This window comes from Hypomesus nipponensis, chromosome 19 (assembly GCF_054491055.1).
Source record: "Hypomesus nipponensis isolate SF chromosome 19, ASM5449105v1, whole genome shotgun sequence".
NCBI classification, from domain to species: Eukaryota; Metazoa; Chordata; class Actinopteri; order Osmeriformes; family Osmeridae; genus Hypomesus; species Hypomesus nipponensis.
Window position 1 is genome coordinate 3,092,501 of NC_140379.1, and position 270,000 is coordinate 3,362,500.

At 47.6% G+C, this 270,000-nt stretch overlaps 11 protein-coding genes and 1 long non-coding RNA gene across 29 annotated transcripts in view; 8 read left to right on the forward strand and 4 right to left on the reverse strand.

Moving 5' to 3' along the window:
- Positions 1 to 22,568, forward strand: part of fhod1 (formin homology 2 domain containing 1) — a 46,955-nt gene extending 24,387 nt beyond the window's left edge. Inside the window, 21 exon segments of the mRNA XM_084683107.1 lie at positions 314 to 425; positions 663 to 757; positions 1,017 to 1,160; positions 1,600 to 2,012; positions 3,760 to 3,870; positions 6,766 to 6,855; positions 7,667 to 7,696; positions 8,578 to 8,628; positions 10,319 to 10,470; positions 12,029 to 12,163; positions 13,199 to 13,879; positions 13,882 to 14,198; positions 14,622 to 14,777; positions 15,095 to 15,277; positions 16,200 to 16,319; positions 16,915 to 17,076; positions 17,400 to 17,590; positions 17,768 to 17,960; positions 18,370 to 18,529; positions 20,082 to 20,258; positions 21,197 to 22,568. Of these exon segments, the coding sequence (XP_084539233.1) occupies positions 314 to 425; positions 663 to 757; positions 1,017 to 1,160; positions 1,600 to 2,012; positions 3,760 to 3,870; positions 6,766 to 6,855; positions 7,667 to 7,696; positions 8,578 to 8,628; positions 10,319 to 10,470; positions 12,029 to 12,163; positions 13,199 to 13,879; positions 13,882 to 14,198; positions 14,622 to 14,777; positions 15,095 to 15,277; positions 16,200 to 16,319; positions 16,915 to 17,076; positions 17,400 to 17,590; positions 17,768 to 17,960; positions 18,370 to 18,529; positions 20,082 to 20,258; positions 21,197 to 21,279 (3,756 nt within the window). The 3' untranslated portion in view covers positions 21,280 to 22,568.
- A 278-nt stretch (positions 22,569 to 22,846) lies between these two features.
- On the forward strand, positions 22,847 to 51,234 carry slc9a5 (solute carrier family 9 member A5). Its single transcript, XM_084683108.1, has 16 exons — positions 22,847 to 23,263; positions 28,142 to 28,455; positions 28,850 to 28,999; positions 33,042 to 33,120; positions 33,733 to 33,910; positions 35,955 to 36,175; positions 36,545 to 36,747; positions 40,022 to 40,111; positions 41,392 to 41,462; positions 41,663 to 41,789; positions 45,649 to 45,740; positions 45,901 to 46,027; positions 46,280 to 46,429; positions 47,893 to 47,965; positions 48,174 to 48,305; positions 48,599 to 51,234. The coding sequence occupies exons 1-16, from the start codon at positions 22,933 to 22,935 to the stop codon at positions 49,189 to 49,191; spliced, it is 2,931 nt and encodes a 976-aa protein (XP_084539234.1). The 5' UTR covers positions 22,847 to 22,932; the 3' UTR covers positions 49,192 to 51,234.
- Positions 51,235 to 52,418: 1,184 nt separating this feature from the next.
- LOC146246556 (uncharacterized) lies at positions 52,419 to 68,348 on the forward strand. Its single transcript, XR_014732201.1, has 3 exons — positions 52,419 to 52,469; positions 57,132 to 57,243; positions 68,189 to 68,348. It is a non-coding gene; the product is annotated as an uncharacterized LOC146246556 (long non-coding RNA).
- A 7,619-nt stretch (positions 68,349 to 75,967) lies between these two features.
- LOC146246557 (uncharacterized) lies at positions 75,968 to 97,862 on the forward strand. The gene is given in 5 exon segments (XM_084682808.1): positions 75,968 to 76,162; positions 90,617 to 90,814; positions 95,928 to 96,627; positions 96,630 to 97,525; positions 97,821 to 97,862. Coding segments are annotated over 5 exon segments (1,839 nt in total). The 5' UTR covers positions 75,968 to 76,159.
- On the forward strand, positions 97,733 to 147,020 carry plekhg4 (pleckstrin homology domain containing, family G (with RhoGef domain) member 4). Of its 4 annotated transcripts, none has more exons than XM_084681588.1 (22): positions 97,733 to 98,948; positions 102,046 to 102,441; positions 102,559 to 102,682; positions 102,792 to 102,885; positions 105,973 to 106,059; positions 106,652 to 106,768; positions 106,958 to 107,056; positions 109,883 to 110,031; positions 116,018 to 116,156; positions 116,606 to 116,728; positions 117,537 to 117,728; positions 134,937 to 135,973; positions 139,592 to 139,844; positions 141,632 to 141,721; positions 141,982 to 142,206; positions 142,385 to 142,555; positions 142,977 to 143,157; positions 143,532 to 143,648; positions 144,120 to 144,374; positions 144,747 to 144,979; positions 145,598 to 145,656; positions 145,866 to 147,020. In XM_084681588.1, the coding sequence occupies exons 1-21, from the start codon at positions 98,207 to 98,209 to the stop codon at positions 145,634 to 145,636; spliced, it is 4,863 nt and encodes a 1,620-aa protein (XP_084537714.1). In that variant the 5' UTR covers positions 97,733 to 98,206; the 3' UTR covers positions 145,637 to 145,656; positions 145,866 to 147,020. The 4 variants fall into 4 exon arrangements, with proteins under 4 accessions (XP_084537714.1, XP_084537716.1, XP_084537715.1 ...); XM_084681589.1 differs by having other exon boundaries at positions 97,734 to 98,948; positions 139,595 to 139,844; XM_084681590.1 differs by lacking the exon at positions 145,598 to 145,656.
- On the reverse strand, positions 146,492 to 155,263 carry LOC146246559 (BTB/POZ domain-containing protein KCTD19-like). Of its 4 annotated transcripts, none has more exons than XM_084681593.1 (17): positions 154,648 to 155,263; positions 154,314 to 154,461; positions 153,778 to 153,966; positions 152,994 to 153,116; positions 152,493 to 152,724; positions 152,020 to 152,168; positions 151,666 to 151,769; positions 151,261 to 151,403; positions 151,090 to 151,173; positions 150,728 to 150,836; positions 149,351 to 150,209; positions 148,937 to 149,122; positions 148,401 to 148,445; positions 147,786 to 147,940; positions 147,416 to 147,514; positions 147,096 to 147,215; positions 146,492 to 146,631 (listed from the first exon to the last, which is right to left on the reverse strand). In XM_084681593.1, exons 1-17 carry the CDS (start codon positions 154,915 to 154,917, stop codon positions 146,593 to 146,595), a joined length of 3,054 nt encoding a protein of 1,017 aa, XP_084537719.1. In that variant the 5' UTR covers positions 154,918 to 155,263; the 3' UTR covers positions 146,492 to 146,592. The 4 variants fall into 4 exon arrangements, with proteins under 4 accessions (XP_084537719.1, XP_084537721.1, XP_084537720.1 ...); XM_084681595.1 differs by having other exon boundaries at positions 150,749 to 150,836; positions 152,493 to 152,727; XM_084681594.1 differs by having other exon boundaries at positions 149,360 to 150,209; positions 152,493 to 152,727.
- Positions 155,264 to 155,378: 115 nt separating this feature from the next.
- Positions 155,379 to 159,074, reverse strand: LOC146246560 (leucine-rich repeat-containing protein 36-like). The gene is made up of 9 exons (XM_084681596.1): positions 158,899 to 159,074; positions 158,575 to 158,620; positions 158,113 to 158,499; positions 157,579 to 157,895; positions 156,561 to 156,717; positions 156,230 to 156,423; positions 156,047 to 156,140; positions 155,832 to 155,943; positions 155,379 to 155,738 (listed from the first exon to the last, which is right to left on the reverse strand). The coding sequence occupies exons 2-9, from the start codon at positions 158,603 to 158,605 to the stop codon at positions 155,615 to 155,617; spliced, it is 1,416 nt and encodes a 471-aa protein (XP_084537722.1). The 5' UTR covers positions 158,606 to 158,620; positions 158,899 to 159,074; the 3' UTR covers positions 155,379 to 155,614.
- Positions 159,075 to 164,563: 5,489 nt separating this feature from the next.
- Positions 164,564 to 173,578, reverse strand: tppp3 (tubulin polymerization-promoting protein family member 3). Its single transcript, XM_084683136.1, has 4 exons — positions 173,467 to 173,578; positions 167,370 to 167,569; positions 166,773 to 166,926; positions 164,564 to 165,822 (listed from the first exon to the last, which is right to left on the reverse strand). The coding sequence occupies exons 2-4, from the start codon at positions 167,555 to 167,557 to the stop codon at positions 165,631 to 165,633; spliced, it is 534 nt and encodes a 177-aa protein (XP_084539262.1). The 5' UTR covers positions 167,558 to 167,569; positions 173,467 to 173,578; the 3' UTR covers positions 164,564 to 165,630.
- Positions 173,579 to 181,782: 8,204 nt separating this feature from the next.
- On the reverse strand, positions 181,783 to 200,807 carry zdhhc1 (zDHHC palmitoyltransferase 1). 4 transcript variants are annotated; one of them, XM_084682274.1, is made up of 13 exons: positions 198,908 to 200,795; positions 198,701 to 198,817; positions 198,475 to 198,557; positions 197,977 to 198,213; positions 197,429 to 197,604; positions 196,110 to 196,211; positions 194,559 to 194,683; positions 193,951 to 194,106; positions 190,436 to 190,548; positions 187,301 to 187,389; positions 183,788 to 183,902; positions 183,463 to 183,565; positions 181,783 to 183,178 (listed from the first exon to the last, which is right to left on the reverse strand). In XM_084682274.1, the coding sequence occupies exons 4-13, from the start codon at positions 198,193 to 198,195 to the stop codon at positions 182,637 to 182,639; spliced, it is 1,740 nt and encodes a 579-aa protein (XP_084538400.1). In that variant the 5' UTR covers positions 198,196 to 198,213; positions 198,475 to 198,557; positions 198,701 to 198,817; positions 198,908 to 200,795; the 3' UTR covers positions 181,783 to 182,636. The 4 variants fall into 4 exon arrangements, with proteins under 4 accessions (XP_084538400.1, XP_084538399.1, XP_084538398.1 ...); XM_084682273.1 differs by lacking the exon at positions 198,701 to 198,817; XM_084682272.1 differs by having other exon boundaries at positions 198,701 to 200,795.
- Positions 200,808 to 232,377: 31,570 nt separating this feature from the next.
- hsd11b2 (hydroxysteroid (11-beta) dehydrogenase 2) lies at positions 232,378 to 249,878 on the forward strand. Of its 2 annotated transcripts, XM_084681874.1 has the most exons (6): positions 232,378 to 232,992; positions 240,829 to 241,041; positions 241,878 to 242,066; positions 244,954 to 245,139; positions 247,099 to 247,236; positions 248,283 to 249,878. In XM_084681874.1, exons 1-6 carry the CDS (start codon positions 232,719 to 232,721, stop codon positions 248,693 to 248,695), a joined length of 1,413 nt encoding a protein of 470 aa, XP_084538000.1. In that variant the 5' UTR covers positions 232,378 to 232,718; the 3' UTR covers positions 248,696 to 249,878. The 2 variants fall into 2 exon arrangements, with proteins under 2 accessions (XP_084538000.1, XP_084538001.1); XM_084681875.1 differs by lacking the exon at positions 241,878 to 242,066 and having other exon boundaries at positions 232,380 to 232,992.
- Positions 249,879 to 256,790: 6,912 nt separating this feature from the next.
- zfand6 (zinc finger, AN1-type domain 6) lies at positions 256,791 to 265,655 on the forward strand. 8 transcript variants are annotated; one of them, XM_084682162.1, is made up of 7 exons: positions 256,791 to 256,929; positions 262,484 to 262,641; positions 262,794 to 262,911; positions 263,370 to 263,455; positions 263,726 to 263,935; positions 264,392 to 264,514; positions 264,742 to 265,655. In XM_084682162.1, exons 2-7 carry the CDS (start codon positions 262,491 to 262,493, stop codon positions 264,888 to 264,890), a joined length of 837 nt encoding a protein of 278 aa, XP_084538288.1. In that variant the 5' UTR covers positions 256,791 to 256,929; positions 262,484 to 262,490; the 3' UTR covers positions 264,891 to 265,655. The 8 variants fall into 8 exon arrangements, with proteins under 8 accessions (XP_084538288.1, XP_084538291.1, XP_084538287.1 ...); XM_084682165.1 differs by lacking the exon at positions 256,791 to 256,929 and adding an exon at positions 257,432 to 257,653 and having other exon boundaries at positions 262,484 to 262,572; XM_084682161.1 differs by lacking the exon at positions 256,791 to 256,929 and adding an exon at positions 257,434 to 257,653.
- A 279-nt stretch (positions 265,656 to 265,934) lies between these two features.
- Positions 265,935 to 270,000, forward strand: part of fah (fumarylacetoacetate hydrolase (fumarylacetoacetase)) — a 7,485-nt gene continuing 3,419 nt past the window's right edge. Inside the window, 8 exon segments of the mRNA XM_084682158.1 lie at positions 265,935 to 266,092; positions 266,301 to 266,411; positions 266,719 to 266,840; positions 267,129 to 267,178; positions 267,586 to 267,676; positions 267,802 to 267,899; positions 268,132 to 268,184; positions 268,419 to 268,518. Coding sequence (XP_084538284.1) covers positions 266,012 to 266,092; positions 266,301 to 266,411; positions 266,719 to 266,840; positions 267,129 to 267,178; positions 267,586 to 267,676; positions 267,802 to 267,899; positions 268,132 to 268,184; positions 268,419 to 268,518 — 706 coding nt within the window. The 5' untranslated portion in view covers positions 265,935 to 266,011.

Below are 270,000 nucleotides of genomic sequence, written 5' to 3' on the forward strand. Positions count from 1 at the left end.
GAAATGAATCTGAGTTTCCACTGAAGCTTGAAAACTTGGATGATGTTGACCTCACTACGTGTTCTCACTTGGTGAAAACATGCTGCTGCAGAGCAGGAAGAGACGGGAAATCCAGCGTTTTGCAATCATGAATCATGAGAAACCGACATTCAGCAGTCATGTTTTCACATTAAACTTTGAGGTCAAGCATCGACATTGCAACACAGTGTTTTATGAATTCTCTGAACGTGTGGAGACCTCCACCATCAACATCTGTTGTGGTGTCATATGGCCATCTAGTGGCGAGGTGGTGTAACTGCAGTGTGCTCCTCAGTCCAGGCTGGTGGTGAAGACAGCTCTGAAGCTGCTCATTGTGTTCGTGGAGTACTCAGAGTCCAACGGATCCCTGCTCATCAAGGCTGTCAACACTGTGGACGGCAAGAGAGGTAGGCCCCACACACACACACACACACACACACAGACGTATCCAGACACACGTGCACACTCCCACACATCCAAACACACACATCCAGAAACAGAGACTTGCATGCAGAGGTCTGTGATAAGAGCTGGGTTCGGCTGTGAAGCCCTTTCTGTAGTGGCTAAGTGGGTATGTGAGCTAACAGGCATTTGACACAGTCTGTCAAGTGGGTCAACAGGAATGTGTGTGTGTGCGTGTGTAGCTGTGAAGCCCTGGAAGTACCTGACAGAGATCCTACAAGAGAAGAATGGTTCAGACACTGAGCTGTTGATCTTCACCATGACCCTCATCAACAAGGTAGCACTCACCACAGTCAGCTGGGTAGCTTTGATGCTCAAGTGGCACACACTGAAAGATATCGTCTGTGTGTGTATTTCTCTGAGTGCTTATGTGCACATGTGTTTGTGTGTGTGTGTGTGTGAGCATCTGCACATGTGCATCTGCAAATGTGTGTGTATCAACTGTGCGTCTGTGTGTGTATATTGATTGTCTGTGTGCATGTATATTGATTGTCTGGTTGTGTGTGTATATATTGACTGTGTGTGTGTGTGTGTAGACCCTGGCAGCCCTGCCTGACCAGGACTCGTTCTACGACGTGACGGACTGCCTGGAGCAGCAAGGCATGGAGAACATCATGCAGAAGCACATGAGCAGCCGTGCCACTGAGCAAGACCTCAAACACCAGTTCTCCATCTACGAGGTACGGCCCCCCCCACCCAAGGTCACCAGCAGCCCAAGGTCACTAGCAGCCCAAGGTCACCAGCAGCTCAAGGTCACCAGCAGCCCTCTACCCTACGGGGTGGGTTTATGTTTAGCGGGAGTCAGATGGCTGAGCAGTGAGGGAGTCGAGCTATTAATCAGATGGTTGCCGGATCAATTTCCTGCTGTGCCAAATGACGTTATGTCCTTGGCTAAGGCACTTCACCCTACTTGCCTAGGGGGAATGTCCCTGTACTCACTGTAAGTCGCTCTGGATAAGAGCGTATGCTAAATGACTAAATGTAAATGTTACCACGTAACTCTGCTTGTAGTGTGCAAGTTGTGAGTGTCTTAGCATGCAATCTGTGAAGCCAGAAATGGATGATAAAGTCGTCGTGTATGGGATGCCCGCTGACTAGTTTTTCCTGCTTGCCGTGCAGACTGCTCTGAAATTTGAAGACGGGGAGACGGACGAGACCATTCCTCACATTCGCAAGGAGCGCCGCAAAGTAGCGGCGAGCGAGCAGGAGGGCAGGAGGAGCCGTCGCCAGTCATCCCAGAGCCTCTCAGACAATGTCTCTCCCTCCAACCCTCCCTTCTCTCCGTCCTCCTCCACCTCCACCCCCCTCTCTCCAGCCTCCTCTATCTCCGCTCACAGCCCCACGGTGGGGCGGAGCCAGAACAACTCCCCGATATCCTCCGAGCCTCGTAGCCCCTCCCCCCAGACTCCGTCCTCCAGTCCCTTGGACGCAGGCTCACAGAGGGCTGCCCCTCTACCGCCCCCTGGGCCCAGCAACGGTACTGCGGCATCACTCTCTCCCACAGAGCAAGAGCCCAAGATTCCCCCCAGCCCGTAAGTCTTGGGAAATGTAGTGTGTGTGTGTGTGTGTGCACGTAGGAATGCAGTACAAAGCATGAGCTTTGCATGAGCTTTGATGGTGCGTGCTCAAAAATGATTTGATCCGAACCTAAAGTTCCTGGGTATTAGATGAAGATGAGCCGTTTGTGGGTTGACTCTGCCCATGATGGCATAGAACCTGTTTAAAGAAACCCCTTCGAAATGTAGTTAGCTACCGTGTAGCCCGACGTGTCCCCACGTCACGCCCAGGTGCAGTGACTCTCCACAACCTCTAGGTGGCAGCGCAGGGATGTGCCACGTACAAACTGCTGACTCAGACTTTGAGTCGTTTTCATCCCTTCTGCGGTCAGGAAAACAGTCATCCACTCCAGCTGCTGTTATTGTGTTTCTGTTGATACAGCTGGACAGAGACACAACAGTTCAGTCCTTGGATGGTAGCATTCTTAGTTCTGGTGGGTTTTTCTGCCAGTATTCATAGTGCTCAGTACAAAAAGGATTCAACAAGAATGCAACCACAGCCCTGGATTGCTGGCGTGGTGACTCGAGTAGTTCTAGAATGTAGGTTGAGAGACAGAACTGCTTACGTGGGGACAACGCATACATTCACGTGCCGTCTCGCACTGGAAAGGTCCCGGGTTTGATTCCCACTTGTGGACGCCTGTGGCTTTTTCCTTGTAGTTCTTCATCAGATAAACCAAACGTCAGTGTTACGCAACTGGGGGGAAAAAAAAGACAGAAATGATGACTCAGATTCCTAAATATGCTAATTTTACAAAGTCTAGTTCAGGTCAGGTTAGCTGTGACTAACCATGCTGGACAGGTAAGAGAATTCTTGTGGCCAGCCTCGTCTCCCCCAGCTCAAACTTCCCAAATTGCTACGTGTCTCTCTCCAAGTATAGCCCCACTGGCCAAAGCAAAACATTTTATTCAGCTGACTGGCCTCATGTAGCAGTGGAAAGCAAATGTTTGATTTGGAAACCGCTTTTCTCTTAGTTCAACCTACAGGAATCTTTTCTTCTCCCCTCCCGAGTTGCTTAAACCATCTTTTTGGTCATGTTTGGGGTTTTGGACGACCGCAAAGTGGACCTGGCGTAGTGTCGAGGCCCATCAGTTTTTGTGAGCTCACACCCATTTAAATTTAAATGAATAATTTCCATCTATCCAATTACTCTGACTCCATGTAGTCATCGTTGTTAGGGGTGACTGACACTGGTGGTCTGGCGCTAGCCTGCCACATTGCACCTCTACAGGGAAACAATCGAGAACGTCTCTGGACGTTTAAACTTTAGTTTTTTCTCCCAGTTTGTCTCTGCATGTAGATTGTCAACTTGAAACAGAGCCTAGAGCAGAAACAGTGTTTCATTTGGTTCTGTCCTGGTTCTGTCTGGAAACGAAGACATGTACTCTTGTTTATTGTCCTGCCTACCGTCCTGCCTCCATGTTTTTCCTCCTAAGTGGCTGCATGTCTATATCTGGCTGAGTGTTTCCTTTTACGTGGTGCTGTTCTAGCCTCCAGATGGCTTGCTGACATTGTGTCTCTCTCTGTCTCTGGGTTGGTGTCGGGTGTTTAACCCCATTCTCATGTAACTGCTATTGTTTCCACCTCTGTTTCTCCCTCTCTCTCTCTCTCTCTTCATCCATCCCTCCGCTCCTCCTCCTCTCTCTCCCTCACCCCCTTTCTCTCTCTCTTCCCCCCTCCCTCCCTGGTTGTTCTACCACCACTTCCTCCCCCGACCACTAGGAGTCGCTCTTTCCTCAGCCACCACATGTCTGCTCTGGGGATTTCTCGGAGGTCCAGGTTGTTTAACAAGGCAGGGTCCATCTCTGAGGACTCCTCCCCAGCCTCCAGCAGGTCTGTAACACACCTCCACCTTGCTCTGACCTCCCTCACTTCAACACCCAGTCATTTACCGGCTGTGTCTCAATACTCCAATCTTAAACCCTCCTCACCACCTTACTCCTTGCCTCTGATTGGTAGTTGAAGTATTAAGTATTTTCGACCAAATTCTGACCATTTATATTCCAGAATAAAAACAAACTGGAGCTAAGGGGTATTGAGACACAGCCAAGGTGACTTTAAAGGAATGTAACAAACTAACTCACTCCAACAACTGCTGTTCATTCTCTCACCTCATATAGCTGTCCTACAAAATCATAACGCAGGTGTAATACACATGTATAATTCTAGAACGTTTTCTATGACGTTTTTTTCCTCCAGACTGCTATTCAGCGAGCATCTAGTCAAAGAATGAACTACAGTATATGTTCCACATGTTCCACAATGGCGGCGCCACACAAACTGACACTTGTAGCTCTTAATCTGGGTTGGCACTGTAACATCTCCACCATTCACAGAGTCCTTTTAAAATCCCCCCCCCCCCCCCCGCTCCTCAATGAGAGCAGGAGCCCTAGCTCATTAAAGGAGCATCTGAAAGGAGAGGATTAGTGTTAGAAACACTAAAGAAGCCTCAGAGGGTCTCTCTTCGACCAGAGTCCGGCAGATCGGGTGAAAAACACTTCAGTGCCATCTTTCCTCTGAGGTGATGTCAGGCTGACCAAGAGGTCTGAGGACCAGGACAGGGTCCAGTAGTGTTGTCTAGGCATTAAGCTCAAACCTTAGACCAGCGATTCCCAAACTGTGGGTAATGTAGGTGGGCCGCCAAACCAATGAAAACAACAACAATATTTTAAATTTATAAATATCAAAAGATTTACATATACTGTTGGTAAATGATTATTAAAATTCTAAAAACATTTGAAAATTATATTTTGTCACGTTAACTGGCATACACATTACTTCCGCATATTCCATGAATAAGTTTTTTACATGAACTAGGTCTACAACTTCCGGTAGCTAGCAGTTATGTAAGTTCTCGCACACAAAATGCTGTTTTTTTACGAGTTGGGGTTATCTTCCCGAAATGAAAACATGGTATTCTATGTTGCTGCCCTTCAAGCAAGAGGGGAAAGGAATACAAATAGTATGTTTTGAGCTACATCCACAATTCCCTCCAAATAATTAGTCTGTTATATTTGTTCGCTAGGGGACAATGCAAAGTAAAATGTTTATCTCAGTTTATAACAAAAATCAGGAAACGTTTGGTGGTTAGTTGGAAATGGGAGAGATCTCTATGAAGGTGACCTGTTATCGCTCAATGGAAGAAAAAAAAAAGTGAGAAGCCACACAATCTGAGTGTAGGGTTGTGAGAGCAATAGCGAGGGGTAACCTGTTCTGGTCATTAAATGTATTGTTTATAACTTCATCAGAAGCTCTAGACCTGGCCTATTTTCCCCTGGAAATGCGTATCTCTGTCGTGTGCATAGCCAATATAGTAGTTTGCATATGCTATATGGAATTATAGGAACGGTTGTAGGTACGCAAGTTACCTCTCTTTGCAATTTGTGCTTACTGTGGCGCTGATGGACACTTCTTGGACCGCTTAAATACATTTTGCCGTGAAAGTGAACCGTTTTGGCTTCCGTGGCATTAAACATGTGTGATACGGTTGTCTAAGGCTTAGACAGCGTTGTTGGAAAAACAGATTTCCTTCTTTTCTTTTTTTTCTTTCATAACATAGCTGCTTTTAAACTAAGTTAGATCAAAATCTTTATTAGTAATAACCCCAGACATATACACTTTTGTTATCTTTCTAAAACTTGCATTGTTTCCAATACTAGCTGTCTGAAACATGGGAATTCAGTTTAAAATGTGTTGACGCTGCAGTTAGGCGCGATGGTTTCCGCAGCAACGTAAGCGCGTGAGAAGTGTTGGTGTGGACTGGCTAGGTCCCAGACAGCAACCAAACAAGCTGCTATTTTCATCACAGCCGCTCCAAGCAGCAACCACTACCTCCATCACTGTCCTAGCTGCTTTTGTCATTCCAACTTACATGAACTCACCTTAAAAATGCAAAGAATAACACGCATTAAATTCAAAAGACTCGAGACTTCCTCAAATGAAAGTTGACTGTTGTTGCAGTGATTTTTTTTTCTCTCTGATGAATCATTCATCATCTACTATGTTCTTAGTGCACATATTATTAAGGAACATGGCGTACACTCTCAAGAACTCGTTCCAGCGCGGTTATTGGTCACTTGAGATTGTTTTGATTTAGTGTTGCCCATCCCAGCCAGGTCAGACCCAGACATGATGGTCTGACCTGTAGACATGGAGCTGAAGCATCAAGGGTATCAACAACGTAGGTCAGGACCTAGTTGAGGACGTAGTTCAGGACGTAGTTCAGGCGCCTCGTCACTCAGCAGTCAACCGGGAAGGGGGAGACACTGATGTGAAGGGACACGAGCACAGCCAGTGGCTAAGCTGAGCCCTACGCTGGGAGTGACATAATGTTGGAACGCTTACAGGAACTGGGAGACAAGAGAGGGTGGGGGGGGGGGGGGGGGAGTTTGGCTCACACACTCAAACTGTCTACACACACACACAAACAGTGAACCGCACTCTCACACACACACTTTCTCTTTTACAAACACACACTCTCTTTCTCTCTCTTTCTCTCTCTCTCCATCCCTCTCTCTCTCTCCCTTGTCTCTCTCTTTTTTTACAAACACAAACACACACACACAGTCTGCAGTCTGTTTTGGAGCTCCATCCCAGTGGACTGGACTAACAGGAAACACCGTTGTTTGGAGACGAGGCGCTGAAGCCGTCTCTCTGCTCCACCGTCTCAGCCTGACTCTCTCCCTGTGTGTGTGCGTGTGTGTGTGCTTCCCTCCCGCCTGTCCACAGCCCATCTCCCACAGACGCCAACGCCCCTGAGAAGAAGCAGCCCCAGCCGGCCGCAGAGCAGGGCAGACCGGAGGGCAGGAGCACCTTTAGGTGAGTAGCGACCCAGCCAGGGAGAAGGGGGAGAAACTTTACTGTGGGTGGGAGCTGGAGGGGTTTGTGATGGTCCCAAAACAGGTGGATTGAGTTTAAGTTTTGATTGGTTAGTACCTGACGGCAGTGATTCCACTTAGTTGCCTTTGTTTTTAGTTTTTTTCTTTCTTAGAATTGTTTTTTACACAACTAGTTTGAGAATTTTCACACTTTCTGTTCATATACTCTTCGCTTGTTTTCGTTTGGGAGTTTTGGCTGTGTGTGGTTTTCTGATGTGTGTAGCGGTTAGATAATAAATGCATTTTTTTCGAGACTTAGGACGTTTCTTTTCAACAGTCAACAACGGATGTATGTGACGTTGTTGCCTTTGTAGATCTCGTCACTCGTTCTGACGTTAAAGAGATGTCTGTGGTGTAAAACACCTTTTTATTATGTACAAAATCTGAAGTGTTTGGTATCGAGCTCCTCAGATCATCATTTATCCTTTATCCTCGACTTTGCTTTGCTTAATCTCATCTTGTAACTGCACTTTGCAGTCTTCTCTATAGCTTCAACCAATCTCTCTATTGACTTGCTTACATATATTATGTCAACCTTCTCTCTCTTTGTCACTGTGCCTTCTAGCTCTTTCTCACTACCACCCCCCCCCCTCTCTCTCTCTCTGTTTCTCTCTCTTTCTGTCAGTTTCTCTGATGTGCGTTTCCTTCTCTCCTCTCCTCTTTCTTCATAATGTTTGGCCACGGTCCTAATCTTTTTCCTTGCTGCTGTGGCCTTCAACATTCCTGTTCTCCAACCCTCTCTCCTTTTACAGCAGCGCTCTCCAGGCCTGCGACACCGACTGGTAAGAAAAGCTCTCTCTCTCTCTCTTTCTCTCTCTTTCTCTCTCTCTCGGTGTCTCTCATCACTCTCGGTGTCTCTCATCACTCTCGGTGTCTCTCTGTCTCCATCTCTTTCTGCCTGTCTGTCTGTCACTCTCGGTGTCTCTTATTCTCTTTGTCTCTCCATTTCTCTCGCTCATTCTCTCTCTCGACACAGCCCAAAGAATGTTGCTTTTCCGAGGTGCCGTTGCCATGTTAAATCATCATGATAGTCAGTCATTAGGTGGAATGAGAGTCTGAGGGGATGGAGGAAAAGGGGGAGGAGGGGAGGAGGAAGAGGGGGTTAGTCAGGGCGCCGCGCTTCAGTCACAATGTTGACGACAGACACTGGTTCTGTCTGTTCTTAAACACAGCTAATTAGCAGCATTCTGGCAGAACACTGTAAAAGATTCCCCTTAGACTAAGTATTTGATTAAGAACGAGCTGCTCGTCGTGTTCAGTGGAAGGTAGAATGAGGGTGCAGTGATGTCATCCTGGAGATAAGGGTTTTTGGCGACAGGTAAGACCTGCAGTCTTCAGGATCACGGGGACTTCTGTTTCCTCTTCCTGTCGTCTCTGCATCTGTCCCGAGCAACTTCCTGTTTCTCTCTTCAGCCTTTCATCTATTAGCTGATGATGATGATGATGATGATGATGATGATGATGATGGAACACAAAATCATAGATGTTTGGAAAGAAGAATTAAGTTCAGACGAACAAGAGGCATACCCTGTAATGTGATAATATTACAGTATCACTTGCATGCTACAGACTGATGTAGCCAGCTGTCAAATATGTCTGTTAAGTGGAAGGTGTTGGGTTTGGTGCTCGTGGTGTGTAAGTAAAACCTAGTGTCTTTCCCCAGCCTGGAAGAATGTAATGTAGATATGGACAAGCCGGTTCTGAGAAAGTTTGCGTAAGTATGAGTCACAGGTCACGGGGTCACGGTTACAGGTCCAGAGCCCCATTAGTGAGCTCCTGATGCATGCTGGGAGGTGATGCGAGTGTGGCCTCCTGCTTGGAGCCTGCTGCTTTATGGGATCATGGTGTGTGTGCCATTTATATCGTGTGATGACCCTGGGTAATTAATGGGGGTGGTGTTGACAGTTTAAACGTTGTCTCTGATTAAGCCAATCACTTAACACAATTTAATGTTGAAGATCTTTCTAATCACATTGTTTCATGACAGTAAATGTTTGAGCTTTATCTTTTAGGTTTTGCAATATATTTGATTTGTATCTTTTTTTTTTCTTTTTTTTTTTCTGCGCCACTGACCTTCGTAGTTCAATATCCTATCCTATCTTTTACTCCTTAGTTTCAACTTTTACCCACTTAACATAAAGATATTCTTTTTTGTTTTTGTGTTTTATACGCCCGTGCTACTGTGCATTTCCTGCACACCTGTGATGGTAATCACGCGAGTAGAGTCCTCTTGGATTAGGAATAGAATCCCAACAATGTGACCAGGGCTCTAGAAGACAAGGCCACCGCAGAACACCAGCACCGGACATCCCCCTCGCGCCCCAGCAGTGTTCAACTGCAGCCGCACATAAAGCACGAGTCATTTCAGACTGATTATACGCCTCACGCATCTCTTTAGGCAGGGTTTGTCTTCCACAGTAGTCATTAGTGGTGTGGGGAGTCCAGCCTCCACACACACCCTCAGAAGACACCTCTGCTTCCCAGCACGTGCCCCAACGTGTGGGCCTGGGAGTGGGAGTCATGCCTGGTGCTGTGGACTAACCGAGCTGGATTGGCTGAATGAATTAAATCCATACTTTAGCCATAAGGGCATGGAACGTCTGGTTCGGATTGAGAAGACTACTGCATGTCAATCGAACCCTAACCCGATTCATGACCCTATGATCACCGAGCAGTCGTGGGGAGGTTAGCAGAGGGGTCTCCTGTTGAGGTCAGAGGCAGTTTGAGTACAGCAGCTGGTATAGCATACATACACTCAGATATATTAAAGTCATAAATCTCATCCATGTAAAGGAGTAATCCCAAGGGGTCCCCCGTCCCTTCCCCCCCCCCCCCTTTTGCTCTCCTCACATCCCTCCTGTGGTTCTGTCTCATTGTGTGTGTGTGTGTGTGTGTGTGTGTGTGTGTGTGTGTGTGTGTGAGTGTGTGTGTGTGTGAGTTTGTGTGTGTGAGTTTGTTTGTGTATGCATGTGTGTTTGAGGTGGAGGAGGGGAACTTTGTGGGTGGTGAGTGTGGGGGTATGATGGTTGGCATGGCTTCTGTTGCTGGCTGGGGAAGGGGTGTGGGCTTCAAGCCCTTCAACGGTGCGTGTGTTCACATTTCGGTGTGCTACGGGAAATGAGCAAAACGTATCTTTGCCTGTACTGCCTCTAAGAAGAGTCTAGGGGGTCTCCAAGGTATTTCTCGTTGGCTCTACCCATTCTGCATCTGTCTTTCGTTCACTTTGGTGAGGGGAATTGTATGGCACCTGGATGATAACGGTCCAACTCTTTCCCTAGAATACGACTTTTTAGATGTATCCTGGTAAATAACCCTTTTCTGCAGTGCCCTGATTCACCTCGTAGCGCTCGCCATTGTGTTCCAGTGTCACTAACAGCTTCCTGTTGTGCTGTGCTGTCATGTAGAGACACTTTCCTACGCAGCCTGGCCATCACTCAGCAGGAGAAGAAGAGACGGGGTTTAAACGTCAACAAGCTCCGTAAGTTGCCGTCCCAGGACGTCCCAGGCCCGCACGAGGACACTCCCTCACCTGTCGACTCAGGCACCCCCACGGAAGGTACCGGAAAACAACAGCAACTGCATGCCACCCGCACCGTAGACCTCACGTGTGCTGTAAAGATATCCCATGCTCCAGCTGGGTCTTGACTCTCCCCCTCCTCTCCCCTCCCCACGCCTCCTCCTCCCCCTCCTCTCCCCTCCCCACGCCTCCTCCTCCCCCCCCTCCTCCCCCACTTCTCTCCCCGCCCATGTTTCCTCCCTCCTCCCCCACTTCTCTCCCCGCCCATGTTTCCTCCCTCCTCACCCCTGGCACCTTTCCCTCCTGAGGTGTTTCCGCGTGACGCACACGAGCGTTGTGAGCCGCGAGCACGTCTCAATCGAACACGGCGAACGTCTCTTCCAGTGTTTAGGCTTGGTCTTTCTGAAGCGGACAGGGTCGCAACCTCTTACATAAAAAACACACACGGTCTAGGCCTAGTCCTGTAGAGCTGTTAAAACAACATCAGATGTTGTTCCCACCAGCTGATGTCTGATGCAGATGTTACTGTCCCGGCCCGGGTCAAAGACATCAGAAACCTGGACGTGTTTGAGGTGTATTAGATTTATACTCCGGCTTCTGCCTCTGTTGAGCCACCACTGCCATCGCTTTCACCATGCTGCATGACTAAATCAGGTACAATGTCAACAAATGGTTGTGACCCGGGTCAGTAGAACTCCCTGGACAGGACTCCAACTGCTCAGAGATGAGGGAAGGGTCTGCCAACATGCTTTCATGTAGGATTTACAAACATCCCCTGTTGTAGAAAAGTAGTTTGATCAATGTTCTCTAATATAGATGTCACCCCAGGGAGTCCCTCCTCTCCTCCATCTCCCACTGGGTCAGAATGAGGAGTCAAAAACAAATCACTCGGATAGTCTTCGTCTGAAACCGTTAAATCCACAGAAGTGCGTCGTCCAATCAGATTCACAGAAAGCCTGAGGCCACCTGGGCTTCAGATTGGCGGGAGTGGTCTCCGTGCCAGGCTCGGGCCAGGCTGTGCCACCAGATGAAAGTCCAAGTTGGAGTTTCCCAGACTCCTGCGTGAATCGGGCTGCCTGGCAGGGTGGCACTGCCCGCTGAAAGACCCGCTTTTTTTTTCATCCGCTAAAGAGATGGAAATGAGACAGGCCCAGAAAATACTCCCCACGCACACACACACTCATACACACACACACACATATACACACACAGGCGTTGGATGGAGGGAGACGAGTGAAAGGGCTCTTGGCAGTTGAGGGCAGAGGGCTTTTCACGTTGACATGAATTGAAGACTGTTGCGTTGGGGGGTCAGGCACTAACGTCTGAGATGGTAGAGACCAGTCATGCCCAGTTAGCTCTGTGGGTCATTCACACATTGTGATTTCTGTCAGACTCCGGTGTTTGGTGGACAGTATGTCTATAATTCTTTTTTCTTGAAGTGTTTGTTTGTTAGAGATGTAGTGAGTGTTTGTGTCTGTCTGATTTGTCTGTGTATGTTGGTATAAGCATTTTGGTATAAACTTGAGTTTTTCTGGATGTGACAAAATGTGTGTATTGCGTGGGTGTGTGTGTTTGTGTGCGTGTGTGCTTCCTCCAGGGTCTGACCAGGAGGGCGGCGGTGCGGATCCCCAGCTGGCGGGCCAGGGCTCCAGGGAAAGCAGCAGAGGGCCCAGCCCCTGCACCCTGGAGCACCCGGCTGACTCCCACACACAGACGGCCAATAATGAACCAGGCAAGAGATTACAGTCACTGCAGTATCTCCCTCTGTCTCTCTCCGTCTCTCCCTCTCTCTCGCTCTCCCTCTCTTTCTGTCCCTCTCCCTCTCTGTGTCTCTCTCTCTCCTTCTCTCTGTCTGTCTCGCTTTCTCTTTATATATTATATTCTCATTATATCCAGTAAAGCAGTGTATTATCTATCATACAATCAAAAACCGTAGTCGTACATTTTGTTGAAAGGGAAGCCAAGGGATCCAACACTATAGGCTAACTGAGATCACACCCACACATCTTTAACATGGGTAATACGGTGGAGATATTGAGAAACTGTTGTTTGGGTTTAACATCTCCAGACGAGTGGGTGGAGCCATTGTGACACCTAGTGGAACTTGGAGAACACAACAAATATCTGTCCTTAGCAGCAGCATCATCAGAATATGTGTGCGTACATTTCCCTAGAACACCATTTCACAACTTTCTTTTGCCTTCAACGGATTTCTTTTATTGCTCTGAGCAGGCGGCAGTTTGACCCTCTTACAGTTTCTTCACGTCCAGTAGCTAATTTGGAGCCTAAATATTTTCATTGTGGTTTTGGCTTTGAAGATAACAAGTCAGATCCCATCTCTCCCCCCAGCTGTGGCCCTGTGCCAAATGACCCGGTCCAAAACCAAGGCCCCAACGGCCCTGGGCTGGTCCACTTTGGGAGGGCGGGGGATGTAAACTGTTTACAGAGAAGTCGATGAGGATCTGCTTCCTGTTTCCTGTTCCAGTCTGTCAGAGTCTGACTGAGACGTGCAGACATGGTTCTGAGCTCAGAGCATTTCAAGCGATGGTAGCTCATGAACTCCGCTCTTAAGTCTGGAGATATATTCATACTTTATTCGACGGAAATATGTTTTTTTTTTTTTGGTTTCTGCAGAGTTGTGTAAATAATTGACAACTAATTCAAGATTTGTTTGTGGTGACTGCCGGCTACTTGTTGCCAATAGGTAGCTTCTGCTCCTGACCTGTTTACACTCTGGGAGAGTTAATTCCGTGCTCCTATCCTCTAGGTGGCACTGTCCGTCGGCAGGGCAGTGTGGTGGAGCAGCGCAGCACCCTCTCCAACGACAGGAAGTTCATGCTGGACATGCTCTACTCCAAGAATTCCACCGGAGGACCTCTGAGCCCTCTGGCTGGCTCCACCAACAACGAAGAAGAAGACGAGGAGATGGAGAGCCCTAGCATGGACGACGACCTGGGCGGCGTGGGAAGCCTGGCGGAGCGTCTCTCCAGCCTGCAGGCGTACTCGGCCCGCCCCGCGCCCAGCGAGGATGGCAGCTCGCGGCGGGCGGAGCTGGACTTCCTCGGGGGCTCCGCCCAGGCGGCCCGCGCCCGGCTGGAGGAGCGGCGGGCCCACGGCAAGGTGCGTCCACAGCACAGCATCGACGCCGAGACGCACTCGCGCAGCCTGGAGAGGACGCTGATGACGCCACTGGCACGCGGCCAAGGCCAGGGCCAGGGCTGGGAGAGCCTGCAGCCCAGCTGCCGGGCCCTGCGCATCAAGGACCTGGACTTCTCAGACCTCCTGGAGGAGGAGGATATTGACGTGTTGGACATGGACGCCTTCGACACCAGGATGCCCAACGGCGGCGCCCTTCCCCCTCCTCCCCCACCGCCCGGTCAGGCCGGAGTTCCCCCGCCCCCACCGCCGCCGCCGCCCCCTCCAGGCACCGCCCCCCCCCCTCCTCCTCCTCCCCCCCGCCCGGCCTGGGAGGGCCCCCTCCTCCTCCTCCCCCGCCGCCCGGCCTGGGAGGGCCCCCGCCTCCTCCCCCGCCCCCCCCATGTGCTCCCCCTCCCTCCTCCTCCTCGCACCAAGGACCCGATCCGGCGTTCGCCAAGAAGCGCAAGACGGTCAAGCTGTTCTGGAAGGAGCTGAAGCAGTCCGATAGTCCCAGGAAGTGCAAGTTTGGCCGGGGAACGGTGTGGGCCTCGCTGGATAAGGTAACCGTGGATACGGCCAAACTGGAACACCTGTTTGAATCCAAAGCCAAGGAGTTGCCTGTTGCCAAGGTAAGACGAGTCCCTGTAGAGAATTCTCGAACTGGCGGTCAGTTTGTGCGGCCGTTTCAAAATGACTCATATCAGTAGATTTCCCTTGTTTGTTAGACTTTTTACATCAGTGTCATCTCTTCATTTTTTTTATTAAGTATTACGTTTAATTATGTTTTAGTATTTGTACTGTTTTGGAGCTATGTTACTCTACTCTATGTAATGCTCAATTGTTGTTCTTTTCACGTTTTCCTGTTTCTTTTCTCTGTTTTTGTAAATTCACATCTTCCATTTTCTTTGTATATCTTTTTGTATTTTATTTTTTATAATTGTAAATGTAATTGCCACGGTGGATTTTCTGTGAATGCACAAAATGCCCCTGAAACGAAAATGGAAATAACAAACCGGAATTTCGAATGAACTGTTTCCTATTTCCTCTTGCAGAAAGGACCAGAAGTGAAGAAGTCTTCTATTCAGGTACTGGACCCTAAAAGGAGTAATGCCATAAATATTGGCATGACAGTACTTCCTGCCATCCACGTCATCAAGACAGCCATCCTCAACTTCGATGAGTTTGCCATCACCAAGGAGGGCATTGAGGTATTCCCATGTTTCTACCACCGGGGGGTGCGGTTGGTCCGGTGATGGTGCATTGCATTGCCCAGTAATGTTTTGGGCAGAGCAGCGATCAATGTAGGCTGATGTTTGTCAAACGCAAGTTTGTACGTGTTAAGCATCATAAACAGGTTCTGAAAATAATTTCAGCAAATAATTGTTTGTGGTCTGTTGTCTTGTTTGTCAAACAAAGACAAATCAAACAGTATTTTAACAAGTGAAATCTTACAACCACCACCCACCCTCTCTCACCCCCACCCTCCCTCCTACCTTCCCTCCCTCCCCTCCCCTCCCCTGAGCAGAAGATCCTCACCATGGTTCCCACGGAGGAGGAGAAGCAGAAGATCCAGGAGGCTCAACTGGGCAGCCCTGACGTTCCCCTGGGCACGGCCGAGCAGTTCCTGCTCACGCTGTCCTCCATCAGCGGCCTCAGCTCTCGCCTGCAGCTCTGGGCCTTCAAACTCAACTACGAGAATCTGGAGAAGGTGGGAGGGAGGGAGGGAGGGAGGGAGGGTGGGTGGGTGGGTGGGTGGGAGGGAGGGAGGGAGGGAGGGAGGGAGGGAGGGAGGGAGGGAGGGAGGGAGGGAGGGAGGGAGGGAGGGAGGGAGGGAGGGAGGGAGGGAGGGAGGGAGGGAGGGAGGGAGGGAGGGAGGGAGGGAGGGAGGGAGGGAGGGAGGGAGGGAGGGAGGGAGGGAGGGAGGGAGGGAGGGAGGGAGGGAGGGAGGGAGGGAGGGAGGGAGGGAGGGAGGGAGGGAGGGAGGGAGGGAGGGAGGGAGGGAGGGAGGGGGATATGGATATGGCACTGCATGTGGGTGGGTGGATCAATGAGGACCGGCCGGCCCCCCTCGCTTCCTTAAGGCATCCTTCAGGTGTTTTACCAAATCCAGCCAGGAAGCTCCCATCACTCTGCTTAATGCCCGACGCCCTGATAACGGTGAGGGGCTTCAGGCAGCGTTTTCTAGAAGAGCGTGCAGGGAATATGACCAACCTCAACATTACCCTAAGCACAAGAATCTGCTAAGTTGCCACATTCTAACTGGCTGGTGCCTGGAGCTTGCGCTAGGCACACAGAGATCCTCCATCTCTAACTACAGCCACGGCCTACACAGCTACACCACCTACACTCCACCACAGCAGGCAGGCAGGCAGGTTGGGGTTGGTTACCAGGGTGACGTTAAACCCAGTGGCGAAAATCTGCTATCAATTTAGGGGGGGGCAATTATATGACATTTTCTCGAAAGCAATTCCTGCCACCAAAATTACTGCTGTAATTGTACATTATTGAAATGTCCTTATGTTTACAGTGATTTATTGGGGGGGTCGTGTGTCCCCTGTCCTCCCCGGGATTGCTGCCTATGGTTAAACCCTTCTGTCCTCTTCCCTCCATCTCTCTGTCTGCTGAAACAGGAGATTGCAGAACCTCTCTTTGACCTGAAGCTGGGCATGGAGCAACTGGCCAAGAACAAGACGTTCAAGCGTATCCTGGCAACGCTCCTCGCCATCGGTAACTTCCTCAATAGCACCAGCGTAAGTGTCTTTATCGTAATGTTCGCCTTGTTGTGTACCTTCTTGAGATAATGGAAAGTGAGCAAGTTCTGGATGTTTCTTCTGCATTCTGTCTATTTTAATCAAAAAGAGAAACAGGTTTTCAGTATCTAAAGAGTCTAAATGCACACGTCCGGCGTGTGCTGAAAGCTTAAACGCATGCCTTAGACAATCACCTGCCTTCCTGATTTACTCTGACTTGTAGGACATAAGCAGATTAGAAGAACATGTTTGTTTAAAGGCTGGAGAGGGAACGCCAGAGGTTCTATGTTTGTTGTGGCTTCTTATAGAGATGGATGGAGGTCGGCTTCACCCAGGGTTAGGGTTAGGGCTTCAGCCTGATATGGCCTTGTGCATACGTGGCTTGAACATAGTGTGTGTGTGTGTGTGTGTGTCTGGTCTGTCTGTGTGTGTGTCTTGTCTGTGTGTGTGTGTGTGTGTGTGTGTGTGTCTGGTCTGTCTGTGTGTGTGCGTGAACATTGTGGGTGTGTCTGTCTGGTCTGTGTGTGTGTGTGTGTGTGTGTGTGGGGTGCATATGTGCATGAACTTTGTGTGTGTGTGTGTTTCCATCCTTCAGGCCAAGGGTTTTGAGCTGACCTACCTGGAGAAGGTGACGGAGGTGAAGGACACTGTCCACAGACAGTCTCTGCTCCACCACACCTGCAACTTTGTGGTGGAGAACTATCCGGACACCTCGGACGTGTACTCTGAGATTCCCGACATCACCCGTTCTGCCAAGGCAAGACCCGGCTGTTACTGTTCAGCTGACCACAGTTCAAGAGATAAAAACTCTCTATTCCAATAATATATATATTTATATTGTAATATCTTAATATAGAGTCAGTGCAAAGTTATTTATTCATCTGTTGCTTTAATTTCTTTTTATCTCTTGCTTTCCTTCTTCAATATTGCCCTTCCTCTCACACTCTCTCCCTCTCCCCCTCTCCCCCTCTCTCTCCCTCTCCCCCTCTCTCTCCCTCTCCCCCTCTCTCTCCCTCTCCCCCTCTCTCTCCCTCTCCCTCCCTCTCCCTCACACCTCCACCTCTCTGGCGGCGTACGCAGGTGGAGTTTGAGCAGCTGTCTGACAACCTGGTGCAGCTGGAGAGGAGGTGCAAGACATCGTGGGACAGCCTGAAGGTGGTTGCCAAGCACGAGACCAAGCCCCTGCTGAAGAACAAGATGACAGAGTTCCTCAAGGACTGCACCGAGAGGATCATCATCCTCAAGGTGGTGCACCGGCGCATCATCAACAGGTACACCACACACACACTCTGAGAAACACACACACACTCTGAGAAACACACATACAGTACCCACCAACCACCTGCACTCAGCCTCCACTCATTCAACACCTCTGTCTCTCTCTCGCTCTCACACACACACGCACACACACCATAACCATGTATTGTTCTTTACCGCCCCTCCTCCAGGTTCCACTCGTTTCTGCTGTACCTGGGCCAGCCCTCCTACTCGGTGCGTGACATCAAGGTGACCCAGTTCTGCAAGATCATCAGCGAGTTCTCCCTGGAGTACAGGACCACAAGGGAGAGGGTCCTCACCCAGAAACGCAAGAGGGCTGTCCACCGAGAACGCACCAAGACCAGGGGCAAGATGATCACAGAGGTGGGGCCTGGTGGAGGGCTGGGGGGGGGGGGGGGGGCCTGGGTGGAGGGCTGGGGGGGGGGGTGGAGGGGGGGTGAGGGTTGTGTGGTTCTGATAAACCCACACACAAAGGAAATGTGGATGTTGTGATGTTAACTAAAGGAAGAACTCACAGAAATATTGTCTTGCTTGGGTAAACTGAGTTGTTGGCTTACTTCTGTATTAAATGACAGTGTCCAGGCCTGGCCTTGTGTATTGGAGCAGCTATCACTCTGCTTGGGTACTCATCATAAAGTGCCTTCATTTGAAAAAACAAAATGACCTGATTGGACCCTCAATGTGTCTCTTTCTTTCTTATTCATCCCTTCCTTTTCCCTCCTTCTCTCCTCCCTGCTCCTCTTTCCCCCGCCCCCCCACCCCACCCACCCAGACGGAGAAGTTCTCCGGGGCGGTCTCACAAGAGGATGACTCCACCTCCGTCTCCATGGCAGCGGAGGCGGAGCCTGAGCAGGAGGAGCATAAGAACATGAAGAACATGCTGATCAGCAGCTCTGACCAGGGCGGGCTGAGACGCAGCCGCGCAGTCCGCAGTAAGAAACACACACACATACCAGACTCACACACACACACACACACCAGACACACACACACACCAGACACACATCTATACCAGACTCACATACACACACACACCAGACACACACATATACCAGACTCACACACACACACACACCAGACACACATCTATACCAGACTCACACACACACACACACACCAGACACACATATATACCAGACTCACACACACACACACATACCAGACACACATATATACCAGACTCACACACACACACACCAGACACACATATATACCAGACTCACACACACACACACACCAGACACACATCTATACCAGACTCACACACACACACACCAGACACACATATATACCAGACTCACACACACACACACACCAGACACACATCTATACCAGACTCACACACACACACACCAGACACACATATATACCAGACTCACACACACACACCAGACACACATATATACCAGACTCACACACACACACCAGACACACACCGACACCAGACGCGCACACGCATACTTTACATTTTACGTTTACATTTAGTCATTTAGCAGACGCTCTTATCCAGAGCAACTTACAGTGAGTACAGGGACATTCTCCCCGAGTCAAGTAAGGTGAAGTGCCTGGCCCAATCGAACCAACAACCTTCTGATAAAATAGCCCGACTCCCTAACCGCTAAGCCATCTGACCCCGACTTTAAACACACACGCGTGCACACATACACATACAGTAACATGCAAGCATACAAACACACACCAACATACAGAAACATACACACAGACATGCAGAAACACACCTATTGAGTAAATTCACGTGCAAGTTCTTACTACGTTCACACACACACACAGCATATTGGTTTTCCTGGGAGTTTCCTTGAGGTGCAGTTCTATGGGTGAATGTGACACCCTCTGTGACAGTGCTTTGTCAACAACAAGAGCTGTACAAATAATATTGGATTGGATTGAATATCCTCTCACAACGAAGGGGATTCATGTCAAATATGACTCTGGCTTCTTCAGTCCCAACAAGCCATGAGAGGAGAACAGCCAGCTACCTCCAGGCAACAAGCTAGTATCTTCATCTGCTGTTCAGGATTAAACCTGAGATCTGAATCTAACACACTAAGACACAGTGTACCTTCACATAATACTTAGGGTCACAACTTGGCCAGGGCCTGTGAGGGCCTTAATCCACTTAATTCTCAATAACATGCATTTTGTAATATAGGCTATATCAGGGATTCCCAATCCTGGTCCTCGGGCCTCCCTGCCCTGCACGTTTAAGATGTTTCCCTGCTCCAACACACCTGATTCCAAAGAATGGGTCGTTATCTAGTTTTGCAGAAACCTGCTAACGACCATTCATTTGAATCAGGTGTGTTGGAACAAGGAAACATCTTAAAACATGCAGGGCAGGGAGGCTCCAGGACCAGGATTGGGAACCCTTGGACTATATAATATGTATAATGTAATGATAAAGTATGACATGTTTAATATATGATGAAAATGTTAGTTGTATAATAAGCGCATGGTTCCCCTCAGGCCTAGGCAGGGCTAGCCCCCCCCAGATGTCTGTAGCCAAAGAGGACAGCACCAGCTCTCAGGACGACGCCACTGACGAGATCATGGATCGGCTCGTCAAGTCTGTCACACAGAACCCATCGGAGAGACCATCCAGCCCCAAGACACGCAAACGCTCGCGCCTCAACAGGAAGTCGTGTGAGTGCGCCAGATCTCAAAGAGGAAGTGTGAGGGAGAGGGGACTGAGTATTGAAACAGGGCCCTTTTCGACAAAAGAGTATACATCTATTTATATATACACACTTATGAATTGATATGCAGTATACATACTACTACAGTTTGTAATTATACTTTTGGACCCCACTTGTGCGAGTCAGAGATGGTTTGTCACCTATCTCAGAAGACCTCCTTACATCTTCCTATCCCTGTTTCCCTGTCATGGGAGTCTTCAACACTTTGCTTCGCCCACCATGTCTAAAAGGGGTCAAGGTGCTGGCCTCTGTCTGTCTTGTCAGCCCACGCTGATAAGGACAGGGCACAAGATCCTTTGTGTCTAAGCACAATAGCAGGCACTGTGTCCAAAACAGCCCACTATCTCCCCAGGGTCCCTATCACTGTTTTCAGTTTCTCTCTGAAGCTAACCCTGAAAGATCATATCCAGCTTGTTCAAACACTGAATTGACGCTGTCAATTCGACGCTGTCTGGTAAGATCTGTGTGACTGGTTGCTGTTGAAATATGCAGCACTGCACAGTTCCTGACTGACAGATGTTAAGTCTTTACCTGGCAGATTTAGCTATTTATTGATTCAGCATTGAAAAGCTAACACTTCTGAATGCAGAATCTATGCTCATGGGCCTTACACAGTGGCTTGTTGCTACTTGTGTGTGACCTTCTGTTGTGTGCTCTGTTAAATAGACTGTGTGTGTGTGTGTGTACCTGTGTGTGCGTGTGTGTGATTCAACAGTTCTCATTTGCTCTAACGTGTGTGTGTGTGTGTGTGTGTGTGTGTGTGTGTGTGTGTGTGTGTGTGTGTGTGTGTGTGTGTGTGTGTGTGTGTGTGTGTGTGTGTGTGTGTGTGTGTGTGTGTGTGTGTGTGTGTGTGTGTGTGTGTGTGTGTGTGTGTTGCTTTCGCAGTGCGGAGGACACTGAAAAGCGGTCTGACTGTAGACGTGGTTCAAGCTCTGGGCCTAAGCAGCAAGGCTGAGGACAAGATCTGAACACCTGCACACATTTGACAGCACACAGCAGCCTGACGGCTGTGAGATGTTGGCCCTCCAAATCAACTGGAGAACTAACATTTATAATTTCTTTTTTTAACTCCAGCCAATGGCCTGTAGCTCATGGGTCACCTGTTACACAACAAACAAGCTGTTGCCTTAAACTTCACAAACTTGATGTAAGGTTTTTTGGTTGAATACAACTTCAAGTAGAAAAATAAGAGTGGATGTGATAAGTTAACAAAGTGTTTAAATGTTCCAAAGTATTGAATTTTCAGTTTCAGTGTAGTACACATTTTAAACAAAGATGTGAGTTTCAAGTCATATCTTGTATTTTAAGATTACAGTGTACCAGTGTTTGTAAGAATTGAAATGGCACAACGTATAGTATAGCGTTCCCAGGTTGTGTTAAAATTGGTGTTACATTAGACAGCATACCACTTCCTCATAGATCCTGCGTTAAGGTCATCCCCATCTTAGACAAAGATATCTAGATGGAGGGGACAGAAACGTGTGTGTGTGTGTGTGTGTGTGTGTGTGTGTGTGTGTGTGTGTGTGTGTGTGTGTGTGTGTGTGTGTGTGTGTGTGTGTGTGTGTGTGTGTGTGTGTGTGTGTGTGTGTGTGTGTGTGTGTGTGTGTGTGTGTGTGTGTGTGTGTGTGTGTGTGTGTGTGTGTGTGTGTGTGTGTGTGTTGTAGAGAGAGGGTAAAAGGGCTACCACATCATATTTCTACCAACTGTTTAGTGCTCCAACACCTGTAAGTTAGCCACTGACTAAATCCATTTAGTGTCTTTGTCTCCACCCTGTTGAATTACCACTCTATCTAAAACGTTTTGTGTGAGTTTAAGTCGAAGAAAAAGATAAGTATTTACTGTACACAGGGGGTTTTGTTGGTCTTGAAGGATTAATTTGATGTACAGACATTGCTTTTTTGCACTGTGAGGGAGGGGTAATATGGTATGAATAGCAAGGAACTATATTGCCATGATTTAAATAATGCAAACCACACGTGGTCACTCACTTTCGTTATAGTTGTATATAAATTATGGTTTTGACGTATGTATAGTTCAATGCATACTGCTTGTTTACACATTGAATGTATCACTGTCCGTGTTCATAACATCCACCGGCCTCCTTGCTGAGGCAGATATGCAGCGAAGTGAGCACCCCATTCGTGTTGAAAACCCCTGGTGATAATGTTGATAGCAGTGATTTTAACTGTACAATAGGTGGACAATTTTAAAGTGACAATGGTGCCGTAAATAAAGTTTCAAACAATATATGAATAAATGTTGATATTTATTGACTTCTTGATATATATATTTTTTTCAACAGCAATATTTTACTATACATGGGCTTAAACAAATTTTGCCTACACACTGATAAAAAAACTACATGTTTATGTACGTAAAGTATGGAGACCTAATCTGACAGCTTTGTCCGAGTGCACACCGTCACCGGCATCTGATGGCTCTTTAACAAGCCTTTGCTGGTCCTGTGAGGGTTGGGTCACGTGCCAAGATACGCCAGCAGTACCTCTGTGGGTTACCGGCAAGTGACCGGTCACTGGTTGTCCCGCCGTCTCTCCGTGACTCCCCTTTATGGACGTATAAAAGGGAAAAGAAGATGTCACACCGCTGAGTGTACCGGGAAGATGCTCGCGCTCAGTTTGCTGTTGCTGACGGTAATCGGTGAAGCTGCGACTGACCTTTATGTGACAGAAGCATCGCTTCAACATGAGCTCGGGCTCAGTGCGTCGCCGCCGTTGCCTTCCCCGACTGCGTCCCGTTTTAAACCCGAGGAGTACGGTTCGCCCGGGATTGCCTTTGCGAGGACTGCTGAGGAACCGTCCTCAACGACGGAAGACGGAGACTCGTCGCATCATCACGGAGGCGGTTATAAAATAGTGCAGTGGGAATGGAGCTACGTTCAGACACCTTTCATTATCGCTATCTGGCTCCTGGTGGCCAGTGTGGCGAAAATCCGTAAGTTATCCTCTCTTCACTAAACAGTGGGTAATAGTCCTACTGTGGTAACCATGACAGGCTATTAAACCTATGGTACCACACTTAACTGTAAATGTTGACGATTTGGGAAAGTTATGTAGGCTATTATTAGACATAAATATGACGACATGTATGCAATTGGGTATTCGTATTTGGGGCCTACACATTTAGATTGACTAGATTCGTTTTTAGACATAAAACCTTTAAAAAGTATTCACTACAAGGTCTAACCGTAGCAGCATATATCTCTATCCACCTGCTTGAGTGAATTCCTTCAATAGACCACTCACACACCGACTTTCTTTTTAACTCTGAACTACCCATGTGGATAACCACAAACCCTGCATTAGCAGTAGCTCTCTAAGGAAACTGTCTCAGACATGATTTTTTTTTCTCCTTTTAAGTGTTTTTTTCTTTTTATAAATCCCCCTGTTTCAGCGCAGTTAGCCAGTGCTGTAGCCTGCAGCACACAGACATGCTATCGCCCTCTGTCGTAGTAGAGTCACGTCTGGCTTACTATCACGACTCAGCGAGATCCCAGGTCCTGCCTGTGTGACTCACTCAAGCCTCAGGACTCTCCCTGTAGGACTGGTAGCTACGATGAGGTGAGATGCTGAGAAAGTCGTATTTCCTGAACACACACCCCACCACCAACCCTTGAGGGTGACACTGTCTCTTGAGATGCTGGCAGGGAAAACTGGTGTTCATTTGCACGCAAACACACGTTCAGGCTCTCTCACACACATGCCTGACACAGTTACACACAGACACGCAAGCACACCTAAACGCCGCACGTTGGAACATGAAACAAGTCGTTCGGTAAGTGTCCGCTGTCCTTGAGCTGTGTTCTTCAGAAGTTGGACTCCAGTATAAAGCCGACTAACTCAACCAGCAATATCCAAGCAACGGGCATGTTTCTATCATCGGAACTCCTAACCATCTGGCTCTCTGTCTTTCTCTCTTTCTTTCTCTCATTCTGTCTCTCTTCTCTTTGTGTTTTTTGTTGTTGTTGCTACGACTATTTGAGTACGCCTCGTGTCTGCTCGTCTTTTACTCTCTCCCCCCATCACTCTCCTTTCCCCTTTTTTCCACCCCACTGCTCCAGTGTTGTGATATCGTGCATAACCAGTGACACATTCCCTTATTTCAGATTTATTCCATCGCTTCATTCTGCCAGACGTGTTCTGTTTGTCAGAGGCGTGTGTGTGTGTGTGTGTGTGTGTGTGTGTGTGTGTGTGCGCACTAATGTGTCTTGTCTTGCCATGTGGGTGGTTGCATCTCGTGTGTTGTGTGGGTGGTCGTACCGGGTGTCTGAGTCTGCCTCAACAGCCCACACATTTCGTACAGCAGGAGACTTTGTGACCAGCGTCAGGCAAATGTTCCCCTCTATCTATAGCGATTCAAGAACAGATGCCATTAGGAAAACCAATGCCAGAGAAATGCAGTGAGAATATGACAGGTTGGCGTTGGGACAAATGAGTACACCTTTCAACCATTTAAGTGGTTTCCAATAGCAAGGAGCAGAGGCTAGCCACTAAAATAAATGTTCTGTATGGGATCTTGCCTTGCTCAGGGTTTACACGAAAGCAAAGCTTTCCACCCACCTGTATTAACAGCCACAATATGATGTTTTTTTTTTTTATCAAGCTATTGAGTGCACTTAAGTTGAATTTACTCTCAAGGCTAAACACACTAGTTTCACTTATTATGACCTCAATGCCTTCTGGGATGAGCCTTCGGTTGAATCAGGCATTAAGTGGTGGATCAACAATTATGTATATATTTTTATACATCCAAACGCATCTATCTACCTGTGTGATTGTGTCTCGTTATTTTTGCATTTCTTTACTTTTTGGCTCTGTTACTTTTCTCTCATACACTTTCCATTTAATTTGGCAGGCCACATCAGGGAATGATTTCACAAACCCTTCTATTCATCAAACTAAAGAGCTCAGTCTTTCCAGTCTCTCCAGGAGCACAGGCTGTCCTCCTGGGACACAGGCTGACCTGGAGCACAGGCTGTCCTCCTGGGACACAGGCTGACCTGGAGCACTGGAGCACAGGCTGTCCTCCTGGGAGACAGCCAGATCCCACAGCCAGGCATCCTCTCTCTGTCCTTCTCTGTCTTTTCTCTCCCTCTCTCTCTTGCTCTTTCACCACCCCCCCTTGTCCCTCCCCCTTTTTTTCCTCCTATCTCTCTCAGTTCCTCACCTGCCATCCCTCCCTCTCTGTGTTTTGCACTCAAGGTACCTGCCTTGTTCGCTTCTCAGTTTGTCCTTTATGACCTTTCACAGTCCTGTGTTCCACCTCTCCTGCCCAGTCAGTGGGATCATTCAAAGGGAAGCACTGGTACCTAACTGGAACACACATCATCCCTCCCTCTGGTACACTCTTTTCACCTGGAACACATACATCAGGCTTAACACCAGTAGATCTAAGATCAGCGCTGACTCAACCGTGCATTTACTCATGCTCCCAATCTCTGGCTCTCCAACTGGAAATAACGCTCTCTAGGTTTCTGCCCTCATACCATTCTTCCACACGGAGTCTGGGTTTCGGGAGGTAAATGCACACAGCAGTGACGCGACACAAGAAAACGCTTGTCCTGTGGCCTTGCTTTGGAAGGCACACACGCAGCATGACTGGTAGGAAGTTTGTCCAATGTACCATCTTGATATAACAGCCAACAGCTGTCCTTGTATTATTGCATAACAGACCTCAGTGACCATCGCTTAATTGGTCACGCTCAGCCATAACAAGCCTATTTTGCACTTCCAGGTATTGTAAAACACCACACACACACAATCACACACACGCACGTAGTTACCTGAACATCTCTGCCACTTGTGTCCTGTGTGTTTAATAGGCCTCTCTAATGCCAGGGCAGCCAGACAGTAATGAATGGTGTTAGCCACAGATAGACTGCCAGTGTGGATGGGTTTCTCCTCGTGTCTCTACTGGCAGACGAGGGGAAATCTGTCCCTTTCCGTGTCATTACCAGCCAGAGCTTTTTAATCACTGTTTGAAGGACAACTGGGTGCATATGTTTGTGTGTGTGTGTGTGTGTGTGTGTACGAGTAGGTGGCTTTAAGTGGATGTGTGTTTGCATCTTTTTCAAGTGTGTGCATGCTAATTTGTGTGAATGGCCATCTGCGTGTGAATGCGTTTGTGTGTCCAAGTGTGTGTGTGTGTGTGTGTGTGTGTGTGGCCATGTGTGATGTGTGTATGTGTTGCCCATCCCCTTTCTTCTTTCCCACATGGTGACTCACGGCCGACCTTGATTGATATGTTCTCGGCAGAGGCGGGTAAACATGCACACGCACACACACACGGGCCAGGAGTGCTATGTTGTCTTCAGCCCAGTCATTACACCCTCATTATTCTTATTATCCTTTCTCTTAAACAAGCTGAACAGTTTAACCCCTTAAATGCTGTCTGAGACACTATGTCTTATATCTACAGTACTAGATGTTTTAAATGATATTTCCCTAACATTTCTTGCCAGAACCCTTTTGGTTTTGTAGGATTTTTTTTGGTTGAGCTATTTCAGTTTATTTATTTTTTTGAACAGCTAAATAAAAGAAAAGAAAAAAACAAACAAATACATTATCCTAGGCACCATACTGTTTTCGCCAATGACTACAAACCTACAGTATTTTAAACATAACAATAGATTCATTCACTCACTGACCTTTTTTACTCCCAATTTAATAAGTATTGACACCTACAGTCGTAAGGTCTTTATCTTACTCTGTCCAGCTGGCACTAGCAGGCTTGTTAAAGATTACGTACAGTATTATTGGGGCCTGTGCCATACAGTTCTCTGTGTGTGTGTGTTGACGTTTTGTGTTCTAATGTAATTCTGTGTTACTGTAGCAACTGAGTCTTAGCACGTGGTCCTTAGAATACAAGGCTTAAGAGCAAGCTCAAGACTTGGCCCTTTGTACCGTGGACTCTAGTGCATTCTGGGAATTGTAGTAGATCTGTAATACGGATATGGAGACCACCTTGTTAGCTAAACGTGGTTTGCCGGAATGGTACTGATCTCTTCTTACTCACTCAATAAAATGTATTGGTTTCACGAAATAAACCTTAAGGCCCAGTTTCCCAGACAGGGATCAAGCCTGGACTAAACATGTTTTCAATGGAGATCCTCACTGAATGTTTCACTTACTTTAGGACTAGGCTTAATTCACGTATGAGAAGCTGAGCCTAAGTGTTGAATGCTGTGACATGTACAACTGATATACACAGGTAGGCGTGTGACACTGTAGGTGTAACAGGGTGGGAGTTACGTAATGTGTGTGCCGTGTTGTTGACACACAGGACTGTGTTTCATCACTGGTTAATAAGAGACTGCATCCCTCCAGATGGCTGGGAATACTGTTGAAGTATTTAGTATATATATATATATATATATATATATATATATATATATATATATATATATATATATATATATATATATATATATATATATATATATATATTACATATATATGACATATGACACTGACAAGCATGTTCATTGTTTTTATGTGTGTGTCTGTGTCTTGTGTTTGTGTTGTCTTGTGTGTGCGTGTGTCTGTGCATGTGTGTTTCTGTGTGTGTATGTCTCTGTGTGTGTGTGAGTGTGTCTGTCTGTGTGCATGTGTCTGTGTGTGTGTGTCTGTCTGTGTGCATGTGTCTGTGTGTGTGTGTGTGAGTGTGTCTGTCTGTGTGCATGTGTATGTCTCTGTGTGTGTGTGTGTGTGTCTGTCTGTGTGCATGTGTCTGTGTGTGTGTGTGTATGTGTCTGTCTGTGTGCATGTGTCTGTGTCTGTGTCTGTGTGTGTGTGTGTCCTCCCCGCACCACAGTGTTCCACTTCTCCCAGCGCTTCACCACCGTGGTCCCAGAGAGCTGCATGCTGATCCTGCTGGGCCTGGTCCTGGGCGGCATCGTCCTCATCGCCAGCAAGAGGTCCCTGTACCAGCTGGACCCGGGCCTGTTCTTCCTCTTCCTGCTGCCCACCATCGTGGGCGACGCCGGCTACTTCATGCCCTCCCGGCTCTTCTTCGACAACCTCGGGGCCATCTTGTTGTACGCGGTGGTCGGGACCCTTTGGAACGCCTTCTGCACCGGCTTCTGCCTCTACGGAATGAAGATGCTCGGGGTCATAGGTGAGCTGAGGGTGAAGACCTCTAGTCTTGTGTGTGTGGGGGGGCGGGGGGGGGGGAGAGAGTGGGGGGGGGTATCCTTGTGTTGCCATAACAACGGGGGGGGGGGGGATAGGAGCAGACGTACTGGGAGGTGATGGAAATGGCGCAACTTGATATTGCTTTTTTGAAGTAGTAAGGAAAAATGTATTTCCAAGGCATTCCATAATAGTTAAACTTTTGCATTAATCTGCACCTTACCTAGTTCGACATGGCTTGTCCCTTGGGACATGCTAACTGGAGTCTGGATACAGTTTTTCATAGTTCACAGCACTTAACAGTTGATTTCAGTGAAACACCAAACTTGATTGGCAGCCTAGCTGACTATTGAGCTTGTCGTCCAATGGGTGTTCAGATGAGAAGGTTGAGGGCGGGCTGATGGAGTTCCTGCTGTTCGGGGCTCTGATCTCGGCCGTGGACCCTGTGGCTGTGCTGGCCGTGTTCGAGGAGGTCCACGTCAATGAGACGCTCTTCATCATCGTCTTCGGCGAATCGCTGCTCAACGACGCCGTCACCGTGGTGAGTCACGGGCTGAGCCGCGCTGTGTTTGAACGCCACGTGCACTCCGTTTTTCTCTTGTCACACACCCACGTGCGCGCCAACACACGCACGCTGTGTATAGAGCTTTATTCAAATGAACAACTGAAATATTCTCACCAAAGGGGAGGTGTAACCATAGCGATAGAGGAGCTTTGAAGGTCAGGAGACCCATGAGAGCACAAAGCACACCTGGTCAATGAGAGAGAGACACAGCTGGAGAGGAGAGGAGAGAGGGGAGAGAGACACAGCTGGAGAGGAGAGGAGAGAGGGGAGAGAGACACAGCTGGAGAGGAGAGGAGAGAGGGGAGAGAGACACAGCTGGAGAGGAGAGGGGAGAGAGACATAGTTGGAGAAGAGAGGAGAGAGGGGAGAGAGACACAACTGGACAAGAGAGGAGAGAGGGGAGAGACACAGCTGGAGAAGACAGGAGAGAAAAGAGAGGAGAGGAGACAGGAGGGGAGAGACAGCTGGATAGGAGAGGGGGGAGAAGAGAAAAATCCGCAACAGCAAAGGAGAAGAGGAGGGAGACAGAGAGCAAAGGAGTGACAGCCTGGAAGAGCAGAGCTGACCTGTAGCAGTCCTACCCCTCTCATCAGTGTCACTGGACAAACGTGGTGACATTTAATCCTGGACGCAGGAACCACACCTCACACATCCACACCGGTGATTCTGTGTCAGCCTTAAGGCTATCACATTCAGCCCAAGGCCCCAAATCATGCAACAAGATGTTGCAGGTTCAAATCAAATGTGATTTGCATAGCCCTTTTTATAAGCAATGCCACAGAGGGCTTCACGTAAGCCTCTGCACCTCTGCACCAAGAACTGCACCTCAACCCTCAAAGAAGACAAGGAACATCTCCAGGGAAAACTCGAGACGAAAAAGAGGTTCAAATCCTCCTTTGCGCACAACTTTGGATAAAAGCCTCTGTTAAATAACGACATTATCATTATGTTTCGACTTAGCGTTAAAGCAGTATTCAGCCCAGAAGACCTGATGATCTCATCGCATGCCTCACACTCTCAACAGGTGTGCATGAGTAATAGGATATGTGGAACTCTATGACACCCGGCAAACACTCCAACCCCACCCTGTTCCTCCCCATGCACACGCACACACACACGCGCACACACGTGCGGACTCACGCGCACACACATGCCATGTCTCATTGGCAGGCAGATGGGAGTGACTGAAGGAGAGAGAGAGAGAGAAAGAGAGAGAACTAGAAAGCATGAGAGAAGCAAGTCAGTGACCTATTGAGTTGTGCTCTGTGCCTTATGTTGTCTAGGTCGTATTCACCCTGTCACTGTGACCCCTTGATCCTGTGTGTGTGTGTGTGTGTGTGTGTGTGTGTGTGTGTGTGTCATCAGTGCATACACTGGAGAGGGACAGACTGTGACTGAAATGTAATTTCCTCTGAGTTGCTGTACATTGTAGACTGCTCTCTGAAACTCTGTCCATGGGGACGTGTTGGCCCACAGAACCGCTAACCCAACAGCACTTTTGTTTGACTGCTCCCCCTGTGGCAACCAGGGCTAATATGACCATCAACCAAAACACCCTACAACATATACTGTTTGACCTAGTGTGACAGGTGAGGCGTCACTAGAACTTGACTCTATCGCTTCCTCCCTCACGGGCCCACTCTGAGGTTTGAACCAGGGTCCTCTGACTGAAGTACCACAACGACCACCTTTCATAAACACAGCTATAGCCTGCTATACCACCGAAAAGATAGCAATTTTGATGGCGAGCGGTACTTGTGCTGAGGTGTGAGTTTAACCAATTACACTCTGTTAAACAAGCTGTGAAATTGTGGTAAAGGCTACTCAGCAAATTCTTCAACTGAGGGTCAGAACATCATTTAACAGTATATGTAACAGTATTTGGGTGGCGTTGTTGATTGAACTCAGACTACCTCAGGTCAATTGGATCCTATTGGGTTACACACACTGGGTCAACTGCACCCCAAGTATCTGCTAATGCTATTTGACCCAAGTCCAAAAGGAACCCAAATCCACACAGCCACACCACCAAGACTCACATGCCAGACTAGCTCTTACCATCCGCGTGGTGAAGAGTGGGATTAGGATAAATTAGGTGTTGTTCGACCCTGGAATTACGGGACAAAACCAGTAAACCCCCTGACATTCTTGGCCTTCTCTGGCAAAATGAGAAATGTAATCTGCTCAGTTCTACGGTTCAAACCTGTTCAAGTTGGCACGACTCTGCTCTACACCGCTCTGAAATGTGATCCAAATATCCCCAAATTCCCAGCGTTGATTACCGTCACGATTAGCGTGATGATGCAGGCTAGATGATGCGAATTTTCTTTGAACTTTGGTTTGCTCACTCAACCAGGAGTGTGGTCTAATGTAGGTTGGCATCACGTCATGGTGCTCCAGGTAGCCATTTTCGTACCAAATTGCACATTATCAAACACTAGACACTGAAACCTTTGAAAGTTAGTCCCATAAAACCGTGCCCTTCATTTGCATGACACACTTTTCAAAGTGAAACATTTGCATTCTTTGCAACATATCTATCCCACCTCAAATATGGACAAAATGGTCTTAACCCCTAACAAAGTCACTCATCTCACATATCTCAATGCAGTCGTCTACAATAGGCTACTCTGCAGTCGAGCAGAGAGGGCAAAAAGCACACATCCCTTCACTCAAGTAGAAGTACAGGCTCTGACATGTAGCTTAGTTAAGTTTAAAAAACAACAATTTTCTTTAGTTTCAAGTTTTTTTTCTCCAAAACTCTTATTTTGAATATATTTAAATCTGTATTTAGTGACATGATCTCTCTCTCCTCTCCTTTCACCGTGTGAATTTTTTTTTTACGAAAAAAGGTTTTGAAGTTAAGTAGATTTTAACCTCTTATCTCTGCAGTCCAGACATGGCATGAGGGGTGAGGTAGAGTTCAACTATCCTGTAGCCTACATTACATTACAGCTAACTAGCTAGCCGCCGTAGCCTACAGCATAGCTCTTTGCCTTGTCGCTATCAGCGCCCAAGCAGCTTTGCCATGGAAACCTAATTAAGCGTCTTTGCTCAAACGGCTTGTTGATGTGGCTGTAGCTGCATTAGCACTCTGTTTACATACTTGCGTGTCAACACAGAAATATTTCTAACTGGCTAAAGCTCGCTTTCTCCTATGTCTCTCTTTGTCCCTTGTTTCTTAGCTAGAGGTAGGTGTTACGCAACCGACTTTTTGCCGTCGGGGTGAAAGTCTTAATTTTGGTCCGGTGGATAGTTGTGAAGTTAACGCGATCACCCCTTTTTAGCCCCTTGAGCTACGCTTTTTCCCACCATACTTTTTTAGAGAGAGAGGGAGAGAGACAGAGGGAGAGAGAGAGAGAGAGAGAGAGAGAGAGAGAGAGAGAGAGAATGAAAGAAAGAGAGAGAGAGAGAGGCCTTGTCCAATCCATATTAGCCTACAGTATGGTGGTTTATGGGTTGGATTAAAGTCCATAAAAGCCAAGCTCTCGCTGACCTCACTAGTCTGAGCAACATCGTCAGCAACACCTGAATTTCTCATTATTCCACATCATTTATTTAAATTTTTAATTAGTAGGCTATGTTTTGGTCCCTTGCTTTGTGAACTGACCTCAATTCATTACCCTATTTGCGGTAGAATGCTGTAAAAAATAAATAAATGTTACCTTCATGAACTTCTACACCATCCATAGCCGTCTAGAAGGAATGACACAAGCCATACTGCCACAATAACTAGTGTTGAGGAGGGCAGTCGGTGTTTCACAGTAAGCTGATCTATTTTAAGTCACCACCACAACCAATTAGGCTGCAGATAGCAATTTTCTTTTAACACTGGGATGATCATTACTAGACAAAATACTTTCTCTCAATGCTTACAGGTCAATGCGGGTGCACTCTCACTCAGAAAAGACCTTCCTTAAAATCACTGGCTTCTATGTGGCTGTTCGTCTTTAGATTCATACACTTTTTTATATCAAGGATGGAGATTGAATGTGTGTCGGTGTTGTTCCTGCTGCAGGTTTTGTACAAGGTGTACATTTCCTTCGTGGAGGTGGGGCCAGGGAACGTCATGACGTCGGACTACTTCAAAGGAGTGGGTGAGTATGCGTCAATCAGTTACATTTACATTCAGTCATTTATCAGACGCTCTTATCCAGAGCGACTTACAGTAAGTACAGGGACATTTCCCTGAGGCAAGTAGGGTGAAGTGCCTTGCCCAAGGACACAATGTCATTTGGCACCAGCCATCGAACCAGCAACCTTCTGATTACATTTACATTCAGTCATTTAGCAGACACTCTTATCCAGAGCAACTTACAGTAAGTACAGAGACATTCCCCCGAGGCAAGTAGGGTGAAGTGCCTTGCCCAAGGACACAATGTCATTAGGCACGGCAGGGAATAGATCCGGCAACCTTATGATTACTAGCCATCTGACTCTCAGTTCCGGATCTGTTTTGAAAATGGCAGGTTGGAACAGAGCCTGTCTACGGCCCATATTAGACATTCTCTGGTTGGAGTCATGAACTTTTGAGTTCCCAGCAGACCCTTCAGAACCCATGTTTTTACATGAACACAGCATTGCCATGCATAGGCCTACATTAGATTTGAGGTATTCTGCTGAATACCTAGCCGTAGCTTTCATAGCTAGTTGTTTCTTCTTCAGTTTCTTCATAGTTTCCCCCCATTCCCTCCATCATCTCCCCCCAGCTTCCTTCCTTATCGTCAGTATTGGGGGCACCCTGGTGGGTCTGATCTTCGCTGTCATCTTGGCCTTCATCACGCGCTTCACCAAGAAGGTGCGCATCATCGAGCCCCTCTTCGTCTTCCTCCTGGTCTACCTGGCGTACCTGACCGCCGAGCTCTTCTCCCTCTCCGCCATCTTATCGTAAGCAACATGGCCGCCTCTTTCGGTAGGGCAAGGCTTCATGGGGGTGGGTGAAACGGCTTTCGCGTTCGTGTATGGTCTTACGTGAGCTAAAGAAAAATCTTAAGTAATGATGTGATTGATGTGGAAACCAGTTCACGATAGGTGCCTACGGGTGTGTTCTGAGTGACTGTTGATGGAGCTACTAAGGATGGCTGTATAGAAATACTGGAGTTGTCAAGTGTGTGCTTGGCTGTAGCGTGGAGTGCCAAGCAGAGAGACAGTCACCAGAAGTGATTCACACCGTTTGTCGAGATGAAGGCTGACCACGAGAAGAGACGAAAGAGACTTGAGCGCCAGGAGAAGGCTGTGTAACCTTGTGTGTGCATCCACCAGAACACAAAGGCTTTCTTGCAGTGTGTGGTGTGTGTGTGTTTCTTTGCATCTAAGTTTGAGCGTGTGTGTGTGAGCATGTCTGCATTGTGTAAGTGTGTGTGGCCCATTCCGTATTACTGTCCCACTATCACACTGTGTGTGTGAATATGTGTGTCTTTCTATGTGTATCTCCATTCTGGTATGGGTGTGTCTTTCCATCTGTGTGTGTGTGTGTGTGTGTGTGTGTGTGTGTGTGTGCTCGCTCTGCACCCGCTCAGTACATCTTGTTCACAGAGTTTTAACAGACTCCTTCTCCTGCCTGGCATGTCTGCCCTTCTCATCCACCCATTTCTGCCCCAGGGAATCAACCTCAACCCTTTCTTTTTGGGGCAACCTCAATTAATCAGATTATTCATCAGGGAATTAGATTAAGCTTTTCTGATCATTGTAGTCCAGAAGTAGACAGAGAGATTTAGATTTTTCTGAGTGCAGAGTCATGGTGAGGATAAGCAATTCCATAAGGTCAAAGCTGGAAAGTCGATTGAGGTGTTTTGATCCTTCACTGTTACGCTGTAGACAGAAAGCTTGTTGATCAGTTTTGTTGATATTTATTGAAGGCTTGGTCATTCATTTATGTAATTAGCGCCACAATGTGGCCACAGAGGGGAGAACACTTCCTGGAACTTGAATCCTAATGTGTTGATGCAGCATACGAGCGTGGCTGAGCTATTTTTCGACCTTTAGTCACGGCCCTTTTTTTCAGTTTTCATACATGTTCATTCATGTTTTTTCACTCTGAGTGAACGTCCCAGTATGAATGTCCCAATTCTAACAAATAGTAAAACAATACAGTATGTTCTAAGTATCTTCAGTCAGGAGCCGACCTACTCTCTCTGTCTCTCTCTGTCTCTCTCTCTGTCTCTCTCTGTCTCTCTCTCTCTCTCTCTCTCTCTCTCTCTCTCTCTCTCTCTCTGTCTCTCTCTCCATCTCTCTCCATCTCCCTATTGCCTAGTGACTCATTTCCCTCCCAGCGGATCAGATATAACCGTCTAGGTGTGTCTGCTGTCTCGGAGCTCCCCCTCCATACACACAGTGACAGGTGTTGCATGTCAGGTGTAAATACGATTATCGCTTTCCCACAGAAGCATGACAACATGCATATGAGTCCTCAACCACAGGTAACGTCAGATAACCCGTGGAGGAAAAGGTCTTCTCCTCGCCAGTGTTCACAGTAATGACGATGGCAGTGGGCGTGTTTAGCTGACGTCTTCCTTTAGTATTGATGTACTACCTCTCTGAGGTATGCTGGTATTGGTAGATTTCATTCGAACATCATGCTTAATAAGCCCATGTATTGCTTTGAAATGTCTTGGTCCTAAAATAGGTCAGTTCATAGTTTATTTGTGTGAGCTTTCTGGTAATTGCTTTGCTTCAAGGGTGTGAAAAAACACACTGAACACTCAATTCTGAATTGGTTTTCCATTGTTGCCTAATTTAGACATCATTTGTTTAACTGACTAAAGCTTTTTGGATTTTTTCCCCTCCTTAAATCCCCTGTTTTTTTTCCCCCTGTTCTTTCTGTCTTCCTCTGTCTTCCCCTCTCTCTTTTTCTCTCTCTCTCCCATTCCCCCTTTCCCTCTCTCTCTCTGTATCTCTCTCTCTCCTCCCTCTCTCTCCCTCCCTCAACCAGAATGACCTTCTGTGGCATCGGAGCCAACAAATACGTGGAGGCCAACATATCCCAGAAATCCCGCACCACGGTCAAGTACACCATGAAGACGCTGGCCAGCATCGCCGAGACCATCATCTTCATCTTCCTGGGCATCTCCGCGGTGGACAAGTCCAAATGGGCCTGGGACACTGGCCTGGTGTCCTGCACCCTCATCTTCATCCTGGTCTTCAGGGCCATGGGTGGGTCAACTCTCACTCTGCTCTGGGAACATGGATGTGGGCATCGTTTTCCAGTGTCTCAGACTCTGTGTACAACTTCCACACGTCACTGAGTAGAAGTCCAGCCTGAAATTGATTTGCTCTGTGTGTGTGTTTGTGTGAGTGTGTGTGTGTGTGTGTGTGTGTGTGTGTGTGTGTGAGAGAGTGTGTGTGTGAGAGAGTGTGTGTGTGTGTGTGAGAGAGTGTGTGTGTGTGAGAGAGAGTGTGTGTGTGTGTGTGTGAGAGTGTGTGTGTGTGTGTGTGTGTGAGAGAGTGTGTGTGTGTGTGTGCGAGATAAATACATACATAAACTGATAGTTAGAGCTTGTTCCTGTCTTGTCTGTGTTCAAGGTGTTGTCATGCAGACCTGGGTGCTCAACTGGTTCCGCCTCGTCCCATTGGACAAGATCGACCAGGTGGTGATGTCGTACGGTGGCCTGCGAGGGGCAGTAGCCTTTGCACTGGTGGTGCTGCTGGATGCAGAGCATGTCAAGGCCAAGGACTACTTTGTTGCCACTACAATAGTGGTGGTGTTTTTCACTGTCATGTTCCAGGTAAACTATAAGTTCTCAGTGCATTTCCTGAACCCATGCTTTTAACAGTTTTGAAGTATAATGGGAGCTTATTTCTCATGTGAAATGAGTCATGGTTTTTCCTAAGGGTTATTTCTATTGCCATTACCCGTCCTTGTTGAAACGGGAGAATCTTTCTCTCCTGGGCTGCAGCTTTGGCTGGCTTTGTGACTGCAAGGTGATAATTGAGTGAGCTCTTATTTAATCTGTAGAGTATCGCAGTTAATGTCTCATGGTCCAGCCTAGTTAAAAGTAATGATTCGCGGTATCATGGTGCATGCGTGAGTGTGTGTGTATGGAGGTGCGTGTGTATGTATGTATGTATGTACGTGTGTGTGTGTGTTTGTCTGTGTGCGTGGAGATGTCTGCGTGTGTGTGTGTGTTTGTCTGTGTGCGTGGAGATGTCTGCGTGTGTGTGTGTGTTTGTCTGTGTGCGTGGAGATGTCTGCGTGTGTGTGTGTGTTTGTCTGTGTGCGTGGAGATGTCTGCGTGTGTGTGTGTGTTTGTCTGTGTGCGTGGAGATGTCTGCGTGTGTGTGTGTGTTTGTCTGTGTGCGTGGAGATGTCTGCGTGTGTGTGTGTGTTTGTCTGTGTGCGTGGAGATGTCTGCGTGTGTGTGTGTGTTTGTCTGTGTGCGTGGAGATGTCTGCGTGTGTGTGTGTGTTTGTCTGTGTGCGTGGAGATGTCTGCGTGTGTGTGTGTGTTTGTCTGTGTGCGTGGAGATGTCTGCGTGTGTGTGTGTGTGTGTCTGTGTGCGTGGAGATGTCTGCGTGTGTGTGTGTGTGTGTCTGTGTGCGTGGAGATGTCTGCGTGTGTGTGTGTGTGTGTGTGCGTGTAGGTGCGTGTATGTGTTTTTATTCCCATAACTGGGTCTCCAGGACCTTTGGTGCATGTCTGTGGTCTTTCATCCATGCCTCTGGGTGGTGCTGGGTGATCGTGAGGTAGGTTTGACATTTAGCCGTGTTAAATGGTAACAATCTGCAGAACGCAGATAGTAATGTTGATGAACGGATGCAATTTATGAACAGAGAAGGACAGGATCAGTCAGGATCATGGTGCCAATCAACGTGCTGTACTATATGGATGGGCATTCCCAACAAAGACACACACACAGTACACACACAGTACACATACAGTATACACACACAACCTTACACTTCTAACACCAGCACATATGCGTCTCACATTAACACACACAACACACACAAATACACCCACCAGCCAGACAGCATTATATCATATTCAGTCTGAGTGGAGAGTCAAATAAGATGAATTGAAACCAGATAAAACTGGTTTTATCTGGTTTGGGCTGTATATCCAAACACACACACAGGCCCCGTAGTGTAACAACGTCTGGCGAACTGAAGCCTCACATGTCAGACAGATTAGATTTGGATATTAAAAATACATGAGGTGAAGCTCTTTGTTCTCATAAAGAGGATAGAAAGGTGATTGGCTCGTGGAACACGAGGGTGCGACTAAAAGACAGAAGGAACCATTTGTTCCCTCTCTGTTGACGGTGGCATTAATACTGAATGATGGATTTCACAGTTGAGCTGTGAGGACAAGGAGTGACTGACAGAAGCCGTAAACCTCATCGACTGAGGCGTCCCCCTAGTGGATGCTATCAGTATTGGATTATTCTTTCCACTCCATGAACACAAACCTCTTTATAGATTTTCTTAACACTAGCCTGTTCGTAAAGGAAGCATCGCTCGTTTGTTATCACAATGTCAGTGTCCATGTCGTACTTTGATGGATGATGCTGTTTTATTATGCTGTATCGGAGCACTAAACTGTATTGTGCACTTGATTAAATATAATCTGGATTAAATCAAATCCAGTGTAAAGTAAAAGGTTCTTGGATGAATGTCTGATACTTTGTTGTCACATCATGAGAGAAGAGATGAGATCTGGATCTCAATTCATAACCAGTGTCTGACCTTGGCTCACAATCCTACCATCACTACAGCTTGTTGTCCTGTGACCTGTGACCATTACGTTAACACAATGCACAAGATGTCCTGTACAGCTTATCTGTGTGTATAGTATTGTTCCGGTGATATCACAAACCATGACACAGTAAAGGGTCTGCATGCTGGTACGTACACACACATATACACACACACATAAACACACACACACACTCACACAGCGGGCTGCGTATAATCCTTATTGGAGCCGTGAGTCGAGAGTGGCCTTGAGGATTTTGTCTTTTAATAAGGAGTCTCGCCTCCACCCTTTTCCCTGTCTCTTCCCCTCTCCCTGTCTCTCTCTCTCTTTCTGCCCCCTCCTCCCTCGCTTTTTCTCCCTCACCCCCTCTCTCTCTCCCCCCTGCTCCCTCTCTCGCCCCCACCACCTCTCTCCCACCTCCTCTCCCCCCCTCTCTCCCCCCCTGCTCCCTCTCTCGCCCCCACCACCTCTCTCCCACCTCCTCTCCCCCCCCTCTCTCCCCCCTGCTCCCTCTCTCGCCCCCACCACCTCTCTCCCACCTCCTCTCCCCCCCCTCTCTCCCCCCCTGCTCCCTCTCTCGCCCCCACCACCTCTCTCCCACCTCCTCTCCCCCCTCTCTCCCCCTGCTCCCTCTCTCGCCCCCACCACCTCTCTCCCACCTCCTCTCCCCTCTCTCTCTCCCCCCCTGCTCCCTCTCTCCCCCCCTGCTCCCTCTCTCGCCCCCACCTCCTCTCCCCCCCCCTCTCTCCCCCCTGCTCCCTCTCTCGCCCCCACCACCTCTCTCCCACCTCCTCTCCCCCCCTCTCTCCCCCCCTGCTCCCTCTCTTGCCCCCACCACCTCTCTCCCACCTCCTCTCCCCCCTTCTCTCCCCCCCTGCTCCCTCTCTCGCCCCCACCACCTCTCTCCCACCTCCTCTCCCCCCTTCTCTCCCCCCCTGCTCCCTCTCTCGCCCCCACCACCTCTCTCCCACCTCCTCTCCCCCCTTCTCTCCCCCCCTGCTCCCTCTCTCGCCCCCACCACCTCTCTCCCACCTCCTCTCCCCCTCTCTCTCTCCCCCCCTGCTCCCTCTCTCGCCCCCACCACCTCTCTCCCACCTCCTCTCTCCCCCCTGCTCCCTTTCTCGCCCCCACCACCTCTCTCCCACCTCCTCTCCCCCCTCTCTCCCCCCTGCTCCCTCTCTCGCCCCCACCACCTCTCTCCCACCTCCTCTCTCCCCCCCTGCTCCCTTTCTCGCCCCCACCACCTCTCTCCCCCCCTCTCTCCCCCCTCTCTCGCCCCCTCCCTCTCTCCCTCTCTCTATCAGGGTCTGACCATCAAGCCTTTGGTGAACTGGCTCAAAGTCCCTCGTGCCACCAACCGCAAACCCACCATCAACGAGGAGATCCATGAGAGGGTGAGTCACTTCAGACACGCGTTCTCTGGAACACGGAGCCGAAGACACGACACACGCTATGTTCTACGCTACATTTAGTGGTGTGCACATATATACACTACATACAGCATACTACCTTCCACACAACATCCTATTTCGTCTCCAAGTCAGTAAAACATGGCTGGTAAACAATAACATTCTCAGAGCCGAAACACCACAACCCCACGATTAATAAGTTTACTTCGACTCCCTCCTCTCCTTCATCAAGACTAAACATCCATTTCTCCATTCGATCTGACGAGCGTTCTGTCGCTGTCATAACAACCCTGGAGCTACCGTCCCAGATGCTGACGAGACCTGTCTTTAGAGGCCTAGTGAGAAATGACCCTCAGACAATTATGACACCCGAACGCCCTTCTCATCTTCCACGGAGACACAGCCGGGCATACACAGGGAGCTGGACTCCCCCACCAGGTCACATGGGCCGCCATGACAGATTGCTCTCTTTCACAGGTTCGCCAGCAGTCAATCTCGTTTGAATCCTGGGAGCGAAAACCTCAGAGCAGAATGTTACGATACTTTGAGGTGAAATTCAGGCATTCGGAGCGTGTTTATTGTGATGAGGAGGTGCGTCTCGTGGGCTAAACATGGAGTCTCTGCATAGCCAACCTAGTTGTGTTTGGATCCAAGGCAGGTCTAAGCAGTTTTAATACATCCATTTCTAACCCGGGTAGTAGCAGACAGCAGCTGGGGAGCAGAGAGTGCTGTCTTCCAGAGAGCTGCAGACACGGGAGGTTTCTGGGTCAGATTAATAAATCATCACAGCTTCCCCATTCACTGAGGTCACCTGGTAGGGGCGGCCATTTTTTTTTTTTTCAGAGCCACTCTTGTGCTGCTCAACAGGACTTGTGGAGAGGAGGGGAGTGGAGGGGGAGAGCAGGGGGAGTGTAGTGGGGCGGGTGAGGTGACGTGCGGAGAGAGAAGATGAAGCTGGAGGGGGGGGGGGTGAGATGAGAGGAGAAGAAGTAGAGTGGTAGGTGGTGCTTACTGCTTCGGCTTCGGAGTGATTGTATCTGTTAAAAATAGCATGTGTCTTGTATAATTGAGAGATTGACAGAGAGGGAGAGGGACAGAGGGAGGGAGAGAGAGAGGGAGAGAGAGGGAGATGGAGAGAGGGAGAGAGAGAGGGAGATGGAGAGAGGGAGATGGAGAGAGGGAGAGCAAACTTAACATCTTTACCATGCACCATGCACACCACCCATCAGAACAAGAACAGGCTGAGTACATGTCTTCTGTTCCAGGCCTTTGACCACATCCTGACTGCAGTGGAGGATATCGCCGGCCTACAGGGATACCACCACTGGAGGGACAAGTCAGTACACAGTCCCACTGTTAGAAATCTATTTTTATTTTTAAAAATGGCAGTAAATACAGTTTTTTTTATGATCCTAAAATGGAATGAACTTGCAGTCACAAAGGACAGAGATCAAATGACATCAAACGCATTCAAAACTGCCGTTGTGCTCCTTCCAATCTTATTTTCTTTCCTTAAATGTGTTTTTCCCCTATTAGATGGGAGCAGTTTGATAAGAACTACCTGAGCAAGCTTCTGCTACGCAAGTCTGTGTACCGCAAGAGTGAACTGTGGGAGGCCTACCAGAAGATCAATATCAGAGACGCCATCAGTGTCATAGACCAGGTATAGAGGGAGTGAGTTAAGAGGGAGAGAGAGGGGGAGGGAGAGAGAGGGGGAGGGAGAGAGAGGGGGAGGGAGGGAGAGGGGGAAGGGAGGGAGGGAGGGAGGGAGGGAGGTAGGTAGGTAGGGAGGGAGGGAGGGAGGGAGGGAGGGAGGGAGGGAGGGAGGTAGGGAGGGAGGGAGGGAGGGAGGGAGGGAGGGAGGGAGGGAGGGAGGGAGGGAGGGAGGGAGGGAAACATAGGTAGGACACATCTCTACTAATGTCTTGAGAACAATGAAACCACCAAATATTTATAAAAATGTTTTGACACCACAAATGTTCCTTATGCCCTTGATCATTTGGGGCACCTTCACATCAGCATGCAGACTTATTTAAGTTCCAGAGACGACCACTAGATGGCAGTGTAACTTAACCAATATCTTCAATAAACCTGCACAGTAATACTATATTTGTCCAATAGGTGACATAGCCAAACTTCAAAAATTGAAATAAGGAGTCTCAGATAGAGACAGGCATACAGACAGAGAGGTGGAGGGGTAGAGACTGACAGACAGGTAGAGTGATAGAGACAGGCAGACAGACAGACAGACAGACAGGCAGGCAGAGGGATAGATACTGAAAGACAGGCAGACAGGTAGACAGGTAGAGGGATAGAGACTGAAAAACAGGCAGACAGGTAGACAGGTAGAGGGTTACAGACAGACAGACAGACAGGTAGACAGATAGAGAGAGAGACAGAAAAGGAAGGAAGGAAGCAAGCCTGACAGTGTGAGAAACAAAAGAGAGAGAGAGGGTTGAATTCATCCCTTTGTTTCCTATGATGACCGCCCTCCACCACCACCACATCACAGCCTCCACCTGATACCTCCGTGTCGCCACATCAAAGGCCTGTGACATCACAGCCACGGGAGCCTGTCGTCAACGGCGACGGCAGAGCCTCGGTTTAAACCCGGCGAGGGATCGGGAACATGACATCAGGGAGGAAGAATCCCTAGCACACAGATAGCAGGCTTCCAGCGGTAGCAGGAGGAGGGATTCATCAAAACATTAGAGTCCAGGACAGATAAGACCGTGTTGGATTTAAGTCCTGTCGTCCCACGAGTGTGAGTGATTTTATGAGGTGTGCCTGATGAGTACAGTAGCTGCTGTATTCATGTATCACTGTACAGACCTGTGGGTTAGAAAACAGGTGTAAGATTTGTGGTGAAGTCTAAATGATTCACAGACCTGAATATTCTCATTGTACATGTCTTTTAGATTGACGATAATAGCTACAATTAGCACAACATAGGCAGTACAGTAGAAAAAGTGAATGCGTAAAAAAGTGACTTTATTCTTTGGACGCTAGCCACATCTGAGTGATTTAGGCCTTTTAAAGTAAAGTAAGTGTGTGTTTGTATTAGTGTGTGTGTGTGTTTGTAGGATTGTGTGTGATAGTAGGAGTGTGTGTGCAGTATGCGTGTGTGTGTATGTTAGTACATGTGTGTATTAGTCTCTGTGTGTTGTGTGTGTGTGCCCTGAAAGAGACTCCTCTCCTGTCAGCTGGATGGCTGGGATCACGGTAGTGTTGAGAGCAGGTTGTCAGACGAGGCAGAGAGCCTTCACAGACCGCAGGCAGGCTAAAGGGCCCATGAGCAGAGGTGTGCTGAAATGTTGAGGTGTGTGTGGGAGGAAAGGAGGAACCGTCCTCTCTCCCTCTCTCTCTGACACCCTCTCTCTCTCTCTCTCTCTCTCTCTCTCTCTCTCTCTCTCACTCTCTCTCTCATTCTCTCTGTCTGTCTGTCTGTCTGTCTGTCTGTCTCTCTCTCTCTCTCTGTCTCTCTCTCTCTCTCTCTCTCTCTCTCTCTCTGTGTCTCTCTCTTTGTCTCTCTCTGTGTCTCTTTCTCTGTCTCTCTCTGTCTCTCACTCTCTCTCATTCTCTCTGTCTGTCTCTCTGTCTCTGTCTGTTTAGCTCTCTCTCTCTCTCTCTCTCTCTCATTCTCTCTGTCTGTCTGTCTCTCTCTCTCTCTCTCTCTCTCTCTCTCTCTCTCTCTCTCATTCTCTCTGTCTGTCTCTCTGTCTCTGTCTGTTTAGCTCTCTCTCTCTCTCTCTCTGTCTGTCTCTCTCTCAGTCTCTCTGTCTCTGTCTGTCGGTTCTCAAACCTGGCAGGGATCCTCATGTCTGGGCTGATTCCAGCAGCACACTGTCATCATCCTCCGCCGTGCTCCTTTCAACGATCTTTTTCTTTTTCTCTGATTCCTTTTCTTCTCCTCGACCAGCTTTACTCGTCCTTTCCTCTCCTCTGATCTCCTGTCATCCGCTGCTCCTTCCTTCCCTCCCTCTCCCTCCTCCTGTCTCCTCTCCTCTCATCACTCCCCACTTTCAAAAAACAAACGTCAAAGAACACACATCCCTCTGCTGACACAGCAGCTACCTCTACTCTTTACCCTCCTCCATAAAATAATCCTCACACTATATTAAAATAGTTCTTTTTCACTGATTTAAAAATATTTTATTATTAATTTAGGCAATATCATCTTTTCTAGGCTGTGTTGGCTGGTAGTTCTATCACTGTGAAGATACCAAGAATATTAGCCATGCAGTTTCATACCGTAGCAATGATGGGTGGGGGTGGGGGTGGGGGTGGGGGTGGGGGTGGTGGTGGGGGTGGGGGTGGGGGTGGGGGTGTTGTCTATGGACTCACCCAAGAATACAATTTCCTTCAGCCTTGAGTTCCATACCACTCAGCAGACTGTGGGAAAGAGAGGATAACATTAGCGCCCAAGTCTTATTTTGAAGGTCGCTCTTTACAAGCGAGGGCCACCCAGTGAAAGGTCTAGGCAAGGAGTCAGTTAAAACATTATTTGTAGGACAGAAAAGGTTAACAAGGCTAACAGCGAAAGGAAGTTGTTTCAATGGATATAGAAAACCACTAATACCAGTCTTTTATGTTGAGAGTAAATTGGACTCAAGTTTATGTATTGGTAATGGTCTACTTTGTGGTTTTGAATTGTTTGGACGATTCCTTCTCAGTAGCACACTCGGTTGAATTTCAGTGGCTCGTCACAATTCAAGGTTAAGCAGATTACATTATCCGGCTTATTTGAAAAAAAATGAGTTTTAAGTGTCTTTCTGCTTTGAAATGCCTTTTCTAGAATTTTGTAATTGACACTTCCAGCACCACTTTGCATTGCACACACCACGCTACACTGAAACTGTCCACAAAACAAGCACTGGCAGTACCCATGATACTTAGCCTGTCAGAAAGTGTTACTCAACCATTTACCAGGTATAATAACACATTCTGTATGGAAGACAAAAAGATCTGCTTTTCATCACTTACAATCAGCTACTTGGTGCTGCTGTCCGTCTGTCTTAAATAGGTACTTACCAAAAAGTAAGTCCTGGTGCCCTGAACTCAAAGATAAAAGAGAAACATGTCTGATTATTATTTCAAGATTGTTTCATGTGAAACATCAGTGAACCAGCAGTTCATAGTACATGACACATCATTCCCCACCCCAGAGTCTGCTGGGTGCAGCCTCTATTAGACTCTGCTGTCAATGATTCCAACATAGGAAAGGGATGCATAACTAAGATTATAGGATTACAGCTCTGGAAAGAATGGAGAGACCACTGCGCCTTTTTCTTTAATTTTTTAAAAGATTTAAGAAGGCCAATTCTGAGTAAGGAACAGAAGGGTTCTACCATCTCAAAGATGATAGAATTAAATAGGAATCTTGGATTCGTTTAGTGTTTGGGTCTTCATGGTTTAGAGACAGCTGGAGATGATTGTTGGATAATTTGACCTTTGACCTTGTGTGTATGTGTGTCTGTGCATGTGTGTCTGTGTGGGTTTGTGTGTGTGTGTGTCTCCTAAAGGGTGGCAATGTGCTGACCTCCGCCAGGCTCTCTCTGCCCTCCATGGCCAGTAGGACATCCTTTCCAGAAGTCACCAATGTCACCAACTACTTGTGAGTGAACGCTGTACACATGCGGTATATCGTGTGTGTGCATGTGCGTCATTACTGGCGGAGGATCATTTACAATCTTTTCGCAGCGTTTTCTCAACCTTCACGATGTACTCGTGTCAGCGAAAAGAAAAAAAACGTGTTTATCTTCCTGTCCAATCAGAAGGGAGAACGGCAGCGGTGTGTGTCTGGACCTCCAGGTGATTGACAACGTTCCCGGCGCCAAAGTAGAGGAGGAGTCAGAGACGCATCACTTCCTGGCTGGGAACCTCTACAAGCCCAGGAGAAGGGTAGGCTAAATTAAACTAATCTAAGCCATGACACACGTGGAACGTGAAACCTGCAACCAACCAAGAATACATTTTTTTTAAAGTATGCAGTCTTTATTTTGGCTCATCAGAACTGAACATGGACTCAATTACCATCTCCAGTACATACAAGCCTGTCATGATAACCTTCCCATTGAATTGAGCGAAGCAGACATGGTCCTGTGAGGTTTAGCAGGCACCAACAGCACCATCCTAAATCTCTGTGTCTCTCAGCACCAGTCCCACTACAGCCGACACTTCATGACTCTGGGCGATAAGGAGCGCCAGGACAGGGAGATCTTCCAGAGGAACATGAAGAGCCGGATGGAGACGTTCAAGACGACTCGGCACAAACGCCACAAGAAGGACCGCAGCCAGAAGAAGGCATGTCTCTGTCTGTGTCTCTCTCTCTCTGTCTCTCTCTCTCTCTGTGTCTCTCTCTCTTTGTGTTTCTCTCTCTCTGTGTCTCTCTCTCTCTGTCACTCACTTTCTGTCTCTGTCTCTCTCTCTCTCTCTTTCTCTGTCACTCTCTCTCTGTCTCTCTCTCGCTCTCTCTCTCTCTCTCTCTCTCTCTCTGTGTCTCTGTCTTGGTCTCTCTGTCTCTCTCTCTTTCTCTCTCTCTCTGTCTCCCTTCTCTTCTTTTCACCGCTCTCTCTACCTCCTACACTACGTTTCTTTCCATACCTCTGTGTTACTCCCTCTTCATCTCTTTCTGTTTGTTTCTACGGCACCTGTCCCTCCCTCCCTCCCTCCCTCCCTCCCTCCCTCCCTCCCTCCCTCCCTCCCTCCCTCCCTCCCTCCCTCCCTCCCTCCCTCCCTCCCTCCCTCCCTCCCTCCCTCCCTCCCTCCCTCCCTCCCTCCCTCCTTCTTTACCTGACTCTCTAGTTATCCCCTTTTCTCTCCACCTCTTGTTCTCTTTCACCATCTCTTTCTTTTGTCTGTACAGATTCACTCATCTTTGTTCAGTATACATATCATCACTCAACCAGTTTGTTAGGGATGGTTTAGAGTGTTGGATTTGTCCGTCTGCAGACCAGACCAGACTTGACTAGGTTGCTATGCAACTGTAAACTGACCTTGACCTTCAAGCCTCAAGGCGGTTTATGTAGGCCTGAGATGAATGGGTTGGTGTCAGAAATAATGTTGAGCTTTAAAATCCCTGCAGTGTGTCAAAGGGAAGGAAATAGATGATCTGTCTTGTCTGTGTCATTTTAAAGCCGGATTTTAGGAGCCCACAGAAGGCTAATTTGTATAGATTAGTCTAAACCATGCTAAACAACATGCTAGGTAAGGCTAGAGGGTTCCCATTCCTTTTATAGGTATTTTACAATTGACCTAGCTTAGCTGGCTAGTTTTTGCTAGCCTGTGCTTGACGAGTCTGAGTTAGATGATGCTAGTTCCTGCCTGAGTATTGTAGTGTCGAGGTCACATGCTAAAGGGGAAATAGAGGACAGCAGCAGCGTTCGGACGGGCAGGTTTTTTTTAATGATGGATTATCGAAGACCCAGGACATTTAAAGTGATAAATATTTTTGATAAATGATTCCACCTTCCTTGTGAAGGCTGGCAGGTTTCCACCTGTCCTGTTTCACAATGAGAATATCACCTTGTCCTTTTCCCTGAAACCCCTCCACTGTTTTCCTGGAGCTGTGACGATAAATCACAACAAGCAGAATGGACATTTTAGTCACTGTGAATTAGGAATGTTTTCCCTTTTTGGTTCAGGTTAGGATGTTAATTTCTGAATATAGCAGAGGACAGACAGGTTAGAGGACAGACAGGTTAGAAGACAAACAGGTTCGGTCCTTCCTGTAGGAGACACAGATAACCAGCCCTTGTCTTCCACAGCGGAGAGGGTCAGACGTGAAAGGGGAGGACATGAACGACAAACCTAGACGGAACGTCAGCTGGCAAGACAAAGGTCAAACAAAACACTGCACCAACACCACTTTAATTTTAGCATCCAGAACAGTGGATTTCACAGTTTTAAAATGGTTTGGGCTCGACTGTAGATGCCACAGTTGCTGAGTTGTGTATTGTCCTTGAGGGTTTTGAAAGGCGTCCCCCAAATAAAATGTATTGTTATTATTTATATTGTGGATGGAAACCGTGTTTCTGTACCCCTCCAGACCCAGTGGTGGTGCCGGTGGACTCAGATGAGGAGAAGGGAAACCACTCTGAACCAGAGAAGGAGGAGGACGAGGGGATCACCTTCGTAGCCGGCAAAGCTGCAGAGACACCTAGAGAAAGGCCCAAATCAGGTTAGGTGATGATGGTTTGACATTGTACATGCAGTGTGACGTATCGAGATATAAGGTGAGAAGGATCTCAGGTGTCAGGTGGCTGAGCGGTTAGGGGATTGGGCTAGTAATCAGAAGGTTGCCGGTTCGATTCTCGCCCGTGCCAAATGACGTTGTGTCTTTGGGCCAGGCACTTCACCCTACTTGCCTTGAAGGAATATCCCTGTACTTACTGTAAGTCGCTCTGGATAAGAGCGTCTGCTAAATGTCTAAATGTAAATGTAATCTCCTGTTCTTCGTGTCGTGTCTCTCAGTTCCGTCTTCCCTAGAGGCGTGTCAGAGCCCCTCGGTGGCCACACCCCCCTCCCCCACCTGTGGGGAAGAGCACCTGCCCTGGAAGGGGGGCGTGGGCACCCTGCCTGTCTGCGTGTCCATGGAGGCCACCAAGATCATCCCCATAGACCTGCAGCAGGCCTGGAACCAGAGCATCTCCTCCCTGGAGAGCCTGGCCTCCCCTCCGGTCCCGGCCGAGCCCATCCACCCCAGAGTCAGTGCCCTGTCCAGGCTGGGAGCACAGCGGCCAGCCTCCTACACGGGGCCGCTGGGAGTGGGGTCTGGAGGGTCCGTGGGCGGATCTGTCGGGGCCAATGTGGTCCAGGGCTCCGCTTGCTTTAAATTCCCGGAGAAAGATGATGAGGAGGGGGCCCTTTCCGACGAGCAGCAGGAGATGCAACCTCTCATGTCGGCCACCCTGAGGCCCCCCGGACCCCCTGGGGCACCTCCGCCCCCGCCTCCAATGTCCCAAGGCTCAGGGAAGAGGAGGAACCCCTGTGTGTACCTGAGGAGTCTGGTCACAGCGCCACCTCCTGGTAGCGAACCACATAGCAGGGGCCCAACTCAGTTGTAATAACGACCCCTGGCCACATTCAACATGTTTTAAATCCAGTTTCCCATAAGGACAGGTCTATGTTCAGTCTTTTTAACATTTTAATTGTATCTCTGCGAGGGCACAAAGTAGAAGTGAGCCTAAATCAATCTTCAAGCCCTTCCACTGTCTCCTACACTACCCCCCCCCCCCCCCCCGCGCCACACACACACACACACACTCGAAAAATATAAACACACAAATTCACATGCATGAATGTACACACACACACACGGACAATCACACACACAAACGCGGCCGTCCAGCCCAGACCATCCAGCCCAGCTGCTCTGTTTCCAGTCAGCTCAGATGAAGAGTGGCATCTCTCATCCGCTAGTCCTGCTTTGGGCCGCAGGATCACACAGACCCTCTGTACACACAGGCTGAGCCTATAAATACATACAGAATGTCCGGCCAACACCGTACATGTCCGGCCAACACCGTACATGTCCGGCCAACACCGTACATGTCCGGCCAACACCGTACATGTCCGGCCAACATCGCTACATGCCGGGCCAACACCGAACATGACGGGACAGAGGGGTCGATGTGGCAGTTGGTTCAGTCACAAACAATGCATATCAGTGAATGTGGGAGGAGGGAGTTTTTCCACATTTTATATTTCCCCCCCTCTGTCTTCAAATGCTCTGTTTTATACAGTTGAATGTAAGTTAATGTCAAGATGTAAGCCTATTGAAAATATCTGTCTAGACCGCATTACCCAGGCCTTGTGGGGTGGGTCCATCATGCTTCACGGACTCTATTCAATTGCTCTGCACACATGCACACACACACATGCACACACACACATGCGCACACTCCAGGAACCACAAGAAAAGAAAAAGCCACAAGGAGAAGAGGAAAAAAAAAAGCGATCTTGGAAGAACCTCCATCCAGTAAATGGTGATGCCTAACAGCTTAACTTGATTTTTTTAACTTTGGCATGCCCGTCTAAAACAAAACAAAAGGCCTTAGGCCCTGAGAGAATCAGGCTGGCCAGCCCTTGCTGTGACTATCCCGAAAGCCGAGAGAGGACTGAAAGCACTCATAGATCTCAATACCCCAGCAATGGCACTGAATCCGCAGTAGAGATGACAGGCATGAAAGTATCTCTAATTTCATAAACTACCTTCAAACGCCAGCCAGTGCTGAAAAGCTTGTTGATTTACTCAAATCCTATCTGTAGTAATGTATGAGATTTATTTAGCAGATACTTTCATCCAAAGTGAAGTAGCCTACATTTGAACCTGTGACCTGTTGGTCTGCAGTCGAATGCTCTGCCACTGAGCTATGCCTATCCCCCTAAAAATAGGGTTTTGAGTTGTAGAATCCTTTTGGGAGCAGCCGTTTAGAATATGATGTATCACAAAAAAGCTGCATGATCTCTTTAACACACTAGTTTAAAGTGACAGGTAATTACTTAGAGTATTCACGGGGATATCTGCTTCTCTCATCATGTACAGTACATAAACAGTCAGCTATCCGTACTCCCATTTAAAGTGACTTGAAAGTAGCACTTTAATGCTTCTATTACTGTCTTTTCTTTTCTTTTATGTGTTGGAACAAATGCAGCCATATATAAACACGTGTAACTCATTTTCTATTTATTCCGTCAAAGCTTCTCTTATATCTACTAAAGACAATTTTTTTAAGGCTTCACCAGGAACTCGCAAAGCTACAAAATTATTGTTTTTAAATGACCAAAGTGTAAGAGCAACATTTATATATGACAATGTGTGTTATTCTGTCTTTCATTGCCTTACTCTGTTCTGTCTATATAACTGTGTGTTAGTGAGTGATTGGTGATGATTATGATAATGGGTCAAATGTGCTTTTGTTATGAAGAGGACGGACACTTGTCAAAGGTGATATAGTGCCTAATCAAATATTGATCATGAAACAAATATTAAGTTTTACAAGAGTGTCGCTGATGTAATGTCATAAACGTGACACTTTTAGACAGACCGAACAATCTCTGTAATATCAAGATCCTCACAGAAGAGGTGAAATAAACAAATTATTCTATGCGGTATTGTTATGTTCTTTTTTTATTTTTGGTGGGTGGTATATTTAATGCTTTCGTTTTTGCCAAAGACACGTTTGCAATCAGTTTCTAAAAGGTCACTCTCCCTCCAAAGCTCAAACGAATGAGCCAATTTCTGATCCATTACATCTCACGTTTAATCGCACATCCGCATACAGTGCCCCAGCTTGGCTGTTCAAAAAACTGTCCATTTATCACATCACCTTATTGTGATTTCGTTGTCATGATAAAACTACAAAATATCCAGTGGGCGCAGCAATGAAGGCGTCTTTAGCTAAGGAATGCGGTGCCCGATAAGAGGATGCATGCAGGGCTGAAAAGGACCGGACCTGCGTAGTGTCTGCTGCTCATCAGTGATCACATACCACACTGAGTGCTGACAATGACAGTATTTGAGCCAATTGAATTATCCTTCGCAGAAATGACAGGAATGTTCTGAAAGTCGGATCTTTTTATGACTCTTTTGTTTAAAAAAATATGTGTTTTAGCTGCCTGGTTGTTGTACGGAAATTAAATTAAACAAGTCTGTGCCAAATGTTAACTTTGGCTTTTGCCCAGACACAAAGTAAATAAATGAGAAGAGTGCTTTTAAGAATGAATACATTTTGGACTAGTCTTTTAATGTAAATTACACTGTGGACAGGGATCTGGGTCCAATCAATAAACAAACAGATGCTATTTAACGATCCTAATTACTTCTGTGAGTTCAGCTTGTCCCTCAACCTTTGAAAACAGGCCCTGTTTTTGAGACATCTGGCACATCCATGGACTTATACAGGCACAGTGGAGGGCGGTTAGAAGGGAGATCCGACAGATAAAAGAGTACCAAAATCCCAGAGGCCTAGGTAGGACTCCAAAGGCCTGGTGCCCTCTAAGGAAATCCCGGTATTTATGTGCAAATGTGGCATTTACCCCAAATGGTGCGCTTTTTAACTTGAGACAGGAGATAGATGAGGTCAGGGGTAGCTAGAAGTAGTCTCCTACCGATAAAAAGGAATGCCTTTGAAGTGGTATATCCTTGCATATGCTTAATGGCAGATGATATTTGAAACGTGTACAAATGTGAATAAAATTGTGTTTGTTTTTAAATGCAGAGTAGACAATTCTCAGAAAGGTGGTAAGCCTAAGAACCAATCATCAGTCTTGAAGCTAGTCACATGCACGTGTAGCCACACTGACCTCCATGACTGGCGGGTGATAGTTTGTAGATGACGATGTGAGTAATTTATCTAAATCGTTTACTAGCCATTCATACTAGCCACGTCATTTTTTGTTATCCTATTGGCCACGTAGTTTCGGGTGCTTCAATTTAGTTTAATGGTGTGAAATGTAAGAATTGTTTTACTTAACCACCATTCATAGCTAGCTACTAGCCCTGGCTTTAGCTCTTTCCAACAGATGGCGTTCTAGCTAGCTAGCAATTCAGCTAGTAGTAGCGGCCAGTTAGCATATTACGCAGTCTGATATTTCACCATGTTTCGATTTCTCTCTTCATGTAATCAGCGCATGCTTCTTTCTAATGTTCAGAGCAGTACTTTGTTTAGGTGTCATTGTGAGTAAATGAGTGTGATTTAACATTTCAAAATCACTTTTAATACCTTCTGGCGCTACAGTAGTGTCGAAAAGGAGTTGTAAAACCAACCCGTTACGTTAGTGGCCAAGCTGGAAAAATACCAGCTAGTTTTTCCACCAACAGTCCCGTGAAGGGTAAAAACCATTTCTTTTTACCTCAGGCAAGAGTCGAGAATGGAAATGAGAAAATACATACTGTGAAAGTAGCCTAGGGATAAACTAGAGGGGTTATCTTTCATAAATTGAGGAGGGCATACTGGATTAAGTTCTGTTCCACTTCAAAATGTGTTGTCTTTAGCCATTAAAGCGCCATATTTTTTACCGCATAGCAAGAGCGGTGCACTTGGAATAATGAAATATTCGGTTAGACACTGCGTAGTACCAAGTGTGAAATTACATTGGCATTCCATTGAGTGACTGACAGGCGGCATGTTATGCCTCTAGGGCACTAGACTGCTGGTGGAAATGCCTATTTTGTTAATGTCATTCCAAGATTTCCCCTGCAGTTACAGATGTTGTGCAACCCAGCTTTCGGTTCTGTGACAGCATGTCCATTTGGATACAGGTGGGACAGTTTGTACAACTTTGAGGTACTTGGGGTTAAAACGCAACAGGTAAACAAGAAACCTAAATCCAGACTTGGCCAGTGCACCGTTAAGATCGTAGAACATAGGCCATTTATTTAAACTTTTTTGATGTCATTATGAATTTGCCGTTAAGTATCAATTTAGTTAGTGTAGTCTAGGCTCTAAACGTATATTACCGTCTAGACTGTTTATTAGGGATTCAGTCAAGTATGAAGATTTTTAATGACCCAGAGAAGATACGTTATACATAACCCGATTTTATTACCAATGAATAAGGGGTGTGATACCCTCCCCTTTCCCCCAAATAACCCAAAGAATGTGTCTCAGGTGGTAGGCTAGACGGTCTAACTAAAACGGCACCTTCACCAAGTGAAACAGAGATGTGTGTGTTTAAGGCCCACTCTCTGTTCCCGACCCCACTGAGTCTGCAAGTTACCTCCCCCAGCTGTTCTGTTAAATCAGCGGTTGTTGCCCAGACGATCCCCTCACCCCGCCATAGGCCGCTTCACCGCCAGTGGGGGTCAGTTCATCCCTGCACTCCAATGTAAGCTAATAGCCGAGCACAAACATTTGATACGGCAACAATCTGGTCTGTCTCAGCCCAAGGTGTCTGTGACTCGAGATGGGCCACCCTGTAGCCTTAGATTGGCTTCATGTTGTGTCTGGCCGTGAACTCCGGGAGTTTTACATTTGACCTCAACCGTTTTTACCATACAGAAGGGCTTAGTCTGCTTCCCGGAGGATGGCCAGGGGGCAGTTCTGTATTGGAGGAGGCATATGTTTGAGCCATATTCATTAGGCGTGGTGCAGTGGTAGTTAGCATGCACTCTCTCTAGGGTTGAGAACCAGGCAGGGCAGGATACAGATGGCACACGGGAATCGCTGTTTAAGTCGTGCTGACAGTCTTATGCTGACGCTGAAACTAGAGCAGAATGGAGAGGCGGAGCTACTGGATGGTCACGAGTCTGGATGGACACCTATTGAGTCGTGTTGACAGAACTGTGAGGATATGAAAGCGAGAGAGAATGAAGTTTATTTTATTAAGGGAGGTGTTTGTCAGTTGACAGATTAACGTCACAGTATCTGAGACCTTTTGATCTTGGTCTAATTTATAAATTCCTCGCAATATCTTCCGATAACACATTTACTGTGATGAAAAATGCAGAAATTATGTAATCGTTCAGACAACAATAGACAGCAAGGACGTATTTAACTGTGCAGGCCTGAAGGTAAATTAACAAGCAATTTAAGGGTCAAAGGTCAGATAGGTCAGCTGAGATTATTTGCTTGACCCTGTGCAGGCCTGAAGGTAAATTAACAAGCACTTTAAGGGTTAAAGGTCAGATGAGATTAATTCCTTAACCCTGTGTATTCCAGACGCAAATATGTAATTGTCCGCTCAGGTACAAACCTCACCTAGATGGTCAGATATAAATCAGTGTCTAATTATTGGGTTTGTGACCAAGCTTCTGACTGGGCGGGCTCAAGGAACGTAGTCAACTCAGCCATAAACACTGTGTAGGAAACAGCCAGGCCTGTAATGAGACCACCTCCTCCTCGTGATTTTCTTTTTCACAGACACACTTATTCATGTGTCTGTCTGTCATGTCCGATCCAGTCGCTACAGCGCTGCGGTTCAGCTCCCACGCTCTCCCAACATCCAACTCTCATAGTTTCCCATTCTCAAGCACGCTAAATATCAGGCTGGTCTTGAAGTGCAGCTGTAATCACGGAGGCTGATGTAATCACCATACAACATCAGTCGTTGACGATTATGTGGATGTGGCGTGTGAGGCTCCGATCTTAACACGGGAATATGCTGGATCTGGTTCTTAGGCCCTTGCTTCAGAGTGGTCTCAAGGGCTGTTGACAGTTCGATGGATGGGTCAGGTAAAGGTGCCGCTGGCAATCGGGCCTGTGTGCTGTGTGCTCTGTACCGTCCCTGAACTGGGCCAGTGCTGCTGGCCATGCACACAAATACTCAAGAATGAGCCCATTCTTTGAGGGCTTAATTGTGGGCCTGCACTGTGTGGATTAGAGGGAGGCGCTCACCCATGCACACTGCTCTCCCCATTGGCTCCCTTGCAAATTGTTCCCCGGGGTGGAAAACCTGCTCACATTCTTAACCGCTGATTTGTATTGTCACCCAGTGCAAGCACATCGGACGGCCTTATCTGTGTGCCAGTCACAGCTAGGACTTGAGAACGGTAATTTTCCATTGCATGTTGGTGGGAGACTTAGGCCTGTGTCCTCACTGGAACCGTTTGCCATGTGAAAACTCCCTGTAAAGACATACAGACTACTGCATCAATGTACAGACTAGTTATGTCGCTGTTGTGGGAGGAATGCATGTTTTTATGTGCTGTACTCACATGTTTTATGAATCTGTTGTTCTCACTCTGTTGGATTCTGCAATCCACAAAAACAAAAACAGTGCCATCAATTTGGCAGCGTGGAACACGTCTCCTAAAATTAACGCCCTAGGCAACGGGCCGTAATTACCACTTTTGTATGGGGACGTCACAGGTTCTGTGTGTGTGTGTGTAGTGCGCGAACGCTACTTCGTACTGTTAAGGAGAAAGTTGAGAAGCCAAATGGAAGAGATGTTGCCACATTAATTCAGTTTTCCCAGCCTAGTGAACTGCCTTCTAAAACCAATGCATATTCACCATTCCAGTGAAAGGGCCATGCAGTCGCTGCTCAAACTACTGATGGTGGTTTAAGGTTGATGTGTGTGGGGCAGTGTCACCAGGGTCAAGCTGGGGATCACCCTGGGGATGCTAATACGATAGCTCAAAGGCTAGCCAGGCGTCTTTTGGTTTAGAAACCAGAATCCCCTCATGGCCCGGTTTTGAAAGTATAATGGAGCCAACTATCCAACTATGTTAGAAAAGAGCGTTTTAAAGGTCCAGATAGTCTTGAAATTTGTGTTCCAGACTGGCTCAGTCTTGAACCCCATCAATTATTGTCTTTCAAACCTACATTCCACGGTTGGCTGGTTTTCCACTGCCAGAATGCATCAAGTATTAGAAATATCTAAATGCCCATGTAAAACTGGAATGTTTCACTGGCTCAAGTAGCCTGGTGTTGAGTAGCAATATTTTCGGCAATGAAGTTCTTGTATAAGGATACTTTCTTTACAGGCTTGTTAACTGCAAATCATTTGTCTTTAGATTAACAGTAGCAATTTATTTATCGTAAAAAGTAGGTATGTTGGCGACAGTGCCAAAACTCATTAATCATTTTGGCCTGCCATGCCATGGTCCCTTGGAACAAAATGAATGTTAGAGAAACTGTGTGGTGCCTATTGTCTCCCAGGAAGTCTAGCTTCATCTTGTTTCAGTTCACTCTTTATTATTAAAAAGTTCCTCTGGGAGAACTGTGAACATGTGCCCTATTTGTTTGCTGCATCTCCCCTTCATTTGGATCAAGTTTTGCATTCTTTTTACAGTACAAAAAAGAGGCACATGTTTGAAATTAAGGAAGGCATGAATGACAAGCATTCAATGTTTCCTGGCAAGCCTTTCATTACTTTGGGTAGTGCATAATGCAACAATGCTGATTGAACCATTAGGCTAAGGAAAGAAAAGTTGACATTTGGTCCCGCCTATATTTATCTCCCAAAGCTTGAGATTGGTTTAGGCTAGTATTGGCAGCAGGAAAACCGATGTTGCACGAGACATTAAAATATAAGCTTTGTGTTTGTTTTTCCATGTCAGCTTGGATACGGTATTGCATCGTTGTACTGTAGAGGACATTCTGACATTCTGAGAACCAGACTGCAAGACCCATCAACACCTAAAGGGGTTCTGATCTGCCTAGCAACAACAGGTAAGCAAATGGAGAAAGCTTAGGCTGATGAATGACTGTTGCCTAATGATGTGTGGTCTTTTAAAAGGGTTTTTATCATAACTAACCCTGGCCAGGCAGCCATCTATACATCTACTCCACATTTAGCTCTTGTCTGTCATTGTGGTCTGAGTCATGAGTCATATTTAGTATTCAGTTCCTCATCTACATGGATGTTAAATGAGCAGAATGTCTCTTAAGGACTGTCTCCAGAGACATGCCCTTGCCTCGTTCACCATCACTTCTGAATCTCTTATGGTTAAATGGTCAGCCAAGCTTGAGCTTTGAATGGCCACCTGGCTGTTAAACTTTACTGAAATTATTTGTACCGATCAGGGGTCGCAGGGTTTTTGGCCACTTGTTCTTTCGGGATTGTCCTTGAAAACATTTACTTGCCCAGGTTTCGGCGCATTAAGAAACATTTTCTCACTGAACTTCACTCTAAACCTCTTACATATTGCCAATGTCGGCTGAATCTGAAAAATAACTTTTTCCCCAAAAAGTTTTGAAAAAAAAACGTTTCTGAAGGTTGGAAACATATTTTCTTCAAAAAGTTTTGAAAGGTTGAAACAATATTAGCGATTTTCTCTGTCCAAAAATAGGTTTGCATCATTGATGAGTACTTGATAAAGGGGTCTACTAAACTCTACTGTGCTCTGCTTTACTCTATTCTGTTTTAGGCTCCTCTGTGCTTCCCTCCCCTCTCTTTTCACCTTGTGTGAAAAATGGCTGTTCTCATCCTGTCTCGACTTGAAAGGTGCACCTCAAAGTCAAAAGCACCTTGAATCTTTCAGGGCTATAAAACAAGTTGATTAAATAAGATGTTATTTGCAGCCAACACAAACTGCACCGTGTGTAAGGCACTACCACGTAAAATCACATCATCCACTTAACTGTGTTGATGTGTTGTGGAGGCCTCCACAAAGTGCATCAACAGCGGTGTAGCCACGTTTATGAGGCTCACTTCCTCTTCCAGACCATCACCCCTTGTTGTTGGAGTTTTAATGGCGTTTTCAGACCGGAGGTAACAAGACACTCTCCTCTCCGGAGAGGAAATGTAAACAACACCCCTGTGCGACCACCCTTGTTCTCCTGTCTTTTCAGGTTTTCTGTGCAGGCACTAGCTGCATTTCCACTGCAAGTCCTCGGAACCTTAACTCCTGGATGGACTTTTTTCGTCAGTCCATCAATCATGTTTTCTTCTTTGCTCTGTTGATGTGTGTTTGGGGTCGCAGAATCTTAAACATGTGAGTGTGAAAGAGTTTGGGCAGACGGCATGGCTGATAATAAACTCAATGGGGCACATCCTAAACACTGTCTGCAGGAGCCGATAAAGCCTCTAACAGTGCAAGGCAAGACGTGTCAAACAGGCCGGGAAAGAAAAAAATCATTTTGGGAAAAATCGTTTTTTAATAATCACGTTCTAAAAATAGGAAGTCATCCACATTTGGACTGTGAGCAGTTTATAACCTGTTGTTTTTGTGTTATTTCGACCAGCGCTTTTCAGCCTACACCTCAGGTAGCCTGAGGTTTACAACTCGCATTGTTAGCGCCGATGAGCGAGGGCAATGGCGCGGCTGTGGATTTGTCTGCTTTGTGAAAAAAGCCTCGTAATTACAACTGAGGAACTAAAGGCAGTAACGCCCAGGCTTTTTGTTGTGTAACTGCCGTACGGTGCCAGGTAAGAGCCGTACTGTGTAAGCTTCATACACGGTTATTGTGTTTCATGCTGTTATTAAGATGCCCATCAGGGGTGGGTCAACCTGTTTGGCTGGAGCACACAGCCAGCTTACCAGACTTGTCACCTACTGTTCTCTGATCTCAGTCAGCCAATGTTGAATATTGAATACGAAATAGAGAGTTTTTGTTTAGAAGCCTTTCGATTTGGTTAGAGACGACCTGTTATTTAGATTGTCGACTATCGACAATTTGTTGACATGATTGCGTTTCACAACACATTTTGTCGTCATCATGTCACCTAGGGCTTATTTAGCACAGGAAGAGGAGTGTTACCTTTCTTTGTTCAGTCCTCAAAATATCCTTTTATCCAGCAGGTTCTTGTTATGACACTCTGGCTTAGAGGATCTTGCTTGGTGTGTACTTACCAGAAATCAGTTACAACCCACCTGAACATTTCCATCCAAGTGAACTGTGTTTGCATGTGAATATGATACTGGGTGTTTTTCTCACCATGAAGAGTGAAACTGTTACGGGAAACGTAGCTACGCTAGCCTTTTAACTTTACAAATACTGTACTGATGAATGTGGACATAAATATTCTGGCAGTGATGATGGGATCTGGACTGTACTGGGAAAGCATGATGAAGCGTCTGCAGAAAGAGTGAAAACTTGAGTTTTTCATCTCATTCCCATGGAATGATTTTTCACAGAGCGAGTCAGATCCACACAGTTTCTACTGTGCGGACACTGGAAACCTCTACATGCCTTTTTCCTTTGCCCAGACACTCTCTGGAACCACTCTGAATCCCATCCAGTAGTCTTTCTTGCCTGCATTATGTCAAAGGCATTAGAAGTTATTACATTAAAGAGTTGGATATCACCAAAGTCTCTGTTCGGTTCTCAGCTTGACTCTGTAGAGGGAATGTTCTCGACTCCTTCCCAAAGACCACTTACCGTCCAGACCATAATAAGAACGTCAAATGTTCCCTTGGCTGCAATGCTGCTATCCTTGTGTTTTCCCTCCTATGTGTGTGTGTGTGTGTGGTAGGTGTGTGTTTGAGGGGTTTGGCTTTTCAGTCCAGCTGTCTGCTACACTCACACAGGATCAGATAGAGGGGCTCACGTGCTGGAACAGGCAAGAGAAGGGCTTGGGGGGATGCACTGAGAGAGAGAGAGGTAGGGACAGAGGGAGGGAGGGGGCACAGAGAGAGAGAGACCGAGAGACAGAGACCGAGAGAGAGAGAGAGAGAGAGAGGGGTGGAGCACGTTTCGGATGAGCCACCAGGCTGACATTCTGGATTGAGGAGCTCGTGTGTGAACATAGACAAGTGTGGTTCAGTTTTGTTTTAATTTTTTCCCCGCAACTTCACACGCGCATTGTTACTCTCCCTCTCCATCCGGTCTGAGCCAGAACCTTCTAGTCTCGGGACTCCTGACCGTTGAGACTTACTTGGTTGACGGTGGCTGCTGCTGCTAAAGAGTGGATTAGTCCGGGGTGCTGTGTCCAGCCCCTGTCTGAGGCAGGACAGCAGCAGACACAGGACCTTAAAGCCCCGGCTTGGTGGCAGGGTAAGTAGCTGGCTTTCCTCACCTGTCTCCTCATGAGACTTCCCTGTGAGCTTCACCATCCACCAATACAGAAAAGACAGAACAGTGAGAACCCTCGCTGTTTACCTCTGGGTACTGGGAGAGTTTCATGCTTTTTGCTTTGTCGGGCTTTGATAGAGTGTTCATTTGGAGAGGATGGGGAGTTATATATATTTGGAGCGTGTGTTTGAACTTTGGATTTGGAGTCAGTCTTGTCTCACCCATTCCCAGGGTGACTTAATCAACAACTCGTGCACCACAGTCAAAGGAATGTCCTGTTGGCTTTCAAATCTACGGCTTGTGCTGGTTCTAAATGTTCTAAATGAAATAAGGAGAAAAGAGAACATCCCACTGGGAGAATGGATGCGTCGCAATGTTTAAAATAGAAGCGTTGAAACTATTGCGTGGCGTGACCCTGTTGAAGTTCACACACCGTTAAAAACCCCACACACGCAGGGAGACACGCATGCCTGGAATAAGCGTTTGCATTTGTCGAGGTGTGAGAGAGCTATAAGTCACCCGTGGGGTTTGGGGCCTGGTTGGAGAGATATCTAAACTACCAGGGCTGAAGTAAATGGCTGATGAAACCAAACAGAGCTAAGATGGATGGTGCAGCCTTGGCCTCTGCCTCTCCCTCCGGTGCCTGCCCGTCCAGTTAACAACAGCTCTCTCCCCCCTCCATAGTAAATCCGGCTGGATTGCGATTGTGTACGAATGAGGAACCTAAATGGAATCCACAGGACTCCCCTAAGCCCTCTCTCACCCCTCTCCCCCCTCTACACCCTCCCCCATACCCTACAAATCCTCCAATCTGGCTTTGCTATCGCTGGCTGCCCCCCCCCCTCTCCCCAAGAACAGGCACATAACAGGACTTCGAGACACACAACTCTTGGAAGTGCACAGCCCCACAATAGCCTCGGCTGGGTCATTTCAGAGAAAAGGGGGATGATTAGGAGCTCCATAGCTTGTGCAGGTGTGTGCCTGTCTGGGTTGTGTTAAGCCACGATGCGTGTGTAAATGCGTTACATCAGGATCTCTCTCCCTTTAACACCCGGCCCGGTAGAGGTTACGGGGTCGGGTCGGTCGCCTCACTGATTGAGGTTTGCGGAGGCGGTGTGTTGGAGAGCAGAGACTGTGACCCGCTCTGGACCCGGCGTGTGCGGTGGACTGGATAATGAGAGAGAACTGGTGTAGACTCGCACAGGCGACCTACCGTTAACCTCTTTTTCAACTGGTGGGAAAAACAGGCCCTGCCTCTCTAGCCTCGCATGACTTTTATTGAAATGTCAAAGTGCTTAGGCAGCACAATACTCGCGCATGTTTAAGGTCAACGCTCAGGCCCATGTAGACGGCCCTAAATACATCCACAGGGTGCAGCTTAGGGAGATCCTGCAGTTGGCTCTTAACGTGCAATTTTCTAATTTGATTCGCAGTAAACTCAAAACATTTTCACTTAGACTTTTTATTTCTTCCTGGGTAGCTTTTATGACAATGCACCGAATGCAAAAAAGCGACTCGAGGCCCTCACAGGATATTACAACATCTCCAGACAGAACAATAGCCCCACGATCCTCCTCTTCGTACCCCTTCAGAGTTTAATTTCCTCTCAAGAAACCTTGACAGCTGCAGTCGGTCCTGGGCAGCACCAGTCCTTGGCTTTGTCTTGTACTCTCGCCTGAACATCTTGGAACCTTTCTCTTTTCGGAGTACTAAGACTGAATATTTCCTCATAATCGTAGTCTGGGAAAACACAGAAAGGGTGCCATATCTTGTGAGCAAACAACTGGTTGTTTTTCATGAAAGCATTCAGGCTTGGGTCTACATTTTCCATGAACCAGTGAAACCCACAGATTTTTTATTTTCTTCTGTTTGTCATCCAAGCAATGGCTTAAGTACATGTATATTATCTTATGAATTGGATCAAAAGAAATGGAATACCACAGGCCAAAGTTTACTATTTACATTCAAAGTCCCGTGAGGTTTGGATATGATTCATTTTATGATTCAGCTTCATTTTATTCCAGTGACTGTTTAGGAGGAGTTCGTGGTTCCGCTGACGTTACTGAAAGATTGACCACTTGGCACCTCCATGTGTCTACATTTGTTCAAAATTCTTTTCTGGAGGGAATGCATAGTTGCAACGGAGTTTAGCAAAATAGATTCCATAAAGCTTTCAGAACCGCCCCTCCCCCCCTCCCCATCTCTCGCCACACTCCTCCAAAACCAACATAAAAGGACATAGGTCAATGTAAGTGCCAGCATTGACCAAAAGGATGGATTTATCATCCTTCAGGTCAAGGTTCAAGCCAGTCTCTGGCCCTTTTAAACATAATTACCGTCCAGACTGTTGCCATAGCTGTCGATCAATATAGGGTTTCCTTTCTCAAGACACTAAATCTAAACAAATCTATCTTGGTTCGCTTGGACATCCCTCTTCATGAACTGTATTGAGTGCTGGGTCCTGCTCCATTAGCATGGCACAGGGCCAACACCCCTCGGGGAGAATCTCGTGTCATCGGCTTCAACTGACCAGCCTTTCCGTTAGAATGCTCATCAAGAGAAACACACTGTCCCCTTTAGAACACGGATGACACCCTTGCGAATCACCGGCATGACAACAAACCAGCTCGCAGTCGTGCCGTGCAGCTTCAGTTACAGCTTTGGTGTCGGTCTGTGCGTCTGACCTTCAATGGAAGCCATGTAACAGAAAGATATGACCTCAGTATTGCCCGCTAAGTGCAGATAGGGCGAGATGGGCTTCAAGACTGACGTCTGGTTCTGGAAACAAACTGGAACACTCAGTTCTGGCCGGTAGTGGTTATCTGGATGTTAGCCTGTCATACAGTCACAACAAAGGAATCTGAGGTTTTTGCTTTACAAACCTTACCCTGACTGCACAGTATTAAGTAGTATTTCCATTGTAATGCTAAACTGTGTGTAGACGGTGTCCAGAAGACACTGTCCTTCTCAAGGAGGGTGGAGCTGTTTGTCAACCCATTATTTAATGGTATTAGTGCTTTTCAAATGTGTTTTTAATCACCCATGACAGTTTGTTCTGTCGCCTACACAGGTACAGGCAAAACCTTGAACCTTGTGAATGCATTTCCCGATGTTTGCATAGCACAGTCAAATGAATGCATCTCATTTGTTCTCACAAGTTTTGAACTGTGCTGCTGTTGTAGTCGTAGCCTTGCACTCTCTCTGTTGGCTCTGTCTTCCTCATTCCGAAACGCAAGCTTAATACACACCGTGGGAGTTGAGACTGTATTTGGATGTTTTCTCCTTCCGCCCATTCATCATCCAGTTTATAGGCAAGGTTACAAGAAAACATCCTCTATGTGCAGTATTACAAAGCAGGCCTGTGAGGGTTGACACCCACGATACAGCTTTGCCTGTTTGTTCCAAGGAATGACACTCATGCAATGGGTGCACCCATTTACACCCATGCGAAACTGTACAAATCACTGCGGTTTGATCACACAGTAAGGAGAAAGGCGTACAATAGACAATAATTTGTGTTGAGTTGTGTTTGACTTTCTGTTATCTGACGCGACGGAAAGACAAACTGATTTGGTCGATATTTAACGAAAAAGCTGCAAGGGTACAATAGATGCACTACACAGTGCAGGACCCATCCAGACTCTACAAAAATACACAGCAATTATTCTGTATCTTCAATAACGCCCATTCAGCAGTCTATTAACTCCTTACAACCCGAGTGACTGACAGTCTTCCATTGTTGCTAGTCAAAAGCGCGCCCGGCCAGCCACGTTAACAATACAGCAGCCAGCGCTATATCCCAGCGGAGGGAGAGAGACGAGAGACAGACCGGATCAGATAGCATCCGCACAAAACAACACTACGGAAGGCCTTATCGAATGACAGTGATGCATCAGCGCCAGTCTGTGACTCCTACCCTGGAGATCCACATCTCTCTGGGCTGCCTAGCATCCGAGGGACCCCAGGAAACTGCCTTGTTTCACGGGGAGAATATGCAGAGCACAGTTGGCCGTCTAGTGATACCGCTAGTACCGATACCGCACTTTAGTAAAATCTTTCATTCTAATTTTTTGAAAAGGCCTGTTTGAGAATGATTGGTAGGTGGGAGAAGCTTAATACATGTCTGAGAATAGGCAGCTTTTAAATTCATGTTCTTTTGGTGACATCTGCTGTTGTTGTGATTATTAGTGCCTTATTATCAACCTACCAGACATGATGGGGAATAAATGGCCCTTTAAGTACAATACACACATATATTTTCAGGGGACAAAAAACAGGGAGAGAATTAAGCAGATATATTTGCGCAGCATTGTTATTATTTAACGAAAATCTCCCGTCATCCCGTGTGCTTTGTACTATTCCAGTTCATTTGTCACACATGACGCACTAATACACTGCGATGATGGAGAGCTTTCATTAGATATTAATGGAACAGTCCGGCACTGTGTGAAGATCATTTTTCTCCAGGCCTCATACATGAAGTTTAGAAGAGGTCAAAGGTTAATGGACTTATAAAGAGATAGACCTGACTGTAGTAACGACTGACCCTTTGATTTATGTGAAGCTTTGTTAGTATACAAACAGTGGCTTGTTACACACTACTAGATTTATGTTATACGGTGACTTTTGTGCTTTTGTGACACATCCTCTACACACACTGTAAATGTACGCAAAGTCTGTTGACTGTTGCTATGTGCATTAAGCTACAAAGGTCGTATTATTCGCCAAAAACCACCAACTTCTCACCTTCCGAGGGGTTATTCAAGTGAACTAAGCCGCCAGACTCACCCTGTCACCACACTCAAATGAAAGAGTTCTGCTGTGTGGATTTACACTATTGGTGTTTACTCAGCGAACGAGCGTTGATTCATCTTTTGTGTCCTACTGTAAGCATGTTCAGCGAGTCGTTTTACTGGGTCTGGTCTGCCTACCTTATTTGGGCTATGTTTAGCAAGGTAAACATTGCTACCGACATACACACTCCCACACACACACACACACACCCTACAATATTAACCACAGTTTTTTTTTCTTTTTCTTCTTCTTCTTTGTGTTATGATGAGCCATAGAGCATGCATGTTGGTAAGTGTGGTTGGAAGTGTTTATTTTATGTCTTATCACAGAAGCACAACTGATACCCATTGAGGATGTGGCTCGTTCCTTAATCACAGAAGCGTTAATCAGGGAGAGTGTTGACACAAGACACAACCCTTCGTCCACTTTCCTTCCCTAAGAGTGGGGTGGAAGAAACCTATATCTCTCTGATAGGATGACGACAATGTTTGTTTTCTGCCGGACTGAAGAAACACCAGTGTTTTTACTTCACGCAATCTTTGCCAATGAGAATAAAGCACCAATGACCATCCTTGTTAATGATTTGACATTTGTATAATACCTTGTTTGTAGCCATTAGCCATGATATCATTGACTTGGCCAGAAACTGGATAGAACTACGGAACTCCTATATAGAACCCAGAATCTTGGAATGTTTTCATTTCAGCCAAACAGAGAATATTGGATGAGTTATCAGCCTTTGAGAAAGGCCTGGTCACTGAGTTTAGAAGGAACCCCGTACCAAAAGCATAAAGGGGGTACTTAAGCCCCAGCCTTGAGAAGATCAAATATTTGATTTGTGTAAGTCGTTTTCGGGGTGACCTCATCTGCAAGGATGGGTGTCTGTTTGGTCCAAACGTGTGTGTGTGTGTATGCAGTAGGGGGGGCTGCAGTGCACATAAAACATCTAGGTGACCTTGATCCTGCAGACTAGGGGTCTCTGCATGAGAATATAAAAGAGGCGACTGTTCCTGGAAGATAAGGGTGAAATCAAACCCTCACCACAAGACAACACTTTCCAATGACCTAAACATGCTTCTCCATGGGAAAGCACCGTGAGACTGCTAGAAGTAAAGATTCTCCTCAATGTTTGAGCAGAGGGAATCTCCAATCAGGTATGATGCTATATTGAGTTTTTAAAGCGATCCCGCATTTTCCCAATACAGCCGGGATTCCTGGCAAGTCGAGCACAGATTGCAGAACAGCTAAACTCCCCTTGATTAGCTAAGATTAGGCCTTTGCTGATGGTCATGGGTGGAAAATAATCTGTTTTCTGACCAGGTGGTCCATATGCTGTCTGCAATGATCCAAATGGATCCCAAGCTCCATCTGACTGTCCTGTTGAACGTTTGGCAGTCTTTCTAGCACTTACAGTACGAGAGCATCACTGCCCCGTTAATGTGGTTGTAGAACCACTGCTGATCAAAGCTTCTTGCTAAAGATTAAGATTAACATGGGGAACTGTGTGACCCCCGGTTGTGGATTTAAAAGTTAGAAATGTGTTTTTCTTGTACTTTGGGTCGCAGGTTTAATTTTGAATCCTCCTCTGGGGCAGAGTGCATTGACATACTTTGATATGTTTTAATTTGCACATGTATAGTGTTGTATCCGAGGGCTGATCTGAGTCAACAGTGGTAGAGGACTGTAATCCCAGAGCGTCCTGTTTGGCCTGATGATGTCTGCAGGCTCTACAGTGTTGATAGTAAACAGTGGTGGGTCATACTGCCCGACCTTCTAAGGCTATACTTTCTCACTAAGCTTTCGAGAGAACCTTTTTCACCACCACCAAAGGGTTCAACTGAACCACTATTATTACTGGGTGGGGTAGGCAGGCCGTGTGTGTTTTCAGTCGAAATGCCTGAAATTCTTACAGCTTAGATGAAGAGTAGTTTGTGCGTGTGTGTGTGTGTGCACCACAGCTGGTAACAGCGTCTGGTACCAGCCTGTCCCTGACCTGGGCTAATTGAATCTCCACCAGGGACAGAAGTGTTGGGGTTAGTCATGCATTTCAGACTCACCTTCACATACCTTGTCTTTATTATACCTCAGGGAGAAAACAAACAGCTCCAGGTGTTCTCCCTGGCCTGTGTTTGTCAGGATCCTTTCATTAAGTTCATCTTCCAAAATGTTTCCTTTCTAGAATGATATACTCTTACGCGCAGAAAATTGAACATTTTAACTAGAATTGTACTTAAAACCACCTTTTAGGATTGATTCAAGCAAAGGATTGATTTAATCAATAGTGTAGCAACTACAAGACCTACACCTCAAAGTCTAAGTTAGACTAATATTCTAAAGTCTTCAGTTTAAACGTTCAAAGTACCTCACAATTGTTCTAGAACACGCCTGCTAACCTTTGCTCTTCCGCCTCCTACAGTTTTTGTCCATTATACTTTAAATCAAATTCCCCATACATACCATTATCTAAATGTTGCCCTAAAGTGATAGTAATTGTGAGAAATAGATAACTTAATCTTTTATTGTCCGGTGTTTAAGGGCCCTGACATCCACGTCTGCTGTCAGGCTGTGAAATAAATAACTGTAATCACCGGGGGCGACATATGGCCTTGTTTATACAGTCCCCTCTCAGTACACGGGCTGCACCATTTACTTCCCTTTTGTGTTTTGACGGCTTTGAATGGAGGTCATCCATGTTTACAACCCCATTCCTCAGGTCTTCCTTTCTCTACATGTGACCATGTTAGCAGGCCAGGGCTTCTCTCAAATCAGATCTGGACTAGATTACACGGGGAACATCTTTGATGAACGCTCCCCAATCTAATTTCAGCATCTTTCCCCCCCCCCTTATCTCCTCCTCTGCTTTCAGGGTGGACTTCAACGTGGCAGGATGCCTACGTCGACATATGAAGAACCCCATTAGCGACTAACAAGAAACACATACAGTTCCTTTCATGTCCACTTATTCAAAATTGGATTTCCTGAAAACGAAAAAAACTAATGTTTCTTTTGGTTTGTGTTTAACTAAACAGCTAGTGACACAAAATGTTTTTTCTTCTTCCCCCGGCCTAAGTGGAATCCTTTGAACATGCTTGCCAAAATTACTTCAAACTATCCCTCTTGAGGTACTATCAAAATAGTTTTATCGTAGTAGCTTCATTTCCACAAAGCCTGAGATATAAATTTCCTCTGATGTCAGATAGACCCTACATTTTATCTGAGAAGAAGAAGGTGGCTTCTGGTACAGATATATTGTGTAAACACAGATTAGCGCTGAACTGTCACATCTGCACTGTCATCACTGTCATCACAGCTTTGACCGCTAATGTTGCTATGCATGTCGTTACTGTATTGTCCAGTTGGAAAACAGCTAGCGGCGGTTTGCTGACACGTGTTCCATTCCTGAACAAACGGCTCCATCACACATCACAGCACCTAACCTTCTGGATGTTTGCTGGGGTGGTTGGGGTGGGGTGGGGGTTAAAGGTCAGTGAGTTAGGCTCACATCCAAGCTCTGCTGACTGTCACTTCCAGGGAGGGGTCGTGGAAGGGACGAAGAGATACAGATGTCAGGGCCAAGGATTAACAAAGGCCAGCGTCTCTCAGCGTCTCAAGATATGTTGGATTGAAGGACCAAGCAGTGCTCCTTTAAGAAATGTAGGACCTTTTTTTTGGGGGGGGGGGGGGGTGGAAAAAGTTAATCTTTGCCATGATACACACACACACACACACACACACACACTTCTCTGCTTCAACCCATGTGAAAGGTTTTAAGCGATGAGTAATAATCATGTGTCAGAATGTGAGGGCCCTCCATAAAAGCACCCCCTAATGGGTTTCCAGTCCAGATTAACAAGGTTGTGTTGGAGCAAGGCGCGGGGGTCTTGGTTGGCAGTATTCAGCTTGTTAGTTCCCTGCCCGGGGATAGGTGTAAGACGTGTCACTCTGATGGAGATGTTATGCACCGTTAACCATCCACCACCACTGAGAACACAAACACGTCTCAAGCACATCTATGCACGCTGCCAAAAGGCTGGGACCCAAGAATGAAGCAGTCAAAGTTATTACAAAATCCCCCCCCCTCCACACACACACACACACACAAACTGACACATCTGCACACACACAATTACACATACACACAAAAAGATCTTGTCCTGGCAGCTCAGGAGATAGAGATCTCCAGCAGACCTGGAGCCGCTGGCTACGTTCTGCCTGCCTGCCTGCCTGCCTCTAAGCTTGGTTGCCTCTGCCTGCCTGCTTGTTTGACTACCTCCCCACCTGCCCAACTTGGCTACCTATGCCTGCCTCGAAGCTTGGCTGCCCCTGCCTGCCTCTGAACTTGGCTACCTCGGTCTGATTGCCTCCCATCCTGCCTCTGAGCTTGGCTACCTCTGTCTGACTGCCTCCCATCCTGCCTCTGAGCTTGGCTCCCTCTGTCTGACTGCCTCCTATCCTGCCTCTGAGCTTGGCTACCTCTGTCTGACTGCCTCCCATCCTGCCTCTGAGCTTGGCTCCCTCTGTCTGACTGCCTCCCATCCTGCCTCTGAGCTTGGCTCCCTCTGTCTGACTGCCTCCCATCCTGTCTCTGAGCTTGGCTACCTCTGTCTGACTGCCTCCCATCCTGTCTCTGAGCTTGGCTACCTCTGTCTGACTGCCTCCCATCCTGCCTCTGAGCTTGGCTCCCTCTGCCTGCCTGACTCCCTGCTTGCCTCCAAGCCTGCCTGCCAGTGGCAGCAGCTAGCTAACTGCCCAGCCAGTGGCAGCAGCTAGCTAACTGCCCAGCCAGTGGCAGCAACTTAGGCTCTCACTTGCGGCTCCCTGCCCACTTTTACCCAGACCTGTTTTTCTCTGGCAGCCAATCCACATCCATCTCTCTGAACAGAAGAGGTGCCACACTACACCGCCCCTGTCCTTATCTTATCAGCTGTGTAGCTAGGCTCTCTACCTTTTGTAAACAAAGATACACTATCTCAAACTATCTGGTCTGGGTGTGAACACCCCAAATACACCTTGATAACAAATAGCTTGGGTAACAGTGATATGCGGACGTTTAGCACAAACCTTTCTTTGATATTTAGTGAAACCAAGATACAGGAAGTTGAATATATGATTCTGATCATTAAATGGGACAATTTCTTTTTCAGAATGTCACATTATCACATGAATTACTTATGCCTCCTTATAATGAACTACCTCAGAGTGGCTTTTGTTAGTTGGTTTCATCTCGAGAGATTAAACAGACAACCTAAGAGCTCATATATGACATGTCATCAAATCAAAGACAGAATCATTGACTTAAATTCAGTAACAAATGCAGCCAGTTTTCCCAAACAGAGTATCAGTTACCTAGAAACCTCCTCTGACACTGCTGCCAGATTTCAGTGTTGGCAAACCCCTTCACATGATTCTTGTTGATCTGTGTCCATGTTGAGATAGTCTTACACATTCTTTCCCCTCTGTGTTATTGACTGTGGTCTTGTTTACACAGACAAGTTGGAACAGTCTCGTCAGAACATAGATGGATGTGAAGGTTGTGCTGTGGACAACCATCAGATCTGCTTTACTGGCCCTGGTTGACAAACACCCGTGGCTGCCCGAGACCTAAGGCTTTCATTTGATACGTACAAGCCCAGACTAGGCTCCTCTCAGTCCCTTTGGCCATCCCACTTCGCAAATACTGGATAAGGTCCTAGTTTTATATTGGTATTGGTACACAGAAGGTCAAATGTGTTGTCAAAGCTTCCTTCAAGCCTATCAGTTGTAAGTGTAGACTTTGTGAGTTATTTTTTGATGCTGTACAAAGTATTTTTTTTAAGTGACAGTTTAGGTTCTGTACGTACTAGACGGGTTCGTTGTGGGAAAACTCATTATCAGCAACCTTCCTAACTTCCAAACAAGACAGGGAGAATCTGGCCCCGTGTGCCCTTCACCAAAAAGGAGGTCATTTGTGTTACATAAACACATCCACGCTCTGTTGTATAACACCAGGAGCCATGATGGAGCGTTTATGGTTTGAACGGTCGAAGGCTCGCGGGCTCCATTGTGGCTCAAACCTTTGATATGTCAGAGGAGTCGTGTCGGATCCCTGACACCTTGTTTTTACCAGGAAGCGGTTTCCTGACGGCTGCCCCGTAGCGGATAGTCCGTATAATATAACATGTCACCTATTCAGGACCAGAGCCATTGTGAGGATGCCAGTTTGCCTCACGGCTACGCTTCTCCCTCTTCCGCTCACAATAAAAGGCTCTGAAACACGATTTGATCGGCTTGCTTTTGCCTTTCCCGAGCCACTGCCCCGTCAGCGGCCTGATGTAAACTTGTCGGGTTTCGGTAACCGTTAACCGGTAACCGTCAGCTAACGAGGCAGGCTAGCGACAGCGAACACCCGGATCCGACAGTTAAGACAAAAGCAGGGGACTAACTGGCAGTTAGGAAACAACACCAGGGGTGTTTTCATCCTGACATGGCCGACACTGATCTGAGTTCTACAGTCAGAGGGGGAAAACGATCTGTCTGCAGGACTACAGAAACTGTGATTGTGAAGAGAATGTGTTAAGACTAAGCAGCCCTCCAGGCCTTGTCAACACCACAGCAGAGAGAGGGGGAGAGAGAGAGAGAGAGAGGGAGGGGGAGAGAGAGGGAGGGGGAGAGAGAGGGGAGAGAGAGGGAGGGGGAGAGAGGGAGAGAGAGTGGGAGAGAGAGTGGGAGAGAGAGTGGGAGAAAGAGGGGAGAGAGAGGGAGAGGGAGAGAGAAGGGAGAGAGAGGGGGAGAGAGAGGGAGGGGGAGAGAGAGGGAGGGGGAGAGAGAGGGAGGGGGAGAGAGGGAGAGAGAGGGAGGGGGAGAGAGAGGGAGGGGGAGAGAGGGGAGAGAGAGTGGGAGAGAGAGTGGGAGAAAGAGGGGAGAGAGAGGGAGAGGGAGAGAGAGGGGGAGAGAGAGGGAGGGGGAGAGAGAGGGAGGGGGAGAGAGAGGGAGGGGGAGAGAGAGGGAGGGGGAGAGAGAGGGAGGGGGAGAGAGGGGAGAGAGAGTGGGAGAGAGAGTGGGAGAAAGAGGGGAGAGAGAGGGAGAGGGAGAGAGAAGGGAGAGAGAGGGGGAGAGAGAGAGGAACAGAGAGGGGAGAGAGAGGGGGGATAAAGGGAGAGAAAGAGGGGGAGAAAGGGGGAGAGAGGGGGAGAGGGGGGGGGATAAAGGGAGAGACAGGGGGGATAAAGGGAGAGAGAGGGAGAAAGAGGGGGAGAAAGAGGGGAGAGAGGGGGGATAAAGGGAGAGAGAGGGCAGAGAGAGGAGAAAGGGGAGAGAGAAGGGGATAGAGAAGGGGGGGAAAGGGAGAGAGAGGGAGAAAGGGGAGGGAGAGGGTGAGAGAGGGGAGAGAGAGGGTAGAGAGAGGGGGAGAGAGGGGGAGGGAGAGAGGGGTAGAGAGAGGGGTGGCCTCAGATGACACGAGGAGGAGGCTACAGTGGCTTCTTCTCCTACTAGGACGTATTTACTCCCACTGTGGCAGCTGTTTGAAAAGGAGAGTGAGAATAAACAGTGGAAAAAGGACAATAATTCAGTTTTAGTTTAGTTGTAGACAATACATTATCACCGTCAAACACCATAAGTCACTTCGAGAGCATAACACAAACATAATCAGTGGTGTGCAGAGAGGATATATAAACCCCCCTGGTTTCACGGCTGTGAGTGCATGTTTGCACAAGCCCTGTTAAAATTAAATAGGGTCTAATTGAGGCACAGTCACATGCTTAACGTAGCGCTGCAGGCGAAAGGTGGGGGCGGCTGAGACCAGGCCAGCTATCTCATAGCTTTGGCAGACATGCTAATTGTGGAGCCTGTATAAATAGAGACGCTAATACCTCCGTGGACTTTATGACCCACGTGTCGGCCATTTTGGATCTGATGAACCTCGGTGGTGGTCAGTTGCGCCGGCTAATATGGCATACATCTCATGGAAATTTCTGGTGGCATATTTTGCATGAGGTCTGCTTTGCATGAAACATGTATACCGCGGAACTGTCCAGAGAGCCGTTTCCTCATACTGTAAATACACTATTACAAACCTAGTGCTCTCTCTCCCCCACTCCCCGTCTCTCTAATAGCTGTGTGTGGACCCCGTCTCTCCCTCTCTCCCCCCCACTCCCCGTCTCTCTAATAGCTGTGTGTGGACCCCGTCTCTCCCTCTCTCCCCCACTCCCCGTCTCTCTAATAACTGTGTGTGGACCCCGTCTCTCCCTCTCTCCCCCCACTCCCCGTCTCTCTAATAGCTGTGTGTGGACCCCGTCTCTCCCTCTCTCCCCCCCACTCCCCGTCTCTCTAATAGCTGTGTGTGGACCCCGTCTCTCCCTCTCTCCCCCCACTCCCCGTTTCTCTAATAGCTGTGTGTGGACCCCGTCTCTCCCTCTCTCCCCCCACTCCCCGTCTCTCTAATAGCTGTGTGTGGACCCCGTCTCTCCCTCTCTCCCCCACTCCCCGTCTCTCTAATAGCTGTGTGTGGACCCTGTCTCTCCCTCTCTCCCCCACTCCCCGTCTCTCTAATAGCTGTGTGTGGACCCTGTCTCTCCCTCTCTCTCCCCCCCACTTACCCCCTCTCTCTAACAGCACTGTGTGGACCGTAGTCCCAGTCACAGGCTCATTAAGTGCCCTCCAGTCATCCCTCCTTTCTTATCCGTCCTTACCTCATTTTTTGTACTCCACAAGCTGATTAACTTAAGGCAGAGCCTTGCACCTAAATATCTCTCTGTTTCTCTCTCTGTTTCTCTCTCTCTCTGTGTACCAGTGCTTTTCTCTATTCCCCCCCCTCTCTCTCTCTCTGGCTTAACCTGTATGGGTGCCCTCTAGGCCTTCCTAATTCTTTCTTGATGTTTAAATGTTGTTGATTTGAATCGCAAATGAGACACACAGGAAACGTAAGGTATGTGGGAAACGGCTGTGCTTCACACGTACAAAACATTCAACGCATTCAGCAACAGCTTAACCAAGAGACTTTGATCAAAGACACACAACACGATAACGTTCACCAGGCAGAGAGACCACCCCAACTCTGTTACGATCCAAAAATGAAATATGGAAATTCCAACTGGTTGTGTTTACACCGAGGCCCCCTCTGGTTCCCTTTTGAACCGACTCGTCCACATCCAGACAGGACGCTTGCCAGCATATTTCTCAGGGAAACATTTCCACACTCATCTGTGTCGGATTTGCATGTGAGACAGGGTGGACCATTCCCAAACCAGGAAACTCAGTCCACCCCCAAGTTCAGACCGCATGGCTCTGTTATTGTGTTCCGTATGCAGGCAATCCAGAGGACGACTACGGGTCCTGGTGGGTTGACAAGTTTTGCTTTGTTGTATGATATTGTGTTGGTGTCAGTCAGCCAGACAGTCTATGGAGGGGCGAGGGAGGGTGGGGTGTGAAGTGAGGGACTCGTGCTATGAAGTCATTTCTCAGCTGAGGGCCTGGGAAGCTCAGGTTAGACCCCGGGCTTTAAAAACCAAACACACACACACAGCTCCTTCCCCCCTCGACATACACTCAGGCTAGTCTCCTCACCCCCCACTGAGCGGCCCGAATGGGCCAAGGGAAAGAGCTGCCAGCATGCCAATCAATCACAGCCCTCTGGCTCCCACTCCCAGCCTCACACTCACAGGGTCCGCCAGGGGCATTCACTGTGGAGCAGCCATTCATACTCTCTCTCTCTGTCTGTGTCTCTCTCTCTGTCTGTGTCTCTCTCTCTCTCTGTCACTCTGTCTCTCTCTCTCTCTCTCTCTCTCTCTCTGTCTCTCTCTCTGTCTCTCACTCTCTGTCTGTCTCTCTCACTCTGTCTGTCTCTCTATGTCTCTCATTCTCACTCTGTCACTCACTCACTCTCTCTGTCTGTTTCTCTCTGTCTCTCTGTCTCTCTGTCTCTCTCTCTCTGTCTCTCTCTCTCTCTCTCTCTCTCTCTCTGTCTCTCTCTGTCTCTCTGTCTCTGACTCTGTCTCTTTCTCATTCACTCACTTTCTCATTCATTCTAGGTTCCTTCTCGTATTATCTGTGTGTGTGTGTGTGTGTGTTATCTTTGTCTGCCTCACAGGGGTTTTGGGATGGTATGCTAAACGTTGTCCATTCGTCAGTCATGCGAGCAGTGCTCTTCAGTGGCATGTTCACTGCTCCACAGATCAAAGGCAGCTCTTCCTTGGTGTCTCAGGCTCATAGACCCAGGTCAGCCTCAGATCCTGTCCACATTCACACAGACTCTGACAGGCCTTATTTAGTCATGTGAATCCCTGCCTGCCTTCCACACATGTGTAAAAGCAGAGCATTTAGGCTTCGCATTATATGTGGCTGCGGATTCGGTTGAGACGGAATTGTTCGATTCGATTTAACCTGGAAACGGTACTGCAAAAAAAAAAAGTAGAAGTAAAGTTTAGTTTAAAGCAGTAAAGTTTTCCTGAGGTGCAATGTTAAATATCATAATGCATGAGTTTATGCAATTTCCTTGAGCTCTAGGTTCAGTTTGCTTGTGTTGGCCGTCTCACTTCCTGTTGCCACAGCCCTACCAGCAGAGTGAGACATAGAGAGAGAGGGAAAGAGAGAGAGAGAGAGGGCAAAAGGAGGAGTGACTGAGAAGGAGGGAAGGGGGAGGGCCCAGTTTAGGGGGCAGAATGACAGGCGGTCCGGTGGGCGGTCCCCGGCGTGCTAGAGTTTCTGCAGTGTGTGTGTGTGAGTGAGTGCTGATGGTATCAGACCTGCAGTGTGAAGGGGAGACTACAGCAGGAGAGAGAAACACACAGAGAAGGAGACCTACAGAGGAAAATGTTCCTACCCTGGAGTACCCTGCTACAGAGGACCCTCTTCACTCACCATGGTGAGCCCACACACACACACACACACACACACACACACACACACACACACACACACACACACACACACACAGCCTCGCTGTGGGCCACATGGAGTAGAGCGCAGAAGCTGTGCATGTGTGTCTCTTGTGTGTGTGTTTTTTTAGCCCTAGGTGCTACCGGCTAGGCTGTACCTTGCTGCTACGGGGGAGGGGAGGAGAGCCATGCTGGTCTTCACTGAGGTGTTAAGACTGTTGTTAATCCTACTGTAGAGAGGCAGAGGAAAAGCCCACCATTGTCTTAAGATCTTTTGTTGAATGCAGAAAAGGCTTGCATGAGGCAGACTGAGAGGTTGAATGGATGTGCATTCGCTGTAGTGGATTCTTCCCAAGGGCTTGTCCTGTGCTGTGTGTTTGTGTGTGTGTGTGTGTCTTTAAGCGCTGCTGCTGCTGCTGTGGATAGTCCCTGACTATGCAGAAAGTTAGTTACCTCTCCAGGGGGCTTGCCTGGCAGGGATGTCTATGAGGCAGAACAGGAGGCTGCACTCTCATCTCTCAGATGTGCTGCGCTCACTGGAATCAGGGGACCGAACAGGTCCTGTTTTGGAAAGAGGTGAACAAGGTAGTGTAGGTGTGTGCGTGTGTGTGTGCGTGTGTGTGTGTGTGTGTGTGTGTGTGGCGCGTGACTCGGCTCTCCTTTCTCCCAGGACGTCCTGTGGAAGGTCAGCCCTGCGGTGAGAGGAGTCGCTGGCGTCAGGAATAGTAATTTCCTCTTTTCACGGTCGGCCATCGAAGCCCCAGAGAGAGGGGAGAGAGAGAGAGAGAGAGAGATAAAGGAGGAGAGAGAGAAAGAGAAATAGAAAAAGGAGAGAGAAAGAGAGTGGAGAGAGGAGAAAGAAAAGGAAGGAGAGAAGAAAAATCTGAAAGGATGGAAGGAGAGAAAGAAGCAGAGAGAGAGGAAGAGAAGCAGACTGCTGGTGCCGGCTCTTTCCTTGTCCTCCAGAGTGATGCTGTTGATTCCCCTGTGATAAGTGGTGGAGGTCTGCTTACACAGAAAGAAAGATGACAAATAGAGGGGGGAAGGAGGTGTAGAGGATATTAAACTGTCGTCTAGAGACAAAGATTTTTCTCCTATCACCTAGTCAATAGTCAGTCTTTTCTCTTTCTGTTCTCTGTTCTCCTCTCAGCCAGGGGAACCAAAGACAGACATGTGTGGATTCAATTTGAGCTTGTCCCTTGTTTGGGTTTGGGGCAGCCTGGGGTAACTGGATTCCTATTGAGCCAGGTCCTGGAGGAGCACAAAGGAGAGAATGAAATTAACAGTGCGGGCTCCTGTCTGTATGCATATCATAATATCTGTTACCCAGACAGGTTTAAGCAGTACAGAAATTAAGGTAATGAACCTTTGAGCCCGGCTCCTGCTCAGAATACACTGAATCCGAGGAAGGTAACCAAAAACAAATGCTCCTAATAAAGCCAGAAAGTCTCTCGCAGATATGATGTAAGCACCCTTAAATAGTCAGCCTTTTGTTCACACATTATTGTACGAGTTTCCTTTTTTTTTTTCTTCTTTTAGTTCTTCTTGGCACTGGTCTTGTGGTTAATCCCGTTCCCTGCTGGCTCCAAGCAGCCTACAAGTTCCCCCTCTTTCCGCATCTTCTCCCCTTCTTCATCTTTTCTTACTGTCCACCCAGGTTACAGTCGTTCTATCTGCGGCTTAAACCCAGGGATTGATGTCTTAGCTGTTAGCTTACAGCTAGGCTAACAGCTTTCTCCCTATGAAGTTGCTCCCTGCCACTTGGGGTGTGTTTGCAAGTCAGGGGATGAGAGGAGGTTGTCCCACTGGTGGTGCAGGGGTTCATCCTGCCTCAGCGTGGTCGTCCTCTGAAGGTGTAACACAGCCCTTCCCTCACTGCACTCTTGTGTGTTACAGTTTAACCTCGCAAGGGGAGTCTCTGTGTTTGGAAAGCCTTCAGAGATATCAGATAGAGAAGACTAAGCAGTCTGGGGAGAGAGTGTGAGAGAGAGTGTGTGTGTGTGTGTGTTTAGTGCTAGCATTGGTAGATTCCCTATCTATGTCAGCGTTCACGTGATCGTATGTGTACGCGTTGCGTCTAGGAAGAATGCGAGTACGGGGGGGGGTGTGTTGTACGAGTGTGTGTTGAATGAACCCACATGTGAAGTGCCGGGGTTTAATCACGCACTGCAGAGGTTTTTTAAAGTCTCGGTGGAGCTGATCTCCTCTCAAGCCTGGTTCGTGTTTATTTTGCTGAGGTGTAGGAATTCACTCCCTCTTGGCCTCTCCAGCTGAACACCAAACCTACGGTGTTGGGTATAAAACGTGATTGCATTAAAGAATGAAACTCTTCCCAGTTTCCCGCGGCACCGCAACAGAGCCATCCGTTAGACGCCAAGCTGATTGAGACGACAGATGCGGGCCTGGCACATATTTCGCTACACCCGTGGGGGTCAAGGTCGGGATTGCTAGCCATCCAGACTACGTGATGTATCGCAGACGTAACCCGCAGCATGCTACTGCGATCACGTACGTGATCTACAGCCCTCCAGTGGTCACCGGGTTTGGCGGTTTGGGGGTGTTCTCGGTGCACAATCACCCTTTATCACTCTGCCCAGTGCTGAAAGGGTCCTGCAGCTGGGACTGGACCTCTGTGTGACCTCTGACCTCTGCACTCCAGCAGGTTCTCTGGACAAGTTTCCTCCCCCTCTGACCATGCCGCTGACGCTGGCGAGCCATAAAGATAAGAGGCACAGCCGGCACACCCTCTCCAGACTGAAGTCTGCTTACTCGACTTCACGTCTCTCTCCAAAATCCCTACTGAAGTGCCTGTGGCAAACACCCGCATCGCCGCGTGGAAATCACTTGGTCATCCTTGACTAAACGGATTTGGAAGATGACAGACAAATTTCAGGATGAGAGACAGAGAGACAGAGAGACTTTGATGGAAACCCAGGGATGGTTGAAGCCCTGTCGGAATCAGATGACCATAAATCATGCTACGGAATTCCGGGTGCACTGCCCTGTCAGGGCCCTGATGGCCAGATCCAACCGAAGACATGTGCAGCCTGACATGCAGAAAGGGAAAGGGGGTTGAGGGGTTAGGGCCAGGCTAGAGGCCAGAAAATCCCCAGTGACTTCAGATGCATCAACTAATTTCTCCTGGGTGAGAGGGTGAAGGGCTGCACCCAACCATTCTTCCACTGGGACACAGGAATGCACTCAGAGAACCGGAAAGGGTCTCAGGCACTCAGTCAATAAGGGTTTAAAGACGCTCGTGTGTTATTGTCGACACACCTACGCCAGACAAAAGGACACGGTGCGCCCTGTGTGTCTGGCCCTGATGATGTGTTTTCCCATAGGGCATCAGTGTATTTTATGGTTCTTATGACACTATCGGACAATCTTGTCTAATGCACAATGCTCCTTAAGAGAACGTCCTGCTAAGTGGTACTTGACGACGGAAAAGCAAAAGATCCAAATGCCCAGATCTGATTCTGATTTTGAATACTGTGTTTGGGTAACGCTGTAACTCGCTAACCTGCTTTTCTGTTCATTTTAGTCAACAGAAGTTATTTTGGTTCCAAGTTACGCTTCAAAGGTCAAATGTGAGTAAGCAGATCTCGCAAATAGCCACACATCTTCCAAAGGTTTTACATTGTCATTAAAGAATGTTTTCCAAAGACATTTTGAAGGAAATTCTCATTGTTCAGTTGGTGACATTCTCAATGTAAGAACATGATAGTCCTTTGGCGGTAGAGTACAAAATAAGTCCCCTGCCCATTCAAATACTAAGGTCTTGATCTTCAAACGGGCACTTAACTTTACACGAGAGCACAGTGGAATTGTGTTACAGCATAATCCTATGGATTCGATAAGAGCTATTATGCCTCAGCTTATGCTATAACATCGCTCATGTTCTTGCTCTGGCTTGCACATGTAATCTAAACACACGAGGAAAGCCAACCCTTCTCAATAGGAATAGTCCACTTGGAAAAACCCTAGGACATAAATGGAGACCTGGAGACACACCCAGCCCCCACGCCGGTTTCACTTGCTGCGACGGGGTTCCATTACCGTCAATTCCCTGCTGGCCCATTAAAATCTCTGACCTATTTTAGCGAGAGGTGGAAAAGCCGTTTTTGCCAGAGAGAGATAACAATGTATGGAGAGAGAAACATCCGGAGAGACTGTTCAGAAAGCAGGTAGCGAAAGTTACTGTATCAATTACATGCTTTCTCTCTGTGGAATCGGCGTGGAATCTGCGCGGAATCTGCGCGGAATCGGCGTTGTTGGGACCACTGAATAAAATTGGATACTTCTCTCTCTTCTTAATCTTATTGTAAAGGCACCAGGTTTAGGATATTGGTATTTGTATTATTTTGGTAAAACTTGAGTTCAAATTCCCAGAGTGCCGTGGTGGATATCACGGAGATCTTTCTCAGTGGCATGTTTTCCACGGTTTCAACGTTTTAAGTAAGTTGTAGCCCATTAAAGTCAGTCAGGACTCTTCCGCCTGTTTGTTTACAGGCATACTCTGCCACGCAAGTCGACACTGGACCCCCCAGATGTGAACTCCTCCTACACGACCCTTACGTTGTCACTTCCTGCTGAGTTTGACCCCTACAACCCCCCAGACACAGTGGGGCTTTCAAATGGTGGCGACTTGCCTTTCAATAGCCGAGACTTTAGCCTCAATCCATCATTGGCCGGACGCCAGAAGCCATCGTATTGTAGAGAGCAGTGCCACACAGCTTATGGGTTGTCTTTGATGTGGATGACGTGGATGACTCTATACCCGGCCCTCTCCATTTAATTCAGGGAGCTGTAGTGGAGACTGGCAGATCCATTATCTCACTGGCTCATTAGACATTCAACCACAGGAGGGGATTTTTGAAGAGCTGGCAAGATTAGTCAGAAGTTTTCTTTAGTTTTTTTTTTTTTAAGTAGGTACCTACTTTTGAACCAGAATTTTACCTCAGACCGCCGTGTCTTTGTTGGGCGGGTCTTTGGGCTAGGTATTTATTCGTTTCAAGATTATGAGTTCTGTGGACTCATTCAAGAGATGTGAGAACCATATTGAGGTATGCTTTTGTTTCAGCCGTTTTTAACATCTAAAGACTGTAAGAGATTAGCAAACTGTTTGATTTGAACCAAGTCTAATACACCAACATGCCACAGGGATATAAGTATTATCCTATTTCTTTTTCACAAAAGAACCCATTTGGTTTGAGCCTTGTGAGAGAGTATTGGTCTGCCTTGAAGTCGGTATTTGTGCCTGGTATGCACAGCTGGGTTCAACCCTATTGAATCACATTGAAAAAAAACTTTCAATGACGCAGTTTATGTCAGCTGTGTATGAAATCTGTCTTTGAAAGCCCTGGCCACTATGTTCCCCAGAGAGCAAACCTTGGAACAGTTGAGTTGATAAAACAAATCTACAAACAGCCTGCATGTGAAGGTCGACGCTCTCCTCCTGTAGCTGCGCTGGCAAAGGAATCAAAAACAGGCCACTTAATCTGAGGGCTTTGTGTGAAACTCAACTCTTTATATCATCTCATTGGTTGGTGTTTACATTTAGCAGACGCTCTTATCCAGAGCGACTTACAGTAAGTAAAGGGCAAGTAGGGTGAAGTGGGACACAACTTCATTTGGCACAGCCGGGAATCGAACCGACAACCTTCTGATTAATTGCCCGACTCCCTAACCGCTCAGCCATCTGACCCCCCCTGGGGCAGGCGAGAGCCCCAGTGCCCGGTCAGTAGGTGAGGGGACGTCACAATCCTGACCCCCCCTGGGGCAGGCGAGAGCCCCAGTGCCCGGTCAGTAGGTGAGGGGACGTCACAATCCTGACTCCTCCCTGTAGGCAGGGTGTTGTTATAAATGGCTGCGTTTGCCATTAGGGCCTCTGCGAAGGTGTCAACTTTTGTGAAACGCAACTGGGACGAGGGGAACAAAGAGGTTGGACCGGCTGACGGCGAAGAGATGAGTAAGACACAGCCTGTGTTTTTCCAGAGCGCCCCCCCGCCCCCCCCCCCCCCCCCCCACACACACACACACACACACACACACACACACACACACCCTTCTGAGAATTGGCAACCCTTGAGTTCGCTTTAAGTCAATAGATGCATGATGCATGCACGGGGGTGGCTGGAGTTCAGGACAGGGTTCCCAGTCTAAATGCTTTTTTCAGACGTGCAACCTGAGGACTGCGATGTTCTCACTTCCCCCTTGGAATGTTTGACCTTTTTTTTAAAAATGCGTTTTACCCAACTGCCTTTTAAATTGCTCAATTAATTTTGGTGCAGTGTTTCTTCATGCAGAATTATCTTCCACCTGATACATTGGAGGAATTTGACGGGCCTGTGTGGCAATTTTGGATGTGCTCCGACAATGAGCATATTAACGTTCCAGAGTAAGGTTATAACCGTGTTATCTCTCAACAACTCTGCACAAATTTACCCTGAGGAAGTCTTTAGTGTTCATTACATTTCAACCTTTTTTGAGTTGTGTGATGTGTTTGGTCTTAGTGTGCAAGTTCAATCCTGATTTAGTTCAGTTGGACACCCTTTTCAAAAACTGGAAATATCAATCATGCTGTAGCTGTATTTGTCATTGACACTCCCCCCAAAAATCCACGTTCTAATAACCCAGATCATTCAACAAGGGAATTGAATCTAGGAAAAAGACTAAATACAGATTTATTTTGTCAAAGTTGACTGTTCCCCTTTAAAAAAAAAAAAAAAAAAAAAAGTTTCCTGAACCATTTGTTTTTCTTGCCCTTGTGCTATTTCGGTGGTCGAAGCCCTCCAGGTGGAATTGATCCTGTCAGTGAGGAAGTGTGGTGTCGAAGGCGGAAACATCCCAGTTAGTTTGATTCACGACAAAGCTCCCTAAAGGTGTGAAAGAGTCAACATCTGGTTCACGCCCTGCAGGAAGTGTCCGATACAAGATGGATGCCCCCCAGGCCCTCTGCCTCTTATCATCCTCCATCAGCTCAGCGTTTGATTCCACACCTCTGAACGAACACGCTATGCTGCTCTGTTTTGTCACACTTTTAGCTGCAGTGGCAGTTTCCATCCCTCTGGCTGCCCTGCCACCCTTGAACACAATGACCGGCTGCCTTTGTTAGGACAGATGCTCGTGATATCGCCTGTTTTCTCTTGGTCCCAATCACTCTCCCTGATTATCACTCTCCTTACTTTCTCCTGACCTTCCCTCCCTCACTCTATCCCTCTCTCCTCCCTCCCTCTTTCTCTCTCTCACTCTATCCCTCTCTCCTCCCTCCCTCTTTCTCTCTCTGTCTCTCTCTCTCTCTCTCTCTCTCTCTCTCTCTCTCTCTCTCTCTGTCTGCCCTCTCTCTCTCTCTCTCTCTCTCTCTCTCTCTCTCTCTCTCTCTCTCTCTCTGTCTGCCCTCTCTCTCTTTCTCTCTTTGATGGACAGCTGGTATGCTCAGTCGCTCGTGTGAGGTCAACAAGTGCATGTCTCCAGTGGGTTGTCATGATGGCTGAATGAACATCTTTTTGTTGTACCTTATGACTGTTTACGGTTGACATTTACTTAGACTACACAAAGCATTTACCTAAACACCACACAAACATAATAAGGGACTAATGTTTACATGACAGTCATGACCTTTGTATTCTGAAAATGTTCTCTTACCTAATAATAACGTAATGTATTTTATTTAGCATGCTTTTATCCAATAATTATGGGATTTCAACCTTTTAATCTGCAGTCAAATGCCCTACCACCAAGCTATACCTAGCTCACTACACCGAAAACAAGGTAACACATAATGTTAAGGAACAAAAAAAAGTATCAAAGAAAATACAACTGCAATCCAGATCTCAATTTATAGCTGGACAAACCCTCCGAAGCCTCATCATTCTCCCTCAGTCAGTGTTTAGCGTCTGATGCTGCGGCCCTACAGAAAGAGCTCTCATCGTCACGCCGACCACGCTGTGGAACCCTCCTCCATCCAATCATATCCTCTTTTGTCAGGCACGTAGCCAGGCTGAGAAGCAAGCCCCGGTCACCTGACCCAAACCAGGGCCGTTTACGAGGTAAAACAGTTTGCTCAGTGAATCATAGCCCCCCGGGGAAACAGGTTCTGATTGATTATTCATTGGAGTGAGCGTAACCGGGAGAGACAGGATTACTTGAGTAATCTAATAGGCTCAGGGTTGTGGCAGAAGCCTTGTGAACCAGACGCACGCTTGATTAAGCAAGCATCTATGGGTGTGTGCCTTCACCATTATGATCATCATAAGAGTTGACCCATCACACACACACACACACACACACACATACAGAGATGAGTGAAGTAGATTAGTTGATGAATCCTGATGGGTGTTTGTGTGTGAGTGGAGGTTTGACCTGCTTGTGAGGACATAAGAAGGTTTTGGGTCTGCAAGTGAACTTCTAAGGACACAAGATTTTCACGTATTTGATGATCATCGTCGTGATGCATTTAGGATTATTTTCTCGTCAATGGGTCGTTTCTCAGCTACCAAACCACAACTGAACTGGCCCTTGTGGATATGTTCTTTCTATCATATGCCTGTTCCCGATTCCTTCTTGTTTACCCCGTAGGCATGGCTACAGAGCGCTGCAGAATGATGTCTTTGTGAACGCTGCCCAGTTCTAAACTCCTTCTCCCCTCTTTGCTCTGCATGCTTCACGAAAATAACGTTGGCACTCTTGATTCAGTCCGGAGAAATTGAGTAGTCTGATTCAGATTCAGTAGTCTGATTCAGATTCAGTAGTCTGATTCAGATTCAGCCAAATTGTTACCCCTTCACTCCCTTTTGGACGTTTTTGTGGTTGAATTATTAAAATGTCACATTCCCCGTGGCTGGTCTCATGTTACGATGTTATTATCACTTACTTTTGTTCATGTTCATGGAGCTGTGTAGACCGTTGACTACAGGGAATAGGCTTGAGGAAAGTTGAAAGTGAGAGGATTGCAATATTTTCATCTATCCTTTTCACAGGATGCCTTTGCCTTTTTTGCTCAGATAGATTTACATTTTCATTTAGTCATTTAGCAGACGCTCTTATCCAGAGCGACTTACAGTAAGTACAGGGACAGTCCCCCTGAGGCAAGTAGGGTGAAGTGCCTTGCCCAAGGACACAACGTCATGTGGCACAGCCGGGAATCGAACTGGCGACCTTCTGATTACTAGCCCGACTCCCTCACCGTTCAACCACCTGACTCCCATAGATCAGAAAGGGAAGCAGTTATTGATCCTTAGACCTTCCTACACAATTAAGGTAAAACGCCTACAACCAGCCACTGCAACTTTACAGCTCTCCGAGTTCTTCAAGGGGGGCAGGGCCCTTTCTCACACACACACACACACACACCACTTCTGTTGAGATGAAATTATCAATTTCCATGGATAATCATCCCTTCATGATTTCCATGTGTGTTAGCTGTCACATTATCTACGAATAAACCCAACTAGACGGCCGACACAGATTCAGATCAGCATGTATTTTCCTAATTTGGAGAATGTTAGCAGGCAGTCTGCTCAGCTGGTGCCGTGTCAGGTTGGTATGGAGACCTAATGACGCCATGCATTATTCAAGAGGGCCCTTTAGTCTGGGGTGGACCAGGGGCCACTGGTCCCTTGGGGCCGGCTCTCACTTAGGGAAAGAGAGAGGCTTTTTGGTTGCACCCCCTCCTACCTCCCCTCTTACCTCCCCTCCTACCTCCCCTCCTACCTCCACCCCCTACCACCTCCCCTCCTACCTCCACCCCCTACCACCTCCCCTCCTACCTCCCCTCTTACCTCCCCTCCTACCTCCCCTCCTACCTCCACCCCCTACCACCTCCCCTCCTACCTCCCCTCTTACCTCCCCTCCTACCTCCCCTCCTACCTCCCCTCCTACCTCCACCCCCTACCACCTCCCCTCCTACCTCCCCTCTTACCTCCCCTCCTACCTCCCCTCCTACCTCCACCCCCTACCACCTCCCCTCCTACCCCCACTCCACATTCAGACCTCCAGCATAATCTATCGGGACCAGACACGTTGTTTCACAGCTCTCCTTCTGTGGTTCCAGCCTTCCAAAAGGCAAAGTGTAGTTGACTATTAGGTTGTTTGAGTCTTGTACGTTATTATATAGACATAAAAAGCCTGAAAGTATCGATCCAGTAAACGTTCTTAGTTTTATTGAAGATGTGAACAGAAGATCGTCTAGTGGAAGTGATCGAATGGCGTAGGAGGCGTATATGTGGAGATAGCTGATTAAAGTGTGCTGAAATCCCCAGACTGCATCAGGGGAAGATTAGAACCCAGATAAAGAGCTGCCGTAGCCCCCTCCCTCCCCACCCCCTTGCCCCTCCCTCCCTCCCCCCTGCCCCTCCCCCCTCCCCTCCCCTCCCCCCACCACACACCACCCCCCTGGTGCTCAACAGACACAGGGGCAAAGGGGTTAGTCAGGGGAGTCTCTAAGGGACACCTGGGGAGGGAAGGTGGGGGTCATAACCTCACTCCCTACCTCTGTCTTACTCACACACACCTGGGGGGTGTCTTACACTGTCTTACTTACTTATTTGTATGAGTGTCTTACACACTCAAACAAATTATCAGTCTAACATGCGCGCACACACACACACAAATGATCTGTATGATATACACACACACACGGGATCCGGTACCAACAGGAGAGGCTGCAGCGTGTTATCATGCCGGCTGTAACTCAGTCAGCCTGGGAACCGTCTGTGCCCGCGCACAAGCCCTCACCATCTGAAATAACACACATACACACACATACAGGCACATTCTCACACACACACACACACACACAGGAGTGTACACACACACACACACACACACAGGAGCGTACACACACACAGACACCTGTTAGTCTTTCTAACAATCTCCCACGCCCATGTCTAGTCAAGCTTAAACATCTTCGTCTGTTGTTCACCCCCCAGGAAAGTGAAGAAGACAGTTCTCATTATGGTCTGTGTAACTGATTAAATGTAAACAAAACTGCACACATACAACCCTCAGTGATGGTGACAGTTAAATGCAAACCTGTCAGACCGAAACACAACTGACTCTTCTGATGTCTTAACAAAACAGAGGCAGGCTCTGTTTGATGTGAGGCGTACGTGTGTGTGTGTGTGTGTGTGTGTCTGCGTGCCTGTCGGCGTGTACAACCTGCATATCATCAGAGGTCTGCAAACACAAGATTAACCGGGCTGATTGTTTGTCCCTGTGTCACACGGCTTCCCTTATCGAACGCGGCCGCCAGCCTGTCTCCTCTCCACCTCGTCCCTTTGAGAAACAGCCCTTCTCAACCGCGATCGTTTCACCTCAGTCAGGAGTCACAGTGCAGGACGACAGGTAAACACAGACTAACTGAGGTCACACACACACTCACCGGGCGACGTTATGCCGGCTTTGTTTGGTCCGGCGTAAACAAGCCGAGCCGGCATAACAATAGGGCTTCTTCACACCGATATTTCAGGAGCTCTATGGGTGAAAGGGGCTTGTCATTGGAGGTAATGACACGTTTACATACAGACACACCTGGAGGATTAACACAGGGGGTAGTACCTGTGTCTCCTAGGCTTCCCCCATGAAATCCGGCACAGGCACGACATTGAATGCAGCGATTGTCCATAGCTAGATTCTCCCTGGCGTGGTTATTTTAGACATTTTTGAGCAGACAGACTTGAAGTTCATGAGCAGGAAGCTGCCCTCTCAGAGACCAGTGATGTGTCCACCTCCCACCCCCCCCCCTCCCCCTCCCCCCACCCCAGAGACACCCGATATCTCTGCTCTAATACTGTCGTCACCCCTCCCCAAGCCCAGCCTCTGAGAGTCTTAACATTTGTTAGAACTTTCTGGGGCCCATTGCATCTCGGCACATCTCATCTCGTTGAGTCATGGACCCAAAATACAAACCCCTCTCTCGTGATGGAAGGATATTCTCTGGTTGTTGCTAGGCGATAACTGGGCTTGTTTTAGTCTGGGGCTCCTACTGTAGCGGTGGATGAAAAGGAGACATTGGGTGGGGGGTGGGGTCAGAGGGGTATATGTGGATCAACAGCTGAACCTGTCATTGGGTTACTGTAGTATCGCCATGGGAACCCCGCTATTTAGACCAAAAAGTGTCTCCATTGCTGCACAAGCCTGTCTACTGTAAATACAGAGACGGTCTATGTCTGTCTTTCTCTTCCTGTCTGTCTCTGTCTCTCTCTAACTCTGTCTCTTTGCCTCTCTCTCTTTGTCTCTCACACACGCTGTTGGGCATCAGAGCTGGCGTGCTGTGTTTTCTCTGCTCTGGTGTGTCTCCAGACCAGAGCAGACCCAGTGCAGGAGTCCTGTTACACCCTCAGTCCTCATGTTTTATAACCAGACAGCCAAAGAAGACAGGCCCCAGGGACAGGCTCCAGGGACAGGCCCCAGGGACAGTTGCTGCTGTAGTATGGAAGGAAATCAGTGACATAATGTGTTGAATACTTAATTGTTTTATGTAAACACCATCAAATTTTCTGGTTTTGAATTCACCTTTTTAAATTTGAAAAACACGAAAAAAATAAGATTACCCTAAATTAATTTCTAATTCGAATGGTGAAATTAAGTTCACAAAAAGACATTTAGGGCCCTATCTTGCACCCAGCGCAATTGACTTAGTCAACGACGCAAGTGTCATTCCTAGTTTGCACTCGACGCAAAGCCGACTTTTCCCTCCACAGATGCACGTCGAAATGACTTTGCGCTCCCGTGGGCGGTTCAGCGAAAAAGGAGGCGTGTTCCGGTGCAAACGTTCCCTGGTGCTATTTTGCAGTTTCAGAAAAACAATTCCGCCACTGACCGGGACAAACGTGGTTTAAAGTCAATGGCGCAATATTCAGATGCTATTTTAAGGGCGCAAGCTTGGTCCGTGCGCACTGCTGGCGAGGCCAGGGTCTTCTTTCTGCGAAGCTAAGTTACTTTGTTTTGATTTATGGCGTGTTACATTTCTTCAATGATTATAAAAATATTTTCCTAAGAAATTTCTATGTATGTGAACTTCATTTGTAACAACGGTAGCAATTTCCTCCCATGACTGTTTAACCGAAGCTAATTTGGTTAGGTTTCTTCTCCCATGACCATCAGAATCAGAATTCGGTTTATTCGCCATGAAGCTTATGTTACACAAATACGCGATTTGCTGTGGTAGGAAGGTGCAAACAATAAACATATGCTGGTATAAATTAAGTACATTACTTAAACTAATTCTAAGAACTAAACAATTTTAAATTATAACAATTAAAAAAATATATATATATGTAAAAATAAGAATAATAATTTGAATGAGTAGCATGAGTGGGCAATTTAGTGCAATGAGAAAACTGCTCTGCCTTTCTCATACAATGTCACTTCTCTATCTTTTACGGCCCTGACGACAACGTCGATCTCCTCGGCTGTGAACCTCTGGCGTGCGCCTGGCAAATCCGCCGTTATAATAGCAATTCGCTATGGAACAAGCGCTGCTCTTAAAGGGAATGTGAGATGATGCTCTGATTGGTTTATTGCACGTTACGCCCAAACCACACCCATTAGTAATGTAGCTACTTCAGACCAACCATTTTTTTCGCGCCAGGCGCAAAGTCATTTATCCCGCCGGCAAAATAACAACCAAGCTGAAGTCACGCCCACAAAGTTACTTGCGCTTTGCGTTTTGATACTTGCGTTTCAGATCGTCAAAATAGGGGGGTTAAGCTCAAATAAAAAAATTTGGGAACAAAGTTTGGGGAAAAGTTTTTGAAAGGTTGACCAAATATTTTTGATTCTTGTTATTCTAGTCAGAATATGAGTCTGAGAACTCTCCGTTGCGCTTTGACTACGGGGCGTGTTTCAAACGAGCCTGGAAAACAAATGCCTCTTCGCTCAATTGGACAGACCTACAACCAATCAGAGCAACGTAATATATTGTTTGTTCAAAACGAATTCAACTTAAGCGCTGTTTTGTGACGTGGGAGATTACGTTACTGTTGATCATCTGTCCATTATCGTATAAAGCCCGCCCTGGTAATTTTATTGGTCCGTCCCGATTCAGGTTTTCTGTAGTTGTTCCCCAATACGAGACCCTCCAGACCCAACTTCCCGACCAAATTATTTTGTGGACGGGGAGAAGTTGGGCTGGCAGCCAGGCTATACTTGTTGAAGACTCTACTGTACTCAGCTCTGCTTTACTCTGTTTTAGGCTTCTCTGTTCTTTAAAGGTTGAAAGAATTCATTTCAAATTTCAGCAAACATTTTTGGGGTTTGAATTTTGGGGATCTGAATTTCACCATTCTAATTTGAGCAGCCTGAATTCTGTTATATTCGAATTTCTGAAGCTTGAACGTCAACGCTGATGAATCGTAGTCAGGAAGTGTCTTGACAGAAAACAGAGAATGGACACTTTGCCAGTGGGTGCTAATGTTTACCCCCCCCCCCCCCCCCTGCAGGATTCTGAGTCTCTGGACAGCTGCATCCAGAGCACCCTGTCGGCCCTCTACCCGCCCTTCAGCTCCACCGCCGCCACCGTGCTCTGCCAGGTGTTCGACGTGGTCGAGGGCAGTTACCGAGGCGACGGCCTTCGCTACCTCATCGACTTCCTGGTTCCAGCCAAGCACATCCTCCAGAGCATACAGCAGGATGCCTGTGTGAGTAGCACTCTGTTAAGCCCCTCCCCCTTGATTACACAGGGTCTGCCTAGCATCCATGAGGACCGACTGTGTAGCGTAAATGAATGGCCGTTTGCCACAGAAAGATATCTGTCGCTGACTTGTTTTTGTTGGTTTTCGGTTTCTCTGGAATTTCCTCTCGCTTTTATGCCTACCTTTTATCTGTGACTCACCTCCCCCGTCCCTCTCTCTCTCTCTCTCTCCCTCTCTCTCTCTCTCTCTCTCTCTCTCTCTCTCTCTCTCTCTCTCTCTCTCTCTCTCTCTCCTTTCTATTTCTCCCTCTAGCTCTTTTCTCTCTCTGTTTCTGGTCTCTGTCAGTTCTACTCTATAGGGTGTGTATTGCTTCCCCCCTTCCCCCCTCTCTTCCTGTCCTCTCTGCCTCACTGCCACCCGGCTTGTGTCCATGACTCAGTAATTACAGAGAGGGGGGTGTAGAGGGGCTTTGTGCTCTCTACTAGTCACTGTTACTCAGAAGGAACAGGCTCTCTTCATTTAGAGTGATTCATCTCAGCTAGGCTAACTCCTCATTACTCCTCCCTCTCAGATACATACACACACACACACACACCATGGTCTTGTCTAGTCATGTCAGGGATCTAGAACGTGGCTGTGGGATGTGTCACAAGTGGGGACATTCTCTCTCTCTCTCTCTCTCTCTCTCTCTCTCTCTCTCTCTCTCTCTCTCTCTCTCTCTCTCTCTCTCTCTCTCTCTCTCTCTCTCTCTCTCTCTCACTGTTTCTCTCACTGTCTCTCTGTTTCTCTCTTTCTCTCTCTCTCTCTCTCTCTCTCTCTCTCTCTCTCTCTCTCTGTCTCTCTCTCTCTGTCTCTCTCTCTCTCTCTCTCTCTCTCTCTCTCTCTCTCTCTCTCTCTCTCTCACTGTCTCTCTGTTTCTCTCTCTCTCTGTCTCTCTCTCTCTTTTTCTGTCTCTCTCTCTCATTCATACACTCTGAGCGTGTCATTACTCACTATGGTGTAGTCTTCCCTCCGACAGCCGTCTAACAAAAGGAGTTGCTGCAGCCCCGCCAGGCCAGGCCTTGTTATGTTAGCAGGCTCCCCGAGCTCCTTGTTATGGTTACATGAGAGGCCAGGACAAGGATCATCATCACTCACGCCCAAGTTTGGCCTGTAGGCTGCTGGCACACACACACTCTCATGTATGCACAAACACACACACATACAGACACGTGCGCACAAACACACACACATACAAATACCAGGCTCAAGAAACCATCGTCATGCACCACTGGTCTAACGGTTCTACTTTATCTGCCGTCACCCTGGTTACAACACTTGAAGGTGGTGATACCTTATGCCAACACACACCAGTGCAAACACACATGCATGCTGACACACACACACACATATGCTCACAATCACACTGACACACACACACACACACATGTCCGCATATATACACACACAGACGCATGCTTGCACACACTGTCATGGACGCACACCGCACACACATCTTTACCACCAGTTGTCTAGAAGCTATTTATACCCCCTCTACTTGACCCTGGGTGGAACCAACCAACAGTTGTTGTGGATTGGGTGTGTGTGTTCTCTAAACACAAGACGACAGAAGGTCCTACCCACAGACTTAACACCAGCTCGTCAGAGGGCACCTTCACATGTGGGGAGAGAGCTCTGTCATCAGACAGCACCTCATCTGGCCAGGGGGGAGGGGAGAGAGACGGAGAGAGAGAGTGAGAGTGAGAGAGAGAGACAGAGAGAGAGAGACAGAGAGAGAGAGAGAGAGACAGAGAGAGAGAGAGAGACAGAGAGAGAGAGAGAGACAGAGAGAGAGAGAGAGAGAGAGACAGAGAGAGAGAGACAGAGAGAGAGAGACAGAGAGAGAGAGACAGAGAGAGAGAGAGAGAGAGAGAGACAGTGAGAGAGAGAGAGACAGTGAGAGAGAGAGAGAGAGAGAGAGAGAGAGAGAGAGAGTGTGAAAGAGACTGAGAGAGACTGTGAGTGACAGAGAGAGGATGAAATAGAGTGAGATAGAGAAAGACTGAGACAGAAATAGAGAGAAAGAAAATAAAGAAAGGCATTTTTCTTCACACTTTTCCACCACAATTTATCATTCTCAAAACAGCTCCATCGCTGGCAGGCAGAACCCAAACAATGAGAAACTCACAACTTTTTCAACTTCCCCTCGTCACTGGGTGACTTCAGAGCGTGCAAGCGGATAAAAAATCACATCTAAAACTAGATTTAGAAAGTGAGGCCGCTGTGTACCCAGTAGCTAGCTGTGGTATTGGGAGCAGCATGTCTGAACTCCACTGCTTAGAGGACCTGTTCAGCTAATCCTGCCCTGAGAGCTCTCAACACACACACACACAGGCAGGTATGCACTCACACACACACACACACACACAGGCAGGTATGCACTCACACACATACACACACAGGCAGGTACGCACACACACACACACACACACACACACAGGCAGGTATGCACTCACTCACACACACACATGCAGGTATGCACACACACACACGCACTGAACCTGGGCATGGACGTCCAAAAGACTCAGTGACCCCAATCTCACTGACAGGACATAGACAGACCCCTCCCCCCTTCTCACTCACTCACTCGCTACAAGAAAGGGAGGGGGAGGCAGGGTAGGAAGCCACACAGGGACACCCACAAAGCAAGGGTCTGTGGCCCTCAACGCTATCGGAAGGAATCACGGAAACCTTTAAGTCATATGGAGGGGTTAAAGGAGTAGGGGAAGGGGGGATGGGAGGAAAGAAGAGGGGGGTAGGAGAGGAGAGGGTGGGGGGTAGGAGAGGAGAGGAGGGGGGTAGGAGAGGAGAGGAGGGGGTAGGAGAGGAGGGGGGTAGGAGAGGAGGGGGTAGGAGAGGAGAGGAGGGGGTAGGAGAGGAGGGGGGTAGGAGAGGAGGGGGGTAGGAGAGGAGGGGGGTAGGAGAGGAGAGGAGGGGGTAGGAGAGGAGGGGGTAGGAGAGGAGGGGGGTAGGAGAGGAGGGGGTAAGAGAGGAGAGGAGGGGGTAGGAGAGGACGGGGGTAGGAGAGGAGAGGAGGGGGGAAGGAGAGGAGGGGGGTAGGAGAGGAGAGGAGGGGGGTAGGAGAGGAGAGGAGGGGGGAAGGAGAGGAGAGGAGGGGGGTAGGAGAGGAGGGGGGTAGGAGAGGAGGGGGGTAGGAGAGGAGGGGGGTAGGAGGGAATTGTTCCGGTGTGTGGCCGCCTGGGCTGAAAGTCGACCTTTGAGCGGAAATCACTTGACACTGGTTTGTTTACACATCCCCTTGCTGTGGGTGTGTGTGCGCCGAAGTGTGTGTGCCGGAGTGTGTGTGCGTGTGCCGGAGTGTGTATGTGAGGGTACGACCGTCAGTGTAAGTTTAGCCCCTCACGCTATGGGAAAACAGACTGGGAGACACACCTGAGGTCAGGGGAGCAGAATGCCTCACACACACACACGCACACGCACACACTTACTGACTCCCATTCAAACTGAACAACTCTAGTCTCCTTCCTCCTCATCTATTTAAGGGTTGGCTTTCAAAAGAGCCAGGCTGTTTCCAGTCGACCCCTGAAGTCAAGCTCTGCTAGAATATTCATCTATCTGTTCTGCTCCACCATTGGCCCTATTGACGAGGTCACTGGTTAAGCCAGGGACACGGAAAAACTGATATTTTCGAAACTCTCTTTTCTGTAATCTCTCTCCTCATCCCCTCCCTCCCCTTTCTTCTCTTCCTCCCCTCCTCCCTCCCTCCATTCCTTCCTCCAAAGGATAAAGCCTGTGGACTGTTGGCCCCGTCGTGTGTGATTGTATACTGCCCAGCTTAAAGAGAAAGTTCACTTTGAACTGCTTCTTCCCCCACAAGGCAAGGCACAAGGCTCCCTCACTGCAAGGTCAGGTCACATGGACAAAAAAACAGGATTTCACTTTGATGGACATGGACAGGCCTGGTAATGTAGGAGGGAAATCCCCTTCCTTTAAAAAGACTTCCATTGTACATTCATACACAGGCCTACTCCTCTCTGGAAATGTGTCACTGCCTGCTCCCAATCCTCTAGATAGCACAGAAGGTGTGTGTGTGAGAGAGTGTGTGTGTGAGAGAGTGTGTGTGAGAGTGTGTGTGTGAGAGAGTGTGTGTGAGAGAGTGTGTGTGCGTGTGTGTGAGAGAGTGTGTGTGAGAGAGTGTGTGTGAGAGTGTGTGTGAGAGAGTGTGTGTGAGAGTGTGTGTGTGAGAGTGTGTGTGTGAGAGTGTGTGCATTATATATCTCAATCTACTTATTCACTGTAATGTCCAACCTGGTGGCCAGCCTCAAAAACATGTCGCCATGGTTTCTCAGTTTTTAACAGTTAGCAGCACTAACTGTTCTCTGACACATGGTGTGATGTGGTGTCTCCCTTCTACGGGACCAAACACACATACACACACACACACACACACACACACACACACACACACGTGCAAACCTCTGCTACCAGACTCTAGACGGGTCCGAGGCCTCAAACTGTTGTGAAAACACACCACCCTTATTTCATTACAGAAGAGGTTGGAGGCAAAACAATACCTGTGGTGTAAGTGTTCCTAAACAAATGAGTCCTGTCCAGCCAGTCAAACGACTCTCTAACCCTGAGGAGGGACGCACAGGGAGGATGGATCCTCTTCTGGAGTTTCAAAGAAGCAGATTTTTCTTGTCAGAAGAAGAATCATTTTACTGTCACACGTGTGAAGCAGAGGTTCTCACTCATGAACGTTTTCCTTCTGCCTCTTTCTGTTTCTCTCTCTTCTCAAACGGTCTCCCTCTCCTGTCACTCTTCTCTTTGTCTCTTTCTTGTATTTCCTTTTACCCTATCTACATAACTTCTCTTGTGATGTAATCAACCAGACGGTCTCCTAACACCCTCTCTCCCCCCCTCTCTCCCCCCTCTCTCCCCCCTCTCTCCCCCTCCCTCCCTCCCTCCCTCCCTCCCTCCCTCCCTCCCTCCCTCCCTCCCTCCCTCCCTCCCTCCCTCCCTCCCTCCCTCCCTCCCTCCCTCCCTACCTCACTCCCCCTCTCCCCCTCTCCTTCCCCCCCTTCCCTCCCTCCCTCCCTCACTCCCCCTCTCTCCTCAGTTCCCCTACTGTGGCCTGCTGTTCCGCCACGAGGGCTGGCCCCTCTGCGTGCACGAGAAGGTAGTGGTCCAGCTGTCGCCTCTGGACCCTCGCATCCTCCGGCCCGGAGACTTCTACCTCCAGGTGGCGCCACCTCCCCCCACCACCACCTCCTCCTCCAAGTCGGCCTGCGACCCCAAGCCCCTGCCCCGCATCGCCCTCCGCTGCCTGTCGGCCGGAGGCCAGCATGTGGAGGAGGTGTGCGTCCCGGAGCTAGCCCACACCACCCTCTTCACCATGGCCTGGCTGCAGTCCGTCAACCGGGAGCGGGGCTCGACGGCGCCCCCTCTGGCCCACTGCTTGCTCTCAGCCGACAACGACATCTTCAGGGTGCCCTGGGAGGACGTGGTGCACCCCCAGTTCGTCAACCGGCCCCTGCCCCGCCCCGGCGCCGCCCTGCCCCGCCGGAGGCCCGCGGGTGAGGAGCAGGGGGAGGAGCAGGGGGAGGAGGGGCTGTCCGACCGGGACAGGGACTTGTTGATTGACACGCTGAGGAGCCAACGGGAAGGCGATGAAGCCCCCGTAAAGGAACTGAAGCTCCGCCCCTTTAAGGGGAAGCCCGTGGAGGCGAGACGGAACGGGAGGGCGCCGTCGGAGAACACGGACGACTCGGACACGGAGGGGGAGTACGTGGAGCTGGACGAGATCTCCCTGCCTCGCTTCTCCCCCAGAAAGGCTCGCTGACCCAGTCCATCAGCCTGAACTACAGGAATCTCCACAAAGCCTCACGGACTACAACCCCCACCATGCACGGCCTCCCGCAGGCCCACTTCTTGCCTCCCCCAGTGAAAAGCAGCACTTGCTCCCAGACCATGGTGTGCTCCATGCTCATCGAGGAGAACCTGAGCGGGGTGGCCTTGCGCCCCGTCATCCTCACCCCCACCCTCCCCCTCCACGCCGCCAAAGTGTCGTCGGAGACCCGCGTGGCGTGTGCAGACACCCCGGAAGGTACGGCCCCTCCGCCGGAGAGTGCAGCTGTGTCCGCGTGCGAGGTCACGGGAGCCGTCATGGCCGCCTTGCAGGCTGACGGCCTGGCAGCCGCGGCTCGCGTGACCGGTGTGAGGGAGGAAGGTGCTGAGTCAGCAGGTGTGCAGGCTAGCAGGACAGGGACGGATGAACCTCAGTCGGCTGAGACTGGAAAGGTAGAAAAGATGGCGGCCGCTAGTGATGTTGTCGTCGAGGGGGAGCCGGAGAGTGATGGCGGCGCGGATGAGATCGATAGGGAGGCAGAACGTCGACTTCCTGTTTCGGAGACCGGCACACACACCCTGTCAGACAGGGCCGAGGCGGGGGGCTGTGACACAGTCACATCACTGAGAGGGGACAGCCCTGTCCTGCCTGCCCCAGCTGGAGATGCAGACAGAGGCTCAGGCCAGGGGAGGAGAGAGGGAGGGAGGAGAGAGGCTGGGAGGAGAGAGGCTGGGGCTGGTCCTCCAGGGGAGGTGGGAGGGACAGCTGCCATGCTGGAGGGCACCGGAGAAGGAGAGGAGGAGAGAGAGGGAGAGGTGAGGGAGGAGGGAGAGAGAGAGGCAGAGGTGGAAGGAGAGAGAGAGGCAGAGGTGAGGGGGGAAGGAGAGAGGGAGGGAGAGGTGGAAGTAGAGAGAGAGGCAGAGGTGAGGGGGCAGGGAGAGGTGGAAAGAGAGAGAGAGGCAGAGGTGAGGGGGAAAGGAGAGAGGGAGGGAGGGGTGAAAGGAGAGAGAGAGGCAGAGGTGAGGGGGGAGGGAGAGGTGGAAGAAGAGAGAGAGCCAGAGGTGATGGGGGAGGGAGAGAGGGAGGGAGAGAGGGAGGGAGAGAGAGAGGGACAAACCGGAGAGGTGATCCAGGCAGATCTCTCTGAGCCCAACGTGACCACAGTCCAAACAGACAACACACACACAGAACCAGAGACACACATAGAACCAGACACAGAACCAGAGACACACATAGAACCAGACACAGAACCAGAGACACACATAGAACCAGACACAGAACCAGAGACACACATAGAACCAGACACAGAACCAGAGACACACATAGAACCAGACACAGAACCAGAGACACACATAGAACCAGACACAGAACCAGAGACACACATAGAACCAGGCAAAGAACCAGAGACACACAAAGAACCAGGCACAGAACCAGAAACACAAATAGAACCGACCAGACAAATAGAGGCTGACACACACGCACTAGAAGGCACACACACAGAACCAGACGCACGCACAGAGGAACACACACACATAGAGCCAGACGCACACATGGAACCAAACACACACACAGAGACGGGGACACACTCTGGGGCGGGGACACACACACACTCGGAAGCACAGCCAGAGAGACCACCTGTAGAGAGGCAGAGAGGGGAAGACGGGTCAGCCAAACCTCCCTTCACCGAGGAGGAGGGAGAGGAGAGGAGGGAGGAGGAGGGAGAGGAGAGGAGGGAGGGAGAGGAGAGGAGGGAGGAGGAGGAAGGGGAGAGGAGGGAGGAGGAGGAAGGGGAGAGGAGGGAGGAGGAGGGAGAGGAGAGGAGGGAGGAGGAGGGAGAGGAGAGGAGGGAGGAGGAGGGAGAGGAGAGGAGGGAAGACAAGGGAGAGGAGAGGAGGGAGGAGGTAGAAGAGGGGAATGAAGCTAGGAAGACGTATGGAGAGGGGTACAGAATGGAAAGCTCACCTCTGAACCCTGAGAGAGAGAGTGACAGAGAGGAGGTGTGTGCGAGAAGCGTGTTGGAGCCGATGCACACACACGCAGACACGCGTGTGTGTGAGTCACAGCCCCATGGAGCTCAGGACGGGTCCAAGCCGACACACACACACGCATGCTCGGAAAACTCTGCGGTGCCACACACACTGTCTTCACCGCCGGGTCCAGATGCCTCCGCCTTCAAGGAACACAGACCAGAGGAGGAGGAGGAGGAGGAGGAGGAGGAGACCGAGGAGGTCAATAAGGACTTGTCTTCAGTGACAAATCTTGAAACAGCTGAAGGCATCGTCAAGGAGACAGGTACTCCCCCCCCCCCCTCTTCTCTTTTTTTTGTTCAACCACAACTGTCCCCCCCCCCCCTCCCCTTCTTGTTCTGCACCTCCTTATCCCCCAGAATCTCCCCCATTTGGACTCTTTTTCCTTCCTGTCCGAAGACTCCCAGATTCCCCTTTTTAAACAGCTGAATCCTAATCTGGCTTGGCTCCTCCTCCTCCTGTAACTCCGCCTCCTCCTTCTCCTCCTCCTGTAACTCCGCCTCCTCCTCCTGTAACTCCTCCTCCTCCTCCTGTAACTCCTCCTCCAGTAACTCCTCCTCCACGTCCTAAAACCTGTAACACATCCTCTGTAACACATCACTAACACTAACATGTCCCATCTTCATATCCGAGTCAGACTCGGGGTTAGTTTCTGTTTCCACTCAGAACATCCCTGCTCCTTCCACTAGCTAACAGAGCTGCTCTAACTACCCGGTCCCTGTCAGAGGAGACTAGCTGCTGTTCTCTCCCATATTACAGACATGTAGAATGTTCTGCTTGGTGTCACTTGTTTTCCTTGAGAGGAGTCCTGTGTACCACACACGGCTCTTTAGATAAGTTGTGAATTATGTCCCCTTGGTTACCCCCAGTGTATTATGAGCCAACACTAAAGAATTTGGCACAGCTTTGACATATCTGAAATATATTTTTACTGTCTGCGATGATCGGCATGGAGCGACGCGTGTTCGTTTGGATTCTTCTGAGGAAAAACGACTTCAACGCAAAGCTTGGAAATGACCACAAAAAAATAACACCACAAAATAAGCAAAAGTGCAATGTCGGCACCACGGCTATCACTCATCACCTGTTTTGGAAAAGGAGTTAGCGTAGCGCCGGTAGCCTGTCTGTAAATCCCCCCAGTCTTATTTTAGAGCAGGCAGCGTCCAGCACGCCTAGTGTTTCACCTCACTGTGTTCCTTAATGACATTACTGGCTGTTTAGCTGCACATGATGACCTAGCCACATGGAGACAGTGTAGGGGAGTCACTGAGATTAATGAGTGTGTGTGTTTGTGTGTGTGTCGGCAGTGGGAGGTGTGTGTGTGTGTGACAGAGAGAGAGAGACAAAGAGAGAGAGAGAGAGAGAGAGAAAGAGAGAGAGCGAGAGAGAGAGAGAGTGTGTGTCGGTAGTGAGAGGACATGGCTGATTCAGCTGTGCACACTTGTCAACTCGTCCTTTGACATGTCACAACAACAACACATGCCTGGACATACACGGGCATGTTCACACACACACACACACACACACACACACACACAGACACACATTCACCTCTACACCCAGAGACAGAGCTTAACACATAAACCCACCCACACTCTCTCTCTATTTTTCTCTCTCTCTCTCTCTCTCTCTCTCTCTCTCTCTCTCTCTCTCTCTCTCTCTCTCTCTGTCTCTCTCTCTCTCTCTCTCTCTCTCTCTGTCTCTCTCTCTCTCTCTCTCTCTCTCTCTCTCTCTCTCTCTCTCTCTCTCTCTGTCCTGTAGTGTAAATCCTGTGATCAGACAGGTTTGCAGAGACAGAATGAATCTCAAGGGGTCCAGTCTGCTGCCAACAGCAACATTTCACAGTGAGGTGAAAGTGTGTGTGTGTAGGACGTGGGGGGTTTCTCTATTTTCCAATCCTCCCCCTTTCCAGTCCTTCTCTCCTGACCCACACCTGCCCCTGGTCTAATGGGCTGGAAACCCCAGTAGCAGGCGGATTGAAACCCCAAACAAACCATGTTGGGGTCAGCCCCAATCGTGTCCCCCCAAACCAAGCAGCCCTGATAGGAATCACCTCCACAAATGTCTCTTGAAACCCAGCCACCTCAGCAAGCCCTCGTCCTCGCTGTGATACAGCCCTGTTTTTCTGGTCCCAGACTAAGCTTGTTCCTTACCAGGGCCGAGTAACAATATGAAATTCCCTCTAAAGTCTCTCGGTTGTTTTTGATCTGATAACGGCTGCAGGGGTCTCAGGGTGTTGCCTCGGTGTTGCCCTGGCAATAATGTGTGTGGTGGTATGGGCTGTCTGAAGGGAAATCTTGTACTCGCACACGCACACACACTGTACTCAATCCTACTGCCAAGTTAAACTTCCTGAGGTACAGCAAGCTTCATGACTTAAATTATGGATGAGGATGTGTGATAGTGTGTGTGTGATAGTGTGAGATGGTATGTGTGTGTGATAGTGTGTGTGTGCATGTTCATACAGTAGGTGTTAGCTTACGTCTGTAGATGGATCTGTGCCACTCTGTTACAGGGTCAGCTTCAGCTTCAGGTTTACCAGCAAACAGGTGTGGTTGTCGGTCCATTAATATAGAGGCCTTCACACTGTCATACACACCTGTCGGTCGTGTGTGCGCAGTGTGTGTGGGAGAACGTGTGTGTGATGCGTGTTGGTGTAACGTGATTGACTACATCGGTTGTGTTAGCACTCAGTGCAGTCTGTGTTAGCGCTCAGTGCAGTCTGTCTTAGCGCTTAGTGCAGTCTGTGTTAGCGCTCAGTGCAGTCTGTCTTAGCGCTCAGTGCAGTCTGTATTAGCGCTCAGTGCAGTCTGTGTTAGCGCTCAGTGCAGTCTGTGTTAGCGCTCAGTGCAGTCTTTATTAGCGCTCAGAGCAGTCTGTCTTAGCGCTCAGTGCAGTCTGTGTTAGCGCTCAGTGCAGTCTGTATTAGCGCTCAGTGCAGACTGTGTTAGCGCTCAGTGCAGTCTGTGTTAGTGCTCAGTGCAGTCTGTGTTAGCGCTCAGAGCAGTCTGTCTTAGCGCTCAGAGCAGTCTGTCTTAGCGCTCAGTGCAGTCTGTGTTAGCACTCAGTGCAGACTGTGGTAGCGCTCAGTGCAGTCTGTGTTAGTGCTCAGTGCAGTCTGTTAGCGCTCAGTGCAGTCTGTGTTAGCGCTCAGAGCAGTCTGTGTTAGCGCTCAGAGCAGTCTGTGTTAGCGCTCAGAGCAGTCTGTCTTAGCGCTCAGTGCAGTCTGTGTTAGTGCTCAGTGCAGTCTGTGTTAGCGCTCAGTGCAGTCTGTGTTAGTGCTCAGTGCAGTCTGTGTTAGCGCTCAGTGCAGTCTGTGTTAGCGCTCAGTGCAGTCTGTGTGTGTGTCCCTCCGTACGCAGGCTGCAGCCCAGACCAGGACCAGCAGACAAGGTTAGAGAGGAGACCCCCACCACAGGAGACCCCCATCACCAGCCAGCAGGACCCCCCACCACCCTCGCCCCAGGACCCCCCACCACCCTCGCCCCAGGACCCCCCATCACCCTCGCCCCAGGACCTCACAACCCCATCCCAACTCCAACCTCCCCAGTCCTCATCCCAGACCCCCCCATCCCTCTCCCAGACCCCCCCATCCCTCTCCCAGACCCCCCCATCCCTCTCCCAGACCCCCCCATCCCTCTCCCAGTCCTCCCAGTCCCTGTCTCCATCCCCAGCCTCCCTCAGGGGCCAGCCAGCCCTCTCAGAGGCCCACAACATCGACGCTGCTGTGCTCAGCTCAGGGGTGCTGTGTCTGCCTGGTGAGCCGGACCATCACACACACACACACACACACACACACACACACACACACACACACTCACAGTCACTTCAAATGGGCATTCAGAACTGTTCTGTCTTTACCTCTACTCTCAAAGGTACGAGAGACAAAGGCGGTCGAGCCCTGGTGACCGTGACAACCAGGAACACCGTGTGGTTGAACCCCAACTGTAACAGCGGCGAGCTGGTTCGAATCCTGGTCTACTTCTGCACCACACTCAGGTAGGCCCGCCTCCCCTAACCAGATTCACCCTGCTGTTGGTTAAACCTGTCAATACTTCCCTTGTGATGGCTGGTTACTGAATGTGACTTCACATCCTGTTTCTGACAGGAAGGAAGTGCGGTCCCTGGGGTTGACGGTTCTGGTGGATGCCCGCAGGTGCTCCCCAGTTCCTGCTCTCTTCAAAGCCTTCAACATCTTACAGGTGAGATCACCTGTCTTAACCCACTAAAACCTTTTAGTCTTTGTTGACAGCCGGTTCGTTTGGACAGCCGGATGTGAACCTCGAGAAACAGCCATGCACTGGAACATGCAACTTCTCTCGGCTTAGATCAACTTGGCTCAGTCTATTTGGCTACTATAGAGCCATAGTACACCATCACACACACACGTATGTCAACACGTGCATGTGGATATCATAGACTGCTGGCTGGCCTCTATCGTCTGTGAGGATCAAGTTTTCAAGCCCAAGAGGGATGACATTCAGAACTGCCAAATGTAGTAAAGCCGTCTCTCTTCCACGGCCAGGCAGCCAGCTCTGGTCCCATGTTCTGGGGTACGGAGGCCCGTCGGGCCCGTCTTGGCTTCTCCAATTAAAAGTCCTGATTGGGAGCAGGCGAGGCGTGGTGGGGTTAGTGGAGGGGGTAGCCAGGAGAAAAAGGAGGGAGGTTAATAGAAAGAGGGAGAGAGGGGGAGAGAAAGAGATTGGGGCCAGCTTCTGTGGCCAAGATAATAAGAGACAAACGGAGGCCTGTTTGTAATCAGGCCGGCCTCCTAACTTCTCTGTGTCCCAGTTAACGCTCGTCTGCCTGACGCTCCGGCCCGACGACAGATCCTTTGTGAGGGAAACTAGTCACGTCCCCTCCTCTAGAGACGGAGGCAGCTACGATCATGTGACTCCGCCACAGCAGACCCCAACAAAACAATAAGAAATGTGGAAGTTTAGCCTTTCTAGCTAACAAGCTACCATTTCCCATTCCCCTTTATGAAAGACAGAATGTCTCGATGACTTAAGATGCCAATTAGGTTTGTTCTAGAACTTCTGGTGCAAACTCCTCAGCCTCTTGGGGGAGACGGAGTGTTCTGTTGTGAGCGTTCTAGAACACACGCGTGCCCTTCCTTCCATTCTGGGTCAACGCTAACAATGACAGGAGAAGGTGTCTTAGAGGTCCCCCTTTTAATGATGCCCCCCCCCCCCTGTCAACTGTGGCCCCCGGGTCCCATAGGGAATACCCTCCCCCCAAACCCTCCCACACAATGGTTCCAGATAGCATCATCTTATTACTGTGTCTTTGGGGGCTGACACTTCACCCCCACCACACACACACTCTAAGCTCATCATTTGAAGGGCTTACCCTGCCACAGTCTTTGTCCACTAATTGATCAGGCAACAATAATGCCGTTTGATGATCCCCCAGACAAATGTATCCTTTTATCTCTCTCTCTCTCTCTCTCTCTCTCTCTCTCTCTCTCTCTCTCTCTCTCTCTCTCTCTCTCTCTCTCTCTCTCTCTCTCTCTCTCTCTCTCTCTCTCTCTCTCTCTCTCTCTCTCTCTCTCTCTCTCTCTCTCTCTCTCTCTCTCTCTCTCTCTCTCTCTCTCTCTCTCTCTCTCTCTCTCTCACTCACTCACTCACTCACTCACTCACTCACTCACTCACTCACTCACTCACACTCTCTCTCTCTCTCTCTCTCTCTCTCTCTCTCTATCCCTCTCTCTTTCTATCCCTCTATTTCTCTCTATCCCTCTCTTTCTCTATCTCTCTCCAGCAGTGAGAATCATTTGATCTCCTGTCAGGTTTGGTTGAAAGGCAGACGTCAGCAGTCAACATGGTGTATGTTCTGCTGGCTCACATTCATGTTCTACAATCAGTCCTGACAGTCCACTACTCATAATCTGCTCTCCTAGAATGTTTTCATCAAGATCAAGAAAAATGCTTTGTTTCTGAAAGACCACACTGAACATGTATGTACAGGCAAATTAACACAAACAAAATGGCCGTCCTCTCTGATTGCTTCTGTCCTCCCTGACTCAACCTGCTGGGGCTGCTCGGTCTGGCTGGGTTTGTTCACCTCAGACGAAGGATTTAGACTCAATTCAACGAGGATTTTATACAACCTCCAGCTGTATTACCATCCTACCCCCAGACGAACCTCTGTACCAGGGCCGGCTCCTACACCAGTCTTGTTCCTCCCTGAGTTAGTCAGACATGGGTCAGTGTAAGCTGTCTTGTTGACGGACAACTCGTTTTATTTGGAGGTTGGCATGTGCAATGTTGACTTCTGTTTAGTAGAGTCTTTAGAATGATTTTTTGTAGTTTCCTGTCCTCAGTGTCCTCCTCAGCAGACTGTGGTTTCCGTCCAAGCGAGGGTAGTGACACAGTGACACGCAGCCCTGCGATGCCGGTCACTGTGTTGGAACGTGCTGTGCTGTTTCACACAAGGACACAGGCTCATCAGGAAGCGTGTGTCAGCCTGTGTGTGGGGGAGTCTCATTCAGGCCAGGTTAATCATGATCCAGGTGTTTGCTTGGAGCAAACGGCACATTTATCACCCTCGCCATTCATCAACCTCCAAGATGAATGTGTGTGTGTGTGCTCTCCAGATCCTGGGAAGACAAGGAAAGGTGACACAGTCTTAGCAACATCCATGAATTCTCTCGAGCTGTCCACAAGTACAGAACGGCCAATAACGTTCAACGGTGGAGATTATGTGTTTTTAAGAAAATTAGTTTATTTTAACAGCAACTTTTCACTGCTGTTGAGAATGTAAGGGTGACAAAGAAACACTGCAAGATACTGTGTGTGTGTGTGTGTGTGTGTGTGTGTGTGTGTGTGTGTGTGTGTGTGTGTGTGTGTGTGTGTGTGTGTGACCGTGCACCGCTTTTAAAATTTACCAACTGCTGCCTCAACACAAGTGTGTTTGTGTTAACAAGCTCTAGTGTCGTGTGATTTTATATCCCTATATAACCTTTCTGTTTCAACAGCATCATATTTCCATTGTGACCAGACTTTACAAGCAGGACTTTGTCTTTGTTTTGGGGGATTTTGTCAGGCTGAATATGGTGTTTTTCAGCCCTGTTGTTAGACTGTCAGTATGGATTATGTAAAGCTTCATTCTGCACAGTTGATATTTCTCCAAGCCACAACAGAGACTGTGCTTGCTTTTTCAAGCAGCTGTCAGAAGTGGTAGATTTGAGACATTGTATTATATTTCAGTTCAGACAGCTTCATTGATCTCTCTCTCCTCCTTCTCTGTGTATTTATTTGTATGGGTGTGTGTGTGTGTGTCTCAAGGATGCCATGCCAGGCTGTATTCACACTGTGCTGCTACTGGCTGACAGAGACTTGGGCCTTCGCATGGAGAAGCCCTCCACCATACAGGTAAACACACACACACACACACACACACAAACTGCATTAGCCTTTTAGACAAGTGTGGATGAAGAAGAACTTTATTATAGCTCTGCACTCACTATAAAAGCATTGGATAGATAGAGAGTGGTGTAATGCACTTAGCTCTGAAGTGTGTGTGTGTTCCCATTATGGCTCAGGCTACCTAGGACACTCAGCTCAAACAAATCCTCATCACAAGGATGTGATGTCACACACACACACACGTACACACACAGTAGCTACTCAGACGCAGCAGTTGGCCATAAAGTGGTTGTTCTGATATCACTGTTGTCTTTTTAATCACATCTCTCTATCTCCCTCCCTATCTCCCTCCCTCCCTATCTCCCTCCCTATCTCCCTCCCTCCCTATCTCCCTCCCTCCCTATCTCCCTCCCTCCCTCCCTATCTCCCTCCCTCCCTCCCTCCCTATCTCCCTCCCTCCCTCCCTCCCTCCCTCCCTCCCTCCCTCCCTCCCTCCCTCCCTCCCTCCCTCCCTCCCTCCCTCCCTCCCTCCCTCCCTCCCTCCCTCCCTCCCTCCCTCCCTCCCTCCCTCCCTCCCTCCCTCCCTATCTCCATGTAGATGGAGGTCCTGACCTCTCTCAAGTCCCTCCACAAGCACGTGGAGGCCTCCCAGCTGCCCACCGAGTTTGACGGCACCTTCCCCTTCTGCCACGGCCACTGGATCTGCTTCCGCACGGTGAGACGCTATGTTTGTAGTTCATTCCGAGCACCATTGTGTCTACACCTATGTTGTGAAAGACTACAATGAAGATCAGTGAAAAAACGCATCACGTGTTTGTTGTTGATATGGTTATCTCTGTTGTCTGGGGTTTTTCCCATGACAGTTTTTGTGTTGATGTGTGTGTGTGTGTGTCCCCTCTATCAGAGAGTGGCCCAGCTGACGAGTCACTGTGAGGATGCGATCAGCCTTCTCCAGGGCACCATCACTACTCTGGAGTCCACCCCACTGCCTCACAGCGCAGAGGTACACACACACACACCTGGGCTCAGACCTGTAACTCCCCACACACTGCACCTGTAGGAGAGAGAGGGGGGAACAGAGTTGGGGGGGGGGGGGTGAGAGGGACTGAGAGAGAAGGAAACGGAGACAGTGTTACTGTCAGAGAGATTTAGATGGAGGCGGAGGGAGTTATATAAGTGAGACGGAGCAAGAGAAAGAGACTGAGTGAGAGTGAGGGAGGAAGGGAGAGACCGAGAGAGAAAGAGAGAGAGAGAGAGAGAGAGAGAGAGAGAGAAGGAGAGAGGGAGAGAGAGAGGGAGAGAGAGAGAGAGAGAGAGAGAGAGAGAGAGAGAGAGAGAGAGAGAGAGAGAGAGGGAGAGAGCAGGTATCTACAGTATGTATAAGTCCTCTGAGACAGCCGCCAGTTGCCTGCAGAGCTACAGTACAGCATATGAACCTGGCCTGGCTGCTGGCCTGTCGTGATATCCCAGAACACCACAGGGGATCCTGACCATAGCAACCTAGCTCACCGTGCACGACCACCTAACTCATCACAACCCCATACTCAGTCTAACTACACATCAGCCAGGTGGGAAGTTGATTTGGTTCAGATTTGCCGTGTCACCGTTTGTTATTGTCCGCGTGTCAGATTTAGTTTGATATTGAACTAGGCTAAAGGCCACACGCGTCTAACCCGGCCAGCTGCAAAAGCACTTTCTCTGGCCTCAGCTCAGCGCCCCTTGCTATCCAGTCACCTGCGCCAGAGCTATATTTACCCAGAGTCCCCTGCAGCTCGCTACTGGCCTATTGGTCTCCATTACCGCCGTCCAGAGAGCAGTGTGGGCTCTCTTCAAAACATCGTCTGGAGAGGATCTCGCGGAATGTTTTATTTGGGATTCGGTCGGCTTGGCTACCTCTGAGTCGGCTTGGCTACCTCTGAGGTCGTCTCTCTCGTTCTCCACGTCTGGGCCTCGTTTCTGTCAAACCTTTCCCCTCTCTCTCTCTCTCTCTCTCTCTCTCTCTCTCTCTCTCTCTCTCTCTCTGTCTCTCTCTCTATCTCTCTCTCTCTCTCTCTCTCTCTCTCTGTCTCTCTCTCTGTCTCTCTCTCTGTCTCTCTCTCTGTCTCTCTCTCTCTCTCTCTCTCTGTCTCTCTCTCTGTCTCTCTCTCTGTCTCTCTCTCTCTCTCTCTCTCTCTCTCTCTCTCTGTCTCTCTCTCTGTCTCTCTCTCTGTCTCTCTCTCTGTCTCTCTCTCTATCTCTCTCTCCCTCTCCAACTCTGTTTATCCCAGTCTCTCTCTCCTTCCCTCTCCCTCTCCCTCCTCTTTGTAATTGGGTTGGTGGGGGTATCAAGGCTGGTCTCAGGTCAGTGTGTGTCTGGGTTTCCTAGCAACACTCTGTGAAGTCACTCTGACCCATGAGGACCAGGCCCCTTGCGATTGTGTGTGTGTGTGTGTGTGTGTGTGTGTGTGTGTGTGTGTGTGTGTGTGTGTGTGTGTGTGTGTGTGTGTGTGTGTGTGTAGTCCTGATTGTGTGTGTGTGTTTAATTGAGGCTAGAAACCCCCAGGAGAAGGTCTCTAGGCAACCCCCCCTGTTACCACGTTGGGTGTTCTTGTGTGTAACAGATGATTGTTGGGAACAGACCTGAGCCAATCCCAGTTCTCTCACACTGCCCACACACAGGGCTGGTCTGGGCTTGTCAGGACGACTCCTCCATCTCTTCACAGATCAGTCACTCCTCTCTCCCCTCTCCTCCGCTTCCTCCAAGTGCTTCTCTGTCATCTCCTCTCTTTCTCTCTCTTTCACCTGCGTTAACCCCTCGTTCTAGCTGCCCCCCCACCCCCCCGCATCTCCCCCTCTTTCCTTCTTCTTTCAACATTCTAGGCATTTTTCTGGTTACCACAAACACACATACACATACTTGCACACACACACACACTCTCTCTCTGCCTTTTCCTCACTCCACCAGCGAGACTTGAGTAATGTAGTAATTATACCAATCATCTCCATTCTCATCACAAAGCATGTTTATGTTATTCCCGAGTGATGACATATTCATGTACGCAGTTCATCATCGTCTTTGATGTTTACTTTATGTATTCATAGACAAAAAGAGTACGATAAATATATGATTACATCAAAAAAAGACTCAATTAAACACCACCATCAGGTCAGGTTACTTGTATATTCCCCGACAGGGTCTATTTCCACATCTGATATCTAACATGAGTCAGCAGGAAACAGAGTGTTTTCATCCTGTGGCTCGTTACCACAGTAACACTGTCCTGCAGGGCTTCCCACACTGTGTGTGTGCGTGTGTGTGTGTGTGTGTGTGTGTGTGTGTGTGTGTGTGTATAGCCAGGCGTTGCCAGAGACTGTAATAAGCGCCTGTCTGCTTCGAGGCGTCCTTAGAGAATCAGTCCAGTTGTCGACCAGTCAGTTGATGGAGGGATTCTAATTGGTCTGATTGAAGCAGTGTGTGTTGAAAGAACCCATGGAGAATTTGCTGGATCGAGTTCAAATAGGCGTATCTATATTCAGCTGACATTTAGAGCAGGTAAAATGTTTTTAATATTGTGTAGTGTGTTTAAATTGGTCAACTCATTATCACTGCCTCTCTCTGTCTCCCAAATCTTTGTCTAATTCTGTCTCGCTGCATCTCTCTCTCTCTCTCTCTCTCTCTCTCTCTCTCTCTCTCCCCATTTCTCTCTCTCTCTCCCCATTTCTCTCTCTCTCTTTCTCTCTCTCTCTCTCTCGCTCTCTCTTTCTCTCTCTCTCTCTCTCTCTCTCTCTCTCTCTCTCTCTCTCTCTCTCTCTCTCTCTCTCTCTCTCTCTCTCTCCCTCTCTCTCTCAGGAGGCCCAGGTGTTGCTGGAGAAGTACAGGGCTCTGATGCGTAGCGTCCTAGAGGACAGCCGATTGGTCAGGCTGCAGCTAGAGGGCGGAGCTGCCTTGTCCCGCCTCCGCAAGGAGGAGACCAGCGTCAGCCTCACTGAGGACTACAGGTACTGTACACACACACACCACACACACACACACACACACACACACACACACACACACACCACACACATGTATCCATGCATACACACACACACACCTCCACCCTTGTTTAAGTGTCTAGCTCCAATAAACGGGCCTGAAGATCCCAGTCTGGATGCACTCAGACCAGTGATCATGCAGCACCAGAGCCCTGAGTGTTTGTCTGCTTGTACCTGCCAACTGAAGAGTTCTGTCCCATAGTAGACCCAGGAAGAGAAAGAGAGAGACAGTTACAGAGGAGACTGTGTGTGTGTGTGTGTAGCAAGGGGTAGGGGTGTGGGGAGACAAGAATGTTTTTCCTCTGACCAAGCCAAGAAGAACAAGCCTTATCATCGCTGGCTGGAGTTAGCGAGCTAGCTTCTCTGTCCTCCTCCTCCATTAGCCTAGCATTAGGGTGTCTCTGCTCTGCCTCAGAGCTCTGCTGACGCGACCCCGTCCATACGACATGCGTGTCCACTTCACACATTAGACCCAACGCTCCCTCACCCTGTGGGTCTGTGGGTGGACACGTGCTGTCACCTGTGGCCATGCTGGGTCTAGACACCTTTCTCACCTCTCCATCCTTCCTCTCTTCCTCTCCGTCTTTCCTTTCCTCTGTCCGATGGGGAGAGGGCCCCTTCTCTCGTTGGACGGTGACACAGATGACACAATAGGAGGCTTGTCGAGGCTCGCCACGTCTCCATGACGACACGAACGAACACAGCTCGCATTCTCGTCTCCCCTGTCCTCCTTACCCCGGGCCAGCCATGTCTTCAGAGCCGTCACCACCCCTCCCAATCCTGGGGAATGCGCTGCCCCTACCTGCGTTTGACTGGAGGGCACTTCCATTTCGGGGGAAAGGGGGGTGTGGGCCTCTGGAGAGCAATGCTTTCTTTGTGCCGCTCTCGCCATTCTCACAGGGAGGAACTCAAGGACCAACTCTTGTTTGGGGGCGGGAGGTGAAAGCTGATAAAGAGATAAGAGAGAGAGAGAGAGAGAGAGAGAGAGAGAGAGAGAGAGAGAGAGAGAGAGAGAGAGAGAGAGAGGGAGAGGGAGAGGGAGAGGGAGAGGGAGAGGGAGAGGGAGAGGGAGAGGGAGAGGGAGAGGGAGAAGAAAAGAAAGGAAAAAGAGTAGTGTTATAGGATTGACGTTTTGGAGGACTGAATTTTCTATAACATAACAGAGAATAGGGCTTTGTTTCTGAGACTGCCTCAAAGGAGGACAGAGAAGTTGCTAGCTACTTGACTGTCTCGGGACTGAGTGAAATCCCCTCCCTCCTCCTCTGGTCCAAACTGTGTTAGTTCCCACAGGCGTTATCTAAATCACTCTCTCTCTCTCTCTCTCTCTCTCTCTCTCTCTCTCTCTCTCTCTCTCTCTCTCTCTCTCTCTCTCTCTCTCTCTCTCTCTCTCTCTCTCTCTCTCTCTCTCTCTCTCTCTCTCTCTCTCTCTCTCTCTCTCTCTCTCTCTCTCTCTCTCTCTCTCTCTCTCTCTCTCTCTCTCTCTCTCTCTCTCTCTCTCTCTCTCTCTCTCTCTCTCTCTCTCTCTCTCTCTCTCTCTCTCTCTCTCTCTCTCTCTCTCTCTCTCTCTCTCTCTCTCTCTCTCTCTCTCTCTCTCTCTCTCTCTCTCTCTCTCTCTCTCTCTCTCTCTCTCTCTCTCTCTCTCTCTCTCTCTCTCTCTCTCTCTCTCTCTCTCTGTGTTTGTCCTGTTCTCAGAGCAAAAGCAGCAACAACAAAAAAACAGTTCACCATTTTTATCTGTTGGTTCCCAATCACCAAAGACACACACACACAGTTTTTGTCTGGTTCTGAGGGTCAGTCTATGTGCGCACACACACACACACACACACACTTAAATTAACTTAGGACATATCATGTGGGTTTTCTGTTGTTGTGCCTATATCAACGCCTCACTGTTGCCAGCGTTTAGTCACCTGCTGTTTTCACACACACACACACACACACACACACACACACACACAGAAATTCCTGAATTCATGACAAAGCCTTCGGGGGTTAACAGGCTGAGCCCCGGAGATCATTGCCCTGCGTTTACTTTGCTCTTGGGTGACTCACTTCCTACCATAGAAACCAGCCCTGCCTCACTCAGGTCATCTCTCTCTGTCTCTCTCTCTCTCTCTCTCTCTCTCTCTCTCTCTCTCCCTCTCTCGCTGTCTCTCTCTCTCTCTCTCTCTGTCTCTCTCTCTCTCTCTGTCTCTCTCTCTCTGTCTCTCTCTCTCTCTCTCTCTCTCTCTCTGTATGTCTCTCTCTCTCTCTCTCTCTCTCTCTCTCTCACTGTCTCTCTCCCTCTCTCTCTCTCTCTCTCTCTCTCTCTCTCTCTCTCACTGTCTCTCTCCCTCTCTCTCTCTCTCTCTCTCTCTCTCTCTCTCTTTCTCTCTCTCTCACTGTCTCTCTCTCTCTCTCTCTCTCACTGTCTCTCTGTCTCTCTCTCTCTCTCTCTCTCCCTCTCTCTCTCTCTCTCTCCCTCTCCCTCTCTCTTCCTCTCCATCCCTCCTCCCTCTGTTTTTCTCGACCCCCCTTCTATCTAAACTAGCTTGTCCAGGGTCTCCACAGTTCGTTAACCCCAGTTATGGTGCCCTCCCCTTTCATCAGCCCCCTCTTCCTCCCAATCTCTTATCATCCCTCCCTCCCCCCTCTCTCTCTCTCTCTCTCTCTCTCTCCTTTCTTCACTCACTCACTCACTCCCTCTATCTCTCCTCCACCCCACCCCCCCCTCACTGGAATGCCTTTGATTCCACCTCTCTGTTTGTTCTAGGGGTGGAATATGACTAATTGGCTAATTATGAAAGGGTGTGGGCAACTTAAGACCACAATGCCAGTATTCTCACACACACACACACACACACACACACACACACGTGCCCACACATCACGTCATCCCAAAACTCTGTTGTGTGCACCCCCCCCTCCCAACCCACACACTCCACACTCCCTGTAGCTGTGCAAACCCACTCCTTGTCAGTCTTGTCACCTTCAAACAAAGACACCGGTGAGGTCCCTCCGTCCTTCCGTCCGTCCGTCCGGCCTCGCTCTCATCTCTGCGCCCGGCTGAAGCAGCTGTGAGCCTGGTCCACCTCTGTTCACGTCCCAGACTCGTACTCCCCAGGATCGCTCACTGCCGTCGCCGTCCAGCCTGTTTTCAGCACCTGACCCTGACCCTGGCCTGGCGCCGGCGTAGCGTTCTCCGTGAGGGGGACTGATGGAGCGGGGTGGAGCTGGATCGCCTCGGTGATCAGCCTTTCTGATCAGCCTTTCTCAAGAGGGAACGCCGGGAGCTCGATGACTCCTTATCCAGCATGGATGCTCTGTCAGCAGCCGCGGCCCCCGCCACCCTCCCTCCCCCTCTTCCTCCCTCCCTCTCCCACCCTCCCCCTCTCCCTCCCACCCTCCCTCCCTCCCTCTCCCTCTCCCCCTCTCCCACCCTCCCTCCCACCCTCCCTCCTTCCCTCCCACCCTCCCTCCTTCCCTCCCTCCCTCCCTCCCTCCCTCCCTCCCTCCGCCTCTCCCCCTCTCCATCCCACCCTCCCACCCTCCCTCCTTCCCTCCCTCCCTCCCACCCTCCCTCTCCCTCCAACCCTCCCACCCTCCAACCCTCCCACCCTCCCTCCCCCTCTCCCTCCCACCCACCCATCCTCCCTCCCATCCTCCCTCCCCCTCTCCCTCCCTCCCACCTTTCCTCCCACCCTCCCTCCCTCCCCCTCTCCCTCCCACCCTCCCTCCCTCCATCCTCCCCAACCTCCCACCCGCTTTCAATCGGTCCTTCTTTCCTTCTCTCCTTCCTTCCTCTCACCCCCCCTCCCCGTCCCCACTGTACATCAGCGTGTGACAGTTGGAGCAGCAGAACCCGACCAAAGGACTCTCTCTCCCTGGCCTCTGCCCTCCCCCCACCCCCACCTCCCCAGACAAAGGCCCTGATTGACAGGACAGTCCAACAGCTAGCACCCAGCAAAACAATTAGCATGACAACAGAGCTGAAGCCCTCTGCCTTCCCTGCAGAGAGCCAGTGCTGCCTTGCACCCACCCCACCCCACCCCTCCCTCCTCCCCACATTTCCACTGCTGCCAAGGGCCGGCACGCCACAGTGTCTTAACGCTCGTATGAAGATCTGAATGAGAGCGAAGTGCAGGAGTGTCCTGCAGCGTGTCTGGAGCTTGTCCTCATGAATCAGGACTGGAGGGGAGAAGAAGAAGATTGTTCTGAAGTTGATCTTATAGTGTCTGTGGACTTGGGTGTTGTGTGTGAGAGAGAGTTTAATCTAATATACCGTAGGAGTGTGTGTGTGTGTGTGTGTCAGCAGGGGGCAGGAGTGCGTACAGTGTGTTTGACGTGAGGATCAGTCCCTCGACACCGGTTTGTCAGTTGGAAGTTTGGCCGCAACACAATGTCCAGACATGCAAGAGTTCTTCTGTAAAAACAATTATGCAACTCTCCATTCTGACTCAAAGAGAAAAAAAGAACTCATGAAATACTTTGAATGGGTTATCAAAAGGGCATGCAGACCTCTAACAATCGGGACGTGTCAGTTGGGAGTCTTTGGGGAAACAGAGTCTGAATGTAGGGGGGGAGGACAATGGGGTTTAGAGTAGCACAAAGCCACCCACAGCCATGAAGTCATCCTGCAGTCATCAAATCCAGGCTTCCTCCACAATGTGCCCAGTCATTGTCTTGTGCTAGCGCCCGCAGCTAGTGCTTCCACCACTGGAGAAGAACACATGGGGAGGAGGAGATGCCCACACACACACTCTCTCTTACACACACTCTCTCTTACACACACACACTCTTACACACACACACTCTTACACACACCCACACACACACACACTCTCTTACACACACACACACACACACTCTCTCTTACACACACACACTCTTACACACACACACTCTTACACACACCCACACACACACACACACTCTCTTACACACACACACACTCTCTTACACACACTCTCTTACACACACTCTCACACACTCTCTTACACGCACACTCTCACACACACACACACACACACACAGACACTCTCTTACACACACACTCTCTTACACGCACACACACACACTCACACACACACACACACACACAGACACACTCTCTTACACACACACTCTCTTACACACACACTCTCTTACACACACACACACACACACACACACACAGAGAGACACTCTCTTACACACACACTCTCTTACACACACACTCTCTTACACACACACACACAGACACACCCACACACACTCTCACACACACACACACACACACTCTCTCTCTGTCTCTCTCACTCACTCACACACTCACACACACACACACACATGGAGACATGGAGAGATATGGCAGTACACTCAGTGTTTTGTAACTATGTGCACCCAGAGACACTTGGTGACTGAAGATAAGATCTGACCAGATAAGTTTCGTACACACAGAACAGACACTCACTGTTTACAGTTTTGGTTAAGTCTGTACACACCGTAAAGTCAAAAGCAGGCTTATAAGATAAAACACAGGCGTGTCGCCCCTGTCACTCAAACCAACACCTCCAATCACAGCCCTCCCCCATCCCCCCCAGGTAACTTGACACACCCTCTGAGAGTCTCGTCATCCAATGAGATGCCAGCCAGCTTCCGCACCCCGTGTCAGTAATGACCTCACAGCACGCTGACTCAGACTGCCACAAGCACATACCAGGCTGGAGTACTCACAGCTCTGTGGGAGAAGACTTACACAAGACCAGGCTCAACCTGTCCCTCGCTCATCTGACACAAACAAACCCCCGACTCACGGCCGCGCGTACTCAAACTGACGCCGGGGCTCTCGGACCGAGGACGAACGATCGTTGCTCTTGACTGAAGAACGCCGGCCGTTCAGCTGGAGCCTGTCTGGGCGCGTTGAGTGTGCGTGCGAGGGAGTGTCGAGCGTGTGTGAGGGTTCTGAAGAGCGGCTTCTGTTTCCCTCCAGAGATGCAGTGCGTTCGGTGGGGAGGCTGTACGAGCAGGTGGATGAGCTGGTGCACGCGCTGGTGATGCTGTCCAACAGGTGCACCCAGGAGCTGGAGTTTGTCATGGAGTTCAAGAGCCTGGAGCAGGGCTTCAAACAGGTGAGGAGAGTTTCACCACCACGTGAAATGTTAACATTTACAGTATTAAATAGGATTTCTTAACCAGACGCTTTTATCCATAGAGACAAGATGTCAAAGTGCATGTTAGTGCAGTAGGAAATCAGAGGCTAGAAGCGCTGTCACAGGTTCAAATCCCCCCTTGTACATCTCTTTGAATAATCTGTCTGCTAAATGAATACATTGTGCTTCTGGGCTGTGTGGCTGGAGTGTATCTGGAGTGTAGCTGGAGTGTAGCTGGTGTGTAACTGGCGTGTAGCTGGCGTGTGGGGGACATTAGTGGACATTGTTTACGGAGGGGAAAGGTCTGCTGATTAATGGATCCTGTCAGACAAGGACTGTACACTCATGCACGTGTGTGTGTTTCTCCGGTGTGTGTGTATGTGTGTGTGTGTGTGCGTGCCTGTGTGTGCGTGTGTGTGTGTGTGCAGGTCAGTGACTGGATCGAGGAGGTGGGGGAGAGTCGTCTGAGGACGCTGGGGGAGCTGGAGGACTCTCTGGAGGAGCTGCGCAGCAAACAGAAGCTCTTCAAAGACTTCTACTCTGCTGCATATGTACGTTTCTCCGCCCTCACACACACCTCACGCACACCTTACACACACCTCTCACATGCCCTCACACACATAGTCTGTCAGCAGACACCCCGTCAACCTCTTTACAGCAGCCTGAGTGTGAACAGAACGGGGGGGCAACAACACAACAACCTCGTAAACCTAGCATGGACCTCCACCGTTCAGCAGTTTTAGCACAGCTCATTTGGGTTAATGAATGTCCCTGGTCCGTCTCTTTAGTGGGTAAGACTTCCCCTTGACCTGCACATTTACAGCGTGGACATCCTCCCCCCCCCTCTCTCCTCTGTGTTCTTAAAACACGACGTGTTTGCTCACCTTGTTAGCAGCTGTTAGCGTAGCCGCTGCCCTAAACACAGGCATGTGACGGTAGCTTTTCCTGTATGATGAGCCTAACTCCTCATCTCTGCCCCTCCATCCTCCCCTGCCCTCTCCTCACCATTCTCCCCACCACATCCTCCCTCCATCCCCCCACCATCCTCCCTCCATCCCCCCCTCCATCCTCCCCTCCATCCTCCCCTCCATCCTCCCTCCATCCTCCCTCCATCCTCCCCTCCATCCTCCCTCCATCCTCCCTCCATCCTCCCACCATCCTCCCCCCTCCCTCTTTCCTCCCATCCATCCTCCCTCCTTCCTCCCTCCATCCTCCCCTCCATCCTCCCTCCATCCTCCCTCCATCCTCCCACCATCCTCCCTCCATCCTCCCACCATCCTCCCCTCCATCCCCCCACCATCCTCCCCTCCATCCTCCCACCATCCTCCCTCCCTCCCTCTTTCCTCCCCCCCCCTGCAGGAGCACTGTAAGGGTGGAGAGGCTCTGCTGAAGCGTCTGGAGCGCTGGGAGGACGTGTCGTCGGCCGAGCTGCAGGTGTACGAGGTCAAGGTGCGCTCCTTCTGGGTGCACCTGCACGACTTCTCCCAGCGGGTGGAAGACACGCGCGACAACATCGACAAGACCGTGCGCCTCTACGAGTTCTTCGACAAGGTAGGAGGTCGTCTTAGATTGGTTTTTTTGGCTTTTCTTGACAGTTTCTCGCTTTTTTGGAAGCATCTGAGCATTTTGAGCGACATGGTGGGGAAGTTAGAGGTGTGAGGTAATGGTCTGTTGACAGTGATAGCAGGGTTATCAGTCTCAAGACTTGGAAGAATGATCCTTCTGGTTTCGCGTCACATTTCCTCGAGCTAGCCCGTGTTCCCAGGGTGCTGAGTGTCAGAATTAAGTATGAGCTCAGAACAGGAGTGTTTTAGCCTTAAGAGGCTCACGTGCAAGAGTGGAACCAGACTAACCTGCCTCTTCCTCTAACCTGGATCCTCTCCTCACACTAACATCCTCATCAGGACAGGTTGAGACAAGTGTGGGTTTCTTTTCTTCAAAGGTCAGGCCAACTGTCAACCTGTTGAACTGGGAAATTATATTTATTCATTACTTTGTGTTGTGTCTTGTCCTATACAGTTACAGGATTATTTGGTCCCTGTGTGAGTGTGTGTGTGTGCGTGCGTGCGTGTGTGTGTCAGAGGGCACTGTGTCAGCGTGGCGTGACTTCATATCCCAGGCCTGACAATGGGTGCCCTCTCGGCACAGGCTAACACACACATACAGTACACACACACTTTCAGTACACACACAGCACACACCCATGCACAGTACACACACACACACACACAGCAAACTTGCTTTGTCCTCCCTGGTTTGATTGACATCCATCTCACCCACCTGTGCCTCTCCTCTTGGAATCGCAAGATTTGATTCGAGTTAGGATGTTTAGTTGTTGTTCAGATTATCGCTTAAGTCAATCTGAGAAAACATAATCGCTGGAAATCTTCTCGACTTGCTCTCAGTCACAATCTGAAGCGTCTGTATTTGTCAGCAGATACTCTCTAAGCTGCTTCTGTGAAATCGTCTTTGAAATAATAAAGTCACTCCAGATTTGCTCACACAGCTCAAAGACGGATTGTTGTACCAGGAGAGGAAGGGCGGAGTCTTGAGAAGGATGGTGTGTGTACTGTGTGTGCGTGTGTGTGTGTGTGTGTGTGTGTGTACTGTGTGTGTGTGTACTGTGTGTGTACTGTGTGTGTGTGTACTGTGTGTGTGTGTGTGTACTGTGCGTGTGTGTACTGTGTGTGTGTGTGTGTACTGTGCGTGTGTGCATGTGAGGTCACCACAACGCCAGTGACTGCCTTGTCTTATTGAAGAACTCTTTCTGTTCTGTCAGCCGCTGCAGTGTGCTGTATGTAAGGACCCTAAGAAAGGCTGCTCCGGAACCTTCCTTCAGGCGAATAGCATTAGCATTCCTGCAGGCTAACTCCCCCAGCCAACGTTAACCCACCAGGTCTATCTGGCTGGGGGACACCTGAACTAATTAACCTGGCTCGGGTTCCGGTTGACTGTCTGTGTAGCTCAGATATCTGATGCAGAGTTTAAGACTTTGAACTCAGAATCCCTCTGCCAAACCAGAGCCCCTGGGCTGAGCTATGGGAAACCCCGTACATTGCAGTGGAAGGAAGCACAGAGCCCAGTACTAAGGAACCATCGCCAAGACAATTCCATAAGATCCCCTTTGTCCCCCTGTCCCTTTTTTTCTAAGTCAGTTCCGTTATAAGACACAAAAAGCGATTAGGTTAGGGTTTCTTGTGTGTGTGCGGTACTGCAGCGGATCAGCACTCTTCTGGGTCACATGGTCTGCTCTGAGGCCGTGTGGTCACATGGTCTGCTCTGAAGCCGTGTGGTCACATGGTCTGCTCTGAGGCCGTGTGGTCACATGGTCTGCTCTGAGGCCGTGTGGTCACATGGTCTGCAGTATTGTTACAGCGCTTCCTGTGGTAGGTGTTCCTCCTCTCCCAGGGAGGTTTCTAACCAAACGACTTGACCCCTTGATGTGGTCCACAGCTGCAGTCTCCCTGTCTCTCAACCTCCGGTCCACCGACGGCCTGTCTCGCTGCCAAACCCCAGCACACACACACGTGTGCTCTCGCACGCACACACACACACACACACACACACACAGACATGCTGCCACATGTACACACACACACACACAGAGACATGCTCTCGCATGCACACACACACTCACACAGACAGAGACATGCTCTCACATGCACACACACACACACACAGAGACATGCTCTCACATGCACACACTCACACAGAGACATGCTGCCACATGTTCACACGCAGACTCACACTCACTCACACACACACACACACACACACTCACACACACACACACCACGACCACTCGACAGCTGTCTTCCCTCCCCTACTGATCTGACCACTATCAGATTTGGTCAATTTGCATAATCATACCACTCCCATCCCTCCGCCCCTCCGCCCCCCACCCACACCCCAAAATCAGAGAGGGAGAGCCTGTGGGGACTCAGGGATCTCTTGCCATCTGTCTGCATAATGACCCCCCCCCCCCCCCAGCCCCTCCCTGGTAATCCAAGGGCAGAGATGGATGACACAGAATCCACCAGCATGAAGCTAACTAGCTAAAACAGGCACGTCCTATTGTCATTTAGATCCTTTCACTCATAATACAATCCAATTGGCCCCCCTATTTAGCTCGGTACGGAATGGAATGCCACAGGTCCTTATTGCTGTGGATTCAGTGCTTGATGATTCCGAGGGGGAGGGGGGCGGGGTGTTTGTCATGACAACGTTGTATTGTTTGTTTGTGCCGCTAGGCTAATGTGCGCTGGCTAATAGGGATGGGTTTAGCATGCTAATGCGCTAATCACCCTCCAGAAGTAATAACCAAGTGTCCAGTTCATCTTGTTGGGCCCACACCAAGAGCTACGGGGGTTCTTGTGTGGATTAAAGGTTTGTTAAGATGTTCCGTTTACAGCGTGCTGTGGATGCCGGTCTCCTGTTAAGCGTAGCTACGTTGAATTTAGCAACACGGCTACACACTATAGCTTTAATGGTCAGGCTAAGTGTAACATATCGAGTGTAGTAAATCATCTGTTGAGATGAGATTGATGTGTTTGATGTGTGTGTAGACTGTCTGGTACTCTGGAGTATTTTCTGGGAAGTTTGCACAGCTTGGAGAGGGCCCAGATGACATGTTTGCCTTTGGTTGAGAGATTGCTTTGCTGTCCGTGTCCTGTCTGGCTTTGGTTAGTGTGCGTGTATGTCTGAGTTTGTGCGTCTGTGTGTGTCTGACTAGTTCTATCTTTTAGTTTAAGTGTGTGTGCGTGCAGTGTGTGTGCTTGCGTGCAGTGTGCGTGCAGTGTGTGTGCAGTGTGTGTGTGTGTGCAGTGTGTGTGTGTGCAGGCTGTGTGTGCGTGCAGGCTGTGGCGAGGGAGAGAGAGTGAGGCAGTAACAAGGATGGTGGTTGAGGCCTCCAGTTTCTCTTTATATCACTGTTGACACACCCGCACTGCCCCGGCCCAAATTAGCCTGGGCCAGAGTTAGCAGAGTTGGGTAAGCAGCAGAGCTGTGCTCCTATTTCCAGCAGGGTTCATCATGGAGAGGCTGAGGTAAGCTCGCAAACGCAGGCACGTACCCCCCCCCCCCCCACGTCACACAGCAAGCGTCCCAATGACCCATGAGCAGGAGCCCTGCCCTGGCCCGAGGACGAAGTGTCCACAAAGGGTGGTCCGGTTTGAGAAGAGGACAAAGAGGGAGATCCTCTCTCGGGGCTGAGGTAGTCTGACCGTCCTGCAGCCTTTGTGTAGCTGGCTGCTATCGTGCCCAACACACAGGGTCCTCTCGCAGGGCCGGACTGACACAGATTTGGTGACAAATGGAGATATTGACGTGTGGCTGGCTGGCTGTGCAAACACCCCCGGCCCATCATCCCTGCACGCAGAGCCCATCAGAAATCAATAAGAGTAAAGTGACAGTTTGCATTGAGGCCCAGGGCCCTGGGGGTGAGGGGACTCCTTGAGATGCTTGTGGTCACGGCGCTTAGCTGTATGTGAGCTCCTATTGACGGTACTGTGATATGAGGGGGGGCCGGGGGGCATGGTGGGGGGGGGGGGGGGGGCTGGGTGATTTTAGGTAGGGGCCCTGGGGGCTTCACTAAACCCAGCCCCCCGTCCACGGGGGCACGGACAGTGACTGACCTCCTTAGCTCAAAGCTCCAGATGGTCCGTACTGTAGAGGGGCACACGGGGGTGGGTCAGCATGAGGGCCCAGCCCCTTCATACGGACAGAAGGAATCGTGCCAGGAACCCTTCTGATATGATCCGGTGTGGTCTGCTGAACCTGCTGTCTGAACTGCTCAGTCACGGATTACTGGACACCTCGCATACTCTTCTATGCTCTGAACTGGCCTGGAAACTGTTTTCTGAATATTTGTGGCGTTTATTTGGGGTGATAGCCCCCCCTCCCCACAAATATCATTTGAATTATGTATTATTCACGCACTGGGGTCACATCATCACTTTAGGGGATTACAAGGTTCTTTTTGTGACTAGTGTCGATAAAACACTTTTTGTTCAATAAAATGTTTTTTTTTTTTTTTTTTGGAGGTAGGGGTAGTAGGGGAAGGAGTTAGTTAATCCCTACATTGTTTAAATTCACACCACGTTGGAACACTATGCCAGGCAAAATACCCCTTAACACAAACCCCCCCCCCCCCCCAGTGTGGTAAACATCAAAAGGGCCTTGGGTTTCCTTTAAGTTTGTACCCGACTCTCCATAATCCTCCTCTGAATGAAGTAGAAAGGCAGCACTGGCAGAGACGGTGTGTTTGGGTTCCAGAGGGGGCGGGGCCTCGGGGGAGGGGGGCGGGGGCTCTGTTTGGCTCTGGTCGCGTCCTGCGTTCCTGTACGTTGACAAACAGAGGGCGAACGACACCTGGGTCGATGTCCCGTTCTCCTGCAGAGCTCCTTATTAATGATCGCTAAGCAGCACTAAGCCAGCACTTAAGAATTTAACCAATACGACGCCCCCCTGCGGTGCCAGGGACTGAGGCTAAGACCCTTTTTTTCACAGTTGCACACACACACCACAAGTTCTCACAGACAGGTAAAGCTAGCTCGTAGATATCGCCACTGTGAGTGAGTGAGCAAGCATAGTACTGTCGTTGATGTTCTAAATCCCAGATTAGATGCGAGGTTTAGACTGCACTCCCTCTCACGGACGTTAGCGAAGGCCTTGAGACTCTCTGTCTTCAGACCTGGTTCCAGTCTGCCTCTCTCGACGGTCTCCGGGTCAGACACAACGCCAGCTACAGGCCCCAAACGTTTACTCACTATGTGCCCTAACACGAACACACTCAAACACTCCCAATACAGTGGACCCCGGCCAGTGCTTTCAGTCCTTTTAAAACTCCTTTTGGACTCCAGTCTGGGGGACCACTTAGTAGACGTAAACTGGCCCGGCTTTACTCATATCTGTCACATTAACAATGTAAACGATACTCGCTCAAAGCGTAAGTGTCCCTGGCTGTCCTAGTGCCCCCCCTGCATGGCACCTTGCCAGAGGCCAGGTGGGGTGTGTTGTTCAGCGTTGTGACAGAGGACAGACGGCTATATTGATATGAGGGGTGTGACAGGCTGTGAGCGCGTCCAGTATTGATCAGGGGACATCCATACCCCCACCATGTCTCTAAGGAACCCGGGGAAAAGACACACACACACAGTCCCAAGACCCCCACGGACTTCACACACACACACACTTCCTCCTCCTCCTTAGCCAACTATCAGGGGAAATTACCATCTCAATGGTTACTAGCAGAATTGCGGTCAGCAACCATGCAGAGATGGAATCATACTAGACACCCCAACACACTCTCTCCTACACACAGACACACACACACACCCACACACCCAGGAGGCACTCTGAGCATTCAGTCCAGCACGCAGGAGCCCCTTTGTGGACAGACACACACTCCAGCCTGCGTGCTGATCTGAGACGGACGTGTCCTCCATTAAGGAGAACCGGTGGATGGGGGGCTGGGGGGCCGGGGACCAGGGGCCGGGGGGCCAGGGGCCGGTCAGCCTGCTCCAGGGCTTCCCTTTCTCTCTCTGTGTCAAGCTCAGACAGCACGGGCACAGTGTACACACATACACAATGCTGGCCTGCCACGGCCACCAGCCAGCCTCATCCATCAGCCTACGGCCTGTCCAGCTGACACGACCGTGCGTGCGTGTGTGTGTGCCTGCGTGCGTGTGTGTGTGCCTGCGTGTGTGTGTGTGTGTGTGCGTGTGGTGAGAGCCCAGCAGCGTTCGCACAGTCCAGGTAGCACTCCGGTGCCAAGTTTTCCCTCCCTCCTCCTCCTCTTCCTTCTCTTCCTCCTCCATTCCCTCCAACCCTGCTTTCTCTCAAGTGGCTTTGTAGTGTCGGCGACAGAGCCCACCCATCCCCCCCCTCCCTCCCTCCCTCCCCCTCTCGCTCCCTCCCTCCCTCCCTACTTCTCGCTCTCCCTCCCTCCCTCCCTCTCTCTCTCTCTCTCTCTCTCTCTCTCTGTCTCTCTCTCTCGCCTGCTCTGCTGTTGCTGGGGCAAGCCCATCTGGTATTTAGCCCTAGCATTTGCCTGTGAATAGGGGGGGAGGTGAGGTGAAGGAGAGGGGGAGGAGGGAGGGAGGGAGGGGGCCAGCCCGGCGCCGGGAAGGGCTCCAGTCAGTCGTGTGTGTGTGTCTTAGCGTCAGGATGACCGCTGCATCTCCCTGCTCCACACAGGGAACCACCGCTCTGCCTGAACACGACACAGGGCGCACGGAGGTAGGAGGGACACGCACAGACACGCGGGCGGACAGGGAAGGGTGGTGGGGAGTTTGGTGTGGAATACCTGCGCGCTGTCAGGCTCTGTGTTGTAGTTGTGGATCGTGTGCTGGACAAGTTTGGCTGGGGACTTGACTGTGCCTGTTGGACGGTATGAGTGTGTGTGTGTGTGTGTGTGTGGGGGGGGGGGGTGTGAGACTAGCGTCCTGTACTAGCGGTGTGTTTTCCTGCTCTGTTGTGTGTTGTGAAAGGTTCATCTCAGTTTTTCTCCTGTGAGTTGTTTACGTTGCAGTGTTATCTGACAGACAGATATTAGGAGGCTTCTGAGTGAACGTGGTTCCCACCTTCACCCTCCACTCTCCAACCCTCTCAACACTTTCTTTATTTTTCTCTCTCCCCTCCTCCTCTCTCTGTATTACTCTATGTATCCTGTCTCCCTTCTGTCTCTAGCTCTCCATCTATTCATTTAGTCGCTCTTGTGTATGTTGCTGTGGTTAGCCGCTACTGAATGTTAGGTGTGGGTGTTAATTGCAGAGGGAGGATAGGAGGTTTGCTTGTGAGATCTAGCGTTGGCATGCGCTAAGAATGTCTCTGCATTTTCTGTGTTTGAGTATCAGACTAGCTGGCTAGTTAGGCTAAATCCTGATGAACAGTGTTACTTTGAACAAGCTTTAGCCTTGTGCTAATAAAGGGGGGATTAAGGACTCTCAGATTAAAGGGGGTGTCTTTGATTTCTCAGGTCGTATGATTGAGGTGTTGATTGCTTTTTTTCTCCCGGTTTTACACACGTGAGGAAGTGTGTTGAGCTGCTGCGAGGAAAACCTGTGTGTGTGTGGGTTTGTGTGTGTCTTTCTGTGAGCAAGTCTGTTCCTGAGAGTGTTTGGTGTTTGTAGTGTGCATGCATGCGAGCAAGCCTGTGCCTGTGCCTGTGTGTGTGTGTGTGTGTGTGTCTGTGCATGTGTGTGTGTGACAGCACAGCTGTCTTACTCGGCTCGAGAAAATGGGGTAAAACGAGTTTGTTGCTTTATTGTGTCCACTAAAGCCAGCCAGTGCCAGGTGTCCCAAACAGGAAGCTTCCTGTATTGATAAGAAACACACACACACACACACACACGACTCTTCACGGTCTGGTCACCGCATTGAAGGCTAAATCTATAGTTGTTGTCTTCAGCCAGTGTTTAATGGTAGCTGTCCTGAGGGCTCGGCCTCACCACAGACTAATGTAGGTTAGAGGTGAGTAATTAGCCAGACTAGCGACTGGATCGCTAGTGACAGTTGTCCCGTCCACAACGCCAGCAGTGCTGTGGATGGGACGGGAGTGGAGACCTGACCCCCTTAGACACCAAAGTGGGGGCCCCCCTACTTCCCCCTTTCATCTTTCTTTTAGTCTGTTTTAGTCTGTACCCCCAATGCCCCCCGCGAAAGGGTGACCCCCACTCCACCACCCCCCGCCGCCCCCCACCCCACCCTCCTCTCTCTGATCCTCCTGCTTGACTGGGCCCAAGGCATGGAGTCCTGCAGTGCCCCTGTCCCCCCTGTCCCCCCTGCCCCCCTGTCCCCCCTGCCCCCTCAGCCCCAGAGGGACCTACCTCTGGACCCCAGCACAAAAAACAAGCCCCTGCTCTTTTAATTAGGCCCCATTGTCACGCTCCCAGCCCTGGGACCTTCCTGTCTCCCTCTAGGACCCTCCTCAGTGTGGCCACAGCTAGCCACAGCTAGCCACAGCCACAGCTAGCCAGTAGCCACAGTTAGCCAGAGCTAGCCAGAGCCCCCCGTCCCCCCGTTAGCCAGAGCTAGCGTCTGAAGCTAAAGCTACCGACACCTGTAGTCGGAAACCATAAAGGGGGTGGGGAGGGTTGAATACGAGGGACTTTAGTGAATGTGTCAGCAGGAACTCCCCTCCCCCCCCAACACACACACACACACACAAATAAAAGACACAAGGCTTGACAAGTCAGGTAGCTGTTGTGCCTGTAGCTTGTTAATGACCGGACAGCAGAGTTTTAAGAGCCAGTCCACCTCTGGCTAATTAGCCACCTGGCTAGCATGTGTGCTCTCTGCCTAACACGGTTAAATGAGCCTGTTAAGGAGGGCTAATGACATTAGGCAATGTTTGTTTCTAAGCATGTGAGTTTAAATTGGCTGGTGTTCGTTAAAGAACATTGGTTCAGTCTGGTTTTCACTTTCACTGCATGTCTAAACACTAGTTTGTCTGCAACCGAGATAACGCAATTAACGTTGCAAATCGGTTGCGTGCTCTTTTGATTTTCAGCCTAAACGAAGCTTCCAGTTTCATTATTTGTCCATGAATCAAGGATGTCAAGTAAAGGGGGCACAGTGAGGGGTGTCTCTGAGGAGGCCTGGGGCAGGGAATTTACATGTGTGTGCCATGTCCCCCTGAACACTCTGTATAATGTGACGAGTCCAAGACGCCCAGATTCACATATGATTGAATCAGCCCCTCCTCCCCCCCCCCTCCTCCACACACACACGTACACGCAAAGGCAAACACACACGCTTTGTTGTATCTAGACACACACATACACATTCTCCATTTTTCTTATTATACACATCACACACACACACAAACATTGCAGAGGGTTCGTGTGTGTGTAAGCGCAAATTAATAAGCGCTCCAGTGGAGCAGTGTAACGGCTGAACGCTCCCCGGACTGATCAGCACTCTTGATTCCTCCTGATCACCCCCTCACACACACACACACACACACACCCCCGCCACACACAAACACACACACACCCCCGCCACACACACACACACACCCCCCCGCCACACACAAACACACACACACCCCCGCCACACACAAACACACACACACCCCCGCCACACACAAACACACACACACCCCCGCCACACACACACACACACACCCCCGCCACACCTCGCCAGCCGCCACACACACCCTGGCTTCCCAGCCCCCGCTGTGCCTGGAGAACACTTCACTGTACCACCACACACACACACACACACACACACATATACTAACCCACACACACACACTCACACACACACACACATATACTAACCCCCACACACACACACACACACACATATACTAACGCACACACACACACTCACACACACACATATACTAACCCACACACACACACACACATATACTAACGCACACACACACACACACATATACTAACCCACACACACACACACACATATACTAACCCACACACACACACACACATATACTAACCCACACACACACACACACATATACTAACCCACACACACACACGTACATTCAATAAAAGGAATGTTTGACACACCAGTCTGTGTTTCTAACCATAGGTGTGGCCATGTACAAAGCTCCTAGTGTTAAGTGTTTACGACTGACGCACAACTGATGTGTTGGTGCATATATATATACACACACCCCAAATAATAAATCAATATTATTCATGCAGGCTCACCTGAGAACCTAATGCTAACAAGCGGGCTGCTATACAAGGAAGTAGCTAAATATATATATATTTTCTTTTTAAGATATTTTATTTGGGGCATTTTTGCCTTTATTTTTACTAGTGAAAGATTAGTCTGACTTCAAAGGCAGGAGAGGGGGGGGGGGGGGTGACAGAACAAAGAGACCGGGTCCGATTTGAACCCAAGCAACTGTGATAAGACATGTCTTTTACCTACCTAGTGATGTCCAGTCCTCAGACATGCATTTCAAACTCTTAACAAGAGTTAACCTTACCTTCGAGTTCAGCCGCTCACCTGCTCCCTGATCCAGACCCTGGCTTCTGCAAACACTCAACTGTAAACACACCAACATCCATTCAGGTCAGTTGAAAATAATAAGCCATAATATGAATGGAAACAAATATTCAGTAGCCGGATAGCAGGAGCTTAGCTAACAAGCTCCACATGGCAACCAATCACCATGTTGGAAAGCAATTCACCCAGAAGCTTAGCCAATGGAAAATGCAGATGCAGTTTTTTTTTTTTTGTTGGGAAGCGACCTGGTTGACTTCTCCCACGTCGTATCCCCATAGCCCCCATAGCTAACCGACTCCAGGCTTGCTGTGCTCCATCTCCCCCCAGACAGCGTCCTGGGAGGCCAATAAAGCAGGATGGATGGAGAGCTTGTTACTGTCCTCACGTGAGACTTAAAGGAACCCCTGACTGGAGGCCAGTGGAAAAGACCTTGGCAGCCACACTGTTATCTCTCCTCTTCCTCACTCCCCCTTTTTTCTTCCCTTTCTCTCTCTCTCTCTCTCTCTCTCTCTCTCTCTCTCTCTCTCTCTCTCTCTCTCTCTCTCTCTCTCTCTCTCTCTCTCTCTCTCTCTCTCTCTCTCTCTCTCTCTCTCTCTCTCTCTCTCTCTCTCTATCTATCTCTCTCTCTCTCTCTCTCTCTCTCTATCTATCTCTCTCTCTCTCTCTCTCTCTATCTCTCTCTCTATCTATGTCTCTCTCTCTCTCTCTATGTCTCTCTATCTATGTCTCTCTCTGTCTTTCTCTCTCTCTCTCTCTCTCTCTCTCTCTCTATCTCTCTCTATGTCTCTCTCTCTCTCTCTCTCTATGTCTCTCTATCTATGTCTCTCTGTCTTTCTCTTTCTCTCTCTCTATCTATGTCTCTCTCTCTGTTTTTCTCTTTTCTCTCTCTTTATCTCACTCTCTCTGTTCCTCTCTCTGTATATGTCTCTCTCTCTCTCTCTCTGTTCCTCTCTCTGTATATGTCTCTCTCTCACTCAGCAGTTTGCAAGCCTTCATTAGCCAGCAGAGGTATGGCAATGAGAACCAGCCGTCTTTCTGTAACAGATGCAATTTGTTCAACATGTGTTCTGTGTTTGGTGGACACACAAGCACCTCCTATTGGAGAAGTCATAGGATGACTGGTAAAAGGAAAATGTGTGTTTGTTTTATTTCAATGCGGCAAGGAGGAAACAATGTATGTACAGGACAAGTTTGGGACTCGGGACACAAATAGGTCTGAGTACATCCGACAGCAGTATTGTCGAGGGTGTGTGTGCTTGTGAGAGACAGACTTGGTAGTTGGAATTCATTTTTCACCAGTGCAGCTGCTCCCTGGCTCTCTCCTTCTCTGGTTCTCCATCTCTGTCCTTTTGGTTCTCCATCTCCCTCTCTGTGTCTCTGGTTCTCCATCGCTCTCTCTGTCTCTTGTTCTCCAGCTCTCTCTCTGGTTCTCCATCTCTCTCTGTCTCTGTCTCTGTCTCTCTTAATCAGACAAAAGTGAGAGCAGAGCAAGGTCCAAGAGGTCTCCCAAGGCGCATCTGTCGGGGGAGGGGAGGGTGTGTGTGTGTGCGCACGTGTGTGTGTGTGTGTGTGTGTGCGTGTATAATTTGCGGATGGTTGTGTGTGCATGTCTGGGACGCACCCGTGTGTTGCATTGCAATGCACTCCTTTTCTTAGAGAAGGAATCCACAGGCTTTGTCATTCATGAAGGCATGAAGCCTGACCCAGCCCAGCTGAAGTGACTCAGGACACACACACACACACCACACACACTCCCCACGCACACGCTTGCATCCGTGTCAGCAGTGACACATGCCACAAGAGCAAGAACAGGTCAATGGGGCGTTCACAATCAGTCACATATCATTAACCAACCAACCGCCATCCGTTCAGATCAACCAATCCCTGATGGCGTCAGGAATGTTTCAGCTTCTCTGTTTTTTCTCAGAAGTGATAAAAGCAACCAGGTTATATTTCCAAACAGGTGCAGTTCCTCCATCTTTCTTGCCCTCCCTCCCTCCCTCCCTCCCTCCTGCCCTTTCCCAGCATGCCTTTGGCCTCCGTGGTAGATGTTGCAGTCGTAGCAGCTGTTGCAATCACGCTGACGTGTAAACACACATCCTTCTCACGTTCCCTGCTCCCAATCCTTTACTTTTCCTCACAAACACCCAAAACACTTTCAGCTGTTTACCTCTGGTTATAGTTTTTTTCTCATAGGTATTTTCCAGACAAAATAGATGTTAGGATGCCATAGACATTGTAACACTCAAATAGATCACCAAACATCCAAGGCTCCGTTTAAAAAATAATGTAGGCTTGTTTTGTTAGTATCAGCCTAGTAATCATGGGCTGGAGAATCATTTGCAGTTGAGCGTTTCCCTGTCTGTGTTTGTCCCGGGGCTGGTTAATCAGTGTTTTGAAGAGCCCAGAACATAAGGGTGTGATCCACGTCAGACGAGATGGAAATGATCCAGCTTTGGATTTTTCTATTCATTTTTCTGTTTTTTTTTTTTCTCACTTGTCACTGTTAGCTTTTAACAAGAGACAGACTGGGCTGCACCCTTTCTCCACCTCCTTCTCCTCCTGCTCCTCCTTCTCCTCCTGCTCCTCCTTCTCCTCCTGCTCCTCCTGCTCCTCCTTCTCCTCCTTCTCCTCCTGCTCCTCCTGCTCCTCCTTCTCCTCCTGCTCCTCCTGCTCCTCCTGCTCCTCCTGCTCCTCCTTCTCCTCCTGCTCCTCCTGCTCCTCCTGCTCCTCCTGCTCCTCCTGCTCCTCCCTCTGTCTGTGTGGGCCCCCATTTCCCCGAACTTGTACCTACCTACCTAGAGGTCGACCCACACACACACACACACCTGTTTAACCAGCAGAGTCGACAGCATTGACCTCATTTTAGGCACCAACCTGATTTAGAAGAGAAGGAATGGTGGTCCTTTGCCTCGACTTGTCTGCCTGTTGAACAAAAGGCTTCTTCAACAGGTTGACTTGAGCTGAATGTGAGAAACAGAGGAGGATTTGTAGACAAAGAGGAGACAAAGTTCATATGCGGCACTTGAGCACATTAACCGTGTTTATACTAGCCTTCTATAGTCGACCGATTTTACAGAACCTGCAAACAGGGGTGAATGTTTGCCCTGGGAAAGGAATTCCAGGACCTCCCTCCTGTCACACTCGCGCACACACACTCTCAAACACACACACCCGCACACACACTTCTCAAAAGACGATTGGCAAAAAAAAATTATCCTCGAGGCTAAGTGATGAGGTAAGCGACTGGCCCGGTGTCACCACAGCCCCTTTCATCCATAAGCTCCCCAGAACACCCGTCCATCTCTCCCTCACAACCTCCACTCAGCCCACTTTATGGACGTTTTCATTTATCCTGTGTACAAAAGCCGAAGCCCTCTTCTCACTCTCTCTATCCCCTTCTCTTTACCCCCCCCCCCTCGCTCTCTCTCCATCCTCCCCCCCCTCGCTGTCTCCATCCTCCCCCTCGCTCCCTCTCCACCCCCCCCTTCACTTTCTCTCCATCCTCCCCCCCCTCGCTCTCTCCATCCTCCCCCTCGCTCCCTCTCCACCCCCCCCTTCACTTTCTCTCCATCCCCCCTCTCCTCACGCTCGCCCAGTCAAAAGGACGAGGCAGGCCCCTTTGTGTCTTGTCTCTGAAAGCGGGGGCCCTTTTTAGTAGGCGCGCACCCAAGCCCTCTTTATGTGAGGCGCTCACCAATCAACCTTCCTCCCCCTGCTTACCCACCATTCACACTTCAAAGGTTCCAGGCGCCAACTAACGACGATTCGGGAGGGATGATGTCATTCCCAAACTCTTCTCTCTCCATCTCGCTCCCTCTCTCTTTCCCTCCCTCTCTCCTTCTCCCTCTCTCTCCATTTCCCTCTCTTTTCCTGTCCATCTCTTTCTCCCTCTCTTCTCCTTGCTCTTCTCCTCCATCTCTCTCTGTCTTTTTCGCCATCTCTCTCTCTCTCTCTCTCTCTCTCTCTCTCTCTCTCTCTCTCCCTCTCTCTCAGTGGATCCAGCTGGTTGTTTGTTCCTTGGGCTGGTTGTTTGGCCAGTTTGATCTGGTTCACTGGGTGAAGGTTACTCTGAGGAAACACATTGGCTTTTCAGATGCTTTTGAAGTTGCCCAGTTTAAGCGGTTTCTTTTTTTGGGTCATAGTTCTGTCCGTAAGCCCCTCCCCCCTGTCCGTAAGCCCCTCCCTCCTACAGCACGACCCTGGCGCCCTGGCTGACCTTACAGCGTTTGTTGTCACCCACGATTGCCGCCGTGCCCCGATCCGATGGGTTGATATTCCGATCCCACCTACGGACGTCTTAGCAGACGACGCCCCTGGTGATGTTGTCTTGGAGTCGAGACAGGGGGGGGGGGGGGGGGGTGAATACCCCATGCGGATCCTTGTGTGATCGATGACATCTTGACCAATAAATTCCCCCAGCTCCTTGGTGGTGTTTTAACTGGGCGGCCGTCATCTATGATAGATTCTCTTACGACCCCCCCCCCCCCACCACCCAGCTTGTCTTGTCCTCTGGCCATTAGCAGGCTCCCATTGTCACCCTCCAGTGACCCCCTCACCCAGATTCTGACTTCAGTGGTCTAGTGGCCCAGACCTCTAAACGCTCAAGACCTCATTCTTAGTCCTGGAGAGGAGGGGGGTTCCAGAGAAGAGCTGGAATGTCTGTGGGCTCCAGCGTCGTAGCGTCAGACCCCGCTAAGCGATCGCTGAGCTCTCCGGGGAGGATGGCTGGAGCGTTTGATCTGGTCTTAATCTCCAAGCGAACCCCAGCCTGCCCCTGAGTTCCTCACAGCCGCTGTGGGGGCTGCATAGACTGCATGTCTAAGACTCCCTGTAGAAACTCGCTCTCTCTCTGCATGTCCTGACGTCTACGGAAGAAGCCAGTGTCGTAATGAATAGGCCTGTTAAAAGGCGAGGCTTGATGTACAATACAGACACTCTCCCATGGCCGTGCTGAGAGAGAGAATATCCTCTTTAGGAGGAAGCATCATCACGTTTGGTCTCACATCCATAGTCCTGGTCTGTGGCTCTGTGCACATCACTCTGTGTACATCACTCTGTGCACATCACTCTGTACATCACTCTGTGCACATCACTCTGTACATCACTCTGTGTACATCACACTGTACATCACTCTGTGTTCATCACTCTGTGTACATCACACTGTACATCACCCTGTGTTCATCACTCTGTGTTCATCACTCTGTACATCACTCTGTGCACATCACTCTGTACATCACTCTGTGTACATCACTCTGTGTTCATCACTCTGTACATCACTCTGTGCACATCACTCTGTACATCACTCTGTGCACATCACTCTGTGTACATCACTCTGTGTACATCACTCTGTACATCACTCTGTACATCACTCTGTGTACATCACTCTGTGTACATCACTCTGTACATCACTCTGTGTTCATCACTCTGTGCACATCACTCTGTGCACATCACTCTGTGTACATCACTCTGTGCACATCACACTGTGCACATCACTCTGTACATCACACTGTGTACATCACTCTGTGTTCATCACTCTGTGTACATCACTCTGTGCACATCACTCTGTGCACATCACTCTGTGCACATCACTCTGTGTACATCACTCTGTGCACATCACTCTGTGCACATCACTCTGTGCACATCACTCTGTGTACATCACTCTGTGTACATCACTCTGTGTACATCACTCTGTGCACATCTTAGGATCCATTTATCCACTGGCATGTAAACATCTGGAATCTACCGTCGTCCATTTCTGACTCTTCTTCTCTGTCCTGGTATTTGAAAGAGAGAGGCAGCAAACGCTGCCTGTCTTTGTGTGTGTCTGTTTGTGTGTCTGTGTGTGTGTCTGTGTGTGTCTGTTTGTGTGTCTGTGTGTTTCTTTCTCCTAAGAATGTGAAAATGGCAGGTTTTGAGCAGGCAGGCAGTTAAAGAGTTCATTAAAGAGCAGTCGGTGTGTGTGTGTGTCCTGGTAATGCACACAGAGACAGAGAGAGAGAGACAGAGACAGAGACAGAGACAGAGACAGAGACAGAGAGAGAGAGAGAGAGAGAGAGAGAGAGAGAGAGAGAGAGAGAGAGAGAGAGAGAGAGAGAGAGAGAGAGAGAGAGAGAGAGAGAGAGAGAGAGAGAGAGAGAGAGAGAGAGAGAGAGAGAGAGAGAGAGAGAGAGAGAGAGAGAGAGAGAGAGAGAGAGAGAGAGAGAGAGAGAGAGAGAGAGAGAGAGAGAGAGAGAGAGAGAGAGAGAGAGAGAGAGAGAGAGAGAGAGAACGGGGCTCCTCCATAAATTCCTTTGTTGTTTACATGAAAGCAGAGCTGTGAGAGGGAGACCTGAGCCCTACACATCTCCCTCTCTCTTTCCTCTCCTCCCCTTCCGTCTCCCTCTCTCTCCTCCCGCTGTCCAGCCATCCCTGCCCTCGGAGGAGAGTCTTTCAGTTCCATGTGTGTCAGTCCTGCCTCGTCCCCATAAAGAGTCTCTTGTCCTCTCTCTTTAACGCGTGTGAAAAACAGGCCCATTGTGGGCCTCCATCCACCAAGCTGTGCTAGCTAACATAGCCTCAGAGCCACACCAAGTCTCTCTCTCGCTCACAGAGCTTTCTCTCAACCCTTCCATCAATGTCTGCTTTCTCTGTGGGTGTGACCGAAAACTGACCCGATTCTCTCTCACTTTCTCCCTCTCTCTCTCCCCCCCTCCATCTCTCTTTCCTCCCCCCTCCCTCTCTCTCCCTCCCTCCCTCCCCCTCTCTCTCTCTGTCTCTCTCTCTTTCTCCCAGGCGTATGAGTGGGCTCTGGAGGGCATGCGTCACCTGGCTTGCGTCAGCATGGAGGACTGCTCTCAGCCCGACAAGTGCCAGGGTGTGATTGGCTGCCTGGAGGGTTACGGGCGCCAGCACCCACCCATCCCGGACGGCCGCTTCCAGGAGATGAAGGAGCTGGCCGGGGAGCTGAAGAACGAGCAGGGCCTCAGGCAGTGGAAGTTCGCTTGGTCCAAATGCCAGGAGACCCGTCAGATGTTTGAGAAGAAGCTGGAGGCGGCGCTGAGGACGCGGCGAGGCGTTTCGGACAGCGGGGCCGGTGCAAAGGCGTCCGGCGACGGCCTGGCCACGCCCAGACGCCACTCGGAGGGTCAGGGAGCACGCGGCGGCCACGAGAGGAGCTCCAGCTTGTCTCTCTCCTGCCGCAAGGCGTTCTCGGGTGTGTGGAGCGCCGGCCGCGAGAGGCTGTCCTCCACTTCTAGCTCCGCCTCCTCGTCGTGCGCCCCCAGACCTGAGACCTCTGGGGGCGGGGACTGTGGCTCCACCCCCTCCATAAACTCCTCCCCCTACAGCTTGGAGCCCCGCCTCCCCCCGCACACGCCCCTCGCCCCGCCGCACCACAACCCCCGCCTCACGCGCAGCGCCTCGTCCGACGAGTCGTCCCACCGCGGCCGTCTGGAGGCCCAGGCCCGCGCCTCCTCCTGCTCCTTCACCCCCACCCTGCCCCCCCTCGACTCCGCTTCCGCCTCCACCCCCAGCGCCACCCCCGCCAGCCGCCGCCAGCTGCTCCGCAAGACCCAGAGCTTCGACTGCCCGGCCACGCCCGAGGGCGCCCGCTACGGCACGTGCCAGCGGACGCTGAGCGAGCCGGCGCGCCGCGGCAACACAGGGGTGTTCATCAAGGGGCTGGAGGTCAGCAGCACCGAGGTGGCCGAGCGAACCTACAGCCCCAGGCTGGCTGCTCACGGCTGGGCCGCCCCCGCGGGGGAGGGCCTGCGGACCCCTGGAGCCAGCGCCACCAGCAGCCCCATGGCCGAGCCTCGCGCTAAAGGAAGGTGGGTGGTCGACAGGAGGCTTGTTGTGGTGCTGCTGGTGGTGGGAGATGAAGGCTCAGTTTCTCAGACGTGGATTAAGCCACGTCTTGGCATCATGACTTTTTCATTGGACATCTTCATTGAATTTTTTCTCTTTTAATTTAGGGCTAGGCTTAATCCATGTCTGGGAAACTGGGCCAAAGTGTTTTTGTAGGTTGAGTAGCAGATTTGAGTTTGTTCTGTGTGAGAGAAGGTTGGAGTGTCTGTATTTTAACAGAACTTCGAGCTTCTGTTCAGTCAAGGTATGTTATTCTTTCTCTGAGTGCATCAACTCCATAGGGAACTTGCTGGAAACTCAATCTTTACAGTATATACTGTCCTATCTCTCTCGCTGACTCTCTCGTTCTCCCTGTCACTCTCTCTTGCTCTCTCTTATTCTCTCTCTTTGTTTCTCTCACTCTCTGTCTCTTTTGCTCTCCCTATCTCCTTTCCAGAATGTGCCCCATATCTTCTAAGGTTTTTGTATTTTATGCTAGCTTACATGTGTCAAATGATCGCTGTCTGTATGTCTGTTTCTGCGTGTGTGTGTGTGTGTGTGTAAAAGACCAAGAAAAAGGGCAGCAGGCGTCATGCTAGTTGTTGTGTCAAGACCAGTCACCCCCCCCCCCCCCCCCCACCCAGCCCCTCCTAGGAAGTCAAAGAACCTCCAGCTAGGTCCCTGCTCCCTGGCTGGGCTGGGATGGAGCTGTAATGCTTTTGCCATACTCCCCCCCCCCCCCCCCCCCTCCTTCACCTGTGACCCCCATGAGAACAGCCCCCCTCTCCCTCTGACCCCACCATCATCACCCCTGCTACAGACCACTGCTGCTATCCTGCCACTGATGACAAATCCAGCCCTGGGAAGCCACAAGGAGCTCTTTGATGTGCGCGCACACACACACACACACACACACACACACACACACACACACACACACACACACACACACACACACACACACACACACAGACACACAGTGGAGGACAGATACATTCAGACACACACACCCCTGCTTGTCTCCATGTGGTTTACAGTGGAAAGCTATTCCACACCAATTAGAGCGTATCCCATTAATGTGGGGTCCCAGGCACCGTGGGGGGGGGTGGGGGGACAGGCGAGGGAGGGGGGTGTGCTACTTTAACATTTTCTTGCTTGTCTCACCCAGAGAGAGGGGTAAGAGGGCGAGGAGTAACACGACAACTTCCTCCGTTTGGTATTTAAGTCGTTGGGAAAACAGTGCTGGAGTGCTAAATCTTTCTGATTTGGATCCCTCACACATCGACGGTTCTGAAAGTGTGAATTATTAGTTTCCCATGTTTTTTTAAGCTTTCTTAGCTTTAAATAACACTTTGGAGATGATACCGTAGTTGACGATATATCGATATCTTCTACATCGATTATATCGTTGTTTGTTTTTGTATCGAGGGTTTTGGTACTGTAGTGTTTGAGAACTTAAGGTGGGGGGCATTAAGTCTGGTTTTGTGTGTGTGTGTGTGTGAGAGAAAGAGAGAGAGAGAGAGTGGGTGGGGAGGGTTTAGGGGGGTCATTGTGTCCGAGGAGGCGCTGTGTGTGGCCTCAGGCACTGAGGAGGGCTGGGCCAGGTGCCACACACACACACACACACATCACCCCTCCTCACCATCCATGCCCAACGGGGTGGCAGAGAGAAGCGAGACTCCCCTAGGGCTGGCCCTTAAGCTAGAGGAGAGCGAGGGAGGGAGGGGGAGAGCGAGGGAGGGAGGGGGAGAGCGAGGGAGGGAGGGGGAGAGCGAGGGAGGGAGGGGGAGAGGGAGGGAGGGAGGGGGAGAGCGAGGGAGAGAGGGGGAGAGCGAGGGAGGGAGGGGGAGAGCGAGGGAGGGAGGGGGAGAGCGAGGGAGGGAGGGGGAGAGCGAGGGAGGGGGAGAGCGAGGGAGGGAGGGGGAGAGCGAGGGAGGGGGAGAGCGAGGGAGGGAGGGGGAGAGCGAGGGAGGGAGGGGGAGAGCGAGGGAGGGAGGGGGAGAGCGAGGGAGGAAGGGGGAGAGCGAGGGAGGGAGGGGGAGAGCGAGGGAGAGAGGGGGAAGCCACAGAGGCAAGACCCCCCACACCTATTGTTGCTTTTGTCCCTTTAAGTATACCTCTTCTGTATTTGTAAAGGTCTTTTTATCCAGCTTGCCAGTCTCTCTTGAGAAGCCAAAAAATAAAAAAAGAGGTATTAGAAAGCGTTAGAAAAAACGTCATTATCTTCCACACATTCATAAAATAACCTTCAGGTCCAGTTTTCCACTGGCTTAACCTTGTGGTCGTCTCTCAGCCCGGGGGGACCAACGAGTGCTTCTGTTTTTCATTTGAATACGTCTTAAGGTCCGTCTTGTTTGTGCCCAGTGCAGCAGGGCCTGGCTGGACCAGACCTCATACCAAGAGGGCTTTAGCCAAGTAGCCCACTGACAATCAGGCAGATTAGCATTAGCGTTAGCTTTCCCACCCCCGGTTAACTTACACACACAGTATTATAAACACCTTCTATCAGGCCCTGGAGACTTGCAGAGACTGGCTGTTGGGCCGCAAGCTTGTAGACCTACCAGCATGCCAAGAATAACACACTGAGAGGGAGGGGGAGAGAGAGACAGGAAGAGAGACAGGGAGAGAGACAGGGAGAGAGACAGAGAGAGAGACAGGGAGAGAGAAAGAGCGAGGGAGAGAGACGGAGAAAAGGTTTATGGCCTTGGGAAATAAATCACCCAACAACCGTGTTTTGATTGGACTCTGGACCTCAGAAGTGATTGAAACAGTGTTTGACCGCGGTCTGTGTCAGTCCAGTTGTTTAGGTCTCCCTGTGTCAGACAGCTTCCAGTCACACGTGCACGTGTTCAGCCTCAGTCCCAGCTGGGTGCGTTCCAGCTCTGAGGGGCTGTGTGACTCGGACAGATCCCAGGCCTGATGTGAAACCAGGTCTGTCTGTCAGTGGCTCTCATCTCACCGGCATCTGCTTGATCCGGTCTTGTCATTCAGCAGACGCTTTTATCCAAAAACAACTTCTAAATACTGCTTATAGTGAGTACAGTGGATCTAAAGTGCACCGTTAGAACAGTATTTTAGTGGTCGGCACTAAGGAACAGTCTGTGAATGACCAGACAGCGCTGTATAGCATCGCCTCAACATTACGTGAGTCTGATAACAGGTCGGCGCAGCAATAAAAATAACAGTTAATCTGAAAGTGAACCACTGTAAACACTTTCTCCATCCTCTCCCCTCCTACAAAGTCCTTTCGTGTAAAAGGGCACCGTGACTCATCCTCGCTGGGGCCTAGATAGCATCTCGGTCACACGGATATGATGACCAGGACCTCCCTCCAGACACGGTGCAGGTGGGACCTGCTCTGACACGCAGGCACAGGCCTCCACCTGTCTGGGAAGGTGGTCGATGTTAAACGTTCCTCTGATAATGTGCCCCTGATCTGGATTTTTACAGTTTATTCTTTAAGCTAGATGCTAGTATAGTGCCGATGTGTCAGGGCCTGTCTGTGTGGATGTATCACTTACAATACAGAAGCCTACATTTTCAGTGGTACTAAACATCCTTTTTCTGCCTCCCTCCTCCCTCCCTCCCTCCCCCCCTCCCAGCAGCAAGCTGCGCCACATCGTGGATGAGATGGTGAGTACGGAGAGAGAGTACGTGCGCTCGCTGCGCTACATCATCGAGCACTACTTCCCTGAGATGGAGCGGCCTGACCTGCCGCAGGACCTGCGGGGGAAACGCTCTGTGATCTTCGGGAACCTGGAGAAGCTGGTGGACTTCCACAGCCAGTTCTTCCTCAAGGAGCTGGAGAGCTGTTGCAACCACCCGCTCCGCGTGTCCCACTGCTTCCTGCGCCACGTACGTAGATACGAATCTAACACACACCAGTGTTAGGGGGGGGGTAGACATCGAAGTTCAGAAAGGCTTCGAGGCGAGTTTGATGCGACTCACGGTTCGCTCCGGGGAACTTCAGGTGGATTAAGTGCAGCCAAGTTTTCAAGCTAATTCTGACATTAAGGTCAGATGCAAACAAGGTTGTTTGAACCACAAACACTCCTGCTGTGAAGATGTGGGATTATTGTTTTGTATGTCATGTGAGTAGAGTACTTCACAATAGTTTTTTCTATAGAATGCAAGGGTACGTCTTAAGGGTGAGAGGGATTGGAATACCAAGGGCCTCAAACATCCTAAGGTACCCAATGTCTCAATAGTCAAACACTTGCCTCATAAAATGTGCAACACGATCTTCAGGAGGTGGTTGACACTGAACCCTTAACAGTTGGCACATCCTCCGTGTGAAGGCTGTATGTTTCTGATCAAGTCAGAAGCCAAACAAAAGCTCCCTGTGTTTACGTTCAAGAGGTGATTGTCAGCCCGTCCCTTAGGCTGAAACTCGACCTGGGAGACCTGCAGGTGGAGCCGCCTCAACTGTCGCCCATTGGCAGTAACGCCAGTTATGATTTACAAAAAGAAAAAGAGTTATGCACATGGATGTCAGGGCAGGATTTGACACACACACACACACACACAGCAGGGAGGTTGGGTAGGGATCATGGATTTGCTGGGTCAGTTCCTCCAGTAGGTGAAGTGTTGTTCTAGTTTTAAAACTGAAGGAGATGGTTTTACCCCTACAAGTATGAACCCAGCTGTGCAAACACACCCCTCCCTCTCTCTCTCTCTCTCTCTCTCTCTCTCTCTCTCCCTCCCTCCCTCCCTCCCTCCCTCCCTCCCTCCCTCCCTCCCTCCCTCCCTCCCTCTCTCTCTCTCTCTCTCTCTCTCTCTCTCTCTCTCTCTCCCTCCCTCCCTCCCTCCCTCCCTCTCTCTCTCTCTCTCTCTCTCTCTCTCTCTCTCTCTCTCTCACTCCATCCCAAAGCTCTCTTGGTGGTTCTCATGTTGGCAGAACCTCTCAAAGCTTCTCAAATTCTCTCATCTCTCGATATAGTCCATAGAAACGTTTTTCTTTTTCATCTGGTCGTCGCTCCCTCTCCATCCCTCTGTTTCTCTCTTTACATTCCAGTGGTATTAGAGCGTTATCAAAGCAGCCCGCATGTACTGAACTTTCTCATCCAGGCTTGCCCACTCCTTCACCTCTGTACATCTCTTCCTCGCTTCCTCTCCCCTCTCTCCTTCCTTCTGTCTCTCTCTCCTTCCTTCTTCCTCTATCCTTCTTTCTATCCTTCTATCTCTCTCATTTTGCTGTCTCTCTCCTCTCTGTCTCGCTCTCTGACCCCCTCAGGTTGATTTAGTGGTGCAGATTTAAAGGGTCTGTTTTCCACAGTTTAAACGGCACACACAAGAATAGACCTCAGTGAGAACCACCCCAGCTCCACAGCAGAGACAGACCCGGGGTATTCTTGGCCAGAAACGCAGCGGTGAAAGATATCGCACGTTTCACACAAGTATAAAATGCGCCATAAAGCATTTCGCCTCATTGCCAACAGTTGCGGCCAAGCAAAACTCAAATGACAAGATATGGAAAATCGCATGTTTTCCGCTTGTCGAAGGAGTTCTGTAGGAGAACAGGAGGGTGTTCTGTGTGCTGAAATGGGTCAGAAATGGGGTCAGAATGGACAGAAATAAATAATGTTTTTTTAGCCTGATATATAACTGAAATGCATCCCTCCCTCTCTCTTTGTAACCCACAGCAAGACCAGTTTGGCCTGTACGCTCTGTACAGCAAGAACAAGCCCAAGTCTGACACTCTGCTGGCCAGCCACGGAAACAGCTTCTTCAGAGTGAGTCTGGAGCCTTCCTACACTCACACACACACACACACACACACACACTGTCCACCAAGCCACCAAGTTTGCATCAAGACAGAGAGAAATGAAAAAAACAATGTTTTTACATTCACATTTGACGCTTCGTCCATCTAGCAGAAGCTTTTCATCAAAAACGACGTACGAATTAGACACACAGACCAGCGCACACTGTACAGGTTACCAGCCCTAACCCTCCAAGCACCACCCCTTCCCTCCGTCCCTCTCTCCCCCAGAACAAGCAGCTGGAGCTGGGGGACAAGATGGACCTGGCCTCCTACCTGCTGAAGCCCATCCAGAGGATGAGCAAGTACGCTCTGCTGCTGAAGGACCTGATCAAGGAGGTGAGCGAGGCCCAGGACACGGAGCTGGCCTACCTGCGGGCCGCAGCCGAGATGGTCAAGTTCCAGCTGCGCCACGGCAACGACCTGCTGGCCATGGACGCCATCCGGGACTGTGACGTGAGTCTGAGCCCCGGAAGGACACGCCCCCTGACCCCCAGAGGAGCGTGTCTATCAGGAGGAACTTGATCAGAATAACTCCACTGTCGAGTAGAAGAGCCGGATTATTAAGTATGTGTGTGTGTGTGTCTGTGTGTGTGTCCTGTGTGTGTGTGACCTGTGTGTGTGTGTGGTGCAGGTGAACCTGAAGGAGCAGGGCCAGCTGGTGAGGCAGGGCGAGTTCACAGTGTGGTACGGGAGGAAGAAGTGCCAACGCCACGTGTTCCTGCTGCAGGACCTGGTGCTGTTCAGCAAGCCCAAACGCATCGAGGGCGGCCTGGACGTCTACATCTACAAACACTCCTTCAAGGTGAACAGCACCACACCAGGCCAGAGGAGAATAGACTCTAGTCTATTCTACTCTACTTTAGTCACTAGGGTAGAATAGACTAGAGTAGACCAGAGTAGAGCAGAATAGACTAGAGCAGAATCGACTAGAGCAGAATAGACTAGAGCAGGGTAGAATAGACTAGAGCAGAGTAGAATAGACTACATTAGAGTTTATTGAACCCTGGGGAGTATTGCACTGTCATAGACAGGAGTGTCTCCAAGCCTTTTCTCTCACCAAGCAACAGCAGTGATGACATAAACTACATGATATACACACAAACATAAGGAGGATTTGCTTGGCGCCTCGTCTGAATGGACAGTAGGGGAAACCAGGGCTTAGGAAAGCAGTGTGACATCACTAGTCTGGTTTCCAACGTGGTGGTCTCCTCTCGGGGTCCCAGACGGCAGACGTGGGGATGACGGAGACGTCTGGAGACAGCGGGCTGCGCTTCGAGGTCTGGTTCAGACGCAGGACCTCCAAGAACCAGACCTACATCCTGCAGGCAGCCAATCAGGACATCAAGCACGCCTGGACCTCTGACATCACCAGCATCCTCTGGCAGCAGGCTAACAGGAACAAAGGTGTGTGTGTGTGTGTGTGTGTGTGTGTGTGTTAAAGAGTGAGATAGTCTGTTAAAACACAGTCTTAATCAAGACAAATACAGCTGTGTGTGTGTCCGTGTGTGTGTGTCGCTCCTGAAGCAGCTCACCTTACACACACCCCACCACATCACAGCAGTAGCACCTTTTATTCATACGGCTCCAACAGCCAGCGTCAGCTTGTTTGTGTCTATGATAGTTCAGTGTCACATCATCTCTCTGTCTGTCGGGGGCTCAACCCCACCTTGTCTGAAAGCAGAGACAGAAACTGTCCCATTTCTGCATTTCCTGTCGATTACGCTAACTTGTCTGGTAAAAGCAAGGTGTGCTTAACGTGTGTGTGTGTGTGTGGACAGAAATCCGCATGCAGGAGATGGTTTCCATGGGCGTGGGCAACAAGCCCTTCCTGGACATCAAGCCTAGCGACGCTGCCATCAACGACAGGGCCATCGACTACATCATGAAGGGCAGAGGTGAGGACACACACACACTCCTGTAGGACACACACCCTCCTGTTGGACACACTGAAAACACACTCTCACAGCAGGACTCCTCTCAGCAACAGGCTGGGCATGGACTAGGTTACACTATCTTCACAGGACCATCCAAATCATTCTGTGTTTTGTTATTGTGAAAGGTAATCTCCAGTCTAACATAATCGCGGGAAGGGGGGGTGGGGATCTGTGCTAATGTGACTAATCTAGACTGTATAGTCTGGTGCCTAACCCTGAGTCTAACCTGCCTCCCCTCCCTCCCTCCCTCCCTCCCTCCCTCCCTCCCTCCCTCCCTCCCTCCCTCCCTCCCTCCCTCCCTCCCTCCCTCCCTCCCTCCCTCCCTCCCTCCCTCCCTCCCTCCCTCCCTCCCTCCCTCCCTCCCTCCCTCCCTCCCTCCCTCCCTCCCTCCCTCCCTCCCTCCCTACCTCCCTTTCCTCCTCCCTCTCCCAGGGGCCAGGACGAGAGCCTCCATTGCCGTCTCCCTCTTCGACCACTCCAACCCCTTCAAGCGGGCCTCGGGGAACAGCTCTGGAGCCGGGGCACCCGCGGCCTCGGGCCCCTCGTCATGCAGCCTCCTGGGCCCCCTCAACCTGCACATGTACAGCAACCAGGCCCTGCTGCCTGCCTCAGCCGAGAGGCCCTTCATCTCCCCCTGCATCGAGGAGGACGAGCTGGAGAACGAGACCAGCAGTCAGCCCTCCATGAGTACGTGGTCCAGCATAGCCTAGCGACGCCAGCATCCGTTCCCACGCCAACGGGAAAGTCAGATTAGAGGAGGTGGGGGGGAGTGGGGGGTTAAGGAAAGGAAAAGTCTTTCAAATGTGTGACACAATACCGGATTTTTCACATACAGTGGTGTGACATGGTCTCTCTCCCCTCCTCCCTCTTTTCCCTCCCATCCTCCCTCTCTCTTCCCTCCCCTCCTCTCTCTCTCTTCCCTCCTCCCTCCCCTCCTCCCTCTTTTCCCTCCCATCCTCCCTCTCTTTTCCCTCCCCTCCTCTCTCTCTCTTCCCTTTCCTCCTCCCTCCCCTCCTCCCTCTCTCTTCCCTCCCCTCCTCCCCTCCTCTCTTCCTCCAGCCACAGAGAGCTCAGGCTCATCCTCTCACTGTCTCTCAGGCAGTGGTGGTTCCAGTGGTTCAGACAGCGGCTGTGTGTCCAGCCACCTGCCCGAGGCCCTGTCAGAGGAGCCCAGCTCCCCCTGCGAGCCCTCTTCCTCCTCCTCCTGCTACTCCCCCTCCTCCTCCTCCTCCGCCGCCTCGCCCACCACCGCCGCCGACAAGCCCCGCTTCAACAGCCAGTACATTTCAGCCGTGAGTAGACATCCCCACACACAGACACAGCAAGGTGCTGCAGGGGCGGAGCTTCGTTTATGATTAGCGGGGCAGCTTTTTTGATAACTTATGATGCGGCCGTTTAATAAGTGTTTTACTATGATTGAATGGCTTTTCATTCATTATAGTTAATATAATGATTAATTGATCAGGCATCGGATGCGTTTGGAACCAATCCTTCGTGTTTGAAAAAGTGGTGGTTTCAGCACCATGACTGTGCCTTTGATTCAATACATCCTCTATATATAAAATGTGCATTTCTTCAGCGTGGAGCAATGCTTTTAAACCTTCCTCCAGTCCCACACCTGTAGACGTGGGACAGTTCAGATCTGTTCTACAGGTCAAAGGTCAAAGCATAGTGACGTATCTCCACCCTCTGCTTGCTCTAAATGCTCAAACCATGTCCTGGTGCACACAAACGACACCCTCTGGGACAATCAGCTGTGCCTTACCTGAACTCTGACAAGCACTCACACCTACACCAGACGCTGCTGATGTGAACTCTGGTAACGTTCATGTCATCCCTGCTGACCTGGACTCTGCTGTTTAACCCGTAACATGCAGCCCCTAACCCCAGCTCTCTCCCTCCATTTACAGAAAGCAGCTCAAATCATAGGGCCTTCCACTATAGTGTGATCCCTGTAATCCTGCTTTGAGTAAGTGGAGCGACGCTTTTAATATGTTTCTCTCTCTCAAGTCAAATCCTAACATCTAAAAACCACTGCAATCTACAGCCATGCCCCCGACTAACGGCTTTCTGCAAGCCTGGTGTCGTTTCTCCACGGTCGTGTGGCATGTTTTCATTTGAGAGGGCTGGGAGCAGTTGTGTAATCATTTTTTATTTTATTTTTTTCTTCGTCTACAGGTTTGATACTTGGCTATCACCATCAAGACAAGACCACGTGAAAGGGTGGAGGGATCAACGGATGAAAGATTGTTTTATTGATCCTCGCCCGCTTTCACCGTCGAGACAAAAACCCAGAGAAAAGATGGACGGGGTTTCTTGTGGTCATTGTCAGCACCAGCAAATCTCATCATCACTCAACAACACCAGCTGGGACGTAGCACTGTTTTTTAAAAAGCCACTTTTGAGCATAGCTTTTATATCGTGTAAAAAAAGAAAAACAAAAGAAAAAAAAAGTTGATTTAAATATCCTTATATTTATCCTCTTTTTTCCTGGTGCAGTAGTTCTCTGTACTATATTGGTAACTGTAAATAATTCTTGTTCTAGTTTACAACGCGGTTATAAACTGCTCCTGTGTTTTCTCATAGACCACTTTAGCTGCAGACTGCAATTGAAAATGGCAGATAGCGGAAGGTATCTGAGGCAGGACTGTGGACGTGCTCTTCATAAGCATAGACGCCTTTTTATTTTTCATTTTATAAAAGGCAGTGTTTTAAAAGGACCCTTCTGACTTCAGCGCCTGTTCCTCTGTTCTTTGATTGTCAAGGGTCAAGATCTTTCCTCACGGTCGTTTGGTTTTAAGCGTTTCGTTCTTTCGTCTCGGCCGAGTTCGTTTTTTTTTTTTTGCCACTTCCGTAGTGCCTGCATCTCGTGGATGGTGTGGTGTGTTACGTCTCCGTGCCCGGCTCAGCTGTTCACCTGAGAGGGGCTGGAGAACGGAACAGCCTGGGAGGGAGAGAGAGATGGAGAGAGAGAAAGAGAGAGGGATATAGTAATAGAGGATGTTAGAGAAAGCGCTAATGCAACTTTTTCCATGTTCATATTTTCTGAGAAAAAAAAATGGCATTAAGAAAAAACACCAAAATGTACATTGTCTGTAAATATTAGCCCGTAGGAGAATAAGATTGTGATAACTTTGTACATGTATGTATTAACCAGCGAAAAAGCAGGGAATCACTGAAGTGCCATTCTCAAATCGACAAAACACACAAAAGAAAATGTTAATCACATTTCCACTCGTAGCTGGAGCATGAATGTGTACTTAAGTGTCATATTTCTTAATCCTAACAAGTTCACACGTATTTAATAAAGATGGATTGCTTTGTATCCAGAAAGTCTGTGTGTGTGTGTGTATTCATTGGTCGTCTGGAGGGCACGTGTGTGTGTGTTTGTGTGTGTGTGAGTCTCACTGCGGTGACCAGGGATACAGGAGCGGTCTGTTCCCCAGGGAACAGAGCGACGGTGTGGCAGTGTGGTCTCCCCAGCAACTCCAAACATGACGTGTAGCGCTGGGCTAAGGTCAGGGTGAGCTGGAGAAAAGAATGGAAACTATCGTATTGAAATGGGGCGGGTGGGATGTGTAATTTGTATGTATACTAAACAAATAATCCTGAAGTTAATTTAACACTGTTATACGATCATTCCAGCGACTGTCTGTGTTTGTGAATCCTGTGTGTTTTGTGGCTGCCTGACTGGCTGTTAGAGGAAGCGTTCCCCTTGAGGCCCTCACCTTCAGCCAGCGCTGGAGCAGTTCTCTGTCTCTCTGCCTCCCAGGTGAGATGATCCTCATCAGCTCCGACACAAAGCTCTCCACCACCGTCTCTCTGGTCTGAGGAACATGAGAGGGATGAAAACGAGAAGAAGAAAAAAAGCTCATCCTCTAAGAGACGTTTCAAGTTAGTCTCTTCTGTTTAGCTGACCTGGGAAGAATACATTGATCATTTACTGGAAAAGGATTTGAAAGGAAATGAAGGTGAGTTTGATTTGCATTCCCAGCTGATCCCTCAGTGTCCCTACACCGGGTTAGTAACATCAAACCATCATTAACCCAGGTCTGCTCCACTCCATCTCTGCTCTTCATGAATGTGAATCAGGCCTACCCAGAGGGAGTAGACCAGGTTGGCTATCTTCGTGGTGTTGTCCTGGGAGTCCTGTAACCTGACCGAGTCTAGGATGAGCCCCGTCAGAAAGGCGTGGCACTGCCGTCCGTACAATATCTCCTCGTAGGACAGACTGAAGCATGCAAAGGCCACATCTGGAAGGGACGACATGGACTTGTTTACCACTAGAGGAAATGCCGCGTCTTTAAGCTCTGATCCTTGCTCATTTCAATGAGAGGGAAACCTCAAATCAGCAGCAGAATTAAACCCAGATCTGCCCCATTTGAGTGGATGAATAATTTATGATGATTATACTTTCCTTGTAACACTGCCAGGAAACATAACACGCTATAGACTGCTCTGCACGACAGCTTGTGTTTTGTTTCAAAGGAATGTTGTTTAGTAAAATCCCATTTAGCTGGAATACAAGTCAGATGATTGCTTTCCAGGGAAAACAATGATACAGACATTATTTAGATAAAAGAAAGATCTGATCTGTACTTCCCTCTAGTGGACACTTTCACATACTACCACAACAGCTGTGGTAAGCTGTACATCAAATTCTGTACACAAGTATCCTTAGTACTTAGCACTAGATGCATTATATGAACTTACTTTTATCATCTTCTCTTGCATCTTGCTCCTTGTGTGGTTGATATTCTGAGGAAAAAGTATCCAGTTTCACTCATGTCTGAGAATCATGACTTGACACAGCGAACTTAAAAGGACTAATATTCATAAAATCAAACGTGATTGATGAGAAGAAGTTCTTATTCAACCCTTGTGCTGCCTTTGGGTCACATGACTCGAAGGTTCATAACAAAACATTTTTGTGCTTACCCAATTTTACCCAATACAAAAACAAATACAAATTATTTTAACCTTTGCAATGTGGGGGGTCTGAGACGGTTAATAGAGCCCAACGGTTAATAGAAAATGCTTCACTTTGTTTTTGTATGCGGTAAAGTTGCTGCAATACGACGGAGGGGTCCCAATGACAGATGGGTCAGAATGACCCGAAGGTAACACAAGGGTTGTCACTCATGCCCCATGTCTAACCCCCTATACCTCCCTCCCCTCTCCTCCCCTCTCCTCCCCTCTCCTCCCTCCCCCACCCTCCCTAAGTGCATCTCCCACTTCTCCCTTCTCACCGGGGTACAGACTGGAGCTGGCAGTGTAGATGACACTCTGGGTGAAGCAGCCTCCTGGTTCTCCTCTCCCCAGGACAGCAGGGTGGTCCACCCTGACGACCCAGCCCCGGACAGGCAGAACACTGCCCCTCACTGGGAACACACAGCTCCTCAGGGCAGGACCCTTCCAGACGCTCTCTCTGCCACCTGCACACAGGGACACACACTGTACACACACACTGTACACACACACACAGCTGCACACAGTGTACTCACACACACACACACACACACTGTACATACACACACACACACAGCTGCACACTCCATGGTATGCCTATTGCGAGACAAAAACATCTGTTTGTCGAAAAAAGGGATTAGCCTTGAGTTAATATAGGAGATGTAGAGAAGGAACCAAATCTTCACTCTGCTTGCCTGTCTTACTTGGCTGAGTCACGATGTAAGGATTGGCTCTGCTTCGCTCCCCCATCTTAGCTGTGTGTGTGGGGTGGGTATGTGCTGCGGGGCCCCCAGGGATCCTCTGTCTGGAGAAGAGGGCAGTGAGGGCAGACAGCCTGGCTGAGGCCTGGGCAAGGAGGGGGTCTGTGGGGAGGGAGAGAGGCGTGGGGCCCCTGGAGGCAGCTGCTTGGGTGGTTCTGGTTCTGGCGGTTGGCCTAGACGGCGTTCCCCAAGGCTCTGTTGTCGGGCCAGTGTGAAACACACTCTCCACCATGTGTACCAGCCTCTGTAGAGGGGCAGACAGACTCCCCGCCTCTCGGCTTCTCTGGATCATTCTGCGGAGGGGGTTCGACGTCTGTCCTACGCCCTCTGGTGTCCTCTTTGTCGCGCTGCCCTGACTCACTGATGACAGGTTCACACCAACCGATGGTTTTGATTTCATCATCTGCCAAAGAGCCAGAGAGATTCGAGTCGAGTCGCCGTGCTTTTGTGTTTCCAGGAGTTCTGTTTTGTCGAGTGTTTTGTTTTGGAACACGCTTGTCAGCGTTGCAGAGATCTTGGTATTGGCGGCTGATGAGGTCGGCTGACTCGGCCTATCAGAGGGCAAGGATCTGTCAACAGGATCTGTTCTATGGAGAGCTGATGGAGGTTGACTTGAGCCAGCTGTGACTTCTGTAGTGACGTAGCTGCCCTCCGCTGTGTTTAAGATGGGGTGTCTCAGACTCTGTGTACCCTCTGGGTCTGCAGACAGACAGATGTCCCCATCCACAAGGATGAAAGGGTCTTGGGAGTTGTCAGAATCTTGCCACTGTATTGAACTCGGATCCATGCTCTCCTGTGAAGATTCCAACAAAGTGTTCCAACTTCCAAAAACCTCCCACACAATCAATACAAACTATGAGCAAATGCGAACAGTAACTGTTTCTAAACTGGACTAAACTCTGTACTGCACCTATTTCATCCACACACACACACACACTCTTTCTAGAACAAACACACTCCCTACAACACACAAACATTCACTAGAATACACACACACACACACTCCCTAGAACACAGACACACACACTATCACTAAACATCTTGGGCCCTGACACAGACATCCCCCCTCTCCCTCCAGGATCTTAATTCCCCTCTGGAAAACAAAGTGTTTGGGAGGAAGTTAGAGCAGCTATTGAGCTACTGGAGAACTCCGACGCATAAATGCATTCAGGAGTTGACTTTCACTTCCAAACATCACTCTTTGACAACAGTCCTAGAGAGCTGTGCCAGCGATTATTTAATTCACACGCGTGGAAAATCAGAACCTCTCATTTTGTATATTTGGCAGGGTCGACACAAGCGCGGGTATACTTTGTGGAAACTGATCCCTACAAAGCAGTGTTGCTCTTCGTCGTAGACAAGCAGGGACATGGCTGAAGAGGACAGGTTGTGTGAAGTCTCTCTGCTCTGGGTCCAGGCCCTGGGTGGAGAGACAGACACAGGTGATCCAGAAGAGTCTTCCAGTAACCCAATACTGGAGCTGGTTTGCCAGTCGTCAAATAGTCAAACAAAGATCAAAACAATGTGACAGGCTTTACACTGATCCTCCATATGACCGTACTGGAGGATTATATCAGATTGATTAATCCCTATCAATAACCATTGGTCCATCACCTGTGGTCCATGCTGAAGGCTAAAACCAACATACTGACCCACGATGGCCCACTCATCACCTGTAATCTGTGCAGTCCTTAAGAGCGCCACTCAGCAAGGGAATCTGGAACTCCTCAATCTCATGGAGAAGCAGCTGCCATTCCCTACACGCCAAAGACCAACCAGAACACCTTGTCAAAACAGACGCCATTTTGGATCTACACCTCCGGTTTCCGACCGCTCTACTCTACCTGAACTCGGAGGGAAGCAACAGCCGCCCGCATCTCAGGAAGTTGAGTATGTGACGGAACATTTGCCCGTCTCCTTTAACGAGAAGGCTCTCTCCAAACACGATCCAGCTGGTCTTCTTGATGTTGGATAGCAGCTCTGGGTACTGAACACAATGTCCAGATTTCAAGATTCCATTACTGACTCGCCTACAGTAATACTGTAGTTTTGCATTCAAGAGCACAAAGAGAATTGGCTAACAGATGACCTTTTGGGTTCCTCATAGTTTTAAACTTGTGTGTACACATCTGCAGCTGTTTAACCCTCTCTCGACACCATATTTGTTAATGTTTTGCTAACAACCAGATTGTTTTCACAGAATAAAATGCCAGTAAAGTGACCGGAGACGATTGGTCCACAGTACCTACCTTTAAAAGGGTTTTAAAGTAAGTGGCGTACCAGTGTGTTCCAACATAAACTTTAACAACTTTATAAACGCTGAACGTTGCCACTGAGGCAGACCAGGGCCATGCTGTAAAAGACAGAGCAGGGAATAACAGCAGTTTTAACTTAGCTTAACAGGAGATCCACAGTGTGTGTATGTGCATATACTGTGTGTGTGTGTACCTACAGTACGCTAGCATCTGTGTGTGCGTATACTGTGTGTGTCTCTATATACAGTACGCTAGTGTCTGTGTGTGCATATACTGTGTGTGTCTCTATATACAGTACGCTAGTGTCTGTGTATACTGTGTGTGTGTGTGTATTGACAGGACTCTCACCCCCTGGGGTATTCTTCCTGAGTAGGAACTCCCACAGCGCCTCCTTGAAGGCCTGGTAGGCCTCATCCTGCCGGTCCAGGTACTCACACAGCCCCTGGAGCTCAGACCCACTCACTGTGAGAGGCAGCCGGCTTGTTCCCAGCCAGTTCCTACAAGCAGAGCCAGACGGACAAAACAAGCCTTCAGCTAACATGAGCCATATTTTAATGTTTACTTGAATGTTGTCGCGTTCACTATGGATCACGGAATGACACTTTAAGTGGGCGAAGGATATCTTTACATTTAGTCATTTAGCAGACGCTCTTATCCAGAGCGACTCACAGTAAGTACAGGAACATTTCCCCCCCCCCCGAGGCAAGTAGGGTGAAGTACCTTGCCAGAGGACACAAACGTCAATTGGCACGGCCGGGAATCAAACTGGCGACCTTCAGATCACCAGCTCGACTCCCTCACCGCTCAACCACCTGACTTACTCCACGTGCTGGAAGACGACCCCGTTCCCACACATATACAACTTGTGGCCGGGCAGGTCTCCGTCCACGTGGAGCTGACCCAGAGCGGAGTCTTGATACCTCACCAGGAGGTCAAAGGTCATCTCATACAGAGGTTTGGGGGGCTGAGGGGTCGACAGCTCACTGGCACGGGCTGCCGGAGGGCAGTCACCATCGAAGCTAGCCTCTGGGGTCCAATTTTGGATAAAAGCATCTGCTAAATGAATAAATGTCAATGTCAATTTACCATGCGGTGACAAGTCACACATCCCAGAGCTGTCTTAGAGCGAGGACGTTTTCATCTTCTAACGCACTTACGTCCGACCTGAGATTTCTAAGCAGGATTGAAGTATGTTGTCTTTCATCTATATGGACCTCAACTATGTAATCCGTCCACAATTCTAGCAATGTTTGGCAGCAGTGATAAGGAGCTTAATCAATACGTAATGGAGTGTCATGTGTGATTATCAATCTGATCCTTACCATGTGATTCCTGCAGAGCTTTCATGAAGTGGAACATGCCAGATGATCTGGCCTCTGTGTTCAGCCTCTCATGATCACTGAACTGCTCCGGGAGCAAGATCTTTCCCGTCTGAAGGAAATTAGCTTTAATGACACAAAGCAAACACAGGTCACTCTGGTTAACTGTTCCCAGCTGTCTCCCCTGCCTCACGTTCAAACACACTGCAGTACACATCTTGCGGCTGGATGGATAGATGGATTTTCAACTTGTTTGGAAATGTTAAATGAATGACAAAACGAACAAAAAAATATTTGGGGCTTATTCTGCTAGTGAGAGAGAAATGAAAGCATGACATTTGTGTCAATTTTTTCAGAAAAATGTGTTTTCATTCTTGATCACTATGATCTCTGCCTGGTCTTGTATTGTTGCTATAATAACAATAGCTTCGCGTCTTGCCTAACAACTCCCCTTACCTGTTCTAAAATCAGCGCAAACCACAGGCCTCTTGAGGCTTATTGCTTAAGTACAATTCCGCCACCATCAGCATGTATTTTTCCAGACATAGTTAAAAAAAGGAATGGCTCAAGAGTTCAAAATTAAAGCCAATCGCAATGAATATTGAGTGTGATCCTTTACTTACTTCAACAGATGTGGGGACAGAAGGCCATGGAAATTTAAAAAGTACTTTGAGACCTGTTACAGCTGGTTTCTTCCTACTCGAGAGCTGAGCATGTTTTATTTGAAGTTGTAGTGAGGTAAGCAGACCTACAGGTTTGTTTGTGATTGTTTGGGTTTGATGCTTGCCTATGAACCTGAAGAGTGGGCTGTCACACTCAATGATGGCGACATCATCACACAGCCAGAGCAGGTTATGGGGAGTCACCAGGTCTGGGTACAGGCGGATCTGCTCCATAGGCAGGAAACAGTACAGCACTTCCTCGTCTCCATCGATCAACGGGGTCCCGATTAGGCCCAGCGGTACCGCATCATGGACTGCAGTTTCCGAGACAATGACAGAGAATTTGTGAGAAAATGACACATTAAGTAGGCCTAGATCGGGGGTCGGATGGCTGAACGGTTATGGCATCGGGCTATTAATCAGAAGGTTGCTGGTTCGATTCCCGGCTGTGAAAAATGACGTTGTGTTCTTGGGCAAGGCACTTCACCCTACTTGCCTCGGGGGAATGTCCCTGTACTTCCTGTAAGTCGTTCTGGATAAGAGCGTCTACTAAATGTAAATGTAGCTCGCTTGCAAACTAAACAACATATTAGTAATGTTACGATCAATAAGACATGTTGCAGGTCAGGTCATATTAGCCTGCGTCTGGACCAAGGTTTACCTGAGGAAACGGGACTGATAATGACTTCCGGTTGCTTCTTGTTGCAGATGCGAGTTTTCCAGTAATTTAGAGTGGCTCTCTCAGCGACTTGAAGGTCTACTGGCCGAGCACGCAAGTAATGCTTGCCTGATTGAAAATGTTCTAAGGCCTTGTTGAAATTTAAAATGAAAAACATCATCACAGTAAGCCTAGCACCCACTCATCTTGCTGTTTAGGCTTCTTTGACTCAAACTCAAATTATTTTAAGGTTATTCTCCGCTATGCACTAGCAAATGGAATTGTAGACTGTGTAAGGTGTTAAGCAGCGTTGGTTTGCAATTTTACAGGACTTTACCTGGAGTAATGAGCTGAGGCGTAGACTTGCTGTAAGTTCATATAATATGTTGAGCTCTGATGAACATGATGTGGCTAGTTTCCCAGTTTGGAGATAATATTGTACATGCCTGAATGTGCATCCATCTCTATCGATAAACGATCTCCCTTGATTTTGAGAGTCTTTAAAAAGCAAAGAGTCTTGAAGATAAGACAGGCGAACCCGAGGTATGGAGAAAAAACACCCTCCAACATTGAAAAAACAAGATTGATTAGCCGATCGATCCGCCATCAATAAATATTTTGAAAAACAACGATATAATTTCAGCTAATTTAGCTAGCTAGCTAAACTGAGAGCCAGTTTTTTTTATTGTGCTGGTTACTTTTAGCTAGGTATTACTGTAGCTAGACAACAACAATATCAGCGAACAATGAATCATCAATCAGATGTTACAGTTTAAAACTGTAGGTCTACATTTAGCAAATAGCCACGCAGTCACTCAAAAGATGTGAAAATATAGCCAACTGTATCATTAAAACGATCTTATACGACGGATATCATGTAGCTAAACGATCAGAAACATAAAATTGTTGTCATTCTTAGAGCTCGAGATACTGTCAGATGTAGCCGTTTTAGTGACACGTGACGCAGCATCAGTGAATTTGTATCGCGCGCTGCCAACTTTATGGACAAAGTGCTGGGCAATTAGCCTTAACTGCTGAGAGTAGTTATCTGGTAAAACATGAACTTGGCCTTGTAACACTTACTGTGTTAACACAGTTAATAATGCATTTAATTCAGTCTGAATGAACAAAAAGAAAATCTGTAATGTTACTTGACAGCATTCAATTGAGAGTGCAATTTACAAATAGGCCTCGCCGACTCACAGAAAGCCAAGCCATGACCGCAGGTAAAGTAAATACTTTTTTAACGTCGTAAACTCAAAATATCCAATGTGGAAAACGGTTAACACAAATTGATAGTCAAACTAGTTTGATTTGATGGCCTGTTCGGGAAGCCAGCTTTGTGTTGCTCGAGACTCCTTTGCCGCTTCTTCTGTTGTGCGCCCATTCAGCTGTCCCAAGATCGACACATTGTTGGATACCAAAGACCTGTGAAACAAAATGTTCTTGATAAGGCAAACATACAATTCATACAATTACATAGTTTCTTCTCAATGGGAACACACTGGTAAGTAAATTCACCTGTGGTTGTCCTGCATAAGCACAACGGTCTGCTCCAGTTGTCTCAGGTAGGACTCCTGTTCCCTCAGAGCTTCTACCTGCTTCTGAAAACAACTTGTCCACTGTTTGTCGCCTTCACGATGACACACACACACACACACACACTCAAAGTTAGTGTCATATACATCTACCTCCTGGCAGATATCAAATCTACACACAATAACAAAGCAACTCACTGTTGACTGGACTAGACGGATCCTGTTTTAAGTTTCTTAGTCTCAAATTGTAGTTTTCCTTCAGTGCAGACACAAGTCTCTTCTTGAAGGATTCCTGTAAATCACATAACAGATAAGGCCCTACTGTACCTCCCTACTATACTTACCTACGGAAGTATGTTAAAATAGCGTTGTGATGTTCACCAGTTCCTTTTCCGTTTGGGCCAGTTTCCTCTTGAGGTGACCCAGTTCACTACAGTGCAGAGGAATATTTTTGTTGCCCTCAGTGTCCTCTTCCCCTCTTATTTTCTCATCTCTTAATCCCTCTGTTTTGATTGGACTGGACTCGGCCGGGGATGCAGGCGATATTGAAGATGAGAGAATGTCATAGGCCGGGCCTGAGAAGCAATGTTAGATAGATTTGTAGTTTTTCCTCCAACCTTACAACAAAAGGGCTCCCCCTTTTTAAAATAAAGTAGAATGGATGTTTTGGAAACAGGGTTTACAACCCCAAAACAGGGTTATGATTCGATACCTAGGAAGGTGGGGTTGAGGTGAAGGGAGCGTTTGCCACTCCAGTGCTGGTCCACCAGATCCAGAAGGCCTTTCAGGGCGGAGGACAGCTCGGAAACCCCTAGCCGAGGTGAGGGGTTCCTGGGTACAGGGTAGTCGATACTCCCTAATCTGGAACTCTGAAAAATACCATAGTGCATAGCTGAGACAAGCCTAAAATAAGGGTCATGTACAATAGGTGCAGCACTAAAGGAACCATCACATGCCGCATTGTTAAGAGGATGCCTTTTTGTCTTGTTGATAAGGGAACCCAGTTGGGAACAGGTACCAAACATGCCCACACAAAACGAACCGCAAGCCTGGTTTAAAGATTGTCTGTTAAAAAAAAAAAAACACTCTTTTATGTTGTTCTTTTTAGCCGGCGTTCTGAAAAATAAGGGGGTCCACCCTCACAGACAGTGAGATCTCCACGACTCAGATAAGGCTGTCTTCCCACTCCTCTCATGTTACCTCATGTATTTAACCCAACACTCCCTCAAGATCTCCTTAAGCTACAGATCACTCTCTTTAAGGCCTCCTGCAATTTCCCTGCCAATCAAGTGGAAACCTAATATTTTCACTACTAATTTCTCTCTCTTTGTTATGAATAGGGTAGATAAGACAGGCCTCTGACTCATTCTCATCTTACCTAAAGCTCCCCCTTGTGATTAGATGAGCTTTCTCCACAGTTCCCAAGACAGTGTAGTTTCAATTTTAATTTGTGGTTTTCAACGTCCGACCTTAAAGTCTCAAGTTTGTTTTAATCTGAATGTGAGAACTCCTAAGGCTTCCAAGAGTTTAGCCTTTTAAATTGCAATAACATCAAAGGTGCCGGGGTCATTCCACAGTTGCAGTATGGTTGACCAGAGTCGGTGAACTACATGTTTAATAAGCCTTACACACAGGCCTATGTCGAGTACAGGCTTTTGTAAGATGACTCAATTGTGTGCATTAGATGGATTTCTCGTTCGTATGGTGTGTTGATGTTGTGGATCGTGCACCTGTGTAGTGCTGATCGTCTGATATTTGGACTTGGCCTGCAGGTGGGTCTCTGAGGGGGCGGAGAGGAAGATGGAGGAGAGGACGTTCTTCGAGGTGGAGTCTGGCCTAGGAGAGGAAGAGGCCCGACGGCCATGGTCCATAGGCTGTCTCTCAGGAGAACCTCCACGTTTCCAGGCCCTCTGAAGCCTGGGGCTCAGGTGATCGAGCAACCTGTCCACTGAGACACTCCGACGGGTTGGACTTCTCCAACGCACACCCTCAGACGAACGCTGGAGGGGAATGATGTGGTCTGATTGGTGAGTGGCTACGTACAGATCTGATGAGAGAAAACATAAACCTATGTTGGAATCATCTCCATTTCGATCAAAATGATCATATGAAGAGGATGATTTCTTGGTTCTGAACAAATGTACTATATTTTTCTTGTGTACTACTGCCCTCTAGTGGTGTAAACAAAACATGCATGAAAAGTGCTGATCTGGATCTGCAAATTTAAAACAGTGGACATTTGCTGCGTACTTTGGCCCACTCACCCGAGGTCAGCTCCAGCAGTCTTTTTGTCCTTGTGTCTAAGTCAATATCTGTGTTTGTTACTGAGACCAGGGACTGGACTGGTGTGGTCAGGCTGGGTGCAGGGCATGTCCAGTGGGCAGGGATGGACTCATAGTCCCAGGCTTCTCGGGCCTGAACAGACTCCTTCAGGAGTGGTGCTTGGTCTGAGGTAGATATAGGGCTCTGCTTTGGCTCTGCAGAGGCCTGGTATGACTGCAGTCTGGATGTCACAGGCTTCTCTGGGTCCAGTTTGAAGGTGTTGCTAGAACAGTCCTGAGCGAAGGTCACGCGTCCTTGGTTTCTGGCTCGGGGGGGAGGTCGTCCGAAACGGAGTGAAGAGCGAGGAGGAGATGGTAGAGGCCTGTACTCTGAAACACAGCGCGGTTATTTTGGTGGATGTGGTCAATGGGCTCATCGCGCCAAACTATAGGTTTGGGTCTTACCATCTTCAACACTGCCACTTTTCATTTTCATCTAGTGTTTAAGTACCTGCATCAAGAATAGAACACACAACGTTTGTTTCTTCAAAGAAAACGTACCTCTTTGATGTCGTTCTCTAGTAAATCAGTTAGGCAACAGCCACCATCCAACTACTGGATGTTCTGTGGTCCTTTCAAATGTAACAGATGAATTCAGAGCCAGTGATCCTACATCTATAAATACTCAGCAAATACATATTTAGAAACAGTCATTTGTTATCAGATCCATTGTACAGGGACCTGCCCAGGGCCAAGTCGACCTGACATTCTTCCAAAGCTGCCATTTACCAGGAAATGTCACGGGTTTGCTGGGCCATGAAATTGAACGCCCGCACTTCTTTGTGCATCCGTCCAATCAGCGAGGGGTAATGCCTCGCCTTGCAAACTGCTCCTGACTCCTGTCTGTCTGAACAGTTTATGAGAGTGTGTTCTGCACGCTAAAGGCCACAGCACTGTCTTGTGACTGGTGAGTGTGCCTGCTGCACCTGCTAGGCAAGACAGAGGAAAAGAGACTGAAGGAGAAACAGTGATAGGGGGATAGTGACGCTGTCAAAGAGACTAACTCAAATGCACACACACACATACACAGACAAACAGACAGACACACACACACACACACACTAAGGAAACAGAAGCTCGGATGTCACAGGTGTGGAGCGTTAATTCTTTCCTGACATTTGGTCAAACAAAGACACACACAGTCGATTCATTCTGGCTTTCTCATTAATATCTTTTACAGCTTAAAAATGTTTGACTACACACCATCGACATCTGACACTCTAAACAGCCTTGAGTCTCACCTTTACAGAAGTAGACAAACGTGTCTGTGGTTCTTCTGCACAATATTTCCTCCGGTTCAGATTCAGGTTGCCTTTCATACGTACAGAACCAACATGCAAACCAGAGGAGTAATGCAGAGCCAAAATATGTCAGCTTGAACAGATAAGACTTATGTTTTTACCACTGGTTGCTAGGGATCTATTGAGCATGCAGGTGGCTGCCTTTGCTCGCTACGCAGAGTGCATTCTTGGTAGTCATGGACACAGCTTGACTTAAGTCAAACATTCGCGCAGGTGAAGGAGGAAGAGTTTCGGAATGGGGCCTTGTGGTAACAAGAGGTTAAAACAAACTATGCAGAGACTGCCTTTCATGTGTTCTTTTTCATCTTCAAGATTATATTTTTGGGGGACATTTCTGTCTTCATTATTATTGACCGGTTTTCCCAGATTTGTTAAGCTCTTAACGCTAAGAGCGTCTTAGGAGCGTTCTAAGAACGCTCTAGAACGCTCTTAGAACGCTCCTAAGTAGCTTTTAGCGTTAAGAGCTTCTTAACGAATCTGGGAAACCCGGCCATTATCAGTATAGTCTGACAGGAAAAGCAGGGGAGAGAGAGAGAGAGAGGGGATGGCATTAAGAAAAGGGCCCAGGCCAGATTCGAACCCAGGCCGCTGCCGTAAGACCTCAGTCTGTGTGGTACACTCTCTTGCCCCCCCTCCTTTCATGTGTTCTACTGCTACGACTGACCTCAAAGGATCCTAAACTGAGGTGGAGGAGTTAAGCATTCTTAATTGCAAATTCCCATGACATTATACATTTTAGCTAAACATTTGAGCTTTTGAGGAACTGCACTGTTACATTGTGTGGTCCAGTGTTGGAATAGGCTGATTGACTTTGATCTGAAGTGAGTAGCACTCCCCCTAGTGGACATATGTGCTCACTCTCAGTGACGTAAACACACCTCTTTCTCCCTGTCAGAAGTTTCAGCATGTTCCTTCCATAAGAGATCATCGTGTCACTGTGTCTCTGTATAATGTTTGGCATTGTACGCTGTGCAAAAGTCCAAACCATATCTTGGTACTTTTTTTTGTACCAAGTGAACAATAGTCTAGTTTTACAGTCCTCAAAGTAATCAGCCTTTCAAATGTCATATCCATCATCATTAGCTGTGAACCAGTGCCTCATTATTACGTATAATTGGCTTTATGCTCTTCAGGTCTGTGATTGGTTCAACTCGTACTTTATCACTTTTGACAGATCAAGGCACAGTGTTGGTGCCAGTTCTTCAAAATGCATTGTTATTCAGTGTATGGGAGATTATACATGTTTTTATAAATGTACAGTTCTGAGAGTGTACAGGCATTTACTGTGCTCTCTCTCTCTGGGGGTTGTCTTCAGGGATCATTGCAACATCAATTCCCTTCGGAGGTTGGATTCTGATATGACGCCTGTCATACCATGCCCAGAAGGGCTAACCTTTGTATGGCCTTCAACAGGCTTCAGCGTGTGTGTGCGTGTGTGCGTGCGTGTGTGTGTGTGTGTGCGTGTGTGTGTGTGAAACACTCCAGTTCTAGATAATGCTCCTATCAATCATCATGGGCAGGTTCACAGGTAACTAAGGACTCATAGAAAGTAACTAGCAACAAACCAAATGCCATTGAAGTGGCTTGTTTGTTGAGATTTGATGTGATGTGATTTGAGATTATCCAAATCTAACAACTGGTGAAGTTCCTGTGACTGTGATGCACCCAGTGATTAAGGTGTCATTTAATTGATTCAGTTTTAACTTCATTTGCGACCCCTTTGTTGACCGAGAGAACCACCTACTGGTCAGAAAATATCCTTTGAGACAGGAGAAACCATGACTGCCATCCGGTACGCATGTACATTTTGAGGCCTGTTTATTTTTCGCAAATGTGAAACACACGTCCAACAGGATCAGACTCGCTGCATGTCCCTGGGTCCAAAGCAAGACACCTGCCCACAAGCACCTTCACACGCTGACAATATAAAGATAATCGAGATACACATAGACACACACACACACACACAGATTATTGGAATAATAGTTAGATGGCACTTGGAAACATATGCCTTGTCTAGGTGAAAACTCAACAGGACTGTCCTGTTCCCAAGCCCTGAGAAACTGGACTGTTACCAGACGTCGCATGCAGTAGCTTGAAGCACCAAGTATATGTGGGGACCTCCTTAACTTCAATACTAAATTACACCCAGACTCACTACAAAGCCTCTGTTCTTCCTGTCTCTGACGGTAGTCTGGTCTGCTCTGAAGAAGAAATTAACAGGCTATGCTAACACAAACATATCCCCTTGAAGTGATATAATTTGAGGTTTTGGCAGAGGAATGAGGAGGCGGCCTGATCCCATTCAAACAGAGAGGGAAATGTTTGTTCTTATTATTTGTGGTTCAGATAAAGGTTTGTTTGGGCTGGCTAATAGTTCCAGTGTTTCTTGAATGGCTTTGATCAACACGACTGTATCCACGAAGAGGAAACAGATGCTCATATCTGGGATGCTTATTTATTGGTCCCCTCCAAACCTGTCCACTTTCTTCTTTGTTTGATTCCAACTGGAACACATGAAATCCATTTCATGCTGTGCTTTTTTTTCTTTCTTCTCATCGGGTGGTTAACAAAGACACTAAGGCACATGCGCTCGCAGCTCCTGTCGACACCAGAAGTCAGACCTGGGCTGCACCTGTTTCACGGTAACTGACTCTGAACACAGAGCAGGGGCGCCCAGCAGAGCGCCGAGACATAAACCATCCTGTTAATCCCCCCTCTCAGGACACAGACAGCTGAGGTGGGTTTACTGTATTTTGCCACCGAGCGTTCCACCCTCATTGGCTCCCAGTGTCACATCAGCTATTCTTTCCTTATCTTCTCCTCTTATCAAACATCTACTGTATAGAGAGCCTGTCACACGCTCAATGAGGGCCAACTGCCCCCATGTCAAAGCTCTGAGCCAAACAGCCGAACACGTCTGGCCGCGATCCTGTCATCAGCTCAGGGAAAGTGTAGACAATACGGAGCCCATCCGTGCTGGGCAGACAGTCCCTGTAGAAGTGGTGGGGATGGGGGGTGGGGGAGGTAGTGTAAACCATTTCACAGCGTTGGTAGCTTCTTATGTCATAGTTTGCGGCTGGCGGGTTAATTAATCACACAGTTTAGCACCAGCACTGGCAAGTCATCCCAGCCTCAGCCCCAACCCCAGCCTCAGCCCCAACCCCAGCCTCAGCCCCAACCCCAGCCTCAGCCCCAACCCCAGCCTCAGCCCCAACCACAGCCTCAGCTCCAACCCCGGCCCTCAGCCCCAACCCCAGCCTCAGCCCCAACCCCAGCCCCAACCCCAGCCTCAGCCCCAACCCCAGCCCCAACCCCAGCCTCAACCCCAGCCCTCAGCCCCAACCCCAGCCTCAACCCCAGCCCTCAGCCCCAACCCCAACCCCAGCCCTCAGCCCCAACCTCAGCCCCAAGCCCAACCCCAGCCTCTGTCCCAACCCCAGCCTCAGCCCCAAGGAGAATGTTCCTGAGTTCAATAAGTGTGTGAGTTTCCTGCCTGCCTCCATGCCATTCATCACCCTGCGACACAGAGAGCCGCAAGGCAACAAAGGCAGGGCTGTGAGTGGACTGCCTCGCCTCCCCTCGCCTCGCCTCGCCTGGGCCAGATATGTTTTTGATTAGAGCTTCCAAGGAGATGTCCCAAACATGCGTTGCCATGAGCTTGTGTGTTTGGTTACAAACACAGAAGGCAGAGTGAGGGAAGAGAGAGAGACAGACAGACAGAGAGAGAGAGAGACAGAGAGAGAGAGAGACAGAGAGAGAGAGAGAGAGAGAGAGAGAGAGAGAGAGAGAGAGAGATAGAGAGAGAGAGAGAGAGAGAGAGAGAGAGACAGAGAGAGAGAGAGAGAGAGAGAGAGAGAGAGAGACAGAGAGACAGAGAGAGAGAGAGACAGGCATGAAGGGGGAGGGTTAGAAAGAGAGAAAGAGAAACTAGAGAGGGAAAGAAAAGGGACCGCCACAGCCAGGTGTCGAAGTGTTATTTTGTGTACGCATGGGCTGCCATGACAACAAGGGACCCACTTCGGCTTCCTGTTTCTGGCCACAGGCTGCAGCGGGGAGAGGTGTGGCTGCTGCTCACTCTGTGTGTGTCCAGTACCCTGCACACACACACACACACACACACACAGACCGTGCATGGACCCTCCTCACCCCAGCCAGGCTGTTGGAGATTGAGAATAAAGTATTGCGTCAGGAAAGCGCTTTCAAACAAAGAAGGGTGCTAATGGCACATGACCCCTCCCATGTGTAGGAGTTCTCCTGTGGCTAAAAACAGAGTAGGGAGGAGAGAGAGTGATAGAGAGACAGAGAGAGAGTGATAGAGACAGAGAGAGTGACAGAGGGGCAGAATGACATAAAGAGAGTGATACAGAGACAGAGAGAGAGTGATAGAGAGTGAGTGATAAAGAGAGAGAGGAGAGAGAGAGTGACAGAGGGGGTAGAGTGACATAAAGAGAGTGATACAGAGATAGAGAGAGAGTGATAGACAGAGAGAGAAGAGAGAGTGAGAGTGCACAGCCCTGCAAGCTCTCTGCTCCAGATGTGCCAATCCTGTGTAAAAACTGTCACTCTCGCGAAGAGACAATAAGGCAAGTCACTGTGAATGGGACACACATCAATATTACCCAGCAGCTCACCCACTACGGCCTGCCAACGATGAACAGCCACTGTGTGTGTGTGTGTGTGTTTGTATTTGTGTGTGTGGTTGACTGGCAGCCCACCATGGAGAGAAGCCAGGTCTCCAGGCCCAGAATGTAGCTAGCAGCTTTACTGCCCTCTTAACGTCCAATGACCAAGAGTGGAGCAGAGCAGTGAAACCAGAGGGACTTTAGGAGAGCAGGCCCGTTTGATGTTAGAATGAAATAAGCGGCGACAACGTTAAATCTTGGGATTTCTATACCATGTTGTGGATTCGCGTATTTTTTTGGTGTATTGCAATTGCATTTCTTGGTTTCTCAACAATTAAAACAATTGGGATAGCTCAGAGGTAATGAATTTGACAGTAAATTCAAGTCACCCATGCATTTTTTTAATTGTAAATTAATGGGTCCATTCCAGTGACATGCAAGTTGGAGACAGAAACCACACAGTGAGCCTAAAAGAACCACTTTTTATTATTTTTTCCATTCAAATGTAACAAACAAATTTTCATTGCAGTAATTTTCCAGTTACTGTATTTCCACAACAAAAACAAAACAAACCTAATCAAAGAACACATGAATTACAAGTAAGATACAGTTGTTTCAAAGCAAACGTTTTAAAACCCGAAATAAAAATGGTTTCATGAAAAGCTTGTCGGAAAATACAAACTAAAGTAAAACTAAAGATTAAAACAAGATTCAGATGGCTGAGCTGTTAGGGAATCGGACTAGTAATCGGAAGGATGTAGGTTCGATTCCCGTCCGTGTCAAATGACGTTATGTCCTTGGGCAAGGCACTTCACCCTACTTGCCTTGGGGGGAATGTCCCTGTACTTACTGTAAGTTGCTCTGGATAAGAGCGGCTGCTAAATGACTAAATGTAAATGTAAGATTGCAGAAAAAAAGAAATTTGTCTGGAAAGATCTATCAACTCCTTACAAGACGTGCTCCTGGTTGAAGAGTGAACCTGAATTCCATGTTAAAGTCTTTCCTCCCAAAGTGGCATCTACTTATTGGAAGAAATCTTTAGTCCAGAAGAACTCCTGTTTAAGAACGTCACAGTGCAATTTATCACGTATCATACGCAGGCAAGTTATGTTGTTTCCGTTACGACATACAGGATCAGGTCACGTGTGACAATGAGCAGGGCCATGCTGATAGCGTCTTGTCTGTAAACACACTTCAACATTATGATGGACAAGAAAATTAGCTTAACCTATGAAACATTCTTAATCCCACACATAGTCAAAAAGCATGCTGTCATTCCCCTGTGCCATGTTCCGTACACACACTCAAACACACACACACACACACGCACACACACTTTTGACTACGTTCAAACTTCAAACCATTTTATCATGCCTCTGCCTATAGGGTTTAACAGGGCGACCATGGGTTAGGGTTCAGGGTTTGGTCCAGTCCTAAGTGCTATAGAACCGAGTTCAACAACCTGGGCTCCTCTTCCTGAAAGCTCAGAGATGGGGGCAGGGTATAAAATATTGGTCGGCATGATCCTGAGGCCGCTACTTGGCTTTGGTCTTCTCCTCGTACGTGCCTGCGTTCTTGTACGCTCCAACGTAGCCCGTCTTTTCCACCAGTTCCTCGCGCCCGCCTTTCCCTCTGCCTTTCCCTGTGTCGTCGAAGCGCTCCTTGTGGGAGCCCGTGTACTTGGTTGTGTCTGTCAGTCTGTCCACGGCTGCTGTCTTGGCCACTTTCTGTGGGAATTGGGAAGACGGGGACCATGACGTTTATTTAGGCTACAAAAAAACATGCACTCACAATTCTCTTTGGCGCTACATCAAAAAAACCCATGAGAGAGGATGATGATGACTGGATGGGTGTAACATTTTAGTACCTAATATAGGCCGCTGCTAACACAACTTAGCCAAAGTCAACAGTTGTCTTTTTTTATTTTTATAACACAGTTTGCTTTGTCAATTCTCTGCCAACGACACACTGAATGAGTCATGATTTATGGATTAGAGTGTAGACAGATTGAACTCAGGTGAAAGTTACATCATTGTCTCTCTCTCCCCTCTCCTTTCCTCAGTTTCAACACGTTTGCCGAGTCTATTAATGAGGAAGAATCTACACGCTTGTGCTCAGGGAAAATTCTGTTATATCTCACTCCAATGTTGTGCTTCATTCCAAACAAAATATGTTAATTGCGAACCACAATTTGCTCTTGACCTATTTGACACTTTTGTCACCCCATCAGAGTTTTGCTGCCGCCTTTGTTTCGAGGAACATGCTATGCAGCTCTGTGATTGGTGGTCCAGCTATGAATTTACAGAGGGCCGATTTAATAGGCCTAGTAATTCAATGAAAGACTAATTTCCATTGACAGTAAAATTGACCAATCATATCTCCCTTTTAAATGGGCGGGCTTTGTTATCGCTAACTTTATGACAAGTTCCGCCCTCCGTGGGGAACACATCCTCCCCAATATTCATATCTTGTCAAAATGGACCCCCAATATATTGATATAAAAATATACATGTGCTACGCTACGACAGGCAACCAGGCACGCTGTCCAAAATGATCATAAAAAGGTTAATTCGTCCCCCCCGATGTTGACTCCATGGCTACGACCTTGTTGTATAACCAAGGGAGTTACCTATATGGAGTGGCCCAGTTTTGGCGTGTTGGTGTTACAGCAGCTCACCGTGACTCCTACATTGGTGGGCTCCTTGCCCTCAATTAGCTTGTAGACGGAATTCAGGGCCTCCTCTTTGCTTTGACCTTTGAACCTCTTGGGAGCCAGTTCCTCCAGTGCCTTCTGGAACTCCTCATAGGTGATGACCCGAGACGTCTTCGCTCTGCCACGACAAACACAACCAAGATTGGATAGAATAAATCCATAGAATTTCAATATAATAAATAAATACAGCATCTAGGAATTGTATATTTTTCACTTTGCTGGGTATACTTTGTAGGCTACGCAGATCGGATTCTGATGTTGTATTTGCTTGATTTGAGTTAAACTGGTCTGAGCATTTCAACTAAATACCCAATTAAAATGTTTAAAAAGTAAAGCAAAAATGATTTAAGAAATAATGAAATGATAAGACGAAACTAAGTTTTTCACAAAATTGCTCTTTTATATTGCTACACAAATACAGAATGATTTTTTTACAAGAAAATATTAATGGAAAGAATCTTGGGTGCCTAAGACTTCTGCACGGTACTGTATTTTTTTTAAACAATCTTTTCAGTTGCATGGGATTTAAAAGGAAATTAGTTTCAGACGTCTTGTACGTACTTGACTTTGGTAAAAACGATGTCCACATCCGTACTGGTGACGTTCTTGCCGTCGATGATCTTGCAGTCCTTGCACAGCTTGGCCCAGTTTTTGCCATTCATCTCCTTGCCTGTGGCCTTGGTGTCACCGTGGATAGCAAACTTCTTAAAGGAAGACATCAGCTGCTCCATGTCTGCACTTTCCGCCATCTTAGGAAACGTCTGTTATGAAGTAGAGACACGATCAGACCTTACAGTTGAGACGAACACACAGAGGACTACAAACAGTACTGGGATCCGTCATTGATATCAAACTTGAGCGATTGAGTAGATATTGCTTCTGTTTGTTGTGTCTATTCTACAGAAAAATCCCTCTTTGTGTGAAAATACATTCTTAACTATCACATGTGCTGACCTTTATATTCAATTTATGAACTTGTCCTTTCCTTCAGGGATGTTGGTGAACAATGGTAAAATTCCCTGTGTGTGTCTTGTGTGTGTCTGTGTGTGTCTTGTGTCTGTGTGTGTCTGTGTGTGTCTTGTGTCTGTGTGTGTCTGTGTGTGTCTGTGTGTGTCTTGTGTCTGTGTGTGTCTGTGTGTGTCTGTGTGTGTCTGTGTGTGTCTGTGTGTGTCTGTGTGTGTCTTGTGTCTGTGTGTGTGTGTGTCTGTGTGTGTCTTTGTGTGTCTGTGTGTGTCTGTGTGTGTCTGTGTGTGTCTGTGTGTGTCTTTGTGTGTCTGTGTGTGTCTGTGTGTGTCTTGTGTCTGTGTGTGTCTGTGTGTGTCTGTGTGTGTCTTTGTGTGTCTTGTGTCTGTGTGTGTCTTGTGTCTGTGTGTGTCTGTGTGTGTCTGTGTGTGTCTGTGTGTGTCTTTGTGTGTCTTGTGTCTGTGTGTGTCTTGTGTCTGTGTGTGTCTGTGTGTGTCTTGTGTGTGTCTTGTCTCTGTGTGTGTCTTGTGTCTGTGTGTGTCTTGTGTCTGTGTGTGTCTGTGTGTGTCTTGTGTCTGTGTGTGTCTTGTGTCTGTGTGTGTCTGTGTGTGTCTGTGTGTGTCTGTGTGTGTCTGTGTGTGTCTTGTGTCTGTGTGTGTCTGTGTGTGTCTGTGTGTGTCTTGTGTGTGTCTTGTCTCTGTGTGTGTCTGTGTGTGTCTGTGTGTGTCTTGTGTCTGTGTGTGTCTGTGTGTGTCTGTGTGTGTCTTGTGTCTGTGTGTGTCTTGTGTGTGTCTTGTGTGTGTCTTGTGTCTGTGTGTGTCTGTGTGTGTCTTGTGTGTGTCTTGTGTGTGTCTTGTCTCTGTGTGTGTCTGTGTGTGTCTGTGTGTGTCTTGTGTCTGTGTGTGTCTTGTGTGTCTCTGTGTGTGTCTTGTGTCTGTGTGTGTCTTGTGTGTGTCTGTGTGTGTCTTGTGTCTGTGTGTGTCTGTGTGTGTCTTGTGTGTGTCTTGTGTGTGTCTTGTCTCTGTGTGTGTCTGTGTGTGTCTGTGTGTGTCTTGTGTCTGTGTGTGTCTTGTGTGTCTCTGTGTGTGTCTTGTGTCTTGTGTGTGTCTGTGTGTGTCTTGTGTCTGTGTGTGTCTGTGTGTGTCTTGTGTCTGTGTGTGTCTGTGTGTGTCTTGTGTCTGTGTGTGTCTGTGTGTGTCTTGTGTCTGTGTGTGTCTTGTGTCTGTGTGTGTCTGTGTGTGTCTTGTGTCTGTGTGTGTCTGTGTGTGTCTGTGTGTGTCTGTGTGTGTCTGTGTGTGTCTTTGTGTGTCTGTGTGTGTCTTGTGTCTGTGTGTGTCTGTGTGTGTCTTGTGTCTGTGTGTGTCTTGTGTCTGTGTGTGTCTGTGTGTGTCTGTGTGTGTCTGTGTGTGTCTGTGTGTGTCTGTGTGTGTCTGTGTGTGTCTGTGTGTGTCTGTGTGTGTCTGTGTGTGTCTGTTTGCTCACACGCTTCTGCAGAGCTCATGTAGCAGCCATTGTACAGGCGTATAACTCTGCACTTGAAGGTTCACATGTTTTTATACAAGCAATGAATAAAGATTCAATGTTTTGCCATATCCAGGAGAAAGAGACTGCAGGCTTCTCTTTCCCTCCAGACCCAGAACACGGGGAATTTCTCTGGGTTCCAACGTTTTTTAACAACTTCATTTTCTCTACCATCTATGCCTTTTTCTTGACTAGATTCTTGTATTTCTTTCTCAACCAATAAAAATAACCACTGGTTACATTGTGAGGTTATGAGGTTTGAGCACAGTGTATAAACTCTTTATCACAGCTAATCCAAATGTTTTATATAAGTGACAGGTGAGATGTTAGCATGAGGTCAGCATACTAGATATGATTTTAAAGATATGGCTAAGAACTGAAGGTGGAGGTCTATCTCATGCTTTAAAAAAAGCCCTGTCACCAAGGAGATAAGAGGAGGGTAGAGGAGGAGGGGGGATATGGGGACAGAGGAGTGGAGTTTAGGGGGGAGAGGAGGTTAGATGGGAGTGGAGGTTAGGGGGAGGGGAGGTTTGGGGGAGAGGAGGTTAGATGGGAGGGGAGGTTATATGGGAGGGGAGGTTAGGGGGAGAGGAGGTTAGATGGGAGGGGAGTTTAGATGGGAGGGGAGGTTTGGGGGAGAGGAGGTTAGATGGGAGGGGAGGTTAGGGGGAGAGGAAGTTAGGGGGAGAGGAGGTTAGGTGGGAGAGGAGGTTAGATGGGAGTGGAGGTTAGGGGGAGGGGAGGTTTGGGGGAGAGGAGGTTAGATGGGAGGGGAGGTTAGGGGGAGAGGAAGTTAGGGGGAGAGGAGGTTAGGGGGGAGAGGAGGTTATATGGGAGGGGAGGTTAGGGGGAGAGGAGGTTAGATGGGAGGGGAGTTTAGATGGGAGGGGAGGTTAGGGGGCAAGTTTGGGGCAGAGCTGTTGCCGTAGCTACAGTCTGTTTATTCGCGCGAGAGAGGGATCCCTCTAAGAAGGGCAGGGTCAACAAGTTGCTGAGAAAATAGTTGAGCCCTCCACTCCCTTTAAGGCTGTGTGTGTGTGTGTGTCTATGTGTGTGTGTGTGTGTGTGTGTGTGTGTGTGTGTGTGTGTGTGTGTGTGTGTGTGTGTGTGTGTGTGTGTAGGAGGGGTGTGAGACATGACCTCACTAACTCTGGGCCTCAACATTTCGATTACACACGCAGTGATGTAATCCCTAACCTCGGTTGTCATGGTCACCTTCCCCATGTGCCCCCTTTCATTTAACCGAATCACACGCAGAGTTGTTTGGTAGTTGCCCCAACATGAAGCAGCCATTAAAGGTGAGGTAACGTTGAGCTGGCGCTCGACATCAGCTGCACGAGCAGTGGTTGTTATGATAGCTCCCAGTTAACGGGGACAAGATGGCAATTTTTATTTTTCGACACAGCTGTTTCATTGTTGGTCTCGGTTACAGCCTTGGGCTGTCGAGTTTCACTGTAGGAAACTGAAAACGGTGTGTGGGCTTGGAGGAGATTCAGAGCAGTTGGGAAGCAGTCGCTTCTACCATCTGGACTCACTCTTCTACTCATTCTGGTTTGGTGTGGGTGTGCTTTGGGATATTGTGCACTGTTCTGTAAGCATTGCATAAATGAGAGATTTCCCTATGTCATTATATCTGTGTAAATGTTGATGATCTCTCAGGGTGTGTGTTGTGTAGGTGTGTGCTTGCGTGCGCTGAGCTTTGCATCTGTATGAGTTGCTATGTGGGTGTGAATGGAGCACAGGACCGGACAGAGCAACCCAGCCTTCTAGCTGAGAGGACTGGGAGAAGAAAGAGCACATTGTGTGTCTGTCTCTGTCAGAGAGAAGGAGAGGGGGGGAGAGAGAGAGGGAGAGAGAGAGAGAATAGGAAAGAGTGAAATTCCACGCCTTGCAGCGACCCTCGGTCTCCCAAACCACTCTTCCCCACAGCCCTCTTCACCTCAGTGTAACAGCCCAGTAGGACAGTATGCAGGTCCACAACGATCACATAATTTAGAGAACCGCTCTGTTAAGCTACAACACCAGGCACAGATACCCTCTCACTCACTGGAGGAATCATGAAAGCAGCAGAAACGTCTGACTTATCCACCACCACAACTAACAGCACATCATTCACAACAGTTGATTGCCCTACCTCAAGTAACAAACACAGACTGTGTTTAGAGAGTGTTTGCATAGTGTACTCTACAGAGAAATATAATCAAATTGGCTTCATGAAAGCTTCCAACTGAGGTCTTCCAACCTCTGCTGTGGCACTCCACTGGTTTATTCTAAATATTGATTTGTGCTTTCCGTGTCATGCAGACAGTATGATGCAAATCACAGCCTCGTTAGTTGGGTCAAAAATTGCTTCAGCACACTGATGTATTTGGGCATTTTGCATGTAATTTGCACTCTTTTGGCCGGGTTGCAGAAACGGCTACACAAGAACCTCCTAACCACCAAATAATACTACTTTTACATCATATGCATGGTGGACTACTACAAAACATATCTATATATCTATATCTCCATCTAAATATATGATTTAGACACGAGTGCTACTTTAGGTGTTGCACAACTCCATGCTGTGCATCCTGCAGTGTGTGTGTGTGTGTGTGTGTCAGGACCATGAGCAGCACAGTAGCCTATCTCCATGTGCATCTGGAGGAGAGGAGCCTGGTTCACTCCAACAGCAGGTTTCTGGTGTTGGAGGGTTAGTGGGCTGTGGACTGGTGTGGAGGAGCCTCACACACACACACACACACACACACACACATACACACACACTCACACATACACATACACACACATACATGCACCTACACATGCACACACGCACGCACACACACGCACACCTTCCAGGAGTCCCAAGATGTCAGAACACATGTGCATTAAAGATGAGCCAGCAGTAAATGCCTCAGATTGCAGGCAGATTAGCTCCATGTTCTGTCTAGGAGCCTGGCTGGACCAGGTTTGGTCTGGGTTAGATCTGGGTTTCATCACTACTGCAGAGAGAAGGAACTCTATACCTGCAGACTTTGGCAGTTTAAAGTAAAAGCCTCAAGCCGAGATGTGACAGACTTCTTACTGTTCCCACTGGTCTTTAATTAGCAGCTTCAATCAGTTAGTAACAGCTAACCCTAACCATTTACAAGAGATTAGGATAAGAGGTACTCGCTATACAGATTATACAGCACCTGTTTTTTCCCCTGTTAAAGGGACAGTTAATAATTATTTATGTTGAAATACATTTTGGAGAGGTCCATCTTCTGATGCATATATAAGATGCTTGTTGAATCAAGATCATGTCTTATGAGAAGATAAGTGCTTTTTCAAAAATGCATTACTCAAATAAGTTATTTTCACCGAAAATATTTCTCACCCAAAAAACATTTTTCACTCTTTTTGTGCTTGTAATTTCTTCTCTCCAAAGATTTTCCTTCGCTTTTTTATAGACATATTTCAACATGGAAAGGAAAGTGATGTATTTTTAGTCGGTGTGTGTTTTGCGGGGTGACAGTGTGAGTAATAGGAACACCAGGGTGTGTTGTTATTCACACCGGACTGTACCCTGCACACCTTCTCAACTCCTGCCACTATCGTACAAACCTGCAAAAATGCAGCATAATTAACAATCTATTATTAATATAACGCCGTATTATTAACAAACTATTAAAAACGAAACTGCAAGGTTTGTGTCAGCATGCATTTCAGAAGTCATTTAAATCGGTAATTGAACCAGTGTTTTAATCTGTATTTCAAAGTTTGTTTCCATGACATATTCCATTAGTCACACCAAAGCTCTGCACGGATATGGACACCATTGCATAGATTCTAATCTCAAAATAAACACAAGTCACCTTCACTTGGTGTTAAAATGGCATCTATGCATTGTATTATTGGAGCATGCAATACAACCAGCTTCTTGTTGCCATTACTGTAATGTGCACCTTGTGGACAGAAATCTCACATGCTATGTCAGGTGTGTGTGAGTCTGTGTGTGTGTGTGACAGTCCTCAAGGGCAGCACAGCAAGAGGTGCACACACAGCAAGTGACACACACACACACACACACACACACACACACACACATACACACACCAACCCCACGCTACACACACACACAACTTCACAGCCTCAGCAGAGCCATGAAAGCTGGTCTGCATTCACCATCCTAGAGCAGGTCCCTTACCTGAGTCTACCTCCTGGAACTCCTCTGTGTCTGTCTGTCTGTCTGTCTGCCTGTCCGCTCTCTCCTGCTCTGCTCTGCTCTCTACCGCCTCTCCTCTCTCAGTCACCAGCCCCGGCACTCAAATGAGCTTTAAAGAGCTGAGGGCTTGTTATCATCTGTTTATCCCTGTATCCATAGAGACATCCTGTTTAACATCAAGGGAGGGCAATAAAAGAGAGAGAGAAAGAGAGGGAGGGAGAGGGAGAAAGAGAGCGAGAGAGAGAGAAGTCTTTCTCCACAGGCGTGAAGTGACCGGGGTCATTTATCAAAGGGGCCGGGGCAGCGGCCCTCGTAGGAATAACAAAGAGGGGCTGCGGGAGAACTCTGGCTCTGCGGAGGTGTCTGGGAGGGGTGTAGGGTGCGGGCCGAGGTGCTGTAGGTGAGGCCTTCCAGGAGGTTTTGGAGTCGGGGATGGACTTTGTATGTTTGGGGTGAAGGGGACACCCTTTTTATTGCATTAATGATATCTAATGGGTTAATATCTTGTCCACTTGCTTCCTGTCATTGTCTACAGGTTGTCATTGTAAATGAGAACTGGTTCTCAATTGACTAGTTTAGATAAAGGTTTGATAATAAAATAAAACCAGACCTGGTATGTGGAACAGGCAGTTCTTCTGGGTTCCTCAGATGGGAGGTGGAGCTGCAGTCTGAGGTGATGAGTGAGAGTGATGAGTTAACGACTGAAATGTAAACGTAACATGGAGGCACGGAGGGAGCCTGAAGTGAGGCCGTTCTGGGGCAAGTCTCAGGGAAGGGGGTACTTCCCAGGAGGTGAGGTGAGGGGTACCTGGGTACTTCCCAGGAGGTGAGGTGAGGGGTACCTGGGTACTTCCCAGGAGGTGAGGTGAGGGGTACCTGGGTACTTCCCAGGAGGTGAGGTGAGGGGTACCTGGGTATCGGGCCCCGTCTGCTTGTTGTTCTGGACGCCACATGGACAGGGCGGGTGAGTGATAGGGTAAACATTTTTAACATATCAACAAAACACACAATGAATCACTCGTAATTTGGGAGATGGAAGTTTAGATTATATGTTTTTATTTTATTTTTATGGCTTCTTCCTTTACTGTCCTACCATCCGGAAACATAAAAAAAAAATTATCTTTAAACTTTTTATATTTATTGGTTGTATTCCACCATTACACCAGAGCTAGACAAGGCAGACCGAGAACCTCACACACACACACACACACACATACTATTGGCACCAACCTGAAAGCACACAATTTTTTCCAGGGCATCCCCTCCCTCTGCCCCTCCCTCCCTCCCTCCATCTAGAGAGGAGTACCTCCATTTGTTTAAACACACTGGCACAAGACATCAGAACACGCCTTAGCCAGCGATGAGGCAGTGCAGCCTGATGTCATCCTGATGTGTTTTAATTATCTCTGGTTCTAATCAGGGGCAGAGGAAAAAAAAACCCTCAAGACTACCCATCTGGAATCAGTCCCAGCAGTTAATGGTCTGGGATGTTATAAACAAATCCTGGGTTTTAATGCTGGCTCATAGTTAATCTCCACTTCCTTAAAATACACATCCCCCTGCCTCATCATTCCCCCATGTGAACGTGTGTGTTTGTGTGTCTCGCTCTCTTGTTTGGCGCAAGAAGAGAATTAAGGAGAACAGAGAGTGAGTGGGCATGTGTGTGCGTGACAGAGAGAGAGTCTTTGTGAATGTGTGTGTGTGTTTTTGCACGTGGGAGTATACACAAAAAAGAACAGTTTTGACACACACGCCCAAGTCTGCACAGACCATAGGTGCGTGTTCTGACTTTCAAAGGAAAATGTGAACAGGCCCCTTCTCACCTTGGAGAACTGGACCATGAAGCCTAATTTCCCCTCATTACCCAGCCAGTCTCATTACCCAGCCAGTCCTGGCTGTGAAGCCATCTCTACCAGAGAGAGAGACTAGAGAGAGAGACCCAGTCTATCTGAAGCACCAGAGAGAAAGAGAACCAGTCTATCTGAATCACCAGAGAGAGAGAGACCCAGTCCATCTGAATCACCAGAGAGAGAGAGACCCAGTCTATCTGAATCACCAGAGAGAGAGAGACCCAGTCTATCTGAATTACCAGAGAGAGAGAGACCCAGTCTATCTGAATCACCAGAGAGAGAGAGAGAACCAGTCTATCTGCAGAACAGTCACCATGGTTTCCTGTCCAAATACGCCCCTTGGTTGTGACCTTGTTTAAACCCTCCTCCCAAGTCCCAGATGTCTCCACAGACGTGTGCTGGACTCTGTGTTTACAGGTAAAACCAGTGTGCCACACATGCTTCGGGTACAATACATCTATTCTAGCGAGGCTTTTCATACTTGCATTCTCATAGTATTGTAAACAGTGGATACATCTCTGTGAAGTCTTTCTGCGTCCCAGCCCTGCCACATAAACAGCTCCCCGCTCCACCTTCCTGCCCCCCCCCACCACCCCTGTCCACACCCCGCTTCCCCCAAGCTACACTGTTTGCTTTGTTGCCATTCAATATAAGCAGCTAATGACATAATGATTCCCTGACTGCTGCTCTGCCAGGGGTCACATTCAGGGCGGGGCCGCGGAGAGAGCAGCTTCGTCTGACGCCGCCAGCCAGACACAGGAGAGTTACTGAGCAGGAGAGTCACTGAGCTGGAGAGTCACTGAGCAGGAGAGTCACTGAGCAGGAGACTCACTGAGCAGGAGAGTCACTGAGCAGGAGAGTCACTGAGCAGGAGAGTCACTGAGCAGGAGACTCACTGAGCAGGAGACTCACTGAGCAGGAGAGTCACTGAGCAGGAGAGTCACTGAGCAAGAGAGTCACTGAGCAGGAGAGTCACTGAGCAGGAGAGTCACTGAGCAGGAGAGTCACTGAGCAGGAGAGTCACTGAGCAGGAGAGTCACTGAGCAGGAGAGTCACGGGGGAGGGGGAGGGGGGGGATGAGGAGATATCAGTTCAGGCCTGGGGGAGACTGTAAAGGAGCCATGCTAGTGTGTGGAATGGATGCCTGTGGGGGTGGGTGTTTTTTTGTTGTTGTTGAGAGTGGTGCTTTGAAACTCTTGCAGATGGGCAGATGTTTAGATAGGGTAGGCATGGCAACATGTACAATTCAGCACAGGTGTATTTATGTATCGTTGACTGTTTCTAGGGATCAGCAGATTTATAGTAGATCCAGCAGAGCACCACAGGCAATCCCATTTCAAACGGGAAAGGAGTTTGATGTTATTGGTGTAATTGTGAAAGCGAAGATTTTGTGATCTTGGTGCATCAGGGCCCTCATCATGTATGCCTCTCTCTTAGTACTAGACAGTATCAGCCAGAGAGGATGTGGTCAGTGTACACACACACTCACACACACACACACACAACCACGTACACACACAGACACACAACCGAGGACACACACACAGGCCTCCACACTAATGATGTCATATCCTGCGCTGGTCCAGTTGGACTGGGAGCAGGATGGAGGATGTGCGAGAGGATGAGCATGTCTCGGGGGCGTCTCTGTGTCGGGGTGAAGCAGCCTTTGGCTGGCTGCAGATGACTCTGCATGGTCCATAAACACCACTCCATACACAGCAACACCCCTGTGAAAACCACCTGAATCAAGCCAGTATTGTAAAAGAGCTCAAATGCCTTTTCCCAAGTTCTGTTTTAGACATTTCCAAACGTTTGAGAAAAGGGTAAAGAGTGACTTTGGAAGTACTTGAAAGGTTTGTTTTGAGAAAATAAATGGGGTGTGTGTGAATGATCGTTCAAAGAATCTTCTTTGTTCAGAGATTGTGTCATTGTACTGACGTTGAACATTGAGATCAGTTCAAGTAACCTTGCCAAAATAACCCTACTCCTTACATTTTCTGGTAGCTACAGAGTGTACACAGAGTGTACAATAGCAAAGACTCGCTATTTGGGTCAATAATCAGTGTAACAGGCCTTTCAGGCCTCCTTGGTGGTAGTACTAGGCTGCAGGGCTCTTTGGCCAGTGCCATTTCCTGTTTACCAGTGAGGTCATATTAGTAGAGTCTGTCGTGGCCTTGTGACTCACTAGTAGTTAGTCATCAAGTCTGCTTCTATTTATTTCAAGATAAATATATATATCAAGGCATTTTTGCTTAAATTGTGATAGTTATAAAGTAACAGGAAATGTAGGGGAGAGTGAGACGTGCAGGAAACAGCCCTCGCCCTTACTCGGTGGTCCTCACCCTTACCCGGTTAGCCACCAGGGCGCCCCCAGAGTCTGCTGTTGTTGACATGACAACACAACCTGCACTTGCTTATTCCCCACTCCATCTCTGCTTTTCCTCTCTTCTCTTTCTTTAAGTCTCCTCTGTCATTTGAGGAACTCTCACCATGCCTCATTATTAGCTCATTTTGGCTCTGTGATGGAACGGGAGGAGAGAGGGAGAGAGGGAGAGAGGGAGAGAGGGAGAGAGGGAGAGAGAGAGAGAGAGAGAGAGAGAGAGAGGAGCGGGGGGGAAAGGAGGAGATTAGAGGGGGTAGGGGTTAGAGAGAGGAAACAGATGTCGACCTCCACAGTACAGAGGAACAAAAGGTCCAGAACAAAGCAGAAGTCTGAACCTGGACCAGTGTAGCTCTACCACCCCCACCTACAGGGCAGCCTATCCCCTACCACCCCCACCTACAGGGCAGCCTATCCCCTACCACCCCCACCTACAGGGCAGCCTATCCCCTAACACCCCCACCTACAGGGCAGCCTATCCCCTACCACCCCCACCTACAGGGCAGCCTCCTGCCACTGCCCAGTTAGCAAGCCGACAATGGGTGAATGTTGGGTGAATGTCCGGTCACCATCCGGGGACTACTGTTCAACACCAGAGGGGTGAGGGGGTGGTTAGTGACATGATCCTGCTGCCAATGGTGGCTTGTTTCTGAAGCAGCATCACTGTACATGCATGGGAGGGGCCTAATAAGGGGATTGAGGGACGGGGCATAGACGAAGGCCGAAAATGCCATGAGACATTATGGCCATCGTAGTTCCAGGCTTTGTTGTCCGGGGCGTCACCATGGTGACCCGCACCCGCCCGGCCCACGAGGAAGACAGACAGGAGATGTTTCCAAGGGAACCAGTAACAGCAAATAGAACCAAATAAATAAATAAAGACAAACCACCCGTCCAAAAAAACACACAGATAAGCTCAACTATCTGGCCAGGGCACATTCTTGCACTAAAACCCCGGGTGATGGACGTGTGCACCCGGAGTAAATGTTTTACAGCTTTAATAAAACGACCTGTGCAGGGGAATGGAGACCCAGATTGCACTCACATGGGGCTCAAACTTAAACAGCAGATTCATGGAGTGTGTGTGTGTGTGTGTGTGTTCATATATTTGTGTGTGCATGTCTTTGTGCAGAGGTGTGTGTAGCTTTATACAGGGTGTGCGTGTGTATAAAAATGTGAGTGAGGATTTATCTAACTTCCCTGAGGTTCTTTCTTCTGTGCGTAAGTGAGTGTACATGTGTGTGTGAGTGTACATGTGTGTGTGTGTGTGCAGGTGTGTGTGTGTGTGCAGGTGTGTGTGTGTGTGCAGGTGTGTGTGTGAGTGCAGGTGTGTGTGTGAGTGCAGGTGTGTGAGTGAGTGTACGTGTGTGTGGATGGGTGAGTGCATACGTATGTGTGTACATGCATGCGACATCAGCACGTGGTTTTGATCTGCACGTCATCAGTGGTTTGTTCTGCTGGCACATTATGAACACACACACACACACATGCCTCCACATACAAACACACACATCCACACACACAGACAATCACCTCCACACAAACCCAAACTTCGGGGTGGTTTGATGAATCCTTGGAGATTGCTACGGAGATCATAAAAGGAGAAGTGAGGTGAAGGAACTGGGTCTGGGATCTGTGATAGGAGAGAAAAACAGACTTGATGGTTGCCTCTCAGGGTAAACTTAGCAACAGCAAAACACACATCAATTTCACAATCACACATTTCAGCGCTGATGCCATCTACCACAAACACACACACATACACACCCTTTCCAAATTCAACACCAGGAAATGTATGCAAAAGCGTAATAAAATCTGTGTGTGGTATTCATGTTTACGCACCGAGACAGTTGATTGACGCTTGTTGGCCGTGGCTCTCCGGCAGGGTCACATGAAGAAGAGGTTTGCTTAGAAGCTATCCTAAGAATGTGCACATGTGAACACTTTTGCAAAGCCCCAGATGATTAAGCTACTCTCCAGTAGCCACACTAACCGGTAAGAGAGAGAGAGTCTGGCCTGTCAGATCTCTCTCTCTCTCTCTCTCTCTCTCTCTCTCTCTCTCTCTCTCTCTCTCTCTCTCTCTCTCTCTCTCTCTCTCTCTCTGTGGACACACACCGCCACATGCTTTGAGTTCTCAGGGCCAGGACTGTGATTGACACTGTTATGATGTCGTAGTGTTCCCGTTGCCTCGGTAACCCTCCCCCACCGCCCTGGGCTTCCCGCAGGGGCCGGGGTGGCGATGCGGTAGCCAGCTGAGCCGAAGTGGGAGGGGAGGGGGGTGGAGGGGGGACAGTGCCAGAGTCAACTTTCCCAGCACAACAATACACACTAGAAAACACTGCACGCAGCAACCGACAGGAAGGGAGAGAGAGGAAGGGAGAGAGAGGAAGGGAGAGAGAGGAAGGGAGAGAGAGGAAGGGAGAGAGAAAGGAAGGGAGAGAGAGAGAGAGGGAGACAGAGGAAGGGAGAGAGGGGGAGAGAGACAGGGACAGGGACTTGACGTTCTTCCGTACACCTCTGCATGGGAGGGAGGGTCAACTTACTAATAGTAAATACTTGCCATTTAAAAAGTAGAACTTGTTCTAAATTCTCCTGCAGGCCTCATCCAACTGATTTTAAATCAATGACTTGGAAAACAGTTCAGAGTCAGCCCCAAGTCCAATGTTCAATGCTGAAATATATCTGAGCACTTGCATGGACAGATATACTCCCAAGTGAACATGATACAACAAAAGGATACTGTGTTTTTTATTTATTTATGATTTGACATCTTTCAAAGTCTTAACTGGAGGCCACATTCAATCAAACCTGGCAACCCAACCTCTGACAACCACACCTTTGGCGCTAACCTTGTAATCAGAGATGGGAAGTAATGTAGTACCAATACTTCATTCCTGTACTTTATGCACCAGCACACCGTGGAGATGACTGTCTCACACACTCCCTCCCTCTCTCTCCCCACATTCTCCCCTCTCTCTCTGTCTTCTTGGCTAAGGCTAACCAACTGCTCAATAATGGGTAGGGTTAACCTGCTAGTTCTAGTTAGCTGTGAACATAATCCTAACTCTTGACCTTGCTAACAGGGGGAGACTTGGGGGATGCATTTTGCCATCTTTACACTGTTGTTACAAGGTGTTACCCTTTTATTAGACTTATTACACTTATGTTGTTACCAGCATGACAGTAAAACAAGTGGTAGTCATGGCTACATTTAGCTTAAATACATTTCAGACTCATACTTCTTTAACTTGAGTGAAAACGTGTAGTCAGTACTTCAACTTTTACCAGTCTTTATAAACATGAGTATCAGTACTTCTACTTGAGTGAATGATGTGTTACTTTTGCCCTCTTTGCTTATAATGCTACACTAAATCAAGTAGATTTTTTTTCTTTATTTATAGTTATGTAGAACATAGAATTACATTAGATATATTAAAAACTTGAAACTGCTAAAGGGTACTTATTGCACCACACCATTTTTTTGTTTTAAGAACTTCAGGAATCGAGGCACCTGATCTTTACCTAAATATTCAACCTCAAATAAGCCAACCAATTAACTTCACCAATTAATGAGATTGTAATGAGAAACTAACCAACAACCTAACCCATCTTGCGCTCTCTTCGGAGGGTGTATGTGGGCTTCCCAGCACCATTGAGATGCAAGCAAATCTCCCAGGGAGAACGTTTTTAACAAGTCCAATACCCCAGCTGCTTTTTTGGCACCCAGTTAAAACATGAGTGAATGAGATACAGTACCAGACACATGCCATGGGAAAATGTGTCAAAACTTTTGACATGTACTGTACATGATGTGTATCTGTGTGTGTGTGTGTGTACCAGTATGTGTATATGTGTGTTTGTATCTGTGTGTGTTTTGGTGTGTACAGTACCAGTCAAAAGTTTGGACACATGAGAAAATGTGTCCAAACTTTTAACTGGTACTGTATGAGGAATGCATGGCATGCCAGTGAAACAGAGATTGAAGCTGAGCGCTGAAGCTCTAGTCTAGCTGCTATTGTCCGGTGAAACCCGGTGTCATCCACCATACGAGAAAACAAACAAGGAAGACACATTGCTGGGGGCGGAGCCCCGCCTGTTTATTGATGGTGCGTGAGCAGTAGAAAAATGTAATGGGGCTTTAGAAGCCATTCATGGTGAACATTCTCAACAAAGTGGATTTGAAGACGCAACGTGACGGTGTCAACTGCCATCGTCCTAGCAACGTGACAGTTTGTAAGCTGCCATCGTTCTGTGACTCTATGAGTTCCGCTGAAAGACGTGATGATGTGGGTATCTAGGCAACAGATAGTCACCATAACATTTTGAATAGCAAGTCACAAACGAGACTCCCTTAAAAAAAAAAAAAAAAAACTTACACATTTAAGTGGCGTCATTATGAAAAAGTCATATAAAATTAAGGTTTCAGTAACAAAGTGTAGACCTGGGGACAAAAAAAGTTAAGTTACATACAGTACAAATGTACATAGTCCTTCATTTATAAAGACTGACGACAGGATTAAACCTTTGGCATCCAATGTTTAAATATGAATAAATAGGAGTAATACAAAAAAGCTGCGCTTCAATTACGATTGTTGTGCCAACGCCAAAGAGTTCAAGTGATAAACAGAATACATGATCCAAGTGTACAAAGTCATAAGAGTATTGGATTGTATGGTGGTTATAAAAGTTAATGAATGGTAACTGGGGAAGATTTACTCCCACACACACGTACTGTCCAGACAGTGGCTTCTCTTCTGCGGTGTTTGCATAGGTTGTGTCAAGACTCGATGCTACTCCAAGAGATGGTCTCTGCTCTCGTAGGCCTTGCATCCAAACCAGCCAGACACCCAACCCTCCCAGAACCCTGCCACGACCCACCAGTGCCCAGGGAGCGGTGCTCCGTCCTGGGTTGGTCTAAGTCATCAAGGGGCCTGTGTCCTGGAGCCTGGCTGGTCCAGGGCTCGACGGGGGGCCCGCTTGCGTCTTCCCCCCAGGCCCCTGCTGTCGCCGAGGGGCTCCAGAGGCTCCCCGCTGCTCCGGCTGACGAACACGCTGGGGGCGTGGGCGGCCGTCATCTCAAACCTCTGCTCCGCCGCCCTGCCTTCCCACACGGACGAGGTCTTCCTCCTGGCCCGGGGCTGCGGCGAGGGCAGGGGGAGGAGCCTGCTCATGGCGGGTAACGGCAGGGCTCGCTGCGAGGACGAGGCGGCGGCGGGGGCGTCGTCCTCCCCTCCCGAGGACGCCCTCCCCGCCGCGGAGGAGGTGCCCAGCCGGGCCAGCGCCACGGGGATCTCTTCCAGCGACTCTGCGGAGTCAGAGTGGTACTCAGCAGGGGGCCCTGCTGCCCGGACGGGGAGGCCGGGGGCCAGGGGGGGCAGGGAAGCCCGCAGGGGGAAGGCTGGGAAGGGGAGCCTCTGGTTCAGGGACACGGTCGTGGGAATAGCTGTTACACTGCTGGGCTCTACTGGAGACGACAGGATGGGAACAACACAGTCACTACTCACGACACCCTGCTAGCGGAGAATAACACAGTACGAGTCTGGCGACGACAGGACGACACACACAAGTGGACTCAGACACAAGGGAGGAAACAACTGGACAATGGGAGCAGAGTACTTCCTGGTGTAGTTTCCAGACAAGGAAGAACTCGGAACCCAGCTATGGCATACACACAGCAAGCATCTACAGTGTGTGTGTGTGTGTGTGTGTGTGTGTGTGTGTGTGTGTGTGTGTGTGTGTGGTCCTCACCAGGCTCTGCAGTGTTGAAGGCTGGCTCCCTGTTGCTGCTGGTCTCAGTGGAGCGGTCGTTGATCACCTCTGCCGGCACCTTGTGAACCTTCTTCTTCTTCTTCTGCAGAACCAACAGCATCAACCATGACCACACAGCATCAACCATGACCGCACAGCATCAACCATGACCACACAGTATGAATGATGGTAGCGGTCACTTAGACCTGCTACGTGAGAGTTTGCCTCCACTTCCCTTATCTGGGTGCACTGTGTGTGTGTGTGTGTGTGTGTGTGGGAGGGGGGTCTGTGTCAGTGTGCAGCCCGGGTGCGGTTTCCTCCTCACCTGCGTCCGTTTTTGAGGCCTCTGAGCTAACATGCTCTCTGCAGACACACTGGGCAGAGCCTCCTCTTCTGCAGCCCTGCTGGACAAACTCCTCACCCTCCCGTTGCCATAGAACCTGAGACACAACACACACACAGCCATGGGGAAGTTGCCACACACACACACACACACACACACACACACACTGATGGAGAACTTACGACACATATGCTTACAACACAAGCTTGTCAACTCTGTGCACCAAGAGCATAAATCACAACTGGGATGACAAAGCACATATGGCTGCAGACAGATCTAGTACAGTTCAAGTCTGCTGCTTTTTACGGTTCAACCTTTTTCCCCCCTCTCCTTACAAAGTGTTTCCTCCTGTATTAGTGCGGCTAGTTAACTAAACACCAATTCCCAGAAGCCCTTTTGACTGGAGGAATACGAAGCGGGCGCCGCTGCTCCGGAGATTGTGGGACGGCTGCATCGATGCGCTCGTTAAGCTACCTTCCTAGTTAAACAAACTTTTACTGGACGCTTAAGTGGTGTTGAGTTATGAACGGGCCTGACTTGACACAGCTTTGCCGCCGAGAAACAAGAATGTTTGTGGTTCGAGAAGAAAAAATGTCTGTTAGTGTTCAGCTAGCTAGCTCCGCAACAACGGAACACAACAGCAACCATGACAACAGCTGAGGGATAAGGTATCTTTACTGCGCCGTGTTGCCAAACCAGCCCATTCAAAATATTATCACAGGAACAGATGTGGGTCCATTAGGGTGAAACGCTAATGTTTCGCATGCTGCGCAACTATCCTGTTTCAGCGATGTGGCGGTTTTAAGTCAAATTCTGGTGTGCAAAACGGATTTGGTCAGGTCTGCAATGTGTGGCCTTTACAGATGTCCAGAATGAGTTTCCAAAACTGGGGAATATTTAGGTTGCGACATCACTGTGTTACCAAGTTACCAACATTGACAGGGAAAGGAGTATTAAATGTCGGAATGCTCCAAGCACATTTATTTGAAATGGCATAGCCAACAAAGAAAACGTTTTTTCAATTTATCAGTAGTAATAAATAGACCTATGCTCCAAGCTACTCAGGCCTTACTAATGCTGCAGACACATCTCTAGGTGTTTGCCCACCTAAGACTGCAGAGTAAACCCCACTGTAAGACAAACACACATAGTAGGCGTGTATTGCCCTGAAGTCATGTTGGTTTTGGCTTTGGGCCTGCACACAAACACACACGCCTTAGGTATGCATTCTCCTCATAAGACTTCTGAACACTGAGGTGTCTATCAGCAGTTAAACCTAAAGTATATGTACCGACTGTACAGGTGCACTAAGAAGCTTGTGAAGGTCATAAGAAATCAAATTATACATCAAACTTAATTGTGTTTGATAGTTTCGCCTTCAAGCCCCTTCAGTTGGGAGGGTTTTGAGGGCTGTTTCTGTAAATAAGTGTCTCTGTGGGCCCGGTCCTGATTTGTAGTGCTTGGCCCTGAGTCCTGCAGGCAGCCTAAAAATAAAAAACATTGCCTTCATTGTGGCTCTTTCTCCTATTCACTCACGCACCTCTGAAATCAGAGCCTTGCCAGGAGAGAGGCAAGAAGCTAAGCAGCTAATGGTCCCTGCCTTAAATGAGCCATTTAGCCCAGGATGTGAATCTATTACTAAAGTCTGGGTGTGTGTGGTGGTTATTTATGATGTGGCCGCCTGCTACTGACTAACACGTGAAGCTTCTCCCTTCATTCAATCTCACTGAGGGTCTACCGTCCCAGACCTCTTTTCCTTTTTTTTTTTACCCCCGGCCCTGCCTCCTCAGTGTGTCATTTAAGTCATGGGGGATTTTTTTTGCACAATTTGTTTTCACAAAAGACAAATGGTTGCTGTGGCGACGGACATGGGAACACCGCGTTTTTCTCTCTAGAGCTAAATTACAGCTAATGTGCTTTGAAGATGTTTACCGTGTGTTATGAAACGTGCATGGACCTAGCCTCTAGGGAGGACCAGCCTCCAGGGAGGGCCAGCCTTCAGGGAGGACCCAGCCTCTAGGGAGGACCAGCCTTCAGGGAGGACCAGCCTTCAGGGAGGACCAGCCTTCAGGGAGGACCAGCCTCCAGGGAGGACCAGCCTCCAGGGAGGACCCAGCCTCGAGGAGGACTAGCCTTCAGGGAGCACCCAGCCTCTAGGGAGGACCAGCCTCGAGGGAGGACCAGCCTCTAGGGAGGGCCAGCCTTCAGGGAGGACCCAGCCTCGAGGAGGACCAGCCTCCAGGGTGGACCCAGCCTCGAGGAGGACCAGCCTCCAGGGAGGACCCAGCCTTGAGGAGGACCAGCCTCCAGGGAGGACCAGCCTCCAGGGAGGACCAGCCTCCAGGGAGGACCAGCCTCCAGGGAGGACCCAGCCTCGAGGAAGGACGAGCCTCTAGGGAGGACCCAGCCTCAAGGAGGACCCAGCCTCGAGGGAGGACCAGCCTCTAGGGAGGGCCAGCCTTCAGGGAGGACCCAGCCTCGAGGAGGACCAGCTTCCAGGGTGGACCCAGCCTCGAGGAGGACCAGCCTCCAGGGAGGACCAGCCTCCAGGGAGGACCCAGCCTTGAGGAGGACCAGCCTCCAGGGAGGACCAGCCTCCAGGGAGGACCAGCCTCCAGGGAGGACCAGCCTCCAGGGAGGACCAGCCTCCAGGGAGGACCCAGCCTTGAGGAAGGACGAGCCTCTAGGGAGGACCCAGCCTCAAGGAGGACCAGCCTCCAGGGAGGACCAGCCTCCAGTGAGGACTATCTACTGATTTTCTACGATTATAGGCTAAAACTGGAAGGAGGACACTTTGAAGATGTGCAGGTGCTCCATAAACACAGACTACTTCCAACCCACAACTCAGTTCTCTCATGTCTGAACTCTTGAGTCTGTTGACACATAAACGATGGGATTTAGAAACAATTGTGCATGTCAATATGGTTTGGGTTGTTTTTCTATTATCGGTCTGCATTTTCTTGAGACTGAAGAAAATTAAGAACATGCACAGAAGAAGGGATTACTCACATCCCTGGCAACCCAACGCTCTGGCACAAAGAACACTAATTGAACTGTGGTCAAACAACACTAATACTATTACTCACTCACACCACATTCTGGAATCACAGTCCAATTTCAAATGTCCCAACTTTTATAATTTTATATTGTTATATCACTCCAGTTTCACTTGACTGTCTGTGCCTTTAAGTTCTCTGGTACCACTGGGCATCATCTTGTGGTTTTGTCATGAAACAACATTTTTCACAGGCTGAGAGGAAAGCCTTTAAAAAGTGATTTAAATTATTTTACTTTAATGAGGTGTTGGTGGATAGACTGAATTACGTCTAAAAAAACTACAGCCTGCCAACGACAATTTAGTGTGAGGGTGACCAATAGCAGCCAGTAAAAACTACGAGAAAGCCCTTTCAGTATTAACACCACTGTCCTCCGGAGAATAATAATATAATAAAAAAAAATTGGCACGTTAATAAAAATATAAAATAGATATCTTACTCTGGACCCCCTCTGGCTCCCATAATGGTAGGGTCCTCCACCTCCACCTCAGGGTTGGTATAGCCCAATGTCCCTGAATAGCTTACATCCTAAAAGAGAGGAAAACAGAAACAGAGAAAAGAGATAGAAAGTTAATAGTTTGTTAGCTACACACACACAACTATGTAGACCATATGGATATTTTATTTATTTATTTTTTTATTGCGTATGAGTTGACATCATCACTTTTAGACGGTTAGCGTTGTCTGATGGAAAACAGAAGGGCCGAAACTGTATGAACTTTTCAGAGGGTTTAGCTATAAGCTTTAAAATGGTCTCAACATCCCCTTCTCACAACCAGGTCTCATTCCCCATCTTCAATCTGCTGGGGTCCAAATGGCACGAGCCATCCAGCCATCCCATCCATCCATCCCATCCAGCCATCCCATCCAGCCATCCCATCCATCCATGCCAGTCTGAGACAAACTGCTGTGCCATCCATCCATGCCAGTCTGAGACAAACTGCTGTGCCATCCATCCATGCCAGTCTGAGACAAACTGCTGTGCCATCCATCCATGCCAGTCTGAGACAAACTGCTGTGCCATCCATCCATGCCAGTCTGAGACAAACTGCTGTGCCTGGCTCTGACACACAATGATGCTAGCAACTGAGGTACACTTGACTTTCATTGGTTAGAAAATAACTAGTGGGCTTGTATGTCAGCTCTCCGGGTCCATATCGAGTCTGAGGATCGTTACACTACAGGAGGTGGAGAGTGTTTTAACCTATCGGTCTGTGCGGTTTGAGTCTGGGCCCAGGCAGAGTGCGGTGAACAGTCATCCGTACTGAAACACAACACCGTGAAAAGCAACATTTGTCCCATAAACACACTGACAGCTTATGGCCAGTGAGGTATTTTAGTGCGGGGACGGTGTCACAAAACTGTTGAGGCTGGAGGCTTGAGGCTGGAGGCTTGCCTGCGTGGGATCGCTGTGTGGGTTTGTGGGGTGGGTGTGAGGGCTCTGTGCGCCCTCCCTTGGTAAGGCTGCTGAGTGTATGTGTGGTTCCATGGCTCCTCAGTCCCATCAAGCTAAATGACTCAGCACAGCAGCCTCTCTAGCAGTCCTACTGATTTACCAGCTCCCGGAATGCACTGGGTCACTGGCATGCTCCACAGGAAGAGGAAGTGACCTCATAACCCCCCCTCACATACCAATACACAGTTCTTTCCTATACTGAACAACAGGGGAGTCCCATTTAGTCATTTCCTCGTCATTTTAGAAGGAATCCTCAGGAGAAGTTTCCGGATGAATGTTCTAGTGGTTCTAGGATGGACAAACACACACAGAGAGATAAGGTGCTGACAAGCCCTCTGTCTTATTAGCGCAGCACACAACAGCCGGGTCGCCATGGGTTACGGTAGCCCCACAACAGCTGTGTCCGAGGATAACCTCTACCGTCCTGGCTTTGGGGTGAATTGATATGCACGTTGCACCAACTGACCTTCAGCGGTGTGCTGAGTTTGGTATGTCGACGTAGGTGCTGTCTGAAACCTTAAGCTTGAGACTGAAGGTGTCAATGAGGAGTGACATCATCCCTTCATTTAATACACCAGCATGCCCTAGTTTCTTTAATTTGATGCTTTGCGTGTCCTATAAACCAAGGTGCTGTGCAGTGTGCATGCACTGCAATGCATCAGTGTGAGTGTGGGCCTACATGTACCGAGAGTGTCATTGGAGAGAACAGGTATCTGAGCACACTAATTAGGACATACAGACCTGTGAAGCCCATTAAAGATGGATGAACTTTGTCCCGGAAGCTTCCTGTGTGTGTGTGTGTGTGTGTGTGTGTGTGTGTGTGTGTGTGTGTGTTCACTACAGGTGTATCCGTTTCAGCTCCTGAATGTGAGTGATATCCTCTGATAACACTTTAAGGGAACTGTAGACGTGGAGTTGAGGGGAGCGAATGGCGAGGACAACGTTACTAGACTGTAGAGGGAACTGTGGGAAATGATGTTGTCATACGTCACGACATCAGTATCATTTCGTCCGGTGCCTTTGTCAGGAAGTTCTCTCTCTGTATGAATGAATTGATAGCATCGGAGGAAATAAAGGGATCTTAAAGGGTAGGCAGCAACAACATAATGGCTGCCATACGGCAACCAAAAGGTCAGGACAAAGTGATTTGTTGCTATGGCTAGGCAAAGTGGGTATCGCCATCAAATGACATTAGTCTAGTCATAAAAGACAGACGTTATGAGAGCTGTGCGCTCCAGGCGGCTTAACCCTTGTGTTCTCCTCGAGTCATTCAGACCCATCAGTCATTGTGACCCACCGTTGTTTGCAACAACTTTACCGCATACAAAAACAAAATGAAGCATTTTCTTTTAATCGTTGGGCTGTCTCAGACCCCCCACATTGCGAAGGTGAAAAGAAAATTATTTTTATTTGCTTTTGTATAGGGTAAAATTGGGTAAACACAACGATGGTTCGTTATGAACCTTTTGGTCATGTGACCCGAAGGCAGCACAAGGGTTAATGGTGTCTGGGAAAGAGAAGTTAGAGAAGTAGGTGCTGAAAGGTGAGTAGGCACAGTGGGTGTAAGGGTCCAATCCTACCTGACAGTGAGAGGGTAGGAACCCAATTAGGTTTAACCCTTGTGCTGCCTTCGGGTCACATGACCAAAAGGTTCATAACGAACCATCGTTGTGTTTACCCAATTTTACCCGATACAAAAGCAAAAAAAAATAATTTTCTTTTAACCTTTGCAATGTGGGGGGTCTGAGACAGCTCAACGGTTAAAAGAAAATGCTTCACTTTGTTTTTGTATGCAGTAAAGTTGTTGCAAACGACGGTGGGTCACAATGACTGATGGGTCAGGATGACCCGAGGAGAACACAAGGGTTAAGAGACTCAACCAGACAGGGGTCGTTTCAGTGAGCGTGATCGTCTCGGGTGCCTTGTGACTGGCAGGGCGCGGCAGGAAGTGAGCTGTACCTTGATGAGGTTCAGTTTGTGACTGGCAGGGCGCGGCAGGAAGTGAACTGTACCTTGATGAGGTTCAGTTTGTGACTGGCAGGGCGCGGCAGGAAGTGAGCTGTACCTTGATGAGGTTCAGTTTGTGACTGGCAGGGCGCGGCAGGAAGTGAGCTGTACCTTGATGAGGTTCAGTTTGGGAGGGCCAGCCTCCGTGTCTTTCCTGGTGTCTCTGGCTTCCTGTCGATGGCGCTGCCTGACGATGTACTCAAAGGTGCTCAGCCTGTTCCACACTGGAAAAGAGAGAGGGAGGAGTGTCAACACACACACACACATGCTCACAGACCCCTCTGCCCCCTCCCACACACACACACACCTGTCTTCTGGCTACAGGTACAGTACATGAGATATGGAACTAACCACCAATCTCTGTCATTTCTGTACTTAATCAATCTGTCATCTACACTGGGTCGCACATGGTGTTCTATGCTCCGGTAAAACTGTCTCCAGCCTTCTCTCTTCTGCCCCCTGGTGGAAGCTCCTCACATACCACAACTCACTGAAGTTGACTTTTCTTTAAATTAATAAATGAGTAAGTACTTTACTTTTCCTCAAAAATCTAAACAACAAGAAATTGGTCCGCACACACCTCTTCCTACTATGATAACCAGACCCTACACACTGCTCTACCTAACATGACAACCAGACCCTACACACTGCTCTACCTAACATGATAACCAGACCCTACACACTGCTCTACCTAACATGATAACCAGACCCAACACACTGCTCTACCTAACATGACAACCAGACCCTACACACTGCTCTACCTAACATGATAACCAGACCCTACACACTGCTCTACCTAACATGACAACCAGACCCTACACACTGCTCTACCTAACATGACAACCAGACCCTACACACTGCTCTACCTAACATGATAACCAGACCCAACACACTGCTCTACCTAACATGATAACCAGACCCAACACACTGCTCTACCTAACATGATAACCAGACCCAACACACTGCTCTACCTAACATGATAACCAGACCCAACACACTGCTCTACCTAACATGATAACCAGACCCTACACACTGCTCTACCCAACATGATAACCATACCCTACACAATGCTCTACCTAACACGATAACCCTACCCTATACACTGCTCTACCTAACATGATAACCAGAGCCTACACACTGCTCTACCTAACATGATAACCCTACCCTATACACTGCTCTACCTAACATGATAACCCTACCCTATACACTGCTCTACCTAACATGATAACCCTACCCTACACACTGCTTTTCCTAACATGATAACCAGACCCAACACACTGCTCTACCTAACATGATAACCAGAGCCTACACACTGCTCTACCTAACATGATAACCCTACCCTATACACTGCTCTACCTAACATGATAACCCTACCCTATACACTGCTCTACCTAACATGATAACCAGACCCTACACACTGCTCTACCTAACATGATAACCCTACCCTATACACTGCTCTACCTAACATGATAACCAGACCCTACACACTGCTCTACCTAACATGATAACCAGACCCTACACACTCCTCTACCTAACATGAAAAGTAGCCCCTTCATCTTCTCTGTGGTGTGTTTCTTTGTTGGTGTTTGTGTTTCTCCTCCCCTGACATTGCCCACAGCCAGTGCTCGCGCCAATTAGCTAATTGACATGTGCGACACCGAGTCATTTGTAGGCCCTGTGGATCCCCATGCTAAGAGACCACTGGGCGCTGCCATGGGCACAGCTAGACTGGTCGCTACCCTGGAAGAGCACTTGATGGGGAGATCCAGGGAGAGAAAACAAGCTAGGCTGTAGACTTGAAGCTTGAACATGAAGACAAAGATGGGGACCGACTGACTATTTCTCAATTATTATTATTATTAATTGGGTTTAGGTTTATCAACAACAACAAAAAAGCCATTGTTCGTCGAACAGGAGATCACACAAACAGTATTTGGCCTTGAGCATGTGTCAAATCAGGCTAATTGGAAGAGATAGGCTTATTTAAATAGAGCCTAGTGTGTGTAAACAAAGCAGCAGCCTGCTACAGGAGGGAATTATTGGCTGTTATCAGAAGGTGTGAGCGTGTGCTTGTGGTGTCCATGGTAACCAGGCCAAGCACTTGACCGGTCAGCGCTGTCTCAACCAACTGGTATTTGACAGAGTACCCACAGCACACTCACACATGCAAAAACACAAACACGCACATGCACACTCACAAATACCGCATGCATGAGCACATACACACACACCCAACCTCTCTTACACACACCCTCACTTATTCTTACACACAAACACACACACAGAACCAACGCCTGTTTGACCACCAGCAGGTCACTGTAGGGTCAGTCACATACTGTTCCACAAACGTAGTCCCTCTATTCTGTTGCGTGAGATCATAGGAGTTATTGTGCTGGCTATCATAGGAGCTCAGGAGAGTATGGGCGGAGGAGGTGTAGTTGTCATGTTTACAGTGACCATTTCTTATTAGGTTTTGTGCTATTGCTGCTTCTGCAGACATGGTTAGATGAGTACGGTGTGACTTACAGCTCTCCATACAAAACACACTGTACGAGGAAGTATAGGACATTGTACAGAATCACTCAGGATGCAGTCTGTACTTCAGAGTTGAGTGAATATCTGCTGGTCAGGTGTGAATGGGCTTCTGTAAAAGGGAGCTTGAGCTTGGAAATCATTCAAGTATGAAAGTGCAACACAGACACAAACAGACTGACAGCACAGACACAGGCCCAGACCGACGAACAGAAGAGACACAGGCCCAGACAGACAGGCAGACAGAAGAGACACAGGCCCAGACAGACAGGCAGACAGAAGAGAAACAGGCCCAGACAGACAGACAGAAGAGACACAGGCCCAGACAGACAGGCAGGCAGAAGAGACACAGGCCCAGACAGGCAGACAGAAGAGACACAGGCCCAGACAGACAGACAGAAGAGACACAGGCCCAGACAGACAGGCAGACAGAAGAGAAACAGGCCCAGACAGACAGGCAGACAGAAGAGACACAGGCCCAGACAGACAGGCAGACAGAAGAGACACAGGCCCAGACAGACAGGCAGACAGAAGAGACACAGGCCCAGACAGACAGGCAGACAGAAGAGACACAGGCCCAGACAGACAGACAGAACAGATACAAGCCCAGACAGGCAGGCCCAGAGACAGACAGACAGGGCCAGAGAGAGACAAGCAGGGCCAGAGAGAGACAAGCAGGGCCAGAGAGAGACAAGCGGGGCCAGAGACAGACAGGCGGGGCCAGAGACAGACAGGCAGGGCCAGAGACAGACAAGCAGGGCCAGAGACAGACAAGCAGGGCCAGAGAGAGACAGGCAGGCCCAGAGAAAGACAGGCGGGGCCAGAGACAGACAGGCGGGGCCAGAGAGAGACAGGCGGGGCCAGAGACAGACAGGCGGGGCCAGAGACAGACAGGCGGGGCCAGAGACAGACAGGCAGGGCCAGAGAGAGACAAGCAGGGCCAGAGAGAGACAGACAGGGCCAGAGAGAGACAAGCAGGGCCAGAGAGAGACAGACAGGGCCAGAGAGAGACAAGCAGGGCCAGAGAGAGACAGACAGGGCCAGAGAGAGACAGACAGGGCCAGAGAGAGACAGACAGGGCCAGCCACACTTACTGAGGTAGATGTGGAAGCAGAGCAGATGGCCCAGCAGCAGGGCGCAGAGCAGGCCCATCGCCACGGTGATGCCGGCCATGGCAGGAATGGCCGCTCCCGCGGTGGAGACGGGCGCCACAGGAAGGAACACGAACCACACCACCGTCTCGTTCTTCACTGCAGCAGGACAGGGGATGAGACACAGCCGGATACGCCACAGCAAGCCTCTGATGCTTCTCATGCTTTTGTTGCATGTCCAGTCATGTGTGTTGATGTCACTTTTAAATGTTACCTTTCTTAACCAGGTCTCAATGTTTTTTCCCTGGTTAAATGAAAGCCTACACTTTGACATTTGTACGTTGTTTACTTTCAAGTTTACAGAAGCGGCCTAGGTTCAAATCTGGCCTTGGCCCCTTGCTGCATCTCTCTCTCTCTCTTTTTTTCACTTTTTCCCCCACCCTCTCATCCTTAAACACACCTAGTATATTTCCCCCTTAAACACACTTACTGTATTTCACACTTACATATCTACTCACACCCATTGCCCTCTTGCACAGGTTCTGAAACGTCAATCGTGTGTGACTGTAAGCAACAGCAGAGCGATGTGTGACAGGGGCTTTGATGTTTACCTTGAAAGTGTTTGTCAGTGCGCAGCTTGGAAGGATCCAGGAAGAATTCAATAAATACGTAGCTGGCTATGACCACCACCAGGAATATCCCCAGCAGGGCGGAGATGACACTGTTCAGGAAAAGCCTAGGGGTGCGAAAGGAGGAGAGGTTAGGCAGGGGTGGTCAAATCCAATTAACGCAATTATATTTAGCCCATGTTCTTTCTTGGGCTAACCTTAGACCTTATCCCTCTTTTTGCCACCACCAGGTTGAAGTTAAACAGACCAGCATGGTGTAGGACAACACACACATACACAGGCAAGAATATGGTCTGCAGTGCACATGATAATCAAACAGGATTACCCTCTCAGGTCATAAGCATAGATCCTTATTATCCTAGGGCTAGGTCCTTACTATGCTACTGCTAGGTCTTTACTATCCTAGGGCTAGGTCTTTATTATCCTAGGGCTAGGTCCTTACTATGCTACTGCTAGGTCTTTACTATCCTAGGGCTAGGTCCTTACTATGCTTGGGCTAGGTCCTTACTATGCTAGGGCTAGGTCCTTATTATGCTACGGCTAGATCCTTACTATGCTAGGCTAGGTCCTTACTATGCTACGGCTAGATCCTTACTATGCTCGGGCTAGATCCTTACTATGCTAGGGCTAGGTCCTTACTATGCTAGGGCTAGGTCCTTACTATGCTAGGGCTAGGTCCTTACTATGGTTACTGTCTAATTATTCTGATATCATCATGACCAACAGCACAATATATTTATTCATGTGTTGGCCACATCTGGTATGCGTTTCTTAGGAAAGGGCATCAAATTATGTACAACTGTGACTTCATTTGTGCTCTTAAAAACATGTGGCTACGCTAAAATGCCCCTAAGCATGAGAGTCTGGTCTAACTCAATTCTGATATGGCTCTGTTTCAAGCGCGGAATATTCTACAAGGCCAACGGGGGGGGGGGGGATCCTCTCGTGATGTTGTGCAAAATAAAATCTCTAAACGCAAAACCCAACCTACGTTGTTTTGGGTTCACTGTTCCCTGTTTGTAAATAATACATCTTAGATTAGACTGAGGCTTATCGTATTCCTTTCTCAATAATGCACGATAGAAAAACAAGTGACATTTACAAGCCTGTGTATGGTGTGCTTTATCCATGAGTGTTTGAGCATGTGACAGGTCCCCTAGAGGACTGTGACAGGTCCCCTAGAGGACTGGCTGGTCTAAGGACGTCACAGCCCTGAGTAGCTGTGATGGACCCTGTCCTATGAGACGAAAGGAGGGATACGGGAGGAAGAAAACAGGCGAGCTGATGAGGTTAAGATGGTAAAAGGAGAAGCAGGCGCAAGAGAGAGTGAGAGAGAGAGAAAGAGAGAGAGAGAGTGAGAGAGAGTGAGTGAGAGAGTGTGAGAGAGAGTGAGAGAGAGAGAGCGAGTGAGAGAGGGAGGGAGATAGAGAGGGAGTGAGAGAGAGTGAGAGAGAGAGTGAGAGAGTGAGGGAGAGGGAAAAGAAAGGGAGAAGAAAGGGAGCGTGAGAAAGTAGGAGAAGAAGAGAGACCCACCAATAGTTCCTGCTACCCACACAGTTGTTGAGCCACCTGCAGTGGTGGTCAAAGGTGGCCACGCACTTGTTACAGGCACTGCAGTGCTTCGATTTGGGGCCCCTGCAACAGAAAGCATTGCGCATCCATTTATCACACATACACGCATGCTCACACACACACACACACGCATGCTCACACACACACACGTTTATTTATGTTGTTTAGAAGAAATGCTCACATACCATTAGGATGAAACAACATCGATTTAAGATTTTAAACCACAACATAGGACGTGGGTTAGATGGATAATAGTCTAATTGCCGGGAGGTGCAGAACCAATGTACCTGTGTTTGCACTTGTTTCAAATGGAAAACAAACCCCATACATTGCTTGCACATTTTCCATCTCTACTGCAACCTACTTACGGCTGCTGTTTGTAATCCCAGCAGACCAGAGTGAGTAATCTAAAACGACTGGTAGTTTAGCAGTGACAGCGCAGAAAGGGTGGTGGTGACGGAGGAGGGAGGAGAAGGAACTCTACAAACACACTTAGCGCTTTTCATTATGAACCGGAGCGTAAAAATCCACTACTTCAGTCTCTTTCTCTCCCTTTCAGACACCTCCTCATCCCTCTCTCATCTTTCTTTCATCCCCAGGCTGGCATCCGCTGCTTTCATCCCCCCACCACACCCTTTTCCTGTCCTCCCCCTCCGCCTCCTTCCTCTCAGACTACTGCCCACGTCGTGGTCCTCCGTCCACATCAACAGCAGAGCCTGCTTCACAATTCTCTCGCCCTTCCTTTCAACTCTCTCGTTCGTTTCCCTTTTCTGCCTGCCAATCGTCCATTCATCTCTCTCCTCCTCCTCATCTCTCCTCTATCCTTCTCCACCCCCCCCCCCCCCCCCCCCCAATACCCCTCCCTCCACTGACCCTGTTACGAAGCCTGAAGTGCCAACAGGGTTAGGGAACGCTGTCGTTGTCTGGCAGCTCACCTGACCTCAATTCACTCATGTTTTTTTTGGGGGGGGGTTCCTCCTTAATAATTTCAGTGCGGTACAGAAAGCATGATCATGACGAACAGCCTTCAGGCGAACGCCCATCGCCGCTGAATGCGCTTATTATTGAAACTCCAGTCTAGAACTGGCAGAGATCCTTCACTGACAACATCAGTGGATTGCATTTCTGATATCTGCTAAAAGAGGCAGAACGGTGTCAGACTCGATGTAGGGTAACCTACTTTTTGTGCCTATCCTTCTACGACACCCATCTATCTATTATTGATGACGATCTATAAAGTCTATTTATTATCCATGAAGATGTACGGCGGCGAGACTCACACGTCCACTTCGCAGAGGTAGCAATGGCAGTTCTCGATGACGTGGGCGTGTTTGGTCCGGTCGAAGACGGGCACAGGGCCCTTGTAGCTCTTGGCCCGCACGTTGTAGTCGGCAGGGTCGATGGAAACCGCCATCAGGTGGACAAACAGGTGACACACGAACATGATGCCTGTGCACTGGGGACTGGGTGAAGGAGCAGTTGTTTTGGAAATATATATAGTTAGGGTGCGTGTGCCCATTATTAACACTCACGCATGCACTGTTTCTATCGCTGTCTCTTGTACGTACACACATCATTTCTGACACTGAGACAACTTACTGTAAGTCGCTCTGGAAAAGAGCGTCTGATGATTAAAATGGTTCATGGTATTCCAATGGGTCGTTTCGACAACGTACACTGTCCCCAACTACATGTCTACATAGAATATATAGAATATGTAACACATTCTGCGAGGTGACTGAAGTGACTGACACAAACTCTGCAGCTATCCACATTTCACGACGAGCTACAAACAGCGCAGCAGGCTCGAGGACCCGGCAAAAGATACAATATAGCCCGCTGGTATCCAATGGGAAGGGAGTAGGGGGACGAACACTCCGAAGCCGGTGACAGCGAAGTATAGATAGAGAATCCAGGCCAGGAGCTGAAAGGGATGGGGAGGCCAGCTCCAGCCGTTGGTGCGGGAGCACAGGGGCAGGTCGGCTCGCCGAGGGCCACCCTCGCTTACCGGGGCCGTACGATTGGGGTTCTTACTGCACACATCCATAGGGGGAGGGGTGGCCTTCTGCGGGCAAAGAATCGTACAGTGGAACACTGTCTGGTCATGGAACTTTGACAATTACAGACCGATCATATAGAATCGACTTCCCAATTACGTGTTGAGATGTGGGGTGGGAGAGATTTAATTGCCGGTTATAGTCTTACAGTTGCTAAAGTACGGATACCTCAGTGTGGCTCTATATTCTGCACTTATGGACAGGTAACTACTAGATTGGTGTTGAATAAATGTGTCGACAAATAGAGGAAAACGGCGAAAGTTACTCACCTTTTCAACGCGGGTTGAATCGTGCTATGATGTGGTGGCGACGAGGTGATTTTGTCCGGGGCATTTTAGACTGTGATCACAACCTGGCACGTGTGAGGTAACGTTAGCCTGGTGCGGGTTGTCAACAAGCAAGCCATCTCTCTCGACAAATCTTGAAACGTTATGCCTGTTCCATCAACAGACAGCAACTGCACCGCTACAACGTTAGACTAGTTACATTCCGTACCGTGGCAAGCTGCCGACGACAGTACAGGCGCAACCACAACTGACGAGCGACCCGGGCGAATAGCCTGCTTTCAGTCTCACCATATGGTTCGCTAGATATTGCCTGTCAGAAAGCGTGCTAACATGTGCTAACGTTAGCTATTAGCTAAGGTACAATCTAGCTTCTCAAAGGGCTCGATATATTATTTACCTTACACAAGTAACCAACCTTATGTATTGTAGTGGTGGCAGTGGATGACTAGGCTTGATTATATGCTGCAAGCTAACAAACACTGGCTGTGTTTGTTTGCTGTACGCTTTTGCTGCAGTTAGCTAGCTTGTCTAACTAGTGCTACCCCTTACAGTAGGCTAGTTATTTACTTACAGTACTGTTAACTATAGCTAGCTAGCTATCTAACGCTAGCTCATTTATTTTGCTCGGTAACGTTGTTGGATGCGAACCAATCAGCTACCTTGCACTCCAAATCATATTTTAATTATATCATATAACGGTACAGGTTACACGTAAGCAGTGTTATTTAGCTAGCTAGTCAAAGTGCATTGAAAAATCCTCTTCTTGACTCTACTCACAGCCCTTGGCTACGCTGTTTCCCTGGTAACGGCTCAGCTACCATTGCTATTGGACGAGGCTACATATTAATCTTTGCCACTGAGGTCCTATGAAGTCACAGATTCGGAGTCAGAATTTTTTTTTATGTTCGCCACTACGTGGCGAAGTGTTGAGATGAGACACAGACCGTAGATCAGTACCTACCATGCGTTTCGCCCATAAACCACTGCTGGTAGCACTTACACAAGTGTACCACTAGATGCCAGAATTAGCCTAAAATTTGTATCATACATTCAGATTCCGAGGCAACCTAATCTCCTGTCGGTACTGTACAGTAGTATGCCATAGCTTTCATTCCTGTTTCATGCTTTTCTCTGTTGGATTTATTAGGATTCCTCCGGTAGGAGCAACCTATTGTAATTTCATTTTACCTTACATACTCGGCACAGGAAGAATTGTAAATATGTCCTGTCTCCAGTTGGTGGATCGCCGACACGCAGTTTTAGTGTCCAGATATTGTGTACGTCTGTATGAAAGATAACTGTATTTATGCAATGGCAATGGCAGCTGCATTGTAATGTGTCCCCCTTGCACATTCAAACATAGACATGCACAGAGAAGTTATATTGGCCTTTAGAAACCAAGGAAGTAGTAGACGGCTTGTAATGGCTTGATTTATTAAACCTTGTAATTGGTTTTATAGGCCTCGTTTAGTGCAGATAAGGGATGCATTGTACCAAAAAAAAACTCAAACTATGCTTTGTAGTGTCATTTATCTTTCAAAGAGGTGTTAAAGGGCTTTCCAAATAAGTACATTCCCATTTTCCAGTAATTATATTTCGAATGATTGCAGACCGCATGAGAACAAGCCAGTGTTTTTTCGTCTGGGCTTGAACCATGTGTTTCTAGTCAGTGCAAACTTTGTTTCTTTGCTTTCTACCACGTTCTGTGGGGTGACTCTTAACAACATGCAGACCTTGACCCTGCCTGCTTTTTTAGCAGGGATCGCAATAAGAACACGTATCCCATGACTGGCGGGAAATCTTTTGAGTGTTCACTTCACTTATCATTCAGGGGGTTACGACCTCCTGCCTCTGATTTTACAACCAGTCAATCACACTAAAGAGCAGAAACGCCATTCTAACCACAGAAAATTGCCCAATAAAAAATATATATTTCAAATCATGACATCTTTCTCTCTTGTAAATCACTCATCTTGGGGCCTCCTAGATGAGGGGCATGGGAAGAGGTGCAGAAGAAGAATGGAAGAGGGGATCTCCATCCCCTGTAAAACCCCCCATGCTGACCCTTAACCCTGCCTCCAGGCCTGGCTTCTCCCACCCAGGCAAGGAGGTGCAGAGAGGGGTCGCAGTGTGGAGCTGAGTGGGACTCTGGGAGGGACAGTGTGTTCAGTGTGTGCTCTGTTTCCTGAGACAACCTCAGAGACATCTGGACATTCGTATTAACTGAAAAGGAAAAAAGGAAGGTGTCCTACAGTGAAAAAAGAAGGCAGGCTGTCCCACTGGCCTCCCTGCTCTGAGCACAGCTCGAACCAGGGCCCTGGCCTTGTCAGAGCACCAAGGAACAGTTTATCATCACTGTGTTTCTGGAGGACGGACGGAGACTTGGCCACCGTTGAGATTCTGAACAGGTCATTTGAGGCCAATGAGAGATGCAAGGATTAACTTTGGATAAGAGACAGATAAATTAAGTGTGTGTGTGTGTGTGTGTGTGTGTGTGTGCGCGCGTGCGTGCGTTGTATGAGTGCTGAGTGTGCCATTGTGTAATCTTTGGAAACGCTGCACGTGTGGTTGTGAAGTTGACGCTGTTTAAACTCAGTGACACGGCCAGTTAATACCCAGCAGAGCTTTGAACAATGTAAGCTATTTCCATGAATTTGCAAGGTTAGGCAAGATGTTGGGTGATCAGGCCATATAGAGTTTAGCCAATGCATGTGTTTGTGTGTATGTATGTATGTGTGTGTGTGTGTGTGAGTGAATGTGTATGTATGTGTGTGTGAGTGTGTATGTCTGTGTGAGTGTGTTAGGGAGGCAAAAAGGGGCCTTCTTCTCCCCAATGGAAAGTTTGGACTCTCCTTTACTGACAGGAGGGATCTGGGTTTCCTTTGGCAGATTTGCTCTCACATCCACACACACTCACAACCACACACACATCCACACACACTCACAACCACACACACACAGACACACACACACATGTACATGCATTCATACACAGATGCTCGGACACACACAGCCAGACACACACGTTCTCTATTTATCTTCCCCCCTTCTCTTTCACTCACTCACAAACACACACACACATACACACAAACACACACACACATACACACACACACACACACACAATCAAATACAGACAGACATACACACACTGTAGAGGGAAAGAGTCAAACAGCAGGATATTAGACACACATCAAACACACCATACACACATCCCAGTTTCTTCTCTGGACATCCACATGGAGCTGGCGCATGGTTCAAAAGAGGTAACGTGAAACCTTCCACGTCTGCAATCGCTCCACAGCCAAGGTCTCTCCCTGTCTCACCCTGTCTGCAGTCTCTCTTGCAGTCTCTCCACTCCACTGTGTCACCCTGTCTGCAGTCTCTCTTGCAGTCTCTCCACTCCACTGTCTGACCCTGTCTGCAGTCTCTCTTGCAGTCTCTCTACTCCACTGTGCAAGACAGCTGGGTCAGAATCGCCATGAGCATTGAAGGTGGTCCTTAGTCAGTGAATAGCCACACAGCTAAGTCATAGGCTATAAAACAAACATAAACATTTGAATCCTGCTATGCAATCAGAGACATGACCTAAATGCATGCATGTGAGGTGTAACATGAATCAGATTTATGTTCAAATCTAGCAACGGAACCCCCGCAAAAAAAATAAGAAATTTGGGCACACTTAGCACAAATATCTTTTCTCAGAAATGTAACCCTCCCCTCCAGACAAACCGCTCACTGAGAGCTGCACAGCGTTGTGTGTCCTCTCAGAGAGGAGGGGTGGGAAGGGGGTGCTGGAACAAGTCTGGGCACAGATTCTGGAGGTCTGGCATGGTCAGCACACAGCTTTGAGGTGGATGAGAGGCCCCTTGGCAAGGCCAGTTGCTGGCCGTCTTGATATATTTAGACCTGGCTGCGGAACTAAACGGGGGTAGTCTCAGCACAGGTACGTGCTGGTTTTCTCGTGCCGATTGAACGTGACAGTGAGGTTGGTGATTTTACTGCCTTTTCGCAGGGGAAAGTGGCATCTAGTTGCTTGGAATTAAAGCATGTTGGTAGCCTACCAACATGCTTCCTGGGCCTCTTCCTGGGCCTCTTTCCGGGCCTCTTCCTGGGCCTCTTCCTGGGCCTCTTCCTGGGCCTCTTCCTGGGCCTCTTTCCGGGCCTCTTCCCGGGCCTCTTCCTGGGCCTCTTCCTGGGCCTCTTCCTGGGCCTCTTTCTGGGCCTCTTCCTGGGTCTCCTGTGCCTCTTCTTGGGTCTCTTCCTGGGCCTCTTCCTGGGCCTCTTCCTGGGCTTCTTCCTGGGCCTCTTCCTGGGCCTCTTCCTGGGCTTCTTCCTGGGCCTCTTCATGGGCCTCTTCTTGGGCCTCTTCCTGGGTCTCCTGTGCCTGGGTCTCTTTCCCCCCTTAGTGTCCATTAGCTACTGTTCATGTGAGCTTCACCAGTTACCTTTCTTGTACTTGCATGGAAGCACACACACACACACACAGAAAATCACATACGCATACTTTATTCATGCTGTTCTTTATTTCCTTAACCACCTACACTTAAGAGCTGGGGGCCTGAGCAACTGCAGGCCCCTGTCACCTAACCCCCTCACCCGCCAAATGCTGACAGAGATGACAACACACACAGAGGAGTGACTGAAACCAACATTTTTATTGGAGGACGTTTAATCTCAAGAGAATCTCCCAAGAATGAACCTTGACTGTTTGAAAAATAGCGTTTGAGAAGTTATCTTTGCCCAGGCCTGCAGCAGGCTCTGCCCATGGGGTACTCAAGTACAGTAAGCTCAAAGCTTTCGGGTTGGGTTAATCTTTGCATTCCATCACACACACACACACTTTACGGTAAAGCAAGCAGATTTCTTTTGGCAACTGTGTAAAAATATCCCACCCAGAGGGAATCCTGATTACGTTCCATAAAAAAAACACATTAACGCAGAGGAAGGAAGAAGAGGAACCAAGGGATTTGAACCAAACAATGTGAATGAAAGCTTTCCGAAACACAACCTTCCACTGTGATAATGAGAAGATGGAGTTGTCTCCTCAGTGCCCGAGGACAGGTCAGGGTGCATGTAGGCACCCTGACACGTTCTCTGCCTCCACATACGGACGAGACTCTGACCAATCTCTCAACCCCCTGCTGTTCATGGCAGACGGTTCGTATTTGTGTGTCCTAGCTTCCTTTAGATGTGGGAGGGGTTTGTGGGAAGCTCTGTGTGGTGTCTCTCCAATCAGAGACCCACAGTCTTCATTATCTGACAGGAAATGGATCTATACTACAAACAATCACACTGCTTTGATAAGGCCTTCTCAAAGATACTGTATAACTATTTAGTTTGGCAACTACCTGACAGTGTTAGTGTTATAGCTCTGGTTGTTCAAAATGTCCCACATCCCACACATCCCACATATTCAGTCTGTGTGTGTTCATTGAGGGATGGATGGAAGGCCTTTTGTTTTCCATTGACCAGGCAGTCCACCACACCACCCTTTCAACCCCTCTTCCCAAGTTCCGGGCAGAGAAAAGCAGAATAGGCGTGCGTGGGTCGGTACAATGACAGCGCGTGCTTTTCCAAACGGCAATTTTCTGGCAACATCCGGGGACAGCCAGGGGAAGACCTTGCTCAGCTTTGCCAGCTCTGTGGGTGAGCGGCTTGGCAGGGAGGAGCTGAACGGGCCAGGACTTGTGATGTTGATGACCTGCTGTACTCTAGGACCATCACGCACAATGAGCCTGATTTGGCTGTCTATCTGTTTTGGGAAGGGGACACGGGGGGGGGGACAGTTCTCTGTGGTCTTGTTATCTTGTGGAGTTCCCAATTTGTTTTATTGTGTTGACTGACCCCCCCTTGAGTCTTTTTAATTACATCATTTTCAAAGTCGGTTTGGAAGTGGACACAGTTGGAAGTTGAGTCACTGTGAAAAAATGGATCAAGTGGAATACAACACTGTCTCCAGATAGGTCCTATCCCTGTAGAGAAAGGCATTCAAACCCTAAGGTTTGTCTATACAACAACTGGTGCATATAAAACCCATGCCAGTATTACATCATAGCAACAGTTGCTAAGAACAGTCTACCCTTTTAACAAGCTTGTCAAGTTTCCCTACCCAACCCAGCATTTCAATTATGCCAGGCATGTGTAGCCAATCAATATGAGGGATATACATATAGCAGTCATCTTTTAGAACCGGAAAGGGGTGGGGGGATGGAGGTCTTTAACCAGGGCACCATCCATTGGCTCAGATATTTCCACAAGCCACTATGGAAACTAGTACATTTGGGAACACTATGTTCCAGCGAACACTGGAGTCCCACAAACGTTTGAGAGGTACATTCCCCAACTGATGAACAGTACCGTACTATGTGTGTGACCTTTTGAGAGTGTTGAACCCGCAGCTTACGGCTTTATCACACATACCATTGTTTTTTGAGTATTAACCTCTTAAAAATACAATAGCACTTATTCTTTCTGTTGCATTACGTTTTCTAATGGGGTGTGGGGTGACATTTGTGATCCTTCTTTACTGTAACAGTCTTTCAATGGTCACGCAACAACATAATTGCTCAATTTTGATTCAACTAAATTAATCCAGGATTGGACTAAATTAATTTAGCTTATTTTATACTATTAATAGTATAACAGGATTGTTTCTAGATTAATTATTAGGACGGCAAATAGTGTGGTTTAAGTAATAAACAAGTTTAAATATTAGTTTTACTTAACTAAATATTTGATAGAAACTGGATATTTTGACTCTTGATTTTGATGTACAAATTGACTAATGTTCTGGAGCAAGGTGTTGTTTTGTTGTTCAGGGCTAATAAGGCTTCAAGAGACGTCAGAACTGCAAATATGTCACTGATGAAGGTCAAAAACAAATATTTAAACTTGTCTGGCAGTGATTAACAAAAACACTGTGTTTCTGCTCAACAAAAGCACATTTTACATCACATTTTCACATTTGAAACTAAAGTACACGTAAAGTTATAGCAAGATGCCTCCACCTGAACGTTTCTACTTGAAGCGTATCTTACTATCCTTCTTGCAGTGTGTGCTTGCATATAAACATGTGTGTGTTCTCCCACCTAGTCATAATGAACTGCACCACAACAGATGCGCCCAACAATATGAGTGGAGCCGTCTTTCCCGTAAGCCAGTAGGTCCAAGGTGCTTCAAAGGCTACAAATTCCCAAATGTGTGTGTGTGGATTCTATCACATCTGTGGGCCCTTACTGCTATAACCCTTCATTTACAGGAACATTGGGTTTCCTTTAAGACCAAGCTTCACTTTAATCAAACTATGATCATTGGCATAATTTACGATAGAATACTTTTTGCGGTCAAGGTTTTTTTTAAAGTGGTTGGATGTTCTGCTGCGGTATCTGTGATATCCTGCTATACACACACGCATAGACGAGCACTAACACACACACACACACACACACACTCTCTTAGAGAAGCACTAACACACACACACACACTCATACACATGCATGCACACATTAACTCAGACACTCTCTCACCCAACACTCTGTTAAGTCCTTGTAAACCTAAAGTCTTGTGAACCTATGTACTGATTCGTTAGATGACTGGTTGAAAGGTTTTCTCATAAGTCCTTGCTCTTAATTTCCTGTTGCCAGTTTGAATTAATTATTGCTTATGTCTACTTCTATTTCTCAATCGCTCTTTGTCTCCAAAGCCTGTCTCATTATTCCTTTCCTTGAAAAAGAGAAAAGAAAAACAACAATTTCTGTCCATGTTCTTGTTTCCTCTATAGTGTGTCAACTCCGCCAGGAAGCTTGCTCTGAAATTAACCATAGGCTCTGATGACTCAATGACCGGACTTCATACTGCCTGTATGGGTCTGTGTGAGACTGCTTTGCAGCCTGCTTAGTCCAAGTGGGGGTCCAGATGTGACTGTGGATCTGTGACCAAAAGTCTTGAGGAAGAACTCCAACTCCACACTGTGACTATCAGTTTTGGTTTTGGGTCTGTGAGTATTAGACAACCAGCTGAATGGACGTCAAAATGACCAAATCAAACACACAGTGGTTGTTGCAAAATCAAGTTGAGGCATGAAGGTCAAAGGACAGAACTAGTCGAGAAAACACATAGGCCGTATTTTTTATTATTAATAAGACAATACATGAACAGATGATAAGACAATGACTGATCTACTGATTGTGATACATGTAAACACATGAGAAGTCTCTGATTCTCTGATTCTCTGATTCTCTGATTCTCTGATTCTTCCCAGTTTCCAAGAAATACAGTTACGTGACAAAACTATCATTGCACCTTTTTCTAATCTCTTTTTCTCAACCATCACATTTCTGTGAAATAGCTCGATCCAAGGAACTGAATTTGATGTTGCACAAGGAAGTGGAAAGAGAGGTAATCTCCCTACAGACACCAAATATTTATTCTTTAATGACCCCAACAGAAAACCCATAAATGTACTGCCAGTGCAAAAAAAAAATGTACCAATTAGGGGAATACTGTATACAGTGGTGTATAGTGGATGATAGATTAAACAAAACAGCCAACTTGAAATTGTGGGAAGTAATTATTGTTATTTTTGGTGAAAATCTTAATGTTATTAATTGAAAACATTGAAGTGGCAAACTTGTTACTGGTTTAACTTCATGAATAAAGTTATCTCTCCCCCTGCTCACATAGTTTTTAATTAATTTTTTGTTTATTGAAGCTGTGCTGGGACACTTATGTGTATTCGGACACATCTCCAAACGCAATCTCTCCTATCCGTGTAAAAAGAGACTAAACGCTTCCTCTCTTACAAGCGATCAGGATTTTCCCGCCTTTATCCACAGACGTCACGGGGAGCTGTACAGTTCACGGTCTTGAATTCTGAATTTGGATAGGGGCCGATATAAAAATCTCTCCAGCACGTGCAGTAATACCATGCAGAAAGCATGTCGCTTTACTTGATGGAATATGGAGACATTAACAAAGGGGTACAGTCATGCACTCTCATTGGAGAAAACGTCCTCTTTCAAAACACGGCAGTGAGGGAAAACACCGCAGAATCCTGCCTCGGTTAACTGGTCCTCTGTGGCTTCCCTATAAATCTAGCAGGAGGAAGATGGTGACATTTGATTGCAGTGGGGAAAAATAAACTGCCATTTGATAGACTTTTCCACAGTTTGGTGAGTGCCCGTATCAGAGAAGGCTATTCTACATTTCCACATACCAGAATATGTATAGCTTTTCCTGTGTATGCCTGTGTGTTCGGCTCTCAGAAGGTTCTCGCCTGAAAATCGCTCACACAGGAGACCAGGCAGATCTAAACCTCACTGTACAGCCGTGGCCTAAAGTATTGGGAGCAACGTACATTTTGTGTTTGCAAAGCTTGCTGGGCCTTGGCATAAAATGACTGCTAACATAATTTCAGTAAGTCATATCATCAGCACAGGGGAAAGTGTGAACTAGTTCTAGCCAGGTGAAATCACTCTATCATTCGGATTGGATTTTAAGACCAGATTGACTGCTGTAAAAGAGAGGACTATTTGCATATATTGAACATTTTCGCCCCCAAAAACCTTTAAAAAAAATGAAATATGCCTTATTGTCTTCCAGTATTCTATAGAAACGTGGAAACATTTTCCTCAAATACTGAAAAGCAAACTTTGCAAAACATAACATTTGTCATTGCCAAAACGTATGGCCACGACTGTACAGCATGTCACATAGGCCTGTGTCTTTCTCTTGGATTCACCTTCAAGTCCACTTCATCGTATGCCAAGGTTAATTTGCAATGTTGTGATGAGCTAGTGTGACAGGTATGTAACAGACGTGGCAACGTTCCGTCACCATGGCCACTTGCTGGGCTCGAACACGCCACCTCTGACCTGCCAAGCGTGACCACTGCCAGCTACGCCAACGAAAAGCTACACGTTTTACTTTTTCTAGTAGTCATCATGAAACGAGGAAGGGACATTGCAGCCTTTTTTGCCCAAGTAAATAAAACAGTGAGAGAAACATATCAAGGTATTGAGAGAGTTGAGGAGCTGGAAGAGGGAGAGCCAGAGCCATTTGTACGATTTTAACGTAAAGCAAAATTAAAGTATTTAATGTTTAAATATTATTTTTTTATGTGCTCCTCTGATTAAACACTGGCCCCCCCTTGCCCCCCCCCCCCCCCAGTAAAATGTGTCTAGAACTGCTACTGATAGTCATATTTCTAGGGAAGTTACAAACACCCGTGAAATCTCATGAAGTGTAAACTGATTCATAGTCAAACACGCACACACGTCTGACACATCTGACACGTCTGAAAGAAATGACCCAAGGACACTATTCAGAAATACACTTGCAACACAACAAGCCCCATCAGGAATCATTCACCCCACAAATAATGTCTTCAATTTCAATTACAACGGACGGCGCGGATAGAAAGGACTGCTGTGCGTCGAGTACACCGTGTACTCAAATCCGTCCCTACCCTCTCCTCTCCCACGTGTTACACAAGAGTGTCATTCTCCCTGAATCAACCAGCCAGGGGTAATAATGCTGGTTTTTGTTTCAGTTCTTGAACAGTTTATCAGGCAGCACCACTCTTTGTGTCCCACTGTGCACTTTCTAAAAAGACTGTTGTCACGAGAGCCGAAGGACACCGTAGCGCGGCCAGGGGCTGTGGAAACGAGGTTACGGTAATCAGACGGCCTCATTGTTGCCGTCGGCGAGAGCTACTTCCTGTTTTGCTAGGGCCCGACTGTGTGAATGAACTCGCCCTTCGTGTGATGTACTGTACATTTTGTCTCAGTCTGTTTAGATTCGAATCCTCGCAGTGTGTAATCTGATTATTCAACAGCCGGAGAACGCGGCGGAAACTAGCAGAAAAGGCACGCCAACTAGCTGACAAAAGAGTGTGCTTGTGAGACTGGGGCACTGTCGAATGCAGGTTAAGGGCAAATGTGACACAGAGTAGGGCATACACTGGGTCTCTGTCACAGTCTACCCTGTGAGACATTTGCACAGGGAAAGTCTGGTGGACCACAGGGGGAGGAGGACGGGGGGGACGGACAAAACAGAAAAAGACAATAATAAGAAAACCCTGTTTCAACATATAAACTTCAGCACAAGAAACGACTGTAATCTTCATGATTTATGGTGTTACGTAACATTTCTCCGTGTTCTTCTGTTGTAGATAAGCCTGTCCAAGCCAAGGCTCTTTGTCAAGGCTTTCTTTTTCTCCCAAAGTTCTTCTGAACACAAGGCTAAACAGCTGGGCTTTATGTTTATGTCTAATACACCCAGCTGCAGGCCATACAAGGACAGAGATAATAGCGTGGCTTTTTGCCCTCTTTGGCTAGATAACTCACTGCTGGTTAATCGGTTGATGTAAGTTTATCACTTTTGCCCATCAGATGCTTTTATTAGAACAGATAACACCAGATAAGCGATTCTACAAGTCTCATAACCTAATGTAAAAGTCAAAGAAGTTTCAAACATAAGCAGGCAAATACAGATAGAGTCAAACTGAACAGTTTTGCTAGATTATTTCTTTTATATGTTTGCACTATGCAGTACACTGCAAAAATGCCCCATCAAATTTAAGAGCAACAAATTAGTTATGAGCTTGCTTATATCCTTTAAACAAATCAGTTTGTCTGCCAGAGGAGTAAGAACATTTAACTTCATAATATTTCTTAAAATAACTTATTGTTTGCTTAAATGAATTCCTAGAAAAGTCCAACTAGATTTCAAATGGAAAAACAAGACTATCACACTCAGATGTGGAGTTTTAACAGTGTAAGCACTTCTGCCTCCATAGCTCACTGACCAAAACTATCTGCCCCCATGGTGGTTTACCACTCAATCAGTGGGGAAATTGTTAGGCAAATATACAACCACATAAAAATAACTCAATATGAGAAACAATCGAACTGTGTCATGTTATTCCAATGCAGGGATAAGAATTGTTGTTTTCAACTGCAACCTTGAGTTGCAATGATAAAAACCAATATAGAGAAGCACAGCATGATAAAATCATTACACCTTTGACACAATCTAACTACAATATGTCAGAAAATGATTTAAACTCCAGCTCCAAGAAAGTCAGGTTCAGGACTTCTCGGTAAAGTGTGCTTGGCTTGCTAACTTACTTGGAAGACTAAAAGTAATACATTTGGCTGAAATTACAAAGCAAACACACTGAAGCTTTGCTCATTGGCTTGTCACTGCGGGAACTCCAACGTCCCAATTTTCTATGTCTGAAATGTTCCTGGAAAATAGATTTAAAGTTGAGATGGCACACAGTGGTTTGCTAAAAGAGATTCTCTGACACATGCCTTACAAACAAATTGATTTATTTGTTAATAATCCATACTGTTGATATATTATTATTCATAATGTATTCTAGAATTAATTCAGTAATATGTCACCATAGCCTCTGGGGTTCAGTTCTGTAAACTCTGATTGCGGTTTAACAGCTGTTTAGTGAACATGCTTGCATTTGAGATCGGTGTCCTGATCAAGCATTAAAACGATTATCATCTACTTTGAAGAGGATGTCATTGAGAGTTTAGCGCTCGAGGTAATGTATGCACTTTTCAAAGTTGGAGTCAGATATTATAAACAAGTTGATTCCTGCTGTAATATCAAACAGTCCTCCAGTCGGGAATGAACAAACCCACTTGTCTCATGTCTCAACACCCCACCTTTTCAAAAATAAAAATGATCTCCACCATTCTTTTTATCGCTAGGTCTACGAGTAATGATTACACAGACATGACAAATACTCATAATTTGAGCATCTTTAATTCACTTTGCTTTCCAGAGTTGATGAAATAAACAAAGACACACGTCTTTCTCAAAAGTCTGTTACCCTGGTCTCACACTGAACCTTTCAACCAGGTGGACGATCCATCTTTTTTTTCTCATTTCAAACTTCCACACTAAGCCCCTCCTCGGTGTCTACCTCGATGAACAACATGTTCATCACCTTCCCAAAACCCCTTGGTATCACCCTTTCCTCCTCCTTTACTTCAAATCATTTCAATACATTTCCATGTGTGAGATCTAACTCAACCATTGTGGCACTTCAAAGGCTGAGAACATGTTATCCCCTAAAGAGGGCAATTGAATCACGTGGCAGCCCTACGTACAGCCAATATCTGCATTTCTACATGGACCTTAAATTCAGGAGAGGGAAGGCTGTGTGGACCACCTGGTTGTGATCTTGGCTAACCCCCTTGGACAGGCTCTCCTGTATAATTATCCCCGTTTCCGTGCATAAAAAGGGGGTCTGGACCCGCGTAATGAAGTCTCCCGTACAGGAATTTTAATAAAGGATCCAGATGCCGGGCCATGTTAATCCGAGTATAAAATATAATTGTTGCTAATAACAGTCGTGGCTCAAAACAAGACCTAGCTTATCTTCTTGTGCTCTCTCACGTGCTGTGATTATCACACTTCATCTTCAGATGTTGCAACATCGTAAATAACTTTATTACGGTCCTTTTTAGTTTTTGTTTAAAGTGTGTATTTTGGTAGTCTGGTCCTAACCAGATCCTCATACATTTCATTTGCATCTTTCTCCACCGCCATTACTGAACTACTCAAACTAGTGCACGACATTAACGTCATCATTCTCAGCCACTCCCTCTGTTTGCTGATTGGACCTACAATTTTTTTTTTTACTGAAAACCGACTTCAAAGTCAAACTCCCAGACCTAGTACAGAAGCAAAATCCAAATTGAGCGGAAGTACGTAGGAGGGCAGAGCCAGGCTAGTATTTTGGTGGACATTTGACACGTATTCATGTGTATGTAGCTGTTATGAGATTGTAATACTATATTTGTTGTTTTGTGGTATAGTTTTTCTGGTGGTATTTTCAGATATAGAGAGCTTGGAGGTCCAGATTTAAGGTAGAAAAGTCATTCATCAAGCAATTATTTTGGCTCAAGCCAACAATCCACGGTTTGTGGATATGAAGTCACAAAGAAATTAGATTGTACTGTATATAATGGCCAAGCCCACATTCATCAGCAAAGGGCCCATCAGCAGAACCTATGTAGTGTGCGTTTGTCCAAAAAGTAGAAGGGCTTGACTACCTAGACATTTTACAACAGGTCAATGTTAATTGAACTAAAGGTCAAAGGTGAATTTGTAGATAAAATGAATTCCTTGGTGGACAAAAAGTTTTCCCTGTTTATAGCAACAAAAACAATCTGATGGTACAGATATGATGTACCATTTTTTCCTACAGAATAAATACTTTGTAAACTATAAAATCAAGTTTCCTTTCTGCGGGCTCTTTAGAGATTCGATAAAATATCAGAGCAAAGTAATTCCCTCTGGCATGGCTAATCAGTCTTCAATCTAAGGAGAATCCTATTTTGTCATTCGTTCCAAGTCTTAATATGCATTTGGCAAGTTTTTGCGGCTCAGTATTGTTGACATTGCTTAAAGATCAAACCAAGATTATCATGCCTCCGTTTGTCTTTTATATTGTGTTTTTTATTTAGGTTTTGGTGGATTGCATTTTTTTCATGGGGAATTCTATGGTAGGGGTACTGATGCAGGGTAGCCTGGGTAAACAAACATCTGGTTTTAGTTAACAATGTGTGTGTGTGTGCGTGTGCGAGGTGAAGAGTTCAGCTGTAGGGTTAATAAATGAACATTGAGATCTGTTTCAAAATGTCAGGGCACATTTCGGAACAGATCTCAATATTAATATGACAATCTGCATGTGTGGATTGAAGGACATTGAGGATTCACATAACTGCAAATTGCATGGGGGTTACTGTGTGTGTGTGTGTGTGGGTGCTCCTGCCTGTGTTTGTACTGGCGTGCAAGTTCCTCTGTCTGTATAAATGTGTGAAAGGGAATCTAAGCTATGTGTGTGTGTGCTAGCGTATTGGCATAAGCCTATTTGCAGGGTTTACTGAGGACATGAGCTCTGATGTACTCTTGTGAGGGAGTGTTAAAATGCCCGAGGTGTGAACTGCTCACGCAACGTATAGTGATTCCTGTTTCACCTTGCCCTGTCCCACTCACTCTGCACTCATTTACACCACCGTGCAGGAAGAGAGAGACAGATAGAGGGAGAGAGAAAAGGAGACAAAACAAAACAAAAGAACAGCCCGAGAACAGATTTAATCTCAGGATACACAAACATTTGTCCTGACATGATCGTTTACCTTTACCTGTTTGGTAGAGTGACTTTGGGTTACCTGGGACATTGGGTAATATGGAACACATAAGCTCCAGTGTGTTTTCTTTCCTGCTATGACAATGTCTAGTCCACAGAACTGTTACTTTAGGTTTAGCATGGATGTTATGTTACTGAAATCACAAAACCATGATTGGTGTGGTGTCACACACAAGGGAAGGGCACTTCAGGTTAGCTCCCATGAGAAAATGCATGCAAAATGTCCCAGATTACCCAAATTCACTTGTGTGTGTTCACTTGTGCGTTGTCCCTGTTTACCAGTAAAGCCAAGTCAAACATGGAACAATAGAAGCTGTCCAAGCGTGCATGCAAACCAGTGAGCTTTGACTGAAATTAAATCGATCAGTCTAATCTGTTCTTTTGGCCTTCCTGGGAGCAGTTTTTGACGAAGTTGTCAACAGAACGAGGTCCTTGATACCCTGAGCCCTTAATCTCCTCGTTACGGGAAAGCATTGTGAACTCATAACAAGGGAGGGGAGATGTCCTTCCAACTCTGTAACCACAACTTGTTGCTCGCAATTCGACTGCGTTCCCAGGGGCATGGGTGCAATGTGTGTGAACAGCGTAAACTGGGGATATCGTCATCGGTTTGGGACTCCATAAACTTCTGTCCGTCAAACGATTCTAAGAAAAGCTTTTAAGTCATGCATTGAAACAGAATCTGAGACCAGTAACTACCCTGAAGCTAAAACCTATCACTCAGAGTCGGTTAGGATGAACATTTCCTGGAAAACTCCTTTCAGCCAATGTTGATCTGTTGATAGATGGGACCCTCAAAGCTTTGTGGAGTGTGTTTCAAGAAGCACCAAGCCAATTGAAGGAACATCTTATATTGGATATTGGATAAATAAAATTGCATGTGATTAGGGTATGAGATGTCAGAAAAGTGTATAATAGGATGAGGCTGTAAGAGTGTGTATTTGTGTGACTGTGTAATTGTGTGACTGTGTAATTGTGTGAAGATTTAAGAGCTGGTGCAATAGAACCCGACTAAATTGTTGAGCCAATATGAATCATAACCCCTGTTGGATTATAACACCTTCAATATCCTCTTAGGGGATTTGGCCTTTGCATTGGGGGTAAAGAATATTTTAGGTGACTGAATATGAAATAATATTATAAATAGTACGTCTAAAGAACATATTTAGTTTTTTTAATTGTTCTTTCAATACATTTCCAATGCAGGAAAATATCCTATTTGTATACACTTATACTTGTTCAATCAACCTGTCCAATTGAATCCAAATGGTCCTGAACTCAGTGCAAGACTGCTACCACAGTGTTAGCTTTACACTGGTTACTAGGGGTGGGAATCTTCTGGTACCTCACGATTGAATTTGATTCTTGGGATCAGGATTCAATAAAAATTTGATTCATGATTTTTACTACAAAAAAAAAGTATATATATATATATATATATATATATATATATACACATCACATTTTTATTTTATTTTTTATCTATGTGAATTGCGAGAAGACTGAATCGCGATTCAAATATGAATTGTTCTTTTCACCCATGCCTACTGGTTAACAGTACAGTTTAGAATTGTTTTAAAGATTTGACTGATCACTTTCAAAGGATGGCAAGGAGCCAGAGAGCAGCCTGGGGTTCCTCTCAGACGCTTGTCTGGACTGAAGACCAGGGAGTCTGAAGACCAGACCAGGGAGTCTGAAGACCAGACCAGGGACGTCACGCCACAGCCGTGCCCCCCCCTGTTGTGTTTGGTTCTGCCCTGTCATAGTGTTTCCCTGTCGTTGTCTTCACCTGTCTCGTTAGCTTCATTGTGTCCACCTGTGTGTCGTTAGGTTCTGTGTATTTAGGTTCCTGTTTTGTGTCCAGTCTTGGTCATGTCCTTGCTTTTCCTGTCTGCGTGAGTACCCCTGCTTCCCGTTTTTTGATAATGAAAACCCTGTTATTGAAGCGATGTCTCTCGTCTTTCCTGCGTTTGGGTCCTACCCCACCTCACACCCTGACAAGAGGGCTTCACGTATTAAAGATTGCGCAGCTTTCATACCCGGATATGGCGTACGGCCAAAACTCAAAGTACCTACGCACAGAAATATTCACACGTATAAAACAGGTCATACGCAAGGTCCAGTGCACCTTTCCTTTATAAATCACAATCAAAGTGATATTGACCGCACGTGAACGAGCCACTGACCCCACCTTGCCTCTTCCCATAAATGAATATGCAGATGGCCTGAAAATGACTCCCGAGGTCATTTCTTTATCTGAATTAAAATAGCTTACAAAAAGATGTCACAGACTGTGAGATCAAGGTTCTAACGACAGAGGTGGGGGCGAGAAAATGTGTCAACATTGTATTAGCAAGAAAATAAAGTCGGTGGAGTGGACAACTGTGACTATTTGCACCCTTTCTTGTTTTTAACCTGTAACCTGTAACACTGTATGTTTTTTGAATAATCAACGTCATACACGTATGACAGTAAGTGTAGCGGAAACTGAATTTTTTTATGTTTGGTGGGTTTCGGTAGCCTGACGTTGTCATACTCATAATTCTAGTCAGAATATGAGTCTGAGAACTCTCCGTTGGGCTTTGAGTACGGAGCGTGTTTCAACCGAGCTCGTAAAACAAATGCCTCTACGCTCAATTGGATAGACCTACAACCAATCAGAGCAACGTATTCTGTTATTTGTTGAAAACAAATTCAACCCAAGGGCTCTTTCGTGACGTTGTTGATTACGTTACTGTTGATCATCTGTCCATCATCGTATAAATCCCGCCCTGGCAATTTCATTGGTCCGTCCCGATTCTGGGTTTTCTGTAGTTGTCCCCAATACGAGACCCTCCAGACCCAACTTCCCGAACACATTTTTTTGTGGGCGGGAGAAGTTGGGCTGGCAGCCAGGCTTCGGCACTTTTCAGTTAGAATTTGCCACGTCACAGAGCCAGACAAGACTTTGCGGACGGTCCGCACATTCTCACGTCTGCTCAAAAGTTTCCGTGACGGCCCGCACATTCTCACGTCAAGTACATTTTTATACATCACACCGTGTACGTGAAAACCAGCATACGCAAGCTTTTCATGCGTACGCAACGTTTAAACATGAGGCCCCAGGAGTGCCTGGTGTTTATCAGTTAGGCTACCAACGCTGGGGAATGCCTGGCAAGAGGACGACAGACCAGACAGATGGATGTTGTTGCTTCTTTTAAATCTCTAATATTAATATTTTATAGACTTGCTTTTGCTAAATGGTTCTTTATTATTAATGGTAATTGTTTGATGTTTTTCCTGTTATTTTACTGTTGCCTGTACTGTGCCTTAATGTGAGCAAATGATCAGCTGCCGTTAATCAAAAAGTCCAGAGTCCTGAATAAGATTGGTTGTCTCATGAACAAATAGACGGAACATTTTGTCTAGCCTCCGCAAACCACTTACGTAAACACAGGACAGTGTAAACTTAGCCTGTCCCTTTTACAAGCAACTGGGACACCCACTGCATGACAGTCACGGTGGCATTTAAGTCTGATTCATGCAGGGACGAAGGCCAATGAAAACAACAAAAATAATCATGTTAAGCATCGTTTACACACCGTTTTCCCCTCGCTTATGTAGACAGGATTATTTTCACTTCAAAGTTCACTTCAAAGAGGCAGGTGTCCATGCCTCTTCCTAACCTTAAATCACCTTCACAAGAACACCTTGTAAAAAAAAAAAAACACACACACATTCTCTACAATGCAAACAACACTTAAAATCTTAACTCTCGTAACAGAACCTCTATTCATGTTTTGCCGTAGACCTGTGTGCAGTCCCTCACAGGCATTTAACAGTGGGTTAGTATTTGTTGATTGTTTTCTTATGACATTCATAGGATAGGGATGGTTCACTAATTTGAAGATGAAAACAGTTTCTGCCAAATCAATCAACAACTAAGCCGTTTCTCAATCAGCATAGCATATTGGCAAAACATCACAATTCAACTTCACCAATATTGACCAAGACTTGACTTTAGACAGGTGGTTCTTTTTTTGAGGAATTTAACAACTTTATTTTTCAGATGGGTGTAACATGACATTCAGAGAGCCCACCCCCCCCCTCCTGGTAATCCTTCCCCTCCTGTCTGTACATGGACAAAGGCTCAATTTGTTCAGCTATGTTCCTACTCATCCACAACACAGCACTGTGGAGCCGTGGAAGGAACAGAGAAGAAAAAAAAGGCTGTCCCAGAACAACGTGTTCTTAGAATCTGTGTCAGAAATACTGCTAAGTAAATAATGGAGTCCTGCCAATAATATGCACTCGGACCACCAGCACCTGTAGCAGACCAAAACGAAACGCGCGCGCACACACCTTCACACACACCTTCACGCACACACCTTCACACACACACACCTTTACTCGCACACACACACACACGCAAAACACACGCACATATACACCTTCAAACACGCGTGGACACACCTTCACACACACACGCATACACCTTCACACACACGCACGCATACACCTTCAAACACACACGCACGCATACACCTTCAAACACACACGCACGCATACACCTTCAAACACACACGCACGCATACACCTTCACACACACGCACGCATACACCTTCAAACACACACGCACGCATACACCTTCAAACACACACGCACGCATACACCTTTAAACACACACAGATTAATTCTAAACCACTGTGAGACCCAGAAACATACACACACGCACAAAGAAACAGTTGTGGAAACATTCTCTGTCTCATTAAGTGTCACAAACACAACCGTTTATTGAATTCCTGTGTTGTAACCCCCCGCACATGAATACGGGCACACAATCCTGTAAAAATCCCTTGTGTTATGTTTCTCTCTCTCTCGCTCGCGCGCATACACACATCAACACACACACAAAATTTTGGCACCCTTTGCCAAGGAATAGAATCTGAACTGAACGTTCTCCAGCGACCCAGATTTGGCTCATGCAGCGGAATCCTGTCCCTCACCTCCTCATAGATCCCCTCTCACCAAAGCAGCAGAGCCTTGCCGTAGACCGTTCTGGAGGAGGCCTTGGGATCCTCTCCCCTGTCCCATTGGCTCAACTCCCAATGTGTGAAACAGTACAGAGTGCAAGTATTAGCTTAAGTGTCAACTTTTGCATCTTGGATGAGAAAAAGAAAAATAATGTGTGTGTGTGGGGAGGGGAGAGGGGTCATAGGGTGGAAATAAAAGAAAATATCTAAATAAGTAATTAGTCAAAAGAGTAAAAGAGACATGTCGTGAATAGCAGTGCTGGGAATATACTGTGTTCATTTGAAGGCCTTTCATCGTCAGGTGGTTGATGAGAGAGAGAGGACGTTATGTTCCCCCCCACTCTGCTGAAGGCAGCTTATAAGATGAATTCAACAACCACCCTCCCTCTCATCTGAAGCTTCCACTCCATCGCCACGGTACCCACCCCATTTACAGCGTTGCCACAAAACACAAACACTAGTTATGGTTGTATTTTGAGTCAGATGTGTTTCCAACAAAATGAGAGCCGTGTGTCGTAAGGGGACCGTTTTACATGAGATTATGTCAAGTTTGCTCAAGAACATCAAGCAATAAAAGAACAGTCGATGACGTTTCTGTGGATAAGCACTCGTACTTTGTTCAAATACCTCTGCTACTTAGCTGCTTAGTTCATTTGAATTGAAATGTGCTCCTCGTCAAATACAAAATCCTCGTTTTGTTTGGAATAGCTGACTGATGTTTTAATCCCTTTACCAAAACAAAAACAAGTGGCAAGCGTCAACATCCATTCATTGAATTCAACCAATCTCCTATGGTTGGAAAGGGAAAAGCTTTTATACAACAAGTTCAACAAGAGTACGTGAAACAACAGTTGGCAGAGTGACAATCATATGCGCAAGGTTTGTATTTCTCTGTGTTTCATTCCATGCTTTATCAGAAGAGCACAGGCCCGGTTCAAAGAACTGTCAGAGGTACTCTGGAGCTAAACAGGGAATGCTAAAGGCTTCAGAGCTCACTGTGGCGATCCTTAATGTGGGGTAAGACAGTAACTAAAGGGGTTCTTCACCGAAGAACTCTGTGCCTCTTCATGTTAACTTTATTTTAGAATTAACACAGGCACATCATTTCATTTAAGATAACTTGACTGGCCTCTCATTTTCAAATGTCAATCATGATTAAAACAATGATTGAGTTTTATTACAATGTCAACGAACATGATTTTGTCAGCAGAATGCCGCGGCTCTCAAATACAGAGTTTTCACTCTATATTGCGTCTGTTCCTTAACGGAGATGTGAAACATAGGATACAATTGTGCTTGAAGAAGGAAATCTGGATTGAATGTTTTATGGGACAAAAAGGGATGAGTGATTTGCAAAGCTTTTTACAAGGTGCGCTGGTCCCGGATATATCCCATGTCCCTCTGGGTCATTGACATCATGTGGCCTCAAACATCTGGAAGATTTGTGGTGAGAGGATGAAAAATAAGTAAAACCTGCAGTCGATATTGTCTTAGAGGAGGACATTGGTGAAGGATCTGATTCAGCATCACTGAGACACTACAGATATAGTGATGGAATGTGTGCAGAGTGTGCTGTACATGGAAACAAGGTAAAATGTCAGCTTTGGAGGTCTCCCCCTATCTTGTTAGCCATCACTGGCTGTTTCATCCTTCAGGGACTTCAGGCCAAAGTGTGTTCAGGAGTCAGGTGGCTGAGCAGTTAAGGAATCGGGCTAGTAATCAGAAGGTCCTCGGGCAAGGCACTTCACCCTACTTGCCTCGGGGGAATGTCCCTGTACTTTAAGTTGCTTTGGATAAGAGTGTCTGCTAAATGACTAAATGTAAATGTAATGTTCACAGCGATTTAAAAACCACAAAGGAACTTCAATTAAACTGTGACAACCATGTTGATTTTACAACATTCGATTTCCACATTTAATAGGAAATAACATGGACCTTTAACATGAACACTTAACCTTGAGGAACATCAGATTGAAGATTTTGAATGAAATTATAACCTTGTTGAAAGGAGATTTTTGTCTCCAAGTCTTATCTCATTCTCCCACCTAAGCACATCATAGTCCATTTTTACAGTACATTTGGTCCAGTGTACACAGAACACTTCCATTGCTTTCAATGAATCTTTCTTTGAAATGTATATTTTTCAAAGTCAGATGAATTTTTTCACAAACAAGCAAAGGAATATTGGTGTTATGAGAAGATTCACATCCCTTCTGCTTCCTGTGTACCTAAGGCATCTTAGTAAGAACAATGATATCACACACACAGAACCCTGTGCAGACCGGATTGCAAATTGATTAACACCGGCAATGAACGTTGACCTGCAGAAGATTGATAAACAAAAAGAGAACATTGTTACTGTAAACAAACAAAGCCATGTCTGTGTGTCACAAGCTCTGTTTTTGGCCAAAGGAGGGATTAAATAATTCAATTGTAATCAATGTTTAAATGGGGAGCAGTGGGACAATGGAGCTCAGACATAGGCAAAGCTTTGAAGGCCCGAGCACTGATACAGACATTAAACGATGCCTGACACCCATTTAGTTAAAGAATATAAGTTTGTTAAGATTGTCCAACGCGTTTGTAGTCAACACGACTTATTACGACTTACGTCTTAGCATTAAAGTTCACCTCCAACTCAGCTTAATCAGAAAATGGAAGATATCCATGGGGTGTAATTCAAATGTGGTTATTCATTAGCCAAAGTGAACGGGGGTTGCATTATTCAATAAAGTGGTCTCATGAAAGTACTGTTGATGTTTAATCTTTTTGTTATCCACACAAATGTGCTTAATTAAGTGAGAGTAAAGGGCCATTGTTTACCAACCATGGTAGCTGTGTCTAATGGATGTTTTGACTGCCTCAAAATTGGGTTCAAGGTCACGCAAGAAGTTCTAGTGTCACGCCATCCCTTAATGAGAGCCCCTCATAGCAGGCGATATAGTAGCCACCCTCCAAATGAGCGATTTGTCTGAAAAGCACCACAGTGCTTACCATCCATAAACAATTGACAACATTCTCATTAGATCTCTTTAAACAGTTGAAGGTTGTCTAGGAACTGCTGCTGAACAGTGATCACATTAGGGTAATTGAGAGATGTCGATCCATAACTATTTGTGGCCCTGTGCAACACAACCATGTCAAGCTTGTTTGATGGGAACAATTTGACATCTGTAAAATAACAAGCCATCATAGCTATGCTGTGACTCAGCCTGGCCAGAGTAAAACATTTTAAATATTTTACAGCTTTCAGAAAACTTCAGAATGTGATCTTGGAGATATGATATGCTTTTTTGTAGGTCACCATGTGTAGTTGCAGTGGACCTATACGTTTCTGGTACCACGGCTGACCTACATTTCTTTTTCTCTTTTTCTTCTCGGGGAAAGAGAGGGGCGTTTTTTTTCTGACGCAGAGTTAAAGAAACATACAGGCATAAACCAGAGTTTTCTAAAGTTAATGCTTAGGCAAAGCCGCAAGAACCACTGTATTGAGTGCACCAGGATGCCTCCATCAACATCAAATCTAGTATTACGTCTATGTGACATGCTGCCTGTGATATGCTGCAGGTAGCGTGCCGCCTATGACATGCTACCTGTGACATACTGCAGGTAGCATGCTGCCTGTGACATGCTGCCAGTGACATACTGCAGGTAGCATGCTGCCTGTGACATGCTACCTGTGACATACTGCAGGTAGCATGCTGCCTGTGACATGGTGCCTGTGACATGCTGCCTGTGACATGCTGCAGGTAGCATGCTGCCCGTGACATGCTGCCTGTGACATGCTGCAGGTAGCATGCTGCCTGTGACATGCTACCTGTGACATTCTGCAGGTAGCATGCTGCCTGTGACATGCTACCTGTGACATGCTACCTGTGACATGCTGCAGGTAGCATGCTGCCTGTGACATGCTGCCTGTGACATGCTGCCTGTGACATGCTGCCTGTGACATGCTGCCTGTGACATGCTGCCTGTGACATGCTGCCTAATTTAGAATACATTTCAATGGCTGACGTTTTAAACATTTAGTGGACGCTTTCATCCAAAGTAAACTTTTTTGAGTTTACATGACTGATTATTGTGGTTTAAATGATTAGGCAAAAAAAAATATTATAAAAAATACATTGTATACGGCTGAAATACACAGGGGCCTTCCTCTAGATAGTCAAGCTTCCAGTGTTTGATTTATTTAAAGTTTTTGTTTGCAACTGGCTACCTGATGGATTGGTCAATCAATTTACCATCCATAGGCTGGTATGGATATAGTCCAATGTACAATCTGTAAAGGCTTGGGTAGAATGAAAAGGATTGGTTGGGTGGCTAAAGTCAAGCAACTATGTCTTCCAAGAAAACGGTGCCTTGTTTTCTTAATTTTAGGCACGCCCTTTTCACCTTTCACATTACAACTATTGTTGCATTATTGCTATAAAATATTCTATATATTATTTGAAAATACATTTTAAATATTGTTATGGCTCTTATTATTTTCTAATTTGTGGTACATTTCCCCAACCCACGTTTCCATTGTCATTGGACTTTCACAAACACTGTAAATGTCTCCCATTTCATTTCAGGACATTTGTCACGACGTTTCGTTCTGAAAAGAACTAGGACTCCTTTTGCAGAAAGCTTGGTCAAGGTGTTCTGACACGCTTAACACACACTACAAGCTCAGCCATATCTAATCTATTTTTTCTCCAACTCCTCAAATGAGCAACAGGTGGTGAAGATGACGCAGAACCTCTGTCACCGAAGCACAAAAGCACGTTACACTCAATAATGTTACAGATGCCATGAAAGAGCCTTGAACATGAACTTCCCGACCCCTACAGACGACAATTAATGTTAAAGCTCACTTCTGCACCATAGACTAACACAGACCAGACTCCTCTCATGAGCGTGAAGATTGTGTTAACCCACTCGTGTACTCCAGGACTGTAGCAACAATATACTGTTTACAAGCAGCCATTCAGTAGGATGCCCCTTGCATGCCCCTTACCAATGCAACATACATCAACATCTCCTCGAGTCATTGAGGAAATCCTGCACGTTAACAGGATTACAGGAGATTTTAAAATCCCACTGGAACCAGCGGAATTTCGAAGACTTATTTACGCAGTTTATATTGTGAAGGAATGGTGTGACGTTTTTTCCCACGAGGAAAAGATGATTGGCTATTCATCTGATTGCACAACAATGTTTTGCGAAATCCAGAACTGGAAATTAGTAGTTTTTACTGGGGAGAAGTTCACTGGAGAAGGCCTTGAATTCAGAGACTTCCAAACCAGTTTAGCAGCTGTCCTGGAACCAAGAAGGAGCCAGTTAGCATGACTGTTGGCTACAGGAAAGGAGCCAGTTAGCATGACTGTTGGCTACAGGAAAGGAGCCAGTTAGCATGACTGTTGGCTCCAGGAAAGGAGCCAGTTAGCATGACTGTTGGCTCCAGGAAAGGAGCCAGTTAGGATGACTGTTGGCTCCAGGAAAGGAGCCAGTTAGGATGACTGTTGGCTCCAGGAAAGGAGCCAGTTAGCATGACTGTTGGCTCCAGGAAAGGAGCCAGTTAGCATGACTGTTGGCTCCAGGAAAGGAGCCAGTTAGCATGACTGTTGGCTCCAGGAAAGGAGCCAGTTAGCATGACTGTTGGCTCCAGGAAAGGAGCCAGTTAGCATGACTGTTGGCTCCAGGAAAGGAGCCAGTTAGCATGACTGTTGGCTCCAGGAAAGGAGCCAGTTAGCATGACTGTTGGCTCCAGGAAAGGAGCCAGTTAGCATGACTGTTGGCTCCAGGAAAGGAGCCAGTTAGCATGACTGTTGGCTCCAGGAAAGGAGCCAGTTAGCATGACTGTTGGCTCCAGGAAATGAGCCAGTTAGCATGACTGTTGGCTCCAGGGAAGGAGCCAGTTAGCATGACTGTTGGCTCCAGGAAAGGAGCCAGTTAGCATGACTGTTGGCTCCAGGAAAGGAGCCAGTTAGCATGACTGTTGGCTCCAGGAAAGGAGCCAGTTAGCATGACTGTTGGCTCCAGGAAAGGAGCCAGTTAGCATGACTGTTGGCTCCAGGAAAGGAGCCAGTTAGCATGACTGTTGGCTCCAGGAAAGGAGCCAGTTAGCATGACTGTTGGCTCCAGGAAAGGAGCCAGTTAGCATGACTGTTGGCTCCAGGAAAGGAGCCAGTTAGGATGACTGTTGGCTCCAGGAAAGGAGCCAGTTAGGATGACTGTTGGCTACAGGGAAGGCTAGCCCATGGAGGGAGGAGAGCTTGCTCCTCCTCTATTATAGAGAGGCAAGAGGAAGATCGAAATGTAAAAAGAGAGGAATTGGTTGAAGTAAACCATAACAAATGTCAATAGGCCTATCATTTATATATATAAAAAATAATATTCTCATTTTTGAGAAAAGACTTGTTGAGTGGGGGTGGGGTGAAGAGAAGTGATGGTGGTGATGGTGATGGTAGTGATGGTGGTGCAGGTGGTGATGATGATGGTTGGTGATGATGGCGGTGATGGTGATGATGATGGTGGTGGTGGTGATGATGATGGTGATGATGATGGTGATGGTGGTGATGATGGTGGTGATAATGGTGGTGATGATGGTGGTGATGATGATGGTTGGTGATGATGGCGGTGATGGTGATGATGGTGGTGATGATGGTGGTTGGTGATGGTGATGATGGTGGTGATAATGATGGTGGTGATGATGATGGTGATGATGGCGGTGATGGTGGTGATGATGATGGTTGGTGATGGTGGTGATGATGGTGGTGATGATGATGGTTGGTGATGGTGATGATGGTGGTGGTGATGATGGTGATGATGGTGATGATGATGGTGGTGATGATGGTGGTGATGATGGTGGTGATGATGATGGTGGTGATGATGATGATGGTGGTGATGATGGTGGTGATGATGGTGGTGATGATGGTGATGGTGATGATGGCAGTGATGATGATGGTGATGATGGCGGTGATGATGATGGTGGTGATGATGATGGTGATGGTTATGGTAGTGATGGTGATGGTAGTGATGGTGGTGAAGGTGGTGATGGTGATGGTGATGATGATGGTGGTGGTGGTGATGATGATGGTGATGATGGTGATGATGATGATGATGATGATGATGGTGGTGATAATGGTGGTGATGATGGTGGTTGGTGATGGTGATGATGATGGTGGTGGTGATGATGGCGGTGATGGTGGTGATGGTGATGGTGGTGATGGTGGTGATGGTGATGATGATGGTGGTGGTGATGATGGTGGTGATGATGATGGTTGGTGATGGTGATGATGGTGGTGATGATGATGGTGGTGATGATGATGGTGGTGATGATGGTGGTGATGATGATGGTGGTGATGATGGTGGTGATGATGGTGATGGTGATGATGGCAGTGATGATGATGGTGATGATGGCGGTGATGATGATGGTGATGATGGCGGTGATGGTGGTGATGGTATCAGGCCGGGGTTTTCAGGTACACACGCGGATAGCAGGTCAGGTGCAACATAGTTTATTCTAATTTAACAAAGGTATATTCCATGGTAGGATGGTTTAGTCTAACAAAAGGTAATCCACAAACAAAAGTACAATCCAAAAGGAAATAAGTATCCCCTTCGGTGTAGAAGCACACAACTAATACACGAACGGAAGGCATACTCACAACAAACTTCATGACAGAGTGAAGAGGGAAAGACACCCAGTGCTTAAATAGGAAGTGTTGATCACCGCAGGTGGAGCCCAGTGTAGAAGAATGTTAGTGCTAGGTGCTCTAGGGTGAGTGTCGCCCTCTAGAGGGCTGTTGGCCGTGCGCGGATGTGACAGATGGTGATGATGATGGTGGTGATGGTGGTGATGGTGGTGATGGTGGTGATGATGATGGTGGTGATGGTGGTGATGGTGATGATGATGATGGTGGTGGTGATGATGGGGGTGGTGGTGATGGTAGTGATGGTGATGATGATGGTGGTGGTGATGATGGGGGTGGTGATGATGGTGGTGATGGTGGTGGTGATGATGATGGTGATGGTGATGGTGGTGGTGATGGTGTTGGTGATGGTGTTGGTAATGGGGTGGGAGAGTATACTTGGAAGGCCTACTTGAGTCTGACAAATTGGTGGTAAAGCGATTCATAGTTCATCTATGTGATTCAGCACAGCAAATCTATAACGTGCAAATTGTAAATTGCTTTTAAATCACAAAAGAAAGCTGTCCATAGAAGCAGAGGAGATTGTCCAAATGTAAATTTTTCAGATATACTTGTTCCCTTTTTCCTTGAACAGTAGCTAGCTACTTGCGTTAGCAATCGAGCAGTTAGCTTGTTACGGCAGCCCTAAAGGATTGACACGGACGCAGAGAGGAGGATGGGGAAGACGATCTTGTTGATTATTTACTGTCACAGCCATTTCACACAATTTGGATTACGCAGGGGGGTGTTAGTGATGTTTCTGATTGGCTGGTAGAGGCCATTTAACTGTGTATAGCTCGAGACAGCTCTTAACTCGACAGAAAACTTCCCTTTGTATGCCTGCGCCTCCTCCATTCAGGGTAGGCCTATATAGTGGGACAAGTTATCCCATACCACTCAGCGTGAGAAATACAAGGTGTTGCGTGAGAGCGTGAGAAATGGATGATACGCGTGAGTCTCACGGCAAATGCGTGTAAAATTCACAATTCAACATGACGCCATGGGTTGGTTTTCAAATGTCCTCCCCAATTTGCTAAGTCACCAGCCGCCACTAGTCGACTACCACTACAAACCTGATCTAACACACTGCTTGATGTAGGTATCTCAAACTGGCGAATATCCTTCCTTTCCCAAAATATCCTAAACCCTGGTTTGATACAACTATCTCTGGAAGAGGGATCTATAACAATCTGTCATTATGTTTTAGGAATAGGCTACTTTTGATCTGTGCTACTTAATTGTCCTGTTTGGGAACAAAAGCCATTCACAGGTCAAGTACAACTTCTATTGGAAACAGTTGCATCCTCATCAAGCTTTCTGTAGCTTAAATGATGAATGTGGGAATTCTTCAAACAAACTGATTGCTTCCAGTTCTTGCACCTCTGTACAAAGACACAACTTAGTTGTAGACCTTCTACCTTCTCAACCCTGGTCCTCAGGAATCCCCTGTTCTGCACGTTCTAGATGTTTCCCTGCTCCAACACACCTGATCCAAAAGAATGGGTTGTTATCTAGCTATGCGGAAGCCTAGTAACAACCATTCATTTAAATCAAGTTGAATCAAGTGTGTCGGAACAGGGAAACATCTGGGCTTTTGACTCTGGACTTGGACAACAGGTGGCGGGGTTGAGTCAGACAATGGTCACCTTAAGTGGGCTGATCTGCATCTGTGTTGACTTCAATACAAACACATGTAAAACTTGTGTGTGTGTACCCTAAATCACATTTCATACCATCGTTCTCAGGGATAGTCCTTATCTCAATATGTCTTTAGTTTTTTACTCACGTGCTGGTCTACATATGTTATCCTTCTACAACAAACTGAAGCCTACGGTACCTGTAAAATCGGAACTGTTTATGTATTCATCTGCATTTAGTTCTTCTCTTGTTTTAAGTTGCCACATTATTATGACACACACAGAATTATGGTGCACACACATACATTCATTACGTAAAACAGATTTGGGACCAGCAGAAAAATAATTTTTTCTCTCGCTGATTCTCACCGACTGATTTGTCCATGCACTTGCAACAAAGCCCTTTCTCTTATGGCAAATGTATGGACTGTGGAATTATGTACTGTAAGAAAACAAGAGTCCTTTTTGTTTACCCAACAGTCTTTCAATCTAGTGTAGCCTCAACCTAGTTACACTTTAACTTCAACAAAACCCTGGTAAGTGTGTCATTATGTCCGGCTGTGAGACCCCTGCTGTTTTGTCTTTTGTGTGCGAAAGCAGATAGAAAAAGAGAGGGAGAGAGAGAGAGACATCAAAAAACCAGAAGAAGCGAGAGAGGGAAAAAGGCACAATTTCTAGCATGAAATAAGCATTACCCTAAATCTTGTTTTAACAGCAGCCTCAAGCACTGCATGTGACTCTGCACAGCGTGATGTCAGTGAGACCCACATACACACCACACAGAATGGAATCTAAATATGGAGATTCATACACCATTGTTCTCATGGAGGTCAGAATCTGTGGATCAAAGTAAGCCACTGGCTGAGTTGAAAGAGGTTCAGACCACCGATGTTTGGTAGCGTATTTGACCACAATGACCTCGGTGACCCCTGTTTGAATGTTTTTTCTCTGAAAAGGTTTCATTAGGCTAATTGTATTTATGCTATTTCTCATGTTAGCCTGACAGGCCAACAGAATACCTGCATATTGTACATTGTGTTCTGTGGACCCCGTCAACCAATCAATACTCTCAAATTCCTTGCTTCTGTAACTCAAGCTTGTTTTGAAAACAACCAAAAGACTACTAATCATCAGTGCAACTGTATACGCACTTATCTTCCTTCTTTACCTGCTGGTTCAACCTGTCACATGGATCTTTTGCGCCTACGCAGGACAGAGCGTCGTGAGCGATGAAGACGTGTGAGTTCCGGGCTTACACGGTCCGCTGACTGTGTACATGTTGGGAGACAGTTGAAGAAAATGACGATTTCGCGGTGGGATGCCAGGACGTCATACGATGTATAGAACTTTTGTCACGGTGGCGGAACCCATGAAGAGAGGCTTAGGTATCCTTGACGACTGAGTCAACGTCAGACAACCAATCAGAGAGAGAATTACGTTGCAGCACTCGTCAGAGCTTTGCGATTGGCTACCGGAGGAGGGGATCCCTCACTGAACTTCTCCTTTCTTTCAGAGTTTTCCTGGGAGTCTTTACTTGTCTTCCTTGAGGGTCTTGGGTTGATTTAGGTGCAGTTCAATGGGCATAATGTGAAGCCCTCTGTGACATTGCTTGTAAAAAGGGCTATACAAATAAAATGGGATATAACAAGCTAAGCCTGTTTAGATGACTTGGTCAGACAGTGTTTCTCCCTGGTTCACGCTGTTTATAAAGGCGTACACTGAAGGACCCACGGTCTCACTCTCATTCACTCCAGTGCTGAAACGACGACTGTGATATTGATGAAATTCATAGGATTTCAATTACCCATCATAAAATGATGCAAATCGAAATAGTAGGTGGCCAGCTCCAAAATTCAATTAAATCACTTTTGAACCTTTTATGTATGAAGAAATTACTGTCTTGTATTCTAGCTAGTTGATTATTTATTAGTTATACATTGCATACTGTACAGTATTTTGGGCCCCTTTAAGGAATATTATGGGAGAGAAACACTAATTGAATATCTCTAAACATGATGTTAATATTCATGAAGAAACTTGCTTTCCCCACTTGCAGGGCTCCCATCGTCTCCCTCTTGGGACCAGTCTGGGTACTGCATGTTCAATCAGTCAGATAAACGAAAACTGCCTAGTGATGTTCCTGGATATAATCACAAAAACATCTTCAATGGCCTCCATGTCCAGTTCTTAGAAATAACGGTTATGTGAATTCCTGGAGCTATTAAAGTGGTCAGGGACTGTTGTGCATTTCCCCTGTGCCAGCCACAACTTAATCAGTGTCATTGGCTTGGCTGGACCAGAGTCTCCTTTCAGTATTGTCAGGCTGAAAAGCTTCGGCTGTCAGAGATGGCCTTTGTTGTGCAGTGCTCCGCTCGACGCGCTGGCAATGGAAACAGGCCCGTTTCGGCTGGGCAGTGCCATGCCGTGTCAAATCCAGCGTGGGATGGGCAAGGACAAACGCGATCCTGTAGGGTCACACATGCAGTTGACCTCTCTATCTGTGTTTTAGCCTTTAAGCTGAAGGGACATCCCCCTCTGCCAGGTGAGGTCCAGAGAAGATCACGACAGATCAGCAGCGAGGAAGAGGGCAGGTCAGACATGTGAGACCAAGCCCACGTTGTTCCTCCTGTTCCCGTCTGCAACGTCGGGTTGTCGCTCCTCAGCGGCGTGACACGATTACGAGAAAGGGGGTTAGTGCATTAATGTGACCTTTCACCCCCACCTCCCCTCTTTAAATCTCCAATTGCCCCCCGCCCCCCTCTCCTCAGTAAGTCCTAATCAGGTTGCAGGTCCTAATCACATCCCCTGAAATCCCTAGCTTCTCTTTGACTTTCATCCATCTCCATGTTCCGATGGATATGAGAGGCTTTGGAAAGTTTACATCATACTTAATGAGTCAGAGGTCAAGCTTGAGTTGCTAATACCAGCATCGCCACTCCGTCCTAATACCGTTGCTAATGCATCAGTGAGTTCTCAGTCTGGTCTGCTCTTGTGCGCTGACCTGTGTCGGGTGATCTGGGTCAAGGGGTCGACCGGAGTCCTGTCGGGCGACGTGCTCGGCCTTTGAACCGGAAAGGCGTCCATCATCTTGTTTCGGAGGAACTGCAGTGGTCGCCGCACAACGCCAAAGCTTCCTTTGATCGTGACCACCGTGTAAGTGGCTTCTCAGCGCAGTAATTTACAGCAACAACGTTGTTACTTGGTGCAAACAAAAATCAAGTGAAAACGATTTACATACTAATGCCACTTGTTCGTGTTAAAGAGGTGCAGAAGAGAAAGGGAGGAGGGGATTACGATGTTGTTAGGGATTGTGTAAATCAAGCATGAAACAACACACCTGAAAAAAATTGGCTTCAATTGACTTTTTTTTCTCCTTTCCCTCCCTCTCTCCCGCTCCCTCCCCCATTTCAAGATCAAGAGGACTATGCAGAAAGGGGTTAAGAGGGTGCGTCGCTCTGGATAAGAGCGTCTGCTGCTAAATGACGAAATGAGGAGTACGTGTTCAAAACACACAGACACTGAAATGCCTCTGAGGTCGACTCTGCTGGCTTTAACACCTGACCTGAAGAAGTCTCGCTCAGTCTTGGTGAAACAATGCTCACTGCCCTCACCTTTGACCCTGTGCCAGCGCTGAATCTGTGGTCAAGGGCGGGGTGATTGATGAACTGCTTCATAGGCCAGACAGACACCTTTTGTGCTGTGTGTGTGAGTAGGGGTTAGGGGGATGAGGTTGTGTGGTAGAGGATGGATTTGAACAGGGGGGTTTGTACAAGCTACCCCAAACATGGTGTAAACCCCTCCAGACAATGTCCTCCCACTCTGATAGGTTCAGTTCAGCGGCACAGTGTTTGCCCCCTCCACCCCTACACAATAGGGTCCTGTATAGTTTACAGTATATACATGCCCTGGGTGGCGGCTAATTGCTCTGGGATAACTGCTGCTTGAGTGAAGCTATTATATTTATAGCTTTCATTCAGCACACAGACACACCTTCCACGCAAACACACACACACACAATTCTCATCTAGTTTCCGACAATTAGGGGGAACTGTGGAGAGGATGGGAGAGAGAAACGAGTGAAAGAGAGAGAAAGGAGTTGCGAAAAGGAGGACACACACACACACACTCCAAGAGGGAATTATCAACAATTAGGGGAAAAGAGAGAGGGGGAGGAATAGAGAGAAAGAGAGGGGTGGGGTAGCCTAAGAGGCGGTGTATTTGAGGGGTGGGGGTGGGGGGGCGAGGGGGTTCCTGCCTCTGCTACTCTAAACTGCTGTAAAACTTTGGCCATTGGGCGCAGATTAGATCTCTCTCTCCATAGTCCCTCCCCTCCCCAGCAGCTTGCTCTATATATACACTTGAGAGAGAGAGCAGAGCCCTGTGTACTGTACTAACCTCCACTCTTCCTCCTCCACGAGTAGGTGTGCAGTGTGTTGGGTGTTACAGTGCCTGTGTGTCTGTGAGTGTGTGCTTCTGCGTGTGTGAGCAAGAGAGAGGGCGAGAGAGGCATCTTGTTACTGGTCTGTTCTAGACACCTTCCACTCTGTGACAGAGAACAACAAAACAAGAGGAGAAAGCCACACACAGAAGAAGAAGAAGAAGAAGAAGAGAGAGAGAGTTGGTTGCAAGAACCTTGGAAGAGCCTCTTCCAACACCTGGTCTTCTTTTCCTGACGTCTCCCTCTCCTGACGTTTCCCTCTCCTGACGTCTGTGCGTTACCATGGAAGACTATGCGCTGCCCTTCTGGCTTTACATGGGAGTGATGTCTGTGTTTGTCGGCGGAGCCATCAAGAAAGTGCTGGCTTCCCACATCAGCGCCGTGCCAACGCTGGTGGCCTGGCTCAGTGCCACAGTGCTGGTGGAGAGACTGTGGACCTTCTGCATGCCCGCGGTACTGGTGCTGGCTGCCCTCTGCCTCGCCTGCTGCCTCTACTCTGTCAGGACTGCCCCGATGCCCGCGCTGCCTGCCGAGGGCAAGGTCGTATTCATCACAGGTAAGGCAAACCTTCCTTTTTGACTAACGAGTTGTGGCTGAGGTTATTCTTGTGGAATGCTTATCTTGGCCTCCAGTCTGAATCTGATTGTTTGTGTGTGTGTTTATCTCACTCTCAATCTTTGTTGTGTATCTCTCCCTTCCTCTGTGTAGTTTTAGAAATATAAATGTCTCTGTTTGGAATCTTTTTATTATAAAGTTATCGCAAGTGCAACATTTCCTAGATTTTAAAGCTATAGATGTCAAGAACTCTTTATTTGTGTTCAGCCTCGTTCGTGTTCTTAGCTATGTTAAGAGGCGTAAGCACCTGTGCCCTAAAACTGACACTTAAAAAAACTTTCGCTTCCAAGTCTTATCATGATCAAAGTGCTGGGTTGCTTGAGTTCACACGGTGTACAGTAAATTTCCATATGAACGTTCTGTATGTGTGTATCCTGTTCTGCCCTGAGATTGTGCGAAGATCACCGGCTGTGTTTGTTCCAGTTCAACAGGGTATCATTCAACGAGTCTGACAATAATTGTCCCTGATTAGATATGTCCCAGTTTTCTGAGTTAAAAGCAAGAGAAAAGGGGAGAGAGAGGGAGGGAGAGAGATTACTCCGTTAAATAAGTGCTTTGTCATGCACCAGCACATGGCAACACTTGGCATTCAGCAAATAGCTGGCTATCAAGACTCTACACCATAACACTAATTGCATAATGTTAAACGTTGAAATATTATGTACATTTCAGTCAGGCGCTATGTAAATCTATAGTAGTAATCGCATTTTGCAAGATTGTGTAATAATCAATTATTGTAAACGTCCAAGTGGTTTAAGGGGCTCAACTGATCAGTGAACTAATCCACTGCTGAGATCTATATGATTACATAAGACCTTTGTTATGTTATGTCGAGATTGGGCCAAGGGACCTTTATAATCAGTGTCAGTCTACGTTGGAGTGTGATTGTGCATGCGTGTGGGACGCAGAAACAGCGAGAAAGGGAGAGAGATTATGGGGATATTGAATGAGAGAGAAAGAAAGATAATGATCTAATTTTATTGTTACTTCGTGGATGCCTTTTGTGCATGTGTGAGTATTAACTTTATCCCATGCATGTAGCAATTGTCTCACCACAAACATTTTTTTTCCTCCTCCTACTTCTTAAAGGTATGGTTTTCTTGTTTGTTTTACGTCAGTAAGTAAACATTTTGTTTCTTCTGAACTTGTAAAGTACATTACCATCAACAACCCTGCCACGCTAAAGGAAATAATTCATTTGATTTGTCAACCCTGTCTGATATAACTCGAGTGATTTTAAGTTACACACGGTAACACTTCTAGGAGTAACACCAACCGTGGTCCCTCTCCTCGCTTGAATAGTTTGTATGTCAACACTGTGAACCGTTGGCCAAATGATGCCTTATCTCGCTGGCCTTGGCACAAGCTGGCACACATATTCATTCCTAACTGCTATTAGGCTGACTGAGATAACAAACTCGCTAAGGGAAGTTGAAAGAGGTAACTTTAATACAAGGTCTAAAAATAAAGGTAAATATTATCACTGGTCTCCAAAGCAACTTTGTTTTCGACCAAATGTTAAATGTTGATGTTTGAAACTGATGTTTAAACTTGATGTTTGAACTTAATTTTTCAGCTCTACCTTATTGGGGTGAGGGCTCTGTGCCGGATTAATCATATACTGTATGAGATCAAGTTATACTGAGACAAATATCCAGACTCACCGCAGACCATACTGGCCCGGCATCCCCACAGAGAATCCGTCTAGTGGCATGGTAACAGACTTAAATCCGACAACAGTCAGTTAAACCTAATCTCTTTTTTTTCGCATATCATGCCACTGACACCCCCACCTCAACACACACTTATTTACACACTTACAGAGTCAGGACAGACATACTGCATGCACACACACACAAATTAAAAGACTCTGGACTTAGCAACAAAGTACTTTTGGGCTGAAATGACAAGTCAGCCAACAGAGTTAGTGCCCCCCACTGGCTAACTGCTAACTTTATCTCTTAATCCCAACCAACCTGGACCAAAGCATCATAAGTTACTATGGTCCACAACAAAATGAACTACCAAAGTGCACGACTGACATACAGTAGTTAGCATCACACCTACATGTATATTGAAAAAAAAAAAAGTTGAAATGGTCAAACCATGTCAACAGAAAGACAGGGCAGTCGTCCAACTCGGTTAATTGTTTGCCCCCAAAGCTTCAATAAACCACTCAAGGGTCACTCTGGCATTAAGACAAGTGTGGGGGGGGGGGGGGGGGAACTCTCTAAACCTCTTACAAAGCCAACTGAAGTACAATAGAAAAATCTGGCATTCCTTTTATGATGAAGGTCTCTGAAGTTACACACTGGCTGACTGAGCAATTTCTCTGTTCCACCTTCTCATCCAGCCCTCAGAAGTTTGCAGGTTCAAGGTTAAAAAAACAAGCTGAGGAATGAAAATACTTTAAATTTGTGCATGGAGTATTACCATCGTGTTTTGCATGTGGGCAATTTGTGAACAGTCTTGAAGAACATTTTCAAACATGAGTTTGTTTAAGAGTTTGAAGCCAAATATTGTCCAAGAGGAGGAATTCCCCCAAGGATTAATTTGACTTTCCCTAGTTGGACTTCAGTGGCTCTTAAAACAAGAACGGCCATTTTCCTTGGAGGTGCTTGGAAAATTGTCTTGCATCAGCAATTTCTGTTCTGGTTGAGGGAACTTATTGATGGCGATACCCCATGCAACTCTTCCCTAATATGTAGAATAATTCCCCTTTAACATGTAACCACATTTACAAGAGACTTTTACACACTACAGAGATGCCAGAGCCTGTAGACCTTAGAGACTCTAGGCCAACAGTGACTAATAAAGACACGATATATCACTGTGTCTATGTTTCCCACGTGGAGATCTTAAGGTTCATAACAGCTGCGTGGCACAACCGAGATGTCTTGAGAACTAGAGAAACCCAACTGATAGAACAGTATCATGAACCGTGAAGGAGTAGAGGGCTGAGACGCAGGGATGTGTTAACATACTGTGCGATGGCTCGACCTGCTCTGCTCTTGGGTGTGGAGAACAACCTCCTTTTACGAGTCGACAAGAAGTGCAGATTGTCTTTCTAACGGGTGCATCGAGAACCCTGACATCATCCGGTTTCCCACCGCTTGAAAACCCCTGTTCAGGCTACGGTAGCTTGCTAACGCTGGTCAGCGATACATCGTGTTCCCGTTCTGCGAATTAAACAAAAGCCTGGTCTTCCCAACCGTTTTTTAATACTGAGATTTCCTGAACACACTCATCCCTTGAGAAATGTATCAGTCTAATAAGACGCTCTTGTCCTCAAAAGGACATATGGTCTGTTTTGAATCCTTTCAAAATAGAACACACATTAGTTTTTTCTTCTAGCGCGCACCCTGTAAATAACCCCTCAGGCAAAGCTGAATCTCCCAGGTGGTTCCTATCGCAGATAAACTTGTGACAACCTGCCCCTCCCCTTTTGTCCAGGAGTTGTTTGAGGACAGGGCTTGTAATTTCACACCCTCTCGCTTTATTCGCCCCCTCCCCCCTGCCCTCTCTCGCTCCCTCTTTCTCCAAACTCTTGGCCGATTGCCGCCTGTTGCGTTGGCAGGATTCCATGACGACCTCATGGTTTTCACACTTCGGTCACCCTGCCTGTGGCGTCACAAGCCACCTGATGAAGCCCTTCATCTGGACAGTGTCTGGACTTGACAACTACATGCAAGGAGGAACCAACTGAGGACGTGCAAATTGTACCGTTTTTTCCAGTCATTTCGTCACACGTTCACTCTGAATGCCTCAAAACGTACCTACCCTTCCTTCTCTCTCCCAAGATTCTTTCTGGTCCAAGATGGAGGGCATGTGAGGGCCACCATGGTCACCATGGTCACCCAGAGACAGATGTGTGGCCTTCCCTCCGTATGCTTGCCCCTGACAGCGGACACTTAACCATCTCCGCATGGTGCCTTGCTTGTTTTTCAGTTTGGGGAGGCCTCTTTTAGCGAAAAAGCAAGCTGTTGCACAACAGCGTTTCCTTCAGAAAGATGATTCGCTGCCCCTACCAAGCCTCCGGACTGAAACCAGTCCACATATCCCCTCTCGGATCAGCGCTCGTTCCCAACGGCAACCCTACGCCGCGAAGCTACTGAAGGCTTCTCATGTTCCCTGGGGGCCCAGTGAAATATGCCTGCCTTCGTGTCCTTAAAAAGGTAGGGTATGGGAAGAGATGAAGAGGGTGGAACACCAGCCTCCCCTTACTCTCCCTCCCTCCCTCTCCCCCTCTCTCTCTCTCTCTCTCTCCCCGTCTCCGTCCCCTTCCCCCTCCCCCTCCCCCTCCCCCTCCCCCTCCCTCTCCCTCTCCCTCTCCCCCTCTCTCTCCCTCTCCCTCTCCCTCTCCCCCTCTCCCTCTTACTCTCCTCCTCCATCCCTCCATCTGTGAAAGGATGGGGCTTGGGAAAGACAGCTGCAGAAGGGGCTCTCCCCCTTCACATGTGTTTCAGAGGCAGGAGAAGTCGACCAGCCCTCAGACTTCAGAACCGGTGTAACAAGAGCCGCCTCCTTGCTTTCTCCCTCCCGCTACACTCCAGCATTCTGGGACAGAGGGAGTGTGTGGGTGTGGTCAAGGAGAAGAAGAATGTGTGTGTGTGTTTGTGTGTGGTCTAAGTGGAAGAGGAGAATGAGAGGTGTGGTTATGTAGTATGCATGAAGCCACAGACATATGGGGTCAATACTTCTGTGTATACCGAGCGTCGAATATAAGAAATTAATTTACAATGTATAATATGTATAATACATATAATACAATGTATGTATAATATGTGTGTGTGTGTGTCAGACTTTGGCCAACATCAGCATGAATAATGAAAAGTTAGGAAAATAAGTGTAGCGATATAGTAAGTGATGATCACGTTCCGTAAAAGAAGCTCTCATTGCTGGGCCTCTCATGGTACACTCGTTGAGAGAGATCTTGGTTTGACACTGCCAATGTGAAGATCCTATTTGGTTTCAACAGGATCATCCTGCCCAAGAAGCCGATCTCACAGGAGGTGGACAAGTGACAGACTATTTCTGCTTCTGGCCCTGGCAAAGGCAAACAACAGAGAAGTATTTTCAGTTGCATCAAGCGGATGGGGAGTTGAGGGGTCAACTTGAGGCCGAGTTGGATAGAAAGAGAAAGAGAGCCCTTCGAGCCCATCCTATCGGTTGTTCAAACATGCCAGAAAACTCAGATATTCGTGTGGGCAAAAAGTCACACACACATAAAATCAGGCGCACATAAAAGTACAGGCGCGAACAAACACACGTTTTTTGTTAGCTCGTCTCTGCAGCGTCGTCATTCCACGAAGCCAGATTCCTCAAACCTGAGTACTCAGAACCCTGGTTCTGCTCTTCAACGGTAAGTCAACATGGCACTCTACGTGGTCCGTGTTTGTTCAGCACAGCAGTACCCACGTTGTGTTTAACCACCCCATCCCGTTTGCTGCCCAGGACCCTGGCGCGCTCTTTTACTCAATGTCCTTGGAGAATTTCCAGTAGTGAGTCCCGAGCAGAAAGATCCAGTGAACCTTTCTCCAAATATATCCTTCACTCAGCTCTCTCTCTTTCCCTTTGTTTCACACACGTTGTTTATACGGTGAAAAGATGTATGCACGCACAACCAATACATGTATGTTCAAACACAAACACACCTGCAAACAGAGGACAGGATAGAGAGGGCTATGACATCATTTTAAACTGTTCTTTTAGAAATACATTGTAATCTAGTTTGGTGTAATACTGTAGGTGCATGGTTAACATTTTTAAGAGAGAGACATTGTAACAGATAACCAAGTAATCATTTGTTGGGCCCTGGAGGGGTCTGTGTGTGTGCGTGTATGCATGTGTGCGTGTGTGTGTGTGTGTGTGTGTGCGTGTGTGCGTGTGTGTGTGTGTATGCATGTGTGCGTGCGTGTGTGTGTGTGTGTGTGTGTGCGTGTATGCATGTGTGCGTGCGTGTGTGCGTGTGCGTGTGTGTGTGTGTATGCATGTGTGTGTGTGTGTGTGTAAGGAGGGGTTATTCTCTTTCCAAGATGATAGAACACAACCAGCTAACTGATAAGGATCCCCGTCCTTAGAAGAGATAAGGTGAGTCAGAAGCACGTCCCTAGACAGTCTCTGAGCGAGGGAGGAATGGAGAGATAGAAAGAGGAGGGAGGAGGAAGGGAGAGATGGAGAGATAGAAAGAGGAGGGAGGAGGAAGGGAGAGATGGAGAGATAGAAAGAGGAGGGAGGAGGAAGGGAGAGATGGAGAGATAGAAAGAGGAGGGAGGAGGAAGGGAGAGATAGAGAGATAGAAAGAGGAGGGAGGAGGAAGGGAGAGATGGAGAGATAGAAGGAGGAAGGGAGAGATGGAGAGATAGAAGGAGGAGTAGAGACAGGAGAGGAGGACTCTAGGGTTCGCTGCTGGAAACAAGATTCAGGTGAGAGGTGAGAGAGAACACATGTCATTTCACATTCACACATGCATACGTACATTTATACGAACTTATTACATAAATACATTTGAGTACTTACATACTTGCTTACAGTACATGCATACAAAAACACAAAATCCTTCTGGTAGTCCTTCAGTTGTTCCAACAATCGAATCTCTTTTGAGCCACTGGCTGAGACAACATGACGAGTTGTGTAGCTGACAGAAACAAATGTGTTCCTTCCTTCCAAAAAGGACACCCTTGATACCCATTCATTTACTACCCCAAGTGGTACTGTACAAAGGGCTCCTCAGTACCTTGTATTTGATTACAGATTATGATTGCGGGAGTAAAAGAGTAAAAGAATGATTGCAATCTCGTGTTTTAACCTCTGGATGTTTACAGTTTGCTCACTCGTGCACTGGGGAAGTGCCCTGGGTGCTCTAAAGATGTTTTGATCGATATTCATTAAAAGTGAGCCAATGAGTACGTGATGGGAGCCGTGCCAAGGCTGAGGGTGGTCATTCATCTCATAGGATGCCACAATAAAGTCAGCTCTATTTCCCATGGCATCTGTTTCATGTCCCCCGCCACATTCCAAAATGGTATCTCCCGTTTGTGTTTCCCGTGGGCCGTAAAAGAGACTATTAAAACGTCGGCACAAATCATCTCAGCAGCTGCCCTTCTCTAATCCAAGCCAAAGAGTTTTCAATCAGCTTTGTACTCTCATGAACATGAATGAATCATTCATTTTTATACGGAGTTTAGCAGTTGTTGAAGCGTGTCTTATCTGCATTATCAACTCGATCCTTCCTCTTATGTTGTATGTGATAAGAGATTATGTGCTTTTGGCATGTGGTATTTTTTTAGTGTCACTTGTTGAACATTGCACTTGCTCGGACCAGAACCTTTTGTGCGTGATGTAAGATCTGCTGAACTTTATTTATAATGCTAGAATGGAAATGATGACTGATTTGGGGTCCATAGTTCATGGGCGACTTGCAAGTCAGGACTTGTCCGTGGTGCATTTACATAGTGTTCTAGGGAATAGCTCTCAACCCTTTTCACACACAATTTCTAATAGTTACAAATAAACAGTATCCATGAAAATGTGACCTTCTGCGATTCACGATAGATATTCATGGCAGGAATATATAGCCGTTTTTATATGCTGTGATTCCTTGCAAATGGAGTGGTTTGTTGTTGGAGCTTTTGACCGATTGCATTACTTTCCAAGACACAAATGTACTAAATACTGCTACCCGACCAGAACAGCGCCCCCTGGCTGCCAGGAGGACACGTTTTGTCTGCCCCCAATACAAGAATACCTTTGACTAAGTGAGTCTCTATGTCCCCAGGTTGCGACTCCGGCTTCGGGAATGCAGCCGCACGAAATCTGGACGAGCTGGGTTTCGAAGTGTTCGCCACGGTGCTGGATTTGTCAGGGGAGGGGGCCAGAGACCTCAAGAGGACCTGCTCCCCGCGCCTCACCCTCCTCCAGGTGGACATCACCCAGCCACAGCAGGTCCAGCAGGCCCTACTGGACACAAAGGCTAAACTGGGACTCAGAGGTATGTCAAACTCCTGGTCCAACCCTTCCTGAAAATGCATTCAGGGGAACATACATGTACACAGGCATGCGTGTTGTAAACAAGCACATGTGCATGGGTACATGTGCGAGAACATGTATGCAAACCACACACACAGACAAACCACACACATACACAGACAAACCAAACACACACATACACCGACAAACCACACACACACACAGACAAACCACACACACACACAGACAAACCACACACATACACAGACAAACCACACACATACACAGACAAACCACACAAACACATACACAGACAAACCACACACACACACACACAGACAAACCACACACACACAGACAAACCACACACACACACACACACACAGACAAACCACACACACACAGACAAACCACACACACACAGACAAACCACACACACACAGACAAACCACACACACACACTACAAATAATTGGTACAACCTGAAGGCGCATAGAGTTAATTCCCACTCAGGATTCTTTCTAATGCCCTCAATGAAAGACGAGGACAAAGATTTTCTGCTGAGATTATTCTGAAGCACATGTTTGTTTATGCTTGTGCCTTTCGACTGTTTACTTTGGCTGTGAATCCTCTTTCCTGATTTTGGAAGAAAAGCCCCAATTTGGGAGGGGGGGGGGGCATAATATACACCAAGAAGGCAAACACACTGTAATAATGTGAGGCCACTTTACCAGGAGCTGGGCTACGTCTGTGTTTACTATTGCAAATGTCATCTAAGGACATGGTGTGTGTGTATGTGTGTGTGTGTGTGTGTGTGTGTGTGCGTGTGTGTCCGGCACGTACTGTGTGTGTGTCACAGGTGTAATCAGAGAAGACGGAGGGAAAGGTCACTCACATGCTCTCTTACTCCTCTACTCTCACTGCTGGGGCCGTGTGGGGCTTGGCTGTGGATCAAGGGCACACTTTAATTTCTCTTGGCCACTGAACCCTACCCACACCACAGTGTCTGCAGGTTCTGCACTAATGGAGGAATGGAAGAGTAGTGGAGGTAAAAAGAAAAGGGTTATTTTAAGAATGACAGAAGGATTGAGAGTAGGGATCGATTATATTTCAATTAGCAGTGCCCCCCATCCAAAACCCATTTTCTCTAAGACCATGTGCTCAGAAGCTCAACACTTAAACTAAAAAGTATAATTCCCCTCACCAAGTTGACCAAAATGTTTTATTTGAGTAGTGATTGAAGCTCATTATGACTTGACAAACCTTTGAATGTATCTGCTGTCAGAAATTGTTGATGCATTCAATTTCATACACAGAATCTTTTCACTTTTAATGTACTTTTATGAACTGGAACAAAACAAATTGTGAAAGTTAACCTCGTTAGGTTATGTATCAAAATAGGACATTTATGAATAAGATGTTAGATGCTTGATGTACAGTTATTTTTAGTAGTTGTCACTGATCTAAATGGGCGCACAACACACAGACTTGCAGTTTGATTGACATGTCAGATTGTCACACACACACACACACACACACATGAACTCCAAAGAGATTGACCTGGAGGAACAGTTAGACGATCAGACCACCTGTGTTTGTGTACACATGCAACAGTCGTCCCTGCGCCACATAAGCACAGCTCTGAACACTAAAGAGGCTTGTTGACGCAAAAAGACACAACAGTAGGTATCACTCTGAAGGTATCATCTTAACGCGCCGAAGGGGTCAGATGGCTGAGCGGTTAGGGAATCGGGCTATTAATCAGAAGGTTGCCGGTTCGATTGCCGGCCTTGAAAAATGACGTTGTGTCCTTGGGCAAGGCACTTCACCATACTTGCCTCGGGGGGAATGTCCCTGTACTTACTGTAAGTCGCTCTGGATAAGAGCGTCTGCTAAATGACTAAATGTAAATGTGTCACAGCTTCTAAAAAGAAGAAACTCAGGCATAAAACAAGCCCAAGTCATTTCCAATCCCATTGAACCGTTGGGGATTACCAGGTGTCCTGCCCTTATGGATCAAGAGTTATAAATATAGGATGGAAATACCCTAATACTTCTGATCTGTGCATGCCTCTGTTGCGTAACCTGTCGAGACTTCCAACACCTTCTGTCTGCATTTTTTTCAGTCGGTTCAAGAGCTTCCTGATAACACGATTTAGCACGATCATCTCACTGACATGTAACTACGCTCTGTATTGCCAGGACAGTCGTCCTTTGTCTTCGACCAATCACGTCACCCCTACATACAATACTGTTCCAAGGAGAAACTGATATGGGTTTTCCGTGGGCTTGAGTTTGAATCTCCATTAGTCACCCAGTTCTAATTATGTTCTGGTTTTAAAGGGGCCAAAGGTTAGGGATCTCTCTGGGTGGGACATACAGGGACCTCCATATTCAGAGTGTCTTGTTGGTGCAATAGGCGTTCTCATACAACATCTACTTCTCAACTTTCCCCGACTGTCACTGCCAGTAAACAAAGGTGGGGGGGGAAATATCTTCTTACACCTCACCTCTGTTTTTGTATATTTCTCTCTCTTTCCCAATCTCTCTCACCCAACCCTCCACCCCCTCCCTCCATCCCTCCCCCCCCCTCCCTCCCTGCGTCCCTCTGTCCTTTCCTCCCTCCCTCTCTCCCTCCCTCCCTCCCTCCCTCCCTCCCTCCCTCCCTCCCTCCCTCCCTCCCTCCCTCCCTCCCTCCCTCCCTCCCTCCCTCCCTCCCTCCCTCCCTCCCTCCCTCCCTCCCTCCCTTCATCCCTCCCTCCCTCCCTCCCTCCCTCCCTTCATCCCTCCCTCCCCCCCCCTCCCTCCCTCCCTCCCTCCCTCCCTCCCTCCCTCCCTCCCTCCCTCCCTCCCTCCCTCCCTGCGTCCCTCTGTCCTTCCCTCCCTCTCTCCCTCCCTCCTTTCCCCAGTTTGGGACAGAATGTTCCTTCCCATTTTAAGTGTTTCTCCTCCTGTGTGTCACCCCCCCCGGTCTCACGCAGGGAACTGAACTGACAGCCTTTGCTGGGGGTGAGAGGAAACAAACTGCCGTTAAATGGTTAAGAAGGGATGTTTTGCAGACAAATCAGAGAGAACGAGAGAGAGGGGGAGTTTAAGATTTAAGGAGGATGATCTGAACACACCTCGAAACCTGCCGTCCTGACTGCACAGCATTATTTGTAGTTGTCCAGTGTTTTCGCTACCTAACAAAATAAAAAGAGTAGACACCTTTTCCTTTCTTTTAGATGTTACATCCGCCTGCCTCCATCTTCCCTCATGTTTTCATCAGCGTGCATATTTGCGAGATGCCACATAAATGTTCAGGATCAAACATGTTGGACAGCTTATCTTCTCGAATATACCCCACTAAAATGTATCAAATGTTTCTTGTGAAATGTTGAAGTTGCGTAACAGTCCTCCTGGCCAATATGTTGATCTTCGACACCTAAACCTTCTTAGTATTACTGTGCTAGTTTTGGGGCTGTCCAAATTGTTGTGTTGAGAGGCACAAATATTGTTGGAAAATCTTGCCGGATAATACAAACATTGTCCCTTATGTCAGAGTATCATCTCAAGGAATTTGTACAACCAAGAAAGACTGCCCCTCTGTGGAACATGCAAGAAAATGCACCTGAGTAACAGAAAAGAGCAGTTTGCTGTTATTGCTTTACCACTTAACTCAAACCGTGGAGTGGATGGTGTAGCATCACATTCAATTCGATTTACCGTCTCTCTCTCTCTCTTTCCATCTCTCTCTTTCCCTCTCTCTCTCTCTCTCTCTCTCTCTCTCTCTCTCTCTCTCTCTCTCTCTCCCTCTCCCTCTCCCTCTCTCTCTCTCTCTCTCTCTTCTCTCTCTCTCTCTCTCTCTCTCTCTCTCTCTCTCTCTCTCTCTCTCTCTCTCTCTCTCTCTCTCTCTCTCTCTCTCTCTCTCTCTCTCTCTCTCTCTCTTCTCGCAGGTCTTTGGGGGCTGGTGAACAATGCCGGCGTGTGCGTGAACTTTGGCGATGCCGAGCTGTCTCTGCTGTCAAACTTCCGTGGCTGCATGGAGGTCAACTTCTTTGGGACTCTGTTCGTCACCAAGACATTCCTCCCCCTCCTGCGCCTGGCCAAGGGACGCATCATCACCATCTCCAGCCCAGCGGGTGAGCGTGTGACCGCACACACCGCGACACACACACCACACAGCAGGAATGGACGTTTCCTTATACATGTCAGAGGTGTCCAATCCGCTTTTTGAAAGCGGTCATTCTGCCCCCCTCCCCCCCACACACACACATACACACTTTCCATTAAGAAAATTGTATTACATAACGGCAACCGCATCCTCAATAATTCAAAAGATTTGTCCCTGCCACATTGGAAAACAAACCCATGCCAATGCAGCATTGCTCACGCAAACGCACGCACAAACAGATGATATCACTTTGTCAGTCCTCAGTGATACATACATGTGCAGCAACTCTGTTGTCCTAATCAGCACTTTCTCTCCTTTCTCCTCCTTTCTCTCGTCATACTATGTATTGGAGGCAGCTGGGCATAACTAAGGTTCTTCTTTACTTTGCTGTGACTGATTACTACGATTTGAGATCATCTTAAAACTGTGAGGCATGAACATGAACTGCAGTGTGGGCACACATCATAACTAAAACATTTGGCTGCTGCCAAAGTTCAGTTAATGTTGGTCTTCCTAGCCAGCAATCAGCAAAAGAGTCTAATGTTGGCATGACCAGGGGCAAATCTAGGTTCCCACTTTTGGGGGGGCTGAGCCCCTAGATAAAACCTTTTTATTAAGCCTTATTTTTCCTGTGAACTAGCAAAACTAGGGGGGTCTGGGGGCATGTTCCCCCAGAAAACATTTTTTTACTTATCCTTTTAAATAGTGTCCTCTAGTCTAATGGGTTTTAGGAAGAGAAATTAACAAATTTAGATTTAAAATATGAAGAAGAAAAGAATTGGGGGGGGGGAGGGGCTAATGAAACTTTTGGGGGGGCTCCAGCTCCAAAATAGGGCTAGATACGCCCATGGTCATGATAGAGCAGAGGACTATATCTTACTCTGGGATACCAGGAAACATACATCAAAGCTATTCACAACTAGAGTCTTTCATTCAGCGAACGCCTTCAGGGCGAAAACATACATTTTTAAGAGTCTCAATCGGCCCACCTGTCTCCGATCCTATCCTCCCTTCCATGAAAGGCTGGAGGGGGAAGCCTCAACTTGGCACGCGCTGGGTCTTGCCTCTTATCTCTGCAACCATCTCTGGGACTGTCTTTATTCCTAAACTGCATCGCTCCCAGAAAACTGTAAACAAGGCTTCCTTTATATCAACCGGAGACGTCTCTCTCTCCTGAGTGTCTAGCCGTAGCCGTCCCATGTTTTGGGGTTGATTCAACCTGCCCCAGAGCTCTTCCTGACGTTGTGTTGAAACGGAGCCAAGCTGCGCTGCTACAGGGCTTGAACAGTTCTTTTGGAGGGAAATCTTTTTACAGTCAAACCTGCGTTGCCAGATGAATTATTTTGATAGCATATAATAACAGGTTGCATACCGACGATGTACATCGTGTTCTTTTTTATTGCAGTTATGGTTACCAAAGAACAATAAACAGGCATAATCTTTTCTGAGTAGCAGGTAATCTTTATTGGATAAAGACTGTGATTAAATGTAAGAAAATGACTTATATACAGTTTGTGTTGCTCCAAATTCACTGTAAGATAACTAAGGCCCACTGGATGATATAATGGTGTTGGCTCATTGCCTAGGTTGGATATAGTGTTGGTAATCCATTAAAGTACTTTGAGCGTTTGGTTGACTGCAAAGTAATCCCATAGCTTAACTGTGCCAGACAAGTTCAGTTAGGTTCAGCTCAAGTATTAGAAATGATTCAAAAGAGCGATGCAGTGTGCACTTAATAGCGACTTGTAGGCAAAATGTCTATATGAATATTGGTTAAGGGGTGTGAGTCTACTGTTTGCATGAAGAAAAGGAGTAGGTATTGCTTCCTTTCCCTCTGCACACCCTTGACTATCCTACGGATTCTGAATCCAAGTGTACTCCTTTCCCCTCAGGACAAGCTTCTAACTAAGGGTGTGTTTGCTTGTAGGAGACCAGCCGTTCCCATGCTTGGCGGCATACGGGGCGTCCAAGGCTGCCCTCAACCTCTTCATCAACACCCTGCGGCACGAGATGGAGCCCTGGGGGGTCAAAGTTTCCACCATCCTGCCATCCTCCTACAAGACAGGTGAGGGGGGGATGGAGGGGATGGGGGTGAGGGATGGGGTTGAGGGATGGGGGTGAGGGGGTTAAGGGATGGGGGCGATGGGGTTGAGGGATGGGGGTGATGGGGTTAAGGGATGGGGGAGATGGGGTTGAGGGATGGGGGAGATGGGGTAGATGGGGTTGAGGGATGGGGGTGATGGGGTTGAGGGATGGGGGGGATGGTGGTGAGGGATGGTGGTGAGGGATGGGGGTGATGGGGGTGAGGGATGGGGTGATGGGGGTGAGGGATGGGGGTGATGGGGTTGAGGGATGGGGTGATAGGGTTGAGGGATGGGGGTGATGGGGTTGAGGGCAAGTGGAAAGATTTGATGATAATAGCAGGTGGTGGATGGGGGGAGGGGTGAGGGTGTGTGGGTTTGCGGTTGCACCCACATTAAACTGTAGCTGGTAAACTGGATCCTCACAGCACTTTGAGGGTGGACACTTTAAGGCAGTGGTGGTCTAGACTTTTGCTGGACAGAATAAGTGTTGTCTGTGATGCAACCCATTAGTGGTTAGGGAACAGAAAACCACTTGAACATTGAACATCCCCACCGTACAAAGCACATTTAAATCCAGCAGATTTGCACTACTGAGGATCCGAAGTAAGAAAAAATGCTTAACAGAGCGTTTGAACCACTGTTGTTTACATATTTGGATCACAGGACACATCATCTCCTCTCTGTAACTGCCTTTTTTCCTCTCATTGACTTCAAGTTGTGGCCGGCCAACAGCAGTCCCTGAGGGTTAGAGAGTAGATGTCGGGACAAAGTGTGCCTGTACTTTGTTTACAGTTGTCTGTTTCCCACCAACCCATCATTCCTCTTCAGCCCTTGTTCACCTCATTATCCATTGTTGATGTGTTATCCCACGGCATAGACAACAATAGCACATAGTGAGAAATACGACTGGAGGGAGAGAGACCAACATCACTATCCTGCACGAGCAGCATGCCTCAGCTAGCTACGTAGGAGAAGATCAAAGCTGAACATTTTTGCCGTGTCGCCCCCCCCCCCCCACTTTTCTCAGGTCAGTCCAGTAACCAGGAATACTGGGAGAAACAGTTCAAGCACCTGGTCCAGAACCTGAGTCCTTCCCTCCTGGAGGAATACGGAGAGGATTACATGGAGGAGACCAAGGATCTGTTCCACAGCTACGCCAAGACAGCCAACGAAGACCTCAGCCCTGTGATCAACACCATCTCTGAGGCGCTCCTCTCTCCCCGGCCTCATGTTCGCTACTTCGCTGGCCCCGGTGTGGGACTCATGTACTTCATCTACAGTTACTTTCCCTTCAGCATCAGCGACAGGTTCCTCCAGAAACTGTTTGTCCGGAAGAAGCTGGCACCCCGGGCCTTGAGGAAGGAACACAGCCTGAGCTTAAATGGCCTGAACCACAATATAAACAATAACAACAACAACATCGAGAAAGTAGACAAGTAGTCTAAACCAGTGGTTCTCAACCCTGGTCCTCAGGGACCCCCAGTCCTGCATGTTTTAGATGTTTCCCTGCTCCAACACACCTGATTCAAATGAATGGGTCGTTATTTAGTTATGCAGAAGCCTGTTAACGACCATTCATTTGAATCAGGTGTGTTGGAGCAGGGAAACATCTAAAACTTTACTTGAGGAACAGGGTTGAGAACCACTGGTCTAAACTATAGATGTGTGTGTGAAAATATATATAAATGTGTTTACGAATCTGTAGGACCACTTCTGTAACAGGCTCATAGTGTTGTGTTTTGACGTACGTTTCGTTTTGTATATTTGTTTTTTACTTGTATATTGAATATGTATTATTGAAGGGATCATTGAATTGCACCAAAAGTTTTTTTGCGTGTGTTTTTTTTTGTCTTGTATAATATTACATGGCAGCCAGTGAGTGGGTTCTGTGTCAGAGAAGACAAGCCTAGAAGTCAACTAGCTTGGGATGGTTGAGCTATCTCCATGACAACAAACAATTAGGCTTAGGCTAGCCTTGTACCTGTGAGACACACACCTGTGGTCTATGACCCTGTGTACTGTATTAGGTGCTAGGCACAAGCTAGCTCAGTTACGAACACATTGTAGACTACAAACTTAATAAAATCTGCTTATAAAAACGCACATTTACTACTGGCAACAGCATATTGGTTTTTCACTGCATTCACAGACAACATACAAATACACACTGAAGACGTGCCTTGGTCGCAATCATTATGTATCATAACAATCATTATGACAGAAATGTATGTAGTGGAATTCATTTGTTTTGTTGCTGTTGTGGCTGATTTGAACTAGGCCCTATGGCCTGCTCTGAGTCATACAGTACAGAGCAAAAGACACAAACTTGGCCTTGTTTTTGTAAATATGTCATTATCAAGTTTTTTGATTAATGGATCCTAGAAATTGAATTTCAGATGTTGTTTGTACTTATGTGCATTTATTTTTATTTTTCACCTCACTGTTAACTTGTCACTTAAATCAGAATATTTTATGCCAAGTGTTTTTTATTTTTGGTTTTACACATGAATCACTTCAACTGTGAATTTTATATCACATCATGAAAAACGGATGAAAAAAACAAACAAACAACAATTGTTCACTTGGTTCGTTCTTTGATAGTATTAAAGTTGACTTTTTCAAACACTTGGACCGTCACTTTCCATAGCGCTGAGCTCAAACAGTGGGTTGTCTTTGTTTCCAAAAGGTTTGTTTTCTCACCAACTGACCCTCATACTCAAAACCAACCACCCATTTTTAATTCCCTCAATTAGCATTTGGCGGCTGGCTCTGCTAATTCCAGGATTTTTCCTCGTTCAATTACGCCTTGAGGTCATCGTGACATTTCTTATCAATTGTGTAATTGACAGGGAGGGGGAGGGAGGGGGGAGAGTTCTCAAAAAAAAAAAAACACCCCACCCCCACCACCCTCCACCCCCACCACCCTCCACCACCCTCCACCACCACCACCCTCCACCACCACCCAGCCAACTCTCTTCAACGAAAAACTCAATTAATCAACGCAAGAGCAGAACAATATTCAACACCTTCATCATACACACAGTGTAACACAGTCATACACACAGTGTAACACACAGTGTAACATACAGTGTAACTCAGTCATACACACAGTGTAACAGTCATACACACAGTGTAACAGTTACATCCCATGAGGGATCAGTGTGTGAAAGATACCAACCCGCACAGACCCACAAGTTTCAATCTTCAACAATGATCTAAAATTTGTTTTTAGAGGGTGATTCCATATTTATTAAAGATTGATTTTCAGCTTTTGTGCGAGTTCCACGTCTAGGAAAAAAAAACACATTTGCACAAAAATGTTCATAATTTGTCTGTTCAATTCACTTGTGGCGATCACTGAGCCGCAAGTTTTGCAAAAATATAAAAAGGATATGTTGAAATAATCTCCGGACATTCTGTAGTAATTCAACTCAAACAATATGCCAAAACCCCAATGTAATTACACTCCAGTGGTTTATATTACAGTTTCTTCCAGAGGAAAGGACCTGGGACAGACGCAGCAAGATCGTTACTTTAATTTCCATTTGGCTGGCCTGAACCTAATTCCTACTCTGCTCTATTTCCCTTGAAGGAATACTGAGTAGATATTTTGGCAGTATACCTAGCATTGTTGAAGTACAAAGAATACAATTCATAGTACCACTAAAAGAAAGCTACAGCACAATCTTGCCAAAAGCATGTGAAAGTCAAGGAAATAGACTGCATGGATCTCCATTAGACTGCATCAATGACCGCTGTGGGCACCAGTCTTTTCATTAGGAGTAAGCGTCTTAGTAGTCCATCCCCTTCCTTCAGACCACAGCTTCATCTCATACTTCCTGTCACAGAGAGCATCGCCGTCCTGCGGTGGATTTTCAGGTCCACCTCACTCCTCTCTGCCTCCGTTGTTCCCTAATAATAACTGAATCATTGTTCCGATTCAGGGCTTCTTCAATGGGTACTGAGGGTGTGTCTGCCAATGACCAGGAAGTGGGGTGTCGGAAGTCACAGGCTTTGTGTTAGTGGAGGCAGAAAGCTTTGTGTGCAGCAGAGTGCCCGTTTGGAGATTTTTTTTTTGATTCCTGCAGTTTCATAACAGTCTATCATAAATTCTTGAATTAACAAATCCTAATTTACTGTACGTGATCTATGTAATGCACTTACATTTGTTTACAAACGATATGTTTATTAATAATGTAAGTAAAAAGTAAGTATAAATAACCCAACAAACTCCCAAAGCTATCTAATCCTATGTTCAATATACCATGTCCAGTGTTCACTAGTAACCAATGTAAAAGCAGGGTAAGATGATAGGTGATGACAGAAGTCCCCTTCTAATTTCCATTCATGGCCTCCCCCGCTTTAGGAAAGTGTCCTCGCAGAACTGCATTAAATCCTGTGGCAGGAAAATTCCCAACATCTCCAGTGAACCCAATGCACTTTGATCCAGTTGGCTCCCTTACTTCCCCCTTTTTAAATTCAAGCAGTTGGCTAGAATCAAACGTACAGCGAGGTCATGTCACATGATTTCCTATCTAGCTGGATTCCAAAACCTGAAATAGCTGTGAGAGATCCATTCCTTTTATTTTTAATTTTTGATTTTGTTTGTATTTATTTTATTTATTTAAACCACTGCAAACCTGGCATCCAAACCTGTCCTGGTCCAGGAGTGCTAGTCTTGCTACAGTGGCAGTAGACCTCACTGTGGTGGTGCTGTAACACGAGAAGGAAGTGACATGGAATCCACTTCCAACTCAGTGAAGTAAGTATGGAGAAATGACAGGAGTTGTCAGTGGAGGTTTAGATGTTTAGCTTACCAGAGCCAACCACCACATTGTGCTGAAGAAAGCCTATGTAGGGCATAGGTCAGACGGTCGCTGTGTGTATAACAAAAGAACAATAGTGTTACGCAGATCAAATAAATACTGATGAAGTTGTAAGCCGACATCATCTCATCAAGGTCCAGTGGACTCGGAAAGACATGGCCTGAGTTGATTTTCCACACCAGCTTTTGTTTTGGTTCGAACACATACCAGCGTCACGCATGACGTACGTACACGCAAACACACGTGTTTGAGCACACTAACACGCATGCAGGTACGCACATGCATGTCCACTCCTCCCTCTCTCTCTCCCCCTCTCTCTCCCTCTCTCTCTCTCTCTCTCTCTCTCTCTCTTTCTCTGTCTCAAAAACAGGGAGACAGGAAATAATTAACTGGAGAGGGAATATTTTAAACAGGTATTAAACTTAATCCACAAAGGAGTGACCTGCATTAGGCGGCACTCAACTGTGGCTCACGATTGTTGTACTGAATACGCTGTTCTGTCAACGCAGGGAAAAAAGCAATGAGAGTCAAACTATCTAACACTCCTAATTATTTCTCTCCATCTTTATGTTCCTGCAAGTATTAATAACAATAAGTACGAAAGAAGCTGTTTCTGCTGTGGGGAGTTCAGTTCAGCAGAGCTGTTTTGGCTTGACATTCTCCCGGTACCAGCCAATCGCAAAGATGTTTTACAGAGCTCTTGTCAAACTTCAACATCGAGTTAAAAATGTTCATTTGATCTGGGGTTGTTTAACCTTACAGGAGTCCTGTCCCTTGTCATTTGTGTCAGAAACACGCGCCAAGTCGTCTCACCTCTTTACACAACCCAGTGCTCCGACAGCCCAAGGAACACAAGCTCACGTTACTGCACCAAACCAGACCACCCTCTCACAGTCATCTTAAATCAGCTCAGTGCAGCAGATCTAGCTGTTATACAAACATACACAGAAAAAGCCTGAGAGAGATCTGAACTACTAGCAGTGTTTATGAGTGTGGCCTAATCTAAACCAATGAGGTCTGTGGACTCCAGAAGTTATTGAGTTGATGGAAAAGAGTTACTTCAACATCTGTCTTGTTCACTTGGGCCGGATAGATCCTAGACCGCGAGGGGCTGGTTCCTGGAACAGAACGCTGCTTTCTAATTCCTAGTATCTTCTCTGAATGAGGGCACGTGACAGAGAACATTGCTGCGCACTGGCAGGAACCTACATCAATTGTTTTGTACAGCTGGCGAGAGCGTTTTGACTCGCTGGAGGAACTATGTTAAAAGGAACAAGTAAACTTTTCTTTTTTGGCTGGTGTTCAAAAGTGTAGTTCTGATACGGTATGAAGTACTCAGGTTTGGTAATTTACATTTACATTTTACATTTAGTCATTTAGCAGACGCTCTTATCCAGAGCGACTTACAGTAAGTACAGGGACATTCAGGGTGAAGTGCCTTGCCCAAGGACACAACGTCACTTGGCTTGGCCGGGAATCGAACTGGCAACCTTCAGATTACTAGCCCGATTCCCTAACCGCTCAGCCACCTGACTCCCTAATGACCATGATTTTGAAACGTTGCCGCTAACACGGATGTGTCAAAGTGCAGCCGTTTGTTGTCAACATTGTTGTGGGTTATTGAGTGTTGAGGGTTACCTGTGTCAGAGACAGGGGCGCCGTATTGGGGGGGGGGGGGAGTTTGGACAATTCCAAGTGCCCCTGACTGACAGAGGCCCCCAAAAATGGAAAAACTAATAGAAATTATAAACTTTTTTATTAATTAATTTATTTCACGGGGCCCAAAATTCCTGGCAGCACCCCTGTGTGGAAACAACAGAGAAGAGGAACAGCGGCCTACATACCCGTTTGCACGTTTTCTGACAAGGTCTCGTATAGGTTTCTGAAGACAGAGTCCAGAGGACGCCAGCCTGAGACTGGAGTGATGACTGGGAATCAGGATCAGAAAGGGTTTTATTCGCCTTGAAAGTTTGCAGACACAAGGAATTTACTTTGGCAGGAAGGTGCATACATTAAACATATAGGAGTCCTAAAACATGTGTGGTCTTGCTCAGTAACTTCTAGGGAATAAAGGTCAGGGATTACAAGAAATTGAGTAAGTACCTGTCACTGGAAGGTCTTCTCGGAGCCCCTAATGACTCATGATGAGCCATGGCATATGCGCTCGAGGAACAAGGTCGCCCCCACCCCCCCTCCACCTCCACCCCCCCTATCCTCTGTCAGGGAACAGAGTGCTCGCGACTACGACTGTCAGCCCCCATCGCTCTGTTTAGCCAAAAAACTATTGTTCTCTTTCTCAGTGTTTGTTTCTCCAAGCGTCATGCGGTAGACAAAGCCTGTGATTCAGGCAGAAGGTCTGGGGGACTCAAACCTTTAGGGTTAGCCAGCGGCAAGTTACCCTGCCCGGGACACAAAGAACCTCATCTGAAGGGATCCAAGTGGCCGAGTGCAAAGGGCCACAACAGCAATGGAGCGAAAAACAGAGGGGTGTGGGGAGGCGGGTGGGGGGTGATGAATACAAGAGAGAGGAAGAGAATCTGGACCGGGGCCGAGACCGATAGAGAACCAAAGATCGGGGGCAAATTGCGAGGAGGATTGCTGACATCAAGAATGACGTAGGCATTGTTTTATTTCCCTGCGGGCTTTAATTACTGATAAAAGGTTGGGGGCAAACACTTCATCAATAGCATTAACTTCATCCACTGCAGCTACAGAGAGGGGAAAACAATGCAAGGGCAAAATCAGCTGCTAGCCCTAATGGGGAGAGCAATGGTTTGAGCGCAACAGAAAGTCCATTCATTAGGCCATTCACCACACATGCACTATATTGACCCATGTCTCACATCCTATTCTGAATTCATAGGGCTTCGACATCATTCAGGGGTTATACAACGCTATTACACTGTTACAGTTTGCAGTCAGCCAACCAAGACAAGTTGTATAAGCCCCCCAAAAGTTGCGTAAGATCACGGCTGTCAGAGCGCTCACTGGTTACATTCACACATGCACGGAGGGATAATCGTGTGTAAACAACAATGTGCCTTAAAATGTCTTACCAATTGCATATACAAAAGCAAACACACTTACACTCATTCATGTGTATAACCCTTTATCTAACACTACTACACGTCGGGTGACATGTGTTTGGTCTGCCAGGTACTACGGCGGACTATCACCTGAGCCTTGCTGCGTGGAGTTTGCATGATCTCCCTCTCCACAAATAACCCCAATATGAAAACAAGCGGATTAGAACAGAAGGCTCCTGTCCTGTTTCTGACCAAGACAAAAGCATGAGGACTCGTCCGCTGATACAGCTGCATGCGGCTGCATGGAGGGAAAAATGCAGAAATTCTTTGGAGGACACTCCTTTGTGTGTGTGTGTGTGTGTGCGTGTGTGTGTTTGTGCGTGTGTGTGTGTGTGTTTGTGTGTGTGTTTGTGTGTGTGTTTGTGCGTGTGTGTGTGTGTGTTTGTGTGTGTGTGTTTGTGTGTGTGTGTGTTTGTGTGTGTGTGTGTGTGTTTGTGTGTGTGTTTGTGCGTGTGTGTGTTTGTGTGTGTTTGTGCGTGTGTGTGTGTTTGTGTGTGTGTGTGTGTGTGTGTGCGTGCGTGTGTGTGTGTTTGTGTGTTTGTGTGTGTGTGTGTGTGTGTGTGTGTTTGTGTGTGTGTGTGTGTGTTTGTGTGTGTGTGTTTGTGTGTGTTTGTGTGTGTGTGTGTGTGTGTGTGTGTGTGTGTTCTCGGTGTTGCCGCTCCCTGCATGTGTGAGCTTGTGTCAAACTGAATGTGTTTCTTCTTTTGCCTCGTTTGGACCCCCAGGACAGACGTCTTTGAGAATAGTATCAGGGGGGAAAGAAAGGGGTCAGAAGGGCCTCTCACTAAAATACCAATCAACTGACGACAGCTCAATCAAATGATATTTTGGTCTGTTGTCAGATACACACAAGCTACGTTATACAACCGTGCCAATGCTCAAACATGTCTTGCGGGGACTGTGGGAACTATAGATTTAATTGCATGTCCTAGGTATGTAAAGCAGGTTTGCTTGGTAACGACACAAGCATGGTGCTGTATATGCTTGAGTGTGTGGGTGATGGGGTTTGTATGTCTCTATTATGTGTTTCCAGCCCCTCAGGAGCAGTATGGAGTATGGGGCAAACAGGTGCTTGCTTGCTTGACTCAGCAAGTCGAGTTATGACACCTTTCATCGTAAGTCTCACCTGTGCTTGTTGAGAATTTCACCTCAGTTTGCATTGCATTCATGCTCCCAAACAGACATGAGACAGTCTGGAACTGTGTTTCCCCAGCACCCCCTGATGAAACCAATGGTATGTGTCTGAATCAGTCTTACATCCTTCTCCCACCACTAATTGCAAGAATTTGTAGTCCTAAGGGTGGAATCCAGAATACAATAAAATATTGACATGAGCCCTTAGAACCATCTGTTTTCATATCTCCAAGGAACATGGGTTTTGTTATATGGCACAGTGCTGGATTTGCATGTGTTTCTAAATGTTCCCATTTCTCGACGAGCACTCAAGTGAATGCAGCTCAAGGCAGCAGTTGCTGAGCAGAAATAAATAAATAAATACATGATTGGATGTGGCTGGATACGCTGTGAGCTTTCGGGTCTGGAGGGCATCTTTTAAGTGCCTATTATGAAGTCATTTCCTATAGATTCCACATTGATATGTAATTTTGACCTAGAAGGTCTCGAGAGAAGGACGCACGCACCTTTAGAATCTTCTCGCTCGCTGAACAGACATTTCAGTTAGCATGTCGAACAGTACATGTCACCTGTTTGATATACCCCTGAACTAAGTACAGGAATGTGAACTCAGGCATACAGGACAAAGGTAAAGAATTTTCTTTTTTTGTAACGGCTTTGGAAATACTGAAACCAAACGAGAACAGGGACCTTATCAAAGTAAAAGTCAGCACGATCGTTCCTACTTACGATGATCTCCAATTACAAGCACATAGGCCTAACATTAAAATCCCAACATGTTTTCAGGTCCAATAGCTTGACAGTGTTAAACAGTAAAAGACTACGCCAGTAACCTGACTGATTAGCATAGTGGCCCTATACTACTATTCAAGGGCGTAGCCATGGAGTCAACATTGGGGGGGACGAATTACATTTTTTATGATAATTTCGGACAGCGTGCGGGGTTGCCTGTCGTAGCCTAGCACATTTATATTTTTATATCAATATATTGGGGGGGATGTGATTACGGCCTTGCTACTATTATATACTACTACGCCTATTTAAGGTTTGTCAGCTAGGTCATTAGGTTACACGTCACAATCACCCCTTACTGTCAAATCTACGCCTTTGTCTTCCCCGTTACTTTTTATCCGCTTTCTCCGAAAGCCGGCATTGCATAACTAGTCTATGGATGTAGCCTACTTATTCCCCAGTAATTATGAATTTTAATGAGGACGAACTACATTTTTATGCGGCTGGAGGAAAGGAAGGGAAGACCGCTGTCATTTGAGGAGGACAACAACAAGTAGATGTGGGACTTTTAATAATTAGCCTAAGTCAAGACCCTCGACCTACACTAAACTCCACCGTTAGTGAGTACAATTTCCTACGCCATTTATGAAACTGCCTGACCTCTAGCGAAAACGACCTCTACCTTTCCTGACCCGTTTTTTACATCTAATTCTGACTGAGTATCAAATCAAATGCTTCCATTTACAAGCACCCAGGTGTTGACCTGACCAGACTACGATCGTAACATGGTTAGGAATAGAAACCAATCCAAACAAAATTCAGAATCGCACTCTAGGGTTCGCAATCAGGCTCTTTGGTCGGCATTGGCAGTTTATAAATAGAAATGACTTGATTAAATGTACATTTTATAAATCGAAGCTACAATACTTCCAAATCAGCGACGAATTATTTCATATTTTTTCGTGAATACTTAAGTGAAGTAGTGGTAAATGCAGGTAAAATTCATGCATGAGGAGTGACACCGCCATCTTCCGGCAATATTGTGAAATGTTGTTATTCCTATGGTTACTCCATTGTTTTGGGGAAATACAGGTTGTTAACGGCATAGTGTGGATGTCGAGTCATACATATGTAACTTGGTCTCGGATAAGAATAGGCTAGATTTAGCCATTTGTTTGGTCCCGTTTGGGTAGAATATCCAATGCAATTTCCTTTTATATCCTAATCGTTCTCATTTCCCATGTGAGTTCTCATTTAAGGTTAGGTAATTCGATGTATTGTATTACTACCACTACTAGCCCTACTATTAAACTTTTTTCGAAAAAGTTTTTAAACAATTGGAAACTATTTTCTTTCAAACTTTCTTTTTTAAGTTTCGAAAATATGTTTTCAACATTACGACAGCGATCAAAATATGTGACATATTGTGCCAAGGCAGACCCGGCAAAATGTTCTCTTTTGGCCGACACCTGGTTTCGAATACTAGTACACGTTCCCATCTCAAGCACTACCACTTCCAGTTACCCCAACTGAAAGGGAGGTCAAATATTCTGACGACGGCTATCAGGCCCAGATGTAGAAAAAACCTTTTAAAAGAAAACGTTTTGAAGGTCAAACATTCTGACGACAGCTATTAGGACCAGATGTGAAGTTTCACTACTCGAAAATATTTCAATTTGACGACAGTATAATGTCTGTACATTCGAAACCAAATTAGGCTACCTGTGCGACTCAACGTCACCATTCTATCTCTCCTTTAAATCATCCAGTCCATCGTTTCTCACAGACATAACCACTAAACCAGGAGATGGCGCTGTTGTACCCTTTCATGCAGACATTTAACCTGAACCAGAGCACCGTGCAAACTATTTCCATGGCTCTGACCTGAATTTATTTACACCGTTAGTTCAGTATTATAATATCCTGACTTTACTTTACTCGCGAAGAAAGGATTGCATAATTACGCACGGACTTGCATCTTGTTGTGTAGTTACGTTTTTTTCAATTCAAGCATCAAACCCACATAAATGACTCAAATGACAAATAATATTTGTATTTTTCCACTGGGTTTTGTTATTAATGATCCTTTATGTGTTGTTTTCTATTTCTGTGATAATTCAATATTATAGAAGCAGTTGAGAAACTGTAGGCCTATAAATCCGTGTCAAATATGTTGGGATTTGTGAAAATTACAACGCGACGATGTCCTGGCTACGAGTTAGGTTGGTTGTTAAATTAACAGCAAGTTCAACAGACGAGTTGGAGGACGGTAAATCAATGTAGCCGTTAATCATCACCGACTGATGAGATCAGTGCGGATGAGCGGTTAAAACTGAAGGAAGCTTGTCATTCTCGTGAAATCAACTATGACACATTTGACTCCACATGGCAACTTGATTGTGACGTCACGGTCAATGTAACAGTGTGGGGGTTGGAGACGCAAAGTATCAAACTCGCTAGCAAAGGGTGTACTGCAACAAGATTAGCTAGCTATATATTTTGCACACAACCGCTGTTTTGTATATTATTGTTCGTGTTGTGGGGCAGGACAGGACGATAAAATACACCCTACACAGTTGCAAAAAGAAGGGGAGATTACTATAAATGTTTGTAACTAGCCAGTTTGCTGTTTAAATGTACTAGCTACTGTAGTATACTGTAGTAGCCAACTGTCGTTTGTTGAGCTTACTTTTCCCGTCGCCGAACAAGAAGTTAAACTTTTCATAGCCATCAAAACCAGAGAACGTCGGTAACCTACCATTGCGTTTTACAGAGGATCTGACAGCTAACTAACATTGGCAATATCTGTACCGCAACGAGGGTAAGACTAATTTGAGTTCATACATGCTAGCTACTTTGTCTTCAACAAACTTTAACTGGTGTGGTTTAGCTGACGTAAGTACAGCATTTACAAGCTAGCAAAAGTCAGTTATTGGCATATCATAACTTCTCAGTGATTATAGGAAATCAGCTGATAGCTAGTAATACGTGTTTGAAGTTAATACATACAGTTACAGGGTCTACCCAAAGCAATATCACTTTTAGTGTGGCAATCCACATGAAGTATAAACACTAACCAAGTTAACCGTTTGCTAGCTATCGAATGAAGCTAGCTCGGGTAGGTGTCCCGTGTTTTGATGACTTGTTTTTCTGACAGTAAAGGGCTTCCCCCTTCCCCCAACAACCAGCTGTTTCAAAGACTGTGGTTGATTGGCGTGTAATCTGTTCAATGATAACGCTGATGTAGGCGTGGTTCGGTCTCGAACAGCCAATCACAATGAAATATGTGTTATTACATTAGTCACATTGTATCTCACAATGTCGGATGTGTAGAGTAAAAAGGAAGAAAGAGCTGTCGGGGATTGGGACGATTCTTGAGGTAAATTCAAAGTAATATCGTAATGAACGGAAAACATTTTTGGATTGGTTGTCTTCTGAATGTTAACGTTTTCGTTTCTGTTCGCTGGGTTGTCTGATAACAATGTTTCATTTATCAGAACAAAAGGAAGCTGTTGAGACAGGAAATGAAAAGCTGTCTGCGGATTTGCTTTGAAGAACCAGTGCGTGGCACAGTTCTCCAACTCAAATCATTGATGTGCATCGATTTAGAGATTAAAATATACCGATGTGGGAGGGTAAAGGTTATGCGTTGTTGGCAAGCTGACGATAGGCTTACTTGCAGTATTTGTTTGTTTAAGCAAACAGAATTGGCAACATTAAATCTGCATATTAGGCTAGTGGTGTAGTGGTGAGATTATTCGAAATTAAATAAATTTCAAAGCAGGTTCATTCATGGCAATGCCGCCTATACTGATACAGTAATTAATGGAATTCATAGTGTGCTAATAGAAAACTACCTGTAATCTTTTGGCTTGCATGCACGCAGTCACAGTCCCAGGCTGCCTACCCACTACGATGCCCAGCATGATTGATGATGCAGCACTGTAGACTCAATGGCCAAAAACTTAAATATAACAACTTTTAACATTTAAAAACTCCCTGTGCTGACAGTAACACCTAACTGCTTAACTGGGGGTTCATAGTTATGGTACACATGCTTTGTTAAGTAGTTTGTATGAGTATTATAGCCCCTTACAGTCATGCAGGCTAGACATTAGGTCAGTGTATGTTTGGGTGCTGACAGGTTCTCTATCAAGAGTTGTCATCGCGACGCAGAACAGCAATAACATCTGTAAAACAAATGGTTCAGTCTTAAAACCCCAACTTTAGATCCGGCTCTAGGTCATTTGTGTTTGTTTTTCTTTTGGTATCAATCTTCCATTATAGTCAAGGCAGAAGAATCTCCCTGTTTTTATTAAGCCCACTTTTCAAATGTGAAGACCAGGAACGTCGTTCTGGTCTTAAGGCTGTTGCCGTGGCTATCGTTGAGCTGCTCATCCTTGTAGATTTGATTCATGTGTAACGGAGGACATTTGATTGGGGTTGAGAGATTTGTTGCTATGTTTAAATAGGAGCTTTTGGCAAAGCCTAATCTGCAGGAGATCATGATTGATAATCGTTTTGTAATTAATCGTCCCCCATGATCCTTTGCACAGACACAGAATGTAAATAATGGACCGCATTGTGACAAGTCTTTACGGCCAAGTTGAACTTGGCATTTGTGATGAAGGCCTCTTAGCTTCCAGTGATGTATGAATGATGAAAGTGGTTCTATATCTTGATCTGTATGGTATCCAACCTTCTATCCAGATTAATGACCACCTTCAGATTAACAATGGATTACTTGCTTTTTTCTCTCTTTAGCCTCTCTCTATCTCTCTCACACACACTTTTCCTTTCTTGCTCTCATTCTCTTTCTTTCTCCTGTAGACTATTGCGACAAATTGGTCATAAATCTGCTTGATGATATCAGTGTTGTTCTGTTGGAGGTCCATAGATCTGACTAATATAGCTCCTCCCCTTCTGTCTCATGGAGAGCGGGGCTGTGTGGCCGTCCCAGATGGCTCCCCCCCCAACCAAATGCACTGTTACATCATCACACAGATCAGTATGATTATCATAGGAAGCTTGTGTCACATTAATGGCCGGCTCAGTCCTCTTCTGCCCATTTGAGCTGTTTTGTTTATGTGGCCTGCCTAGCAACTAGTAAGTCTGTGTTCAAAATGACACTTGTCAGAGAGCTGTGGGCTGTTTGATAGAAGTGATGATGTGGCTACAAGAAGACATGTTGTTCATTCTAGAATTCCTGTCAACGTTCCAGATCTTCATAGAATTGTGTTCCGTTATGATGTAACAATAAGACACCAGAATGTGTGTACTTGTAGTTTTCAGATTAGGTGAAAGTTCATTACCCTCTGCTACAAACAGCAGAATAGAGAAGAAAACAGCATAATTTCTGGACATTTACCAAAAACTTATTTTCAAACTCCCCCACTCAGCCATAACCAGTAGACAGATGTTTTGACAGCAGCGTTGATTGACTTCCACAGGAGGGATATGGCCCAAGAGACCAACCAGAGTCAGGGACCTCTGCTCTGCACCACCGGCTGTGGTTTCTACGGCAACCCGCGGAACAGCGGTATGTGCTCTGTGTGCTACAAAGACTTCCTGCAGAGACAGAACAGCAACGGAAGGGTGTCTCCCCCAGGTGAGACCTGAGGGGCTGTCGGTTTCACTGAGGGGGCTTAGAAGGCTGTTCTCGGCCTTGTGTGGTACTGGATCTGAGAGAGACCGGCGGGAGACCAGGGGGGGGGGTAGACTGACAGCTGTGATCACCGAGCAGTTTTCTTGTCTTTCCAGGGTCGTCCTCTGCATGCAGCAGCCGGGGAGAGGCTGTCCGAGCACAGTGCTCTGAGAGCAGTACTGTAGATGTACCCTCGGCCTCACCACACACGGACACAGCCTCAGGACACACCAGGTATGGTCGTCAAACGTGTATTATAGTATCTACAGTCGCAGTCCCAGTTAGGGTTTCCTAAAACTCCATGACTACAGAGGCTGACTCACCCACTGGTGATACATTTCCTTTATTACCAAACGGGTGTGTTCACTGAAATAGTTGAATTGCAAGATCTGAGAAAAGGATAATTTCTTCATTGCTTTCCTATTCCCCATGTGTCTTGTAGAGAAGAGTGATGTCATGTTTCTGAACCCTTAAGAATCACTCCGCGAAGATCACAGTTGAAAACAGTGTGCTTCTGTCATAGAATAAACCAGCATCGTTGCTAGCTCCTAAACTGTTCATACTGTTAAGCTCCAGAATAGCTGTACAGGATAAGCGTGGGTCAGAGATACTAGGCTTTTACTCGTTTATATTGAAACAACTCCAAAGCGTGACACACAATCATCTGTCTGGTTCCTCATTCTTGTTTCCAGCCCAGCTCTGTTGACGCCAGCGTCGCCAGTTTCCTCAGAGGCGAGCCCAGCAGCTAAAGCAGGCCTGAAGACAGAGGAGATACCAGGTGTGTAATGCTGCCCTGGGAGCTGCAGCTGTGAGGCTGGGTCATAGCTCTGGTCGTCCTGGAGGTCACACTGAACTGTACGGCCACATTACCACCATGGGAACCCCCATAGCTGACCATAACACACACACACTCTCACACAGAGTGGTGTTCTCATGCAGTAGCCTCATCCATATTTACTTTGAGAATAGTAAAAGGTTCACTAGTTCCTTGGTCACCTCTGACAGGATCACAGCCTCAGTGGTTCTCTATGTTTCTGTCTACTCCTAGGCCTGAGTAGTTCAGCCCTAGACCTAGCCTCAGCCTCAACCCCAGCCTCAGCAGTAGCTAGCGGTAGGGCAGGTATCTCAAGGCCGGGGGCAGCCAGCCAGAGCAGACCGTCAGGGAAGAGGCCATCTCAGGAGGACAGTCTGGGGGAAAGCTCACCACCGGCCAAGAGGAGACTAGAGGGCCCCCTACAGCTTATAAACGGAGAGAAGGGTGAGTGAAAGAACGACCTGTCACCTTCCAAGCCCGAGGCCAGATCAGGGACGAGCCTTAAGAATCCTAACCCACTCACAGGCCTCTTGCCCACCAACCGAACAGGCAAGAAGCAGTTAGCCGACAGTTAGGCGACGACAACTTCCCGGTGTGTTGGTTAGCGGGCAGACGGCCAGTGTAGGCTGTACTATGTGGGTTCTGTAAACAAAAACAAAGACACGCATGTAAAAAATGTTTACTTTGTTTAGGAGGGGAAAAATATCAAGATACGAACATGGTAAATGGAAAAATAAGGAAATGGTCAGTATTTTAACCCATCTTTTTGCAGTCAAATGTTTACTTTATGCACATCACACTCGAAGGCAAGTATGAGTGCATTATCTGCTGGGTGGTCGTTGGGTTGTCGTGCGCTCTGTCCTGATGTGAGGGTGACGGTGTCTCCGTCTCCTCTACCAGGGTCTGCCTCTACCCCTGCCTCTACCCCTGAAGGACCTGTGGAAGACCAGGACCAAGCCTCAGACAAACCCAAAGCCAAGAAGAACCGCTGCTTCACCTGCCGCAAGAAAGTGGGCCTCACAGGTAGTCTCTCTTTCTCTCTCCCCCCCCCCCCTCTCTCTCTTTCTCTCTCTCTCTCTGTCACTGTCTCTCTCTCCCCCCCCTCTCTCTCTCTCCCTCTCTCCCCCCTCTCTCTCTCTTTCTCTCTCTCTCTCTGTCACTGTCTCTCTCTCCCCCCCCCCCTCTCTCTCTCTCTCTCTCCCCCCCCCTCTCTCTCATCATGTTAACATGTCTTCGCTTTCTTCTTGCAGGGTTTGACTGCAGATGTGGTCATGTGTTCTGTGGCATGCACAGATACTCAGACATTCACAGCTGCACTTTCGACTACAAGGCGGACGCAGCGGAGAAGATCAGGAAAGAGAACCCTGTCATCGTCGGAGAGAAGATCCAGAAGATCTAGAAGATCTGACCTGCAAACGGAGTAGAGAAAGGCATCCGTTGGCCATGTTGGTTTTTGGCTTTACCTTTGCTCCCTGCTTTGTTGCTGTTGCTGAGCAACACACCTTCCAATTGTCAGATCCTTAAATCATGCATGCCACTCTGAAAACGTTTCTTTTGAAGATTTATTTTATTGGAACCCGTTTCCTTTTCCGCAAGTTATTTGAATATATTTTACCTCTTTAACGTTGCCCGTTATTGGTTGTGATATCTCTAATAGGGAAAATACATTTAACGGATATATTTTGATTAGGGCTTTGACGTTTTTAATTTGGGACTACCTGAAGGGCTGTGCTTCTTTAAATGCATGTAAATACCTTTACCTGCCTCTCCTATGTATGTAGCACTAGTCAATAACCGAATGTATTACGACGTGCAAACCCCCTCAGATATCTTGTTTTACATGACAGAAATGTACATTTGCTTGTCTGTTCCTTCACCTTTTGTATAATTGAGTCATTATGGAGTGTGAGATGACACAAAAGTGTGTGTGTGTGTGTGTGTGTGTGTGTGTGTGTGTGTGTGTGTGCGTGTGTGTGTACGTCTCGGAAGTGATCATGAATAGCCTATATGCACGTTGTTGCTGGTTGTAAGTTTATTTGAAAATATAGTTCATTTGAGTGAACAAAGGAATGACCTGAATTTATTGTGCTGTATTTATGTTAGTTTATTCACTGTTACAACTTTGATCTGAATAAAGTTCAAACTTTTTTTCTCAATTGAAAAATGTGGCCGAAACCATTTAGATTCTAGTCACACACAAAAAGGAGGTCTGAGAAGAACTTGGGCTAAACGTTTTTACACGATCTCTAATTTCAGGTAAAATCTTCTAGAGAACTACGTCCATTAAAACACATTGGGTTAATCAGTTTTACTGGAGTATCGCTGAGTCATTCCTCAAGCCGTTTTGGATTATGTTCTGAGTTTGTGAAAAGGGTGGATATGAAACGGAGTGCGTGATTGGTCGCTGCATCACTTAGTGGGAGGCGCTCCAGTCCAATGGCAGCGGTCAACATCTGGAAGCGTTTACTCACTCTGCTGCTTACTTTGAAAAGTATCCCGGAGTACAACTGCAACTTGAAAATGTCTTTCGTAAAAATTCACGAAAATTCAGATTTTTCTTACCATAATTTACCATACGGAGTGTTTTCCACACCGGATAATGTAAGTAAACTGACAGCTCTTGATTATTGTTTGGTTACCTGTCTATCACCGGCATTCTGAAAGTGCGTCGACTGCAAACTTTGGAGAGCTATTTTCACAATGTATATAACTTAATGTATGCAACTCTGTTAAGCTTTTGACACGAAAGTGGTTTAACGGGTGTGTCCTGAAGTTATTAGTTAGCCTATGTGTTTTTGTTTCCATTTAGCCCAGACATCGAATTGGTGTTGCTATTGGAGATCAGGTATTGGACCTGAGTGTGGTTAAGTCATTCTTCAATGGACCCTCCTTGTCCGCACGCCAGGATGTGTTCGACCAGGTAATAAGATTGCGCCTTCTTTATTTTGAAACAAAATAGCTGATTGATTAATTGATTCACAACGAGGCCTTATTAGTCATCAAGCGTTGCGTGTCTACCCCCCTTTCACTCATAAGTATTGAGCAAAATAAAGTGTATTAAAGTTGGTGAACCAGACATTAAACCTATCTTTGAGAATCGTTATTGATTTGTAAACAACATAATACGTGACAAATGAAAACACAATGTAACAAAATCGATTTGTTTGACGGCTTTCTAATCCGCTAGGCTGCTTCGATCTCTTCACTAATGTGCATCTTCCCTCCAGCCGACCCTGAACGCGTTTATGGGTCTCGGTCATGAGGCCTGGCGAGAGGCCCGCAGAACCGTGCAGAAGCTGCTGTCTGCTAACGAGAGCACGCTGAGAGATGACGCCAACCTCCGGAGCAGGTGAGCCTCCAGGTTTCCCCTATCTCACTTCCCTCAAGTGTTATTGGAAATGTTTCATTTATTCATTTGTTGTACTTTGATAATGATAATTTAAAGAGAACATAATGATTTAGGCTACAGAGTCCAGCATGAAGTCACATAAATAAATAAATAACAGTATATGTATCTTCATTTGTTCTGCATGGTTATTATACATTTTTGTAGTGTGTGTGTGTGCTTTAGCCTACATGAGGGCAGATTGGCTAATCACTTTGACATTCACATTTATTCTGTGCTTTTGTCTTCAAGAGCATTTGTGCCTCTGAGTTCAGTCAAGATGCATCTTCCTGCTGAGATAGGTGAGCTCTTCCTGTTTGTAGCTAACCACGTCCTGTGCCCCTCATCCATCACATCCCATTCTGAAGCTGATTTCACCTTTTTGATGATATATCTTCTATCTTGTCAGAAGTCCTCTAGAGAAAGGTTTGACTTCTTGACATGCTTGCCAGTGCATGTCATAGGTCTTGATTCAATCTTTAACCCAATTCATGTGGCTACATGAGGGCCCACTGTGTGTCAAGTCAAGTGGAAAATAGAAAAAGTGTTAAAAAAAAATGGGAGATCAACTCTAGGGGGTGCTACTGAACAGCCTAAGCCTAGCAGTGCTTGTGGTGGTGCTAAGATATATCCTGTACAAAAACACACTCTCTAACCTCCTGACTTCTTTCTTTCACACACATTCATACACACATGGTTCTCCACCCAGGTGACTACACAGATTTCTACTCCTCCAAAGACCATGCCACTAATGTGGGCATCATGTTCCGGGGGAAGGAGAACGCCTTGATGCCCAACTGGTGAGCCTACACCGTTAATAGTTGTATTTGCTGTATGGTTACTTGCTAGACTCAGAGATGACCGACAGGGATGATGATACATTTGATAGAAGTGCTTGTGTGTGCGTGTGTGTGTGCGCGTGCAGGTTGAGGCTGCCAGTAGGCTACCACGGCAGAGCATCCTCAGTGGTAGTGTCTGGGACGCCCATACGCAGACCGTCTGGCCAGATGAGACCAGACCCATGTAAGACCCTCCATCCAGTCTACAGACCTAACACCATCTCTCTAGTCTACAGACCTAACACCATCTACCTAGTCTACAGACCTAACACCATCGACCTAGTCTACAGACCTAACACATCGTCTACCGAACCTAATACCATCTACCCAGTCACCTTGCCAGATTGGACACAAAGTTTTAGTTCCCAGTCCACTTCTTTCATGGGTGACAGCTCTGTTTTGTTCTCTACACACAGCAAACCCTCCTGTGTTTGGTCAGTCCAAGCAGCTGGACATTGAGCTCGAGATGGTAAGGAACTGTACTATTATACATTTACATTTAGTCATTTAGCAGACGCTCTTATCCAGAGCGACTTACAGTAAGTACAGGGACATTCCCCCCGAGGCAAGTAGGATGAAGTGCCTTGCCCAAGGACATAACGTCTTTTTTGCACGGCCGGGAATCGAACCAGCAACCCTCTGATTAATAGCCCAACTCTCTAACCGCTCAGCCATCTGACCCCTGTGTTGTGGGTCCTACCAGGCCTTCTTCGTGGGGGGAGGTAACCGTCTGGGAGAACCCATCCCCATAGACAAGGTCCACCAACACATCTTTGGCATGGTGCTAATGAACGACTGGAGTGGTAAGGCCCAAACAAACAAGCACACACACGCAAATAATGACATTATTTAAAAACCGATAAAACCAATCGGCATTATTCATTCAAAAAATTTAACGTTCTTAACTGTATTCTCCCTGGTGTTTCTTGATTGGGTTCTACGTTATAAATGGAGGGGCCTTCAGGTCATGTGTAGTCCTAGGGCTCAGGTCCCTAGAGGAAATCCCTTTGCCAGCCAGTCACACAACATGACAGGCTGAATCAATTATAGATAACCTGGAGGATCTTACGAGAAGCTTTGTAGAAGCAGCGTTCTTCAGCTCCTGTGTTCCAGTATGAAAGTTGTCTGCCTCCATTTGACCGTGTTCACTTCTCCCCCCCCCCCCCTTCTTTGTGGGAGGGGCCTAAATGGCACCATATTGATCCAGTCCAGACAAGGAGTTGGAAGAGTGTTTGAACCAGGGCAGAAGTATACTGCATTTAAATGGAACGCAGCATTAAATAGACATCTGATTTGCTTAACAGAACCCAGTCGTTTAGAGAAATGCCCCATCCGTAGCCCGACCCTTCCCTCCTGGTAAAATACAGGACAAACCTCTCACATAGAGGGTCTCCTGGACTCTAGCAAAAGGCAGCCCAGCATAATTCAACATGTTTACACACAGGGCATAAACTAGCTTTGGTCGGGCTTCACTCAGTCATAGTGAAGGCCGGTGTCAGATAGCAGGCCAAATCACAGCTTTCAGACTCCTTGACATCCAATATCCTGGGAATAAAGGATTGTTGCCTATGAACTGAAAGGCAGCACAGTTTAAGACAAGCTCCATTTATTTTTTGGGGAGTCCATGATCGTTGTGCACAGATGCTGTGCGGCCCACCATCCTATAATATTAACCATGCTTCTGTTCTCCACTTCCTTCTCTCTCTTTCTTTCTTTCTTTCTTTCTTTCTTTCTTTCTCTCTCTTTCCTTCTGTCTCTCTCTCTCTCTCTCTCTCTCTCTCTCTCTCTCTCTCTCTCTCTCTCTCTCTCTCTCTCTCTCTCTCTCTCTCTCTCTCTCTGTTGCGTCTGCTGAATATTCAGCTCTGAGGGCAGAGCTGTCTCTTGTAGTATTTCATGCTTGACTACTAAATCACATCTGCTTTGTGTGCTTTTATATATAGTATTATGTAGCTATTAGTCTACTCTATCTCCTCTGGTGTGTTTACAGTTTCTGTTAATTATATCAAAGTCTAAATCCCCCCCCCCTCTCCCCTCATATTTTCTTATTGAAACCTCATTATGAGGTTTGTCTGGGAGGCTCAGCCTCACTGCAGGGCCTCACTGCAGGGCCTCACAGCAGGGCCTCACTGCAGGGCCTCACAGCAGGGCCTCACTGCAGGGCCTCACTGCAGGGCCTCACAGCAGGGCCTCACTGCAGGGCCTCACTGCAGGGCCTCACTGCAGGGCCTCACAGCAGGGCCTCACTGCAGGGCCTCACAGCAGGGCCTCACAGCAGGGCCTCACAG

Bases quoted from the DNA above. Each gene is read 5' to 3' on its own strand.
- LOC146246559 (XM_084681592.1), bottom strand. From the start codon at position 154,917: ATGGCGGATCGATCGGCTAATCAATCTTGTTTTTTCAATGTTGGAGGG. The intron at 152,728-152,993 runs GTAAGGATCAGA...TTATTCATTTAG, and splicing joins AGCTCTGCAGGAATCACATG to CAGATGCTTTTATCCAAAAT. The intron at 151,174-151,260 runs GTAGAGTAGAGC...TTTGGCGTGTAG, and splicing joins TTGCTTCCCTCCGAGTTCAG to GGAATGGCAGCTGCTTCTCC.
- zdhhc1 (XM_084682273.1), bottom strand. From the start codon at position 198,195: ATGGATGTGTGCAGTAAGAACCCCAATCGTACGGCCCCGGTAAGCGAG. The intron at 194,107-194,558 runs GTAAACATCAAA...GTCCTGCTGCAG, and splicing joins CACTGACAAACACTTTCAAG to TGAAGAACGAGACGGTGGTG. The intron at 183,566-183,787 runs GTGAGGAGGAAA...TTGGTTCTGCAG, and splicing joins GGCCTCAAAAACGGACGCAG to AAGAAGAAGAAGAAGGTTCA.
- LOC146246560 (XM_084681596.1), bottom strand. From the start codon at position 158,605: ATGAAAATGAAAAGTGGCAGTGTTGAAGATG. The intron at 156,424-156,560 runs GTATCGAATCAT...ATTGCTTCTCAG, and splicing joins CCTCAACCCCACCTTCCTAG to GCCCGGCCTATGACATTCTC. The intron at 156,141-156,229 runs GTGAACATCACA...TGTGATTTACAG, and splicing joins CCCAAACGGAAAAGGAACTG to GAATCCTTCAAGAAGAGACT.
- slc9a5 (XM_084683108.1), top strand. From the start codon at position 22,933: ATGCTCGCGCTCAGTTTGCTGTTGCTGACGGTAATCGGTGAAGCTGCG. The intron at 45,741-45,900 runs GTGAGTGAACGC...CTGTCCAATCAG, and splicing joins ACCAATGTCACCAACTACTT to AAGGGAGAACGGCAGCGGTG. The intron at 46,028-46,279 runs GTAGGCTAAATT...TGTGTCTCTCAG, and splicing joins TCTACAAGCCCAGGAGAAGG to CACCAGTCCCACTACAGCCG.
- tppp3 (XM_084683136.1), bottom strand. From the start codon at position 167,557: ATGGCGGAAAGTGCAGACATGGAGCAGCTGATGTCTTCCTTTAAGAAG. The intron at 166,927-167,369 runs GTACGTACAAGA...TTGTCGTGGCAG, and splicing joins ATCGTTTTTACCAAAGTCAA to AGCGAAGACGTCTCGGGTCA. The intron at 165,823-166,772 runs GTGAGCTGCTGT...CAATTCCCACAG, and splicing joins CCACCAATGTAGGAGTCACG to AAAGTGGCCAAGACAGCAGC.
- hsd11b2 (XM_084681874.1), top strand. From the start codon at position 232,719: ATGGAAGACTATGCGCTGCCCTTCTGGCTTTACATGGGAGTGATGTCT. The intron at 245,140-247,098 runs GTGAGCGTGTGA...GTTTGCTTGTAG, and splicing joins CACCATCTCCAGCCCAGCGG to GAGACCAGCCGTTCCCATGC. The intron at 247,237-248,282 runs GTGAGGGGGGGA...CACTTTTCTCAG, and splicing joins GCCATCCTCCTACAAGACAG to GTCAGTCCAGTAACCAGGAA.
- plekhg4 (XM_084681588.1), top strand. From the start codon at position 98,207: ATGGAACCAAACACACACACAGAGACGGGGACACACTCTGGGGCGGGG. The intron at 116,729-117,536 runs GTACGTTTCTCC...CCCCCCCTGCAG, and splicing joins ACTTCTACTCTGCTGCATAT to GAGCACTGTAAGGGTGGAGA. The intron at 143,649-144,119 runs GTGAGGACACAC...TCCCTCTCCCAG, and splicing joins CTACATCATGAAGGGCAGAG to GGGCCAGGACGAGAGCCTCC.
- zfand6 (XM_084682162.1), top strand. From the start codon at position 262,491: ATGGCCCAAGAGACCAACCAGAGTCAGGGACCTCTGCTCTGCACCACC. The intron at 262,642-262,793 runs GTGAGACCTGAG...TTGTCTTTCCAG, and splicing joins CGGAAGGGTGTCTCCCCCAG to GGTCGTCCTCTGCATGCAGC. The intron at 264,515-264,741 runs GTAGTCTCTCTT...TTCTTCTTGCAG, and splicing joins CAAGAAAGTGGGCCTCACAG to GGTTTGACTGCAGATGTGGT.